Source organism: Perognathus longimembris, chromosome 14 (assembly GCF_023159225.1).
Source record: "Perognathus longimembris pacificus isolate PPM17 chromosome 14, ASM2315922v1, whole genome shotgun sequence".
NCBI classification, from domain to species: Eukaryota; Metazoa; Chordata; class Mammalia; order Rodentia; family Heteromyidae; genus Perognathus; species Perognathus longimembris.
In genome coordinates, this window is record NC_063174.1 from 46,586,690 (window position 1) to 46,875,047 (window position 288,358).

Below are 288,358 nucleotides of genomic sequence, written 5' to 3' on the forward strand. Positions count from 1 at the left end.
ACTTTCATCTTAAATTTTTCAAAGTGGGAATCCCTTGCCTTTTCAAAGGAATGACATCTTAATGGAAACTAATGAAATGATGTAAATATAATATATAATATTAAGAGCATTACTTAAAATGTAAAGCAAGTGACATTCACACAGCAAAAGAAACTATCATAAAAATAAAACACTTCTTGATTAAAAAGGAATACAAACTACTTTAGATTTTTTTTTAAGAAAAAAAGGAATACAATGCAATAGTATATAAGAGCACAATTTGGTATGCAGTGTTGTTTGAACCAGCTCTTAGTTTTCACAGACAAAAGCATTTGCCAAATATGCTATAATTAATATGCCAAATATGCTATAATTAATACACAGGTGCAAATACAAATGGCTATTTTCTGCTTCAAAATAAGCCTCGTGAGTCATTCTGAAAGCAGTGGTTGTTCATGTTTGAAAATAAGAGCTTTTAAAAACAGGCCAGTATATAATACGCTACTATGAATATGGATGTTTATCTACAAAAAGGGCCCAAGCCATGTGCTGACTATCAAGTTTCAGTAGCTAACAACTACTGAATAACTAGTTTCATTTCAGCAACACTGCTAAACTTTCATAGGTAGTTTAGGTCACTGACTTCTTCATTGAGTAATTATAAACCTACCAGTAACTATACTGAAGGACAAATGAACAACACAACTTCTCCATTTTTACTCCCTCCTCCCAGTCTTAATAAACAATAAAACTGTGTGTGCTTTGAGTGGTAACAAACATCACTCCAGAAAGCAAAGTGAATAATCAGAATTAAAACTATTAGCAGTTATGGTATCTATGTCAAACATAACTACTAGCATACTAGATAATACCGTTCATACCAATCTTTGAATGTAAGTTAAAGAGAACAAACTGGCAAGTGAGGTGGAAAGTGGGCCAAAAAGAAAAAGTTGAATAGCTTTTTGTTGAAAATATTTGATGACTTTCATTAAAACAGCGTAAGAAACACTATATAGCTCAGTTTTCTCCTTGGTAATATAAAGTGTTTGTCTGATCCTAAGAAACACATAAAGGCAAATGGAAGACATATATATATATATATATATATAATGAGAATTTTGTCAAAACACTTGGAAAGCAGAATTGTCACTAAAAACAAAAAGGTGGAGGTGAGTGTTGCTGCAGGTCTCCCAGGCAGCTGATTCACAATGAACACAGCAATGCCACATTGTTCTTTAGAGTCTATTGCAGAAATAGTTAACCATTCTTAATATAAATATTAAACTTCTATTATTTTTAATATACAAGTCAAATGTATATGCTTATTATTTCCAATGTGCAAACTGGAGCCTGTATTATCAGTGGCCAGAGTCTGTATTATCAGTGGCCGGGAAGGGCCACCCAATTAAAAAGAGGTAAATATGTACTTAGTGGCCCACCTCCCTCTACCCACCCCTATTTCCCCCCTCAATTACAAAGTTGCTTTTAAAAACGTTGTTAAATTAAAATAATAGTTTTCTTACATTCTTTACTAGTAAACACAAGAAACTTCTGTAATTACTAAATTGTTTAATAAAAATTCAGATCCTCATCACCTGCCCTTATGCTTTAATGTACAGAATGTCATCTGACAGTTTCACTTCAAGACCATATATGTCTATATATGTAAGCACACACTTCCACCCAAGAAAAATTTCCATATATTCATGTCTATTTAATTTTTAGCTAGATAGTACCCTTGTGAAATAAAAATGTATTCTTGACAAATCAATATGGGGCTTCATTTTGAAATATGAAAAAAAAAACAAGTTTTTAGTAAGGAAATTAAAGTTGTCATTTTAATTCCATTCAACTCAGATAAGACCTAAGTCTTCAAATTATATTTAACAAGTATGAAAACCTAATTAAAATATTCATTTCTGGGTCAAACTGTCTCCAAACTGTGATCACTTATTTCCTGTACATCTTAAATAGATGTTTCATAAAGCAAAGAAGAGGTATATATTATTGAGGGAAAATAACAAGTAAAAATAGTTAAGACCTATTATGAGTTTTAAATTTTTTCTTATACAAGTGAATTAAAATTCAACACCATAATTTTGCCCTTTTGTAAAAAGCTCACACTCCATTTTTACCAAATATAACCACATACAATAAGCAGTTTCAGTTCAATCTATCAAAAGGGAAGTTTCTTCAATTCATTCCAACAAGCAACTTCTGGTTGAGCCCAAGTTGGAGGAAGGTATATAGACAAAGCTTTACATGCTAATTACCAGTGGCAGGTTCCTGTATTTAAAATTGACAATTATGGTTCTCCTACACAAAACCCTTCCCTCCCACCCCAAGTAACCCAGGTGCTACAGTTCCATGGCTTGCCAGTTAGAAGTAGTGTCTATGTTGTCAAGGTCTATCTTTGTTCCAGTAGCTTTGTTTCTACTTGCACTTTGCTGACATGCAGAAGTGAAGTTTTGGTTGATATATGTCCAAGTTTCAAAGCATCCACTTTAAATTTTTTTAAGTTTCTTTTGTTTTATTTATAAAAGAAAAGAAACAACTCTTCACCATTCTGCATCTCCAATGGCTTTGGAAAATATATAATCTCTTCCATTAAGATTCATGATACCATCCTTGAGATGAAATTTCCATTTGTTTTTACTCCTGTGTATCTAAACAAAAACAAAATTAAAAGAACATAAGATATTATAAAACAAAAAGTAAATGACAAAATCAAGCTGGATGGTGACTCTGACATAATCACTCACTAAATGGTTTTTTGTTTGTTTGTTTGTTTTGTTTTGTTTTGCCAGTCCTGGGCTTGGACTCAGGACCTGAGCACTGTCCCTGTCTTCTTTTTGCTCAAGGCTAGCACTCTGCCACTTGAGCCACAGCGCCACTTCTGGCCATTTTCCATATATGTGGTGCTGGGGAACAGAACCCAGGGCTTCAAGTATACGAGGCAAGCACTCTTGCCACTAGGCCATATTCCCAGCCCACTAAATGGGTTTTTAAAAATAATTTATATAGGGGCTGGGAATATGGCCTAGTGGTAGAGTGCTTGCCTCATATACATGAAGCCCTGGGTTTGATTCCTGAGCACCACATATATAGAAAAGGCCAGAAATTGCACTGTGGCTCAAGTGGTAGAGTGCTAGCCTTGAAAAAAAAAGGGCAGTGCTCAGGCCCTGAGTTCAAGCCCCAGGACTGGCAATAATTATTGTCATCATAATTTCTATATAATTGGTATTCTTATACAGTATATTATATGTATTCACTAGAGCAGAATTTTTTACAAGTAACTCAAATACAGTTTTACTTTACTGAAATAAACACAATTCTCACAAGACTCAATATGGAAGTATTCATATGACAATGTGTTGACTAAAAAAATTTTCTGAGATCCAATTGTAAGCTTCGCTTACCACTGCAAACACTCTCTATGGTATATTCTTGGCAAATGGCTGTTCAGTGTCTGCTCAACTGATTTGAAGTAAGAGTAGAGAACTGTAAATTATCATTTTCTAGGACAGTTCCCTGTATATCTTTTGTATTTTACCCTTACTAAAATAAAATGTTTTCTCTAAAATGCACTTATTTTTGAGACTTAACTAAACCAAACAATTCTTCATGTATTTGGAAATCATGTATATTTTTGTTCTAAATTCGCACTTTTGTTATTCATTAAAACAAAACAGCACAACAAAGTTAAACCAGACTCATGTATTAAGTGGTCTCTTTACAGTTCTGATCTAAACCAACCACGTTAAAGCTCTATTTTTATTTGAACAAAGTGAAAAGTGTAATTTGCAAAGCAGTTCATTTACTTTCCTTTATGAAGGAGTTTTCCAAATATAAACAGGAAGGCCTCTTAAACTTCCTGATGAAAAATATGTCAAGGCAGAATTACCTATACACAAAGGTGAAGGCTCTATATTTTGTATCATTTTCACCAAGTGCTCTAACATTCCTTTTCTTATCTATTTTCTGTGCCATATCATTAGCATTTAACTAAGATTGTGACTTGGCAACAAGAAGCCTTCTTATCCTTCCTGTAATCTCCATATAATTGACTCACTGAAATCCTAAAGATTAGCCTTCAAAATTAAAACTAAAATTCAAGGAGACTCAAAGTACATTCAACCTCATTTAACAAATTATAAGACACACTGTTTTTGGCTTAAAAAAAAAAAATCAATCCTACTAAGTAGTAGTATTCAATCTAACTCTTAAAATTAGACCCTGAAAACTTTTATTTTTCAACATAGTATTTAAAGTTATTTTCAATTTATTAGCTTAACACATTAATGTATCTAGGAGCAAACCAAACCAATTTTAATCTTTAATATATTTTGTGTTCAGTTTATATCCAAGGCGCACACAACTATTTCCTTACAATAGAAAAAAAAAACTTAAAAAAAAAATTTTATTCAGTGACATTCGCTTCTTGCCTGATAAAGTTTACATTTTCATCACAAAATTGTGTTTTGAATAATTTGGTTGCACAATTCCCATCTAACTTCATGACAAAGATTTGTTGATATCTGCTATATTAACCTCACATTCTTGCTCTATGTGTATAAATAAATCACATGTTTTATAAAGCTCATAGTATAGAGTATTAACAATCAAAAGGCATAGGTCATAAAAGCAGATGCTATAAACACTCAATAACTTTATTGATTTAATTCTGTAAACACCACTGGCCTGGTTTTATTTTTTTTTTCTTTTGTTTTATTTTTTGTTGCCAGTCCTGGGGCGCAGACTCAGGGCCTGAGCACTGTCTCTGGCTTCTTTTTGCTCAAGGCTAGCACTCTACCTCTTGAGCCACAGCGCCACTTCCGGCTTGTTTCTATATATGTGGTGCTGAGGAATCGAACCTAGGGCTTCATGTATATGAGGCAAGCACTTTACCACTAGGCCATATTCCCAGCCCCAGTTTTACTTTTTAATTAAGAAATTCTGTTGTATTTAGCATTCTCCCTACAGATCTGTTTACAACTGGCATAGCAACCTATCATATTCATTTATTTAAAAGCAACATAAACTTAAGCTTCATGCATTTTGCATGTTCATGACTACAGCTCCAGGGCTCAGACTGGTAGACATAGGTATTCAAAAACTATTTGCTAAATGAATAAATTAATGATTACAAACAGAATCCAATTGTTCCTGTTAGTTTTCAGCATTTGGTAAGGACCTCTGCTAAAATTGAATTTAAAATGTAAGTGGATGTTATCAATTTAATGTGTTAAAAAGTAAAATTTATTCCAATGTAAATATCTTGTTTATTATATGCAATAATCATTTCTTTTTAAGTAGAAAGAAAAAGCACCATTGGGAATACAGACAGACACCAATGGCTTATGCCTGTAAGTCAAGCTACTCAGGAAGCTGAGATCTAAAGATCACAATTCAAAGCCAGCCAAAGGCAGGAAAATCAATGAGAGTTTTATCTCAAATTAACCACCAAAAGTCTAGAAATGGAGCTATGGCTCAAGTGGTAGAGCGCTAGCCTTGAGCAGAAAATCCCAGGGACAGTGACCAGGTACCAGTGGCTTGACACTTATAACCCTAGCTATACAGAAAACTGCAAAGTAGATGATTGAGGTTTGAAGATATCCCAGGCAGAATAGTCTGCAATACTTCATCTCCAATTAGCTAGCAAAAATGCTGAAATGAATATGCAGTTCAAGTAGAATGCTATGAGCAAGAAAGTGGAGCAAGAGTGAGAGGCTCAGAGTTCAAACCTTCAAGCCCTGGTACCAGCACAAAATAACCACCACCACCACCAACAACAACACACGCGCACGCACACACACACGTTCCCATAAAACTTTGTTTAAAATTTTCTTAATAGTATCAGAGTATGGCAAAGCTAAATAAATTTTAAGTGATTTTCATAAAACCTAACATTCACTGGATTTCAGTTCTATTTATTGTCCCTCTTCTTAGTAACAAAAACAAAGTTGGACATTTAATTACCCTTTTAGTTTTGAGTAGTTGGAGCTAAAAAAACTGTTTACAAGTTGAGATAGTCCAAATGGAAAAATGATCATAACTCTCTCCATTTCATTATTTATTTTTCAATTTTTTATAAAGAAGTTGTTTTATCCATATTACTCAAAGTCCATAAAACTATAACAATGTGTCGGTAATTTAAAAAAAAAATAGAAGTACCTGCCCAAATGTTTCAATGAGACCAAAAAAGTGGCTTCAAGAAATTTCGACAGAAAATGTTGGTGATCTGAAGATGAAATCCTTACCTTATCATATTGGCATACAACAACATTTTCTGTGTCAAAGAGTTCCTGTCCTTCCTCATCACTCACATCATCTTCACTATTGAGGGGCTCCTACAAATAAAGAGAATTTATAACCGTATCTCCCATGCAGTCCATCTAGCACTTAATGATAAACAACACAATGACTATGATGTGACCAAATGACAAATGTATACTTATATACACAATAAATCTATTACTAACCAATTGGTATTCTAGGTTTGCCAGGCTAATATAATTTCAGCAAGAAATTAAATACAATTACAATTGTTAAGGACTATAACTTCAAGAGTTCAACTTTATTTCCTTTATTCAGGATTTTATACCAGAAAGTAATTTTCTACAGTAATTATTTAAGAAACCTGAAAACAAAAAGTTTTATGAGGTAACAACAATAAAAGTGAAAACTGGCAAAACTGGGAGAGGGAAACATAGCAGACTAGCAATCTGCTTGAGATTTCACCGTTTAAGGATGAGTTCTCTGAATACAAATTAAAATTTTCATCATTATGATGGTTATGGCAGAAGCATACAATTTAAGACTGAAAAAGAATCTCTTGAATTAAAAATAAAAATAAAACCTGACTTAAATAACCAAGTACATTAAGCATCACTCATTTATGATAAGACAAAAGCTGTAACTCAGATTCCTAATTAATGGAGAAAAGGACTGGACAAAATAGAAGAAAAGAAACAAGAGGCCACTAAGTTTAGGCCTATGCTTATTCAAACACAGGTAAAAGCAAACATATATTCTTTTATCCAAATTAGAAAAAAATATGAGGTAAAATGAAAAATCAATTTAAAATGAAAAAAAAAGAGTAATAACAATTCACTTAAGTAACCATCTTAACCCAAAGTGTACAATTCAGTTGTACTCGTAACATTCACAAGGTTAACTATCTTCAATAATTAATCTCAGGAAATTTTACCTTTACCTATTAAGCAATCACTATTTTATCCTGTCTCCTGGCAAGCACCAATATGCTAATTTATGTCGGTTTACAACTTGTCTACACTGGACATCTCATATAAATGGAATTATACAAAATACAGACTTTGTGCCTGGCTCACAAGATGTCTTTTCTTTTTAGATTGTTGTCATCTGACCAGGTATGAAGTGGCATCTCACTGTGGTATTGCAGTCCTCTAATGACTAATGATGCTCAACATCTTTCATTTTCATGTACTTGTTTGGCTACTTGCATATAATCTTTAGAAAATGTCTATTTAAACCTTTTGGCTATCACTCATTTATTCAGTAGACGTGCTGGGATTGTTAACTCGGGACCTCACATAACCTCTCGACCTATGTCCCCAACCATATCACCAGCTACAATGCCAGTTCATTTGCTTTAGTTGTGCTCTGAATAGGATCCTCCTTTTTTTCCAGGCTGATCTAGACTTCAACCCTCCTTTTATGCCTCCTATGTAACTGGAAGTGACGAACCATACCATCATGCCCAGCTTATTTTATTGGTTGACATGGGGTCCTGCTAACTTTTTGCCTAGGCTGGTCTCAAATGTACAGCCTAGTGATCTCTGCCTACCCATCTCAAGCAGGTAGGAGTAGTCCAGGTGTGAGTAGCTGCACTCATCTTTAGCCATTTTGGGCTTGTCTTTTCATTGTTGAGCTGTAAGAGTTCTTTATACATTCTATAGACACTGGATTCTTGTTAAAAAAAAATTGCTAGTATTCTTTCCCACTTTATAGATTACTTTTAACTTACTTTAGTGCATTAAAAATATTAAAGTTAACTTTATCGATGAAAATCCAGGAAGTCTTAAAAAATAATTTGCCAGATCAACTTCAAAAAGAAACAATACTTGACCCAGGCCCAGTTGCCTCATAACCTGTAATCCTAGCTACTCAGGAAGCTGAGATCTGAGGATTTCAGATTAACCAGCCTGGACATTCTTATCTCCAATTAATCACCAAAAAGCTGGAAGTAGAACGGTGATTCAAGTATTAAAAAGCTAGCCTTGAGCAAAAAAGCTTAGGGACAGTGCATAGTCTGAGTTTAAGCCCCAAGACTGGCACACTCACAGGTGTGCATGTGTCCGCACAAACACATCTAGAAAGGAGGGAGGGTGGAAGGAGGGAGGGAGGATAGGCAGGCAGACTTATCAAGTAAGAAATTCTAGTTAGGGCAGTATTAACCTGAACAAAACACCTAAGAAAGAAAGAATACTGGATCAAGTAAGGAGCACCAGTTAGGGTATTAATCTGAAAGCCTGGCAAAAAGAGAATGAGAAGATTCATGCATGAATATAGATATAAAGCTCTGAATGAAGACACACATTTACAAAAAGAAAACACAATTATCAAGTCGTGTTACTCCAGCAATGCAAAACTGGTTTGCTTTTAAATAAATACCAATTAATGAAATTCACCATAAACAACAGACTAGAGGTAAGATACTATATTATCTAATAACCACTGAAAGTATTTAATAAAAATTCAACTTTTACTTATAGTTTTAATAAACCAAGGAAAGTTCTTAGCTTATTATGAAGGAAGCTTCTCTAAAGGATATGCACAAAGTATTAGCAACAAATATTACACTTAATAGCAAATATTTGATGCTTCATTCCTTTTTTTTTTTTTCCGGGGCCAGGACCTGGGCAGTCTACCAGAGCCCCTTTGCTCAAGGCTCTACCACTTGAGTCACAGCTCCACTCCTGCTGTTCTGGTAGTTAACTGGGGGTAAAAGTCTCACAGATTTTCCTGACTGGGCTGGCATCAAGCGGTGATCCTCAGATCTCAGCCTCCTGAGTAGCTGGGATTACAGGTGTGAGCCACCTCCCTGGCTTGATTCTTCATTTCTAATCAATATGTTTTTCAAGAATGTAACCAGTAAGGCAAGAAAAGCTGCCATTTTTCAGAAATGATATAACCATCTACATAGAAAACATGTAAAAATCTGCAAGAACACTATTAGAATTAATAAGACATTAGAAAGGTGTCAGAGTCAACAATGAGTATTAGAAGTTCTATAAACCACCAGCAAAAAAGTAGAAAAGTAATTAATAAATTTTTAAAACTGGGTCACTTAAGGAAGTATCAAAAGTACATAGGGCTGGGAGAAGAGCTCAGCAATACAGTTTACCTAGCTAGCATGCAAGATTTCCTAAGCTTAATCCCTAGAACTGCCAAAAAACAACAAAAACATTTAGGGACTAAACAGACGTGAGACCTGAATGTACACTTTCACTTACTAAAGTACAGTAACAAATGAATGTATGAAAACAAGTTGAAACTTATCAGTAGTTAATGAAATTAAAACAAAAACAAGGCACTATTTTCTATGCACCATCTGGTAGAAATTAAGGAACCTGACAATATCAGGAACAGGTGAAGATGTATTGACATTTTCAACAACTATGTATTAAATAGCAAAGATGTAATCAGTACAATAATTTGGCATTTCCTTATAGAGCTGAAGATTTGCAAGCCTTAAAAAAAAAATTTGCATGCCTTGGGATCCAGCAAGTTGGTGTTTATATACAACACTCAAAGAGAACTCTTGTGTGTGTATCCTCCAAAGACACACACAAGAATATTTTAAATTGTAACAGTAAACCCCTAAAGTAACAGTCATGTCCATCAGATCAGAAAAAGGATAAATCAATTATGGTATATCAGTAAAAATAATTATAGCTATATACAACAGCTTAAAAAAACCTCAGGAATATTATTTTAGGGTGTAAAAAACCCAACATACAGGGAGATACATAAAGAATTATTCCATTTATGTTTTAAACGGACCAGCAAAGCTAAAAATATACTCTTCAGGAAAATATTCACATTGTTAAAAAGCAAGTTAATGATAAACACTAAGTTTATGGGCATGGATACACTGATAGCCCAGGAAATGTCAAGCAGTAAACAAAACAAAAAAAATAGATGGTAGATACCAGGATATTTCGATTTTCAAACATTTTTATTCTTTTGTATTTAGTCAATGTTTAATAATAACCTTTTAAAAGATTTAAATAATTTATTTTGTAAGAAGGTCAAAAAGGCCACTTTTTATGCTGAGGAACACAGTGAGTGATAAAAATTGTGATGGGAAAAAGACAAATGACTACAAAAGCAATACTTGCAAAACTGTTTGGTATAACCCAACTGAACAACTCATGGGGGGAGAGGGGAAGGGGGAGGGGGTAGGGGGGATGAGGGAGGAGGTAACAAACAGTACAAGAAATGTATCCAATGCCTAAAGTATGCAACTGTAACCTCTCTGTACATCACTTTGACAAAAAATAAAGCATAAAAGAAAAAAAATTGTGGTGGGACAAGTTTCACCTTGGGCAAAAGTAAGCTTGGACAATGGAGAAAACAGAGACATCAATAAGCTTCTAGAAGCAGACAGACACTAGACAGGAAAAGTTAAGAACTAATACAAGGGGCTAGGGATATATGGTCTAGTGTCAAGAGCGCTTGCCTCGTATACTTGAAGCCCTGGGTTCGATTCCCCAGCACCACATATACAGAAAATGGCCAAAAGTGGCGCTGTGACTCAAGTGGCAGAGTGCTAGCCTTGAGCAAAAAGAAGCCAGGGACAGTGCTCAGGCCCTGAGTCCAAGGCCCAGGACTGGCCAAAAAAAAAAGAACTAATACAATAACAAAAATTGTTCAATGTTTAAGAAGACAATGCAAGGATATGGTTTAATGCAGAGATCTGTGATTCTGATATATCAGAAATTCTCTAAGTCATTATCTTTATTTTACTTTATGCTGCTGGCTTTTGTGCACCTGGAGCTTGTAATAGTGACCAAAATATCTGTGCAGTAAAGGCTCGTTTTTGATTATTGTTGTTGAAGCCTGATTTAAAAAAATTAATCCTATCTCATGAGCTTGCTGTCTACTCTGCTTCTAGTTAAGATATAATAAAATTATATTCCTGTGCTGTAAAAAAAAAAAAAAAAAAGCAAAGAAACTAATACAGAATATGACACTCCCCTCCCCCCAAAAAAAGGTTTGGAATAAATCTGCTCATTGAGTTTTCATGTATTTCCTCTCTCCTCAAATGTTGTCTTACCTATTTAATTACTAAAGCAAAAGATTGACTACATCTACTTGTTCTACTCTATCACTATGAATACATAAGCCAAAGAATTGAAATGACTTTTGTTTCCTCTATCCTTATTAATACAATTTAACTTGGTACACATACATTTTTATTACCATCTATATGAAACAATTTTCTTTTAAAGGTAAATATAGCTAGGAAAAATTTAAAATGGTAGTACAAATAGGACAAAAATCTTATGTTGTATGACACCAAATAGCCTCTGAAAAAAAGGAAATATAATTTCCCAGTTTGGCATATCAAACTGGTCAAGACTGAGTAGTTTCTTTTTCCAAGTCTGTCACTAGAAACTTACTTCCTCCACCTGCCCATCTTCAGCTCCATCTTTCTCTTTATCTTCCTCTTCATCATCATCATAGTCTTCTTCTTCATCTTCATCTTCTTCAGATGATGTATCCCCAGTTCCATCAACTTGTAACACTAATGGAGCTTGTTGCTGAGCAGGCTGAGCCTGTGGTTGCTGTTGGCCAGTTGCAGTTATCTGTGCTTGTGCTTGTGTGGGTGCTGCCACTGTTGTAGGTATGACTTGAGTCTTATTTCCTGTAAATAATATTTGCGGAGGCTGGATGATGACACCTGTCTGTGGTGAAATCCCACCAGGAAGAGGAGCTAGGACCTAAAGCAAACAAAAACAAAGAAAAAAATCATATTTACAAAAAAATGCATATTAGAAGGATTAAGTATGGTAAACAGTAGCTGGCCCAAATGTTAAAAGAATCACCAGAAATGGCACTTTTTCATAGTTAACAATGCCAAACATAAAAAGCCATGTTTAGATAGTGCACTGACACACTAAAATTTCCATTTTATCATTCAAGTTTCTGAAAGAAAAAGATTTTCTAAAGAGGGGCTGGGAATATAGTCTAGTGGTAAGAGTGCTTGCCTCATATACATGAGGCCCTGGGTTCGATTCCCCAGCACCACATATACGGAAAATGGCCAGAAGTGGCGCTATAGCTCAAGTGGCAGAGTGCTAGCCTTGAGCAAAAAGAAGCTAGGGGACAGTGCTCAGGCCCTGAGTTCAAGGTCCAGGATTGGAAAAAAAAAAAAAAAAGGTTTTCTAAAGATAACTACTTCAGGCTCAGTGACAGCACTCAGTCCCTGAGTTCAACTCCCAGGACAAACAAAAAAGAAAAAAGGAAAAAAAGTGTGTGTGTGCATGTGTGTGTTGATGCTTATGGGGGAGAGGGGCCAGTCACTCACACCTATAATCCTAACTACTCAGGAGGCTGAGACCTGGATGATCACAGTTCAAAGCCTACCAAGGCAGAAAAGTACACAAAATTCCATCTCCAAAAATAACCAGCAAAATGTCTAATCCATACCTCAAAACATTTAACTGACTGATAAAAGGTATTGATTTAATTTACAATTCCACAAACCATGCAAACCACGATTGAAAACATAATCTCTAAAATTCCTGCCAGGTTCTTCATTCTAAGATCCTAAATTTGAAAAGAATACATTAACAAATATGAGCTGTATGTATTATAATTGCAAAATAATTATTACTAAATTACAAGTGCTGTTTAGTTGCAGGCATACAATTAAAGAAAAAGCAAAAATAAAACATTTCCTTTCAGAAATTTACAGATTAATGGTTTAATAAACAACTATAACACTAATTCAAAAGGACAAGATATAATAGAAGTACCAAGCCACACAACTCTGATCTGAAAAATGTTTGTATTTTTCAGATTTTTCGGTTTAAGGATTTCAACTGGTATTTACAAAATATCCTCAACCCTCAAAACTCCAAAATCTGACACCTAACTCATGCTAGGGCATTCTGGATAAGGGAAATTCAACCTGTCTAATTCTGTGAGAACTAATTATGTGTACCACTAATTCTGTGGTACTAAGCTTAGCTTAGGAAACAAGGCATAGTCAGTGAACCTTCCCAGTAGGTTACACCTGAGTTTCTGTTTGTGTCTTAAGAATAGCCAGGGTTTTCTCTTTGTGGTTTTTCTGGAGCAAGTACAGGGAATTTTTATATTCAAGGCCAAAAGCACTATTCTAATTTAAAGAACAATGTCACAAACTAGGCTGTCTAGTTTCTCCACTCTTATTTGAAGGAGTGATTAAATTCTTAACCAGTCAATAAAGCAAGAAAAAAGAAATAAAAGTGATAGAAATAGGAAAGAATTCCTATTATCTCCTCACAGAAGATATCCTATACTTCAGAGATTCTAAAGACCAAAGAATAGTTTACACTTTCAGCAAAGTAGCATGCTACAAAAATCAACAAAAAAATCAATAGCTTTTCTATAAATCAAATAACTATGCTTAGAAATAAATTCACACTACTCTCAAAATTAGGTACTAGAAAAAGGAAATACCTCTCATGTTTTTGGATCAGTAGAACAGTAAAAATAGCCATATTACCAAAAACAACATAAAAGGCAATCTTAAAATTCATATGGAAACATAAAAGGTCCAGAAAAGCCAAAGCAATGTTGAACAAAAACAGTAATACTGGCTAGCACTCTTGCCACTAGGCCATATTCCCAGCCCCAAGACAACTTAAAACAAATGATGCTGGGAAAATTAGGAGATCCACACACAGAAAACTGAAACTAGGTTCTTAACTGTTACACTATACAAAAATCAATTCAAAATGGGTCAAAACCTTAAACTACTATCTGAAACTTTATACAAAGGGAAAACAAAGACATACATAAGTCATGACTTGCTGAACAGGCTGATTTAACTCAGTAAGAACAAGAATTGAAAAATGAGGTTACATCTGATCAAGAAGCTTCTGTGCATCACAGAAACCATTATTAGAGCAACGTAACAACGTGTAAAAGGAAGGAAAATCTTTGGTAGCTACTTATGAGACAAAGAATTAATATTCAGCATATATAAACAGCTCTAAAAGTTAAAACATCAGCTGGGCATCTGTGGCTCATGCCTGTAATCCTAGCAACTCAGGAGGCTAATATCTGAGGGTTGCTGTTCAAAGCCAGCCCAGGCAGGAAAGTCTATGAGACTCTTATTCTCCAGTTAACCACCAGAAAACCATAAGGAGCACTGTGGGGCTCAAAATGGTAAAGCTCTAGTCTTGAACAAAAAAATAGCTCAAGGACAGCATCCAGGCTCTCAGTTTAAGCCCCACGACCAAAAGGAAAAAAAAAACTTAAAATGGGATGGGGGAAAGTGGGAGAAAAAAGGAGGAGGTGGTAACAAGTTTGATAAGAAATGTACTCACTGCCTTACGTATGAAACTATACCCTCTCTGTACATTACTATGACAATAAATAAATGTATTTTTTTAACCTAAAATGTCAATGACAATCCATTAAATGAGCAAATGAAATATATAGAATTAAGCCATAAGAGAATACAAATAGCCAATAAACACTGTACAAACAGGTGTTCCACATACTTAGCCATAAAAGTAACCCTGAGATTTGATTTCATCACAGCCACAATAGCTATCACCAAGAAAACAAACAACAAATATTGGCAAAGACGCAGGGGAAAAAAGGAACCATACTATTATATACGCATGTACAAAAATATAACAAAACCTCTCATTTTGTACAGCTAATGTATACCAATACTTTTAATATATGCTAATACTTTTAATTTTAAAAACATGCTGAATGGACACTATGCTGTGAGACACACAGCAGAAAATAACAACTCTGAGTACTGGAGATGAGTCTAAAGTTTTGCAAATATAAAACTGTGGAAAAAGCCAGGGCAACCACCTAAGGAATCCACGTAAAGATGGAAATGGTAATTGAAATTCCTTTACCTGCTGTATAACAGGAGCTTGAACTCCACCAGGCTGCATTTGTGGTATAACCTGCTGTTGTAGAACTACTGACTGTTGAGGCTGAAAGATATACTGGGCACCATTGGCTGCTCTGACCACCTGGAGAAGCTGACCTAAAGAAAAAGGGCAAATATTCTATGTTACCATCTTAGCTATAATCACAAAACACATGAATTAATATTAAATGTTAATATTAAATGTTAAACCACTGAAGAATCTAGAACTCATCAAGTTCTAAGTCTAACAATATTATTAAGGACTATCATCCATACAAACTTAACTATATGCATTATCTTAACTACCCTGCATGTTCAAACACACTAAACACACTAAAATAATTAAGTATCTGGGATTTTCCCCCCATATATATATATATATATATATATATATATATATACTATCATTCTTTAGCTGTTATTCCAATAATATTTTTTTGTTTTGTTGTCCTGGGGCTTGAACTCGGGCTGAGTGCTATCCCTGAGCTTCTTTTGCTCAAGGCTAGCACTTTACCACTACAGTCCCAGGGTCTCAGGTTTTTCTGGGTATTTTATTGGACATAAAGAGTTTCACAGACTTTCCTGTCCAGACTGGCTTTGAACCACAATCCTCAGGTCTTACCCTCCTGAGTAACTAAAGTTACAGTCATGAGCCACGTGTGCTCAGCTTTTTTTTCAGTTGCTTCATTTTGGGGTTTTGGATGGTACTTGGGTTTGAACTCAGTTAAGCTCAACACCAGTCATATCACAATGATCCAAGTACTAAGGGTTATTCATTTGTAAAGCTTTAGAGAAACAAGTGTAACAGAACATGTATAGACTTTAAGCAAAACCATCATAGTACTCTCCTTCAAAATTGCAAAAAGCAATAAAAGTTTACCAAACCAAATGACACAGATTACCACCTAACACTAGATGTATGTCTGGTTTACATATTCAGAAACAACTTCCCAACCAGTTGCCTCAGGTGACTTTCAAATTAATTTTTGAATTAAATTAAGTTTTTTGTTTACATGTTAGTCAAATATGGAGTGACACAGTCCCTAATTGTTCTCTATAAATTTAAGTTAATAAAACTAACTATAAAATAAGATTTTTACAGCAAATATTTAAAATCTAGGCTAATAACAAAAGTCATGTACTAAAGTTTAATGCAGAGGCTATGTATAATAACATACACTAAATTTGCATGATGTGATTTGGTATCACCAATTAGTTCAACTGACTCAAGTGTAAGTCACTTGGCAGGATAAAGGTGTTTCGTACAAAAAATTCAGTCACTAGGTATTTCTATGTAAAATTGAAGGTCTTCAATAGAGTGATTCACAGATCAAAAGCTCAAGAATAATTTTCATCTTTGCTACTGCATCCTCAATAATGATTAGCTTTAATAATCTAAACCAAATGGTAACAGAAATCCAACTAAAACTGTTCCTCTTACAATAAAGACAAATCATAACTAAATGTTAAATGGTATAATTTGCTCAACAATATTTAAATAAAGCCCTCTTATTCCTAATTACCAGAATTTGTTAATATCTGTTGAACAGGAGTCACACCTGCAGGCAGTGCTAAGGTAGCAGCTGTAGCAGCAGCACTCTGAAAAAAAAAAAAAAGAGAGAGAAAAAGAATCAAAACCACAAACATACATAACAATCTTAGTTAGCATATCTAAATAGTACAGGAAAATTTCTGTTGGGAATATATGAAGTCCTAATGATAAAATGAAATCAACTGGTACAAGACTACCTAATGACTTATGTAGTCACTACAAGCAATAAAACAAAGCAGTGTAATTGTTTGGCTCCCCCTTCTACACCCACCACAGATACCAAGAACATACCCTAAAAATTTCACAGCTATTTTTGTTCCTCCCACTTCAGTATTCTTTTTTTTTTTTTTTGCCAGTCCTGGGGCTTGGGCTCAGGGCCTGAGCACTGTCCCTGGCTTCTTTTTGCTAAAGGCTAGCACTCTACCACAGCTTAAGCCACAGCTTGACTTCTGGCTTTTTCTTTGTATGTGGTGCTGAGGAATTGAACCCAGGGCTTCATGCATGCAAGGAAAGCGCTCTACCGCTAAGCCATATTCCCAGCCCCTCGGTATTCTTTAAAATACCAATCCTTTATATCTTCATACTACCCTATACATTTTTAATAAAGTACACATAAAAATGTTTATGCCTGTATTCAGTTAAAATACACACTAAGGCAAAATTACAATTATCTTCATTTTAAATTCCTACCAGAACCAATAGTTGTCCACATAAAACACCTATATATAAAGATTTCCCTTAGGGTGTAGCTGGCAAATCTTCAGAGGTAATACAATCAAAATGCTGGGAGCAAGAAGTGATTTCAGATACTTCTCAGATTTGGAGATATCTGCATAGACATAATAAAATTATCTTGGGGATGGAACCAGGTCTATCTAAACACAAAATTCACGTATGCTTGTATTTAAGTGTTTTTGTTTGGGGAGAAGAGGTTAAGAAAGGTGTCACTATGTAGACTATGCTAGTCTCAAACTCACAATGCTCATGCTTCTGTCTCTCAAGCATTGTAATTACAGCCATGTGCACCACTATATAATTTTCCCCTTGTAATCTCAAAAGGTTTTCAGATTTTGGACTAAATGCCAGTGGCTCATGCCTTTAGTACTAGGTACTTGGATTCCTAGGGAGACCTCATCTCAATAGAAAAACGCTAGGTAGGGTAGTCTGTATCTGATATCCAGGCTATGGTAGGAACTATAAATAAAACACTCAAAAACTCAAATTCCAGATAAACCCTGGCAAAAGCGAGAACCTATCTTTAAAAATAACCGAACTTTAAATTTTCTGCTAAATACAATTTCAGCAAATTTAAAAACCAAACAAAAAAAAAACAATTGTAGCTGTTTTGCTCAGGTCTTCAATAATCCTCAAGATGCTGACATATTACATACTTAGGTATGGTCACTATTTTTGTAAGAATTAAAGTTGACCTAATGTTGCATTTTTAGTTATTACCATGCTTGATGCATTCATATGCTGTATCAGTTTAGAATCAGGAACAATAACTTGTGGTGCTGTGGCTGCAAAGAAAAAAAATAAGTACATTTGTAAACAAGCACCATTAGGCTATTTCATAGTCACAAGAGTGTAATATAATGCAGAATGCTTTTTTCATATTTTAGACATTTAAATAATTTTTAAGAAATTGATGTCTCAGAAAGTTTTTTGGGGTTTTTGTTTTTTTTTTTTGCCAATCCTGGGCCTTGGACTCAGGGCCTGAACACTGTCCCTGGCTTACTCTGCTCAAGGCTAGCACTCTGCCACTTGGGCCACAGCGCCCCTTCTGGCCGTTTCCTATATATGTGGTGCTGGGGAATGGAATCCAGGGCTTCATGTATACTAGGCAAGCACTCTTACCACTAGGCCATATTCCCAGCCCCTCAGAAAGTTTTAAATGTGTTGAAAATAGTATGATATACCCACTGGCACTGGAAAACAATAAAAATATATACATGGAGCCAGGCACTGGTGGCTCACACCTATAATCCTCGCTATTCAGGAGGCTTATATCTGAGGATCATGGGTCAAACCCAGCTCTGGCAGGAGTCCCTGAGACTCTATCTCCAATTAACCATCAGAAAACCAGAAGTACAGCTGTGGCTCAAAGTAGTAGAGTGCTAGCCTTCAGCAAAAGAGCTCAGGGACAGTAACTGGGCCCTGAGTCCAAGACCCCTGACTGTGGCTGTGTGTGTTTGTGTGTGTACTATATAACATATTAATATATATAAGTATATATTAGTATGGAAATACCTAAGGATACAAGGGAATTTGGAAACTCAAAATGATGAGACAATATTTAAACATACACATTTCTGTTCATTCCTAAATAATCTGGAAATCTTCTAATGCAATTTAGCCTTGCCTTACTTGTCAAACCCAGAATTAACTACTTTACAATATAATGTATTACTATTGGAATGGAGTAAATTCAAGCTTAAAACTATTAATCTACAGTCCTTTTCTCTTAGCTTGACAATTACCAAATTATGTTATTCTCATCAATTGTTTAAAAAATACAGTGTGAAAAGGAATTAAGTGTTTGACTCCGCAAATTTCAGAGAATACACAGATAATCCCATTACCTTAATATTCTCTGAGTGAAGAAAATCAAACTTTAATTTATGATGACCTAAAATCCTACTGCCAAAACTAACGACAATAGGAGGAACAGTCATCAAAGAAGATGAAAAGAACAAAACAATTTGACACAGATACCGCTTTAAAATTGGGTATTAAAAGTCCTATTGATATAAACAGACCTTTAGACCAAACAGACCTATCTGCCATATATCACTATTAATTATACACACACACACACACACACACACACACACACACTCTATCAGGTGAGACAAACGGGCAACTAAAGATTACTTAGATAATTCTTTCCAGTAATAATACAGACTCGTTGAATTAGAATACCAGGAAATTCTGTACCTGGATAGAAACCTATCATGGAAAAACCCTTGGAACGTATAATGAATCAAGATTCTTATTTAGTCTTTTCAAGGCTCAGATTTCCTTAGCTGTGAAATGGAGCTAAACACTGTTTCATAAACTCTCTATGAGGGGCTAATAATGAAAGCGACTTGAACACTGCAAAGTGTGGATATAATCAAAAACAGGTTCTAGTCTTACTTTAAATTAAGCTGTTATATGTCTGTTTGCTTAAAAGAAATCTTGTCGAGTATATTTACATAAATGACTGTAGGACTGAGTTCTGATTAAAATTATAAAATTCCTCCAGTATTTAATATATAGATAAAATAGAATGTCTTTGAAAGAACATGTCTCATAAAAAAGTAGACAACTACTTTATCATATAAAAAAGTGAAGCCCTTATTAAATAAATCTCTATAGATGACTTAGTAAATACACTTTTAATAGAGCCTTCTCAAAATAATCATACAAGTTCTTTGAATATGATCTTAGGCTTTCCATTGAGGAATTACCTGTTCACACACAAACAAACTCAGCCAACACAGTCTTTTTTTTGGGGGGGGGGGGCAGTCTAGGGGCTTCTACTCATGTACTCAGCACTGCCCCGGGCTTCTTTTGCTCAAGGATAGCACTCTACCTCTTGAGCCATAGTGTGACTGCTGGCTTTTTCTGTTTATGTGGTGCTGAGGAATTGAATCCAGTGCTTTTTGCATGCTAGGCCAGTACTCTACAGCTAAGCCACATTCCCAGCCCCAATATAGTCTTAAAAAAAAAAAAGTTCAAATTATCCTTTTAAAAGAAGAAACGCAGATCCTTTTTCTTTCAAATCACAAATTTAATTTTCAAGCCACAAAAGGAAAATAAAGCCAGTCTTACCTTGCTGTGATGCAGGAATAAGGACTTGCTGGGTCTGTGCTTGCTGAGGTACGGTTTGCTGAGGTTGAGCTTGCTGATGGTGGTGGTGGTGGTGATGCTGCTGCTGCTGGGGTTGATGCTGCTGTTGAACTTGCAATAAAAGCTGCTGCTCTTCTGAATGAAATCCATCTACTGCCCTAGACTGCATTAGCTTATTCTCCCATAACTAAGATAAAGAACATTAAAGGTTTCTCAGTGAAAGACAAAATAACTCTGGACATATGGACAAAACATATTCATTAGCTATCTGTAAATTTCTTCCATTTTTAAAACTATACAACCACAAAAAACACAAGTTACCTTTTCTTTGATCTAAGCATAAATAATGAAAATAAATCCTTGAAGAATCAAATCCTATCTCTATCACTTTAGATTAGTGAAGAATCATTTCCTTGCTTGTATCTCCAACAATTTTTCTCCAGTAACTCCTTAATTGAAAGCTGCTATTTAGCATTTTTTAGAAATCCAAGATTATCTCTTGTAACATAAAAATAAAATATTTTTATGAAGATTTAATAAAAATTTCCCCTAAAACCTAACTTCATCTTCTTGATTAGAAAAAAGAGAAACAAAGACAACTAAAGCCTAATTTCCCATCTCTCAATTTACACATAAGAAAAAAGAAACTTCCCTCCATACATCTCAATATTTCTCTCCTTCCTTTACGCCAGGGATTGACTAGAAATATTCTGTTTAGCCACATCTATAGGCGGAGCATTCAATAATTCAAAGTCTAAAATATTCTAAAATCTGCAACTGAGTGCTGACCTCATGTCACAAATGGAAAATTCCATACCATGAAACCTTGTTTTGTACACAAACTTAAGATATTATGTAAAAGCATCTTCAAGCTATTTATATATGAAACATATATACCCAAATAGTCTTTTTTTTATTCACAAAAGGTGGGCTATGTTCAAATTCTTTAAATAATCCAAAATACTTCTGGTCACAAATGCTTTAAAGATACTCAACCTGTGTTTTATCATTTTACCACAAGGTACAGTATACCCCCCACCCCCACCCCCAAAAAAATCTCTCTCCCTAAAACATTTCCTCTCCACTGGGTTTAGTATTTAATTTAAATTACCCAAGAAAGTGAAAGATTGTGTTTTTAAGAACGCAAATAAAATGACTTAATAATTTTATATATACTTCATTTTCTCCTCCAAAATCTACTCTTGAGATACTGCTAAATTCACCTGAGGTTTCTATCAGATCATCTAAGTTTCCTCTCAGAGGCTTAAAAATAAGTACCAATAAATGGGTGTTTAAAAGAGAGAAGTAGAAGAATGAAGGTGGGAAGGGGGGAAATGCAGGCAAGAACTGTATATGCCACAGAATTGAGAAACATAAGGGAAGGGGTAAATTGCGGGGGGGGGGGGGAATGTTGAAAGGGGATCAAGACGTATTGCATAAACTGCTATGTTAAATGACAAAAAAATTCAATATATAACCTAAAATTAAGATAAGTGAGGAAAGAAGGAGAGGTTGGGAGGGGTGAGTGAGAATGTTGTAAGGAGTGACTTTGATCGAGATGCACCATATTCATAAACTGCTTTGGTGAATGGCAACTTTTTTGTACAACTACTTTTTTTTTTTTTTTTTTTTTTTGGCCAGTCCTGGGGCTTGGACTCAGGGCCTGAGCACTGTCCCTGGCTTCTTTTTTTGCTCAAGGCTAGCACTCTGCCACTTGAGCCACAGCGCCACTTCGGGCCATTTTCTGTATATGTGGTGCTGAGGAATCGAACCCAGGGCCTCATGTATACGAGGCAAGCACTCTTGCCACTAGGCCATATTCCCAGCCCCTTTGTACAACTACTTAAAGATAATAAAAATATTATTTTTTAAAAAATCTCCTGACCATTTCCTGGTATAGACATTGTCTAGTTTCTACACACTAGTAAGAATTCTGGCACCTTCTTAACAGTTTATCAAAAAAGTAAACTAACAAGTCAATTTCATAGTGAAGCAATCTCCCTAGCAAGCCCTGTATTTAGAAACTTCTAAAATCTATTTAGGTATAGTAACTGTATTTATTCATGATTGTTGAAAATTAACATGTGCTATACTTTGTTATCAGTGTTTCCAATTAATACTATCACTAGCAAAAAAGTTTAATAAAAGCTAGGCTTATTAGAGCTTCTGGTATACCAGAAGTTGAAAAACCAAAAACCAGTTAATTCTGGTTTGGCTACTACTCATGTGGCCAAATAATGTTATCTCTCTTGGCCATTTTCCTCCCCTAAAAAAGAGAAATCATTTACTGAGCACAATAGCTCAGGTCTCAATAGCCTCAGCTCAGAGGCTGAGGCTGGGAGAATTACAGTTGAGGCTAGTCTAGGCAAAAAGTTTGCAAGATTCCCTATCAACCAACAGAAAAGGCTGGGCATACTGGTATATGCCTATCTCCTCCCCACAGCTACACAGAAAACATAAAATAGGAGGGCTGCAGTCCAGGCCCACTAGTGCATTAACAGGATACTCTCTTAAAAAAAAAAAAAAAAAAAAACTGAAAAGGGCCAGAGGCATGGCCAAAGTGGTAGTATACTTGTGTAGCAAACACAAAGCCCTGAGATCCAATCCCAGTACCAAGAAGAAGGGGAGGAAAGAAAAATTAACCATTGGAGTGCTCAGCAGGCAGTATTAGCACCTGAACACAAGGTCTCACACTTGCTAGTAAGTATTCTACCCTTTGAGCCATTCTATCAGCCCTAGATTACTTCTAAACTCACTTCCAGCTAATAAATCTAGGCTTCTAAAAGTCCCAGACTAAAAAACTACTAAACTTCTTGTAAAAACAAAGTACTAGGGGCTGGGAGTATGGCCTAGTGGTAGAATGCTTGCCTCCCATACATGAAACCCTGGGTTCAATTCCTCACTACCATATATACAGAAAAAAGACAGAAGTGGCGCTGTGGCTCAAGTGATAGAGTGTCAGCCTTGAGCAAAAAGAAGCCCAGGGACAGTGCTCAGACCTGAGTTCAAGCCCCACAACTGGCAAAAACAAAAATAAACAACAACAAAAAAGTAATACTATCTAAGAGCCCAAACAGTCTCTAGCTCATCACTGTAAAGTGGACTTTTAACTCAGCACATCACCAAAACAAGCATTTGTAGGTTAATAAAACACATTACATTAAGACATTTTATAAGGTTAGGTTCACAAATAATCTAACACCCAAACCTTTTGTTTCTCCTTTTTCTAAAACAAAACTTAGTTTGAGTCAAATTAATATCAAAAGGTAATATTAGCTAGTGCTTTAAGAAGAAACTATATTTTAACCATAATTTTGGTGGGGATTGATGGAAGTAAACAAGATCCTTATGCTTATAAGCATGCAATAAGACCTTTGAGCAGCATCCCAATCCCTCAAAATTTTCTAAACTTTTATTGCCTTCAACTAGTCTAGTGACTAGAGAGCGATCTTTCCAATGTACTGAGGATAAAACTAATGATGATGCTGAGGGCCAGTGACTCACAGTGGCTCAGGAGGCTGAGATCTTAGAATTGATGGAAGCCAGCCTGGGCAAGGAAGTCCATGAGACTCATATCTAATTAACCACCAAAATGCTGGAAGTGGAGCTGTGGTTCCAGTGGTAGAACACTAGCCCTGAGCAACAAAGTTCAGGGGACCAATCCCAGGTCCTAAATTCAAGCCCTAGTACTAGCGTGTGCACATACAGACACATACACATGCACACACAAACAAAAGAGAGATCATGAAGCAACCTGACAAAAATTATTCTCCTCTTCAGGTTCTAAAACTGACACGAAGAACTTATTGTATGATTCCAACATGATTAAGATCTGCTTTTATAAACATGCTAAGTAGACATTATTAATAACTAAAATGCATTGAGTTCTTTGTACTTTCTCAGTATTTTATATAGGCCAATTCAGTTTTCACAGCATTTGTATAGAATGGAATTTATTATCTCCTTTTATTAGAAAAAAGAACCTATGGAACAAAAATAAACAAAGTACACCAAGTAATAGTAGGCTGTCAAGCCAGGCAGTCTAACTACAGCATCTTAGGGTTGGACCTCATTTATGAATTTTTTATTGTAGATACCTTGCTAATCTAAATACCAGCTCTCGTCTAAATTACTGAGCTCTACACTATACTATTGTTCTCCAAGCACATAAATGACTCTAAGAACTACCTCCCCAATCCAAAATCTAGTCACAACTATTGAGCCATCCTTGATACTAGGTTAAATTTTGTAAATGTCACAGAAGATAAAAGGCCTACATTCACATTTCTATTGCTTACTAGCTAAATATCCTCCTGCAAATACAATCTGAGCATATTTTCTAATCCATAAAATGTGAACATGTTGTTCCTTGGCATTATGCCAGGCTAAAAATTCTGTAACGGATTCTCCTTTCACAAAAATTTGCTGAACAAAATATATAAATAATTCCATTTCAGGATTTCCTAAAAATGTTAGGAAACCTAACTTTCCCAAAGAGCACATGAAGCAGAAACTAGACTGATCATTCAACTTTATACTCCAGGTATTCACATAAAGCATGTTAAGTACGTTTAGAGTACACTCAGCCGAGTTGGAGGGTGATTTTGCCCCCATTTCCCTAAATTGTGGCAAATGTCTGGAGACATGTTTGATCTCAACTGAATAGTGCTGCTGGCATCTAGTGGGCAGAAGTCAGTAATACTGCTAAGATCCAACAATGAAGAACAGACAGAGCCCCTGAAACCATTTAAACAATCCAAAAGACCAAAAGGGCCAACGTCAGCCAGACGCTGGTAGCTCACAACTATAATCCTAGCTACTCAGGAGGCTGAGATCTGAGGATTGTGGTTGGAAGGCTCTTGTGCTGCAAAGCCCCAGAGAGACTCTTACCTCCAATTAACCACTCAAAAACTGGAAGTAGTAAGCTCAATGTGGTAGACCATTAGCCTTAAGTAAAAGAGCTCAGGGACAGTGCCCAGGCTGAGTTTAGGCCACATGACCAACAAAATATAAATAAGCTAAATAAAAGTAACAATAGGTCATATTTTGTATTTCACATGGTACAGCTATTTAAATACAGGTGGACCTGATGTCCTGGCATGATTTTATCATTCACTTGGAAGAGACTAGACTATTATTCTCACCCACTTACCAACCCAAAATATATTTTACATTTAAATATGGATTTATTGATAGAACTGTATTTTCTATCTTCTCCATCTCCCAGTTTATACATCAAGGACTATAGTAGTTCAAGAAATAAACTCAATTAATTGAGTATTTTTTTGTCTGTACCAGAACTTGAACTCAGGACCTCACACTCAGTGTTATTATTCACAGCTAGAGCTCAATCTCTTGAGCCAAACCTTCAGGCCAACCTTTTACTGGTTATTTGGATATGGACTCTTCTGCTTAGTCTGGCTTCAAACTGTTGATGCCCCACATTTCAGCCTCATGAGTAACTAGGATTATAAGCTCAATTCACTGGTGTGTGGCTATTTTTGTTTTTTTTGTTTTGTTTTGTTTTGTGGTCCTGGGGCTTGAACTTGTGTTCCTTGGGCCTGGGCACTGCCTGAGCTTTTTTTTAGCTCAAGGCTAACACTCTACCACTTGGAACAACAGTTCTTCTGGTTTTCGGGTGGTTACTTGGAGATAAGTTTCACAGGCTTTCCTGCCCCTGGCACAATCCTCAGATCTCAGCCTCCTGAGCAGCTATAGGATAACATCTGTGAGCCAGCAGCACTTGCCTAATTTTTTCCCCCCAGTCCTGGGGCTTGGACTCAGGGGCTAAGCATTGTCCCTGGCTTCTTTTTGCTCAAGGCTAACACTCTACCACTTGAGCCACAGCGCCACTTCTCGCTTTTTCTGCTTATGTTACCCAGGGCTTCATGCATGCAAGGCAAGCACTCTACCACTACTACCACATACTCCGGCCCTTAGCTAATTTTTTAAATCACATTTTCTATAGTATCTAAGTTAACTCTTAAATTAATAAACTCTCACCATGAATCTTAATCACAATCGACTTCACGATCACATCCTTTACTTTTACTTATTGAAGAGTCTCACAGACTTTCCTGCCTAGGCTAGTTTCAAACTGTGATCCTCATATCTCAGCCTCACGAGTAGCTAGTATTACAAGGAATGAACCACTGGCACCTACTTTCTTTTACTTTTGATAAATTTGTGAAATGACCAAAAAAGAAGGATGGGGATAAATTACAGCTAAGTCCTCCATGAATTACAAAATAATAGGATAAAAAATTCATGTTCATTTTATTAATGTCTAAATCTGCACAGTCCAATATAATGTTCAAAGCCATATGTACTGATTTAAGTTTAAATGAACTAAAATCAATAAAAACTCAATTCCCAGTTCCTCCTACCACATTTCAAATGTGGCTAATAACTACCTTAATAAAGATCACAGAGAACATTCCCACTGGTACAGAAAGATCTATTAGAAAGTACTGGGTATGCAGCTGTTAAATCTAGGGCACATTCTGGAAATTTTAATAAGTTCCTGAAGAAATTTAGTGCAGAAAATTATATTCATCTTACTCTAACAAGTTTTCACTGTAACCCTATTACAACTCTGGAAAGATTAGGCTTCATTTAAAAAATAACAAAATATTGGGGTCAGATGCATGCCATGAGCATAAAGCATCAGATATCAGTTTGAGTCCTAGTCTTCTACCCTTCCCCCCAAAAAAGTATATGTGTGTGTGTTACATTTTTCAAATAGATTCTGGAGCCAGCAACATGTGCCAAGCATTGTGGTATGGTAGGCCCTAGTAATGTGAAGTTATACTTTTTATCGTTAAAAACTACTCTTTAAACGTAATGTTAATGTCACTCTATGACATTATGACTGTATACTTAAAAAGCTAAATGTAGCTGGGCACCAATGGCTCACACCTGTAATCCTAGCTACTCAGGAAGTTGAGATCTGAGGATCTCAGGCAACAATCCAGCCCAGGCAGGAAGGTCGGTGAGACACTAATCCCAGTAAACTACTCAAAAAGGCCAGAAGTGGTAGAGTTCTGCTTTTCCAGAGTTCAAGCCCCAGGACTAACCAAAAAAAAAAAAAAAAAAAAAAAAAAAAGTTAAATGTAGTTAAAAAAAAAAAATCAAACTGAAGATATCTAAGTTTTCAAAGACAACTTACTTTTTTTGAATAAAATTTCTTGTGTTATTCAGACTAGATGGGGGCGGAGGGACTTCTCCAGATTTTTGTTGTGCAAAGCAGAGAAGATTGGGGCTGGGAATATATATGGCCTGGTGATAAAGTGCTTGCCTTGCATACATGAAGGCCTGGGTTCGATTCCTCACAGCACCACATATATAGAAAAAGCCAGAAATGATTCTGTGGCTCAAGTGGTAGAGTGCTAGCCTTGAGCAAAATGAAGCCAGGGACAGTGCTCAGGCCCTGAGTTCAAGCCCCAGGACTGCCCCCCCACCCCCAATAAGGCAGAGCAGATTAAAAAAAAAAAAACAGCCAAAAGCAAGCTGAGAATTGGTGGCTCATGCCTACAATCCTAGATACTCAGGAGCCTGAGATCTGAGGATCGTGGCTTAAAGCCAGCCCATTAGACTATGAGTCTCTGATCTCCAATTAACCACCAAAATGATGGAAAAAATGTTCTGCCTTCCATATATAGTTTCAAAACTACAAAGACAATCAATAAAACCAACTGCAAAACATTAATTCCAATAACATGGATTTACAATAAGCTTATTCTCTTATATATATCCCTGGGTATTTATGCTGATTGAGCAGCTTATATTGTTCAACTTAATGTCTCATGGCACACATTCTTTTTTTTTTTTTGGCCAGTCCTGGGCCTTGGACTCAGGGCCTGAGCACTGTCCCTGGCTTCTTCCCGCTCAAGGCTAGCACTCTGCCACTTGAGCCACAGCGCCGCTTCCGGCCGTTTTCTGTATATGTGGTGCTGGGGAATCGAACCTAGGGCCTCGTGTATCCGAGGCAGGCACTCTTGCCACTAGGCTATATCCCCAGCCCATGGCACACATTCTTATACTTGAGTTTGTTGACAATGCACTAAAAATAACCCTAACATTTTCCTCATGTCACACAAACTTTTTTCCCCATATTCACATGGTCAGATACTTATTTATTAGCACTCTATAGTAGTCTCCTACAAATGGCTTAAACTCAAATCTATTTCATCACCATGGTAAAGATGAAATTTATTTTAAAATAATGAGTTGCTGGTACATTAGCCATATACCAATGGCTATGCCTGTAATTTTAGCTATTCAGGAGGCTGAGACCTGGAAGATCAAGGTTAGAAGCCATCCTGGGCAGAAAAATCTACAAGACTCCATCCATCTCCAATTAACCAGCAAAATGTCGGACTGGAGGTAGTAGTACACTATCTGTGAATAAAGCATTAAAGCCAAGCAAGTTCAAGTGGCCCTCAGTCAAACCTCAGTATGAGTTTTTGCCAGTCCTAGGGCTTGAACTCAGGGCCTGGGAACTGTCCCTGAGCTTCTTTTGCTCAACGCTAGCATCCTACCACTTGAGCCCCAGCACCACTTCCGGCCTTTTCTATTTATGGGGTACTGAGGAATTGAACCCATAGTTTCATGAATGCTAGGCAAGCACTCTACCGCTAAGCTACATTCCCAGCCCCAGAAAAAAAAAATTTTTTTTAATGAGTTGTTAAATTCAAGTTTCTTCATCTCTACTGAATGGACAAGACAAAAAAAAAGTTCATGCATTAATAACTATGATCCAATTACTTGTACACAGCTTAGAAGGAGATCAATATCAAATTTCTTAACTATAAACCTAATTTTTCTTTTTTTAAATCTTGGAACTCTTTATCTCTTTAAGAATTACTGAAAAACTCAAAAGAGCTTTTCTGCTTGTGGATTACCTCAATCTATGCTTATAACTACAGAAATAAAAATCTTAAAAAAAAAACAAAACACTTACCTAAAAAGGCAAACCAATCCAACAGCAACGCTTACAAGACAATATGTTGTGAACTAACTATATGAGGAGGGAGAGGGAGGAATTAGGGAGGGAAAGTGGGAAAAAAATGAGGGAGGGGGTAACAAGGTTGACAAGAAATGTACTTACTACCTAACGCATGTAACTATAACCCCTTTGTACTTCACCTTGACAATAAAAAATTTTAAAACATTTACCTGATTTAGAAATAAAGATATCCATTATTCAAAAATAGTTATTTTCCAAATAAAATTGAGAGTAAGAAATAACAAAGAAAATGGCTGGTTTCTCATATTTCCCTCTGTTTTTCGCTTTGCTGTTCTGGTTGAAGTATATAAAGAAACTCTCTTTCCTCCAGCTAAGTAACTGGGAAAGGAATTTTATATTTTCTTAAAAGTTCAGAAATATAGAAATCATATTCCAAAGAGCTTTTCCTATCATTCAATTAAAATCTGAACGGATTTTTCAATATTATACATTGGTCATTTGGGCAATACTTTAATTAATGATAGACATCTTTCCAGTGTTATGGCACTTCATTACAGAATATCAAGCTATCAGAATTTCTTTTTTCTGCCTGTCCTGTGGCTTGATCTCCTCAGGCCTGGGCACTGTCCCTGAGCTCTTTTTTGCTCAAGGCTACCACTTAAGCTACAGTTCCACTTTCCAGCTCTTTTAGTGGTTAATTGGAGGTAAGTCTCTCAGACTTTCCTGCTTGAGCTGGCTTCAAACTGTGTTTCTCAGGGGCTGGGAATATGGCCTAGTGGCAAAAGTGCTTGCCTCAAACTGTGTTCCTCAGATCCCAGCCTCTAGAGTAGCTTAGGTGCCCAGCCAATCAAATTCCTTAACATCAGCACTGAGTACTTGTTTTTTAAAACCAAATTCAAATTCTAAAGCAATCCTGCTGCATAAGAACAAGAAAAGTACTTAAACATTGGAGTTATGAAATGAGCTGATCATTTATCTCATAGAACACAACTTTTACTTAAGAGTCAAGTTATGGTTTTTCAGTCTTGGGCATTAAGTCAACCAAGAAACCCCCTATTGGAACTACTGTTCTATTATAATTAAGGCAAAAAAAATGTTTAATAATTTCATGGGTCATAGCATCAGCAAAACAAAAATGCTAATTCTTACAAATCTATTTCTGCTTAAATCCAAGAGATTAAAACACCAGTCCCAGACATAGAACATATTATAACTTTAATACTGAGCTACATAAAGGCTATGACTCAACTAGGCATAGTGACTTACCCCATTATCACAATTACTCTAGAAATGGAATTCAGTATCAGTTTGAAGCCAACCTGGACAAAAAGTTACCAAGATCTCACCTAAACAAGTAAGCTGGGCATGGTGGTGGGATCCTGCAATCCCAGTTACATGAAAAGTATAGGTAGGAATATGGCAATGTGAGATTAGCCCCAGGCAAAAACATGAGACTAATACAAAAATTAAAAACAAAAGGGGGCTGAAAGTATGGCCAAAGTGGTACAGCACTTGCCTGGCAAGTAAGAAGCCTTGATTTCAAACCCTAGTACCACTCAAATAAATAAGTAAATACAATTTTAAAAATAATAGAATTCAAGAATCTAAAATACTTTTATCAGGTACTTGTTCAACCCCTACAACTTGATTTTAGGAGATGAAATAAAGAGAGGTAAAAATCTTATACAGGTACGCCAAGTAACTGGACCACAAAATGTAGAATGTGATCTAATATAGTAGCTAATGCTATTTCTAGGCAATATGCTAAGTATTTTTTATAGCTACTACATTTAATCCTTAAAACAACTATAGAAGGATATACATTACCTACAATCCCTGGCTTAAATGTTCTAAGGAAGATGAAACATCCAAAGTAGCTTGCCTAAGGCCAGAGGAAGATGGGTGACAAGAATTGAGATTTATAACAATAACCTTCACTAAACTATACTTCCTCCTTAAAATAAAGTCAAATGCTCATCCTCTGGGAAACAGTCATTATTGGCTTTGAGGGAAGGGGAAGGAGACTAAGAATATTAAAAGAGAAAAAAAACTCACTGTTTTTAGTTCCATGAGGACTTGCTCATCCACTCCATCATCCAGAAAGATGTCTCTCACATCATTAATAACATCTTCAATCACAGATCTATATAATTTAGGCTTTAAGGGGAAAAAAATAAGACTTTTCACTGCCTGCTTCCAACAAGTTAAAATGTTCAATAAGCTTTCAGAAATGCAAACAAATTAAAAACACCAATTATTTTGTCAACTATCTAACTACGTACAAGGCTTTAAAGATGTGTCCATCCTAATCAATATCATTTGCTCTGGATTTGATAGCTGCATGATATAATACATTTAACATCTTACGTATATTAAATCTACAATAAAATCAAGTACCAGAAAGTACTTATGCATGCAAATGACATCGTTTCTATTTCTAATTTCCCATGCTGCAGTCAAAAATCCCTAATATAATGTTTTATGGTTGCCTACATTTCCCATTATTCCTGGTCTAACTCATATCTCACAACCTTGCCACCAAGTCTTTTGATTTTCAAAAACCTTAGGTCTCATATTCATCATCCTGGTAATAACCAGCAACCCAACCAGTAAAGTTTAAGAAATCATATCACTTCTAGTTTTGGGGGATTTTTTTTTTAATCTAGCTGTTCCATTAAACAAGCCTTTCTTGGTCTGAGGAACCAGGTACAGTGATCTCTTTCTAGTGGTAAGGTTCCTCCTTCTATTCCTGTCCAGCTGATGCTTCAGAACAGAATTATAAACGCTCATATATGTCCATTGTCACTATAGTTACTGTGTGTAACACTTGGAATGAAAGCAAAGTAGAGGGTTGGAGGAGCTGCCTTCTAGATGGTAATCAGAATAAATTTAGTAACATGTGAAAGCACTTTAAATGGATTTTTTGAAAACTGAAAAAGAGCAATTAGCCTAACCCACATCCTATTTTTAATCTGTTAGATAAAAGGGAGTTTGCATGTCAAATGAAAATCTAGGGCTGCCTCCTTATAAATTTTATCCATTAGTCCAGAGTTCAAGATGTTAAACCTTTTTTCTAAATGCTCTGTCATCATTCCAGTTTTCAACCTGGCTGGCTTAATGTACATTACTGGCTAGCCAATAAAACAAAAGGGCTTATTCTCATTAACAAACCTCAAAGAAAAATAAATATTTCATTAGTATATATCACAATACTGTTATCATGATATCTAAGGAACTATGAGTCTGTATAACTAAAAACAGAGTTTGTCAGTACAAGTTACTCCAGCCACTAAAAACTACTCTTTTTTTTTTTGGCCAGTCCTGGGGCTTGGACTCAGGGCCTGAGCACTGTCCCTGGCTTCTTTTTGCTCAAGGCTAGCCACTTGAGCCACAGTGCCACTTCTGGCCATTTTCTGTATATGTGGTGCTGGGAATCGAACCCAGGACCTCATGTATATGAGGCAGGCACTCTTGCCACTAGGCCATATCCCCAGCCCCCTACTCACTCTTTTTTACTACCCTGGCTACAATCCTCAGCTCTCAGCCTCCTAGCTGATCAATACGTTTTTATGATGCTTCTTACTGAATCCAGAACTTTAAGACCTAATCACTTAAGAAGCAATAAGGTTGAAGGAAGAAGGAAAAGGCAGATTTCACACAACGAATGCATGAGCCGGGTGCCCGGTGCCAGTGGCTCAAGCTTATAATCCTAGGTACTCAGGAAGTTGAGATCTAAGGATGGAAGTTCAAAGCCAGCTCCGGCAAGAAAGTCCAGGAGACTCCTATGGTAAATTAACCATCAGAAAACCAGAAGTGGTGCTGTGGCTGATAAGAGTGGAAAAAGTCAGGGACAGAACTCAGGCCCCGACTTCAAGTCCCATGATGGTCCTCCCCCCATTACACCCCCAGACAGACAGACACAGACCATGAATGTAAAAAAAGCAGTTTTCACAGTGTGCAAAGGCCTTAAAATCCTGTTGTTAGAAGTATGTGGGGCACCAGCACTATTTGAAATAGCACTTTAGAAATTAAATTCCTGACTTTGGGTATGTCCTTTTAGAAAGCAAGTATTCCAAACTTTAAAATTAGTAGAGGGCATGACATTTATCAAGTGATTAGCTGAAGGCTCCTTTTCAAAACTGGTAGTTATCAGGTACAATTATGGAAGGTTAAAGATTCATTTTTACATTGAGTACCGTGTTAATAACCGATGCAACAAAAAATTATCTATTTAAATTTTTAACTTTTCAAAATCCAGTTTGCTGTTGTCTTCCTCATTCTCATTACTCAACTCCCTATACTATAATGCTTTAAGATCCTATATGAAAGCCTCAGGTTATTTTCTATTTCTCTGAAAAGCTTTGTGTCAAGGTTATTATTGGAAAGCACAATGAAATACACATATATAACACACTGAGATACACATATATACTGTATATATATTGGATACTTACTTGATGGAAAAACTACCAAATCCCAAGCCCTCTGTAACTAACATTTAATACACAAAGCATTTTTTTTAATCCTATCAATACCGGAGACACCTTCCAAACCAGGGGAAATAATCAGACTGTCCCATCATAAAAACTCTTAAAAAAAAAAAAAAAGACACAACAAAAACCTTAAAATCTAAAAAGTAAAATGAAAAGGCAGGGATGGCAATTTGGGCATTGTTTTCTGCTTAGCAATGCAGGAAGGGGGGAAAAAAAAAAACCAAAACACGGCATCAGCAAAACAAAAAAATTGGGAAATGGGGGGGGGGTGATCTCTGAAAGCAGCACCCCCGGTCGGGTGCGAAGTGACAGGCGAAGACAAAAGGAGCTAGGCATCCATCGGGCTCCGCCCGTCCGCCCGCCCGCCTGCCTGCCTGCCAGTCGCCTCGGGAGCACGCACCTCCCAGCCCCGCTCTCAGCAGCTCTCACTATTTAAAGCCGGATCTGGTGTTTAAATGGAGAGGCGGTGACGTAGGCCTGAAAAGCACCTTCCCATCCTGGCAGAGTCTATATTAGAGAGCGGCAATGGCTCTATATAAACAGGGCAGCCAAAGGGAGGAGGACCACAAGGCTCAGGGGCTGAAAAGCTGGGTAAGCGGCCGCAGCCATGATGGATCGACCCAGAGTCGACAACGGTACGGTGTCGGGTTGGCCGCGGGGCTCATCGGCGGCGTGTGGGGCCGGGCATCATTGTTGGGGTTTTTTTTTAAACAGAATAAAAATTAATAATCGTGTTTTATTGTCATAATAAAAAAAACAAAGGGAAAAAAATAAAAAGAGTTGGGCGAACTGAAAAGGTTATGGTTGTGACTGCTTTTTGCAAACCTACGTGATCGCCAGGAACCCCAAAGGGAACCAGTGGGAAGAAGGCAAATTTCAAGGCGAAAGCGGGGACACTTTGACCACTTTTTTTTGGGGGGGGGAGGGGTAAGGGGAACTGGGGTTGTATTTTTTTTTTCTGTTTTTGTTTTGTTTTGCTTTGGTGCTTTTGCTAGTCGAAGGTACGATTGGGGGCTTCTGCCTCCCCTTCGCCATTTTACCCGTTCGGGAGGAACCGAGAGAAGTGCTTTTCAACCTTCGTCCTTTCTGAAAAGGAGCACACTAAAATGGCCCCGGGGAGAGAGGATCCCGGGACCCCAGCTCACCCCGCACCCCGTGGTTACACGGGCCGGCCACTAAGCCGGGGGGCGCCAAGGGTCTCTGGGACGCGTCCAATTAATTCCCCAGGCACCGGCTTTCCTTATTATTTTTTCCTGTTGTTCCTCGGCCGCTCGGGAGCCTCGTCGAGGACTGCGGCCCGGCCGCCTCCGGGGTGGCGGCGACGGCTCCCGCCCGTCTCCCCTCCCTCCCTGGGCCCGGCGGGGTCTGGAGCCGGGGCCGCGCGCCTCCCGCCCGCCCCCCACCCCCCACGCCCCGGGCCCAACCGCCTGCGCGCCCCGGGCCCCGCCGCGCCCCCCTCCCGCCGCCGCCGCCGCCGCCGCGAGCCCTCACACCCCACCCCACCCCGAAGCCCCCCGGCCCGGCCGCCCGAGGCGGGAAGCGGCGGCGGCGGCGACGCGGTCGCAAGACGGCCGAGGCCCCGGAGGAGCCGCCGTCCCCGCCGCCGTCCCCGCCCCCGCCAGGTTCGGCCGTTGCCGCCGCCGGAACGCAGCCCCCGCCGGCCACCGAACCACGTCCTTACCACGGTATTTGTATTTGCCGAGTTCGCCATTTCCACACACAACACAAACAAGAGGGGAGGGGGGAGACAACCTCGAGGAAACAAGATTTAAAAAAAAAAAAAAAAAGGGAAAAAAGAAAAAGCCGAAGGGTGACCCAGGTCACCAACAAGATGGGGACGAAAATTTAAAACAAGATCGATCCCGCAGGAGCACGGGGGAGGCGAGGGGGGCAACTCCGCCCGGAGCCGGGGAACCTCAAGAAACAAAATCTAAAAAAAAAAAAAAAAAGGACGACCCTTGGCGGGTCTGGCGGTGGGGGGGGGGGCGTCGCCCACTCCCCACCAGGCGCCGAGGAGGGAAACCACCACCGGCCGCCGCTCCCCGCGCCGCCGCTGCCGCCACCGGCTGCAGCTCCAGCCGTCCGGTCCTCCCGCTTCTCCCCTATATATAGCGAGCCAACAAGCTGCGCGAGCCGCCGCCGCCGCCGCCGCCGAGAGACAGGGCGGAGGGGAGGGCGGGGCGGAAAGGGCGGGGCCGGGCGCGAGACACCGCGAGAGCCGCGTGCGCAGGCGCGCCGGGGCAGAGGCCCGCCTCCCGGCCGCGCGTCGCGTCACACGCTGTGTGTGGAAGCGGGCGCGCCCGGGCGGGGCGGAGCCCCTGAGACTGGACTTAGTAAACGGCGGGCGACCCGCCTCTCTCGAAAAGTCTCGCGTTATCACGTGGTTGGCACCCAGGCGGAAGTCTCCGGTGGCATTGGGGCGGCGGCGGGAGGAAGGGGGGGGTGAATTGCTGAGAAGAGGCGCGAAGTTTCGTGACGCGGGGAGACCTCCTCCTCCACTCCGAGCTACCCAGCACCCACCGCCGTCTGCGGTCAGCCGCCACCCCGCCGTCTCGCGCGCTGGAGTTGCTAGGGAATGTGGAAGGCCGCGGGGGGGTTGGGGGGGGAAAGAACTGCCTGGTTAAGAATGGCTGCGGGGGGCTGGGGATATGGCCTAGTGGCAAGAGTGCTTGCCTCGGATACATGAGGCCCTGGGTTCAATTCCCCAGCACCACATATATAGAAAACGGCCAGAAGTGGCACTGTGGCTCAAGTGGCAGAGTGCTAGCCTTGAGCAAAAGGAAGCCAGGGACAGTGCTCAGGCCCTGAGTCCAAGGCCCAGAACTGGCCAAAAAAAAAAAAAAAAAAAAAGAATGGCTGCGGAGGAGGCGGGCAGGTCACGTGGCGCCGCTCCCCACCCCCCCACACCCCACCCCCCACACCCCTGGCGCGCGTCGGCTCGGGACCGAGTTTCCGACGCGGAGTCATCTCTGGGTTCGCGAGCCGGCCCCGGCCCGGGGTTCTGGGCCTACGCGGGCTTCGGGCCCGTGGGGTTGTCAGCGCGTTTTCTAGAAGGGCGGAGGGGGTGGGGGTAGCCACTGCCCCCACGTTCCAGGAATGAGGCAACCCCCGAAAGCGAGCGGAGCCGTTGGAATACATCGGGGAATCCTGGGGCGCACCCGTGCACTTGAAAGTGGCGCCAAAAAAAACCCAACAAGTGGAGCCTCTTCCTCCATCCGCAGCTTGCGCGGACTCCCTCTTCCGTGGCGGGAATGCCCGACTCGGGACGAGCGAGACCGCCTTCCTCGTTACGCTCCTCTTTCCCGGTGTGTATTGCCAAAGTGTTGCGGTCGCACGTGGCCGGCGACTGGTGAAGGACCGTACCTGAAGCCGTCTGACACCCGCCCCCCGCTCGACCTCGCCGCCGCCCGCGGTCGGAGCCCAGCCCCATCGCCCCGGGCGGCTCAGCCGGAGGTCGACCCGCTCCTCCCTCTGAGCAAGTCCTGCTCTGGTCCCAGAACTGAGCGCCCCGCAGGAAGCGGGGGGGGGGGGGGGGGTCACTCAAGCCAAACAAATGACAGGTCTCCAGGCTCGTGAGACCGGATTTACGGAAAATCAAAGGCCTCCAACCCGAGAGAGGGACAGATGAAGCCAGCCAGGAAGGGATTAGAGAAATCAGAGGCCGTTAATAACTCAGAAAGTGGGAGATGGCGAATAGGGTCATGAGTGAGGACGAGGAAGGTCGTTCGTTTTTGAGTTTTTAATGTGTGTGTGTGGTTTTTGTTTTTTTTTTTTAATAAACATCAGCTCCAGTCTCAACATTGCTTAGCAATTCCCTACACAACTGCTTGGAAAGAAGAAAACAATTCGTAGGATATCTTTGTTCTTGAATATGAGACTCACCTTCTAGGCACTCATTTTATGACATTCATGCCCAGATACATAATTTTGCTTGCTTGTAATGAATACTAATTATATATTGAAGAAGAAAAAAATTGCATGATTTTTATGTACATGACCATTGACTTAAACTAAAATCTCATGACCATTGCTTAGATTCTATTTTCTTCAAGGCAACCCCCGAAAGCGAGGGGAGCCGTTGGAATACGTGTGTGTGTGCGCGCGCGCGTGTGCTCCAGAACTTGAGCTTGAACCCAGGACTTTTTTTCTCTCACTTGAGTTTTTGGTCAGAGCTGGTGTACCATTTGAGCCACAGCTCCACTCATAAATGAGAAGGGAGCCAGTTTTTAGCCATCATATATCCTTTATATGCACAGCAATACTTGGTGAAAGGTTCTAGGCGGGAGAGAGCACTCAGAAGTAGAGGTGACTGAAAGAGGGTTTATTGGGGGGTACGCCCCACGCGCCCCTCTGGTCGGGATTAGAGAGGTCTCCCCTGGGTCTGGCTCAGGCAGGGTTTATATGGCAGGGGCCAAAGGCGGTTAGGTCAGCAGCGGTGGTAGTTAGCACGTGGCTGGTTCTGCAAGTCTGGGTGGTTCCAGTTGGTCCCAGGCTTGTGCTTCTAGGAATGGTTGATGCAGATGGATAGGAAGGTGGTTTATTGCTGACACAGGTGAGCCCTCCAGCGGCCTGACATCTGGTGGTTTATTCTCGACATCTGTGAGCCCTCCAGCAGCCTGACACTTGGCATTTTAGGAGGATGCAAAAGTGAAAAAAATCTTAGCTTTCTTCTTGGTTTACCAATCCTAATGAAAGTTCCTATTGTAAACTACAGTGCATAATTGTAGCATTCTTTCTCATTATTAAAAAGCACTGGTGGTGCAAGCCTGCAATCCCAGCATTAGGGAAGCTGTGACAGGATGAACCCTACTAGTTGAAGACCAACAGTGGTTTCTGTGGAGCCCCTGTCTTTAAAAAAAAAAAAAAAAAAGACAATGTCATTTTGGTCTTATGGAAACAATCATGTTTAGATTTCAGAGTGGCTTAACCTTTACAAATAAAACACACTGCAGATTTTTTAATGCACTAATTTCTGGTGTGGTAGTTACAAGAAGAAATTGTGGGCCACAAATAGCATACAACTACTTTAATATGTGTGCTGTGTTTTCGGTGTGTGGTTTGTGTGCCAACGTTTGGAAAATGGTAGAATCTTAAAGGAGTAAGACTCAATGTGAGCTAAATTAGGTTTGGCAAAATGAGTTAGTTCAAGGGAGGATGAGCTGTTATAAAAGAGCAAGTCTGGGCTGGGGATGTGGCTTAGAGGTAGAGTGCTTGTCTAGTATGCATGAAGTTCTGGTCCTGCTTCCTCAGTACCAAGTAAACAGAAAAGGTAGGAAGGGGACTGTGGCTCAAGTGATAGCCTTGAGCAAAAGAAGCTCAGGGACCGTAGTGCCCAGACTCTGAGTTAAAGCTCCAGGACTGGCACACACACACACACACACACACACACACACACACACACACACACACACACACACAGCAAGACTGAGCTTTCCTCGCCTCTGGTTCTTGTTACCCTATGTTCTCTGGCATGCATCCTCATCATAATGCCATCAGCCATGAGGCCCCTACCAGAGGCAGAACAAAAACCAAGCAATAACCTCTCTTCTCTTCACATTCTCAGCTTTAGCCATTTTGTTACAGCAACAGAAAGTGAATTAATATAGTCTGAAAAAATGTATTATTTTTAATACTGGCAATTGAACTCAGGGCCTAGCACTTGAAAAACCTATCACTTGAACCACATCTCCAGCCATTTTTACTTTTTTAAAACAGTTTTGTCTTGTGTCTAAAATATGCTATAAAACTGCTACGTCATGTATAAAAATAGCACCTGATTTGCAGTTCTTTTCTGTGTGCCAAAATATAAGCCAACTTGTGGTGATTTAGCAAAAATAAATTACTGTGGAGGTTTGATGGAATTCATCTTTATGACACCACTAATTTGTGTGTGAATTTCTGCTGCGACTAAGCCTTTCAGGTCAATAAAATGAAATACCATGGGAACAAGTACAGTGGTGCTTGCCTTACAAGGTGAAAAAAAGGAACATGGTACTGACCACAGATTGTTGGGAAAGAACAAAGATACTAGGAAATGCTTTAAGAAATATTTAGTGCAAATTACCCGCCAATATCATAACCTGAGCTCAGAGTCTCCCACTCTCATTTGACTTCTTTGCTCACTGGGCTGGTACTTCACCGCCTAAGCCAGCATTTTTCTGGTTAATTGGAGGTGGAGTCTCTGGGACTTTTCTTCTCAGGGCTGGCTTTTATACTTCAGGTCTAATCCTCCTTGAGTAGCTCAGATTACAGGGATGAGCCACTGGAGCTGTAACATCACCAATGTCATCAAAACAGAGCAAAGATCTTTTAAACTCATCTCATGGAACAATACCATTAAAGATATGCCAATAGTCAATGACGAATTTTTGCACATAAAACTTGGCTTAATTTTTCTATGTCAAGTGGTGAGTATACAATATAATTTTTGTATATAAATTCAGTAATTGTGTACTGTTGTGCACATTGGCCTTTAAACTGGATGCTACTTTCTTTTCTTTTTGGCTGAAATTTATCAAGTTGCTTAGTCACACATGCCCAAGTGTGTCTTGCAAAACTTAGGAAGCCAGGGTCAGTGATTCATGCCTATAATCCCAGCAATTTGGGAGGCTAAGAGAATCCTGATTTTGAGGTCAGCTTGGTCTGAGACCCTGTCTCAAAAACAAAAACAACAAGAAGTTTAAACAGAAAAACAGGAGTGGAAAATACATGAAGAGCTTATAACTTTGTATTCTATGTGGAGGTGACAAGCAATAATGTAGTTATTTACATGTCAGTGTTTGGGGTTTTTCTGTTTGTTTACTTTTTTGCCAGTCCCTTGAACTCGGCCTGGGCACTGTCCCTGACCTTCTTTGTGCTCAAAGCTAGCACTCTTCCCCTAGAGCCACAGCACCACGTCTGGCTTTTTCTGTGTATGTGTTACTGAGGAATTGCACCCAGGGCCTCATGCAAGCTAGGCAAGCACACTACCACTAAGCCACCTTTGCAGCCCCCGGTTAGGCTTTTTAATGCTTTTGTTACATAACTCCTTTAAATCATGGCAGCATTATGGTTTTTCACACTATATTAATTCAGGACCAAAAGGATTATGTGTTGAAATCTTGGTCCCCAGCGGGTTAGTGCTATTGAAAGTGATTGGTTCATGAGGGTGCCATTTTCATCAATGGACCAGTCCATTGATGAGTTTATAGCTGAACCAGCTATCAGAAGGTGGGGTTAGCTGGGTTTTACCTTTGAAGGGTGTATCTCATTCCAGACCATCCTTTTTCTGCTTCCTGGCTGCCTTAAACTCAGCAGTCTCCCTCACTCTTTCACCAGAATTGGGCCCAAAGTGATAAAGCCAGATGACCCTAGACAGAAACTTCTGAACTCATGAGCCAAACTAAATCTTTCTTTCTTTAAGGTATTTTTCTCAGGTACTTTGTCACAGTGAAGGAGAAGGCTATAACACTTACCAGTCCTAGGAGATAAGTAATGCTATCCCTTCATTATGAATAGGAAACTGAGATTCAGATTAAGCAATAAATTCCCTAAGGTCATGTTACTATTTACTTGTGAAATTTTAGAGGTACAAGTTCAAGATTCTTTCCATAAGTCTTAGAAATAAGAAACTCGGTCTGAAAGACCATGGACATATTGAATCAGATAGTAGTTTTCCTAAATTTATCAAAATATGTATTATTTATATAAACTGTCAATCCTTGGGAAAAGAAACTATACATATTAAGCAGTACTAAGACTTAAAACAGATTTAACCACAATGAAATATAATTGCTCTCATCACTAAAAAGCATTTAGTTCACTTGAATAATTAAGTTCTCTGTTTCTACATCAATTGAAAAACATCAAATTCCTATTTCAAATCAGTTACTCAAATATTAAATTTGGCAAAAGGAGTTGTATTCTAATAAGATTCCCTATAATGAGAACATTTCTATTTAACTTTATTATCTACTTTGAATACTTCCATAAAACCAGAAAATGAAGGAAGGCTGCCTTCCATAATAGAAAATGGAGAAAGAGAATTCTTTATATTTCACTTAATGGGCCAGAGGTATACTTCCCAAAGGTAGATAAAAAAAAAAAAGTAAACGGTGTTTGTGCCAGTTTTGTGGCACAGTAATCAGGAGAGAGAGTATATATTGGACAAGATAGTGGTATTGCAAGTTCCCAGGCACATAATATCTAATCAAATAGATTTAGATGTTGTCTTCACTCTGACAATGGGTGAATTGCCTCATCTCATCTGGGAAATGGTATCATTACATTAGAAAATCATGCCAGAATTTAGGGATAATCTGTTAAAAGACCCTTAGCATTGTGCTTGGCACAAAGTAGGTTCTCAGTAAATATTAGAGAAAACAACATTAATAGCCCAGAAAATTAATATAGAATTCTATTTTGTCTTTGTGCAGATCTGGTTGAGTCGCGAAGTAGGGCAAACATTAGGAAATGACGACAAAGGTCTGAAACAATCTACCACACTTATGCAAACATGTTTATCTTGTGAACGTATGGGGGTTTTTTATCTATAAAATTAGAAACAAACAAAAAAAAAAGAAAGTGATTCCACATCTGAGATTAAACATATAATACACGCTAATACATTTTGTCGCCAGTTTTTTTTGTTTGTTTGTTTTTGCCAGTTCTGGGCCTTGGACTCAGGGCCTGAGCACTGTCCCTGGCTTCCTTTTGCTCAAGGCTAGCACTCTGCCACTTGAGCCACAGTGCCACTTCTGGCCGTTTTCCATATATGTAGTACTGGGGAATTGAACTCAGGGCTTCATGTGTACGAGGCAAGCTCTCTTGCCACTAGGCCACATTCCCAGCCCATGTCACCAGTTTTTGTGAATGTAAATCATTTCAATAACCAATATGACTGTTTCTCTGTCATTTAAAAATCATGGTTTAGGAGCTTGGGATTTAGCTCAGCGGAAGAGTGCCTGCCAGGTGAGCTCAAGGCCCGGAGTTCGGTCCTCAGCTCTAGGGAAAAAAAACAGTATATAAAAATCATGGTTTGACTAACCATGAGCAAAAAAAGCTTAGGGAGAGCACCAGGCCTGGAGTGCAAGCCCCACTACTGGCAAAAAAAAAAAAAAAAAGTTGGGCACTGGTGGCTCACGCCACTGAGGATCATGGTTCAATGCTACCCTGTATAGGAAAGTCTGTGAGCCTCTTTATCTCCCAATAACCACCAGAAAACCAGGAGTAGCACTGTGACTCAGAGTAGTATAACTCTAGCCTTGAGCAAAACAGCTCAGGACAGCTCCTAGGCCCTGAGTTCAAGCCCCATGACTGATAAAAAATAAAAAATTATGGCTTTTTCTAAATGATTCATTATTTTAAACTAGGTTCTTAAGCCAGGCACTGGTGACTCACACCTGCAATCCTAGCTACTTAGGAGGCTGAGATCTTAGGATTGCAGTTCAAAGCCAGCCAGGGTGGGAAAGTCTGTGGGACTCTTTTATCTCCAATTAACCACCAGAAAACCAGAAGTTGCACTGTAGCTCAAGTAGTAGAGCACTATCCGTGAGCTGAAGAGCTCAAGGACAGTGGCAGGCCCAGAGTTCCAGCTCCACAACTGACACACAAACAAAAAACTAGGTTCTTCACAGGAAGTTCTAGACAAGATATATAATTGGTTATTTTTTATTTATTTATTTATTTATTTTGGCCAGTCCTGGGCCTTGGACTCAGGGCCTGAGCACTGTCCCTGGCTTCTTCCCGCTCAAGGCTAGCACTCTGCCACTTGAGCCACAGCGCCGCTTCTGGCCGTTTTCTGTATATGTGGTGCTGGGGAATCGAACCTAGGGCCTCGTGTATCCGAGGCAGGCACTCTTGCCACTAGGCTATATCCCCAGCCCATAATTGGTTATTTTTAAAGTGTAAAATACATAGCTATTCCTCAATTATTTTAAAATTAAAACCATAGACTTTTAGCCTGTCAGTATAATTGGAGTATAATGATGACTTAAAAGACAAGAGTGTTGTTTGGTTGTGTGAGAGCAAAATGTGCCTGAGCCCAGAAAAAAACACATGGCTAGGAAACCTCAATGCCTAGAACTATTTCCCTTCTTAATATATTTCCTACTCTCAGTGAAATTTTTCATTCACAATGCCAGTCAAAACTGAATCTCTTCTTTCAAACTCTCTCCTTTTTACTTACTTTTTTTCTTTTTCAGTTTTCTTTTGTCTTTGTTGCTTCATTTTATTTTTTTCCTAATGCAATAGTTAGAGAATATCAAATATAGCTACTTTTCAATGACCATAATGTATTTTCGTCCTTCTAATATTGACTTAAAATGAAATCAGAATTTATGGGCTGGGGATATAGCCTAGTGGCAAGAGTGCCTGCCTCGGATACATGAGGCCCTAGGTTCGATTCCCCAGCACCACATATACAGAAAACGGCCAGAAGCGGCGCTGTGGCTCAAGTGGCAGAGTGCTAGCCTTGAGCGGGGAAAAAGCCAGGGACAGTGCTCAGGCCCTGAGTCCAAGGCCCAGGACTGGCCAAAAAAAAAAAATGAAATCAGAATTTAGGTCTGGCCTTTTGTTTGCTTATTAGGCAAGTACTCTTCTGTCTGGTATATATATACATATATGTATATATATATACACGCATATATATATAGTTTTGTTTAGACTTTGTTAGTTTTTGTTTTTGTTTTTTTTTCTGGTACCAGTGTTTGAACTCAGGGTTTGCTCAGCTTGTTTTCTTGGAGGCATTCTTTACTCCAGGTTAGCTTTTAGCTGGTTATTTTCAGGATGGAGTCTCATGAACTTTTCTTCAAAGGCTGGCTTTGAGCCATGATCCTCCAGATCTCAGCCTTCTGAGTAGCTAGGATTACAGGCGTGAGCCACAGAGGAGCTGTTCTAACAGATTTTTCCTTTTTTAATGTGGTTGGATATTACATGATCGAGTACAGATCATTCTGAAAATCTCACTTTATTCTTAGTCTTACATGTAAGCTCACTTAATTTTATCCTTCATTGAACATGGTGTTTAAAATTATTTTAAGAAAGGAAACTAACAAAAAAAGAAAATTTGATTGCCAAAAGCTATCTAATAAAAAAAAATTATAAAAGTAGATGGATGCCAGTGGCTTATGCCTAAACTCCTTGCTACTCAGAAGGCTAAGACTGGAGATATGAAAAGCTGAGAAACCTGTTAATTTTATTAAAGATCTCTTGCATGCAATAAATTACTTTTGTGTGGCTTTGTTCAGGATTCTCTTTTGGCTTTCAATAATTGAGCTATGTCCTTGGGTGGCAGGGGAGTATCCCTCTGAGTTGACTCTACTTGTAGTTGAATGTTTGCATTCACATCTTCCATTAAGGGTGGCCTGGTGGTAGGGCACTTGCCAATGAGCAATAAATGTCAGATACCAAGTTCAAGTCCAGGTCTCAGACAAAAGAAAAAAGAAAACAATTCAAGCTACCATTAAATTCTGGAAGTTGGGACTGAGAATGTGGTTTAGTGGTAGAATGCTAGCCTAACATGCATGAAGCCCTGGGTTTGATTCCTTGGTACCACATAAACAGAAAAAGCCAGAAGTGGCACTTTGGCTTAAGTGGTAGAGCACTAGCCTTGAGCCCAGAGAGGCTCAGGGACAGAGCCCAGACCTGAATTCAAGCCCCAGGACCAACAACAACAACAACAAAAATCTGGAAGTTTTCAGCTATTATTTCTTCAAATATTCTTTCTCCTCTGTTCTTTATTTCTCCTTTGTCTGGATTTTTTTTTCCATATCCCCGGCCCTATCTGGAATTCTTATAATTCATATGTAGGTCTGCTTCAATCATACTTGATAACCTCCACTTCCCTATGTTCAAGTTCAGTGACACTTCTTCCAGGTTCAATCTGCCTTTGACCTCTAGTGGATTTTTCTCCCCTTCAGCTATAGTGTTCAGCTATAGTGTTTTCAAGCTCTAGAATTTCTTTTAGGATTTTCTTTTAGGAATTTCTTTTAGGATTTTCTTCCTCCTGGTTGATCATACATTTTTCACTTGACTTCCTTCACATTTTCTCCACTGCTTTAAGCACTTTTAAGACAGCTGTTTTAAAGTATTCATCTATCATATCCTACAATTGAGCCTGTCACGGACTTTCTTATGAGTGTACACTTAGAGTGGGCCATACATCCCTGTTTCTTTGTATATCTTATAATTTCTTCAGTTCAAAACAGCATTGGAATCCTAACTCTGAGTCAGATTTTTCTCTTTCCACAAATCTCCTACTCTTTTCTTTTTCCTTCCTTCCTTCCTTCCTTCCTTCCTTCCTTCCTTCCTTCCTTCCTTCCTTCCTTCCTTCCTTCCTTTCCTCCCTCCTTCCCTCCCTCCTTCCCTTTTTTCCTCCTTCCTTTCTTTCTATCTGGGCTGCCTCTATGTCAAGGATCACTAGGAGATAAAGACCAAAGCTTTTAGGTCTTTTCTGAATCTGTGGCTTTCCCTGGCCACACATTAACTTCCTAATTTCCTCTATATATGTAATTGCTTTCAAATATCCTAGTCATTAACATGTGGCTCCCAAAGGAAGAAAAATGAAGAAGATAGAGGAAAGAGGCACAGTCCTTCTTAAACTTCTGATAACCACTCTGCTGATGGGAAAGGTTCTGACAGCAATTGAGAGCACTGCCACTACAATGCCGTCTGCTACCTAATGTCTGCCAGTTTGACATCAGAAACAGTAATTGCAGCACACATACCTGATATTTGGAGGACATACCTTTTTTTACCCACCCTGATTACTGCAGACTGAATGAAAGCTTCTTCAGAATGAGTGTGATGCTGCCTGCCAAAGGTCTGGGTGGCAAATGGGAGACTCTTCTGAGCTGAGTGGAAAATGACCAAAATTAACTCCAGTTACCATCCAAGCCTCTCCATGAAAGCTGTGAGTCTTCAATGAATTCCAATGTTCCAAATCATGTACATAGATTCAGCCCATGCAATTGTGACCACAATGGGGACACAGATCCTCTGTGCTTCCTTTGCTGCCTCCTTTCCCAAACCTTCAAATACTTTCATGAAAGAGGGATTTATTAAAAATGATTTCCAAGCTGACAGGAACAATCCAACAGAAAAGAAAATACAGTGGTGTGAGATCCATTGCCTACTTTTACATTAATCTTTGAGACAAAAGGAGATGTTCATTTCCCCTAGGAACAGAGAACTCCTGTATTCTGAACAGAGTTGGTGTATAGCTAGGTTGTTAGGTTGCTAGATTTGGTAGTAGGAGGGAAAGGAAGTTCCTGGGATTATTTCAGTTTATCCTACCCCCCCTTCTTAAAGAGTGGTAAAGAATAGTTGGACATTTGAGAAGGTAAAAAACAGATATTTTTTCAAGGTCAGATGATGGAATTGTTCCTGGAATTGACAACACTTGTCTTGGCAGAGTCACCAAAGAATCCATGGCTGGCGACCTGGTCCAGGTAAGAGATCTCCAAAAGGAGGAGGCCTCAGTCTGGCCCTTATGTGTGTAGGCATATCCAATAAGAGGTTCAAATGAGTGCTTTATAGTCATGGAGATTTATGGTGAAAAAAATGGGGCTTGGGATTTGGCTCAAATTTACCTTAGGACAAATGCTCCTCTTTGTTTTTTTTGCTTTTTTTTTTTTTTTTTTTTTGCCAGTCCTGGGGTTTGGACTTGGGGCCTGAGCACCATCTCTGGCTTCTTTTTGCTCAAGGCTAGCACTCTGCCACTTGAGCCACAGCACCACTTCTGGCCATTTTCTATATATGTGGTGCTGGGGAATCGAACCCAGGGCTTCATGTATACAAGGCAAGCACTCTTGCCACTAGGCCATATTCCCAGCCCTTCCTCTTTGTTTTGAGAAATTGTACATTCTATCATTCTTGTTATACTGTTATCAATTGGGCCACAGACTTCAAGGTTGGTCTGCTCACTAAACTTGGGTCATTGATATCTGGCCATCCTTTCAAACAAAAGATAGATTTTGCCATATGCTCCCTTCAACACAGGTGTCTATCTTTGAGATAAGTATTTTAAAACATGCTTTGTGCTGAAAGGAATCATTTTTCCAGTTTAAGTTTATTTCTGTAAGATATCCTTGCTTGTTTCCCAAGGCACACTAATTATTTGGGCAAGAAGACAAGGTCAGGGGGAGAGAGAGAGAGTTGTTCTTTTTCTTTTTTTCATTCCCCTTTTACTAACCATTACAGTTTGTGAGGGAGTGTGAGGATTAACAAAAAGAAAATAGTGTCTATGTGGATTTGTTTTCTTTAAGTCAAGCTACTCCTTAATATAGTGTCTCTGAATTTCTACCTGCTATTGCTCATGATTCCTTTCCCCTGATCTATCTTGCTTCAAAATTACTAGAAAAAAATTATATGAGATTGTTGTGCAGAATCATTTGAATTTATAGTGGAAATCATCATAGCTCCATGCTTGTCTCTGGCCTCAGTTGGCTATTTGTGGGGAGACACAGAACAAGAGGTTTGTGACATATATAACTAGGAATCCCTAAATATCCATATATCCCTTGTCATTTAGTAATAGAATGCCCTCAAGATCTACCTGGTTATTTTTAGTCCATTTGTGCTGCTATAATAAACTAGCTTAGGGGCTGGGAATATGGCCTAATGGTAAAGTGCTTGCCTTGTATACATGAAGTCCTGGGTTCGATTCCTCAGCACCACATATATAGAAAAAGCCAGAAGTGGCCTTGTGGCACAAGTGGTAAAGTGCTAGCCTTGAGCAAAAGGAAGCCAGGGACAGTGCTCAGGCCCTGAGTTCAAGCCCCAGGACCTGCAAAAATAAAATAAAATAGGTGAGATTGGGTAATTTGCAAAGAACAGAATTTTTTTATTAGCCAGGAGCTGATGGCTCATGCCTGTAATGCTAGTCACTCAAGAGGCTGAGATCTGAGGATCGAAGTCCAAAGCCAGACCAGGCAGAAAAGTTTGAGACTCTTATGTCCAATTAACCAGCAAAAAGCTGAAAGTGGATGTATGGCTCAAGTGCTAGAGCACCACCGTTGAACAAAAACAACAACCAAAAGCAAGTTAGAGTGCAAGGACTTGAGTTCAAACTCCATTACTGGCAAAAAAAAAAAAAAAAAAAAGAGGACGAGGAGGAGGAGGAGGAAATAAATGAATGAATAGGTATAGATATACCTATACCTATAGATAGATAGATAGATAGATAGATAGATAGATAGATAGATAGATAGATAGACAGACAGATAGATAGATAGATAGATTTCTAGTAGTTCTAGAGGCCAGGAGTCCAAGACCACATTAACAAGCAGGTTCAGTGTCCACAGAGATCCTGGTCTTCAGTTCCAAAACAGTACATTTTTACTGCATCCTCCAGCGGGGATGAGCAGGATGGACTATGGAAAATAAAGTGAATGGCAGCCAGGAATTTAGAAACTGTATTTCAAAATACAGATGCACTAGCTTTTTCTGTTGTAACCCTTCACTCCTTCATAAGCTTCAGTATTAGCACAAGGAAAAGGAGCTAGAACAACTTCCTCCATCTGACCTTGCCTGCTAACCCCAACCCATTAGTGTACTCTAAAAACTGAAAAAAGGCATCATTAAAAAAAGACGTGTCCTGGAGAAGCAAATGCCTGAGAGAATGCTTCTCCTGACAAAAAGTGCCTATCTCAAAGGAAAAGCATTTGTGCCAGGATACATTCTTTATCTCAAGAACAAACACTAGTTTTTAAATATGTGGCAGGACACATTATCTCAAAAAGAAACTTCTGTTTTAAGGCAAAGTACATTCTTTCCCAACGAGGATGCCCCCAAAATAATGATCATATATTTAAAGTTCAGGTCAGTCTCAAGAGACCGCAGAGCCCAAGTAGTAAGCTTGTAACAGCATGAGTGATTAAGAACAAAGATGAACACCTATCTGCATGACTTTAGTAGGAGCCTGCGTTTATCATATAAATACCCCCATGTCAAAGAATTTTCTCTCTCTTCTTTTAAGAGCACCCACACTGTTAGAGTATGCCCCTGCCCCTGCCTTTCTGCTTGCCTGTCTGCTTGTCTCCTTGCCCACTTGCTTACTTACTCCATAAAGCTCTGCCAAGTTTTCTTAACCATCATGATTTGTCCAGAAATTCTTATTCTGTTATCCAAGTCAAGGAGTCTAAGTGACCTGTCCCTACTTTTACAGGGACACTTCACAACCCCTCCCTGGCATCCAGTGACAGTCGGGACAGTATAGAGAAAACATTGTCTTTGAAGTGCCTTCAAGAGCTGGCTCAAAATACACCCATCCCCTAAATCTTTCCCCTGATTGTAACCGATCATCCTGTTTTGTCCCATAATTTCTAACATCCATACCTCTGCACTATATACTGGCAGATAATTATACATTCTTTTCTTGGGTCTAATTCATTTTGAGGGCAAGAATGATGATATTTTAAAGTTTCACTGTACTTAATAATTAAGATTGGGAGCTGGACACTGGTGGTTCACGCCTGTAATAATAGCTACTCAGGAAGCTGAGATCTGAGGATCACAGTTCAAACCCAGCTGAGGCAGGAAAGTCCATAAGATTCTTACCTCCAATGAACCACCAGAAAACTGGAAGTGGTGCTGTGGCTCAAAGTGGTAGAGCAATAGCCTTGAAAAAAAGAATCTCAGGGACAGTGCCCAGGCCCTAAGTGCCCCGTCCCGCCCCCCACTAGTCCTCCATAAGAAAACTTATTTTCTGAAGTGGATGTTTCCTTTGAGCCTCATAGTACAAACATGAAGGCTTAAAAACATTCTTTGAGTGACTACTGTATTTTCTTGAAGTGGCAGATATGTTATTACTAGTTTAAAAAAATACTAGTCGAGCCAATGGCTCACACCTGTAATCCTAGCTATTCAGGGAGACTGAGCTCTGAGGATCACGATTCTAAGCCAGGCCAGGTAGCAAAGTCCCCATGGGACTCATCTCCAATTAACCACTCAAAAAACCGGAAGGGACTCTGTTGCTCAAGTGGTAGAGTGCTAGCCTTGAGCACAAATAGGCTCAGGGACAGTGCCCAGGCCTTGAATTCAAGCCCCACAACCTACCAAGAAATTTAAAAAAATAAAATAAAATAAAGTTGATCCACTCATAACCAGCCTGTAGGTGGCAGAATAGCACTGTTAAGAGCTTGGACTCCAGAGCCAAACAAGTTCTATTAGCTTAGCTACCCTTGGGTAAATTAATTGACTTCTCTGTGCTTCAGTATATTTCCCTATAAACTGAGGGCAGTAATATGATTTACTTCATAGTTGTGAAAATTAAGTAAAGAGTAGTTGAGCAGAGTGCTGGCGGCTCATGCCTGTAATCGCAGCTACTCAGGAGGCTGAGTGAGATCTGAGAATCCAGGTTCAAAGCCAGCCCAGGCAGGAGAGTCCATAAGACTCTTATCCTCAGTGAACCACCAGAAAGTGGCACCATGGCCCAAAGTGGGATAGTGCTAACCTTGAGCAAAAAGAGCTCGGGGATAGCTCCCAGGACCGAAGTTCAAGATCCACAACTGAAAAATTAAAAGTAGTTGTAGGTAAAGGACATTGCCGAGTGCTCGCCACTGCTGTTGTTATTTTTTGGGTGATGTACAGGAAGCACACTGGACTACCAAAGAAATTAAAAGGCTAAGTACATGGAATTCATAATGCATTTTGTATGAGAGCAGATAGAAGGAAGGTGAACAAATGATGATGCTGGATGATGGTGAGGGTGTTTATTATTGTTGACAGGGTTAACTCTGGAGACAATATCTCCACATCTCTCAGGGCGCACGAAAATTACCTGTCATCAGAAACAATTTATCTAAGATCTAGAGCATTTTTCCTGCTGCTCTTTTGCATACTGCTATAGCTAGTTTTCTCTTCTCTGAAATGTGGGGGCAAGACTATGATGGGAAAGTCAATTAACCTTGCCATTATTGAAAGCCACAAGTGGTGTATAAATAGAAAAGTTCAGGCATGAAAAAGCTTATATCTGGGTTTTGGAGACAAAAAGAACACAGCCCTCTATGTTTTATCCCTCATTAGACCATGCTATTTTGTCATAGAGAATGTTGTCCATCTCCGGTGCCTGTGAGGAGGAACTGCATTCCTAGAATTCTTATGTAAAGGGGTCAAAGAGCTTGAATAGAAACAGATCATCACCATCATTTAGAAGTGAGTGCTCACCATTGTGGGTTCAATGGCTGATGTCCTAGGGTTTTTCTCTTAATTATACAACTTTTTGTTTTTTCATAGTAAATGATATATATTTTCAAGTTAGCTTTTTCCAAATGGCACAGACTATGATCTTGGGTACTTGTTAAGTTTATAATTTGTAAATCTCAGGAAAGAATATAAAATGTATATATAGTCATAATTATTACTATTGTTATATGGGTATTTGATCAGTGAGATACAGAGAAGCCACACTTTAAGAGGTCAGATTGGGAGTCTTTACTAAAAAGCTGGCAACTGCAAGTAGACTCCTGTCCCAAAGACTTGCAGCCTCAAATGCACTTAATGCTGTTAGAAAACTGACCCATGGGGGTAGTAGAGCAAAGAAAGAGCAGAAAAATAATCTCAACCAACCAGACCAACTCTAATAGAGAGCTGAAGAGGGCCACCATGGTGACCTGAGGCGAGCCAGGAGACTTGAGGCACGGCTCAAAGGGTGGTTGAGCTGGATGGTTGGGGAGCGCTAAGTAGGGTCATGGTCAGGGGGCAGGGTCACTGGGAGCTCAAGATGTCTTTCGAGTTCATGTTACAGTTCTGGCAGGACCAGCAACCTATTGTCCAAGTCCCCTCCCCTGCCTCTTGGAATTCAGGCGTGCCCATCACCTGAGGGTGGGACTTTACCTTTACCCACCAAGAAGCCAAGATGGCTACATGAAAGTCAATTTTCTTTGTTAACTATTGTTTTTGTTTTTAAATGAGAATGGTCATCTTAAATATAAAGCATCAAAAGTGTTAATGTGTTAAAGGAGGTACATGAGATACAAAATAGAAGTTTGGATAAAAAGAGATAATTGAGGATTGTTTCAGATCTTTAAAATGTGTTCCCTAAACAAAAACAAAACAAAATAAAAATGTGTTCCCTTTTCTGCCACTGCCTCTGGATTAGTCAGTTTGTGCGTGGTTAGTGAAAAGTAGAAAACAGAAGAGAGATGAGAGGGGTGGACAGAATAGAGTACAAAAAAGAAGGGAGGAGGAAGTGATTGAATTCTCTGACTCCTGGAGTTAGTGCATTCTACCATCTTTCTGTTGACCTACCTTTGAGGTGTATGCGGTATGGGGGTGGGGGGGAGATTTATATTTTGACTTGAACTCTTTCTGGAAAGTTATGTCACTTTTGAGACCTCTTAAAAACAGTGAAAGCATGTTAGTTGGTTTTTTGGTTTGTTTGTTTTTTTGAGGTCTGGTTGACTTGTTTTTGTTGTTTGGAAAGATTTTTCACTGTGTCTGATGGTATGTAAAGGAATGGGACTAAAGCTGCTTTGCATAATAAAAGTGAAGTAAAGGCTCACTTTCCTTCCATTCATGAGATCTGTTATTCCACTCAGCCCGCCAATGAAGCCGATAAAAGATGCTGTCAAGTCCAAAAAAAGTCAATTTATGTGGGTAAAACCAGTGAATAATTATGTGCCTCATTTCAATGACTTCCTTCTGCTAGCCACAAACCGGAACACATTGTTCAGGTGGCTTAAGATCGTGGTTGGTGATGAGTCTGTCAGTATCCTCAAGGAAGAAATAGAAAAATGAATTGAGGGTCACAGAGCAATTGCCATTAAAAAAGACGTATCCTTTGGTCTACTTTATGGGTCATTCATGTGATTTTTAAGAGTGTTTTGAACTGGTTCCCCACTCACAATGGGATTAAGAAAAGTCATTTTTCCCTTGGCAGTCAGAGACAGTGGTTTGGGGACACAGAATTAGAGCGAAGGAGAAAGACAAATAAGGGATTCTAACCCCATGGGGTGTATTTAATGAACATTAGGAATGCCTGATATTTATATATTCTTTGCTGCTTTTGTGCTGTAGCAGCTAGCCATTTTTTGTGGTTGTGTCAGAGTATAAATATTACAAAAATGCAAGGTAATAAATATTATGTCTTGGAAAGAGAAAGCTGTCCCGAATTGGAGAAATTGGAAGCTGGTAGTGGGAGGTAATCAGGAACTGGGAATTTTGAGTAAGAGTGAATAAATTACTGAGCACCAGTGATTTACATCTGTAATCCTAGCTACCCAGGAGGCTGAGATCTTAAGGTCATGATTCAAAGCCAGCCTGGGAAGGAAAGTCCATGAGACTCTTAGATCCAATTAACCACCAGAAAACCAGAAGTGGCATTGTGGCTCAAAGTGGTAGAGCGCTAGCCTTGAGTGAAAAAACTCAGGGACAGCACCCAGATCTTGAGTTCAAGTCTCATGACCAACAACAGCAACAAGAAGCAGGAATAATGACACTAAGGACATTTTATCTCTCATCCTCACTTTCTCTTATTCTCAATCCCCTTCTCAAATCCTGAGAACATTGGTGAGGATATTTGGCCTCACTTAACTACTGGGGTATTAAAGAAAAAATGGGAGGGACTACAAGGCTGAATCCTGAGACAATGTGGTGCCTACAGTTAGCTCTGCAAACTTTTCAAGGGATGTAAGAAGAGTGGGAATCAGTAGACTATTCTCCACGATCCCCTTAAGAAAATGCTATGCTCTTGTTTCTGTGCACCTGATACCATTTGCTAGCCCCAATTTTGTAAGGACTTGGCTATGCAACTCTGTGTATTCTTCTACTCAGGACAGAGATCTCTTAATAGTGGTATGATAACTGAACTTGCTGAGTTTCTCCTCTATAAAAGGTTATATTTTGCAATAACATATCCCTGGTCGATGTGAATTAAACAAAACATAAGCTTTATTTTTTGCTTCACTTACTCTAAAATTAGAACTTTTAATCTCTCCCACAGTCCAAAATAATGTAGTATGTTGTTGTCAGTCTTTTCCCGTTGTTCCCTAGTAGTCAGGCCAAATAAGGCTCACAGAATTATTTGGTATATGACAAGATAGACTTATATGATTCTCATCATCTGCCTGTAACCCACATTGAATTTTATGTGGCCTACGATTGATGTTATAAATATCCAAATAGTTCTTCGCAGAAACCAAATCTTCCTTTATTGGCATGATTCTAAAATGTCTTCAGAGCATTTTACTGTATTAAGTACAGTCTCATACTGGATGCAAGCTTTACAACAGCTCAGCTCACCAGCCTTACTTCTTGATATGCATGAAACCTTTACCCAAGTCAGTTGTGCAGCTTGACTCCAGGCCAGGATGCTGTCCTTGAGCTCTTTGTGCTCAAGGCTAGTGCTCTACTACTTTTGAGTCATAGCACCAGTTTTGGTTTTTGAGGGGTTAATTGGAGAGAAGAGCCTCACAGGGACTTTTCTGTGTGGACTGGCTTTGAACTGTGATCCTCATATCTCAGCTTCCTAAGTAGGTAGGATTATAGGCGTAAGCCACTGGTGCCCAACGAGCTTACCATTTTTACTACTGCTTGCCAACCCTAAATTGCCGTATTTCCACAGAGCCAAATTTTATTGGTTTCCTAACTAAGCTCTCACCTAAAAGTTACCCAATCTTTTCCTTTGAAAATGTCAAAAGAAGTTTTTCTAAGTCTAATCTACACTGACCTTTTTTTTGGTGTGTTGACATTAGTAATAAGGACTCATCAACTGATTGAACAATTATTTGTTAAGCATTGACTATGCCAGGATCATAATGCAAATTTAATTATGAGCTCTAATATTTCATTTATTGTATATGTATATGCTTCAATAACACTGTAAAGGGTTATACATTTGTATTGTACATAAAACAAATCATCTATATATATACACATATATATACGTGCATATATATACACACACATATATGTATATATATGTATATATATGTATATATATGTATATATATATATATACATATATATATATATGGAGAGACTGTGACTCAGTCTTTGGGCTTGAACTCAGGGCTTCGGAGCTATCCTTGAGCTTTTTCGCTCAAGATTAGCACTCTACCACTTTAAGCCACAGTGCCACTTCTGGTTTTCTGGAAGTTAATTGAATATAAGAGTTTCACAGGGCTGGGAATGTGGCTTAGTGATATAGAGTGCTTGCCTCACACACTGGAAGCCCTGGGTTTGATTCCTCATTACCATATAAATAGAAAAAGCTGGAAGTGGTGCTGTGGCTCAAGCAATAAAGTGCTAGCCTTGAGCAAAAGATGCTCAGGAACAGTGCCCAGGCCCTGAGTTAAGGCCCCAGGTCTGGCCAAAAAAAAAAGTTTGACAGACTTTCCTGCCCAACCTAGTTTAAACTGTGATCCTGAGTAGCTAGTGAAAGACCCCTACCCAGATTTCAGACTAATAAAAATCAGTAGAGCCAGCTAAAAATAAAAAGCAAGGCAGCGTGAGTCAACCCCGGCCAGGTTCTGGGAAACTAAGTCAATAACAAACACCTGGCTAAGGGTTCTGGGAATGGAAGTTAATAACAGTAACCAATTCCAGGAACCAAAACCAGACGACCTCAAGATTGCGCTAGATAAACGTTCAAAAATAAGTTTTCCGAGAACCAAGGGTTGCAAAAACAGGAAAACGAAAAATATTTTCGGCTCACCAACGTGGACCAATCAGAGTCATGAAGTCTTGTCCCTTGCCTTATTTGGACTGACCAATCCCTGTAACCATGCTGTTAGCTTCTGTAAGCCTGCTTCCGCAATTTCCCCCTATAAAAACCCCTAGGCATCAAGCTCCGGGGCGCCATCTCCCTGCGAGGACTTGGACGCCCGGGTACCCGCAACCCTCGAATAAACCTCTTGCTGTTGCAGCCCTCGTGTGTCTCGTTGATCTCTGGGGGTCTCCTCAGACAGAAAGACAGCCCACCTGCTTGGGGGTCTTTCATCTGGGGGCTCGTCCGGGATCGGAGACCCCCACCCAGGGACCACCGACCCACCGACGGGAGGTAAGCTGGCCAGCGATCGCATTTGTCTGTGTCTCTGTTTTTGGTGTTTTGCGCTTGCGTTTGCTTTGTTCTTGTACTAGTTAGCTAGCTAGATTTGTATTGGGCGGCTCCGTGGAGGAGTTGACGAACTCGTACTCCCGACCGCAGCCCTGGGAGACGTCCCAGTGGTCTTTGAAGGCCACCCTGGCCCATTTGTCCTCCGTAGCTTGGAAGAGAGTCAGTCCCTTTGGGGCTGCCCCGCTGACCGAGGGCTACGTGATTTGTGTAGGAGACGAGAGATCCGGACTCTCACGAACCCAGTCTCCATTAGAACTTTCCCTTTCGGTTTTCAGCCGAAGCCGCGCTGCGAAAATCTGTTTCAGTTTTGTCTCCACAGTTTTTGTCTTGTCTGTCCTAGGACTCTGTGTTTTTGAAGTAATGGGTCAGTCTGTTACCACTCCTTTAAGTTTGACTTTACAGCACTGGTCAGAGGTTCGGAAGATCGCCAGCAACCTCTCCCTCGAGATCCACAAGCGACCTTGGATCACTTTTTGTTCCTCAGAATGGCCCACTTTCGGGGTAGGCTGGCCAAAAGATGGGTCCTTTAATGCTAATCTTATTTTACAGGTCAAGGCAAAGATAATGGTTCCCGGCCCGCACGGGCATCCAGACCAGGTCCCCTACATCCTTACCTGGGAAGCTTTGACTGCTGAACCCCCGCTATGGGCTAAGCCCTTTGTTTTGTTTCCTCCATCACACCCTCCTCCTACACCCTCTGCTCCCCCTTCCCAATCCTCCCTTTACCCTGTTGTTACTAAACCTCCTCTGACACTAAAGGACCCTAAGGCAAATGCCCCCCAGGTTCTACCCCCTGGAAACGACCTCCTCCTGGATTTGCTGGCCGAAGACTCCCGGTTGCCTCAGCCCCCACCCTACCCTGCCGAGACCGGCCCTAGGGAAAGCGGGCAGCAGCCAGATCCTTCCCCTATCGCCACTAGAACAAGGGTAAGAAGGGAAGGTAATCTACCCCCTGCAGACTCTACTGCCCAGGCATTTCCCCTACGGACGGGGGCTGCCGGACAACTTCAGTATTGGCCTTTCTCAGCCTCAGACTTGTATAACTGGAAAAACAATAACCCTCCTTTCTCAAAGGATCCCGCTATGTTAACTGCCTTAATTGAGTCCATACTTGTTACTCATCAGCCCACCTGGGATGATTGCCAACAGTTGTTGCAGGTTCTTCTGACTACTGAAGAGAGGCAGAGAGTCCTCCTGGAAGCTCGGAAAAATGTTCGCGGGGCAGATGGGCGGCCGACACAGCTGCCTAATGAGATTAACGCTGCTTTTCCCTTAGAAAGACCAGATTGGGATTTCACCACTGTGGAAGGTAGGAACCACCTAATCCTTTATCGCCAGTTGCTTATAGCGGGTCTCCATGGGGCAGCTAGGCGCCCCACAAATTTGGCTCAGGTAAAACAGGTTATTCAGAGATCTGAGGAAACTCCTTCTGCCTTCCTAGAGAGACTAAAAGAGGCTTATCGAATATACACTCCCTATGATCCTGAAGATCCAGGGCAGGCAACTAACGTTTCTATGTCTTTCATTTGGCAATCTGCCCCGGATATTAGAAAGAAACTGGAAAGGTTGGAGAACTTAAGGGAAAGTTCCCTACAGGATCTACTTAAGGAGGCGGAAAAGATATTTAATAAGAGAGAGACAAGGGAGGAAAGAGATGAAAGGCTAAAGAGAGAGGCGGAAGAACGTGATCGAAAGAAGAGTAAGGACCTTAGTAGACTCATGGCCACCTTAGTGACAGGACAGAGACAGGATAGACAGGAGGGAGAGCGAAGAGGACCCCCCCGAGTGGAAAAAGACCAATGTGCCTATTGCAAAGAAAGAGGACACTGGGCAAAAGACTGCCCGAAGAACCCTCGGGGGTCTCGGCCTCGACCCAAAACATCTCTCTTGACCCTGGACGATTAGGGAGGTCGGGGTCAGGAGCCCCCCCCTGAACCCAGGATAACTCTAGACGTAGGGGGGCAGCCGGTCACCTTCCTAGTTGATACAGGAGCCCAACATTCCGTCCTGAACCATAACCCAGGACCCCTCAGTGACAAGTCGGCATGGGTCCAGGGAGCCACCGGAGGACGGCGGTATCGATGGACTACTGATCGAAAAGTCCAATTGGCTACCGGTAAGGTGACTCATTCTTTTCTACATGTTCCTGACTGTCCATACCCCCTATTGGGGAGAGATTTGCTCCAAAAATTGAAAGCCCAAATTCATTTTGAGGAATCTGGGGTACGTGTAGCCGGCCCCAAAAATCAACCTTTACATGTGTTAACTTTGAGTCTGGAAGAAGAATACAGGCTATATGAAAATAACAAAAGGAAGGAACTCTCCCTTGACCCAGAATGGATAAATGATTTCCCTCAAGCATGGGCAGAAACAGGAGGCATGGGATTGGCCAGACGACAGGCTCCACTGGTTATAGCTTTAAAAGCCAATACCACACCTGTCTCAATTAAGCAGTACCCAATGTCGCAGGAAGCAAGAACAGGAATTAAACCTCACATAAAGAGGCTCCTGGATCAGGGGATCTTAAAACCTTGCCAGTCCCCATGGAACACCCCCTTACTCCCCGTCAAAAAGCCAGGGACAGGAGACTACAGACCGGTCCAAGACTTACGAGAAGTTAACAAGCGGGTAGAAGATATACATCCCACAGTGCCCAACCCATACAACTTGTTAAGCGGACTGTCACCAGCCTATTGTTGGTATACAGTTTTGGACTTGAAGGATGCCTTCTTTTGCCTAAGGCTCCACCCAGATAGCCAGCCTATTTTTGCCTTTGAATGGAAGGATCCTGAATTGGGAATTTCAGGGCAATTGACTTGGACTAGACTCCCCCAGGGGTTTAAGAATAGCCCTACCCTATTCGATGAGGCTTTACATCGAGACCTGGCAGATTTTCGGGTCCAGCATCCAGCCTTGATGCTACTCCAGTATGTCGATGATTTGTTGCTGGCCGCGACATCCGAACAGGAATGTAGGGAAGGAACCAGAGACTTGCTACAGGCCCTTGAGACCCTAGGGTATCGAGCCTCCGCTAAAAAGGCCCAAATTTGCCAACAACAGGTGACCTACCTGGGCTATTTAATCAAAAAGGGAGAAAGGTGGCTGACGGACGCAAGAAAAGAGACAGTCATGAACATACCCGAGCCCCAGAACCCCCGACAGCTAAGGGAATTTTTGGGAACAGCCGGGTTTTGCAGACTGTGGATACCAGGCTTTGCCGAAATGGCCAGCCCCCTGTACCCACTCACCAAACAGGGTACAATGTTTGCCTGGGGAGAAGAACAACAGAAGGCTTTCCAAAACATTAAAAAGGCTCTCTTAACAGCTCCAGCCCTAGGACTCCCAGACTTGACTAAGCCCTTCGATTTGTATGTAGCAGAAAATAAAGGACATGCGAAGGGAGTATTAACTCAAAGATTGGGGCCTTGGAGACGGCCGGTGGCCTACCTCTCCAAGAAATTGGACCCGGTAGCCACAGGGTGGCCACCCTGTCTCAGGATGGTGGCCGCCATTGCCGTCTTGGTTAAAGACGCCAGCAAGTTAACTTTTGGGCAATCCCTGACTATTCTGGCCCCGCACGCGGTAGAGGCATTAATCAGGCAGCCGCCAGATCGTTGGCTGTCCAATGCCCGCATGACTCATTACCAAACTATGCTCCTGGACACAGATCGGGTCCGGTTTGGGCCCGTCACGGCCATCAATCCTGCCACGTTGCTTCCATCGACGGATGAGAAAGCGGCTCCCCACGATTGTCTTGAGATTTTAGCAGAAGTGCACGGGACCCGCTCCGACCTGACTGACCAACCACTCCAGGATGCTGACTTTACCTGGTATACTGATGGGAGCAGCCTGGTGCTGAATGGGGAACGGAAGGCGGGAGCAGCCATAACCACGGAAACTGAGGTAATCTGGGCAAGGACCCTCCCACCAGGGACTTCAGCACAGAGGGCAGAGCTGATCGCCCTCACCCAGGCACTTAAAATGGCATGTGGAAAAAGACTCAATGTATACACAGATAGCCGATATGCCTTTGCCACTGCCCATATTCACGGGGAGATATACAGTCGACGAGGGCTATTGACTTCTGAAGGAAAGGAAGTTAAGAACAAAAAGGAAATTTTGGCCCTGTTGCACGCATTATTCTTACCCCGTAAGCTCAGCATCATGCACTGCCCGGGACACCAAAAGGGAGACAGTCCTATTGCCCGGGGCAACAGGATGGCTGACGAGACAGCTCGAAGGGCAGCTGTGATCTCGGTCCCTCCATACCCAGTCTCCAACAAAGAGACGCGGGCGCAGTGGCTCGAATGGCAGAGTGCTAGCATTGAACCCGAAGGCCAGACAAAACCTATAGCAATGTGCCTTCAGTCTAATGCAGGCCAGAAAGGAGCAGACTTAGGACCATTTGAATACCCTAAAAAAGATGAAGAGCTCCTAACAAACCTAGGGGCCCAAAAAGACGACAAAAGAAAAATATGGATCCTTGACAATAAGACTGTATTACCCAGGAATTTCGCCCAGCAAGTGATTGAACAAGTACACCAGCTAACACACTTAAGCCCCAGAAAGATAAAAGCCCTCCTTGATCGAGACGAAAGATTTGTTTATTTTTTGGGCAAGGAAGACATCTTGCAAAGAATATATGACAGGTGCCGTGCATGTGCCATGGTAAATGCTGGGAAGATAAAATCGGGATTAGGAAATGTCCGAATGAGAGGGCATCGCCCTGGAGTCCATTGGGAAGTTGACTTTACTGAAATCAAACCTGGGCTTTACGGATATCAGTATTTGCTGGTGTTTGTCGATACTTTTTCCGGTTGGGTGGAAGCCTTCCCCACAAAGCAAGAAACTGCCAAAGTAGTCAGCAAGAAACTACTGGAAGAAATTTTTCCCAGGTATGGCATGCCTAAATTTCTGGGGTCGGACAATGGGCCAGCCTTCGTCTCCCAGGTAAACCAGCAGGTGGCCATGTTACTGGGGATTAATTGGAAATTGCATTGTTCGTATAGACCCCAGAGTTCAGGGCAGGTAGAAAGAATGAATAGAACTATTAAGGAGACTTTGACTAAATTAACGCTCGCAGCTGGCTCAAAGGACTGGGTACTCCTACTCCCTCTTGCCCTTTACCGGGCTCGAAATACCCCTGGACCCCACGGACTTACCCCCTTTGAGATTCTCTACGGAGCACCCCCTCCCTGTGTTAGTTTTTATAGTTCTGATATCTCCACTTTTGCTAACAGCCAAAATCTTCAAGCCCACTTGCAGGCCCTACAGACCGTTCAGAGAGAGGTCTGGAAGCCACTCGCTGCCGCCTACAAGGAACAGCTGGATAGACCTGTGGTGCCACATCAGTTCCAGATCGGAGACTCTGTGTGGGTCCGGCGACATCAGACCAAAACCTTGGAACCTCGCTGGAAAGGCCCCTACACTGTGCTCTTGACCACTCCAACTGCCTTAAAGGTAGACGGCATAGCAGCTTGGATTCACGCGTCACACGCCAAACCTGCTTCTGCTGAAGAAACGACCCAGGAATGGCGAGTCCAGCGCACTCAAAACCCACTCAAGATAAGACTCTCTCGAACCTTATAATACTCATTGTCTTTTTCCTATGTCGGATTGTACCTTTCTATTGTTCTCCTCATCAGGTTAAATTACTAACTTGGCAGATCTTATCAGGGAACGCGGAGGTGGTTTGGGAAACTTCCCAACAGCACGCCCCTTTTACCTGGTGGCCAGAGCTAAAACCCGACTTCTGTCAGCTTGCAGTTGGAACTGACCCTGCATGGGGAGTTGGTGATGTAGAGCTAAGAGACCTAAACCGATCCGAACATCCTGGAATAATTGACGCCTCAGGATGTCGCACTCCCTATGCCAGGTGTAGATGGGCTCACAATGACTTCTACGTGTGCCCCCGAGACGGGAGAGAGAGGCTCCATGCTAGCCGGTGCGGGGGGCCAGGGGACTTTTATTGTAAGGCTTGGGGCTGTGAGACCACGGGAAGTGCCTATTGGTTAAAGTCCCCATCAACCGACCTTATAACGGTCCAGAGAGGGTTTCAAAAGCTGGAGGGAAAACCAACTACAGATTGCCTAACCAAGAAAAACCTATTTAAACCCGGCCTATCATTACCCCTCAGGATAACTTTTACAGAAAAAGGGCAACAATTTGTAGGTTGGCCTCAGGGTAGAACATGGGGATTGAGGCTATATATATCAGGCCACGATCCCGGGGTAATTTTTCAAATTCGTCTCAAGATACAAAATGTGCATACTGCCTCCGTAGGCCCAAACCACTTTTTGCGAGCCCCTGCTGTTCGCCCCCCACCTCCTTTGCGAATCCCTGCTGTTCGCCCCCCACCTCCTTCTGTAAGTACTTACGCCATTAGTAGCACTTCTGCAATGGCCTTGGTTCGTGGAACCGAAGCTCCTATGTCCTCTCTTGAGACAACTGACCGGGTGGTGTCCCTGGTAGGTGGTGTTTTCTCCCTACTAAATACTAGCAACCCAGATTTAACCCAGGAATGTTGGCTTTGTTTAAAACCTCAACCCCCCTACTATGAGGGAGTGGCAGTACTTGGCAACTTTAGTAACCCAACTTCACCTCCACCACAGTGCAGTAGCACCCCCCGGCATAAACTTACCATGACTGAAATAAGCGGAACTGGGCATTGTGTTGGGGAAATTCCACCGCATTATTCTAACCTCTGTGGCCGCACCACCTCTCTGAAATCTACAAATGGCTACCTGGTACCTCCCACCGGGACCTATTGGGCCTGCAGTACTGGGCTAACCTCCTGCCTGTCCGTTAAAACCCTCAACTTAACTAAAGATTTTTGTATTCTAATTGAACTTTGGCCACGGGTTACGTATCACACTCCAGAATATCTTTACAGCCATCTTGAAGGGCAAGTTAGGACAAAGAGAGAACCGGTATCCATTACCATGGCGATTTTGTTAGGAGGACTCACAGTAGGAGGAGTAGCGGCAGGGATAGGCACAGGGGCAACTGCCCTAACAGCTACTTTCCAGTTCAAACAACTACAGGAAGCCATGAACACCGATATCAAGGCTCTAGAGGAATCTGTGAGCGCTCTGGAAAAATCCTTAACATCCCTGTCTGAGGTGGTGTTGCAAAATCGAAGAGGGTTAGATATACTGTTCTTAAAGGAGGGAGGCTTGTGCGCGGCCCTTAAAGAAGAGTGCTGTTTTTATGCAGACCACACAGGATTAGTGAGAGATAGTATGGCAAAGCTTAGAGAAAGACTAAAGCAAAGACAGCAGCTCTTTGAATCAGGCCAAGGTTGGTTTGAAGGATGGTTCAATAAGTCGCCTTGGTTTACTACCCTGCTCTCTACCCTGATGGGACCTCTCATAATTATTTTGCTTATATTGCTCTTTGGCCCTTGCATCCTTAACAGGCTTGTACAATTCATAAAAGATAGAACGTCTATCACCCACGCCTTGGTTCTCACTCAGCAATACCATCAATTAAGGCAACAAGAAGAGGAATAAAGGATTTTATTTAGTCCATAGAAAAAGGGGGGGAATGAAAGACCCCTACCCAGATTTCAGACTAATAAAAATCAGTAGAGCCAGCTAAAAATAAAAAGCAAGGCAGCGTGAGTCAACCCCGGCCAGGTTCTGGGAAACTAAGTCAATAACAAACACCTGGCTAAGGGTTCTGGGAATGGAAGTTAATAACAGTAACCAATTCCAGGAACCAAAACCAGACGACCTCAAGATTGCGCTAGATAAACGTTCAAAAATAAGTTTTCCGAGAACCAAGGGTTGCAAAAACAGGAAAACGAAAAATATTTTCGGCTCACCAACGTGGACCAATCAGAGTCATGAAGTCTTGTCCCTTGCCTTATTTGGACTGACCAATCCCTGTAACCATGCTGTTAGCTTCTGTAAGCCTGCTTCCGCAATTTCCCCCTATAAAAACCCCTAGGCATCAAGCTCCGGGGCGCCATCTCCCTGCGAGGACTTGGACGCCCGGGTACCCGCAACCCTCGAATAAACCTCTTGCTGTTGCAGCCCTCGTGTGTCTCGTTGATCTCTGGGGGTCTCCTCAGACAGAAAGACAGCCCACCTGCTTGGGGGTCTTTCACTAGGATTATAGGCATGAGCTACCAGTATCCAGCAATAAATATATCTTGACTTGACAAAATCATATTCAAGATACATTTAACTAGAATAATGTAAGTAGGTTACTTATTAGCCTGTCAGCTTATGATTATCAACCATATTGAGTGACGGACTGTACAGTACATATTTACTCTTCCTTATACCTGTCCTTGTGAAAAATTTCACAGGGACACTTTGTTTAAAAACTTTTATTAATAGTTCCTTTTCATAGCTCAAAGATATTACAGATAATAATCAGCAGAACAACTAGAACAGAAACTTCACCTCTACAAAGATAGCCAGTGTATAGACTTCGTTACATAAGTACATTTTTTAAAGTAAACTGGTTTTCACATCAAGTTAAACAAAATACTGCAAGAAGTTACACTGAATGAGGATGTATGGTGAATGAAGGAACATATAAACCTTGGATCATCTAAACCATTCAATGGATTTGGGGTTTATCCATCCTGGCACATTCGAACTCACTACGGATATTGTAGAAATGGAGGGTGAAGAAGTGTGCTCCTTTGTCACCCAGTGTCTAAAACATTGACTGATTAATCTCTTGAAAGTGGCAAACGTTTTCTTCAGATTATGTTGGCAAGTAGAGACAAAGGTTAAATGAATGCTCCTTGAGGGTCAGAGCGCATACGATTCCACTCACTGCCACACTTCAAACCTTTAAATCTAACAGACTGCTGTTGGGAGCTTTCCCAGCACTGTTCCCGCAGGGCCTCACTGGAATTTGCCATTCTAAAACACATAGGAGATGAGAGCACTGGAGCTTAAGGCTTTAGTAACAGTGTGGTGAAGGTTTGTTCTGGGTAGGACGTAAGTGTGAACTGCAAGTAGATGCTGAAATTCCTTGCTGTATCCAATTGAAACTGATCCATTACATGAAGTACACCAGAAAAGAAATTAAAACCTCTCAAACAAACCCACAAGAGAAGTTATTTGCAGTTTCTTTTTCCATGTTTTTTCTTTAAAGTTTAAGTTACTAAAGGATAGTAAGATGGAGGGCAGGGACAATCCCTGTCTTTCATCTGATTTTGCTCTAACTCACATACAGTCAGAAAATACGATACTGAGTGTTTTCCATTCTGAAGCTCTTGTAGTCTTTTTATATAATCAGACATGATCTATGAATTGTTGACTATCTTAATAGCGTTACAACCAGTAGCTTGAAGGGTTAGATCTAGATATACATCTGCTTTAAGTTGCTCCCAAATCCTAAAATCTATTGGTAGACTTTATACATCGTTACACTTGAATCATGCTTTACTCACAAGGAGATGCTGGCAGGACTTTCTGAGCCGCATGCCAGCTGATCATTACCACCATCTTTACTTCTGACTTAAGTGGTACCTTGAAGGGAACTAGCAAATAGAGGAGGAGGGTAAGCTTCTCTGTGTTTCTGTCATCTAGGCAGATGCTAAAGGGGAGAGAGACGTGAAAAAGAAAAAGACAAATAAGCCAGTTTTCCTAATAGAAAAAAATCAAATTTCTTGGGTCTTAAGAGTCATGAGTCCTATTGACATGAACGATCACTAAAATGGCACCCAAGGCTAGAGCTGGAAAGGACCTGAGGAAACAATGAATCCAGCTCTTTCATCTGTGGAAAATGAAGTCCAGTAGGGAAAATACCAAGTAGGTTAACAGTGATTTTCTCCGTAACTATGTCCTATAAAAAATTCACAGAAACTCCCAACTTTTTCCTTGATATAACCAGTGTGGCACACCTACCAATGACTTTATGTAAATAATAAGTGTCCCGTGTGTGCTCTTTGCTTTCTTCCAAGAAACTGGCTGCTATCTTAGCACCCTTCACCAAGTAGACACTTGCTACAATACTTCTTATACTGAATAATTCTTTCTTTGTTTTTAATCCCTGCCATGGAATCCATTTTTCTTCCAGTTTCATACTTTTAGCTTTAAGAAATGATCTCAAGTTCAAGTGTTTTGAAGGTTGGTGCCCAATGATGTATTTTCCATCTCTATAAATTTTCATATTGAAGTTCTAAATTTTCCTTTAAAAAAAATTTTTTTTTTTTTTGCCTATACTGGGGCTTGAACCTGGGAGGCCTTGTGTTCTCATTTGACTGTTTCCACTCACAGCTAGCACTATACTACTTGAGTCATGTCTCTAGTTCTGGAATTTTAAGACTCTTGAGGAGAATTTGTCTTTCATAGATGGCTTTGAACTTGGATCATCAGAACTCAGCTTCCAAGTAGCTAGCATTATACATAGGAACTACCAGCACCAACGCCTCTTATTTTCTCTAGTCTGTTCTTCCATAGCTTTTTTTTTTTTTTTTTTTTTAAAGACACACAGTTACTGTTTGCTTGTTTCCCTCTTTCTAGGCACTATCAAACACATTACTTTGGAAAGTTTCTTCCTATATGTTGGCTTGGAATTGAAACTTGAGTAATGTAGTTTTTCTTGTTTAACCTTCAAAACAAAGAACTAGGCTTTCTTTTTTTTTTTGGCCAGTCCTGGGGCTTGGACTCAGGGCCTGAGCACTGTCCCTGGTTTCTTTTTGCTCAAGGCTAGCACTCTGCCATTTGAGCCACAGCGCCTCTTCTGGCCATTTTCTGTATATGTGGTGCTGGGGAATTGAACCCAGGGCCTCATGTATACGAGGCAAGCACTCTTGACACTAGGCCATATCCCCAGCCCAGAACTAGACTTTCTTAAGCATATTTACTAAGGCACTCTAGAAGAAATGTAAAATCTCTACTTTCTTGCTTTAGTTAATACATATATTAATATACACATTCATTTACCTCATCTATTTGCCTTGCAGATCTTCACTTTTAATTCCTTAAATACATAATTATGAGTCACAATATCCAAAGTCAGCTGTCTCATTTACAATAGACATAATTTTAAAATGATGACTTGTAGGAAATTGGCACTTAAGATACTTGTAATATTTAGAGATCATCTTTAGAAACTTGGCAAGAACGACCTGACTAATTTTATATAAATTATAAAATGGCCATGGTTTGTGTAGGATTTGGTGGTGAAGTGTTAGCTATGATTTATTTAGTACATGATACATTTTTTCAATTCAATTTTTCTGTTCTTTTAAAATTTCCTGTCAAATTCCATTTTTAACATAAACTCTAGATATGCTGCAACTAACATATAAAAATCCTTAGGTTAAACTGGTATGTCCAAATGGGAGAATTTGTAAAAGTAAACTGGATGACACTGTTTCTTGCTCACACAAATTTAACGATTCCAAAGTTTTAAGGGGAAAAAAAAGCCAGCTCTTTTTCTATATTTTCACCTCTAAACTTATCATAAAATAGTAAGTCATCATTAAAATTACCTAAATTTCATCTACCAAGTCTCAGCCTTCCTATCTCAGATCTTTTGCCAGGATGACATAAATGCCATGTAAAACTGGTCAGTGTTCAATGTTGGGGAGAACTAAAACTCGTAATGCACTGTAGAAGTCAGATTTTCCCACTGGCCATTCTCATTTTTTTTTTTAATCTTCTTTTGTGCTGATACTGGGCCTTGAACTCGTGGCTTCACACGCTCACTTAGCTTTTCCACTCAAGTTGGTGTTCTACCACTTGAGCCACATCTCTACTTCTGGCTTTTTGCTGGGTAACTGGAGGTAAGAGTCTCTGAAGATCTGTCTGCCTGGGATGGCTTCAAACTAGGATCCTCAACTAGGATTACAGGTATAAGCCCAGCTTGTTCTTGACTTTTTGAGACAGTATCTTTATGTAGCCCAGGCTGGTCTTGTACTCATTAAGTAGCCACACTAGCTTCCAACTCTAGAACCTCTTGCATCCACCTTCAGAGTGGTGGGCTTCCCACGAGCCTTTCTAATGGGAAAGGCTCAGGCTCATACTTCTGTTGGACTGGCAGCAATAAAAGTGAATCCGTAATTTGCTTATGGATAGCATCTTTGCTACCGTAGCTTTGTGCATGAATGTTTTTCAATATGAGTAAGGTACACTGCAGTTCAAACACATTAAGTGCTGACCATTATTATTAGTTGATTCTGGAGGCAAAAACAAAAGGGAAGAAAAACTGAGTTCTCTAGAAAATAAAAGCAGCTTGCTTGCTTAAATATGAGTATTTGAGGGAAAGTAGAGGCTAAGTAGTTTCAGAGTCTCAGGGCCAGTGTTCAATCAACAAACAATTATTAAATACCTAATAATGTCCCTTTATTTCATGAATATGTTTACCAGTAAGAGTTTAAAGTGGCTGAACCCTATTATAGTCCAGGCTTTGTTTGAGGTACTGAAAACACAAAAAATAAGATATGTTCCTTGTCTTTATGCATTGTACTTCTCAGGAACATGAGTTTCTAGGGAAATAAACTCCTGCTTCCAACTACAAGATTTGAATAGAAATTAGATTCATCTCAAATAAGACTTTAAATTCCAAAAAAATGTGTCTCAAAGATCATGAGCCCTGATAATAGCACTGGAAGGTAGAGAGTAGAGAAGAACTAACTAGGGGGAAAACCGCACAATAACTGTCTAGATAATATTTAATATGAACAAAGTGCAAACTTTTGTTAAGGAACAACCAGTATTATGTCTACGAAAGAAGGCCAGAGGGGAATAATACTCCTCCCCCAAATGCCTCACATTTCCTAGTCTGGCATATCAAAATGAGAACATTTCTTATCCTTTTTCTTTGTAAGGTTGAAAAGCAAGCCCTGGATTCAAAAGAAAGCAGAGCTCTTGACATCAGGTGACATCTACTTGATGCTTTAATAGCAAGACTATGTAATGATCAAATGAATTTGCTCTTAATATTTTTATGTTATTCATAACAAAGAACAGAATCTTCCCTCCCAAAAAACCCAGGTCCAGAGTGTCAAGTGTAGGATCTGCACAACAAAAAGGTAATTTGCCCAACTGTTTGCTTTTTTTAAGTTAGGATATTAATAAAACATTGAAAATATATTGCATTATAGTTTCCTCAATGTTACCTATAATCCATTGCCCACAAAACAGTAGACCCCAAATGAATTGGCTGGAATCAAGATCGTAGGGTTTTGAAAAATTAGAAATGACTTGAGGAATAAAGAACGCATAAAGGGATTTTTCCCACTGATGGTTAAAAAAAATAAAACAGTTCAGGTGAAAACATGAAGGCAACAAGAAGGAGCAAGAATAGTGCAGCAAACAATATGCATATTACAGGTGGGTACAGATTATATAACACAGTGCTGGGCCCAGGGAGGGGCTGGGATGACCTTCATTTGTATGGACAGCTCTCCAGTCCACTGGACATTATGTGAGGAAACTTGAGTGCCTTGAATACCACCAGCATGCTCTGTGATCTCCTGACAAAGCACTTCTAGGGACTCCGCTGTATTTCAACATGAAAACACTTATGAAGGAGAAGACAACTACAATTAGCCACATTTCTACTGCGACTGTTGAAAAGGGAATTTGAATAATCACGCAGCCCAAACCCAATGTGAGAGTCCCGTTTATAGCATGTGGGAGAGGTGATTATTTTAACTCTTGGGCATTCCCAGCAACAAGGTATTTTACTTCTTTTAAGACAAAGGTTACTAGAAAATTCTTATATTGGAGTGTACATTTATTATCTAAAGTTATGCTTTGTTGTTAGTTTTGCTTTTGGAAGTTATACAAAATCTAATTCCTTCTCTCTTTTTTTATAGCTCAACAGTAACTCTGAGGAAGGAATTTTATCATTTCCACATTCTCTCCACTCCCAGGTAGACCTTCTTTTTATTTACAAGAACTGTTTCCCAGTTCTTTATGCAGTCAGAGGCTTAATGATTCTCATCTACCTGTGGACATAAACCACTATTAATATCTCTTACAATAAAGCATCTATAGTTGAGCCCAACTCTCTTTTTAGAGTGCCAATACATCATATAAAATCCTCTAAACATCTAGTAACACAGATTACGGTTGAAAGCACTAGCTTTGTGAAGAGTAATAATGAACTCACAATTCAAAATCCAACCTCCACTTCTCTAAGAAAATATTTCTATAAGAATGGCTGGAAAACCAGATCTTCCCAATACCCTTCACACACACATACACACACACACACGCGCGCGCGCGCGCACACGTACACTCATATAGTCAACATTGTACTTTTGAGGATTGCATTAATATAAAAACTCAGACTGTAGGGTTTCTCACTAACATCTGTTCAATCACATCCTTGTAGGTTCAGTACTAAGAAACTTTAAAACATTATGATTTCTGTAACCTATTGTCAGAACACAGTTAGAATTCAATGGACATTCATTGATTAAATTAATCTTCAGTTGGTCAGCCCAAACTGGAAATACTGTTAATTCCTGTATTAACTATAAATCTGATAAAGTATGCTTTCTTCATGAGAGAAAACACCAAGATACAAATGCGACATCGACGTAGGCAGGTACAGACGAAGGAAAAGAAGATCAAGTGCCTCAACTTGTAGACCCCGGACTGGGACGTAATGGCTTTCCTCCATGCCTACTCTATAGTTTCCTGCCTTTTGGATGTATTACAATACTGTGATGATCAAATGCTGAAACTGGGGGGAACGTTCATTCAAAAGTCTATTCGGCTTGAACTTCTTGTAAAGTTTGAGTTAAAGAGACATGCAACAATTTAATGGCTGTGAGGTATAAAAAGGACTCCCAAATGCCCCTGATAAATGCCAAGGACATGTATTCATATAAATGAGTCCTCATATGTCTCAGGAAGCAGAAGTGGTAGGTATTTTTCAGCGTGAATTTGAGAATTCACTGACGCTGAGGCTGTCTTCTGAACTGAATATAATCTTAACATTTAAGGACTCTTTTCCACAGAGGAAAGGCAAATTCAATTTTGTTTTCCTCTCAAAAAAAATATGAATCCAATCCAATCTATTTGTAGAATGTAGGTTCAGTCACTGATTTTCCCATTATCTATTGTAACACAGGATAGCAAATCCTGTGACTGAAAATAGCAAACAACAAAACACAATGATGACAACAACAACAAAACCCTTTGAGTTTAAACACTCTAGAGCAAGGAGAGAACACCTGGAAAACTCCTCTTGCATAGTGTTAACATTGAATGGTAGAAGACATCTACATTTGGTCTACTAGACCCAAAGAGGAAATTTGCATTGAACCTTTTGGGAGCTTTTTATATAAAGAGTGACAAAGATGGTTTCGGGGTTAATTTTGCAGAACCACTTTTCTCCAGACACTCTTGAGGGATAAATGATTATCAAAAAGAAACAGTGCCAACACAGACGTCGGAGGTTCTTTTCCAAACTCTTTCTTCACAAACCACATACCAGTGCTGTGATACAAGCAGAAACAGACAAAGAAGCCTAATTACATAATAAGCTTCAAAAGTCAGGTGCACCACGTGCTTCAGGCATGATCAGAGTCAACAAGACTCTCCAAAGCAACCACCTCAGGGACTCCTGTTGAAATCCAGGTAACTGTGAACAGGAAGATCTCACTGACTGCTCCCACGTGGAGTGGCCACAGCAAGTGTTGACTTCAGCTTCAACTACTCAGGAAGGCATCCTGTCATGACCCTTGGGTTAGGATTCCTTGACGTAAGTCTTTGTCACTGTACCCCACATTCCTTGGGATTGGCCATTTCATCTTCATCACAGTCTGGCTTCAAACTCTTTTTTTGTTCTATTTCCACCTGCCCAAAGTTGGAAAAAAAATGTCATGCAAACAAACGGAAGAACAAAAACATTCAGAGAACCACAGAAGGTTAAGATTCCTTGTAATTTTGCTAATGTTTGGGCTTTAACACTTTGGAATTACTGGCCCTGAGTTCTCCCTTTTTCCTCTCTCCTTTCCTCCTCTCCCCGCTCTCTCTTTCCCTCCTTTCCTCTACATTCTCTGCCATACGGGGGCTTGAATTCAGGGCCTAAGCACTGCCCCTGGCTTCTTTTTGCTCAAGGCTAGCACTCTACCACTTGAGCCACAGCGCCACTTTTGGCTTTTTCTATATATGTGGAGGTGAGGAATCGAACCCAGGGCTTCATGTATACGAGGCAAGCACTCTACCACCACAAATCCAGCCCCTCCTTAGCTTTTTTTTTTTCACTCAAGGATGGCACTCTACCATTTGGGGCACAGCTCTACTTTTGGATTTATGGTGATTAAGTGGACATAACAGTCTCACAGACTCTCCTGCCCAGGATGCCTTTGAACCTCAGTCCTCAGCTCTTTGAGTAGCTAGGATTACAGACATAAGCCACCAACACTAGCTGTCATAACTCTTTCTTTGTACATGCCCTTTGCATGGTCTGGAATTACTTATTCCTAATGTTTGTATTCTCTGCCTTGCACAGTTGCTCAAAGGTCACATTTGTCATTGATGTAAGTAGACCATGTGCTTCCTGGTGAACATTTGCAGTGTACCTAGTACCGTTGGAAATGTACCTGGCTCTATTATCCCACTGGCTTCACAGGACAGGTGAGACCTCATTCACTACTATATCCAACAGTGTAGATTTGGAGCAAGCAACTGAAAAAGTTTTATCCAGTGAATAAATTCCTGTGTATGTGATTTTAAACCCCCTACAAATACTTTTTAACGGCCTTCAAATTGACAAATACTGGAGCTTACTCCAGTATTTGTGCTATTACAAAAAGCCAAACCAATCTGACCTTGAAAGTACCACACCTTCAAACTGAAGCCTTTGATAAGGGAATTCTTTGAGCTCAGGAATCTCATAATCATGGTTGCTCTTCAGGACTTGCTTGAATATTTGTGCTGACTGAACAGGGTCATGTTTGAGGGAAGTGCTATTATTTTTCTGGCCACAAGGTGGAGAATTTGTTCTTTTTTGGTAGTTAATTGTTTCAGACCACACGACTAAGGAAACATTTAGAGGAACAATAAATTGTTATATACATCTAAAGGTATCATTTTGAATAGGAAATTATTGAATCACCTTGCAAAATACTTCTTAAATAACCCTCCTGGGCTGTGAATATGGCCTAGTGGTAAAGTGCTCGCCTCATATACATGAAGCCCTAGGATTGATTCCTCAGCACCACATATATAGAAAAAGCCAGAAGTGGCACTGTGGCTCAAGGGGCAGAGTGCTAGCCTTGAGCAAAAAGAAGCCAGGGACAGTGCTCAGGCCCTGAGTTCAAGCCCCAGGACTGGCAAAAAAACAAAACAAGGGGCTGGGGATATGGCCTAGTGGCAAGAGTGCTTGCCTCGTATACATGAGGCCCCGGGTTCAATTCCCCAGCACCACATATACAGAAAATGGCCAGAAGTGGCGCTGTGGCTCAAGTGGCAGAGTTCCAGCCTTGAGCAAAAAGAAGCCAGGGACAGTGCTCAGGCCCTGAGTCCAAGCCCCAGGACTGGCCAAAAACAAAACAAAACAAAACAAAACAATAACCCTCTCTAAAAGATCTGACACTTAGGCTATCAAACCTCTAATACTTTAAGCTATTACAATTTTCTATATATAGCAAAGGAAAACTACATAGCAAGAGACTGTCTCATACCAAAACAAAACAAAATAAATGCTTTCTCCCAACTCCCCTGAACTCCAGCTTTGATGACTACTTAAATGTTCCTAATCCTATATTATTATTACTGCAGAAGTTTGCTTGGATTTTGAGTCTTTATACTGATTGCTGTGGCCCAGGACGGAGGTTATGTGTGTCCTGACCATGTTCAGATCTATAATCATTAACTCTGTGGGTGATATATGTGCTTTGAGTCAGCACTGTCCCAATATTCTCCCTTCACTTTGCAACATAGATTGTATTACAATTGAATAATCGCTTTACCTCACTGTCCTTTTTGTTGTCATTGACAATGACAGATGTATTATCTCTCCTCTGTAATTAGTTCCTTTATTTTTTTTCAACCTTTCTCACAAGACAGAAATGCATTAAAACCAGACACATGCACAGCTATGTATATGAACTTCCTCTATAGTAGTCAACAGGTGTTTCTTACCCTGGGTAAGAACAAATGTGCTTAGCCTAGGTAAAAGCACTGCTTAAAAGGAATGAGGGGGGGCTGGGGCTGGGGATATAGCCTAGTGGCAAGAGTGCCTGCCTCGGATACACGAGGCCCTAGGTTCGATTCCCCAGCACCACATATACAGAAAACGGCCAGAAGCGGCGCTGTGGCTCAGGTGGCAGAGTGCTAGCCTTGAGCGGGAAGAAGCCAGGGACAGTGCTCAGGCCCTGAGTCCAAGGCCCAGGACTGGCCAAAAAAAAAAGAAAAAGAGAGAAAAAAAAAAAAAAAGGAATGAGGGCAGAGAGGGGGATGGGTCAACAAATGGACTTGGAAACCAGAGAGAGCCCCTGAAGGCTACCTTGTAACTGTAGTGTGCAGAATAGTTGACCCACTTCCGGACATCAGTCTTGTCTTCCACGGAGATAGATCGAACAGCAGCTTTGGAGGCAGAAGTTGTGGGCATGCTGAACTCCACATTCACATGACTGGCAAACTTGGAAGGCACTTCCCTGTCAGAGCCAAGTTCCAGGTGGCAAAAGAAACAGTGTGGGTGTCCAGATGCTGTGAAAGAAAGAATTCAGAGGTCTATTTTTTTCAGGATGCTGTTGTTGTTTTTTTTTTTTTAAGGCCAAAAAATCCATCTCAATAACAAAGGAGGCCTGCAGGTCTGACACCTGCAGTCTGTCAGAAGGCCCAAATCTGAGGGAGGACTTGCTTCAGTAAAACTCATACTCTGTTGGTATAACACCATCTCATTATTGCAGCCTGGTATCCTAGCAATAAAATCTACAGCCTGAGACCCAGGGGCTGTTCTGCCTGCTCAGGTCAGAGAGATGTGAGGACACAGCACAAATACTAAGCAAGGGGCTGCAGAATAGAAGAAACAGAATCAGCACTCAGCATTTAATAAAACCTCAGAGACAGCCATCTGCAGCAAAATATTTCTCTCCTTTGAAAGACAAATTGAACTTTCTTAATAGCATTCCGTATATTTTAAAAAGCTTTTGGGGCTGGGAATACGGCCTAGTGGCAAGAGTGCTTGCCTCGTATACATGAAGCCCTGGGTTCAACTCCCCAGCATCACATATATAGAAAACGGCCAGAAGTGGTGCTGTGGCTCAAGTGGCAGAGTGCTAGCCTTGAGCAAAAAGAAGCCAAGGACAGTGCTCAGGCTCTGAGTCCAAGGCCCAGGACTGGCAATAAATAAATAGCTTTTGGTATGTTTTTGTGCAGAGATGATACACAATGCGACAGTCCTTATGAGACATACACACATATTAGGAAATACATGGCACATTGAACAGGATACTTGTGTGCGCTCAGAACTTTTGCCAGTCCTAGGGCTTGAACTAAGGGCCTGGGCACTGTCCCTGAGCTTTTCTTGCACAAGTCTAGCACTCTACCACTTGAGCCACAGCACCACTTCCAGCTTTTTCTGTGTATATGTTGCTGAGGAATTGAACCCAGGGCTACATGCATACTAGGCAAGCACTCTACCGCTAAGCCACATTCTCAGCCCCTAGGCTTCAGTGAAAAAATAAGGGACAGTACCCAGGTCTGAATTCAAGTTCCAGTAGCAGCACAAAAAATAAAAATGAAAGAAAAAGTGGGCTCAGCTGGGAGCCAGTGGCTCATGCCAGTATCTACTTACAAGGCTAAGATCTGAGAATTGTAGTTTGAAGTCAGCCTGGGACAGGTAAGTCCATGAAACTCTTATCTCCAATTAATCATCAAAAAGCACCTAGAAATGAAACTATGGCTCAAGTGGTAGAGCATTATTAGCTGCGAGTGAATGCAAAAGCTAAGGGACAGTGGCTCTACCCTGGGTTCTTGCCCAAGTACTGGTGTGAGCACACACAGTAGCAACAACAGCAGCTCAATGCCAGGTGAAGTCCCCTGATGATCTTTTAATTCTGTAAATCCATGCACGGTTCTACTGAACTTGGATAGAAAATTTAGCATTTTATTTTCATTTGAGAATATTATCAGATTTTTGAGGAAAGAGCTTAGTGCTATGATTAGAACCATGGAAGCATCATTTTCACTCACCAGACATAGCAAGAAACATTTGTTAAGCACCATGTGCTTGGTGCCACTAAATGCTTCAAACAGATTCTCTCACTGGGTCTTCCTAATGATCTATCTGTTGCGGTCTTAATGTGATCCTCACTGTACAGATGAGGCTTTTGGAGGCAAAGTGAGTTGCCCAAGGTCACAGCTAGGAAGTAGCAGACTAAGAACTGAATCCAGTAGTCTGTTCTCAACCACATTACCTGTAGACTACTTTTAACCACCGTGTCTGAGTCATAACCTTATGGGCCTCGAACCCTAAGTCTAGGCTTGAATGGGACAGAGGAGTAGGCTGTAGGAATTGGCTACGGATAACACAATGAAATGTGTTTAGCTTCACTGTGTAACTGACACAGCCCTTTAGTTATGCATTTCCCCTAAGCAAACAAGTCCAATTTTCTTTATTGGTTTGGGCGAGACATTTTAATCACAGAGAGTAAGAAGACACACACCCGCTCTCTAAGGAAAACATTACCGAGTGAAGTATTTGTTTTGCTCTGATTCATAAATCTAACATAATTCAACTGTTATTTCTAAAGATTAAGACATTCAAAAATTGAAATGTTTGTACTGATTTAAAAAAAGAAATTTAAGATACAAAGAAGTAAAAATGAATCCATTTGATATATCTTTACTTTTTGAGTACGAATAAAATTACATCGCTATAATTTATTGGACATTAATTACAGGCCAGATACTGTGTTAAATACATAACAGGATTATCTAATTTCATTATGAATGAGCTAGCTACAAATAACCCTATTTTAGAGATGAGAAAAATTAGGTTTCTCTAAGAGGGTTAAATCAATTGCTTGAGGTCACATCACCAGTAACTAGTAGAGGTGGGAATAAATTTCAGATCTGACTCCAAACTAGGTTCTAAATTTTTCCAATGTATTGCTACAGAATTAGATCTCTCTCTCTCTGTCTCTGTCTCTCTCTCTCTCACACATACACACACATATACATATCTATATCTTAACAGTTACTTGAACAAATGTTTTCATTTAATTTCCTTTCTTTGCACATTGTAGGAATATTCAGAAGTGATTTCTTTTTACAAAAGTGACTCTCTTTTTTCTTTCCACCAAAGCTTGTTCACAGCAAACTCAGAAAGCATTGTTTACTATATGGCTATCAGTTGTTCAAGGCTGGTTGAATACTTATGGTAGTCAATTCTGAAAGCTGATACTACTTAATTTATGATCATTAACAAAAAGCTCACATATCATGTAATCTTTCTAGATTGAATTTAACATTAACAGCCAGATGTTGGAGCCAGGCAAATGGTAATGCCAGCTATCCCAGGAAGCAGAGGAAAGAGAATCATGGTTGAAAGTTGTCCCATACAAAAAAGCAAGCCCCTACTTGCTGTGATGGAGCTCAAATAGTAGAGTGCCTGCCTAGTAAGTGTGAGTCCAAGTTCAATCCACAGTAGTACAAAAAAAAAAAAAAGAAAACAGCAAAAACACAAAAAATAGTTTCTTTCAAGAAAAGGTTAATCTCATCCTATTTGGCTTGTTTTCATCTTCCTATGGTCTAACATAGCTTTTTTGGTTGGAAATTGCTATTCAGGACAGAATATCGTATTTTTTTCATGTGGGAATAACAAATTTGTCTAGAATCTTGCATGATTAACAAGCACTTTTAAGATTTGGGTGGCAAAGGTCCTTGAAAAACTGCTCGGCTGGGAAGCTCAAGTGGGCTGAGCCCTACTGGTGCAGCATGCTGAATTCCATGGAAGCTATTTAGTCTGGTGGTAGTGGATACTGGGCGAGGCCCAAGGTGGATGTGGGCTTAGGATATCAGCAGAACCAGGGATGCTGACTTGGTGGCCCACACTGCCTGTGGAGCTGGGATTACAGACGTGTACCACCATGCCTGGCCATTAGAAATTATTTCAAGTGTGTGTCTACCAGTCTTCCCTACGGAGAAGAGCTGTATTGGGTGTGGCTGTGTGACTTTAGAAGAGTAATGCTGCTTTCTGAGTCTTCATTTTCATTTGTAGCATGAAGAGGTTAGAATGAGTAGTTCCTCAGGGGCCCTTTTCAGCTTGAAAACACAGCAGTTTCATGGCTCTGTCCTCACAAAGGCGTGTAGGCTAAAAGAGAATTAGGGGTTCTCTTTTCCTCTGTCAAGCAGGATGGGGTCTATGATTGAGACAGAAATCACAGTGCAATCACCAAGAGACTACAGAGAGGATTTCAGGGGCAATGAGTAAGCAAGCACAGAGAGGAAGACTTTGTTTTTTAAAATTCTGTCAGTTTGGAAATAGAAGCAGACACAGAGGTCCAATTGTCTCTTCAGTTTGCCCTGCTACACCCAGTGTCTGCCACAGAGTGCTTGGTGTGTGCCCACTCCTGGGACAGCCTGGGGCATTGAGCAGACTGTACTGCCTGCTGCTATCACATCACACCCATCGCGGATACTGGGATACCGTAACGCAGCCTCTTCACAATCAGAGCAGCAGAGGAACACTGAACACATGCTAAGGATTTAATGGTGACAGTGGAAAAAGGCATGGCTCCATATTTCAATCAGGATTCCTCCCTCCCCCCAACCTTATTTTCTCCACCTGATTAGCGAATCTGCTTTTTTTTTTTTTTTTTTTGCCAGTCCTGGGCCTTGGACTCAGGGCCTGAGCACTGTCCCTGGCTTCTTCCCGCTCAAGGCTAGCACTCTGCCACCTGAGCCACAGCGCCCCTTCTGGCCGTTTTCCATATATGTGGTGCTGGGGAATTGAACTGAGAGCTTCATGTGTAGGAGGCAAGCACTCTTGCCACTAGGCCATATTCCCAGCCCAAATCTGCTTTTTTTTAAGACATGGGCACAATTTATTATAAACAACAGGAGAAGTGGTTTGCAATTCCGAGGATCATGGGCTTGTGGCCTGCCACTGGATTAGACATACTTGAAGACATGAAGTGATTAGAGCAGCTTTGCCTGTTGCCTTGGTTTGTCCTTTTCTTGACTTTTACCGGACCCAGGAAGACAGTAATGGGTCATGGGCTCACACAGGCCCAGCAGCAGCCCCCAGGGCTATGATAGCAGGGCAGTTGGCTAGAGGAGGGCAATTGTTTCCCTCAAACATTCCTTCCTTTGCTTTTTGTCTGGTAGAACGATGGAACTTTTAGATCTCCATCTTCTGCCTGGTCTTTAGTCTCTTTCCCATCTCCGAGTCCCTGAGCCAAGCTCTGAGTTTGGGCAACTGGACTCAGAACTCTCACATGTATAGAAGACTGTGCCTAAGCTGGTCATTCTCCTTCAGCGAGGGCATATCTCTTTGGAACCCACAAGTCTTCCAGGATTGCTTCCAGCACTGTAGCTAATGCTTCAATGAGCCCCAATGGAACACAAATTGAGAAGCTGCCCTGGGAAGCTGCTTGCAGCTCAGGCTGAGCAGAATAATACTTCTCTTTATGGACAGTGCATGATAAGGGAATGAAAAGATGAAGTGAATTGGGGGACTACAATGAATACTTCATGTAAACAAATACTTGTACTTTTCTACCTCCTTCCCCCTCCATCACCTTCCCTGCCACACTATGAGAACGAACACTTCCTACAGAGATAAGATGTGGAAAGTGAATCCCAGCTCCTCAGCAACCACCTGACTGTTCTCCAGGGAAGAAACGACCCACCTGAGTTTTTGTCGGGCAGTCGGTTTATCCTCCACACAATGGAGTTGAAGGCATGTTCATATTTGGCAGTTCCCAGAGTTACTCTCATAACAGGCTCAGAGCCAGAGACACTAGATGAGCCAAAACTTGCTCCCCGGTTCACTTTGGCTTTCAAAGATTTTTCCCCCAGGACACTTTCCCTCCGGAAGTTTTTCACCCACTCACTAGGCACTGGGTAACGAACCATTACATTCTCACAGGGAACCTGAGTGAGAGGGTCGCGGTTCGAGGAGAAGCCAGTTGACATCCTCAGCCAGCTCTGCACCTCCACCTCTGCCCCGTTGATGCTTGCTGCTGTCCGGAGGGTGAAGGGCAAAGTTTTTCAGCAAACACCGTCCTGAACCGCATTAGCTCGAACCGGCATGCATCCAAAGGGTTGAAAAGAATAACACGAGAGCTGTTGAAGACATCCTCGTCCACACACCCATGGAAACGGCACTCATGGAGCTTAATCCACTTGGTGGTGGTGGTGGGCATGATGTCCTGTCGTGAAACGATCTCATTGCCTTTGATGAGTATATCATTGAGGCCCAAGCGACACTCTGCCAACCCAGAGAGGAAACTCAGGATATGGATCCGCGTCAAGACATGGTGCTGGAGGATCTGGTTTTCTCCTTTGCTCACAATACCGGTAAATTCATCTTTCACGTCCACTGTAATCTCTTCTTCAAGGTAGTTCAAGCCAACTGTGCTCAAGTCCATTGACAAGACTGGCAGATCCATGAGACGATCCTGAACTGCGCGGATGAAGCTCAGGAAGTCATCGTAATTGGTGGTGCCCAGCTTAATCACTTGTTCCCGTTCTGCAGTGTGGGTCACAGCGGGTTTAGGCTGGTATTTCTTCTTCTCCTTGTAGGTGACACGATCGATCCGCAAGCTGTGGATCCTCCCATTCTCGTCATAGTTCTGAAGCCGGGGTTCTGAAACATCGTGGCAGATCTCCAGTTTGAACTCACGGAATGGCTTTTCCAGGCCCTGTTCATAATACAGCTGCAAGTAACCACTGTCGGTCAGTTTGATGTAGATGGGTCCCCAGTGCCTGGAGGACATGATGTTTTTCTTCTCAGGGATCCGCAGCATCATTGGCCACCCATCCCTGGGCTGGGACACAGCTGACCCAGGTAGGTGAGCATCCAGCTGGACCCAGGCTACTGGATCATCATCAGGTAGTTTTGTGCTGCCCAAGTGATCAGGGTCATCGATGTGGAGTTGTTTGAGTTTTTCCACAGCATCAGAGTGGGACTGAGTCTTGCTAGAATCATCAAAGCTGATGGCATCCTGGTAGATGACAATGAGAGAATCTCTTTGGCTTTTGCCAGTGGTACTGGAAATGGAACTGTTTTGAGAGCGCCGCTCCTGTTCCTCAAAGAAAGCACTGAATGGGTTGATAGGGGAGGGCTGAACATCCTGTAGCGTCTCATTCAGGAAGGGATTGGTTGCTCTCCATGGTGGAGCCTCAGTTATGGAAGGTGGGCGGTTCAAGGAGGAAATGTCCAGCTTCTGAACTTTGGAGAAGTTCATCAAAGTGCTCTTGGGACGGTCCCTCTTAAATGACCCAGTTGAGCTGTAAGGTACATCTGACATCACAGGTGCAGTAGGTGGTGGTGTACTTGCCTTCAGAGGGGAGGTGACGGGAGGCAACGTGCAGTGGACTTCATTGTCATCAAAAGTGACCCAGCTGGGGAATCGAGCAGCAGTCACTGGAGGGGCAGGGTGCCCGTTCATGGCTGGACTGCTGGCCTGCCAGCTAACGGTTTCCATCTCTACCTCTTCATCTTCCTGGAGGGAGGAAGAATTGTCTAAAAGGAAAAAGAGAACCATTGAGGACATCTAGAGTCATGAGAAACTAATGGGCTGTTAGAATTTTATCTAGAACCCTGTTAATGCCAAAACTTATTACCTATTTTGAATGCATGGTGTGGACGCAGATCTCATAATTTTGTAATGAGCACACCAGAGGGGCCATGACATGAAATGCATTGTGCATTTTCAAGGCTATCAAAACAGAAGCACTAACTGGAAAGACGAAGGTCTTGAATAGATGTTTTCTGTACTTAGTTCTGAAGTATGTATCATTAATTTTTAAACACTGAAAATAACTTCCCAGGTAAAAAAACTGACCTCATTAATTTTTTTTCTTTCATCAGTTAAGATAAAATATGACTGTAAACAATATACTTAAAAGAATTCTAGCCAATTGTGATCAATACACATTAAAGACAATGTTATTATCTTTAATATGCATGTACTAAGCTCATACAAGTGCATAAGAAAAACATCAAACACCAATGGAAATATGGGCAAAGGATATAAAGAGATGACTCATGAAATAAACTACAAATGTCAAAGAAGCACATGGAAAATATCTAATCTTTCCAATAGTAAGAACAATTAAAATTAAGCCAAACAATCAGTAATTTAAAAAGTTTTCAGGGGCTGGGAATCATGGCCTAGTGGCAAGAGTGCTTGCCTCGTATACATGAAGCCCTGGGTTCGATTCCCCAGCACCACATATATAGAAAATGGCCAGAAGGGGCGCTGTGGCTCAAGTGGCAGAGTGCTAGCCTTGAGCAAAAAGAAGCCAGGGACAGTACTCAGGCCCTGAGTCCAAGACCCAGGACTGGCAAAAAAAAAAAAAAAAAAAAAAAAGTTTTCAGCATTTAGTGAGAAGTAAGGGCTCTATGAGAGAATACTAAATACACCCCCACTTTCTATGAGACTAAGTTGCCATAAAAACTCTGAAGAGCTGGTGGCAGTTTCCACTGATGCTCTTACAAATGCTCATAAACAATGGCTTAGTAACTCCACAGCAAAGAGATACATTCAAATTCAAGTTATTTGTCACAGAGGAATAATTTTAAATACTCAACAACTGGGTGAATATTAAGAAATCGAGGCACGTAATAGAGTAAGTCCCACAGGGTAAAATGTTTACAAGTTTACAGTAACAGGAGAAGAATGTTATAGTGCTGATATGATAACAATCTCACAATACAATCTCTTCTTTCTTTCCCTAAAATTTCCGCCTTGGGTTTTACTTATTTTATGATAAAGAAGTTATTACGAATCAAATAGCATGTCCCTCAAATAAGGCAACACAGAGTCTTGAGTCTTGATGAAGAAAAAACCCAAATGGTTCTTTGTAGCACAAGGACCTATGTGTCTGTACATAGTGGGAAGGGAAGAGGACATGGAGCCTTTAAAAACCGGGAGAGAGGGATTCTGATGGAGGAAAGGGACAGGTAACAATTATTGGGCATACAGTAAATAGTAAAGGTTAGTTGACTGAATGAGAAAAGAAACTTTGCTTTGGCGTAGCTCTTCCATTTTCCTTGTCTTTGGAAGGATGCATACAGGAATCTGTATCACCTTTTCACCTACCATTTCCACTGCTGGCCATTTGGAACCAAAGGGCAATGGGGACTCAAAGGTTGAGTTTCTGATTGCTTGGCTCACCCTTCAGGCATACCCAATTCTGCAATGCCATGCATAATCGCACATGTAATTATCCAAGGATGGAACAGATGGCTTGTCACCTACCTTTCCAAGAAGTGTATCCGAACAGACAGCAGTTTCCTTGGGAAATGTCGTTTTGAAAAGATACGATGTATACACAAATACTCACATGTGTATATCCAGAGCCATACCAGAAACAATGTGTACACAACACTTTCTAGATGTGCAGCATTGCGAAGGCCTTTCAAAGCACCTTACAAGTGATAAGGAACCAGGTGCTACTGGCTCACACCTGTAATCCTAGCTTCTCAGTAGACTGAGACCTGAGGATCATGGTACAAAGTCAGCCTAGGTAGAAAAGTCCATGAGATACTTATTTCCAATCAGTCACTGCAAAGCTGGAAGTGGAGCTGTGGCTCAAGTAGTAGAGTGCCAGCCTTGCACACAAAAACTCAGGGAGAGCACCCAGGCCTTGATGTCAAGCCCCAGGAGCAGCATGTGTGCACATGTGCCCACCGCCCCCCCACAAAGTAAAAATGAAAATTCACTTTTCTTTACATATACGTGATGTATTGTATGGAAAATGAAAGGGATCAGGAAACTACATTTATAGCATTTACATTTTATATAGTTAACTATATTATTACCATTTTTGTAATTAAGGCTACGAGTAACAATGTGAACCTGAGTAAAATATCAACCTCCCTAGAGAACTGAGAAAAACATTGTTTTTTCCCCCCAGAACTCTGGCTGGGCACAGTGGCCCAATCTACTTGGGAGATAGAGACTGAGGAGGTTGAAATCTGAGGATTGTGGTTTGAAATCAGTGGGGGCAGAAAAGTCCCCGTGAGACTCTTATCTTCAACAAATCATTCAAAAGCTGGAAGTGGAGCTGTGGCTTAAGTGGTAGAACATAAAGAGGTTTAGGGACAGCGCCCAGGCCCTGAGTTCAAGCACCACAACCGACAAAAAAAAAAAAAAAAATTCTGATATTCATTTATTCTAAGACAAGCATGCAACAATGTACATTGTAGATGTTTATCATGGGGATGTTTGGATTCCTGAATGCTCAACAATGGGAGACTGGTTATATAAATTGTTATGTCCTTAAAATGGAACCCCTGTTGCCATTGAGACAATGCTCTTGGTATATGTTTATTCACATGGAAATTGACCAGGACACACTGAATTGAGTGGATAAAAATAAGAACCTACAATCTGAATTCAGATTGCCTGTGTTTCCATTATGTATTAGCAAGTTTACTAGTGAGTTAGATGACTCTGGGGATATATATATATATATATTTTTTTTTTTTTTTTGCCAGTCCTGGGGCATGAACTCAGGGCCTGAGCACTGTCCCTGGCTTCTTTTTGCTCAAGGCTAGCACTCTGCCACTTGAGCCACAGTGCCATTTCTGGCCTTTTCTATATATGTGGTGCTGATTAATTGAACCTAGGGCTTCATGTATACAAGGCAAGCACTCTTGCCACTAGGCCATACTCTCAACCCCAACTCTGAGCAATTTTAATTTCCCTGTGCCTCAGTTTTTCTACCAGTGATTTTAGGAAAATATTAAACACTACTTGGTAGACAAATATTTATTATAGTGGATGTAAGTTGTTCTTACTACTAATACTGGAAAGCCACATTTATTGTACAAAATATATGTGCATTAGAAAGCATAGAAATGCAATGTTTTATAATGCTTTGGTACTGGAAACAAATGTCTTATGTGGAGTAAGGGGCATATAAGTTTTTTTTAAATGTTTTCTTTCTTTTAAAAACAATGTTATTTTGGACACAAGGCAAAACACACCCTTATCACAATTACAAATTAACCTTAAAGAAAATACACAAGCTAAGCTTAACAGCAGTCTGTTGAGAAAGAAGCAATTATATCTTTCCTAACACAGTTATAACTTACTGGTGAGGGCAGTGCTAGAAGAAATGAGGGGCAATAAAAGCCTGGCAAATTTTTCCAATAAGAAACAAGCAAAAGCTAATTACCTTGACTACAAAGTTAACTATTACCCACAATTCCATTTTACTGACTCATTAAAATGAAGCCAAAACCAAAAATTCAACATTAGTTTAATTACTATACATTCCACTTCCTACATGCAAATTGGTTTGGTGCTACGAGCTGGGTTCCTGCCCAACAAAAGTTATCTATTAAGATGAGTTTCTCTTCCTGTACTGCAGGGGAGACTTTCAGTTCCTAAGAACTGGTGTCTTTACTGATGCAGGCTAAAGAGAAACGGTTGATTCTTTAGTGTTAGAACACAATCTGTTTTATGTTCTCAAAAAAGTAAGCTGGGTGGGGCTGGGGATATAGCCTAGTGGCAAGAGTGCCTGCCTCGGATACACGAGGCCCTAGGTTCGATTCCCCAGCACCACATATACAGAAAACGGCCAGAAGCGGCGCTGTGGCTCAAGTGGCAGAGTGCTAGCCTTGAGCGGGAAGAAGCCAGGGACAGTGCTCAGGCCCTGAGTCCAAGGCCCAGGACTGGCCAAAAAAAAAAAAAAAAAAAGTAAGCTGGGCACTGGTGGCTCACACCTAGCTAGAGATCCGAGGATCGAGGTTCAAAGCCAGCCCAGCAAAAAAGTCTGTGAGACTTTTCTCCAGAAAACTAGAAGTGGTGCTGTGGCTCAAGTGGTAGAGCACTAGCCTTGAGATGAAGAAAGAGTTCAGGGACAGCACCCAGGCCCCAAGTTCAACAACAACTGGTTACGACCAACAACAAAAATTTACAGTAGATGAAGTGATTATTGTAATCACTCAAGTGATTATTGCAACCAAAGATGTAAAAAGTAAGACACTATTTTGCCATCATCTTTTTCTCTTGCTAAACTAACTTGTTAAAAGTTATGGAGAGATGTTCACTGAAACTTACTGGGAGTGGCAAGAATAAATATTCTTAGATTACCATAGGATTCTTTTTGTTGTTGTTGTTGTTTTTTGCCAGCGCCACTTCTGGCCATTTTCTGTATATGTGGTGCTGGAGAATCGAACCCAGGGCTTCAAGTATACGAGGCAAGAGCTCTTGCCACTAGGACATATCCCCAGCCCTACCATAGGATTCTTAACACAAAATGGCAGTCATATTCAAATGAGTCTATACTGAAATATATGAAAATATGTTTAAAACTATAACCAGTGACAGATACAGAAAAGATAGTAAATATTTTTTTGCAATCTATAAAGTAAATAAACTTTTTTTTTGTCAGTCCTGGGCTTGAATTCAGGGCCTGGCCGCTGTCCCTGAGCCTCTTTGTATTCAAGGCTAGCACTCTACCACTTGAGCCACAGCACCATTTCTGGCCTTTTCTGGTTTATTGGAGATAAGAGTCTCATGGACTTTTCTGCCTGGGCTGGCTACTAAACTGCAGTCCTCAGATCTCAGCCTCCTGACTAGCTAGAAATATAAGCATAAGCCACAGGTGCTCAGCTTCATAAAACTTTTTTTCTTTCTGATACTAGGGCTTAAACTCAGAGCTTTGTGCTCTTGCTTGTCTTTTTCATTCACAGTTGGCACTCAACCACTTGAACCATGCCTCCAGTTCCAGCTTTTTGCTGGTTAATTGGAGATAAGAGTCTCTCCGATTTGTCTGCCCAAACTCCAATCATCACATTTCAACCTCCTGTGTAGCTAGGAATACAGGTATGAGTCTCCAGCACAGGCTATGTGAAAAGATTTTCAACATAGTAAAACTTAACTAATCTCTTCATTTTGCTGAGCAGACCGTGCTTCAATGATTCACTGATTTTAATTTTCATTAATTCTGTTGTCTCCTTAAAGTTTATTAAGCTAAAATCTTAATTTTTCTCATAACTTTTGGAATTGGCAAGAGTTATCTTGACTTCAGCTTTTTAGGGGTTTTGTGCAACAGGGAAAAGACATTAATTAAATAACAACTAACATCTATTAAGACAGTGAAGTCTTTGAGCAAAAGGTGAGGCAATATCACCTCCTAACATGCAAATGTGTGCAGGGGAAAAGAGTACTCGCATGGAACATGCTGAGAAAATAAAAAGCAGAGCCAGGATGTCCTCAACCATATCTAGGAGACAGGATGCTTTCATGCTGGCAAAGTTACCTGGTCAGAGATATTCCCAAAGCCAAGAAGCAAATGCATCAAACTTCCATTTACCATTACTTCCCAGAATCTCTAGGAAGACACTGCATTCTGTTTTTACTTGCTAAAGGAACCTATGAAACTGTACTAAGTACCTTCTTCCATAGAATGGTCCAGCTTGCCTTTCTACTTCTTCCCTATTTATCAAGACTGGTGACCCAACACACAGAAGAGCAAGAATGAGAGAGTATAGTCCACTTCATGCAGGTTGCTGGTGGGTATCCTTGCATACCAGCCAATAATCAGTCTTTTCTCTCATTCTAAACTTTTGCCTCTGTTTAATCATTGTCCACAGTTCTTAAGCTTTGTCCAATGCTCAGATTTTGGATTTGCTATTTTTGTCCTTTTCTTGTAACAAACTTCAGCTTCAGCTTAGTGGCTCCTGATTTAATAGCTCTTTTGCTCAAACCTAGCACTCAACCACTTTGAGCCACCGTGCCACTTCTGGTTTTCTGGTGGTTAATGAGAGATAAGAGTCCGGTGGAATTTCGTGCCAGGGCTGACTTTGAACCATGATCCTCAGATCTCAGTCTCCTGAGTAGCTAGGATTATAGGCATAAACCACAGCAACCAGCAAGATGCCTTTTTTGATATCAGTTGTGGGTTTTTTTTTTTTATATATTTGTTTGCTCAAGGCTAGTGCTTTATCATTTGAGCCACAGCTCTACTTTCAATGTTTTGGTGGTTAATTCAAGATAAAAGTCTCATGTACTTTCCTGCCTGGGCTGGCTTGGAACCATGAGCCTTAGATCTCAGCCTCCTGAGTAGTTAGGATTACAGACATGAGTCACCAGCACCCAGATCCTAACTTGCATTTTAAAATTTATTTTTTTATTATCTTAGCAAAAAAGTAGTTGCTTCTCTCCTATTCGTTCCTATTCCCATGAGCTCGCCACACGGCAGCATACTGATTGGTTTCTGCGGTCTGAGTCATTTGTCTTTTACACGCTCTGTGAATGTCTGACAATGGATTGTTTCAGAGCTTGGTAGAGAAGACCCTGTAGGGGAGAATGTTGAGCCTAGTGCTTAGGCTCAGGAGGTATCAGGACTGAGCCCAAGTCCCATAAGCAGGACTCGTGAGAGCTGCCTGCCCACCATTATGGAAACTTCACTCATGTTTCTGGGTCCCCACATTGCCTTTCTCTTGGCTGCCCCGCGGGGATACATCCCAGCAACAGCCTGGGACACACACTTGTCAAGTCAAAGGAATTTCTGGATCCCTGAGGGGTGGAGAAACAGTCAAGATTCCATATTTCAGTGAAGGACTAGGGTGAGCAATATACCCTAAAGTGGGGTGAAAAGAACTGAACCTCGGTGTTACATATGATCAAGAGTATCAATTTCTAAGAACCTCATTCTGCTTGGGCAAACAGGTAAAATTAAGATTCAGGTAATTACAGGATAATTCTTAGAGCTGTAACTGCAATGAGGAAAGACATACCACCCTGCCTTTACAAGCTGTATGTGTGTGTGTGTGTGTGTGTGTGTGTGTGTGTGTGTGTGTGTGTGTGTGTTGTTGTCCTGGGGCTTGAACTCAGGGCCTGAGTGCTGCACGTGAGCTTTTATGCTCAAGGCTAGCACACTACTTGAGGCACAGCTCCACTTCGGCTTTTTTGGTAGTTAATTGGAGATAAGAGTCTGGCTTCAAACTATGATCCTCAGATCTCAGCCCCCTAGGTAGCTAGGTGTGAGCAACTTGTGATTGCCTTCACAAGCTCGTTTCCCCCCTTTCTTTAAATTAGTATAAATTGTTTATACATTGTGATATTTACATACAATAGGATACAGAGAAGAGGACCAGATTTACAAATGACTGGCACACATCCAAGCACAATGGCTAACAAAAAGATGTACTGTAAGGGGGCATACCTACTTTACGTACACTCTCTTCTCTATTTCACTGTCCTAAAACAGATAGTAGTACCATTATTACAGGTCACAGTCAAAGTCTGATTCTTGTTGAACCCCTGAGCTAGGGGAGACGTTCTGTAAATTTAATCAAGGTGCTAGTGGGAGGGGAAATGCCTGGAGTGGGGTAGCTCTCACACAATTATTATATAGTCTTGTGGATTTGTATACTGGGGCTGAAAACATTCTGAGTCTGAACCAAGTCTGACTGACTTCCTTTACTTTTTTAAGAAACTGAAGAAGAATGGAGTGCCAAGATGAGGGATGATTTCTATAAACTAAAAGGACCTGCAGATTGTTTTCACCTACTTTACCCAACACTCATTTCTCTTTAAATCAGCAACAATGACAACAACAAAATTACAAACAATTTGTGTATGCAATAGGCCACTTCTTTCCAATTGAGTTTGGATTTGGTAATTTGATTTTGTTTTAGTACTTGTCTAACTCTCTCTTAGTTACTATGATCAAAATAGACATGCTTACAGATTGATGATAGATGCAGTTAATAAAACTGTAAGCGCATTGAGTTAAGAAAATCTTAGAAAAACAGGAGAACATCTGATGTCTAGCATCTCAACAGATTTATTCTAGCCTGTAAGGATCTAGTTGAACTCTCAAATCTGCCCAAATTTCCAAGTAATTTGTGGGCCAACAGAGTAAAAAGTTATTCCCAGATGATTTACTCCCTCAGCATGTTCCTGACTTGCTACAACATGCTCTTTTCTCAGCACATATACACGAACACACAAGTGTCTCCAACATGGACACAGGTTTATAAAGGAAATACTGGTTTAAGAATGGTTCATATTAATTCTGGATTGATTTCCTGGCTCCATGCTAATTTCCACTGCCTGTTTAGGGCCATGACAAGGCAGAGGAAGATAAGCTTAACCTCTAGAATCAGAATGAGCTGGCTCTGCTATACTCTTGAGTTCTTGAGAAAGTTACATTACCTACAAACTTGTCTTTTCCTCTTGCCTAGGATGGAAATAAAATGAACATCACTGCTATTCTTCTTTGCTTTCTAGAGTGTTTTAAAACTAGCCTTCTAATTCCTGAACAACTAATGGTTGTAGCTGCTGCCATGGCCAGGGATAATATGACCTTATTTCAGAACACCATTCTTTTTATGTCCCTTTCTTAGATACACACCCAAGTGCCCAACGAATACACAGTAATGACCAGGAGGGGATTCCTGAGATTTTGACCGGTTTCAGAAGCATCATGAATATTACAGCAAATGTGTGTCCTTCTACACTCTTCCTCTCTCATCTCCTCCACTTCTTCCCTTCCTTTTTGCCACCCTTTCCTGTTGTCTTTTTCTTTTTCTCACTTGTCTTGAGACAGAGAGAATTCTATCCTTATCAACACACACACACACACAAACACACACACACACACACACACACACACACACACACACACACACACACACACACACACACAGCTCCTAATATTCCTGACCATGTTTAGAAGCAGGCTTGAAGAACAGGTGACTTTGAGAAAGTGATTAACTCTGGAAGATTTAGCACTTATGTATGACACAGAACCTTTATAAAAAGAATTTGGGAAGTAGCTAGGGTTTTTTGGTCTTTCTGTCATTTCTGCCAAAGAGCTCAAGCCACCATTTTGTAAGTGGAGGCTAGGGTCCTCCTCAGACATTGAACCTTGATTTTGGATCTCTAAGCCTCTGTAACTGTGAGAATAAATTTCTGTCATTTATCAATTGCCAGTCTCAGTTTCTTTGGGCTAGCTGGCTGTCCTAGAATCTCTAGGACTACAGTGTGAGTGTTCTTTACTCAAGTGGGAGTGGCTCAGGATCTAATGCATTCACATGTGCATCCATTTCAAACTGTAATGGTTTTATCAATTTTTCCAATTACCAAGTTCTAAAATAAACAATGGTTCATTCCTACAAACATCAAAAAGATTAAATTCCTTGACTTTTATTAGAGAAGTGGTAAAATATCTGAAGGTGCAGAATCACACACAAGAATTAATTAAAGGCACCCAAATCCTGCCGTTACTTACATACCCACGATTGCCATCTCAAGTTATTTCCCTCAATCAGTCGACTCTGTACCCACACTTTCATAAACAAACAATCTATAGGAATAGCTCTGCAAATAGCATGTTAAGGCCTACATTTTGCTTGTTACTCTGGGATGTGAATGTCCACAGGACAACATTCAAAACAGGCAATGCAAGACAGTAAGAGTAAGGTGTTACCAGCAATATCTAATCGAGTTATCAACAAGTACATTATGTATGCTCAAAAAGTTTGGAAGGCAGACATTGAAATAGGTTAACTGTAGAACATATATGCAAGAGTTGGCTGCTTCTGTGGGAACACACAGGGTAGTAAAAAGTAATAAAGTATGCTATTGGATAAAGGATGACTGATCCTCATAATCTGTTTTCATGAAGCAAATCTGATTCCTGTTGACCTTTAAAGTCAGAGAATTCAGTAAGCAGAGATGAGGTAATGGGATTGGGACCGCTATTTTCAAATCTAAAGCTTCTTGTCCAGCTGCGACACGCCAGGTAATGTTGACAAACATGCTGCCTTCTACTCTTTAAAAATAGTAGCCTTTGTGTCCTATATTGAGGGCACTTCCTAGGATTAACTTGAATAGCCTTTGCTATTCAAGCACACAGATTGGCCTGTTTCTCTGCATGTGAGAGAAGTCAAGAAAGGGACATAAGGTGCTACTGTCAGCCTATCACTAAATAAGAAACTTAGTCATATTATAAGTTAGATTGTACAATACAAATTTCAGAGGTTCGCTTTGAAGAGAACACATTATATAGATGGAATCTCTGTCTCCCTGTCTCTCGTTTCTAGGTCTCTCTCTCTCTGTGTGCTGCAGATTGAACTCGGGGACTTGTGCACGATAAACACAGACCTAAATGGAGCTATATTTCCAGTTGTAGTGTAAAGATTTCTATGCTTTAAGAAAAGACATAAATCCATATGAATTTTGATAAGGGCTGTTATCAAAGAATAAATAGTGTCCAAAATATTTAGAGGAAGTATCATGTTTAAAAATCTCAAGATTTCTTAAGAAACTTAAGAGACACTTTTTAAGAGTATCAAGGATATGTAAGAGGACGTGGCACATTCAGTATCAGAGCAAAACTGATCTTTCCTATGTGAGTTTTTCTTCTTCTATGTATTTACTTTGTAATTAAATTCACTAACCCTTCAGAGACTAGGTTAACTTTTGGAGTGTATCTGGGCCACTCTGGTGCCTTCTAAAGTCTAATTGACCTTACAAAGAATTTCTAAAACCTTTAAAAGACACAATTCTTGCCAATGAAGAAAGTATAGATAAGTGAAAGAAATAAAAAGCACTCCCAATTCCACTTTAGTCATCACAATAAGAGACACCTGTACTGTAAAGAAGAGGGATGAAAGAGAAGCTAAAATAACAGGCCAAAGTGCTCCGAAGTTCACTGTGGGGGGTCAGGTGATATCAGACTATGTATGGTACTATATCATGGTGGTCTCTTTAAAAATGCATGCCGAGAGCTGATGGCAGTGGGTCATGCCTAAAATCATAGTTACTCAGGAGGCTATGATCTGAGAATTGAGATTTGAAGCTAGCCCAGGCAGAAAGTCTGTAAGACACTTATCTCCAATTAACCACCCCTCCCCACACCCCCCCCCCAAAAAAAAAAGAAAACCAGAAGTGGCACTGTGGCTCTAGTGGTAGGATGCTAGCCTTGAGTGAAAAAAGCTAAGGGACAGCACCCAGGCTGATTTAAAGCCCTAATACACACACACACACACACACACACACACACACACACACACACACACACACACATGCCTAGCCCATCAATATAATAGAAGTATGTTGTACAGGAATATCTTGTGACATTACCTCAATAAATGCAGAAAAACTATCCAGTAAATCTTAATATCCACAAATGATTAAAAACAAACCTCTCAGTAAGCTAATAAGAGATTTTCCTCAACTGACATCATAATGGTTAAATACTGAATGTATTCTTCACCTCATTGTTTCTACTCAGTTTTGTATTACATTCTTTAGGCATGACAGTAAGCAATGAAAGGAATAAGTAAAAGAGAGGAAAACTATGTTTATTCACAGTGATTTTTACCTTAGAAAAATCTATGGATGAACAAAACCATTAAAACTAATAAGTGGGGCTGATATTTAGCTCAGTGGAATAGCACTTGCCTAGCAAGTATGAACAACTGGGTTCGAAACTCAGCACTAAAAAAACCCCAAAAAACTAATAAGTGAACAAATACATTAAGGTCTTAAGGTATGAAGTTGTTATTTTAAATTCAAATGTATGTTGAGGGCTGGGGATATGGCCTAGTGGCAAGAGTGCGTGCCTCGTGTGCACAAAGCCCTAGGTTCGATTCCCCAGCACCACATACATACAAAATGGCCAGAAGGGGCACTGTGGCTCAAGTGGCAGAGTGCTAGCCTTGAGCAAAAAAGAAGCCAGGGAAAGTACTCAGGCTCTGAGTTCAAGCCCTAGGACTGGCAAATAAACAAACAAATAAATAAACAAACAAACAAATAAATAAATTAAAAATATATATGTTGAAATATGATAGAGATGAAAAAATTAAATATACCCTATAAAAATCAAATACACAGAAGTAAATTTGATAATAATTTCTATGGTGTAAAAAGTACAAAACATTAATGAAATCAAAGAAGGCCATAAATATAGGGAGATTTCATGTTCCTTGGATTTAAATGCTTAAAACTGTTACAAAGAAAACTGTTCTAAAGTTGATCTATAGAATCAATAGAATTCCCAATAAAAATTCCAGGTCTTATTTTTTTCATTTATTTGTGTTTTGACAGCTTGTCAACTTCCATCATAGTGTATCAACAGCCAAAATGTTCTTAAAGGAAAAAAATGTTGGAGGACTTTACCAAATTTCAAGATTTACTATACATAGTGTAATAGGAAGAACAGCTAGGTCAGTGGAAAGGAAGAGTCTAGAAGTAGACAATTACATAAAACAATCATATTTTGACAAAGGTATTGTGAATTCAAAGGAAAAGTCTTCAATAAAAAGTGTTGGAACAACTGGATATTCACATTGAAAAGAGTAGTAGGCCTTAACCCTCTCTTCTCTCTATGTATAGGATGACATTCTGATAATGTATAAATTGATATGGAAGCAAAAAAAACATAGTTTCTTTAAAAAGAAAAAGATAACCAGAAAATTGCACTCAGTTACAACTTTAAAAAATTCAAAGAAGAAAAACAGAGTGTGAGATTTTATTTATTTATTTATTTTGCCAGTACTGGCCCTTGGACTCAGGGCCTGAGCACTGTCCCTGGCTTCTTTTTGCTCAAGGCTAGCACTCTACCACTTGAGCCACAGCACCACTTCTGGCCGTTTTCTATATATGTGGTGCTGGGGAACCGAACACAGGGCTTCGTGTGTACAAGGCAAGCACCCTTGCCACTAGGCCATGTTACCAGCCCCGTGAGATTATATTTATTCAACATTTAATTGAACATATTCTATTTGTTACCAGGCAGTGTGACATATGCAAAGGATAAAATCAAGATTTAACCCAGTCCTGCCACTACATGAGACTATCAGGTATATGATAGATAGACCAGATGTAAAAAAATGAACAATCCCCTGACAGAGACATCAATAAGTTCAAAATCTAGCAAAGGAATGAGTCAGATAAACAACTGATTACAGTATGGTTAAAGTGATTCCAGCACCATATAAGTGATCTTACAGGTATATAAAAAGTGCTGTGAGCATCCCAAAAGGAAATAACTGTCACATTCTGCCTGAATAGCTGAAGCCAAGCTGGCAAAGAAGCTGATATTCTACCTGGGTAAGACAACAGCCAGAATGCCTCAAGCACTGCAAAGTGCTCACTATATATATATATATCTGGTTGGGATGCCAGCTGTGTATTCACTTTTATGCAAATAATTATTGTGAGGGGGCTGGGGATATGGCCTAGTGGCAGGAGTGCTTGCCCCGTATACATGAGGCCCTGGGTTCAATTCCCCAGCACCACATATATAGAAAATGGCCAGAAGTGGCGCTGTGACACAAGTGGCGGAGTGCTAGCCTTAAGCAAAAAGAAGCCAGGGACAGTGCTCAGGCCCTTAATCCAAGCCCCAGGACTGGCAAAAAAAAAAAAAAAAAAAAAAAATTATTGTGAGAACTGGGGAAAAAAAAATACCTATAAAGTCTACACTCACAGGTAAGAAACACAATTTATAGTAATCTTACTACAGTTCTCAAGTAGCTTTCTAGCAGCATAAATAACTGGCATTAATCATACTGACAACAAATGCTGTCTACTCTAAACTCGTGTCAGGGGCTGGGAATATAACCTAGTGGTAAAGTGTTCGCCTCAGATACTTGAAGGCCTGGGTTCGATTCCTTAGCACCACATGTATAGAAAAAGCCAGAAGTGTCGCTATGGCTCACGTGGCAGAGTGCAAAAAGAAGCCAGGGACAGTGCTCAGGCCCTGAGTTCAAGCCCCGGGACTGGCAACAAAACCAAAACCAAACAAACTGGTGTCAATCTCCAGAAAGGCTTTCCTCCCAAGACAACAACCCTAAATTTCTGAGGCTAAAAAGTATGAGATGAGATTTTTAAACTCATGGTGATTTGCTGGCTTTTGACCTGCCTTCATGATTGGAGCCCAATAAACATGATCATACATGTAGAATAAGTTGAAGTGGTATAAGAAAGTCAGAGTCCAGGACAGCTAAAATCTGGACTGTGCTGGTTTCAATAACCATTCAGAAGCATGGACATTTGCCTTACTAGCTGCCTGCTCAGTGCTTAGCTCATGGCAGTACTCACCTTCATCAGCAACAGACTCCACTAGGTGCCAACAAGTTTCTAGAATAGAGGACAGCAAGAAGAATTAAATCCATTTGAGAGAGACAGTCCAGTAAGCTAGGACTGAAATAGTGGAGGTTTCTCAAAATACATAGGCTCTTCCTGTAGTGATGCGAAAGCTTAGATCAGAACTTGTTTGCAAAGGTCAATTGGGTCTTTTGTGACATTCCAGGTCAACCAGAATTATTAAAAGAAGTGTGTGGCCACGATGCCAGAGACAAGGTGCCAATTTCTGCTGACCACATTGCTTTGTAGGTGCATGAGTTGACTGACCATTGACACAGAAGGATGTTTATATTATCTAAGAAGTTCAGCAAAACAGCTCTATAAGGAGAATGACACAGGGAGAGAATATGGGCTTGTACTATACCACAAATAGGATGTGGTAATGTTAGGAACGTTATTTAAGTCGCTACGCCTCAGGTCCCTTGCTTGTGAAGTGAATGATGCCCTGTGGGAGGCTGTGATAGTCACAGATAATGTGAATAAGTGGCAGGCACAGTGCACTGCAGAGCAGACACCTGGTAAATGATTGCGTTTGCAACAATAATTAACATAATACACTGCCATCAATGGTTTTGTAGGGGGATGGGGAACAAAGAGAAAATGTATGCTATGAATTGATTGTTTTTGTTGGACAGATGCCATGTCAAATGGCTTTTAGCCTATTATATAGGATGAAGTCCAGAGACAGAGAAAGAGAGATTGAAAGAGAGGGAAAGGAGGAGGGGGAGGGGAAGGAAAGAGGCAGGGGGGCAGGGAGGAGGGGAGGAAAAGGGCCTTGATTTAGAATTAGAATATAAAATAATATGTACTGAGTTGAGGACAAAGAAAAAGAGAAGGAAAGATGTATCTCTCCTACCCAAGAACAGACTAGACTGTAAGTGACTGGAAGGCTAAGGCTTCAATGTTTCATTTATGTTTTTATTTTTACCGTTTGTAATCATCATTGTGTACTCATTGTGTCAGCGTGTAATCCAATGGCTCCACCTAGCAGGCATCCAATCCATATTTACTTGGAGGCAAACCTGAACCAAGCACTGTACTTAACTTGCAGGTGTAGCTGGGAATAAACACAGGAAAAGGAAACCAACTGTCGTGGTGTGGGGACAAGTGTTAAGCCAAAGCTTGCACATACAGAAGTGCCCTTTACCCCAGCAAGTGAGTCACTACACAACTACACTGACACATCGTCACAGGTCCATTCACAAGAAGGACATGGATCACTGTCTGAACAAAGCAACAAACCCTAACAGAGGCTTCAAAACTTGACAGGAAAATAAGCTTGTTTGTTACCCTCTCCCCCCTATGAATCCTTCAGATGTATGAAATAATTGTACTGTCTCATTGTAAACTAGATATTTTACACACATTTGGAATGCTAAGGAAGGAACATTTCTAATACCAAACTTACCTCGACAAGCAAGTATGCACACCTACAGAAACACTATCTTTGGAAGAATATTTGTGAAGTCATCTCAATGATCACTGAGACCCTCCATGTTTCTTAAAACATGAACACAGGTCAACATTACCGAGAGAGTGAGCACCAGTGGTTTAGAGCTGTAATCCTAACTAACTACTCAAAAGGCTGAATTCTGGAGGATTGAGTTTGAGGGTAGCCTAAAAAGAAGCATTTTTAAGACTCCATCTCCAAAAATAACTACCAAAAGAAGATAGGAGCCATGGCTCAAGTGGTTAGACCACAAGCATAGTAAGCATGAGACTGTGAGTTCAGACCCCACTGTGTGTGTGTGCATGCATGGCTGTTTGTATCTGTGTATTTGCTATGGTGAGCCATGTATATTGCATTGGTGCAGTTATAATAGACATTCAGAATTGCATCTTGGAAGTGGCTTCAGGATGGGTTCTTCAATGTGATCTGAGTGGTGCCAAATCATTCCTTAAAGTTGATAGGGTATATTTCTTCAAAACAGTCAAAACTCAAGCATCAATCCTGATTTTTTTTTTAAGGTACCATATATTAGGAGCATGGTCTTTAGAGCTAGAAATTTGAAGTTGATTAACTCTTGTTGGGTGTCATCTTGGATACAAGGCTGTATAGTTCAGCTTTAATTTCCTAACCCATAAGGAAGTAACTAATATCTATCTCCTGGGCATGGTTGATAAATGATACAATGTATGAAAACTGTTATATCTTTAGCTGCTACTATTATGAAAAGGAAAATGGTTTCTATCAATTATTGATGTCTTTCAAATTGGTTCCAAAAGGACTTCCCAAACAGAAATTTAGCATTGTTACTGTCATTAGTCCCTGTCAAGATTTACAGTCTTTGTAGATGTATGCAATCTAGCTCAGACTCAGAAAATTACTTTTATAAGAATTGTGAGCAGACAAAAAACACAGAACCCATGAGTAAAGTTAGTCAGGGCATTTACTTATGTGAAGGTGGAGTGGACTGACTGGAATATACTGTATACATGTACTTCACAGTGAGATCCCTTTGTATAGCTAATTAAAAAATATATGCTACAGCAGTGATACTCACTAGACACTATGTTGGAAATGAACTGTACAACTTATGGGAGGGAGGGTTGGGAGGGAAAAAACAAGGGAAGAGGTGACACTGTTTTTTAAAAAAATGTACTCAGTACCTGACTTATGTAACTATACATAACAAAATAAAATTAAAATAAAATTAAATTTAAAAAAGAACTAATTTGGCTGGGAATATAATAGCCTAGTGGTAGAGTACTTGCCTAGCACGCTTTATGAAGCCCAGGGTTCTATTCTCAGCACCACATATACAGAAAAGGCTGGAAGTGGTGCTGTGACTCAAATGGTAGAGTGTTAGCTTTGAGCAAAAGGAAGTCAGGGACAGTGCTCAGACCCTGAGTTCAAGCCCCAGAACTGGACCAAAAAAAAAATCTACTTTGAAAGGATAAACTTCAACTAATTGCTGAATTTAATCTAGTTAAATATGTTTGTGCTTAGTAGGAATTCACTGTCATTTAAATGCCAAATAATTAATGTACATTACATTTCACAGTCTCACATGGTATAAGTCAAGGCAATAAAAAAGATATTTTATGAGAAAAAGAAATATATGCCTTGCTCCTGCCTTCAAGAAAGAAGAGAGGGGCTGGGAATATGGCCTAGTGGCAAGAGTGCTTGCCTCAAATATATGAAGCCCTGGGTTCGATTCCTCAGCACCACATACATAGAAAACAGCCAGAAGTGGCGCTGTGGCTCAACTAGCAGAGTGCTAGCCTTGAGCAAAAGCCAGGGACATGCTCAGGCCCTGAGTTCATGGCCCAGGACTGGCCAAAAAAAAAAGAAGAGAAAAAGCAAAACAGAAACAAAGTCCTCTCTCTCTCTCTCTCTCTCTCTCTCTCTCTCTCTCTCTCTCTCTCTCTCTCTCTCTCTCTCTCTCTGTTTCTCTCTGTGTGCGTGTGTGTCTTGAAGATTGAACTTTGGGCCTGGACTCTGTTCCCGAGCTGTTTTGCTCAAGTCTAGCACTGTACCACTTGATTCACAGCTCCACTTCCAGCTTTTTGTTTTGTTTTGTTTGTACTTAATTGGAAATAAAAGTCTCATGGAATTTCCTGCCTAGGCTGGCTTCAAACGGCAATTCGTAGATCTCAGCCTCCTGAGTAGCTAGGATTATAGGTGGGAGCCACTGGTGCCCAGCAATTATCTTTTCCCCCTTCCCCTTCTAAGCAGTTCTTTATAGTCACATTCTACATTCATCCATATATACAATGCTGCATATAGTATATATGTGATAAATATACTTACTTATCAGAGATTTTCAGTCTTTTGTTTTTTGCCTATTTCAATTAGAAACACCCCTCACATTTGCTATTTCTAGTATCAGGGTTCTGTTGGAGTGGGGAAACGTGAGCAGAGAAAGCAGAGATGGCTGGACAGTAACGGGGGTGATGGTGGCTACTGCCCAATATGGGAAGAATATCTTTTTTTCCCTCCTATTCCATTGTTCTTACCAATATTTTCTCCAGTTCTATTGTCCCCCCCCCCAATACTTTATCTAATATCAGGTATGATTCAAAAAGGAACAAACATTCAACTCTATCCTCTAGGAAGTGGATTTAAGTTTTAGGCTCACTTTCCTTTCTTCTCCAAGTCCTTTATGTACACTTGTTGTTTAGGTCAAATCCTAGCCCCAACCTGCCACAAGAACTAATGCCTGCCCCACACGAAACACTCAAAGGATATCACTGGTACCATTTGACTTCACTGTGGAAAGCAGAGAGATAGTCACAGAACCATTTGGCACTTACAGAAAAATACTTTTAAGAAGTCAAGAGCAGATGGGAGTGTCAAACTCTCTGCACTACTCAACCTCACAGGATTTTCAGGATTGTAAGGAAAGGGTGTGAATCATGGGACCTAGAAAGAGGACACGGGAAGAGGAAGCAGGGGCTTTCCTGTCCATCTTTTCTGTGAAAAGGCTGTCAGTACAGTGCAAATGGCCAGAATTTGGGGTTTCTTTAGCCCTTGTTTCCTAACCAACAAGACAGAGGTATTAAAGGAGATAATATGTATAAAGCACTGGACTTTTGGAGCTTGGCACGTGTAAGTACTCAATAAATAGTCAGAATTAAGCCATTCATAACTCTTGGATATTTACCAAGAAGCCAATTAGACTTCTCAGCTCTATGGAAGCTAACATTTACTGCCTGTTGCTCACATGTTCACCACAGTGTGTGGGGAGGAGGAGCTTGCCATGTGGGCCCATCTGTCTGCAGTTCTGCATAGCCTCAACAGTTCATAGGTTGGAATTAAATGACTCATCATGAAGAGTTCACCGATACTGTCTTGTTATTACCACAGACAGTGCAAGAGAAAAAGTGTGCAACAAGTAGGCACCTGTGATAATAAGCAGGAAGCTGTCCTGGTAATGATTTACCTGATGGTATTACATGTTCACACTTTCATTTTTTATCTTAATTCTTATGTTGTTCCTTTCATTTGTGTCTTATGAAGAGCAATGTGATATTCTTAATTCTTTCCTGTGCAAGTAGGGTGGCTTACATGGTTGACTTTCCCCATAAAAAGTAGAAGAATGTAAAACATTTTTAGACGAGCAAGGATTTGTTCTGTCTTTACACAGGGTAATCTGTCAAATGAGGCCCCAGCAATGAAATGAATTCTCTGGTGGCAGAAGGACAGGTCTTCCAACTACAATTCAGGGTCCTACCTACGTTCTTCTTGCCTGTTGCCCTTCCAAAGTCGCTAGAACCTAAAACGGTTTTAGAGCTATTGTTCTGAATGTAAGGATGGTCATCTGCATGGAGGATTCTCAAATGAATTAACACTCACTACCTCTGGCCAACTCTCTTCCTGTCTTTATCTCTGACTCCATGGGAAATACATATGGTATTATATACAAAAGAGGCCGTGATGACAAAATGAATAGTTCCTGTTTTTTTTCCCACCGAAAGGTAACTCTCCCACAGATGCTGTATTCTTCCATACACAGTCATGATCAAAACAGAATAAGGCTCCTGAATTCCATAGGATCCAGGAGACTGAATACAAGAATTTCACGGAAGAACCTCCCTCATCTGTTCCTGCTGCAGCAACAAGGAAGGGTCAGGGTACAAGATAATGAATTCAACAATTAGTTAAATCTGTTTAACCCTCATAACTAAGCACAATCCCAAATTATACAGATAAATGAGGAGGTATAGAGGATGTTTTTGAAGAAAAACACATTGAATGATCAAACTATGATTCAGCAAATTCTGTAACTAGATTTGACTAAATATTTCAATAGCTTATCTTCTTTATAGATGAGATCCAACATTTGACATCCCCTTTGTCTAAAACCAACAATAATGATGATAATAATGAACTTTTTATTGAGTAACTATGATTTGACATGGTATAAAATATTTTCCATGAGATTTCACACAGATAGGATTTCTCCCATGTTACTGATAATAACACTGAGACTTGAGATCAAAACAGCCTCTGTTAGGGAGCAATTGACAACTAATTTCTATTCCTACAGAAGCAGGAAAGCAAAATTTAGGGCAAAGAACAGGAAAGGCTATTATAGTGGACAAATCAAATAAAGTGTTCTTGGAAGACCAGCTTGGTCTAGCTGGCTAGTACTCTAGCATCCAGCTCATCTGAATTTTGAAGACACAAAACTGTAAAGGTCAGGAGGAAGAAAAAAAAGTGCCTAGCATGTTTATCACACTTAATGTGTGATAGGTTTCACTTTATGTTCTATTTCTGTCCCCTAACTGGGAGACTGTCCTCCTTGAGGACAAGGATTTAAAACTATTTTGTTTACTGAGGTAACCTCAGGGTCTACAAGACTGGTGTGGGATTAATGGGACTATCCCAATGAAACCCCTTTATACAATTAATTAAAAAGGATAGTGAACAACATTTTAAAAACAATTGCAAAATACTATGTGCCAGGCATTGTGGAAAAATACTTTAGGTGATTTTGTTTCTAGTAAGAATTCTATGAAAGGTATTACTATCAATTCTATGTAAAGATGAAAGAAATGAGGCATAGAGGTGTTAAATAAGATGGCATTTAGTTGTACACTTAGGGAGTAGCAGACCTGAAACTTACAAGGGGATTTGTTGTTGAAAGGAAAGACGTTTGCTTCCTAAAGAATTTTGTTCAAATGTTCCCTTAACACCAGGTCCCGAAAGAGGCATATCCCTAGAGGAGTGTTTACATCAAGTTTCTCAGGAGCTATCAGGGGACATCAGATAGGAAGCACCATGTTCCCACACAGTACATTTCTTCTGGGTATTTTTTTTTTTGGCCAGTCGTGGGCCTTGGACTCAGGGCCTGAGCACTGTCCCTGGCTTCTTCCCGCTCAAGGCTAGCACTCTGCCACTTGAGCCACAGCGCCGCTTCTGGCCGTTTTCTGTATATGTGGTGCTGGGGAATCGAACCTAGGGCCTCGTGTATCCGCGGCAGGCACTCTTGCCACTAGGCTATATCCCCAGCCCCCTCTTCTGGGTATTTTTGTAAGTAAATAAGGAGTAGCCACCCTGCTTACTGATGTATATGGACCTATGGCTTGGCTACTTGTCAACCTAATGCAATTAGTTCTTGGTCTGTGGGCAACATGGCATGTCTTGATATCTTCTCTACAAGTGTTCTCAAGATAAGTGGAAGTCGCTGGGGCACTAGTGGCCCATGCCTATAATCTTAGCTACTCAGGAAGCTAAGATTGGAGAATCGAGGTTCAAAGCAGGAATGTCCATGAGACTCTTATCTCCAGTTAACCACCAGAAAACTGAAGTGGAGCTATACAGCTCAAAGTGGTAGAGGGTTAGCCTTGAGCAAAAGAGCTCAGGGACAGTGCCCAGGCCCTGAGTTCAAGCTCCAGGACGAGAGAGAGACAGAGAGAGAGACAGAGAGAGAGAGACAGAGAGAGAGACAGAGACACAGAGACACAGAGAGAGACAGAGAGAGAGACAGAGAGGGAGGTAAGTGGAGGTTTTGGCTGTGTCTATGTGTGTCTGTGTATGTCTCTGTGTGTGTCTGCAGTACTGGGGATTGAACCCAGGGTCTTGCATTTACTAGGCAGGTACTCTAGTCAACCTTTTTTATGTTGATTAGTTTTTGAGGTAAGGTCTCTTTTTATTGTTTGGGCCAGCCTGGGCTTCTATCCTCCCACATGTGCTTCCCTGTGTAGGGGCTGTCACCACAACTAATGTTGAAATGGTATCTTGAGAACTAGCTTCCACATATACGCACAGACCTCGAACCAGGATCCTTTGCCTCTCCATTAGCTAGGATTACAGGATTAGGCTACAGGACCGGCTGCTTTGGCTTTCTAGAGCTAGAGATTTCATGATTTCTATTGAAACAAATCTTTGTCAAACTCCCCAGAGCTACTTTTATGAATTGCAATCTCAGTAGGACCAAAAGGAGTCCTGTCTTGTAATACAGCCAACTCTCCCCAACAGCTTCCCATTCTGGCTGATGAATAGCCATCACACCACCAGCCTAAGGGATTCTCCTTCTGCCCTCTCCACATGTAGCTCTAGGCTTTCTGTTCAGTAGCCAAACTGACCCAGACTGCCAATGTGTCACTGTGTGGTGGAGATCTCTGCTTCTATATTGACTGTGAGTCTATATTGACTGTAACTGTACTGGTTGTAAGAACCTGACAATTCTGTTGGAAAAAAAATACCTTCCTGAATTTTTTTAAATCAAAATGACTTCTGTAATCCACTCCAGTTAGGTTTGTTCTTATTTTTATTGTTAGTTTTTGGTAACAAACTCTTAGTGCCTATTACTCAAGACTGACAGTAAGAATTGTGTTTAAGATACATGTCCTTACTTGTAAAGCCCAACAGTCAACATAAGAGAGCCTATGGGAAAAACTAATTTTCTCTTCCTTTTTGCCATTCTATGTACTCTTCAATAATCTTTTGTAAGGCCTCACTTCACTTCATAGATTCTCCCATAAAAGGCTGATCAGTCCAATCAAGGAAAACAAAAATCTACCTAATGATTGATGGGTCAACCATAAGAATTCAGAATTTTTTTTTTTTTTTTTTTTTGGCCAGTCCTGGGCCTTTGGACTCAGGGCCTGAGCACTGTCCCTGGCTTCTTCCCGCTCAAGGCTAGCACTCTGCCACCTGAGCCACGGCACCCCTTCTGGCCGTTTTCCATATATGTGGTGCCGGGGAATCGAACCGAGAGCTTCATGTGTTGGAGGCAAGCACTCTTGCCACTAGGCCATATTCCCAGCCCAGGAATTCAGAATTTTTGTTTTAATTTGCTGTAGTATGTAATATTTTAGACCTGGGATACAGAAGGTAAAGGAAGACATGAATAGCAGAGAGAATAAACCTTACGATCCTGGAGGGCAGAAACTGATGAAAACATCTTTGGACTCTCCATAAAACCTGAATTAGCCAAGGCCTTGGTCATTTACCTGAATATGACCCTGAGTATCTCTTCCATACAGAGACAATAATGAATAAAACAGACGGTGCTTGTTCCACATTTCTCATTCTGTGGTATGATAGGAAATGGAATTAAAATTATACATTGTAAAATAGATAATTACAAACTGAAGCAAGTGTGAAGTGAAAAAAAAAAGAAAAAACAAAAACTAAAACTAAACAAGAACCTTCTCAAGGAATCCAGACCTGTGGTCCTCACCTAGCCTGAAGACTGGGGAAGACTTCCCTTGGGAAGCATCAGAGATGTAAGTGCAGATAAAGGGTCAGGAAGACCCACAAACAGGGTTGTCCGGTGCCTTGTAAATCATATTTCAGTAAAGTCTGTTGTATTTTAAAAACAAAGTAGGGAGAGATGTAGAGAGAGAAAAATTCTGGAAATCTCCTTCAAGTCTTTCATTTTACATATAATGGAATTAACATCCTCAGATGATCTGTCAAGGCCACACCTAGTGAGTAGTCTGGGCTTCTGGCTTCCAGCCCAGTGCCTTTGACCATATAGCAAAGGGCAATTTCAGCGGATACTAGAGACTTCAAGTTTGTAATGATGAGTTTAATAAAAGATGGATGATATAGCTCATATTCAAATTTTCCTCATATTGAAATGGTATGTAATAGGTTGGGCATAACATATTTTCAAAACTGAACTTTTCAAAATGAGAGCCAGTGCTGCTTCTGAAGAATGGCTCAATATATCATTTTGACCAAAATATATTTATAAACCACAAATGAAGAGTGAACCAGGCAGACCCTTCTGTCTGCATGCCTAGGTGCAAAGTGAAAACTGAGTTAGTATGACTGTTACTGGAGTTTTAGGGCAAGAGCCCTGTCTTTAGCAGTCCCCAAAGACTGGGTGTGGCCATCAGTCCAGGAGAGAAGGAAAGGAAAGTGAGAAATTTAATCCATCTTCCCAGTATGGATGTGAGCCTTATGATTTTGTAAATAGAAGTAGAAAGCCAGAGGCTGGCAGCTCGGGTCTGTAACCCTAGCTATTTAGAATGCTGAAATGGGAGGATGGTGGCTTAAAGCCACCTAATGCAGAGAAATCTCTTAAGACATCGATTAGCCAGCAAAAAGTGATGGAGGTGTGATTTAAGTGGTAGGGCACCATTCTTGAGTAAAAAGTCAAGCAAGACCCCACAGCCCCGAGTTCAAACCCCACTGGTGCCCACATGCACACGGGTGTGCACACGTGCATGCACGTGCACGCACACACACACACACACACACGAGGAGGAAATGAGGGTATGAGGTAGTGTTGGTCAAAGGTGTGGTGTCTGGCAGACTATTACCTCAGGATTGGTCAGGCAGGGCCCTCTCAGGAAAAGAAAGGCATGGCTGTCTGGGAGGATGAATTCAACTCTATTCACAAGATGTTTTAGTCCTGTCTTTCCCAAGTGAAATGGGTGATGACTGAATGGCTTATAGCAAAGGTGACAAAAGTAAAATGGAGGCAGAGATTGCTGAGTCCTGTCCCACTTTAAGTTAACTTCAGGACTAAGTAAAGTTCCAAGGCTTCTCAGCTAAAAGCAGTTTTAATCCAAAGTGACTAACTTTCATGCCTTTGTCCTAAATGAATTACAATTAACCCCAAACTCTGATTATTACCACACCTGAGCAAGAAAATTTTCTTGCCCTTTACAGAGATAAGCAGCAGCCCTTGAGTAAATAGGCTGATACTTTTAAGTGCTTATGAAGACTTCTGGGAACTCACTACTGCTTAAGTAACTTTCCCATTTTCTAACACTACCACTATACCAAGTAAAAACACTCCCATCTTCAATTATTGCTTAGCTTTTCTTCTCATGAAACAAAGTAGGTACAATGTACAGGCTTGATAAAAGCAGAGGAAAAAAAAAATCTCCATCCTGGTCCATTCTGACAACTGTAAACTTAGAAGCAAACAATGGCAACAATTCAATAATTTTTTTTTTTTTTGCCAGTCCTGGGCTTAGACTCAGGGCCTGAGCACTGTCCCTGGCTTCTTTTTGCTCAAGGCTAGCACTCTGCCACTTGAGCCACAGCGCCACTTCTGGCCTTTTCTATATATGTGGTGCTGAGGAATTGAACCCAGGGCTTTGTGTATATGAGGCAAGCACTCTTGCCACTAGGCCATATTCCAAGCCCCGAACTTTTTCTATTACTGTGATTTTTTTTTGTTATTAAAAACAATAATAGGGGCTGGGAATATGGCCTAGTGGCAAAAGTGCTTGCCTCCTACACATGAAGCTCTCGGTTCGATTCCCCAGCACCACATATATGGAAAACGGCCAGAAGGGGCGCTGTGGCTCAGGTGGCAGAGTGCTAGCCTTGAGCGGGAAGAAGCCGGGGACGGTGCTCAGGCCCTGAGTCCAAGGCCCAGGACTGGCCAAAAAAATAAATAAATAAATAAATAAAATATAAAAAATAAAAACAATAATAGTAGGAGAAAGTTTTCCAAATGTGGCCAGGTATGTAATTCTCAGAAGATGCCTCATTAAGAAGGGAGGAAAGGATTTTATTAATTTCAGATTAAACTTCAATTCCTCCCTCATACCTCTTCAAAGGACAAAAGATGAGAAATATCACTTCAATGAAAACAAGATCTCTCTGCCTTTCCATGATTCTTAGCCCCAGCTTTGTATTAACCCCTTTGTCTCTGCAAAGAAGCTGCTTCATGTAAACATAGAAAAAAAGAGTTGTCTCCCAGACAATGAAGTCAGTCACTTACACTTGGGCATTTCTAGGAGGCAGGAGACAAAGCTGGCAGAATTTTCAACCTGTTGCTATAGTAGCAGAAAGAATGTGATTCAAGCAACTCTGCAGAGATCCATATCCAAATCCCTCCTGCTCTTGTAGAGAACATTAACCCTTCACTGCCCTTTCTTAGGAGCAGAAACACCTGGAAGAAACTCCCATTTTTCTTACAGCTGGATGTAAATGTCACAGCATTCACTCCCTCTTTCATTCATTCATTGCCTACTATTCAGATTTTGTGTTGTTCGCTCCTGTTTTCATTGTTAAATAAGGCAGACTTCATTCTTGATACTGAGCAGAAAGGAGGATTTTTAATTATTGCTCAAAAAACAATACATTATGGAGCAGCAATATACATGGGAGACACGAAGTTTACAAGAAACATCACTAAAGGTAACTTATCCAAGATAACCAGTTTATCCTTTAATTATAGCAGATTATATTCTGAACCACACAATTATTTGATTGCTTGCATATATTAATTTGACAATACCAGGAGAAATACCTGCTCTGGGACTATCATGTTTCCTACCAAGTATTATTAGTTCAAATGAGTTGTTTAATTAAGCCAATTTTTCTACATGAAATAGAAATAGCATAATTTTTCAGAAAGCCGCTCCACAGAACTGCCAAATAGGAGGCTATAATTTTTCATTTAATGTCACCAAGCCTCAGAAATGTCAAGTAGGACTTAGCACTGTCACGGAGGGGACCTCTAAAACAGTCTTCACTCCAATTTATTGTGATGGTTGAAGCAGTAATGAAGAAACATCAGGAACTACAGTTCAGAAACTATCATGATCCGGCTTTCTTTCCCTTCTGCTTGAAAAAGCACCCCCTTTGCTAGACTTCCTTGTTTACCATACAGCACAGGTACTAGGAAATCAGATTCCCCATCCTACCCCTGCCCCCAGAGAATAAACTCACTAGGTCATGATATCTCAATATAGATTGCCAACCAAAAGCTGAGAAAATGAAAACTAATCAGCTAGTCACAAAGTATGATCTCAGAAAGGTTACATAATCCTTTGTACTTGAGTTTCCTGAGAGATAAATTTGATGTACCATAGAGATTTAAAGGCCTGGAATATTCAGTAGCAGAGGTTTATAAATCAGTGGCCTAAAATAAAATACTCCTTTAAAAATTAACATAAATTAACCATACAAAGGAATTTTATTATGGCATTTACATATAGGCATCTAGTGTACATTAATCAAATTCACCCCTTTTATATTATTTTCTTAACCTTAATTGTTTTGAGAAAGATTTTAGTGGGTTTCATTATGCTATTTACACACAGGTATACACTCATACACATATACATAATGTACTTCTATAATATTAATAGTTTCTTCTATGGAGAACATTTAAGAATCTCAAGCATGTTAGCACATCCTATCTCAACAAGAGAGACTCAAGTCACAAGCTAACAAGAGCCATCAGGAAAAGATATCCACCCAAACCTCTTTTATACCCTGTGCAATATTGTACTTAAGCCAACATTGCTGGTCCAGTGGTTCAGACTAGATAGAAATTGGCTGGTTATTTTCATCTCAGAAAACTAACAAAGGGATGTCATATGACATAAAGTAATAACTCAATGCTGACTTAACACCGCTTCTTGAGCTGGATGGACAGTAGACAGCCATACCCAGTGACTAACATCATTCACATTTTATAGAGCTGGATGGAATGGAAATGGAGACTGTGTATTAGGATTCTAATGGGGGGGGTCTCTTCAATTATGACATAGACTCAGCCATTCCTTTGCTTTGAAATCCCATCTGACAGACCACTGCAGCAATGTGTCAGCCATTTTTTATATCCCTGTTACAAGGAAAAGACTAGCTCCAGAAGATGAATAGTGCTGACTCTTGGTTACGCTGGTCCTATTGTATTCCCAATGCCCAAGACTCAACAGTACATACCATGTTCTAAACCCCAGGTGCAAGTGTCAATAGATAGCTGAAGGTCTGTGAAGTTTTCTTTTAAAAGTAGGGACTATCACTTAGGGTTCCTGACTTCAATCGCAGAATAAGAATTTCTGGACAAGTCAGTCACAACAGTAAGAAAACTGGGCAGAGCTTTATTGAGTAAATAAGCAGGCCAGCAGACAAACAGCAAGGCAGAGACACCGTCTAACAGAGTGTGGGTGATCTAGAGGACTCTGCTTGCTTACTCACTCAATAAAGCTCCGCCAAGTTTTCTTACCATAACATGTCCAGAAATTCTTATTTTGCAACCCAAGTCAAGGATCCTACCTGAAGGGTCCCTACTTTCAAAGGAAACTTCACAAACTATCACCTGCCTCCGATGAGAATACTATGGTCAACAACATACAATTCCAGAGGCTCATCTGCAACTGTGATTTTTTTTTTCCATCGAACATCAGGATGAATTTGCTTTTTCCTTGAAGGTGATATTAACATTTTCTTGTTGTTGTCTGTCTTTGGAAGTGTTAAAAGTAAGGAGTTCAAGCCACTGGAGTGTTATTTGCTAAGTGTTGGTCAGAGAAGAATGATGCACTGTATTGCTCTGTAATCCAGGAGCTGACAAGAACATGGAAGTATTAATGCTGGCTAATCAACAGAACTTTATAAGTTACAGACTCCTAGTCTTCACTTACAGATAGCTGATGGATTAATCTGGCACAGGTCTTAGCCTGTTGTTAAAAACACCTCAAAGTAACATTGACAATCACAAGAATGGAGGGTTCCCTTCCCATCTTACCTAACAGAACTAACCCTATCTAGTGATTGACTTTCTTCTATTGTGTTGAAAAAGCATTTATGATGACATTAATAGATTCAAAAGCATACACAGGAATCAGACCCAGATAACCAAATATATCAGATATCATTCACAGAAGAAACCACTCTAACCTCAGTAGCTTAAAACAATAAGCACTTACTGCTCTCATTAGTTTTTGGGTCTGAATGGGTTTGTCTAATCTTTTCTGAGGCCACTCAAGTGTCTGAGGAGAGATGATTGGTCTAGAACTGCCTAGTTCATGTGTCTGATATAAGACTGACCATCACCTGGGATGGCAGAGGCTCCTGGCCACAACAGGTCTACATGATGGCTGAACTGGCTTCAAAGAAAGCAAACACAGTATATGCCCCACCACTCTGTCAGCCAAAGTAAGTAGTTAAGTTCAGAGATTCAAGGGCTGGGGTAACAGACTCTTACCAATTCATAAGAGGAGCCTGAAAGCCACACTGTAAAGGGAACAAGCACTAGGAGAAAAATGAGGGCCATTTTTATCTATCAACCTATTATAAAGTATCACACAGAAAAATGTCCCCTCCAGCCAAATGTGAAGGATTGGCCCCCTCCCCCTCCCACCTACTACCCCAGGGGCATACAGACCCCAGGCAAAAACCTCAGGTATAAGTGAACTTGCTTTGATATATAGGCAGGGCAATTCACCCAAACTCAACTCTAAACAATCCATGGTGGGTCCAAGGAAAAGCCACCAAATTCCTAGACCCAGTGGCTTCTTCATTAACCTCTGCCTCCTGGCTTAGTCTCCTTATAAGCCTGGTCCCAAATTCATCCCCTTGCACAACCTCCAATCCTGAGGGAGGAAGATCTGTGTGCCTCGCTGTTGCTCAATAAATAGTCCTTGCCTACTCCTTTTCCATTCACCTCCATTTTCATAACAAAATGTAATTTCTTTTTTTTTCCTTTTTTTTTTTTTTTTGCCAATCCTGGTGCTTGAACTCAGGGCCTGAGCACTGTTCCTGGCTTCTTTTTGCTCAAGGCTGGCAATCTGCCACTTGAGCCACCGTGACACTTCTGGCCTTTTTTATATATGTGGTGCTGAGGAATTGAACCTAGGGCTTCATGTATACGAGCCAAGCACTCTTGCCACTAGGCCATATTCCCAGCTCCAACAAAATGTAATTTCTAAGTGAGAGAAAATTTTCTATTCTCATCTCACATTATGGCTTCATCTGATATTTTTCCATTTCTAGTTTCTGCCTGTGTTTACACATGCATGAGTACACAACAGACCTTTTCCTTCATCCTCAAAGTGGTAACCTCAAACTAGAGCAAAAACAATCTTTATACTCCAAGCACCGGTTTACATGGGGTGGGGGTGGGGGGCAGCATGGAGGAGGGAGTGTCTGAAGATGTGGATGACAAGCCAGCCTTATGAGGATTTGTTCAGGGTATTTCTTTGACATCACTGGGTGTATCTATGGATGAAATGTAACATTGCTCCTGAAGGGTACATCCTCCAAGGAAATGAGCAGCATTAACATGAAGAGAGCCAAAGCATAAGAAGAAATATTACAGGGAAAAAAAACAACCTGTAAGAGCGGCAAGTGGCCCAGAGGAGCAGGAAACTGGGGCTTACAGGAGGCTACAGCTGATGTTAATTATAATTTAGCCCAGGGCTGCTGGCTAACCATTCTTTACCTCACACTCCACCCCCCTCACTTAATTTACCTTTGCCCAGATTGCCACCACTGGAGAAATGCACTAAAACTACTGAGACTGAATCCACAACTGCTTTTCCTGATGGATGTTCCAAGGTGTGCCGTCAGGATGAGGCTTAGCCGCAGTTTTGATAGTGTCTCTACTACCAAGGTTCTATGTTTTGCCTCTCAGAAAAACAACCATGACCTTTTGGCTAGAACTATTCACATTCTTTAAGCACCTACTTGTGAGGTCTGTGACAGCAGGTGTGGAAGAAGAAAGAATTCCAGAAGCCAGAAACACATGATGATAGAGGAGTGGCCAAAGCTAGGTAGTGCCTGAAGGCTCTTTTGGAAGGAATTCTGGAAAAAGAGGAAGAACTTATACCCAGCTCCAAGATAAAGCTAACTTACCTACTTTGGTTCCTACCTATAAGTCCAGTTTTCAACCTGCTTGGTAGAATGGGTGAAAACTTCAGCAACAAGAGTAAGTGTAAAATAATAAAATAAAAAGAAATTCTACAATTATCATGAAGATGCTTCAGAGAAGCCAAATTCAAGCACACATTGCATTTAACTTATAAAGAAGGTGTAGGAATTTAGGAAAACATGTAACGACTTCATTGAAGAAATCATTAACCACAAAGTTCTCAAATTTCAGTGCTGACACAGGTTGGAAGGGATAGTGATGTTTTTATGGTAATATTTAGTGCTTCTGTGCTAAAGAGCCAGGATGACTATCAGTGCAGTTGATTCCATGGTCTCCTGATGTGGCATCTATGTCTTCTCACTTATAATTGAAGAGTCCCAGTTAAAATCATCCTAAATGGCCTCACCTCCATTTCCTGTTTGCTTTGTCTCAATGTAAGTGGCATTCTTGGATTAAATGATGCACCAGCTGGCGGGTGGCAGCTAGTTTCTGCTTTTAACCAAAAGGAAACTAGAGGAATAAGGAAGCAAACTCCAGACATCATCACCACAGAGCACTGATAATGATAGTGATGATGAACTATGGATTCTCCTCAGCAAAAGACATACTGTGCTTTTCATAAACTTTAGAGAGGGATTTGTACTCTATAAGGAGATTCCTACCTTGCTGAGGCTCCTCCCCATTCCAACACACACACACACACACACACACCCTCTGTACTCTTTCCACGTGCAAGAAAGTTCAGGTACAACCTCTCTGTACAGTTTTCTGTTTGCTTGTTTGGTTTGATTTGGTTTGAGGCTGTTGTCTACTGCTGCTCCAGAATCCCAGCTATGTAAGTACAGACCGCTCCTTACAGAGAATCCTGAAGTAGCCTGAACAGAGATGCTCCAAACAAACCTATACTGCATTTTCAGATACCAGGGCACAAGTTAAACATCCACATAGGTTGGGCAAATTCTATTGCAGTTGCCTATGCTGCTCTTCTGCAAACCTCTAAGCTCAACATCTTCCTACTCCAATGTAATAACGAGGTAATTCCTCATGACTGATAAAAAACAGTGCTGTCTAAAACACACTACAGAAGCAAAGCATCAAAGTAACTTTACAACACAGCCTTTGAATATGGTAATATTTTGTACTCCTGGTGCAATGGCCTCAAGAGCCACTTGACTACATGGGTAGCTGCTACTCCATGGGTAACCTAATTTTCTTTTCTTGCCAGGTGTTAAAATTTGGGTTATACCAGGGACCAGAGGCAGTAGTTTTATTCCTTCCTATAGCAGGGTAGTCAACAGCTTGTGTTTAGAATAAATATCTGAAGCATAGAAGCCTGTTAACAATGCAGCACTTGATTACTTGGAATTACTCTCTCACCCACAGCAGCCAAGGGAGAAGTCCCTGGCATCAACTTCATGCCAAAAACCTGCTTCCCAGCCGCCTCCATTTGCCTTCCCACCCTCTCCTCAAAGAACTCTCAACACACAAAGATCTCAGTTTTCTCCCTTAAATACCACATGAAGCCCACACTGAACATCAGGCCCACTTCTTCCCCGAGGACTGAAGATTTAATTCAGCACTTCCATGCTCACATCTATTTAATTAAACCAACTTATCTTTTAGTGCTTGTCCTCAAACACTGCCTCTGGCATCGCTCATTCTACACTGAAACCTGTTAAACTGAATTTTCTGTTTGCTTTTGTTTTGAGACATAAAATAAAATGTGGTTTGGTTTGTTTATTTTAGAGCTATGGTAACAATTAGCTACACTTCAATTAGTAAGATTTGTCCATGCACTAAAATGCCAACAATCCTCAATGCTTTTTCTTCCTCTGATCAGATCGCATTTAGTAAAAGCAGAGTGGTTTAGTGGCATCTCCCCTTTCCCTTCCCCCTCCCCCCCCCGCCCCCACCCATATGTTGCACCAGTCAAAAGGTAGGTTACACCAATCAGAGGTAAGGATTAGAGTTGTGCTCCAAGGCCAGGCTATCAAGTTACAAGTTATAATAAATCTTGCTGGAGAAAGACATTTCTTTGTCTTGAGACCACTGAGAATTAAACAACCAAAAAAAAAAAAAGAATTAAACAGCCAAACAAAACAGCTTCAAATCACTCAGAAACACACAGTCAAGAAATACAAGCCCACTCTAATGCAAGTAAAGTGAATGAGGTGGTCCTGCAACTGGCAGCCCTTACCATAGGGAATAGGGGTCCTCTGGGGCCCCTGGCCTGGGGTCTGGTTCCTCCTGGCGAAGGATGGTAGTGGTGAGGGGTCCAGGCGGTGGGTGTGGGTAGAAGTATGCTCCTTGCATGCTTGAACAGGACTCAGCTCTGTCTGCCTGCCTGTCTGCCACTCAGTTCTCTCGTCTGGGTGGGAAGGGCCAAGATGGAAAAAAAAAGCGCAGGTTACTCACTGGCCTTCCCAGGCCGACACACCCAGGAGGAGGGAGAGGCAAGGCAGACTGGGGAGATTCTTCAGAGGCAGTGCCTGAGATCTGGCTTCTGATTCCCTTTGTTATTACTTCCTGAACTTTGAGCTCCGTCTGCACTGTGTACAGAAGGGAGGTAAATAACACTTGGGTGATTAGATTCCAAGAGTGCAGGCAATGGTTACTTCAAAAAGGACTGTTTAAGAGCACATACCTTTAAACTTAACCCTTAAATGTTTCTGTTGTGTGGGAGCATTAATACAGGTGAATGGTTACTCTGGGGCCAAGACCTGGAAGAGCCTGGAACAAGCAAAGCTGGATGTGATTTCAAACATGCATTTCTAGAGTCTAACTTTCTCTTAATAGTTCCTCAGACTCTGAACTTTGTTTTGTACAAGAGGCGCATGCTTGAAATAGATATTTTTAAGTGGAGCTTGTTACAAATGGATTCAAACTGGAATAGAGATTGAAATGAAGCCTGTTACAAATGGAGGGATCTTTTAGTAACCGTCTGTTTGGGTAAGTGTGGGTATGCATACTGGAGAAAAGATAGCTTTTCCAAATGGATATGCCACCAGAGAGAATTCTGTGGGATGTTATTAGGTGCAGTAAAAGAGAAAGGAGTATAGCTTTCTTTACTCTGGCTTCCCATAGCCTTTAATACTCTAAAATATATTGGATACTTCTAAGCTCAGGACTTAAGTATGCCACAGATCCTTTCTCAGATTTTTGATTGTTTGCTTTTGCTTCAAGGGGTACAAGTAGAGGAAGCGAGGATGGAGATCTTTGATTTGGGGACACTTATCAAGATGGTTTGTTGTATTCTCTCCCATTGTGTGTGTGTGTGTGTGTGTGTGTGTGTGTGTGTGTGTGTGTGTGTGTGTGTGTGTGTGTGTGTCAGTCCTGGGGCTTTGAACTCAGAACCTAAGCACTGTTCTTAGCTTCTTTTTGATCCAGGCTAGCACTCTACCACTTGAGCCACAGTGCCACTTCTGGTTTTATCTGTTTATGTGGTGATGAGGAATGAACCGAGGGCTTCATGAATACGAGGCAAGCACTCTATGGCTAAGCAACATTCCCAGCCCTCTCCCACTTTTTTTTTTTTTATGTAAACTTGTTGAAAGGTCCAAGTAGTACTTACCGGTATGAAATAAAAGTAAAAATCTCTCTATTAGTCACAATGGCCAGGTCCATTGCCCAGAAGAAATCACTGTTGGCAATTTCTTACATACGGTTCACAAATTTTTGCATATAAAGCATAGATGAATACCCCTTTTAAAATAACATCCCTAAGATTAAAGTATACCCATGATGTGCTACCTGGAACCTTTTCTTTAATTAAACTTAATGATACATGTGAGATTTTCCATATCAGCATATGGAATTGCTATTGGCAAGTCAAGAAAAGACAGGTATGGGGCTCAGTGGTAGAGTGCCTGCCTAGCATGCTCGAGGCCCTGGATTTAAACACCAGCACTATAAAAACAAAAAATAGATGTAAAATCTGGGGTTGCTGCTTTATGAAAGAGTCTTATATTTGGGTCAGAGTAAGCTTCCTGACTCTGTGGGAATGACTGGTTTCCCACTCCATGTATGGCTGTGTAACCTCAATATTTGATGCGCTCATATACAATAAATAGGGAAGATCCAAGGATTTCTCACAGGTCAGCAACAACAATGATGGCAACAGTAATGTGACAGCCGCAGCTAACTCTTCCCAAGCATTTATTCTGTGTCAGGCACTTAAGTTTTTGTGTGTATTGATGCCGCCCTCATCCTCCACAGCCCATGAAGCAGGTGCTGTTACTGTCAATTTTATAGAGTGAGAACCACCTCAGAGTTCATGGACAAAGAAATGCTTGAAAAGCACTGCATGATTGAAGTAACTGGTATCAGCAACCATGATCTTTATAACAATGAGTTCCTCAAAGCATAAATAGATATTTTCCAGTGGAAACGATGTAATTGGGGTTCTGTTCCAATACTTCACCTTGGCAATCTATAAGTCCCAGACATAATCATTCCTATTATAATCATCAGTTAAAACAGTAAAATGATGCTCCACAGCAGAGACTTCTGAGAATAGCTCATACAATACCTTCTTTTAACTGATGTGGTAAGTAATGTTCAAAGAAGATTGTGTGTCTTTTCTACACATGCATACTTTGCTATGTTGCTCAGCAATGAGAGTTACTCAATTATAAACACATACATTTGAGCCCATTTACACAAAAGACTATTACCTATTCTTTAGTGTACATGTAGAACACATTGTATCATAAATCTGACATATTAATGTGGTTAGAACAAGCAATAAAACTTCACTAGAAACAATCTGCATTCCTGCCTCTCTTGAATAGAAAATGTCATCTGAGGAATAATTTGACAGGTTTATTTCTTAGAAAACTATTCAGGGATAATATGAATCAGCACCTTGTTTTATCAATAGATTCTACCTTAAGAAACAGAGCTTCAAAAACAGTCCACTGAGTTTTATTCCTTTCAACGTATGTACGTAAGAACCTCTATAGTTTGAGCCACTGACCTGATCTGTCTCCCTCTCCAATTTCTCCCTTTCCAGATACACTCACCCAAGCAAGGAAGGGCCTCGTAGGTGAAATTACAGAGAGGGAGGAGGAAGGCCAACTTATTCTCACTTAAGATGAGTATAGGGCTGGGAATATGGCCTAGTAAAAAAATGTTCGTTTCGTGTATATGAAGCCCTGAGTTCAATTCCTCAGCACCACATATATAGAAAAAGCCAGAAGTGGCATGGTGGCTCAAGTGGTAGAGTGCTAGCATTGAGCAAAAAGAAACCAGGGACAGTGCACAGGCCCTGAGTTCAAGCCCCAAGACTGGCAAAAAAAAAAAAGATGATTAGAGTTGGGTCAATACTATGTAGTCTGCTCTAAGGTTTGGGAGAAAAATACAGAGAAACAAATTCCTTCTCTCTTCCCACTTCGACAACTTTCAACACAGCACCCAGAAAATGGAAGGACCTCAGTAGTTGAGTAACTGCCTTGTCCAGCTCTCTAATTCAGAATACTATAATCTTTAGGATCACCACTAACAAAGGATGTTGATCTACACATTGAATAGAGTGTAGTACTGCTCTCAGACAAGCAAAGTTTGAAAGAACTGAACACTTGCTTTGGCTGTTCTAGAGTTAATACTAGGGAAAATCAACAGGTGCCCAATGGCAGTGAAGATAGCATCTGAACTTGAGTTCTCCCCATGCTCTGGCCATGTTGAGGTCAGGAGCTCCAGATTTCTGGTGTCTCGGGTAAGAATAGTACCATACTTGGTTGAAGATTAACTGAAAGGTATATAAAATATGGATATTACAAACTAGTACCCAAATGTTGGATAATAACCACAATTGCTTCTGGAGCTCTGAATGGTGGCGATGGAAGGTGATCATTGCTTACAGGCAGAAATCAAGTGGCTTCTGCTATTCTTTTTTTTTTTTTTTTTTTTTGCTAGTCTTGGGGCTTGAACTTGGGGGCTGGGCACTGTCCCTGAGCTTCTTTCATTTAAGGCTAACACTCTACCACTCTACCACAGCACCACTTATACTTTTTTCTGTTTATTTAGTACTGAGGTATCAAACCCAGGGCTTCATGCATGCTAGGCAAGTACTCTACCACAAAGCCACATTCCTACCCCGTTTCTGCTATTCTTCACAGTCCCTTTCAATCTGTATGTGGCTGCTGTCAGTGTAGAAAAGTCCATCTAAACTCTTAAGTAGCAGGTGGTGACAATTCAAGCAAAATATGTGCACACAAACATTTTCTTTATTCTTTTTAAATTAGATTTTGGGAGCTACTTCCTGTTAGAATATTTACAAAACCACTTTTTAAACTTACTGCTACAGAAAACGTCAAATGTACACAAAAGTGGAGATAACAACCTAGAAAAACCCTCACACATCAAAGGTATCAGTAGTTATTAATTCATTAATATCTTGTATTCCTACACACTGAATTATTTTAAAGCAAATTTATAGTATCATTATTCTTTTGCCCATAAACAAGCTATATATCTCTAAAGACAACGATTCAGTGTTTGAACTTGAGATATCCTGCTTTTAAACCCAAAAAATTACCACTGATGTTTGTTTTAGCTCTGATTTTTATATGTTTTGCAACCAATGAAAATCAGTCCCTCAATAATACATCACAAGGATTAGCAATGCTGGTTTTCTTCCATGACTTTCTCATTTATTTTAAAATTTTTAAGTCTTTTTTTAAATCAGCAGATACTGGTTGTAGAAGAGGGGTTCATGGTGACATTTCTATACATGTACCCCACCAAACTCACTTCCTTTATACTCTCACTTCCTTATTTACTAACTAGGAAACTACTCATGTTAAAACGGAGGCTGGGCACAATGGCTCACACCTGTAATCTTAGCTACCTGAGAGGTAGAGATGGGAATGACTGAGATTTGAGGCTGGCACAGGAAAAATGTTCACTAGAAGCCACTGAAGCCAATAGGTTGGCATGGTGATGTGCACCTGTCATCCCAGGTAGGCTAGAAGTGCAAATGGAAGGTGATGATCCAGGCTAGCCTAGACAAAAGTGAAACACTAGCTCAAAAATAACTAGAGCAAGAGGGGTTGGAAGCAAGTACAAAACCCTTAGTTCAAATCCCAAAACTATTAAAGAGAATAAAGGGGGATAGAGAATCATACAGTGTCTGCCTAACAAGCTCAAAGCCTTGAGTTCAAGCCCCAGTACCAACAATGAGGAAAGATTTGGGGCCAGAGGTAGAGCTCAAACCTAGTGCAGAAAAAAAAAAAAAAAAAGTGATTAGCTGGGCGCTGGTGGCTCATGCCTATAATCCTAACTACTTAGGAGGCTGAGATCCAAGGCTCAATGTTCAAAGCCAGCCTAGGCAAAGAAGCCTGAGAGATATTCAAATATCTGGAGAGAACAACTGGGAAAAATAATTTAGAAACCTTTTATGAAAAGGTGGAGAAAAACTGGTATACCATATCATCAAATTCACTTACACTACCACTTGTGAGCTCTTAGACTTTGGTCAAGGCTTTTAATCTTGCCTTCAGTTTTCTCATCTATGAATTAGGGTTAATAATGTTTACCTTAAGAGCTTTTGTGGGAATTCATGACAAAGTATGTAATGAATATGCTTCAGTCTGCCAAATGACTTACACTCAATAAATTATAGGTACTGATTTCACCAGTCTCTGATTCCAGTACAGTACTTAGCAAACAATATTTACTCAATAAATGTTTTGTGAATAAGTAAGTGACTAGCTTTACTTCATCCCAAGCTGATGATGCCTTTAGTATTTCAAGAGACTGGGCATATAGACGTAAACAAAAAGTCACTAATCATGAACAAATTTAATTGGGTGTAGGAATTAAAGGGGCATTACTTGCTTGCCCCCAGTCTCAATTCACAGTCAATTGTTTTGACAATAAGTACTATTGGTAACCCATAGGATTGAGACAAGAGAGGAGAGCAGAAACAACTCTCCTATATCACTGCAGGTATGAGAAGAAAGACATCAATATCTCTAAAAGATTTATTGGGGGCTGGGAATATGGTCTAGTGGCAAGAGTGCTTGCCTTGTATACATGAAGCCCTGGGTCTGATTCCCCAGCACCACATACATAGAAAACGACCAGAAGTGGCACTGTGGTTCAAGTGGCAGAGTGCTAGCCTTGAGCAAAAAGAAGCCAGGGACAGTGCTCAGGCCCTGAGTCCAAGGCCTATGACTGGCAAAAAAAAAAAAAAAAGATTTATTGGTATTCCTACTTAGCTAAGGTGCATTAAAGGAGGCTAACAATGCTATGGTTTGGTAAGTACCCACAAGCAGTTCATGTGTTGAATGAAGGCTTGATTTCCCCCAGGACTGTACCATTAAGAAGTGGGGCCTAGTGAAAGGTTATGACATCACTGAAGGAATGCCCTTGAAGGGGACTGCAGGCCTCTGGACAGCGTTGTTTTGCTCTGCTGTGCACTCCAGCCATGATGTACTGTCATGCCACAGGCTCCAAAAAACAGCTAGGGGCTTAGAATATGGCCTAGTGGTAAAGTGTTCGCCTCGTATACATGAAGCCCTGAGTTCAATTCCTCAGCACCACATATATAGAAAACGGCCAGAACTGATGCTGTGACTCAAGAGGTAGCGTGCTAGCCTTGAGCAAAAAGAAGCCAGGGACAGTGCTCAGGCCCTGAGTCCATGCTCCAGGACTGGCAACAAAAACAAAACAAAACACAAAAAAATAGCCAATTGATCGTGGACATAAACTTCCAAAACAATAGCCCAAAAGAAACCTTTCCTCTTTGTAAGTTGGTATCTCTAATACTTCCTTATAGTGACTAAAAGGTGACCAACACACCTACTATAGTGGGTTGAACTATGTCCTTTAAAGGATAGGAAATACTGTTTTCCAATAGTAGCACCAACTGGAAAACCAAACCTTCAACACATAAAACCTCTAGTGGACACTCAGCAAACCACAGTATGTGGGGCACATCAGCCCAAGTCAAAGGTCATAGTAATAAGCAGTACATCTTTCTTTTGGAGAAAATTCGTATCTTATTTCTCCAGTGACATAGTTCAAGTCCTAGGCCCCAAAATCTATGAATGGGACCTTACTTGGAAATAGGTCTTTCAGGGGTAATAAAGAGGAGGTCATACTAAATTAGGGTGATCCATCAATCTAATTATTGGTTTCCTTATAAGAAGAAACCCAGTGGCACAAGGGAAGGAGGCCATGTGAAGATGGAGGCAGAGATTGGGGTTAAGTTACCACAAGTTAAAGCACACTAAGGGCTGGCAAGCAACTGCTTGATTGTGGATTTCTGGTCTCCAGGACTATGAGATAATAAATGTCTGCTGCTTCAATACACCTAATTTTGTTATAACAGTTCTAAAAGACAAAAACATCCAGTGAACTGAGGTCAAAAGCATGGATCAGTCAGTCTCCCTGTGGCCTAAGTTGTTCAATAAGAAAAGGAAAGAAGGGGTTGGGGAGTGGTGTGAATCCTAGATAGAAGAACCTGAATCAGCTTTAATTTGTCTTACATCAACTGGGCCAGGGGCCGACTCTTCAAAGCTGTACAAGTACCAACAAGTCAGCCTGCTTTGTCTGAAAAGCAAGTGGGAAGAAGCCGCAAAACCTGTTGGCACTGATACCTTGTGAATGAGAATGGCCTTGTGGAGTTAGGCAGCTTTCATCTTCCTCCACATAGGAGAAAGGGAAACATTAACGTGGGAAGAGCACTCCATGCTGGGCTTCCTCAGCTCTGCCCTCAGTGTATCCCGGAACCCCTGTGGCTTAATGGGAGTAGCATATGCTCTGCAGGAGATGTTCCCCAGCACACCCCAGGTTACCTAGTCATGCTGAGACCCGGCACAGTGAGGAAGAAATGCCCTCTTTCAGTACAGTGAGTAGCAACCAGCATAATAATGCAGTGAAGAACTTAAACTATGGAGCTGCATCAGCTGGGCGGTCTTCACAACGTCACTGTGAATATTTGCAACCATGGGTTAAGTGTGGAGTGGACAGTCAGAGTCCCCAGACATCCTTTATTTGTCAGGCACTGTGTAGGATGCTCAGAAGACTAAGGATGAGCTTGTCTTACATATGTAAATGTATTAGGGCTATGAGATTAGAGATGCTTGCTCTCTTTTCCTGAAATCTTACCTTAATCTTGTTATGAAGATCTGCTAGGTCTGGTAAGAGAGATTTTAGAAATAGGCATATTTTTCTTTTAATGCATATTAAATGTTTTAAATTTTAGATGATAAACTTAACTACTTGCTTAGGGAGAAAATAGTATTTAATAGGTTTTACAGTGAAAATGTCTTAGAATGAAACTGATCTAATTATTTTTAAAGTAGGGAAGACTGTCATTTGCATTTATTAAAAATATTTTTTACAACTGCTCATCTATTCAACAAGACACAGCACTGGGTATAGAGTCCTTTCAAAGGAAGATGGTGAACACACTACAATTTACCTTAACTGGCAATGGTCTCTAACATGGGGTCAGTAGTGTATGATTTCATCTGTATTTAATAGATGGCTAACAGTTTTACTAGACTAGCTTAACTTGCCTGGGGAAAGAATTGTCTCCATTCACACCATCTGTTAACACTCCAAAGCCCACCCATGCCCCCAGGGTTAGCTGGGCTTTACCCACAGGATGTATAAGAAATTCCTTGCTACTTACCTAGAAAATAAATCATAACAAGTAAGTTTAGTGATGCTGTTAATGCAAAGAGGAAAAACAAAAAAGGAAAAGAAGCCATGAGTAAGACTTGTGCTCACATTTTGGGTCTGTTTCACCTACTGGTTCACTTCAAAATGGCACCACTAACACCATGGGCAAAACATGGAGGTGGGAATAAGAAACTTGAAATGCTCGAGTTCAGATCCCCCGAAAGACCTCCAGAGACCAAGACCAATGCAAGCAGCAAAAAGGGCATTTATTTCGAGCTAGCTCGGTCCTCCGAGCAACTCAGTACGCTGGTGACGCAAGAGGCCCTGACCCTCGGGCTCCCAGCTGTTTTATACAATTTTGGGGGGAAGGCAGGGACTTAGCATACATCATAGCATCTTCCAACAAATCAACACACACCGCGGGAGAATTAAAAAATAATCCTAAAGCACGTTTGGCGCATATGGTGGCGGGAAGGAATCTGGAAAAGGTCATTGGTCAGATCAAGGGACTGATGCACTTACAATTGATTGGTTAAGCCATAGGGGTGTAGCAAGCGGGGGGGGGGGGGGGGGATGTGTGCACAGCTGCAGGGTTTTGATTAGATATTGGAAATGCGCTCACAATTGGATACTGGAAATCCCTCTCACAAATACTGGAAATCACACTCACAATTAAGATACTGAAAATTCCACTCATAACTCACGGTTGGATATGGTCTTTACCAGGAAGCGAGGGGTGGGGGTAGGACTTACGGTAAATTCTGGTCCTTCTAGCTCTACAAACCCAATTGGGAGTCTAAGATACTTAGATCACTCTGTGTGTGTGTGTGTGTGTGTGACTGTGAGTGTGAGTGTGCACACACTGACATGAGTATATAACACCTCAAGGCCAAAGCAACTAAAACTTTTTCTACAAAAAGATTAAAAGTCAACCTTTCTCAGTGACTTCTGGAATTGTTGCTTCATGATTGCCACAGATGCTTTGGGTATTTGCTGGCAGCAACAGACACATCAGTCCAGATGTTTCTAGTAATGTGCACAGAGGTATTATGTGCTACACTGTGCTGATTTCTTTTATTGCTTGTCTGAGATAGGGTTTTGTATGAAGGTGAGGTTCATCTCAAACCCATAATTCTCTTGCCTCAGCCTCTCCAGAGCTTTATCGATATGTAGCACTTTTCCCTGCTTGTGCTAAGTTTTTCACTTTTGCTTTTTTATGTATTCTACTCAGGCTCTACAAGGTACTTTTCTAAGCCTGTCTCACTGGCTGAGACATCGACTAGAAAAGGCAGAGCCAGGACTCCAGCATCTCTTCTCAGCATGACCACAATGTGACAGTACTGTGACACTGTAAATTAGTGGTGAGAACCACAGAACCAGTACTAAGCAAAACTGTTAGTTATTAGTTATTTTTCTCCCGTGCCATCATCCACAGACCCACAATACAATCAATGCATTTTAGGAGCAGACCTTAGTGCCACTTCAAAAACATAGCCCTTATACAGAAATCTAGCCCTAGAGCCAAGACAACCACATTGAAACTGCTCTCCTCGGATTAAAAACCGTCTTCTCCATGCAGAGCAGCTGAGGTTAGAGCCACAGACATGAAACAAAAGGCTCAGAGGAGCCTAAACATTCTAGCCTGACTGCTGTCAGCTGCTGTTGGCAGGGAAAACAGCTTCCCTCCCCTCCCCCTTCATTCCTCAACAGCTTAATGAAGATTTGACCTGTCATCTTCCCAGGGAACATACTCCATGGCTGTCTCAAAGAGATTGATTTTTATTCTTTAATAGAACAGTGGATTCTCCGTTAAGGCCAGAAGCCAGCAATAAAATGGGTCATAAACATATTTATGGGGTTATAACCCCTTAGAGTAGGCAGCTGGATTTCTCCCAGGCCTTGAGCCTGCCAGAATCAAAACTGAAGAAATTCTGGCATAATCATCAGGGAAGGATAAGAGGCTTGTGGAGGTCATGACTCTCAATAGGGTGCTGCTGTAGACAGGACCCGGTTAGGCTGGGTCTGCCCCCTTGGACTCTGGAAGTGAGGGGCCTATTTCCCCAACACTATCTGGCAGCGAATGAGGAAATACAGCTTGGTTTGGAGATTGAGGATAATCCTGAAAAAGTCATATTCACACTCTACAAATGTCCAAAATTATGGACTAGAGTAGGGTTCAAGTAACAGTGTTTGCCTGGCAAGTGTGAAGCTTTGTAATCAAACTCTTAATTCTAAAATAATCAAACAAAAATAAATAAGAAAATGTCCCTAATTCTACAGTATAACATTAGATACGTAAGTACACACACTTATATCATAAGCAAGTGCTAGTTTTTAATACAAAGAAAATGTTTCTATCTTCTCCTTAGCCTGATAGTCTAAAATCTCTCTGTTGGGGATAGGAATTCCAGGGAAGAAGTAATCATACTACTTTAAAAATATTTAAAAATATTTTAGTTGGGCTGAGAATGTGGCTTAGCGGTAGAGTGTTTGCCTAGCATGCATGAAGCTCTGGGTTTGATTTCTCAGCACCACATAAACAGAAAAGGCCAGACGTGGTGCTGTGGCTCAAGAGGTAGAGTGCTAGCCTTGAGCAAAAAGAAGCCATAGACAGTGCTCAGGCCCTGAGTCCCAAGCCCCCAGGAATGGCAAAAAAAAATTTACTGTTGAGTTGTCCAGATGAACTGAAGTATGTAAAAGCTGTCTTTGTTCCTTGAACTTTCTGCCATCCTTTACAACTTGTTGTCTTTGAAGAATTAAAATGAAGGATAGACTATCTGTGGGACTGAGAATAGCTAGTTATTTTCAAAAAGGAAGTAATCATAGTGGGGAAAAGTCAGATTTGTTCTTTTTTACATAATAATGCATATGAATCTTTATTAGTATATTCATTAACAAGATCTAGGACTGGACCTATATACATCAAATTTAAATATGCTAGTGACCACAAACAATATTTACTGTATCTCCAGCGATTATAATACAGAAATACCTGTGGGCATATTGGTGAAAAATGTCTTGAGTAATTATTCAGATGTGATACATTGTCCACATTCATAATAATGAAAATGCCAAATTTTAGTTAATGTTCAGTATAAATACATTTTTTTTTCCTTTTCAATCTCATGAACTCCCTCCAGGAGAATTCAAGTTATAAACCCTGAGATTAGAGTAGCTGCCTATTGCTTATCTATAGCAAAATCCATTCTTCAACTCTCCCTTACACTATCTATCTTAGATTTTGCTCTTCACAAGTCTCAGACACAGCATAATGGTAGTAACTACCATAATAACAGTGATTACTTTATTGAAAAAGCTGATATCCAATAATCACGCTTGTTATAGCAATAATTATTGTAGGGGCTTTAAAAATACATTTTTCATCCAATTGGCACAACCCCATGAAATTGCTGTTCTTTCACTTCTAATTTTATAGATGAAATTGTGCATTTGAAAGATTTTTGAAAATGAATGCATTTTTTACATACTAGATAATGATCATAATAGACTTTAAAATTTCTGATTCTAGCCCTTTAAGTTCATGGTTTTACTTCCAGTGAGGACTAGGTGATTTTACTTCGTTCCAAGTCAAAAAGATCTTACACTTACTTCTAGTAACTGCCTCTTTGTTAACGTGATCTGAACAGATATAATGTGAATACCATTCCTTGAGAAAAAAAAATTTTTTTGGACACAAAGAAAAAATTGGATGTGTAGATACATTCAAATGTGAATTTATTTATATATGGCTACATCAATAAAACAAAAATATTGTTGGGTGCCAAGGGCTCATACCTGTAATACTAACTACTCAGGAGGCTGAAATCAAAGAATCATGATTTGAAGCCAGTGTGGGAAGGGAAATCCTGAGACTTATCTACAATTAAACACACACACACACACACACACACACACACACACAAAGTAAGAAGTGGAGCTGTGGCTTAAGTGGGAGGGCAACAGTCCTGTACACCAAGTCTTAGGGACAGTACCCACGCCCTGAGTTCAAACCCCAAGATCAGCACAAAAATAAAATACAAAAAAAAAAAATCAACTACTCCATTTATATTTTCCTATTTTATTTTTTCTCCCTAAAGTCTGGCTCTAAATCCTGTCTGGAAAATTGACACATTGCTAATCTGAAACATCAAGATTGAAGAAAGGACATCAAAGTGTACTTTAGTGCTAGCAACTGAGAAGGAACAATGAGCACTGAATGGGGCACAGACTTGCTCAGCCACAGAATGCCAATAATTTCCTGGGATTTCTCCCGGGAATCTCTTCTCTTCTCTTCTGGATGATGCTACTGTGTATACTATTAAAAAAAAGTTCTGCCAAATCCTATTTAAAGGAGGTAAAGTCAGGCACTTTTCAATGAATGAAACCTCTTCATATTGGAATCAATTCTTTTAATTATGCTACAGTGATATGTCATCCTAAAATCTCTAAACTTTTCAATTACATGGCTGGGAATATGGCCTAGTGGTAAAGTGCTCACCTCATATACATGAAGCCCTGGGTTCGATTCCTTAGCACCACATATATAGAAAAAAGCCAGAAGTGGCACTGTGGCTCAAGAGGTAGAGTCCTAGCCTTGAGCAAAAAGAAGCCAGGGACAGTGCTCAGGCCCTGAGTCCACACCCCAGGACTGGCAACCAAAAATAAAAAAAAAAAACTTTTAATTACAAAGACTTATTTTGCCCACGACACCTCTGGAGAATGAGATGCAGCTATCCCACCTCTATATGTTTAAGGACTTAAAGGTAGAAATCATGCCCCAAACTGCTAATGTATGTCCTTTCTTGCTTAGTCCATAGACATGGTTCTAACAATCTTGAAGCAAAGAGAATTTTGATTTCTTGTGCTCTTTGGAGTTCACAGAAAAGCATCACAGTGCACTGATAGATGATAGCCTGTTGCCTGAAGCCTATCCCTACTTTCTCCTCTCCCACGTTGCTCCATTGCAACGAAGACTCTGGATGGTGGTATGCCTCCTCCCCCCATGTCTAAGGTCGATTCCTGGCCCCCAAAGTTTCATGGTAACATATCAGCAGAGTGGTCCAATTCTGAAAATATAGGTCCTAGAAAAGGTCCTAAAAAGACCTAAGGCTATCTAGGCCGAGGATTCTGGAGTCTAATTGTGGCAGGCATGGAGAACAGTAAGAGGAGACTCTGACAGAGAAAAGGAAAACGATGAAAATCTGTCCTGCGAGTAACTTTTCAGTAGCCCCAAAGCAAATCACATGACAAAGCCTGATGCCAACAGGCCAGGAATATCATCCCATTATAAGGGAGGCCTACGTCACAGGGAGGCCCAAGGAATTTTCACGTATAATCTTCCCTTAGTCACCAGGACTGAAGATAGAAAGATGGAGGATAAAGTCCAGAAGCTGAAAGTTATGATAAACAGCTCACAATTTGGTGCTTTCCAAATATCATGAAATAACGTGGGGCTTTGCACATAGCACTGAGAGGTGGACCTCAATATACCAGAGTGGAAAATGCTCCCCTGATTCTAGCATCCTCTGCCGGAAAGGCACAATAACCTGGCAAAAAGAAAGCAGTGCGTTTCCAAGGATACATTCCATCTCAAACTAATGTGTTGCTTGAGGCAACCAATTTGTACAAACAAACCAATCCTGGGGAGGGGGAGGAACTGCAACTCATGCAAGTGAACCTGGCAGTTCCGCAGCCCAGCTTTTCTCAGGAAAGCTTTGGGAGCCCAATTCTGCAGGGGAATGACATAGACACCAGCTGTTTTGCAAGGCATGCTGGCTGAGTCCACCCTTCAGTTATGAGAACTGAATGAATAAAGGAAACCACTCTTTTTTAAAAGCAGTTTATAAAAACTAACCAAGGACATAAAATGAAACTTCCTAGATTTAGCTGGTTTTTTTATTTGCGGGGGGTGGGGGGCAGTAACTTTCAATTTTTTTTTTCTTTAGACTTGCTAAGCTCTGGGTTTAAAATATGAGGAATTGTGAAACATCCATTATATTGCTACCATCATAAGAGTTATTCCACATAATGTTCTAGGAATTTTAATTGCCTGGTGGAACTTTACCCTCAGAACAAACCTACAGGCTCAGTATCATTACCAGAATTATTTATATTCTACCATTCAGGAAACTGAAGGCTGCAGAAGTTAAATGATTTGCAGGGAAGTGGTATTGTTGATAGCATATCTTGGTTTGTTGAACTCTAAACATTGTTGTTGGTTTTTTTATGTATACAAAGTCTACTCCTATAAAGAAAAAGCAGATAGCACTATGCCAGAGAAAAGTTAAAACACAAGCACCTAGCTCATTTTTGTGCACACAAAAAAAGAGGAATATTTGAAAGACTGGCTCTCCCAAGCAGAAACAACCTCCACTCTTGAGGCAAATAGGCCAGTACCCAAACAATTAAATCAAGACGTCCATCATAAAAAGTAATTTAAAAAGTTGAAGTACACAAGCATCTATAGAAACTAAACGGGTCAAATTTGTGTTGATTTACCAAAAAATGTAAATTTGCTTTAAAATATTTTGGCACTTTTCCATTTTGAGGGAGCAAACATTTTTCAAGGAAAATTACAAATGTCTTCTAAATTTGTAGTTAGAAGAAAGAATTATAAAAATAATTAACTGGTTTTTGTTTGCCAAGCAAAATACATTCAAAAAATAAGATCAGAAAACATGGATGTGCCTTCAGAACAACAAAAAACTCCCAGGAAAGCCATCATGCACATGATAATCACTGTTTAGCTAGGGATCTGGACCCCTGACTGGTTTAAACTCTATAAGCTGCAGCAGGATTAAGGCAGGATAGGTAAGAGAGAGGCACCATACATCTTGAAACCTGCCCTTGTACCTAAGGGCAGATGAGGTTCGCATTCTAACCTTGACAAATCATTACAGGAGAACTTTCCTGAGCATCTCAAAAGTGTTCTCATGAAACTTAAGGTTTATAATCGAATTCCCTATCTGGCATAAGCACTTGTTTCTGAGAAAAACAATTGAGCCCCAAATATCTAGAGATACCTTACTGTTTAGGTAGAATTCTACTGTGGTCACTTAAATGCACACACACACACACACACACACACACACACACACACACACAAATACCTAAAAAACAAAATGACAACAACAAAAAAGCTAAGAGTTTAGCAAAGCATGAGATAAGTAGGGATAACTGTACAGAATTGTGTAAAAAAAAAAAATCCAGAAAGGTTCATCAACATATTTCTTTTTGGGTTTTCCATTTTTTCCAACACTTTAGCAAAAGCATGTAATTCCAAGTAAAATCTGACAATTTATGTGGTTTGGGGTTCTTGTAGATTGAGAGCTGAGCAGGTCATTTTGAAAAGAGTAATTAATATGGATTACCATACTATATAAATACCTGTATACATATGCTTCCTTATGTATAGATATATGTAATTACAAATCATGTACAGAATACATACATATAATTTCAGAACTCTTCAAAGCCCTTAATAAGCTAATGCCTGTTATAGATTAATGGAGGTAGTATAGCGTGACCTAATGGTTTTCCTCAGGCTGCTGCATGGGACACACTGGGAAATGCTGGGCTCCTAAACTCAATTTTTGGAACACACATGACTCTTACCACCTGCACATTTCACACCATTCATTTGAGGATCCATTCAACAGATCATTATTATTAAGCATCAGCTACATCTGGACACTCTTCAGTTTGTCTGCATGTGTACATTCTAACCCCACACTTACATCTATACTTTTCATGCACATAAAAGAAAACCAAAAGGGAAGCCCATCAATCAATCAGCTTGTGCCACCGTGAATATTTATGTGTTTTCACATGAAGAGACTGCATGTCTCTTGGAACAACCTTCAAAGGCACATGTTTTCGCCCCTGATCCTCTTGCTGTTTATAAACACATGTAAACCCAATGGCATCCCACAGCTACTCGCCTGGTGAGGATGACAGGGTGTGCTTGTCTTGTTTAGGCAAAGGGGACCCCTGGGGAGACAGGAGGTGACAGAAAAGCCAGTGGGTTTTTTGTGTGTGTGTGTGTGTGTTTTTTTTTAAGGGAGGATCTGGCCTGTTCCTAATTCCCCTGCCATTTACCCTGGTGAAATGAACTCCAGAACAAGCACTTTCCAGCACAGCTCCACACCCTGTAATCTAACCAAGGTGAGGGGATTTGTTTGCCTTCCTCCTCTAATTATCCCCTTGGTGAGAAAATGAGAAGAAAGTGTAGGCTGTTCACAGAGTTTCTCCCTCCACAATTAAGCTGCAATTCAGATTGTCCTATGGGGTGGCCGAATCCCTGCAGAACTCCTACACAGATGGCAGAGAGGAGGCAGCCCACTACCAAGCAACAGGGGCCCAGGGAGACAGGCTTGGCCTGGGACACCACAGTCCCACTGCACACAGAGGTGCAGCACAGAGCATCTGCCACAGCCACTCTTTTTATACACTGTCTAGCAGAGGAGACCCTTGGTCAGCTGTTGTATGATTCTAGCTCTTGCTTCCTCTGTAAGCAGTCTCTTCATTAAATGCTCTCCAAATAGACTCTTTCTAGAGTGCCATTTGCTTCCCACCAAGACCCTGATCAAAAACAACAACCGAGGGCTGGGGATATGGCCTAGTGGCAAGAGAGCTTGCCTCGTATACATGAGGCCCTGGGTTCGATTCCCCAGCACCACATATACAGAAAACGGCCAGAAGTGGCGCTGTGGCTCAAGTGGCAGAGTGCTAGCCTTGAGCAAAAGGAAGCCAGGGACAGTGCTCAGGCCCTGAGTCCAAGGCCCAGGACTGGCCAAAAAAAACAAAAAAAACAACAACAACAACAACAACAACCGGGGGTTAGAATGAATTTAGCAAAGAGAGGTACTAAAGAGAATCAGAAACTTTGAAACACACTAATGATGTCTTGTTTAGGAGCTGGAGGTATAGCTCAGAGCAGTCATTGCCTAGAATGTGCCAGGGCCTGGATCCCCAGCATTGCAATGATAACGATGATGATGATAATGATGATGACAATGGAGGAGAAAGAGGAAGGAGAAAGAGGAGGAGGAAGTAGAGGAGGAGGAGGAAGTGGACATTGTTGCTGATATCCACTGCAGTGTAGGACTCTGATTTTCATCACTTGAATCACCAAAAATTAAAGCAGCTTTTACACAAAGAGAAAGTACAGAGACCACTGAAAAATTACAATGAGCTTAGAGCTCATTGTAAGCTTAGAGTTTTGGTTTTTTTTTCCAGTGAAGGGTCCAATTTATACCTCTCCCAAACAATGAGAATCCTGCAGCAGGAAAAGAAACACACACACACACACATACACACACACACACACACACACACACACACACGCCAAAGGTCATATAGCTAGTATGTGATGGACTAGGATTTGAACCTGAGTCACAGACACCAAAGTCTGAACATTTTTAGTCAGTATACACACTGTATTTTCTCCTCCTTAGGATGGTTTGGAAAAGAGACTGAAGGCAAAAGAGGCAAAAAGGAAGGCTTCACCTCTCTTAATGGCGTTGGCTGCTACAGGTGCCCTCCTACCAATTAGCTTCTCCCCAGAGTAGAAATAGGGTAGTAGGGCATTCATGGTTAGCCACTAGCCAGTGGGTCATAAGCCACAGAGATGAATAAGAATTGAAGTGTCTGTGAAAACAAAATGCTATAAATAATCATGGTTTGTGACGCTAGAATCTGTGACGTATTAGGATACTCTGCAATATTATCAAATACCAAACCAAATCCTGTCTGAACCCTTTAGTCCAGGAGCAGGATCACTCTTCATATTTTTCTTCAAAATCACCCAGCATACTATCTGAATATGAAAAATGACCTGGAGACAAAATCCTAGGCAATATTTTTGGGAAGGGAAAACAAATATTGTTGACACACTGGATAACTTCAACCACAATGAACCTAGCAGTAATTCCAACCACTTTCAGAAGAGAACAATCTTTTCAGCCAAATAGCCAACATACCAAGAACATAATCTTTCCAATGCCTTTCTAAACCCAGTCTGCAACACAGTACTTGTCGACAGGCTCATAGTCCACCTGCAAAGAAAACCAGTATTCCGGGGCTGGGAATACAGCCTAGTGGCAAGAGTGCTTGCCTCGTACACATGAAGCCCTGGATCTGATTCCTTAGCACCACATATATAGAAAAGGCCAGAAATGGGGCTGGGGATATGGCCTAGTGGCAAGAGTGCTTGCCTTGTATACATGAGGCCCTGGGTTCGATTCCCCAGCACCACATATACAGAAAACGGCCAGAAGTGGCGCTGTGGCTCAAGTGGCAGAGTGCTAGCCTTGAGCAAAAAGAAGCCAGGGAGAGTGCTTAGGTCCTGAGTCAAGCCCCAGGACAGGCAAAGAAAAAAAAAAAAAAAAAAAAAAAGAAAGAAGAAGAAGAAAACCAGCATTCCATCCTATGCTGACTGCAAATTTAAAAAGTGAGAACATGGGACATTATAGACCAACAGATAGTTCAATTAAAGTACACCTGAATGTCACACATTCAACTGCAAAGTGATTTGTAGTCTGGGTACAATGACTGAATCCTCTCAATCTGCTTTCTGCCATTTACTTTCTTGCTACTTAAATCCAGCTCCCTTTTGCTGAAGACACAGGTGTGTGTGTGTGTGGGGGGGGGGGGGGGTAGGATGAAAGACTCGGCTTTGTGAATACTACAGTCCAGAAATCCAAGGAAAAAATAATTTGACAGGGAATGATACTTGTACCAAACAGCCAGAAAATAACACATTAAAATAATCTGTCAAAAATGTTTCCCCATGTGAATAGTTAACCAATCAGCCAGCTTGTTTATGCATTTTTCTCAGCATAATTTCAAACTACTCTGGATGCTAGCTTTTTGACTGGATGACTACATCTGAACTCTGCAAACAAAACAAATCTGGCTGTCAGGATTTAAGAAGACCTTTAAGAGGAACTGGGAATGAAAAAAAAAAGCTAATATTTTGCAAAGAACTCTAGCTTGGAGGCCCAGCTTACCAGTTGAGTCAGCTGCAGAAGTCCTGCGGCTTGCCTGCTCCTCAGCATTGATGAACTGCAGGTCTGTGTATGAAGGGCCAACACTAGGACTGCTGGTGTCTTCAGAATGGGTGGTCCAGCTGCTCTCGGAGGTCAGAGGACATCTCCTCAAGGACTCAAAGGAAGGGCATGTCCAGCAGGGCATGGTCAATGGGAGAGCTGGGGACAAAACCAAAACCAAGAGTGACAGTAAGTATAGATAGCAGCCCTTAGTTTTTCTTCAGTGCTTGTCTTGCGTTGATGTCATCCAGATCTTATGCAATACATGTCAATAGTCATAAAAGGCAAGGGCACCCAGGAAGAGTTGCAGGGCTACAGATGGGAAACTGCTTGACTGAGGCACGAGGATGAGTCACTATTAAACTCTGTATTAAAACTCAGGTCGTGAATAGAGAGAAGAATGGCAGGCAAGTCAGTCATGACACTCAATGAACATATGTAAAAACGGAATTAAATAACCTGAGGGATAGGGAGTGTTGGGGTAGATATGGGAAGAATGATGGAAGGGGTGACACTGATCAAGATGCACTGTACTCAGAAATTGACATATTGAATTGTAATCTCTTTCTACAATTATTTGAAGATAATAATAAATGATCCTCAGGTCTCAGGAACCTCAAATCTAAGCAGAGATAGCAAGTATATATACATATACAGAGTAGCTACGTGACCATATATGTATACACGTGTGCTATGTCTCTGTTTAGTGTGATTTTGAGAATCACTGGAAATTCTACAGACTGTTAGAAATGTACATGGAGATTCACTGGGGCTGCTGAACTGCATGAAATGCAACAAAAACTATCTTCTAAGGGGGAAATGCACAGCCTTAGTCCAGGGCGTCAAACCAACCTTTCAAATCACTTCAGAAAAATGTTTTTCTTTTTCTTTTTTTAATCAAACTTCCTAATTCTCTTAATTTGTCCACAATGAACTTGCCCCCCATCTGCTTTCTCCATGGTACTGTGCAAGAACTGTATCCCTGCAAATGCACTGAGTATTCAAAAGAGCGTTGTCAGGGAAAAAATAAAAATGGAAGAAGCTACTGTTGACCAAGTATCCACTCAAAGGTCAGGCACTTTTACAAATGTTGCCTCATTCCACCCATCAATACCAAAAGGTTGGCAGAAATCTTATTTTACACAGAGGGACGCAAACTCCAAGGTCAAGAAAAAGTGCCAAGATAACACAGTCAATTCTAGCTGGAGATAAAACTGTAGCTGGGTAGAGAAACAAAAGGAGAAACCTGAGATTTAAGAGAGAAGAAAGAAGTCAAGGGGTGGTGGTTGACACCCATAATCTCAGCTACTTGGGAAGTGAAGAGTAGGAGGATCTCAATGCAAGGCCAGCCTGGGAAAGAAGTTAGCAAGACCCTAACTCAACCAACAAGCTGAGCATGGTGATGTGTACCTGTTATCCAAGGTACTTGAGAACACAAGCATGAGGACCACAGTCCAAGGCTGACCCCAAACAAAAATATAACAATATGAGACCTACTAGAAAAATAGCAAAAATTGGCTAGGGTTGTGGCTCAAGAGGTAGATGTCAGCCAGCTAAGTGTGGGGTCCTGAGTATAAGCCCCATAATTACAAATTACACACACATACACACACACACACACACACACGTGTATATATATATATATATATATGGCATAAGGAAGAACAATACCCTTAAATATGTGTATACCAATACATTAATAATATGTACATATATAAAACAATCAAAGTAGTATTGGGAAAACTGGGTACCTATTTGGAAAAATAAAATTAAACTTGTACTTCACACTGTACAAAAGTACCAAATACAGGTAAACAAATGTTTGTTACAGAAGACAATATAGCCAAATACACTTATGATTTTGGAATAACGAAAGATTAGATTTTCTTTATCATGACACAGAAAGCACTCAGCATAAAAACTTTTAAAAATCAAATACCATCTGTAGGGTTGGAGTTCCTAGCAGTTCCTAGATATCTGCAAGCAAAGGGCAGAGAACTCAACAGGAGTATCTGAATAGCACTCTTAATGCTAAACTTTATTGGTAATTTAGGAAATGTTAAGTAAAGTGACAACAGAAGCTAAGATTAGTGGTGAATGGCTATAATCCCAGCTACTCAGGAAGTAGAGATCAAAGTCAGCATGAGCAAAAAGTTAGCAAGACCCAATCTCAAGCAATGAGCCAGACACGGTGGTTCATACCTAAGGTCTCAGGTACAGAGGAGTCTATAAATAGAGGTTTATTATCTGATGCCAGTCCTGGACAAAAACACAAGACCTTATGTGAAAACTAACTAAAGTAAAAGGGGAAAAAAGCCTCGACTTGGCTTAAGTGGTACAACACCTGCTTAGCAACAAAGCCCTGAGTTCAAACCCCAGTATCACTTGAAAGAAAGAATGAATGGAAGAAAAAAAGAGAGGGAGAAAAGAAAGAAAAATAAAAGGAATAAATCACAAACTTTTTTTTTGCAGTTTCTAAATATTTTAAAATATATTATCTTTAAGAAGTTGTACAAAGGAGTTGCCATTCAACAAAGCAGTTTATAAATACCATGCATCTTGATCAATGTCACCAGATACTATTAATTAGCCAGGTGCAGTGGTATACATCTGTAATCCCTGAACTTGGGATTCTGAGGATGCAGATCAAATTGACACAACAAATTCCAGGCAAGCCTAGGCTACAACAAGATCTTTCTCCTTCTGACAAAATTACATGTAGGCTGGGAAGTGGAGCTACTCTCTCATAAAGAGCTAGAGTAATGGAACTGTTTAGAAAATAGCTCAGTGTTATCCCCACCAGTCTGATCATCATGCATCTAATGCAGCAATTTCCCTAACACTTTTTAAAATAAGAAACACTAACACTTATATACCAGGATATAAGAAGACTCAGAGAACAAAAAGCATGCTCATAGAAGCCTATTCTGAATTGTCAATAAGTAGAAATGTTCCAAGTGTCCATCCATAACAGATCGATAGACAGATTATGGTGCATTACTATAACTACAATAGAATACAAAGCATCAAAACGGGCAATGACATGAACAAATTTCACCAACATATTACATTAAAGAGACACATTATCCAAGTGTCAATAACTCATGCTTATAATCATAGGTACTCAAGAGGCTACTAGCCTGGGCAGAAAACTCTGTGAGACTCTTATCTCCAGTTAACCACTAAAAAGCCGTAAGTGGAACTGTGGTTCAAGGAGTAAGTAGAGCACTAGCCGTAAGTGAAAAAGCGCAGGCCCTGGGGTTGAGCCCCAGGAATGGCACCAAAAATAAAAAATAAAAAAAGAGCAATTCACAAATAATAGCATCAGTACTATTTCATTTATGCAAAGTTTAAAACCATACTAGAATAAATGATGTCTCTCTTGTGTAGTTGGTAAGGCCGTGAAGTATCAAGCATGGTACAATTATCATAAGGCTCAAGAAGGTGGTGAAGAGAGCAAGGGAAGGGATATGGTGAGGAGGAAGATGTGATAGGCTGGGGATCACTGGGGGCTTTTGGATGATGATAATGTTCTGTTTATTAAACTGGGTGGTTGCTTATCTTGCTCTTTACAACTCAGTGTGGGTTTTTTTTTGTAAAACAACAACAACAAAAAACAACCAAAACTTTGATTTCATTCAGTAGTGAATAAAATGTGTCCAATCTACATATCAAATCATAGACTCTGGTTACTCAGAAAGGAAAGTATCTTAATTATCTTAATTTTCCCTTTGGTTTTGTTGGATTGCTTTCCTTTTGGTTTTTCTAGATCCTCCAGCCTCAGCCTCCTGAGTGCTGTGATTATTGGTGTGAACCAACACGCCCAGATTCACCTTGGTTCTTTTTAAAATGTGGCTAAAACACTTCCCTTGAAAGATAATCATGTTGCTCATGGGAGCTACATGATCTCATGGGAGAAAAGGCCCTAGAGCTCACAAACTGTTCTCATTCACTGTATTACACTTATTTATCAGCCTCAAGATCTTAGGAGAGTTTCTTTTTTTAAGATTATTATTATTTAGCTTCATGATTGGGTGTCTTCAGGCCACAGGCTTTGCTGAAGTGAGAATATACAGTAATGAGCCTCGATTTGGCTCTTCTCCCCGGGCCAGATCTTTGATGCCTGAGCCAGACAGAAGTGGACTGCTCCCACCACCATGCCACATCCACTCAGCAATGAAAAAGAGGGAATCTGCCTCTGTAACTTCCCTGTGTGGTTATGAAGAAGGGCCTTGAATCCAGATTGCTGTGCACAAGCTGGACTCAGCCCACAGCCGGGGGCAAATAACTCACCCCATCTGTCTGTGAGTTTTCTCCCCTGTAACAGTGCTTTGCACAAGGTAGTACTACTCAAGAAGGGTTAGATGGTGATAGTTATTATGTCTAGACATATCCTTATGTCCTACTTCAGGTTCCCATCTCAATCTCTTAAATTTATGTATTCAAAACTAGGTTACTGCTATCTATATGCCTCAAAACCAGCTCCTTCATCTCTTCAGCTATCCAAAATGGAACTACTCTGTCATTTTCAATTCTTCCATTTGGTCCATCATATGTTCTGTTAGTCCAACTTGCAGAAGAAATCTGGATTCCATTCACTTCTAGCTATCTCTATACTACCACCCTGGACCAAGCCATCATCTTCTGGCTGTATCAACACTGGGGTCATATTCCGACTACTCCATCCATCTTCCTTTTCTCAACCACCCTCCTCTTAACCACTACCCGAGGGGAGTTTGGAGAGCTACTTATTGGGTCATACAGTGCCTCCAAAGGCTTCTACCTTTCTCATAATAAAAGCCAAAATTCTCATGGGGCCTTCCAACGATCTTTGTGTCTGAAGCCCCATGACTTTCCTGCCTCACCTCTGTCTTTTCTCCCAACTCTGTGCCAGTGGTATACCATGAACACAGCTGCCTGTGGGATTTTTCACTTGCTGCTGCTTCTGCATGGATGGTTTGTCTGCATGGAAAGTTCTCTCCCATTTTTGCAAGGCTCAGTCCCTTGCTTCTCTCAGATCTTCACTCATGCTTATCCCTCAAAAGGAAACTCCCTGTCCTCATAAATATTATATAGCCTCTTCTCCACATTCTCTTCCTTTGCCTCATTTCCTCTCCTTCCTACTTGCCATATTACTTGACATGCTTACTCTCTATTTTTGGTTTTGCTCCTCCAGCCAAGAATATGTGCTCCATAGGTCAGGAATATTCAACTGTATCTCGTGCCTTGAGCAGTGACTACAGTGGGTGGAAGGGGGATGGAGAGTGGGGGAGGAGGAGTGTACTTAAAGCAACACTGGCTCGATAAGTAATATGTATGTAAGTTGTCAACTAATACAATGTTGTTCTGTTTCTCCTTTGGGACCCTGGGTGATTTAAATGTTAAATATATATATATATATATATTTTTTTTATGTACCCTTTATTTAAACTTTGATGTCTAATCATGAGGATAGTATGGGTTTTTTTTTTTCAATGTTATGAAGGTGCCTATCCATGAATACAAAAGAGATCTAATCCCATTCTTCATTTGTGGCTCTCCTGATAGTTCACAGTTAGCGATATGAAGCAGCTATCCCCAGGACTGACTCAGAGAAGTTCTTATTTATTCCCAGAAGGTAGTAACAGATTGCCTAACTGGTTAGTAACCTCAATTTGGGGAGACCAGGGACTGTGACCAACTTTCTCATAATTGTATCCCCACTACTCAAATATTTGTTGCATGAATGCACTAGCTAATTGATGCAGGCTTGGGTTCTTCATTGTGTTTTGTGTTCCATATTAATGGTAAGATAGGCCACAAATCCTCTCTGGGTGAGCCGGCACATTCTCTGGAAGAGGACACTTCTGTTTTAATATTTTATGGTTCCTCTTGGAGACCTGGAAAAGTTCACCTATGAGAGCTCTTTCCCTTTCCCATGGCATAATAGGACCTTTAAATAAAATTAAACAATAGCAAATAATTTTAAGAGTGTTTTTATAAAAAGTAGCCCACCACAGAAATATATGTGTCCACATATATTTGTGAGTGCATAAGGATATGTACATTTATATGCTCTGTTAGGTATCTATGTTAAGTATAGATGGATGTTTATGTGTGTACTTGTATCTATGTATACATAACGATGTGTTTGCATGTGTATACACACATATAGTGAGCATATAACAAATGGGGAAATAAAGTGATTATCATGATCAGTAAAAAATAATTTTTATGTCAATATTGGGGCTTGAAGTCACAGACTGGATGCTGTCCTTTACCTTTTTCACTTAAAACTGGCACTTTACTATGTGAGCCACAGCTCTACTTCCAGATTTTTGCTGGTTAATTAGACATAAGAGCTCATAGACTTTCCAACTCACATTAGCTTTGAATCTTAATCCTTAGATCTCAGCCTCAGAGTCAGTTAATAATAAAATGATACGATGACTAAAAAGCCTTCCTCTGGTTTTGAACAAAAACTAGTTTCATGGAAGAAGCCAATACTCCTGGTCTGAGTGGACAGCTCACTAGCCCCACTTAAATATTCTACAACAGGTTTCATATACACCTTCCATTTTTCTATCACTAATCCAGCAGACTAAGCTTCTATCTACTAAGTTACCCATACCATATTCTTTTTTTAAAAATGTATTTATTAATTAAATTTTTTTGACCAGGTGTTGTGCAAAAGGGGAACAGTTACATAATAGGGCAGTGTGTACATTTCCTGTGATATCTTACACCCTGTTTTTCTTTCCCTTTCCTAGATCAGGTAGACATATATACAATACTCAGTGTACCAAAAACATATACAGTAGCCATGTGGCATATGCCAAAGGAAGACCATACCATATTCTTGGATAGAGAATAAATTAAGAGATATGAGGTTCCTGCCTCTCTGTGGCAAAGAGACAACTTTTGTAAAAAAAAAAAAAATCAAAGTAATAATATGTATGGTCTCATTCAAATAAAGATATAGGCAGAGAAACGCTAAAGTTTGGATGTAAAGTGTCCTGAGCCTCCCTGAGGTCATGATTGAGCAACATTTTCTAAGTAAAAATTTGGAAGAAGAGCCTCCAGGCAGAAAATTCAGCAATAGTAGCAATGAGCTTGTCTGGAACAGCAAATGACAGAGAGTATTGAGAGCCGAGCTGAGCCTAGTGCAAAGGAAGGGCTCCGTTGAAATTTATTCCTGGGTATGTCCTCTGGAAAGGTCATCAATTACAGTTAGGAGGAAAGAAAAAACAATTCAAGGTATTAAAAGAAAATAAGCCTGCCTCTGTTGAGGAGAGAAATACATATGCATGCAAAATGCAATGGGTCTTGTCTAAGTAGTCACCCAACCATTGGGATCTTATTTTACCCTCATCCACCACCCACCCTCAGTAGCCAGAATGAACCACATGATAGAATTCAACCATGGGGCTAATCTCTGGGATGAAATCTCTCAGCTGTTGCACTTGGCTGACGTCATCTTTGATCCTCACCCAAACAAGCGGTTCTTTCTCTAGTCCTAGATAATTAGCTCCCCTAGACACAATGGGAAGGCCTTAGCCCAAGCTTTTGGGAAGGACATTTGAAACACAAGGGAATGAATGCTAGTGTTTTGCTTTGGCTATGAGACAAATGTTCCGGAAATGAAAGCTTATTTATGTTTGCAATTATGCACATCCTGAAATGTCTGTATAATGGGTTCAATTCAGCCCTTGCCTCACCAAAATGTTGCCATCTCCAAGGAGGAAGGCTAGGATATAACATGAGTGTGCAGGAAGCCTGGGTTGATAATAGTGCCTTAATGTCCTTTAAAAACTTTTTTTTTTTTAGAATGAACTTTATTTAGTCTTTTTGTATGTATGCTGGCATTTGCACCAGCACTTACCTGCAAATACGTTTTAAGCACACACACACACACATACACACACACAAACACACACACACACACACGTAAAATACACCCACTGGAAGTTAGTACCTGCTCAGAGAGAATCTTTTTTTTTTTTTTTTTTTTGCCATTCCTGGGGCTTGAACTCAGGGCCTGGGAACTGTCCCTAAGCTTCTTTTGTTCAAGCTGGCACTCTACCACTTGAGCCACAGCGCCACTTCTTTTTCTTTTTTTTTTTTTTTTTTATCTTTTTTTTTTTTGGCCAGTCCTGGGCCTTGGACTCAGGGCCTGAGCACTGTCCCTGGCTTCTTCCCGCTCAAGGCTAGCACTCTGCCACTTGAGCCACAGCGCCGCTTCTGGCCATTTTCTGTATATGTGGTGCTGGGGAATCGAACCTAGGGCCTCGTGTATCCGAGGCAGGCACTCTTGCCACTAGGCTATATCCCCAGCCCCTTCTTTTTCTGTTTGTGTGGTACTGAGGAATCAAAAGCAGGGCTTCATATATGCTACACAAGCGCTATACCACGAAGCCACATTCCCAGCCTGTCACAGCGAATCTTTATGAAGATTTTAGATGACAGGTAAGCTGACTTCTATATTCTTTATGGTACGTGGTGGAGTTTGAGTGCCGGACAACACCTTGTGTAAGTTATTCAAACTTCTATAGCTAGGAAATATCAGGAACAACATGCTAATGGGTCCAATGTGAATAAAACACCAGCTGGGGTTAGGTTCATTTTCAAAAATATTTCTTGAGAGAAAAATATGAAGATTCAGTTTTAACCTGAACAGATTTATCAGAAGTTTGTTGGCTTGCTTGTTTTGAAATATGAATACTGGGCGGGCCTAAGCAAAGCCATCTTGTCTCTGCCACCATTTTAATGCCTTAATAGGTAATGAGAACATTTTACACAATTCTGAGAACTATAGATGGGGCATACAATAGGTCAGTCTCAGAAATGCGGATATGTCATGGATTGTTAGACTGCAGGAAATCCCTATCCTTTACTCTTGATTGTTAAGATTGTTGGATTCTAGTAAATCTCTACCCCTTACTAGTTAACTCCTACAAAACCCTAACTGCCCCCCTTAGTTACCTCATAACTGGCTTGTTTTGCTTCTGTAAACATACTTTGCTAATTCCCACACCATGGGGCATCTGCTTTGATGTGGTTTTTGCCTTCATAAGCTTTATGCTAACAACCTTCCATACCGCAGGTTCTTTGGGACGCTAGTCCACCTGCAGTCACTGGCTTTCTAATAAAGACTTCCAATTCGACCTGATTCAACCTTTAAAAGTATGGCTTCTCTGTTTTTCGGTGATCAAGTTCCCATATAACAGTTTTGTGCTGTGGCTCTACACAAAAGAGCTGGGTATCCATCCAGCTTAGAGCAAAGCAAAGAAGTTTTCAGTTCAGCTCAATTTCTTGACTTTTTTTTTTCCTATTATGAGATCCTGTATCATATATCTTCCATCTGAAATGTGAACCATATTCCTGTAACTAATTTTAGTCTTAAGTTTAAGTATTAAACATTTAAAGTTCTAACAAAAATATTTCTTGCTGGGTGCCAGTGGCTCACACCTCAAGAGGCTGAGATCTGAGGATCACAGTTTGAAGCCAACCTGGGCAGAAAAGTCCCCAGGAGACTATTATCTCCAATTAACCACTCAAAAACTAGGAGTGGCACTATGACTCAAATGGTAGAGTGCTAGCCTTGAGCATAGTGGCTCAAGGACAGCACCCAAGCCCTGAATTCAAGCTCCACAACAGACCAAAAAAAAAGTATATGTCAAAGTGATGTACAGAGGGGTTACAGTTTCATACGTAAGACAGTGAATACATATATATCTTAAGAGAATGTATATAGCTTGTCACTGATAGCTTATGCCTCTAATCTTAACACTCAGGAAGCTGAGATCTAAGGACTGCAGTTCGAGGCCAGGACAGGCAGAAAAGTCTGTGAGACTCTTCTTCTCTCCCTTGACCAAAAAGCTGGGACCAAAGTATGGCAAGAGCATAAGGCCCTGAGTTCACTCTCTAATACCCCTCCTACACACACATATAAGAATATTTATTAATCTGGATATTCAAAGTAATCTTATTAAATCAAAGAGGTGAATCCCACATCTGGTCTCTACCATATTTGAATGGATTAACACTTTTTTCTTTCTCATATATGTGATTATAAAAAGGCTTTTGTGGCTCTCACTTTGTTTTTATCATATTTTTCTAAAGACCATGAAACTCCTTTTTCCCATAATGGTACCTATTCACTTCAAATCTTGTCCTAAAGTTCAAAAGAAAGTTGCTCCTTTGATGGGTTTAAACATCCCTGGGGTTGTTTTCCTCACCAATTACTGCTGATCATGATCCAGTCACTCTGGGTAAGAAAATGAAGTAGGCAGATCACCAGAGTGGGGACTAATATCTCCCAGGCTTCTCTGGGCTCCCTAGTACAGCTTCTGGCCATTTAAATGCCGTAGAAGAGATCTAGCCCAGTTGCTTTGTCCCCAACTCCACTGTGTCTCCAGCCTTCTTGCATTTTAATTAGGGTAAATAGTACATTTCTACTCTAGGCTGATGTGTAGTGCTGCCTTGGCTTTATTCTTAGGTGGAATAACTTAAAAGACACATTCTTTTGTTTTGTCCTCCTCCTTCTCTGCTAGAATGACTCAAAAAAGTAAAGAAAAAGGATCTGAAGGAGGGGAGAGGAGTATCCCAGATAGCATCTCTCCCTGTCGCTACTTCTTGTGAGTATGTGCAGCCCTTTCTTTTCCCAGAATCTCTTAGCCAACCAGTATGTCAGCTGTGGAACAGTCAGCTGGGTAAGTGCAGAAATCAAAAACCAGGACCCGCAGTGTCAGTCCAACTCATCTTCCTCATCTTCCCACAGCTTCTGTTAGGCCAAGACTTCATGAAAGGATATTAACAAGGAAGGTTATCCTCCATCACAAATATTTTTCCCTTTCCCCTGACTGGAAGACACAGAATTCTAAAGTCTGAGCATTTACTAGAAGTAAGGATGACATGGGGAATAAGAAGGGGAGAAACTGAAAATTACAACTATGTATTAGGAAAGAATTAGTTTGCTCTAATAATACTGATATGTCTAGGAAGAAGGCTGAAGCAAAAATGTACTTTCCACAGATCTTTTTCTCTGCTGGACTTTACCACCTATATGGGCAGAGACATACAGATATAATCTACATTTCACTAGAATCCAAATTTTTGCGTGTTTATATACATGTCAAGTTTCTGTCTTTTCCAATTTCATTTGTATGTTACCTATTCTAGAATCATTTGCTTGACATACAAAAGTGAGCTATAGATCCCAAATCTGACAGATGGAAATTAATAAAATAAAAAGATTTTTAAAAATAATTAACAAGTGATAAACTGATGAACAAATCATCATTTTTATGTTGGCAGATTAGACTAAAAAGCACCAGATGGCCACATGTTTTATATAGTTAGTTGGGTTATCTATCAAGCTGTGAATTTTTTCAAACAAGCACTACTGGTCCATAGTAGGACTGAGTAAAACCCTTGGGAAAACCCCAGAGGTAACTGATGGTAACAAGAGAGGATGCTTTGTCTAATTTAATTCTGTGGATCAGGGTTCAAAGCCAATCTGGGCAGGAAAGTCTGTAAGACTCTTATCTCCATGTAACAACCAGAAAACCAGAAGTTGGCACTGTAGCACAAAGTGGTAGAATGAAAGCCTTAAGTAAATAAGAGCTCAGGGTCAGTGCTCAGGCCCCAACTTCAAGCCCCATGACCTACAAAAAACAAAGAAGCAAAAAGCAAAAAATAAAAATAAAAACAGAGCAAATGCAAGAAATGCCTCCAGTACTGTCAGAAAACTGGCTGTACACATCTAGGTTATTTCTGTATAATAATGCCTGCAGTTACATATATGCTATTAGTAACATAACACATTTATCCAAATATGGTGGAATTAAGCTGCTCAACCACCTCCAGAACAGAGTAATGTGTAACTTGAGGAATTCCTATATAATCCATGCAAAAAAGGCTCAGGCCCAAATTCTGTTTATCAATTGGCCGTGGCTCTACCAACCACTCTTTCTCATTGTGAAGTACAGTCCAAGATTGCATATCCACTGAGTTAGCCTATCTGAGAGGCATTCGTTTGGGTAACAAGAACGTACCTTATAGCTTTTCATTTACTAGGTTTATTGACAGGTCAATGTTTGGGATTTGGTCCTTGGCATTTTGTTTTCTCTCATCTTTAATCACCCTCATATTCTGCAGATATCCAAGGTTCTTTGATTACTAGGTTAGAAACTGTTGAGTGAGAACTGATCCTCCATGTCAACTCTAGCTTCTTGGTTTCCCATCAGGCATCAGGTCTGCAGGTAAAACATCCCTTAAGGGCTGGGGATATGGCCTAGTGGCAAGAGTGCTTGCCTCGTATACATGAGGCCCTGGGTTCGATTCCCCAGCATCACATATACAGAAAACAGCCAGAAGTGGCACTGTGGCTCAAGTGGCAGAGTGCTAGCTTTGAGCAAGAGGAGGCCAGGGACAGTGCTCAGGCCCTGAGTTGAAGCCCCAGGACTGGCCAAAAAAAAAAAAAAATCCCTTAAGTTCCTACTAAGGCAGAGAGCTGCAGCTCCATGAGGCTCGGTGAAAGTTTCATATAAGGAGACAAATGAGATGACTGATGCCCAAGCAAATTTCAAGCCAGAATTATGCATTCATGTAATTGAAAGTTGTCACTTCTTAATTTGCTTTCTAATAATGTCAATAAATCCTGTATTTTTAGAACACTTGAGGACTTTGATTAGAAAAAAGGAAGTGATTTATTTGCCTTGGCACATAGTTTAAGGAGGAACCAATAGCCTCAGTTTTCAATACTATGATGTAAAAAATATTGAATCAGGGCTGGGAATATAGCTTAGTGGTAGAGTGCTTGCCTAGTATGCATGAAGCCCTGGGTTCAATTCCTCAATGCCACATAAAAAGAAAATGCTAGAAGTGGTGCTATGGCTCAAATGGTAGAATGCCAGCCTTGAGCAAAAGAAGCTCAAGGACAATGCCTAGGTTCTGAGTTCAAGCGCCAGGACTGGCAAAAAAAAAAAAAAATACATATATATATATGTGTGTGTGTGTGTGTGTGTGTGTGTGTGTGTGTGTGTGTGTGTGTGCAGATGTGTCTATCTATCTATCTATCTATCTATCTATCTATCTATCTATCTATCTATCTGTATATATGACAGTATCTCACACATCTAGTTACCCAGGAGGCTGAGATTTGGAGGATCACACAGTTCAAAGCCAGAGCTCTACCATGTAAAAACCATCTCTATTGCCAAAGATTTGGAGATAAGAATGTCCATGTTTATTCCCACTGAGGTCTCAAGTAGAAATGGTCAGTGATCCACACTTTAAAAGACATTAGTTTCTAGTGTAAGAAGCTTACAATTTAGGACTTAATGGGTTCCCATCCTAGATGCCATTAGCTCACTCCTGTAATGCTAGCTACCCAGGAGGCTGGATCTGAGGATTGTGGCTCAAAGCCAGCCAGGCAGGAGAATCTGTGAGACTCTTATTTCCAATTCATCACCAAAAAGCTGGAAATGGAGCAGTGGCTCAAATGGTAGAGTACAAGCCTTGAGCAAAAAAAGCTCAGAGACAGCACCCAGGACCTGAATTCAAGCCCCAGCTCTCTCCTATAAGGCTAGTGCTTCAAGAATGTGACACAGGTAAAATGAACCCTGGCAAGGAAAAATACCTGCCAGACATGTATCAAACCAAACCCCATCCTAGCCCCGCACCTGTCCTACCTGTTTCCTTATGAGATGGTGAGGTGCTAGCCCAGGGTGTGTCATCTTCAAACTGAACCCAGTTGCTGATGGCTGAGGCTAGGTCAGGTGGAGGCTGTTCAGGGCTCCCAGGAGGGGAGGCTGCTTCAGAGATGAGGCCCATCTTCTCAGAAGAGTCATCCTGCTCTGAGTGGGAAAGGTCCTGAGAGACTCCATCCACCACATTGTTGTCCCCAGAGGAGCTTTCAGATGGGTCTGAGGAAGAGGACAGTTTTGGGAAATGCTCTTCAGTGTCCCCTGCAACAGATATCAGATAATATCATCATATGTGGAAGAATAGTTATGAAACTATCCCATAGAGGCAGCTACAAAAGAAGGACAAAAAGTTTGTATAACAAACTTTAAAGGCTCAAAATTGCATAAAATTATGATAAACTTTTCTCTCATTACTAGCTAAACAAATTAGTTAACTTACACATAATCAAAACTTGTAACACTAACAGAAATAAAAGGTGAATCACATATATAACCTTATATTTTCTAGTTGCCACACTTAAAATTTTTTTAAAAGGGCTGGGGATATGGCCTAGTGGCAAGAGTGCCTGCCTCATATACATGAGGCCCTGGGTTCGATTCCCCAGCACCACATATACAGAAAATGGCCAGAAGTGGCGCTGTGGCTCAAGTGGCAGAGTGCTAGCCTTGAGCAAAAAGAAGCCAGGGACAGTGCTCAGGCCCTGAGTCCAAGCCCCAGGACTGGCCAAAAAAAAAAAAATTTTTTTAAAGAAATAGCAAAAGGTTGTTTTTGATTTTGTGATGCTGAAGGTTGGACCCCTAGGAATGCAGAGCATGAACTCTCTACCAATGACCCGTATCTTCAACCTGAGAAAATTTTTTTGCGTGTATGCCAATATAAGAAATTGAACTTAGGGCCTCAGGCTCTCACTCAGCTTAATTGTTCATTGCTGGCCCTCTACTACTTGAGCCATGCCTCTAGTCTGGGAATTTGCTAGTTAACTGTAGATTGTTCTGCTGGTTTGTTGTTTTTGTGGGTTTTTTTCCACCCCCCATCTTGGGGCTTGAACGTAGGGTCTGAGCACTGTCCCTGGCTTCTTTTTGCTCAAGGCTAGTACCCTACCACTTGAGCCACAGTGCCACTTTTGGCTTCTTCTGTTTATGTAGTGCTGAGGAATGAAACCCAGGGCTTCTCGCATTCTAGGCAAGCAACTCTACTGCTAAGCCACATTCCCAGCCTTTTCTGCTAATTTTGAACTGTGGTCTTCCAGATTTCAGCTTCCTTAGTATCTAGGATTACAGATAGGAGCCACCAGTGCCTGGTGAGAAACTATTTTTAAATTTTTAATTAATTAGCCATATATGTATATATATCCAGTATATTCAAAGTTTATCATTTCAACATGTGGTCAATATAAAAACTGTTAACGGGCTGGGAATATGGCCTAGTGGCAAGAGTGCTTCAAGCCCTGGGTTCCATTCCCCAGCACCACATATATAGAAAACAGCCAGAAGTGGCGCTGTGGCTCAAGTGGCATAGTGCTAGCCTTGAGCAAAAAGAAGCCAGGGACAGTGCTCAGGCCCTGAGTCCAAGGCCCAGAACTGGCCAAAAAAACAAAAAAAAAACAAAACAAAAAAAACTGTTAGTGAATGGGTGTTTCCAACTGAGAATAAGTACATTTCAAAGGCTCAGTGGCCACACAGATATCTTACTGAATAGCTCACCTGTACACTCATGCTTTTCAGAGGTGGTAAATGTGAGATGATTTAAGTTGGCACTGGTAGGTGCAGTAACAGAACCAAACTGGCACACTTCTGCAAATAACTCCAGATCTTGTCTTGATCATCATTCTTGAGTACTAATTCCCCTAAAGAGCAAATTATTGTCTGCACCGAGAACAAGGGTGGCAGTATTGAGCAATTTCCACATCTAAGGTTCTGTGCTAAGCACTTTACTTAAGTTCATTCACTTAATCTTCATAAATCTCCTAAAGTAGGTAGAAGTAGGTACTGTAGTGATTCTTCTGGTACAGAAAAGGAAGCTATGCACAGATAGTAAATAATTTTGCCAGCTAAGGCATTGGTGGCCCATGCCTGTAATCCTTGCTACTCAGGAGGCTGAGATCTGAGGATCATGATTCAAAGCCAGCCTTGGCAAAGTCTGTGAGACTCTTATCTCAATTAACCACCAGAAAACTGAAAGTGGAACTGTGGCTCAAAGTGGTAGAGCTCTAGCCTTTAGCAAAAGAGCTCAGGGACAGTTCCCAGGCCCTGAGTTCAAGCCCATGACCAATAGAAAATGAAACAAAACAAAAAAAAAATGAAAAAGAAAAAAATTCCCAAAAGCATACCACTCATCTATAATGAGATCAGGTTTATGCTCCAGTAATCTGCCTCAAATTGTCATTTTTAAGACTTACTGTTAAAATTTGGGAAAATCAAATTCACTGATGGGAGTACCACCAAAAAAGGCTGATGGTAAAGTGTTTTGCAAATAGGGAGTTATATTTATTGGAAGAAAAGAATTAATAATTTTGCTGTTTCCAGGTTCTTCTTTATGGCCTTGAGGTTACAAAAGTGTCTTTTCTCTGAGCTTTTTATTATTATTATTGCTGTTTTGGCAGTTCTGGGGGTTTAAACTCTGCCTGGCAATTGCTAGGCAGGCACTCTACCATTTGAGCCATGCTGCCAGCCCTTCTTGCTTTCATCTCTTTCTTGAATAGACAAGTGTGTGCCATCATACCCTATTTTTCATTGACTGAGATAATGTCTCTCAAACTTTTTGCCAGGCTAGCTTCAACCCACAGTCCTCCTAATCTCTGCTTCCTGAGAGGGTAGGGTTCCAGTTGTGAGCTACCATGCCCAGCTTCCTCTGGACTTTTAAGTAGAAGTCACTCATCTGAGAAAAGTGACCAAACCAGCTCCATCCCACCTCCTTTTCTTAAGATCCCACTTAATACAATAATCAATAAAAGCCACAACACACAGACACAGACCTTTGCCAGTCTTATGACTATAGGAAATAAAATACTCCTTACCCTCAGAAGCGACAAGAAAGAGTGGCTCTTCATTGAAGGAGACCCACTCAGACTGATGGGTTGTGATCACATGGTCCAAGGTCGTCATGCTAAGAAGGTAAGAAGGCACTGATCATCTTCACACTGTTGACCTCATGAGGACCCCAGAGGAGTGTCTGGGGTAGAAGGGTGAATGGCAGCACAGAAGACTTGACCTAGAGTCTGTTGCAGGGGTCTTGCATGGGCAGAACTCAAGAGTACAGTAGGTTGGTCTTTCTTGCCTTTGAGTAATCTGACAAGCAGAAATCTGTTTTTTTGACAAACAACAAAAAGAACAGCCATCACATTATATCCAAATTTAACTAAGGCTTTTAGCACTGCTCATAATTCTGAGCCATTTCCTACTTAGTTTACTTCCTGATGTTTCTTCCTGCTTTCACTTTTTTTTTTGTGCATTTGAATATTCCCAAGACATAGAGAATGGACACAGATGGTTTCTATTACACACACATGCATTAGGATGTGCATAAGCACTTACACATGCATGTACACACCTGCATAGGGCAGCTTTATATCTCAGAAGGTTACCAGAGAAGCTGGTAATCATGGATAAAGAGAATTGAATGTCCAGGAAGGAGGTTTAAACTTTGTTGCACCTTTTATGTTTTCTATTGATATTTTTGTAATCATGCATATTGCTACTTGGGAAATTCACAAGCAATCTTTAGAAAAAGAGTGTGTGGATATTGTTATCAATTTATTTATACATTTAACAAATATTGGTGTGTGTGGGTGTGTGTGTATAATTGATAGGGCTTGAACTCAAGGCCTCTACATCACAATTGGCTCATTTGCTCAAGGCTGGTGCTCTACTATTTGAGCCACACTCCTGCTTTCACTTTTATGAAATCTTCCACCATGGTCTCAAGATAAGCCTTTATCTCAGACTTGTAATTGATGACTCAAATTTTAGGAAGTAGATTCCCTAATTTCTTCAATCGCTATGTTTTAGAAACACTATATTATTATAGTATAGTGCTATCACTGTAAAGCAAATATTCAAGTTTTTCAAAGTGTTTCCAATTTCTTTTACCAGATGGTGATATTTACTACTAAATCAGTGCAGTTTCTTGCCTTAGGCAGGTAGCTAATTTAAATTTTGGGCAGAAATCCAAAAATCTCCAGATGGTATCTTCAAGCATGGTTAACCAATCTAGAGAAACAGATATGGAATTGTCTTGTTCATTTAGAGCAAAAGGATAAAAGATTATTTTCTTTAATGAAAATGTGAATTGATGAGACACATTTTCAATCTAAGCCAATTTGAATTAGTATATAAATGTCAAGCCTTTACTTACATGCAATTATACTCTATCTACACAGGATATTTAATTGACTTACAATTTATATTTATAATTAATATGCTATTAGTGTCTTCTTACAACTAGAATGTAGCTGTTGATCTTCTGGTGAACTAATAAAATTGGAATTAACGTAAAATTAATGTTCTGTCACAAAGAAGCTATTACTGTCTTGAGTAATATTAATTCTTATTAACTGAATACTCTCAATATTCAGATAACTTCTGGAACAATTTAACTGGTAGCCTTCCAATTGGCATATCAAGAAAGGCTGAAGAAATTTTACTACGTTATTACATTCATTAAACAATCTATACTGGAGAAAGTTGGAATAGAAACGTTAAATTGTTTTGTCCTTTTATTGGTGATTAAGACACTTAAATTTATTTCATACTTCCTAAAAAGAGCACACATATGAAATTAGAAATTTTTGGAAACATATTTCTATACCATCCTTCAATTGTCTCACTATCCATTTCATGAGTGGACAATAGCTCTTTTATAGATGAAAAACCTTAGTGTCCAGAAATTAAGTGATCAATTCAATAATTTAAGTGTTACAAACATTAACTGGCACCCTAATATTTAGTGCTCTACACACTTCCTCCATACTTCTAAGAGGAAGAACTCACAAATCTAGCACACTGACAAAATGACTTTTTATTCTACAATAAGATCCTCCCAAAAGAATAACAGGATGGAAGCCAAAACAAGTGGGTGGATTTAATACACCATACTAGGAATTGGTAGGTCCACTCCTTGAACTCTGGTCTTCTGATGCTAAAACACTCTAACCTTTAGACGACAGCCATGAAAAAGTACTACAGAATATATATGGACTTGTCAAACAACTAAATAATATCTCTGAGGAAACTCCTCATATGAAAAGCTGCCAGATTTGCCAAAATATCCAAGAGTCACAGAAGATGGAACACCCCAAGCTCTCCAAGTCACTCTTCTGAGATCCTTCCCAGCCACAGACTGAATATGGTCTAACAGTTTGGCTAGTGAACGTATCCTAAAGCAGATCTTACCACAGAGGAACAGAGAGCCCATATAAACAGCCGATTCCCACAAGCTTCTGCCTAGGAAACCTTTCTCAGGCCATATCAGTGTCACTCATTGTGGTAATGGCTGCAGGCCAAGATAAGACAGAAAACAGCAGCAGCATGTAAACCCCCACCCTCTGCCCTGCTGTCTCCTAAAGAAAGCCACAATGCACGTCCTGGTGCTGACACATGCAGTGTCATCACTCAATGGGGAAAACATCCTGCTGATCTCGTGATGATGAACCCAGAAAAATCCATGGATAAGTAGAGTTGGGGAGGGACCAGGAGAAAGAGAAGGAAAAGGTAGAGGTAATAGGAAAAAAGGGGGGGCGAGGGGAACCCAACTAGAATTAAGGAATTTTAAAGGTCAACGGTGCAGCATTCCAGTTTTAGTGATGAGAAAACTGAGGCGCAAGGAATTCATATTTAACAATGGAGATGGAGATCATGAGCTAAGAAGTCGGGCTGCAATCCTTCCTTAGCCTCTGTAAGCCTTGGTTTACCCCCATACAGCAAGATTGATAATAATGGCAAATGGCCTTAGAGGGATGACTGTACCAGGTCTCATCCCAAACTCTTAATAGGCATCAGCATCGTCATCAACACTGCAGTTGTTAAATATCTCACCCTGGGTTGCATGGAAGGACTAGAAGGCAGATGTCATGAAGTCCCTATTCTTTGCCATTTTTGCATTCTGGGGTTAGTGATTTTCCTTCTCGTTGTTACAGCAGTTCTCCTAGAAGTTAAGTGGAGTCCACCACTCAGTAACAGGGCACAGACAGCCAATTCTGAAATGTCCTTGTTACACAAAACAGGTCCATTCTAGCTGAGGAACCAAGACCACCACCCAAAAAATACGTTTGAGAGAAAAGCCTTAGATTTCATAATTTTTTTTTGCCAGTCCTGGGGCTTGAACTCAGGGCCTGGGCACTGTCCATGAGCTTCTTTTGCTCAAGGCTAGCACTCTACCACTTGAGCCATAGTGCCACTTTTGGCTTTTTCTATTTATGTGATGTTGAGGAATCGAACCCAGGGCTTCATACCTGCTATGCAAGCCCTCTATCACTAAGCCACATTCCCAGCCCCTAGCCCAGATAAGACATGGACAAGGTATAAATAATAAGTATCCCCAAGAAAGGCCAATGGATCATTTTCTACACGGAAGTCCCTATTGTAACCCTATGAAATGGATTCTAGGTTTTTGCCATGGAACAGCCACCTTCAAGAAGCCAGAGACACTAGACCTTGAAAGTGCTATGCTGGCAACTCAAAACCCACAGAGGGACCCAATCACTGTGGGGCTAAGTTCAGACTGGGATAAGTTCCTCGGTTAAAAAAACCTCACCCCATTTTTAGAATGTGAATCATAAAGTGAGGCTTTAGAGTCACCACAAATGAGGGCTGACTCAGAATCAGCAACAACACTAACTGGGAGACATCAAATGTTTCACTACAGTCTTCGGGTTGTCACAAAAGATAAAGTCCTCTCATCATCCCTCATACCCTAACGCTGAGAGTGAACAGTACAATTGGTTAACAAGAGTCAGAGACATATAACTCTTGTATATATCTTGTATTACATATACCCTTCTATACTTATTCATGCACCCTTACATGTGTGGAAATGTTCCTGGTACCCTCTGAGATAGAGACCCTTGAGAACAGAAATAACAAAGACTAGTCCTAGAGTAACTGCCTGTGAAGGGCACACTGAGGGTGCTATGACAGTTTAGTCATAGGGCGATCTTTGAGGGCTGGAGCCATAAGGGAACAGGTTTGTGGATTTGGAGGATGGTCTAGGACTGCACTGTCTTGAAGGGAGAGAGTAAGGATACCCTTGGACAAAGAATTAGCTTGAATGAACAATAACAAGTAGGCTCCAGCAAGGCTTTTCTTTTGTGTCAAATGGATGGTAAAAGGTACCCACAAGGGAAATACTGGGGGGAAAGTACTGATGGAGCGTAAAAGCGAAGAAGACAATTCAATGGGAAGTGAGAAGCTGCAGCATGCTTAGGGGAGATTAATACTGTACGACTGTACTGAGCCCAGAGGGTTCTGCAGTCCATGGGTGTAAGAACAAAATGGCACCACTGCCTTCAAGTAGCTTTACAGTCGATGGCAGGCAGGGAGATTTAACAGTGACAATCTTCTATTTTCCCTAATCTATGATGGTTTACCCACTACAACTGTAGCAGAGTAAAACAATCAGAGACTACTGATTCAGAGATACTTGAAGCTGGACAGGAGAACCGAGAGAGAAAAGCAGAGGGGAGAATGTAGCAGAGGGGAGTAAAGCATGTAAGAAGTAGTACAGGAGCAGCAGTGCTAGGCAAAAGTGAAATACACTGTTTAGTTGAAGCAGAGGAAGTGGTGTAGGGAATGCTGAAAAAATGAGTGATAGCTCTTTTTTCTGAGAATGAGAATATGCTGATTCTCAAATCTCTTTAAAAAAAAAATCCTTCATTACCACTCCACTACCTTGGCTACAATACTCAGTGTCTTATCCAGCTACCAGCTACCAGTCATTTACCATTCCCCTGCCTTCAGCACCACCCCTCCAGCTTGCTATTCAACCTATTATGTTACAGTGTTTTCCTAAACCTAAAGACAGCGTGCTATGGTTCTGCATAAAGACGCCTTTGAAGCTCCCCACAGGATAAAATGAGAATGAGCAATGAACCAAGATTCTCTGAGAACAGATCTACATCACTGCCGCTAGGCTTAGCAATAAGCATAGGACCCGGTATATGTCAGGCGCTCAATAAATGCTGCTACACCAACAAACACCTTGTGATTCTATGCCTTCAACTCCTCTAATCTCATTTGCCTTTATTTCCCCATGTGAGCCTAGTATTCCAGTTTAATGAATGCTATATTCATTAGAATGGGGACTAATAGAACATTATCTAAAAGAACATTTTTACATATGTCTCATGCTACTTAACCACTTGTTCATATATTTGCCAATTTAATATTCTGTTAAGTGTTTCTTTTGAGATACAATTCCCTTACATTCTTATTCCATGAGCTATTACTCATCTTCAAGTCCTAACTCATCATCATCTTTGATTTAGTTCATCATTTACACCCAGAGGCAATCACTAAATCCAAAGAGAGAAGACAGACACACTTGCTGTAAAACCTTTATACAGGGAGTCCTTCCTTCATTCCTTCCTTCCTTTTGCATTTCAATACTCAAAAACTTCTCCTTTTTGAGAAAAAAACATAGTCTTCCCATTCTCATCTCTCCAGAAAATGGATCCAAACTTTGTTAATAATAGATGTTAGTCTTGAGAAAGCACTTAACAGTGTATAAGAGTCCCGAATACATGCAAGTACGGCAGCCAAGCAACAGAAATTTGGTGCCAATCTAGGGGCAGTTACATCCTAAACAGGTCCTATATTGTGTCTCTGGCTCTATTCACTGCTGTTAGGTCCTATGGTTCCTACGTATTTCCCAAGCCAAGTTTGACAAGTCATCTGCCAATCCAATGAGATCTCCAATGCCCTTTTTTTTTTTTTTTTTTTTTGGCCAGTCACGGGGCTTGAACTCTGGGTGTGAGTTCTATCCCTGAGCTCCTTTTTGCTCAAGACTAGCGCCCCTTCCACTTGAGCCACAGAGCCAGTTCTGGCTTTTTCTGTGATTTAACTGGAGATAAGAGTCCCACATACTTCCCTGCCTGGACTGGCTTCGAACTTCAGTCCTCAGATCTCAGCTGAGTAGCTAGGATTATAGGCGTGAGCCACTGCAGCACAGCTCCAATGCCTTTTAAATAGAGTCCTTTCTTTATCAATTTCTGTTGCTTGCACCCAAGAAAACTGATATCTTGTTACCTTTTCTCAACTTGCACTAATCTCATTAGCTCTATTCCCTCATTTATTCTGAATGTTGATAGAATCTTAACCTATGATCAGATATCAAAGCATAATGAAACTATTAATGTAGCCAATGTGCCAACTAGCCAGTGAGCTTTCCCTGAAAAAAGTCACTACATATTTTTCTGTGGCTCAAGTGGTAGAGTACTAGCCTTGAACAAAAGGAGCTCAGGGACAGCACCCATGCCCAGAGTTCAAGCCCCAGGTACGCACCTTCGCTCCACCAAACACTCTCTGAGTACACTTTGACACACTTCTGCTCCTCTCTTCCTGTCACCATGCCCTGCCAGTAGAAAAGATTCCTATGGTGTCTGACTCTAGTTTGTCCCTCAAAAGTATATGTGCTGGAAGCTTAATCCCTGGAGTGGTGGTGGTGAGGTGGTGAAATCTTTAAGAGGTAGAGCACAGTGAAAGATAATTAGATCATAGGGACTTCACTTTCATAAACAGATTAATACCATTTCACAAAAGCAGGTTGTTATAAAATGAGGTTACCCCATTCCTTGGTTCCTACCTGCACCCAGCTGCTTCTTTGACATGTGATACAGCATTCAGGATCTGATTGCCTTGGGTAGGGACCCCTGCCAGGATGCTGTTTGAATTGTCCAGCCACTAGAACCATCAACCAAATAAACCTCTTTATTCAGTACCTAGAACTGGACATTTTGTTATACCAACACCAAATAGAAAAAGATATGCTCTTGCCTGCAGATTCTAACTGTTTCAGTTGCTCCAAACCTTGATCTCGATTTCCTCAGCTCAACAGAACTGCTGTTGTCAGCTCTGACTCCATCTGACCATACTGTAGCTCCCCTGGAAGAGAGCCAAGGAGATGGCTGGTGGGGCTCACCACTTGAGATCCTTCCCTCAGGGTAGAAATCTTGTGCTGACTATTGACCTACGCCTGAAAATAGTTGCCTCATACAAGCTGTCATCTTGTGGTTATTTACTGCAGAAGGGCTGGTTTGTTACCAGTTAGAGCCAGAATTAGAAGTCCTCCCCTAAAAACATCCTTCCTGGTTTGTGTGTCCTTAAAAAAAAAAAATAAGAGAGACAAGTTCAGAGTATCTACATAAGCTAACGTCCTGGATGTTAATTAGAAATTTTATTGAATTTCTATAAATCATAAATATGAAAGAAGAATTTTATGTAGCCATATGAATTTTGTCCTTCCGGAGCTGGGACAATGTTTTATTAGATTAGCTACATTATATAATACAAAACATTATTCTTGCCTGTTCAGTGATCCAAAAGAAGTCTTCAATCTTTGGCCATTTTCCCCTTATATTCTCTCTCTCTCTCTCTCTCTCTCTTTCTCTGTCTCTCTTTCTCTCTCTGTCTCTCTTTCTCACACACACACGATAATATACATCATATATACATATATGTATATATACACATACATATACACATATGTGTATGCATGCATACATATATGTGTATTGTATACTATATGTACATATTTGTGTGTGTCCAAGTAGATACTTTCTTCAAAACTCTCCAAATCCACTTGTTGAAATTGAGACCACTGGCAAACAGGTTCCTAGTAATCAGTTTAGAGATTATGCAGAAACATCTGAAACTGTATCCTGATGCCAATTCTAATCTCCAAATCAAGCCTCAGTTTGTTTGTTTTTTGTAATCAAAGATAAATGTCTGAAAGTCACAAACAAAACTAAAAAGAAAGAAAAACTGAAGAAAACATGACTACCTGGATTCTGCACATTTCTTCTTCTTCTTCTTCTTCTTTTTTTTTTTTTTTTTGGCCAAATCCTGGGGCTTGAACTCAGGGTTTAAATGCTGTTCCTGAACATCTCTGTGATCAAGGCTAACAATCTACCACTTGAGCCACACAGCTTTTTCTGAGTAGTTTTTATTGGAGATAAGAGGCACATGGACTTTCCTGCCTGGGCTAGCTTTAAAATAGCTTTAAACCTTGATCCTCAGACCTCAGCTTCCTGAGTAGCTAAAAGTATAGGCATGAGCCACCAGTATCCAGCTTTCTGTGCATTTCTTTAGCCCTTATTTTTAAAGCATAAGGGTCTATAATGGTTTACTGAGCTACTAGTATGGCCTCAGAATTGTATAGAAGGCAACAATACAGAGTCATATCAGTCATAGTTTTATACCCTGAGATTTGCATCATAGTAAGCTATAGAACCTACAAAAGTTTAACCATAAATTATTAGAATAAGGGGGTAGGAATGTGGCTTAGTGGGGTAGAGTGCTTGTCTAGCATGCACGAAGCCCTGGGTTCGATTCCTCAGCACCACATAAACAGAAAAAGCTGAAAGTGGTGCTGTGGCTTAAGTGGTAGAGTACTAGTGTTGAGCAAAAGGAAGCTTAGGGACAGTGCTCAGGCCCTGAGTTCAAGCCCCAGGCCTGGCAGGGAAATAAAAACATTATTAGAATAGGCAGAAGCCTAGATGGTTCTATTACCATTTCTATGAGAAAGATCTAAATCAGATTAAGGTCTACTTCTTGCACATTCTTCTCCTTTATGAAAGTATGTGATAATAGAATCTGAATAAAGTAGTTCACTGAAGCCAGGTGCTGGTGGCTCAAAGCCAGCCCAGGCAGGAAAGTCCTTGAGACACTTATATCCAATTGGAAAACCAGCAATGCCGTGACGCTGTGGCTTAAAGTGGTAGAGTGCTAGCCTGGAGCTGAAGAGCTCAGGGACAGCACCCAGGCCCAGAGTTCAAGACCCATGATACACACACACACACACACACACACACACACACACATACACACACACGTAGTTCACTGAAAAATAGACAGATACACACACTTTTTAAATTAACAGGCAGAACATTTAGTGGAGTTGAGTGAGTCTGGTTTGTTCTTCATACTTCAACTTAATTTTTCTCTCATTTAAATGTTTTTCATTCTTTTAAAAGATGAGGGAGACTGGCCAGTCTTCTTCCAATTTTCAATGGAAACTAGAGAACAGAAGACCAAACACCTTACTCCCAAATCAAATATATCTGAGAAAGACCTCCAAAAAGTAACGAAAATGTCATTTTTCAACTGTCATCAATATCCAGTCATGAGACTTCATAAACTAACTCGTCCCTCCTTTGAGTCTCCCCTCTTTGAATCACATGTATCAACTCTTTTAATCCTGAGTTTTTTGTTGTTTTGTTTTTGCTTTCTGAATTCATATGATTTATGTGTGGGTGTGTATGTATCTACATGGATGTATAATAGCACATGCATATCTCAAGGTCACATTTACAAATATTCTAGTATATGGTTTTTTTCCTAGATAAAAGGGTGTGCTATTAAATAATTTCATGGTTCCGTGTTCATAGTCAAGGATCAAAGTCATACATGACTGGAAAAATAGGTTAGGTGCTGTGTCTGGTCTTTGGTACCTTACTGAGCCAGTGACCTGGAATGGCACACCTGGCCACCTGAACACATCAGTGTCACCTGGTCACATCAGTGAATGACCCTGACAGAGGTCATGCTATAAAGTTTGAAGAATGCTTTCCAGGTGTTGAACTCTCAGAAGGTACTGGCTTATTTCATCTTGGGAATGCATCTTGGCTTTCCTCAGTTTCACATGTTTAGAATGAGTATACTAAGATTTTATTCATGTGAATACTTTGGTATAGAAAGTTTCCTTTTGTCTATATTCTACAATTATTACTCTGGATGTTCCAACATAAAGCTGTTAGTTTCCTAGAAATCTACAGGCACATTCTCCCCTCCTCCACCTGAAATGGTGCTCATATTGCCTGAACATAAACTTTCCAAGATGCTTCACAAAATATTACTGCTATATTTCACTAATGTAAGATGCCACAGATTGTAAAATGTATCACATTTTGGATGTGGACACACACATACACACACACACAAAACCACGTTTCTGAGAATCAAGTAGTCTTCTTTATTAAAAAAAAAAAAAGTAGTTACCAAAAAAATCACAAATCTACAGGTCCAGAATGCAATGAATTTCATGGATTTATTTCTATTTATTTTTTCTTAAATCTGTCTTTTTGTTTGCTTTTACAGTGTTGGGGACTGCATGTAGGACCTTGCATATGAAGGCAAGGACTCTACAACTGCACTACCCTCCTAAACTCCAGCTTACTTTTATGATAATCCTGAGGTAACTAAAACAGATGCTTCTCCCAGTGTGTGTGTGTGTGTGTGTGTGTGTGTGTATAATGTATGAACTGGCTCATAGAGGTTATGTAATTATTTCAGGGTCATAGCTAACCACAAAGACTGGGACAAGATCATAAACATTTTCTGCCTTTTGGTTCTATACTCTTTGCACAATAACTATATTCTGTCATTTAACAGTATTAGCTGTATCCTCTAAATCCATTTCCTCTAACAATACAGCACTGAAGATGAACCATTAGTGGTTTAAGGCAACCACAATTCCTATTCCTGCTTTCCTCCTTTAGCTACTCCAAGCACTACTTATGGAATATAGTTCTACAAAGTATTTTTAGGAAAATGGGGATGTAGTGCTGAGGTTTGAATTTAAGGTCATGCACTTGCTAGGCAAACACTCTACAGTTTGAGCCATGCCTCCAGTCATTTCTTTTGACTTTAGACTGTTGTTTTTTTTTTTTTGTTTTGTTTTGTTTTGGCCAGTCCTGGGCCGTGAACTCAGGGCCTGAGCACTGTCCCTGGCTTCTTGTTTGCTCAAGGCTAGCACCCTGCCACTTGAGCCACAGTGCCACTTCTGGCCATTTTCTGTATATGTGGTGCTGGGGAATCGAACCCAGGGCCTCATGTATATGAGGCAAGCACTCTTGCCACTAGGCCATATTCCCAGCCCCTAGACTGTTTTTAAGACAGGGTCTCACACTTCTTGCCTTGGGCTGTCCATGGACATTGATCCTCTTTCTCTTTAGTAGCTGAGATTACAGGCATGCCCAGCTTTGCTTGTTGAGATTAGAATCTGTCTGGGCTGGCTTTAAACCGCAATCTTTCAGATCTCTGCCTCCCAAGTAGCTGAGATTACAGGCAGGAGAACCTGGGTCTAGTATGAGAAGTATTTTTTATTTTTGTGTTGTTTTCGCAATAAAGAAGACAAGATATAATCCACGCAGTCCTAACCCTCTCACTTTATTTTTTCCTTTCTAGAATATAATATGATATTCTGTATCTACAAAAATTCTATGAAGGACAGACGAAAAGAAGCATGGTCAAAAAAGTACCTGCAAATAAAATAGTTTAAAGAGTTAAGGTAAGAAATACGAAAGTGTCTTATAACATGTAAGATGGATACGAGAAGATCTCTCTGAAAAAGGTGCACTTAGCTAATACTTGAAAGATGAAAAGAAACTCAATATGAAGGAACAAAAGGGAAGAGTATTTCAGGGAGAGGTGAGGGCAGGCCAAGGGCCTGAGATGGGAAAAGTAAACATGAGAACACTTGGCTCACAAATAAGCAGGCAAAGAGGAGAAAGGCATGACATCAGGTGGTAATGGTGATTAGTTTTCAGATGTATGCGACTCTTTTAACCAGATGAAAATGTTTACATTTTATTCTAGGCACAATGAGAACTCATTGTAGAGCTCTGATGAAAAATAAAATTTGACTTGCATTTTTCAGAAGCTGAGTACTGAAGAGACTGGAAAGGTGGGAGGCGGTGAATGGGAATTAGAAGGCTGTTGCAATAGTTTAATATGAAAGAGGCTGGTGGCCTAAAACAACCAGAGTGTCCCTGGAGGAATGAATGGACACACAAAACATGGTACATACATGCAGCGAGCTATTATTCAGCTTTAAAAGGTTGGAAATCCTGACAGACAGCTAAACATGGATGAGCCATGAGGATCATCCATACTAAGTGAGAAAGCCAGTTTCCAAAAGGAGACAAATAGTATATGATTCTACTAGACTGCTAGACTAGTCCAATTATAGAGACAGGAAATAGAACGAGGCTAGGAGTAGGAAGGAATAAGAGTTAGTGTTTATTAAGCATAGAGTTTCAGTTTTGTAAGATGATGAGAAGAGTTCCAGAAATGGATTGTAAAAAAAAAAGTGAATATATGAAATGCCATTGAGCTGCGCTCTTAAAAACGATTAGGACAGAGCTAGGCACTTGTGGTTTACATCTGTAATCCTAACTTCTCAAAAGGCTGAAATCTGAGGATCCAGGTTCAAAGCCAGTGTGGGCAGGAAAGTCTGTGAGACTCTTTTCTACAATTATCCACCAGAAAACCAGAAGTGGCACTGTGGCTCCAAGTGGTAGAGTGCTAGCCCTGGGCTGAAGAGCTCAGAGATAGTGCCCAGGCCTGGAGTTCAAGTCTCATAACTGACAAAAAAAAAGTTAAGATGGTAAAATTGTACGTGCATTTAATTAAGTTTTAAATAACCATGCAAGCTGAAATTATAGTTATCTTCATAATCAAATGAAAATATGATTGTTTTGTGACATTGAATTTTTTATCAAAACAAAAATCTCTATTACAATTTAAAATATTAGAAGCACTGCAGATGAAGCAATTTATTTCTTATATAGATAGCAAATAGACAGCAGTGGGTGGAACCTGGTCAGAGCAATGGAAATGTGTGAGGGGTATTTCAGGAGCAGGTCTGTAGGAATTACTGATGAAATCTAAATGGAATAGAGTAGAAGGGTCTGGTTGAGAACTGGCTAGATAACAATGCCATTGCCTAGGGATGAGTGGAAGAGTCAGAATCTGGAAGTGAGATAAGCATATTTCTCCTTCTCCTTCCCGCCTCTCCTCTTCCTTTGTTTTGCTTTCTGAGACATGATCTTACTATGTAGCTCCGGCTGGCCTCAAACTCATAGTATTCCTGCCTCAGCCACTCAACAGCTGAGATTACAGATAGGCATCACACTGCCTCAATTAGCATTTTTTTAAAATATTATACACTTGAGACACCTATGATACATCCAAGAGAGATATCTAGGCACTTGGAGATGAGTTTGGAACTCAGAGCTGAAAATCAGCAGCATAAATGTTGATTTAGGGAAACAAAAAAAAGCAATGGATGTTTTCACAGGCCTGGGGCAGCATGAAAGCAATTCTATGAGTTCCATCTAATACCTAAGACCTGTGGCTCCAAATGACCAGAAAAGATGAGAATGTTCCACTATGTGTGTGTGTGTGTGGGGTGGGGGAGGGTGTTGCTGTTCACTGTTCTTCAGTGCAAGGTTGTGCAGGGGTCTGAGGTCCCAGACCACTCCGAACCTGTGCCCTGGGAAACATAACAATTTAAAATAGGGCTTTTCTCCACGAGATTCTTTGAATTCCCAGAAATTTAAAAAAAAAAAAAACGCACAACAAAACATAAAGAGAAAGTTTTCCATAGAACTCAGAAAAACAGGAGGAAATACCTTTGGTGATGACTCTGCCCCAGTAGGAGAGGGGCAGGTGCCAGGCATGTTATGGCAAGAGAAAGAATTTCCTAAAATTACCGGTAATTTTTCATCCTGAATGGATTATTCAACAAGACAGTGTGGGCGAGAAGGCTCAGCAGCCCGTGGTACATTACTTAAAAGAGTAAGGTCTGCATATTGTTGTGGAGGGATGTGAAGAGAGGCTTTGTCTCTGGCAACAATTCAGGGGCTTTGGGGATTCACCTAGAGCCATAATCCTCTGGGCTTTTGGAGAGGCAGAGGGAAAGGAAGCTTTGTTAATAATGGTATTCACCAGCGTCCCACCACCTGACTCTGGGCCCAAGACTGTTCATCCCACAGCTGAGGTACACTAGCTATCTCTTCTGTCTCTCTCACCAGCTGTCTCATAATAGGCCTGTACTATGGGTAATATCACGACTTTAGAGAAGGCAAAAAGCTGAGACCAAGGACCCAAGTAACTCACTTAGGTTTTGAGTATAGTAAATGGTAGTGTTAGGATTCCAACCTGACTGCTTCAGATTTCTGAGACTTTTCAGGATGATTCATGAACGAACTCATTCATCCAACATGTATTAAAAGCTTCTAGTGTGCCAAGTTCTGCCACTACACTAGATGTTGAAAGTAAAGAAATAAAGGTAGACTCCAGAAAGGCAAACTGTGCAAAGGCTTCATTCTACAAGACATTGACTATCACAGTGATGGACCGAGGGAAGATGGGCCTCCCACAACCTTAAATCCCAGACTCCTCTACATACAGGGTATGTATATCTTTTCATACAGGGTATGAATATCTTTTGAAATGCCTACAGTTAGTTATCTTGTATCTTACAAAACTGTGACACAACTCCAGGGAAAAAGGGTGAATAAGTACAACCCTGCAGCTCACTGGACACGTGTTCAAAGTAAGCTACACAACTTGCAGGTGGAGACGGAAGGGAGGGACTGGGAGAGAGCAAGAGAAGGGATGACACATTGTAGGAAAGGAAAGGTACTCATTACCTGACTTATGTAACTATAATCCCTCCATAAGTCACCTTTATAACAATAAATTTTTTTTTAAATACGACACAATAGGGGCTGGGAATATGGCCTAGTGGCAAGAGTGCTTGCCTTGTATACATGAAGCCCTGGGTTCTATTCCCCAGTACGACATATATAGAAAACAGCCAGAAGTGGTGCTGTGGCTCAAGTGGCAGAGTGCTAGCCTTGAGCAAAAAGAAGTCAGGGACAGTGCTCAGGCCCTGAGTCCAAGGCCCAGGACTGGCAAAAAACAACAACAAAAAAAACAATACAATAAATAAAAGATTTGTACTCATAATCTGATTTATGAAACTGTAACTTACTTATATAACTACTTACTAGTAAATAAATTTAAAAAAAAAAACAGAAATACAATGTAAAGGTTTGAACTTGGTAAAATGAAACTTCATGAAAAAGATAATTTTTGAAATCCTGTCTTAGAACTTCAACATATTTTTTTTTAATTCTGGTTAGGTTTTTGTTATCTTTTGTTGTTATTTTTTAATTTTGAGACAGGGTGTTTCTAAGTAACCCAGCCTAGTCTGGGACTCACTAGGTAGCTCAGGCTCTCCTTTAACTCCAATACTCCTGCCTCTACCTCTAAGTGCAGGGGTTACAGGTATGTATTACCTTGCCTGGAAGACATTCAGTCTTTAGTATACTGGAAACCTCAGAAAAAGGAAAGAATATAGATCTCTCCCTACTGCCTCTGGAAGGCCCCGAGTACAGGTTACTATGGAGATGGTGGCTAATGATGTCAGATGTAGGACGGTCCTAGAAAGGATGCACAGAAAGCTCTCTATGTAGCTCAAGTCTTTGCAGGTACACTCATTCAGAGCATAAGCTATTCAGGCAGGCCAATTCCCTTCACAGTTAATGGTTAATCATGGATTTCCTCTGAAGTTCTCTAAACCTGACTTTCATCAGACAGTGTCTACCTCAGAGATCAGTGTAAGATGGGAAAAGACAAGGCCTGTGAGACCATCAAAAGCTGTGAATATCAAGTATTCAAATAATGCTCTCATCACTATTGCTGTTCTACTAATAAAAGGATGAGTAGGAGTTAGCCTGGGAAAGACAGAGAATGAGAACTTGATTTCACTCTTGTGATGGTATTGCAGAAGTGAAAGTGGAAGGAAGGGAGAGACCTTCCAAATTTTAGGAGGAAAGAAGTAGTGGTGCAAGTTGCAGCCTGAGACAGGAAACACCAACCATCCTGATATGGGGCACTGGCTGGCTTGGAAATGAACAGCTAGAGAAGGTGCAGGAGGCAGGGCCATCATACAGGAGAGCCTCAAAGCCCCAATTTCATCACCTATGTATGCAGTATCCATAGGTATGCATAGAGCCTGTTCAGTTGAAGGGCAACCTGACTGCAAGCGTGTTCCAAGAGACACTATTGCCATGGACACAGCAAGGATGTCCCATTGCTACTGTGTCCTAACACCTACTTCAGTCAACAGGGGCAGCAGCGTGATCAGCAATACCATCCACCTCTATGCCATACGGAAGTCATTTCCAAAGAAATGTAGTTAGTACTCCTGCCAACACTGGAAAACAATTCTGTACCACAAATCTCAAATGTGGCTTGTGAATTAAGCTAGCCCAATACAGATGTGTTAAGAAAAAACAGAGGGCTGGGAATATGGCCTAGTGGCAAGAGTGCTTGCCTCGTATACATGAGGCCCTGGGTTCGATTACTCAGCACATATACAGAAAATGGCCAGAAGTGGCGCTGTGGCTCAAGTGGCAGAGTGCTAGCCTTGAGAAAAAAAACAAAAAAAAAGAAGCCAGAGACAGAGCTCAGGCCCTGAGTTCACGGCCTAGGACTGGCCAAAAAAAAAAAAAAGAAAAGAAAAAAAACAGAGCTGGGCACTGGTGGCTCAGGCCTGTAATCCTTGCTACTCAGTAGGCTGAGATTTGAGGTTCAAAATTCAAAGGCAGTTCAGGCAGGAAAGTCCATGAGACTCTTATCTGTAATTAACCATCAAAAACTGGAAGTGGAGCAATGGCTCAAAGTGGCAGAGTGTTAGTTAGCCTTGAGTGAAAAAGCTCAAGGACAGCACCTAGGCCCTGAGTTCAAGCCCTACAATCGACTAAAACAAACAAACAAACAAACAAAAACACCACAGAACTTCATCCTCCAGGCACATGACACAGTGAAGTTATGTCCCCATCCTCCCTTCTGTAGAAATGAAACTAGCCTCTGGCTGGAACTGCCCACTCCTTCACCTGTGTTCCTTCCAATCCCTCAAGCCTTCCGCATAGCAGAGGACTTGACAACGCTCTTATCACTTACACCCAAGGTTCAAGACATGCCAGCCATGTATGATGCAAGGTGAACTGTACACCCTACAGATAAGCAGCCCAATAGCACTTCAGAGCACACATACCTGGTGCCCACATCACCTTCACAAGTTAGGAAGGTCATGGAAATAAAGACTGTTCAGGAGAAAACCTTAACTGGGCAAGAAGGTGGAAGGAGAGAAAACATGTATGACCACAGGAATCTTGTGTTGTTCTCCATTCAACAGACTAGACAAAACAGTGATAAGAAGTAGCTGGTACAACCATATGGGAAAGGATCTTTACCAGCACAGCAACAGACAAAGGCCTAATATCTGTCATCTACAGAGAACTCAAAAAACTAAGCCCCTCCAAGCCCAATAAACCAATTAGGAAATGGGCAAAGGAGCTAAAGAGAGACTTCACAAGAGAAGAAATAAAAATGGCAAAGAAACATATGAGGAAATGTTCAACATCCCTGGTAGTAAAGGAAATGCAAATAAAAACAACCCTGAGACGCCACCTCACTCCAGTTAGAATGGCCTATACTCTGAACTCAGGCAACAACAAATGCTGGAGGGGGTGCGGGGAAAGAGGAACCCTTCTCCATTGTTGGTGGGAGTGCAAATTAGTACAACCACTTTGGAGAACAGTATGGAGGTTTCTCAAAAAGCTCAATATAGACCTACCCTATGACCCAGCCATACCACTCCTAGGCATCTATCCTGAACAGCAGGTCCCAAAATATCAAAAAGACATTTGTACTCCATGTTTATCGCTTCACAATTCACAATAGCCAAAATATGGAAACAACCCAGATGCCCCTCCACAGATGAATGGATCCAAAAAATATGGTACCTATACACAATGAAATACTACATAGCGATTAGGAATGGTGAAATATTGTTATTCGTAGGGAAATGGTCAGAACTTGAACAAATAATGTTGAACGAGACAAGCCTAGAACACAGAAAACAAAGGGGCATGATCTCCCTGATATATGACTGTTGAGAAGGGGTGACAGAGAGACAGTAGAGACCAGGTCTATGAAACCAAAAACTGCTTGTCAAATGGTATTTCCCACAGGACTGGGTCAGCGACCCAACATTATGTAACTAAAACCAAACAACTACTCAACATATAAAGGTCAAAAATTGACCTCTCAGTTGAATACAATAGGTCAAAAGCTATGTATGTACGTTCATATAAGACTACTGTTGACATATTGTCTAATATCGATATTACATTTAAAGCCTTAGACGAATTTTCTTGGGCGTAGGCCACGTGGCTACTGTATATGTTCTTGGTACATTGTGTATTGTATATATGTCTACCTGACCCAGGGAAAGGAAAGAAAAACAGGGTGTAAGATATCACAAGAAATGTACACACTGCCCTACTATGTAACTGTACCCTTTTTGCACAACACCTTGTCAAAAAATTTGTGTTTAATTAATAAATAAATTTTTAAAAAAAGAAGTAGCTGGTAAACTGAGAAGAAAGACAGCATTCAAAGGTTCCAGTACAGTTCCTAAGGAAATGAAGAGTGGCTTGGTAAAAAGTAGGAGGAAGGATGGAAAATACTTTCCATGTGGGATGTGTTGAGAGCCATACAAGAAAGGTGGCATGTGAAGTCAAGGGAACAAATGGGTTATCATTATAGGAAGTAAAAGGACAGAAGAAGCTGGGCACTAGTGGCTCACACCTGTAATCCTGGCACTAGTGGCTCACACCTGTAATCCTAGCTACTCAGGAGGCTGAAATCTGAGGAATGTGGTTTAAAGCCAGCCCAGGCAGAAAAGTCTCCATGAGACTCTTATCTCCAATTAACTACTCAAAAACTGTAAGTGGAGCTGCTGTGGTTCAAAGTGGTAGGGCACTAGCCTTGAGCAAAAACACAGCTCAGGGACAGTGCCCAGGCCCCGAGTTCAAGCCTCAAAACAAGCAAACAAACAAAAAGCTTCAGCAATGGTACTCACTAGACAGTATCCTGAAAATAAACTATACAACTTGGGGGTGGGAGGAACTTGAAGAGAGGGAAGGGTTGATATTGTCCAAAAAAAAAAAAAAAAGTACTCTTGACTGGGAATGTGGCTTGGTGGTAGAGTGCTTGCCCAGCATGCATAATTCCCTGAGGAAGTTCAATTCCTCAGTACCACACAAACAGAAAAAGCCAGAAGTGGTGCTGTGGCTCAAGTGGTAGAGTTCTAGCCTCAGGCAAAAGAAACTAAGGGACAGTGTCCAGTGCCCTGAGTTCAAGCCCCAGGACTGGCAATAAATAAATAAATGAAGTATTCTGACTTATGTAACTGTAACACCTCTGTACATCACCTTCATAATAACAATTTTAATTTTTTTTAAGCTGCATGACTCTTGGAGCAAGGGAGTTGGGAAATGACAGCTAGGTGGCTACAGAAAAAGTCTTCTAAGCAACCTAGAGACATCACAGCATTTTTTAGAAGAAAGCATACTATTGTGGTAAATTCTGCAGAGACAGAGAGGGGACTGGATAGTCATTAGAAATTCAGGAATGTTCATGGGAGTGCTTGTCCCATGGGGGAGGGCCAGGCCTTTCTGAAGCACCTCCAAGGCTCTGTTTCGGTTGCACAGAAGGAAAGCAACAAGCATTGTGAAACAAAGTAGCACAGCTAAACTGGAAGCTTCTTGTAAAGGATTAATAATAAATCATAATTACAGTTTAATACAATTCTGTAAAATTACCAGCACACACACACACTGTCAATTCCCCTGTAGAAGAAGCTTTTACTGGGGAAATACTTTCTATTTACCCAGCTCAAGCCAAAACCTGACAGAGGCAAGAAGCTATTTCCTGAGATCTTCTTGGCTACAAACTCTCTGAATGGCCACTGTAAGATTGAAAAACCTCTCTACTTTCGCCTCCATAAATTCATTAATGTAGGGTTGATATAAACTTTGGCAAGGACCATGAAAATATATCTATACTTAAAATACCTAGTAGGTAAACAGCTTCCATGGAAACTTTTATTCTGCCCTCACATCTGTTCTAGTAAGATTAAAACTGGCTTGTGGTTTTAATTTCCCAGAAAAAAAAATCCAGACCAAGAAAATATCTCTTAAAAACCTCTGAGGGCTACAGAGTCTCATGGTACATTAGTTGTTCATTTGTTTTTTTAAAATCTATACAGGGATTAATATTTACCATCCTCTTGTTCTCTCAAAAAAGAATAACAACTAATATTAATATCTTTTGAGTGCTGAGGGTTTTACATGCATTATCTTATTTAATATTTCCTTGAACTCTACAAGATAAGATGTTCTTACAAATGTTTGTTGTACAGCTAAGGAAACCGAGGCTTTAATGGGCTGTTTCTCAAGGTAACCCAAGTAATAAAGCAGAAGATCAAGATTTAGACCCTGAAGCTGGTGGTGGCTCCTGCCTATAATCCTAGTTACTCAGGAGGCTGAGATCTGAGGATTGCAGTTCAAAGCCAGCCCAGGCAGGAAAGTCTGTGAGACTCTTATCTCCAATTAACTACCAGAAAACAGGAAGTGGCTCTGTAGCTCAAGTGGTAAAGTGCTGGCCTTGAGCTGAAGAGCTCAGGGACAGCACCTAGACCCAAAGTTCAAGCCCTACAACTGATACATACACAAAAAAGATGGAACCCTACTTACTTACATCACAGATATCATAGTGTGATCCATTTCCATGGCTATATAATAACCTCTTGCATTACTGATATTATGTATACATTTGAGATCATTAATTATAATAGAAATCATGGAAGAAATGGTGGCCAGCCTGCACTGAGACCAGGACACAGGTTCCAAATGGCATATCTTTAGCTAGAATGGAGCCATTTTCCCAGTTCCCCCAAATAAAAGTGGTCAAAGCTACTTGGTGAAAGGACAAGGATAGACAGGCGATGCCTAATTAGAGCCTCCAATTCCCAGTTAAGCCTTGTATGTGTTGGGGAGACTGCTTGGTGAGTGGTGTTCTTTCCTCTCTGTTTTGTCTCTGTGTTTCTCTAGGGAGAAAGCAACAGATTTGAAAGTGTCATAGGCTAGATTCCCTAGAAAACAGAGCCTGAGGTCAAGCTTTCATCCCAGTGCTTCATAGCAATCCTAGAGAAGCCAGAATGAGAGAAGCGCAAAGAAGCAGGGCAAGCAAGTAACGCTGTCCATAGCTTCCCAAGAACTACAGCTCATTGCTGGCCATCTCAGAGAGGCTGTTCCCGACAACTACATCTCAAAAGCTATGGGAGGGGCTGGCGCTGGAATAGGGAATGTAGTTTTGTTTCCCTTTTCTCTGAGTTCACTCCAGGGTAATCCAACTTCCACACATGTTGTCATGCAACTTCTGGCTCTGGTAGCAGCAGATGTGGAGATCAGATCCCAAATCCCACACCCTTTCACCCTCTGTACCTGGGAGGAGGTTCTACGGGGAGGGTTCGCAGCAGTGCCTTTGATGGCTTCTCATTTCAGTCCAGCATAGTCAGACACCACAACAGCCTAGAGACCCATGGGACTAGGAGGGCTAAGAGGTAACGAAAGGAGGCTTAAATACAGACAGGAAGTCGTGCTGATAAGCAATGTCACACATAAAGATCCGAGAGATGATCTAATAGGTCTTGCTGAACTCACAGTTATTTGTGCTCATGAAACTTCTAGTTATAGATTTCTGTCTGTTATAAAACATCACCCATACATTTCTTCATGTCTTCACTTATTTAGTAATCACTCATTGTGCCTTTCCTACTGCTAGGCTTGGTGAAACTCTAGGGACAGAGAGAGGACTATAATTCATCCACTGTCTTGGAGAGACAGGCAAAGAAACAGAAATTACAATGTAGCATGCTCAGGGCCACCCTGAAGCATAGCCAGCCATCTGTCAGCACACATTTATTGGATTCTCTGGCTGTGCCAAGCCCACCAGTGTGTCCTGGTTCATTGGGTCTCTCCCCGGCTGTTGGAGACACCCATGTTCCCATGCTTCAGTCGGCACATACAAGCTTAGGATGTACCTTGTTTGTGATCAGCTTGGTTATAAAGATAACATCATACCCAGACTGGGGTCCCAGAGGCTGGGCCTCAGACTGAGTTTTGGTGTCTGGCTGGGTATTTCTCTCACATGACTCAACCAGGAGATCTCTAGACAAGCCCAAGGCCACAACTCAACCTTAAAGGCTTCTCCCAGGGATTGATTTTCAGGTCTGTTTTTGTTTTTGTGTTTAATTATAGCTCCCTGAATCTCTATGAGTTATAGTTTAAACCAGTCTCTCATATCAGGAAAGCTCTGATCCCAGACTAACTGTTCTAGCTCAATTTTCCTCTCAGGCCTTTCAAAACAAAACAAAACTATTTGGGAGGAGCTCTGAAGGAAGCCAGGCACTGTGGCTGCTACTGACCCAGAGCTGGTAATTCCTTATTTCCGCTTTCAGTAATGTGGAGACTATCTCCTTCCCTTTTCTGAGAAACTACCCCCTCCCTCCCCCTCCCCAACAACCCAGAAATATCTGCATAAAACCCAAACAGCACAGCCAGACACCAAAACTCAGGCTGAGGCCCACCAGCCTCGGGGACCCCAGGCTGGGTGTGATGTTATCTTTGTAACCAAGCTGATCACAAACAAGATACATCCTAAGCTTCTGTGTCTGCTGACTGAAGAATGGGAACACAGGTGTCTTCAACAGCCAGGGAAAGACCCAATGAACCAGGACACACTGGTGGGCTTGGCACAGCCAGAGAATCCAATAAATGTGTGCTGACGTGATAGCTGCCTATTCTTTGGTAGAACAGGACCTAGAGTTCAATATATGAAATATACTGCCAACATCTCATTCTTAAAAAAAAAAAAAGGATTCTCACATTAGAAAATGTGAGCAAGTCGGATGCTGGTGGCCCATGCCTATAATCCCAGCTATGCAGGAGGCTGAGATCTGAGGGTCTCAATTTGAAGCCAGCCCAGTCAGGGCAGGAAAGTCCATGAGACTCTTATCTCCAATTAATCACAGACAAAGCTGGAAGTGGTGCTGTGGCTCCAAGTAGTAGAGCACTAGCCTTGAGCAAAAGGAGCCCAGGGATGGTACCAGGCCAGAGTTAAGCCCCAGGACTGGCAAAAAAAAAAAAAGAAAGAAAGAAAGAAAGACGTGAACAACAGACCATCCTTAAATGGCAACAAATCACTCATTTCCTAGTTAATTTCCTTCTTTTACATTTTAAATTTCTCTCTATATTACTGTAAAAGAGCATGCTATTAGTAAAGAACACCTGAAATACATGGAGAAAAAAGTATAACCACAAGCATAGTTCTAAAGTGATATGATTGCCAGACACCAGCAGCTCACACCTGCAATCCTAGCTTGTCAAGAAGTTAAGATTTGAGAATCCCATTCAAAACCAGTGCAACCTGACAAATCCATCAGACCAGTAATCTTCAGTTAACCAAGCAAAAAGCTGTAAATAAAGCTGTGGCTCAAATGGTACAGTGTGAGCCTTGGGGGGTGGGGGGAGAATCTAGGGAACAGTACTCAGGTCCTGAGTTCAAGCCTCAGCACTAGCACACACTCAATTTTTTAATTAAAAAAATTAAGTGATGTGATTTATTAGAAAACTCCATTTGCATGTATTTCAACTTTTCAGGGACATGGCTATTGTTTAGAGAAAGGCCTTCCTTGTGGGGACAGGAAAGGATGTCATCACAGACAAATGGGATGGGATCCTCTGACCTTGTGACTTTCCTAGGCCTGTACATTAGTGATGAAAAATGATTTATTCTATTGTTTTCTTCCAACTTGATGGAAATTTCCTACCATTGATGCCTATTTTCTTTAGTTCCTCAACTTGGCAGACCAGAAAGAAAAATGTAATCCATGGAAGCTCTTTCCTATTAATTTCTCACTCCAATTTTTCTAATGGTTTCTTTTTTCGGTCCTCATCACCCACGTCCATCTGGAAAAGGTTCTGAAAAACTCTCATAGTGATTTAAAAACAAATCATGCTATTTCATACTTTTTGTCCTGCCACCACTAATAGTAGTATTTATTTAGTGGATATCTCACTGACAGGAACTTGCAAAACAGAAAAGCCACAAATTCAAAGCACATAAGCCACATAAATCTGCAAACACAGAAGACAGACTAACTAGAGAATGGAGTAACAACTTCAGAGTATCTCCACATTCTTGTTTATCTTTGTGAGACGTTTTTTAAAAAAACTCAGAATAATATTATTTACTGAATGAAATAAAGAGGTGTTACAACCAAGCATAAAACTTGAGCAGAGAGCAGTAGGAATGATCGACTAGACCCTTGAAAGACAGTGAGATCCTTCTTAGTTGGCCCACAGTGGCACAGAGCAAGTGCACTAAGTAGAAACACTGCCATTGCCAGTGTGTTTCAGTTTACAACCTTTTTCGCTGTGTTTCAGTTTACAACCTGAGATTCATGTAGTAGTGGTTCCCATACACATCAACCAGACCTTATCTTTGGATATAGTGTTTCAATTATAGAGGAAATGTAAGTAAATGGCATGCATACAGAATGTATTGCAGTTATCTGCTAGACTTCTCTTTTTAATTTTATTAAAAGGAGGAAAAATAGTAGCAATGTGGGTTAAATTAAACTGGGGTTCAGGAAACATTTCAGAAGGGCTTTAACAATGCAAGGTGTCGCTGTTGCTCACTTCAAACATGTGGGTGTGAATAGGAAGAGCAGCCTCACAGCAGTAATGCCCAATTTACACAGCTCAAACCTGTGAGACAGGCTCACAGAGAAGGAACTGAGTCTCAGAGGCCAAGTCTCTGCCCAAGGGCTCAAAGCTAGCAAGTAAATGGTAGCTGATCCTAGTTCATTAGTTTTATAGCCTATGTACTTAGCTGTAACATAATACAGCTTGAGAGACAAACTACTCAACATCCAAGAGGTCCATGTTCTGTATAAGTGAAGTAAAGAACAAACTAGAAAACTAGATCCGGCTTGATTTTTTTCATTAGAGGTGAAAGAGCCCTTTGGTTTGGACCCTTCCTCAATTACTTCCATTCCTCACAGTGTTAGGACCCTATAAACATGCTTCTAGTCTGGAATTCTCACTTGATGCTCATGATGACCGTTTTCATGTCCATGCCTAAGAATCCACTTAAATTTTCCACATCCCAAGCTGATCAAAGTGCCGTCTCTCCACAGAAGTAATGCAGCTCTAGAAGCTTTCCCACTTGAGATCATATGGTCCTGCCTCCAGAAGCCCTAGCCAAAAACATCATGTCAACCATGTTTCACTTTTTTTTTCATTCCAGTGCTTCTCTCACCTTCATTTTACAAATAAGTAGTTTATAAATATCATATAGGATTCTTTAAAGCGGGCACTGCCCTCAGTGCACTTAATAAGATTTCATTTGCATGTAACTCATTATGAATACCTTTATTGACTTCACCTATCTTGGCCACTGTAGAATCTACACAGGGAGATATTCACCCACCACTTTACTTTTATGTGCTATTCCATGAATCCTTATGTAACCCTTCCTAGCTCCCAAACATGGATCTAAAGCTCACTGAATTAAGTCACTCATGTAATCCTCATAACAAATTTAGGAAGCAGGTGCTACCATTATCCCCTTTATGAAGATAAAAAAGCCAAAGGGAGGTTAAATAACTTATCAGAAGCCTCACAATTCAAACATGGACAGTCTAGTTTCAGACTTAACCAGTTCACCAAGTTCTTTTTTTCTTTTCTTTTTTTTTTCGCCAGTCCTGGGCTTGGACTCAAGGCCTGAGCACTGTCCCTGGCTTCTTCCCGCTCAAGGCTAGCAGTCTACCACTTGAACCACAGCGCCACTTCTGGCCATTTTCTGTATATGTGGTGCTGGGGAATTGAACCCAGGGCCTCATGTATACGAGGCAAGCACTCTTGCCACTAGGCCATATTCCCAGCCCCAGTTCACCAAGTTCTATCCAGTGATATACTCCTTCCTCCCTGTAGGTTTTCTTCCTTTAAGTAGAAATACATATGGACCATCACTGTTGCCTGGCTTTCTTATGGCAGCTCCTGGCTACCTCTTCAAACTTCCCAGCTGAATGGATGCACATTCTGTAACTCTTTGTAGGAACAGGCAACCAGTGGCAGGTGCTCAGAGCCCCTGGTCCTATGAGCACTATGTCATGACAAGCCAAGTCACCCAGACCAGAGGCTGACATGTGACGGCAAGCAACTGACTCTTTGGAATGGCATCCCCAAAGCCTGCTCAGGGATCAGGAACTTAAAACCAACCAACAGTGGAGTTTGTGAGCTCCAGAGCCCAGAGTATGATGGATGGCACAGCTGGAGGAGTCAGCAACACTATTCGCCTATGCCAATTAGGTCAATGAGTGAGTGACTGAAAAGACATGCTGTATTCCCTCAAATAGATTTCCCCTTCAACTGGTCTGCTTTCATGGGTTCCTTCATAATAAAAATACTAAGGAAGAAGAGACAGGGAAAAGAAGGAGGAAGTGTGCTTCAGTCCCTTGCTGATAGTATAAACGAACCACAAATGTAAGGGCAGATTTCCTCCCAGTGGGATCTCCAAGGGTGTGCAAAGAGGTAGAGATATTATACCTGCTGACACTGTGTGTGCATGCGTGTGCATGCATGCATGCGTGTGTGTGTGTGTGTGTGAGCATGCACATTGTGCTCTGAGTATTTCAGTTTGAACTCAGGGCTTTACTCTTTCTTGGCTCTTTCAGTCAATGCTGGCATTCTACCCCTCTGGACAAACTCCACTTCTACCTTTTTGCTGGTTAACTGGAAATAGGGGTTACTCAGATTTATCTGCCTGGGCTGACTTTTAACCATGATACTCAGATTTCAGCCTTCTGGCTAGCTAGGAAAACAAACATGAGCCACCTCCACTTGGCTCCTGTTAACTACTTAAAGCTCTTTTCCTTTGTTTACTGACACTATAGTGACTAAGAACTACCAGAGCTCAGAGATTAAAAGAAGTAGATCCAAAGCCTAACTTGACTCTAACCTCTGACAAATTATTTATCCCTAGACTCTGGCTCATCTACAAAACAGTACTTCTCCTGACCTTACTGAATGGAGGGACAAGTAAGGCCAGATAATGTGGTATAGAGGAAAACTCAATAAATGATAATTACTGATAGTTATTTTGGTCATTTCAATAATCAAACTTTTGACACCCTTCAACTGTTCAAAGTCTGAGGAAGAGGGAAATGTAGAGACAGGAGAGAAAGAGAAATTTTATGTTTGGCTAAGAGTAGAGAAACATACAAGAAATCTGTAGTTTTGACAGCTCTGGGCTGGAACAATAGTTAACATTTAAACCATGGATAAACTAATCCACAGTTTATGGGTCACCCTAGCCTAATCCATTTAATCATGGCTAAAACCCAGAAAGACAGACAAATATACTCAGCTTCTAAAGCAAACAGTGACATAAAATTAGTTTTCATTTAAATTACGTCACTAAAAATATAAATTAAATAAATAAAGCAAGCAGCTACCTTCAAAAGCTGTCTCAATCTAAAATTAATGAAGAGCTTTTGAGGTTACATTGAAGGCATGGTGTTAGCTGGAGAAACCTACCTAGATGACAGAGCCCTAAGGTCCTAGTGTCACCATCCTTAGGAGCATGTGTGAAGCAACTGAAGCTAGACACCACCAAATGTCAGGGGAGGCAAGAGTGCCAGGAGATTCTCATGTGACTTTAAGCAAGTCACTTGACCTTTCAGGTCATTTTAGAAGTGCGGAAAGACTGATCACCTGCCAGAAGACAGAGTTTATGGCAGGATTAGATTGTATTTATAAAGAAGTTTGACATCCGTAGCCCCAAAGTGCTTTCCTATGAATAAAATGAGCATGTTAAGGTCAAATCAGGGCTGGGGATATGGCCTAGTGGCAAGAGTGCTTGCCTCATATACATGAGGCCCTGGGTTCAATTCCCCAGCACCACATATACAGAAAATGGCCAGAAGTGGTGCTGTGGCTCAAGTGGCAGAGTGCTAGCCTTGAGCAAAGAGAAGCCACGGACAGTGCTCAGGCCCTGAGTCCAAGCCTCAGGACTGGCCAAAAAAAAAAAAAAAAAAAAAGGTCAAATCAGTCCAGTGATCATCTATGAAAACACCATCAGCATTTGTGACATGTTAGTAAGCTCTCCTACATAAGAACATCCATTCCGGTTGGAGGCAACCAAGAAAGGAAGACTTTAAGAAGTCAGCTGGCTCAGATTTCCCTTCTCCTTTCCTACTTGACTCTTCTACTCCAGATACAATAGTCTAGACAGTAAACCTGAAACAGGACCACAACCATGCAGAGCCACAGTTCACTCAAGACCCATTCCCTGTTTCTACCTGTGAAATTCTATTTCCACATCCGGCCCAGTGCAATTGCTCTTCCAGGCACCAGCCCAGCACAACCCTGAATGGGTTCTGTCTGAAATCACAGTGCTCAGTATCCTCTTTGATCATTTGCCTACTGTTGGTCTCACTGTTGTTTCACTAGTATTAATTTTGTGTAAATATTATTAAGTCACTAAGAATATAGGCTGGGTCAGTGCACTAAGCTCTGGATTTCTCCCAAATAGTCTTGTACGCAGAAGGTAGTCAATGTACATTGACCATTTCCATGAACCACTTTCCAAGGCTTTCACTGGGCAAAAGTTTCATATCTCCCACTGGGACTAAATAAACATCATAGGAACATTGATACTACTATTTGCTGGTCAGTAAGGCCACTGGTCTCCCCAGGTAAATTAAGGTCAGTAGGAGGCCAGTTGTTATACAAGAAGTGAAAACTGTAAAGGATTATGAATTTTCAATCCTATCTTTCTGAGAAACCTGAAATGAGTGAATTGTTTAAGTTCCTTTTAGAGCTGACCAAGAGATGGTAGTACTGGGGCCAAGACTACAGGAGGAGAGGAAATCGCTTGCTTTTCAGAATCCTAGCTCCTGGACAAAGGTTCCAAGCTTTCTCAACTGCTCTGTGAAGTATCCAAATCTTACAGATTTCTCCCAGTTAAAAAATACACTTGAGCTACTACTCAGGAAGGCTGAGAGCTGAGGATTGTGGTTTGAGGCCAGCCTGAGCAGAAAAGTTCATGAGACTCATCTCCAATTAACCACCAAAAAACTGGATGTGGTGCTGTGGCTCAAGGTGGTAGAGCACTAGCTTTGAGCAGAAAAAAGCTCAGGGATAGCACCAAGGCCCTGAGTTCAAGCCTCACAACTGACCAAAAACAAAAACAAAAATTTACAAACTTGAAGGTGTGATTATACCGTCGAGTCTCATTTAGAACAAGGCTGATTCAAATTTTATTCACTTTAGTTTATAGTCTGAGCTCACCACAATAAATAGTTATTATTGTATGTATAATTAATATAGAAGCCCAGTGCCGGTAGCTCACACCTGTAATCCTAGCTACTCAGGAGGCTGAGCAGGAAATTCTGTGAGACTTTTATTTCCACTGAACTACCAAACAAACCAGAAGTAGAGCTGTGGCTCAAGTGATAAAGTGTCAGCCTTGGAAAAATAATCTCAAGGACAGTACCTAGGCCCTGAGTACAACCCCAGGACTGGATGATAATAATAATAATAATAACAGCAACAGATTGCACAAATTTATTTATTTATTTATTTCTCTTTCTTTCTTTCTTTTTCTTTTTTTTTTTTTTTTTGGCCAGTCCTGGGCCTTGGACTCAGGGCCCGAGCACTGTCCCTGGCTTCTTCCCGCTCAAGGCTAGCACTCTGCCACTTGAGCCACAGCGCCGCTTCTGGCCGTTTTCTGTATATGTGGTGCTGGGGAATTGAACCTAGGGCCTCGTGTATCCGACGCAGGCACTCTTGCCACTAGGCTATATCCCCAGCCCCCTCTTTCTTTCTTTTTTGTTTTTTTGTTTTGTTTTGTTTTTTGTTTTTGCAGTCATGGGGCTTGAACTCTGGGACTGGACACTGTCCTTGAGGTCTTTTTAATACTCTACCACTTTGAGTCAAAGCACCACTTCTGGTTTTCTGGTGGTTAATTGGAGATAAAAAGTCTCATGGACTTTCCTGCCCAGGCTGGCTTTGAATCGCAATCCTCAGATCTCAGCCTCCTAGTAGCTGAAATTACAGGTGTGAGCCACCAGTGCCTGGTGAGTTTGTACAATTTTCTACGTATAATCCCTAGAACATTTTTCATTCATCTCACTTTGAAATAAATACTTTAACCTTACTCTTAATGATAATTTTTACTTTTTCAGTTATTTATTTAAAATTTGTATTGTTACTATAAAGGTGATGTACACAGGGGTTAGTTATATAAGTGAGGTAAAGAATACCTTTCTTTTTGGATAATGTCACTCCTTCCTTTGCTCTCTCCCAGTTTTTCCCTCCTGTCCCCACCCACAAGTTGTATAGTTCATTTTCACCATAGTTTAGTGAGTACCACTGCTGCATTTGTTCACCTTTTTGTCCCTCTATTTCTTTCTCTCTGTCTGTCTATTGTGGGGCTTGAACTCAGGGCCTGTGCTGTTCCTGAGTGTGCTCTTACCACTTTGAGCCACAGTGCTACTTCCAGTTTCCTGGTGGTTAGCTGGAGGTAAGAGTCTCATGGACTTTCCTGCCCAGGCTGGCTTTGAACTGAGATCCTCAGATCTCAGCCTCATAAGTAGCTAGGATTATAGGTGTGAGCCACCAGTGCCAGGCTTGTCCCTCCACTTCTGTGCCCTCTCCTTACTCTTTCAAAGACAGATAAATGCATAATGCCAATTTTAAATTTATTTCATTCATTTGGATGCAGTCTATTGATCAAATGTACTGTTGATCCTACATAGAGTTTGCCTTGTACTTTTGCCCATGTTCATGACTAAGAAAAATATAGTAAAACCTGATCTAGGGAAGGGAAAGAAAAATGAGGGTGAAAGATATCACAAGAAATGTATTCACTGCCTTCTTATGTAACTTTACCCCCTTTGCACAACACCTTGTCAATAAAATTTAATTTAAAAAAAGAAAAATATAGTAAAAAGAAAGAAAACTCTTTTGTGTTTTAGTTCCTGTATCATGATTTCTCCTTAATATTCATTTTTTTGAAGCTCTGTCACTGCAGAAGTGATGAGTCAGAGCTGGGGGAGTTGTTGTGACTTGCTCCACCTATTAGAACATGCCAAACAATTTGAGGTTTGATCTGAGGTTGTCAGGGGCTTATTCATCCTGGGGGAGGGTGGACTGCAATTTGCCTGACCACATAGTACAGATCTTTATTCACAAAGCGGACCTCAAGTGAGGCAAGCATTTTTTGGGTCTAACTATGCTATAATTCAGCCAAGTGTCTACCCAGTGGGCAAGCTCAGTTCCAGAAGAAATTATGCCTGGAATGACAAGATGTATGAGGAACCAGGACTGAAATACATGGACAGGACTGAACGAAAGATCAAGAACTAAAGAGTGTGCACTCGATGGAAGGATGAAAAGGCTGAGCAGAATTACTGGGGGAGGGGACAAAGTAGCATTTGTTGTTGCTGTCAGTGGGGGGCTTGAACTCAGGGCACTGTCCTTGAGCTTCTTTGTGCTCAAGGCTATCACTTGAACCACAGTGCCACTTCCAGTTCTCTGGTGATTAATTGGCCATAAGAGTCTCTCGGACTTTCCTGCCCAGGCTGGGTTTGAACCATGATCCTCAGATCTCAGCCTCCTGAGTAGGATTACAGGCATGAGCTGTCAATGCCCGGCTTCAAGGCAGCACTTGTATGCTTGTTGCTCTTCAGAATCTGAGCTTTCTCTCATGTTTTTTTTATTAATTAACTTTTGTTGACAAGGTGTTGTGCAAACGGGGTACAGTTACATAACAGGGAAGAGAGTACATTTCTTGTGATATCTTATACCCTCGTTTTTCTTTTCCTTCCCTAGATCAGGTAGGCATATATACAATACCCAGTGTACCAAAAACATATACAGTAGCCACGTGAGCTTTTTCTCATTTTCTCACTATGAGAATTGCATCTGTAATTTAATATAAAGCCTGGAGTTGCAGTCACTCTTACAAACCTTATACTCATGACTAGCCATCTACAAAACCGCTACATGGAGGATGTTAGAACCTTTCAGCCTATTTCTTCCTTCTATTGGGGGTACCTCCATTTAGGTCTTCCTTCCACTACGTTTTCATTTCTCCCTTCAGTTTGGTGGTTGTCAAAGTGTGGTCTCTGGTCCAGCAGCATCCACATCATTTGGTGCTGGGTAGAAATGCTCAATCTCAGGCCCCAACCTAGAATAACTGATTCAGAAAGTTTAGGGTGGGACCGAGGTGGGGTAAATCAGTTTTCTCAAGCTATCTAGGTAATTTTTAAAATGAAAACTAAATTATGAGAAGCACTATTTTAGATGGTATTACAAGATAGCTTCAAGATGAGAGAGTATGTTTTAGGAGAGAATTTCTCAAAAAGACAAGGCATTTGATTGTCAAATGAATAATTTTCTACTAGTGGAATTTCAACTCATGTGAAGACAGTCAGAGACTTGAGGCTGCTGCATTTGCTCAGGCCTTTACCATCTCTTGCCTTTTATCTCATCGATTCATCTCATCAGTTCATTCTTCTCTCCACATTGCTCCTAGAGATATGTACTCAGCCTGAAACTCTGGCCATGTCAAACTCACTTTAAATTCATCAATGGCTAAGCCCTGCTCACAGGACAGAGATCCAAGCCTTGGCACAAAACCCATGGTCTTCCATTATATGCTTCAGGCCATTTCTCTGACCTGATTTCCTTCTGTACCTTCCTACATATCCACTATCTACAGGAAGCTTACACTTACTTCCTCAGACCTCTGACATCAAGCTGGGTCTTGTGACTGACCTTAGTCAACACTTAAAAGAAAAGTGAAGGAAAGGTTATATCACCTTTTAGCAGACTTTGTCATAGTTCTGTTCTTTCCCTTTGTCATATATGCCACTGTCCCTGAGAGGGACTGTATTTTTTAAGCTAGTGGGACCTAAATAAAGACAGATGAGATGCTAAGTTACAAAAGATCTACCAGGATATGTAGCATCAGTGGGAAAGGGAAAAAATCCACATTGCTATCAACCTCTGAGATTAGGGGTTATTTGTTATTTAGAATAGACTAACAATGATAATACTTCTCATTATTCCTCTCTGCATGAAATGTCTTCTGCCTCTACTTGCCCTTCCTTCCAATCCTACATCACCCTGGCTGCACACTGACTGGCTCATCTTACACTCAGCTCCAGTGTAACCTCTCCATCAAGTCTTTATCCTTCCCAGGACTGACCAATCACTCTCACCTTTAGGGCCTCCTCTAGATGCTACGGATCTAAAACTATGTCCTCCAAACAGTGCTGGGGCCTTCCTGCTATTGTAATAAAGTAGTAATAATAGTATGTATCTACATCTTACAGAAGAGAAGAGAAGCAACTTGTAGAAGTTTCCTAAGTTCTTACTAGGTAGGAGTCTGGCTCTGAAGTCAGCCATCTGCCCTGTGCCACATGCCTCTGTCTTTCCTTTAGACTCTCCCCTCCTTCAACAACTGAAAGGACCATCACACAAATTTAACATTTGCAAGATTTGTAACTGGGAGTGTGCTTCTGACCCTCTGGGAAGATTTGTCACTTTCTGTAAATGGGTATGTTTATTCTAAAGCACCTAAAAACTCTAGAAGAACTAGGGCAGTCTGCCTGTCCCCACCACCCATGCTGCAGAAGTAAGGCAGCTTGATAAGGCAAGCATATTTCTGCTGATATTGCCCTAGCAAACCTTATTTACAGAGTAGAAAGCAAGGAGCAGAGGGTTCATAAATAGAACCAAGTCTGCTACATGTTGAAATTTTAGGTGTTCTTTTTCTTTTAATGTAATTGGAGGCCACATACCGGTAGCTCCCACCTGTAATCCTAGCTACTGGGCAGGCTGAGATTTGAGGATCATAGTTCGAAGCCAGCCCCAGGCAGGAAAGTCTGAGACTCTTATAACCAATTAACCACCGGGAAACTAGAAATAAAGCTGTGGCACAAAGTGGTAGAGTGCTAGCCTTGAGTGAAAGAGCTCAGGGACAGCTCTGAGGCCCTGAGTTCAAGCCCTACAACCAACAACAACAAAACTAATTGGAGCAAAATGCTTATTTGATTCTTCAGATTAAACAAGGAAAGACAAATGATAAAACAGCAAAAGACTTAACTGGACTACCCAAATTAGACATTGGGTTAACTGCATGAGAGTAGCAAACATAGTTTTAGGTTTCTATGAGCTGCTAGTATTTTGTTCTGTGGTTAAGGTTTTTTTTCTCTCTCTCTCTCTTCTTCATCTTTTCCTTTTTTAACTTGTTTAGAGAAAGAGTAGAAAGTATGCAAACCTAAAAGTATACCCTGGCTCAGTAATACTAAAAGAAAAATTAGTATTCAGCAAAGTACCACATTATTCTTTTCATATGAGGGTTACAAAGCTTTGGTTAGGAGTTGGAATCCATGTATATATCATTCTTCCAATGGAGAGGTTCCCTCCTCCCTTCCCTAAAGGATCAGTAACACCAGTATCATTAACAGCATTTTCCCCCTTCAAGCGCAGAAAATTGTTCAGAGAGAGCTCCAAATGGCTGTTGGACCAGTTTGGACATGTCTGATTTACTCTTTACATGAACATCGTTTCATACAATAAATAATAAGAGTCAACACTTACAGACTACTTTTCCCAATGCCGAAAGTTTTGGGGACTCTGGTTTGTAGAATCCTCAAAACAACACGTGCCAATTATCACCACTTTACAGATTAAGAGAGACCCAGGGAGCATGAAGGAGATGAAGGAGAGAGGGAGAAAGGGGGGGGGGGGAAGAAGGGAGGGGGGGGAGCGGGAAGGGCCAGTAACTGCACAGACCATAGTTAATCATTCACTCACAGCCCTTAGGCAGCTCTTTTCAGTAGGGGTGGAACCAACACACACACACACACACACACACACACACACACACACACTCATCTTCCATTCTTCATCCCAGCGAGAGAACACACACACAATCACCTTCCACTCTTCATCCCACCGACAGAACACACACACACACACACACACACACACACACACACACACATCATCTTCCACTCTTCATCCCAGCGAGAGGCGGTGTCCAGCAAATCGCTTGGCAACGGGCGCAGGAAACTCCATCCAAAAGCCCTGGGTCCCGGCGGCCGCTGGGCGCTGTCCAGCGGGCAGCGCGCCTGAGAGTCTAGGCTGGGGTCCTTGTCTCAGGACACCCCGAAGATGGGGCAGGAGGCCAAGGCGGGGGAACGGCGTGCACGGGCGAGGTGGAGGGAGTGAGAAGCTCCGACCCCAGGGACACCTGTTGTCGCCTTCCCACTCAGGCGGACGACGGCGCCGGGGACGAGCTGAGTCCCCGAGGAAGGCGCCGGTGGAGCAGAACTGCTGTGCAGAGCCGCGGGGATCGCAGTGCCGGCGCGGGGGTCGTGGGTGTCCTTCCCCACGCTCACGCCCGCTCACCTGGGGCGGTCTCACCTCACCCTCCCACTCCAGGCGCGCGCGGCTGGTGGAACCCCCACGCCTCCAGCGGGAGACCGGGCCCCGAGCTCTCTGGGGAAGGCGGGGCGGGGGGGCGATGGGCGCCGCGACGCCGCGGCGCTAGGACCCCGCGGCCCGGCCCCCTTCCCCGGTGCCCGCACTCCACCTGAGGGGCCCCGCGCCCCCGGCGAGCTCGGCCCCCGCCGCGAGGGGCGGGCTCTGTTACCTGCGGCGCCGTGCGCACCGTCCCGGAGCGTCGGGCGGCAGGTCCTCCGGGGCACCGCCGGCTAGTCCGGCCTGGTAATCCCAGTCCGCCGCGCTGCCCTCGCCGCGCTCCCTCACGGCCACAGCGCCGCGGTCCGCTCCCGACTCCGGGCTCGCTCGGCGCCCGCCGGCTCCCAGAGCTGCTCCCGCCGTTCCTGATTGGCCGCGGCGCGCGCCCGAGACGCGCCCCGATTGGACAGATGAGGGGGCGGGAGGCGGGGCGTGTTGATGGGCGGGGAGGTGGGCGGGGCGCTTCCTTAGTCTGGTTTTCTAGCCTCGCACGCCCTGCCTCGAAAGCTCAAGGCAGAATCTGGTCATCTTTATGCGGCCAAATGGATGGGGTCGCCCTGTCTGCACCGGCCTGGCGGGAGAACGTCACCACTGCTAAAACAGGAGTGGCAGGGAATGAGGGATCACCTCGGAGTCCCACCTGAATTCCCCGAGAGCTGGTAGTTAGGAACCTCCAAGCTGTGGTTACTTACCTGGCCTTACTCCTACATCATGCTTTGACTTGAGATTTGTTACTTTTTACTCTAAGAACTGCATGGGGCTCAGGACAGAAGCTAGTGAACATCAGATGTCAAATAATGTACACTGAACTCCACACACGCTCTGTGGTCCTGCCACTCTGCTTGTAAGGGGAGGGAGCCCAGTGACAAAGCCAAATGATGCCCTGGGTCCAACCTCAGTACCAGCACACAGAGAGACAGACAGAGACAGAGAGACAGATGGACATGGTCTCGTGTGGTGGGAGACACAGGGATAAATGACACCAGTTCTGAGTACGGGAGATTTTCATCTACAAGTCACCACAATGTCCACTTGGTACAGAAGAACACAAGCTAGAACAGAGGGGAAGTATCAGCGATTATAATTGCTCCACCTTCCATCTCCTCCCATAATTCTGTAGCCTTCTCCACATTTCCACCTACCAACACTGAATCTTTCTAAAAAATAAAAGCAAATGCTTCAAATCTGCTGCAGACTTCTCTTCTGTCACACTTAAAAGCGCCTTGATAGAAAATAAGTAATAATAAGACAATAAGTAAATAAGCACACACACACATATGCTGGCATTTTTATCCTTCTTCTATGCTCCTATTCACCTTTGAGTGAGCAAATTGGTATGAAACAAGTACTTAACCACCCACATAATAAAACCAGCTTCAGCTACATTGCATAGTCTTGGCTCTAATCCTGTGATGAATCAGTCATGTACATTAAGGGGCCTGAGTCCCTAGAAGAAAATTGGATCCATTTTTTCTAGTTTATATTCATGGATAAACAATGCATTACTGTTGTATTCCAAAGGTAGGCTATAGGCATCAGGTATAAGCCAGGTAAAGACCATATGAGGAAAGTTCTTTCAGAGTCTCATTCATTCCAAGCATCAGAAGCCCATGAACACACTAATTCATAACTATAGTTGCTCACTTCAGAAAGAGCAACAGCTATAAAAAAAAAAAAGTGAGCAACCTGAGTTATGAGTTAGCATGAATTGCTCAAGCATTCACACCAAGAAAGACTTGTTTCAGCCAGAGAATGGGAGTGACTCAAGATGCTGTATCAAACAGCTCCATCCCAGCCATGGCCCCCTAAGCAGCCCAGGAATGAGCAGTAGAAGGATGGCAAGTGTGGGAAAGATAATAAAAGAAGAATCTGGATCCCACAATAAACACCATGGAGTCTTCTTGTAAACAGGGACCACTTCTACATAGTTCTAACCCTTGTGTCTAGAAATCTGCCTCCTACACCATGTATCCTCTTTGGTGATTCTTACTTAGCACTCAAGACCAAACTAAAATTCTTCTAATTCTTAACTAATTCTCCCAAGCACAAAGAAATAGCATTCATTCTAGTGATCTGGTTGCGTGATTTTTTTTCAGTGACAGGACTATGCATTACTTGATAATGTAACCTTCTTCCAGACATAGTGGTGCATGTCTATAATCCCAGTTCTTTGGGAAATAGAGACAAGGGGCAGAAGTATCAGTGTACCAGCCAAGATAAAAGTGGAGATTCTATGTGAAGAGGAAACTAAAAGCAAAAAGGACTGAAAGTGTGGTCCAAGGGCTAGAACATGTGAAGTTGAGAAGCCTTAAATTCAATCCCAGTACCAAAAAAAAATTTTTTTTTAATCCCTGGGATTCCTAATGCCTGGCTGGCTTAGAAGACAGACTAAATTTTCTGACATGCTACAATTGTAACATTAGAGTCAGAATTATACTCCTATCCTGAGATTTGGAAATTTGGGTATGTACTTCCATTCAATCCAACTAAGAATAGATAGCTCCTATATGTCAAACATTTTCAGGTAAAGAGGAAACTGAGATTTTTGTTTTGTTTTGTTTTCATTTAAGATGAGATGATACTGCTGATCTAAAGAATTACTTGTCATGGGCTGGGAATATGGCCTAGTGTCAAAGAGTGCTTGCCTCGTACACATGAAGCCCTGGGTTCAATTCCCCAGCACCACATATACAGAAAACGGCCAGAAGTGGCGCTGTGGCTCAAGTGGCAGAGTGCTAGCCTTGAGCAAAAAGAACACACAGTGCTCAGGCCCTGAGTCCAAGGCCCAGGACTGGCAAAAAAAAAAAAAAAAAAATTACTTGTCAGTTTCTCAAGAGTAAAATTTAAATGGTGTACAACTACTTAAAGGTAATACAAAATATAGTTTAAAAATTTCAAACTTAGATGCTGGGCAATGGTGGCTCATGCCTATAATCCTAACTGCTTAATAGGCTGAGATCTGAGGATCAGAGTTCAAAGCCAGCCTGGGCAGGAAAGTCCATGCATATGACTTTGGGTTTTTTTTGCCTGTCCTGGGGATTGAACTCAAGTCCTGAGCACTGTTCCTGAGCCTCTTTTGCCCAAGGCTAGTGCTCTACCACTTAAGCCACAGCACAACTTCCAGTTTTTTTTCCTATTTATGTAGTACTGAGGAATCCAGCCCAGCGCTTCATGAATGCTAGGCAAGCCCTCTACGACTAAGCCACATTCCCAGCTAGCCATGAGACTTTTATCTCAATTAACCACCAGAAAAACCTGAAGTAGTGCTGTGATTCAAAGTAGTAGAGTGCTAGCCTTAAAGAAAAGAGCACAGGGACAGAGCCCAAGCCCCAAGTTCAAGGCACACAAGCAACAAAAAAGAAAAAGGGAAAGAAAAAAATTGAACTTAGTGCTACCATCTAACTCAGTAATTTCACACATAGGTATGTAAGCAAGAAAACTGTATGCCTATGTTCACACAAAGATTTTCACAGTGATATTTATAGCACCACTATTAATTATAGCTGAAAAGCTGAAAAACCCAAACATCTATCAATCAATGACAAATTAAAAATGCAATAAAGCCATCTAATGTAATATTATTCAGCCACAGAAACAAGTGAGGTATTGGTGATGTGATCCAATATGGAAGAATCTTGAAAATGTTACGCTAAAAGTACAAGAAACTGGAAACACAAGATGATGTACTGTATAGTTCCAACCCCATTCAATATCTAGAATAGACAAGCCTGTAGAGACAGAAAGCCAGTTAGTGGTTTTCAAGGGGTGGCAGGAACAGATGTGGGTGACATAACAGAAGCATAACAGAAATGAAGTTTGTTTTGGGGTTGATGGAGATGGTCTGTAATTAGATATAGTTCTGATTATATGTGACAGTGAATTAAAAACACACTGCATTTTAAAAACAAAATGCATCTGAGAATGTGGATCTATTAATGAGGGGAAATTTAATTAAATCCCAAGCTGTAGTTAGGTAAAAGATTCAAAGTGTGGAGAGGCTTTCTAAGCTATGGCTTACAAGTGGCTCATTTAACTCTCTTCTCTCTCCCTCTTTACCAGCCCATTGGGGATTTACTCCTTAGGTCTGTGTTGTCTAAAGTTGAATATTTCAGCTGGGAATGTGGCTTAGTGGTTGAGTGTTTGTCTTGCATGCATGAAGCCCTGGGTTCAATTCCTCAGTACCACATAAACAGAAAAAAAGTGGCTCAAGTGGTAGAGTGCTAGCCTTGAGCAAAAGAAGCTCAAGGACAGTGCCCAGGCCCTGAGTTCAAGCCCCAGGACTGGCAAAAGAAAAAGGAAAGTTGAATATTACATGATGCTAGACAGGCTATTCTTTATCTGAGCTGTTTAATATGGTAGCTACCAGGCACACATGGCTATTTATTTACAATTCATTTAGTTATAATTTATAAATAATAAATTTAATTCTAAAAAGGGCACAGAGATACATTGCCTTTATTTCTTTCCTTGTACTGTTTCCTTGGCTTTAACTGTCATAGTTTTAGGTTTTCTTTCTTTTTTTTTTTTTTTTTTGCCAGTCCTGGGGCTTGGACTCAGGGCCTGAGCACTGTCCCTGGCTTCTTTTTGCTCAAGGCTAGCACTCTGCCACTTGAGCCACAGTGCCACTTCTGGCCATTTTCTGTATATGTGGTGCTGGGGAATCGAACCCAGGGCCTCATGTATATGAGGCAGGCACTCTTGCCCCTAGGCCATATCCCCAGCCCTGTAGGTTTTCTTTTTTCTTTCTTTCTTTTTTTTTTTTGTTCTGGTCCAGGGGCTTGAACTCAGGCCTAGGCAATGTCCCCTGAGCTTTTTGTTGTTGTTGTTTAAGGCTAGTGCTGTACCACTTGAAACACTTTCTGCTTTTAGGTGACTAATTGAAGATAAGATTCCACAGGCTACCTTTGAACCACTATCCTCAGATCTCAGCCTCCTGAGTAGCTAGGATTACAGGTGTGATCCCAGCATTCATCTAAAATGATCATTAAAACTTCTAAGTATGTTTCTGCTTCCCAACATCCAGGATTTATTTTTCCTGTTGCAATCCCTTGAGACTTGAGCGCTCTCTCTCTCTCTTTCTCTCTCTCTCTCTCTCCCCCTCTTCCCTCACTTGTGTATTTTCTGACATCTTCAGTAGATGTATTTTCAAAGGAAAGGTGAAAGAGAGTAAGGGAGATGACTTTAAACTCTTATAACTTGTGAACACAAACCTGCAGTTCACCGCGTGCCTGTCTTGAGGATAGAGGGACGGACAGAATAACTTAGAGAAATGGTGCCTCTCTCAGTACTAAGAAGAAGAAAACAAAAAGAATAGCAAGCAATCCTGTCTTTAGAAAGGGCTCTAGCCCTGATGCCATGCCCTCCTCCTGGGCTGGGCGTGGCTGGTGACAGAATGGCTGGAGTGGGGTGTAACATCAGGACAAACCTCTGTATGAATCACAATTCTGTCACTCTGCAGCTATTTACCACAGACCCAAACATCTCTGAGGCTGCTTCGCACCTATAAAAGAGAGGGTTCACACTAGACGTGAAGGGTGATTTCCATGCTGAAATTAGGTGCAATGTCTGACACTTAGAACATGTCTGATAAACAAATAAAGAGGACTTTTTAAAAAGTACCATTGTTAGAAGCAGCTGTGCTACCCTCGAAGACACAACATCACTTAATATTGTCTAGTACTCGTCATTATCAATGGATCCTTTCCCAGAACTCACAGGGCCATCTCCACACAGCTCCTCAGAGTATTTGTCTAGAACTGAACTGTTATCAAAAAAGCCTGGGAGGCAGGGATTTGGCAAACCCCTACCTCAAGCCCTTCTCTTCTCCAGCTGGCACAGAACCATTTTGCCTTTATAGCTTCCACAGCAATAAGAAAACCCACACCCTTTTATTGTTTTCTTTTCCTAACGATGGAAGAATCACATGATTTCAGAAAAATAACTCTGAAATAGAGATAGACCCTCATGTCTGAGGCCCAGAGAGAAAGAGAGAGAGACAGACAGACAGACAGACAGAGACAGAGACAGAGATTCAACACTGGCAGAGTTGTGTGGAGAGAGAGCTGTTCTGGATAAGAACCATGACCAACACAGCTCTTAAGAGGGGGCTGGCCAACTGAGCAGGTTGTGTTTCAGGATTACAAACAGTACCAATCCTAACCAAATTGGAGCTCATAGTTAATGAATGCCTTAGACCAGGTGTTCCAATCTTAGTTATCATAACAGTTCAAGAGAAAACTTTGTTTTTTCGTTTTGTTTTTGTTTTTTCACCAATCTTAGGGTATGAACTCAGGGCCTAGGCTCTGTTCCTGAGCCTTTCTGTGTTCAAGGCTAGCACTCTACTACTTGAGCCACAGCACCATTTCCGGCCTTTTCTGTTTATGTGGTACTGAGGAATTGAACCCAGGGCTTCAAGCACTCTGCCACTAAGCCACATTCCTAGCAGGAGGAAAGGTTTTGTTGCACCTGGGAGAAGCCAGGAGCTTCATTAGCATTTGCCCCCTCGTGTGGATGCCCAGAGCCGGTGTGTTTAATCCTTAGCAGACCAGCATGCGGAGGAATCTTGTTGGAGTGCACGTTCTCATTGCTCAGGGTGATGGTGGTAGGATCTGAGGCTCCACCCTTTCCAACAAGCTTCCAGAGAATGCTGCTGGTCAGCCACTGTGGTTGTCAACGTTAGGGGGACAGCTCTCAACTTGGGCTTCATGTGGGAATCACCAGTGAGCATTGCAATTGCGCATGTCTGGCTCCTCCTAGAGAGCTGTGATTCCCTGGGCCTGGACCCGGCACAGCTCAGGCAGAGCCTTGCCCTCAGTCACCTGCTGGTGGGTTGAACATGCAGCGAAGGAGCTTCTGCAGATGCCCGAGGAAGCCTCGTTCCCCTGGGCTTCCTTTTCCCAGCCACGGAGGCTTCGGTGGCTGAGCTTGGAGCACCAGGACGCCCTTGGAGGAGGCCTCTCCCAGCCAGCGCCAAGCCTGGAAGAAGCCACAGCCACCACCTGTTCCCTTGAAATAGTTCGCAGCTGTGCCGGGTGACCTCATGGCTCGGGCTCTGCAGCAGGCCAAGCCCATCTGGAAAGCCCTGGTCCCCAGTCTGCGCTCCTACAGCATGAGGCAGCCCAGGGAGAGCAGTCTCAGCAGGAGTTGCTGCCAGGTGAGGGGCCAGAGACCGGGCTGGGGCTTCCTGGAAGGATCAAGACCACACCCTGGGGCCCTTGCTAAAGAAACCCCTCTCCTACCCCACCCTACCCCACTTCCTGGCTGAAAGGCCAGGCTCACCCCAGGCTTCCTGGGCCGCTCATCCTCTCCCCACACTTGGAAAACCACAATGATGTACAAACAAACATCCTGTTCCCCCAAGGAAAAGAACATCTCTTCTTCCCAAAGCCGCCACCTGGAGCAGTTCGGCTCATAAAACCTTTTCTGTGTATTTCTACACATTCTCTCTCTGTGGTACTCTCTCTGTGGTACTCTCTCTCTGTCTCTCTCTCTCTGTCTCTCTCTCACTCTCTCCCCTCTTCTCTAAGATTCTATCTTAGACATCTGTTGTTGCATGTATTTATATACACTTATCAATTCTTTTAGGGAAGTTAGAATCGTGTGTGTATGTGTGTGTGTGTGTGTGTGTGTGTGTGTGTGTGTGTGTGTGTGTGTATTTTCCCTTTGTTTTGTGCTGGTATCTGAGCTTGAACCCAGGGCGTCACATTCTCATTGGCTAAGATTCTACCCCTTGAGCCACACCACCAGCTCTTGCTCTTTGGTAGTTAATCAGAGATAAGAATCTGGAGAGCCTGCCTCCTGAGCTTATAGGCTCCTGTCTATAAGCCTAGCTACTCAGGGGGCTAAGATCTGAAGATCATGGTTTAAGACCAGCCCAGACCAGAAAGTACAGGAGACTCTTATCTCTGTTTAACCCGCACCAGGAAAGCCAGAAATGGAACTGTGGCTGAAGTAGTGAAGTGGTAGCCTTGAGCAAAAAAGTAGTTCAGCAGTGGATCTTTTGTTTAGCGTGCTCAAGGTTCTGGATTCAAGCTGCAACACAATGAGAAAAAGAAAAGCCCACCCATGTATGGGACGGTACAACCTGTATCTTGAGCTTCTTTGCTCAAGGACAGTGTTTGAGCTCTGAGTTCAAGCCCCATGACTGACAAAAAACAAACAATAAGAAAAAAAAAACTGGTATGAATTTTTCCCTTAGAGCATGCCTCAACTCAAGCCAGTCACATTTCAAGCGTTTAGCAAACCACTAGGGCCAAGTAAGTAATCTTGTGTTGAACAATGCAGATCTAGATTTTTATTTTACTTGGAGGATATTTATAGAGAAGAAACCATTGTGGGCCACTTTCAATCACCTTGTCTCCAAACAGGCACCCAACATTCATTATTGCTAACTGCTTGGAGTAAGTGGCCCCATCTTCCCAAGGCTTATGCCCTGATTCCCCTGTCTGTTGTTCCACAATTGGGGCTTCTTGCTCTCTACCTCCTGATGGAGAGAGAGGGAGTATGTTGGGACGTGGCAGGGAGGAGAGATCTGCACAGACACAGGGCAGCCATTCAGGGAGGATGAAGTGGCTTCGTTCTAAACTATCAGAGAAGCATGGGAGATACAGCTTGTGAGACGAAACACATGCTCTAGCTACTTGGCATAAAGGGTGGTCACCGTCATCATTGAGCCATCACTCAGAAGCTGAGCTGAAACCAAGACTTTCCATACTGGAGCCCATGTGTCTCTTGGACTCCATTGATGTCTCTACATTACTGATGCAGAGTGCTGTCATCAAGATAAGTGAATTATAATTACCACATCTAAGTACTGTTCAGTGGGGGGGTCGACATTGTTTTTAAAAAAATGTGTGTGCATGGTGCCCCCTGGTGGAAGTTAAGATTCTTGCAAGGGACATTTTAGTTCTAATCATTGACTGACTATATGTGGATATATACAACTATTATATGAAGGTTCTTGAAATTTAAAAGAAATTCTTTTACTGGAAAATTCACAAATCACGCAACAGTCTTTTCCATCTCAAAAATCCAGAATAGTGAGGAAAGCATTTTCATTTTAGGTTTGGCTTCAAGTATGTAATATTTGTGCTTCGTGTGTTCTGTTGGAGTTGGTTTCATGTATACAGGTGTGTACATTAGTGCATCTGGTCTTCAACTAGACTGTCATCACCTCAAAGACTTGAAGCCCTTGATTTAAGGCTCTGGGCATTCTGTGTTCTTAATTAATATTATTAACTGTCCAGCTAAAATAACGTAAGAACACAAAATATATCCAGTGTTGGTATTGACATCAGTTGTTTGTTGTATCATAGCCTGATATTTTACTTATCTGTTGCTGTGATGCTGGTGTAAATAAAGCCACTGTAGTGCCTGCCATACAAAAGCATATGGCATATATAATCGTGTGCAATACATAGTACTTGCTAATGATAATAAGCACTATTACTGGTTTACACGTTTACTAAAGCTCTTCCTTACTTTCTTCTTTCAACATACATTTAAAAAGAGAAAAAGTTCTGGAAGCCATGAAGAAAAATATTGAAACACTTGATGATAAAACCATAACTGCAACACAAAAGTATGTACAGCAAAACTCACCATGATCAGGGTGAAAAAGTAAAGTCAGGCCTGGGGATATGGGCCTAGTGGCAAGAGTGCTTGCCTCGTATACATGAGGCCCTGGGTTCAATTCCCCAGCACCACATATACAGAAAACGGCCGGAAGTGGCACTGTGGCTCAAGTGGCAGAGTGCTAGCCTTGAGCAAAAAGAAGCCAGGGACAGTGCTCAGGCCCTGAGTTCACCGCCTAGGACTGGCCAAAAAAAAAAAAAAAAAAGTAAAGTCAAACTGGGAAGGCTGTAGCAGTTTCATTTTACAGCAAGAATCTAATTTCCTAATGGCATAAAAGCTAATAGAAATCAGGAAGGCTGGGTGCCGGTGGCACACATCTGTTATCCTATCTACTCAGGAGGCTGAGATCTAATGATCATAATTCAAAGCCAGCCCAGGCAAGAAAGTCTGTGAGACTCATCTCCAATAAACTCCTCAAAAAAAGCTGAAAGTGGCACTGTGGCTTAAATGCTAGAGCACTAGCCTTGAGCAAAAAAGGCTCACGGACAGTGTCCAGGCTCAGAGTTCAAGCCCCAGGACTGGAAAAAATTAAGAAGAAAGAAGGAAGGAAAGCAAGACAGAGAGAAAGAAAGAAAGAAGAAAAACAGACAGATAGATGGCTGGGAGATTGGCTTACTGGTAGATGGCTTGCCTAGCATTCATGAAACCCTAAGTTTGATCACACAGTACCACATTTACGAAAAAGCTGAAAGTGGTGCCATGGCTCAAGTAACAGAGCACTAGTCTTGCACAAAAGAAGCTCAGGGACAGTTTCCAGGCCCTAAGTTCAAACCCCAAGACTGACTAAAAAAGAAAAGGAAGGAAGGAAGGAAGGAAGGAAGGAAGGAAGGAAGGAAGGAAGGAAGGAAGGAAGGAAGGAAGAAGGAAAGAAAGGAGAGAAAGAAAGAAGAGAAGTCAGGAATGACCAAAAATCCAAGAGGAAACTGGAATAGCAGAAAAAGAAATTCATGAACTTCTGAAAGACCCCCGAGTTTTGGGTGGTCTTTTCCTAGGGAGACCCCTTTCCAAGGATCAGCGAGACACGCGATGGATGCAACAGCAAGAGGTTTATTGAGGGTTGCGGGTACCCGGGCGTCCAAGTCCTCGCAGGGAGATGGCGCGCCGAGGCTCGATTTGTGGGGGGTTTTTAAGGGGTTTGCAGAAGCGGTTTACAGAAGCAAGAAGCATAGTTACAGGGTTCTAATTGGTCCTTTCCTTAAAGGGAATTTGCGGTTTTTCCAGTAATCATGGGTGGTTGTCTGCCTAGCCCTGAGAGTGGTTATCTACCCTGCCTAGCCTTGAGGGCGGTTACCTGTCCTGCCTAGCCTTGAGGGCGGTTACCTGCCCTGCCTAGCCTTGGGGGTGGTTATCTGCCCTGCCTAGCCTTGGGGGTGGTTATCTGCCCTGCCTAGCCCTGAGTTTTGTCAAAATGTCAGCTTATTGCAAGATGGCTTTACATGTGCTTGCTGGGGGGCTTTCATTTCCCCCTTTTTCTTTGAACTGAATAAAATCTTTTATTTAACTGGGAGAGCTGTTGTTCGGGCGGTCTCAGGCTCATACTGCCTTAATTGGTGGTATTGTTGAGTAAGCACTAGGGCATGTGTAACAGACGTCCTATCCTTAACAAAAAGCAGCTAACTTATTAATACAGGGTCCTATAATCAGGACAAGAATAATCACACACAAGGGTCTGGTCACAACTCAAAGTTTTTTACGGTGGGGCCTTGCTCTCATGACTCTAGTAGGAATAATAATAGTGGCCAGGGGATTTACAGTAGCTCATCCCCAAGCCACCAGACTACCCATAGGTAGGGTTTATGAGTGTCTAGGCTCTCTCCCTAGCTACGGAAGCACCAACCATATATATCAGGCCTAGCAAGGTAAAGTTAGCCAAGTCCATCTTTTGGTACACAGCCTCTGTTGTGCCGCCAGGATAGAATGTTCTCTCTCACTGCGAATGAGTCCACAGGCTCCAGTCATCCAGGTTTGCTTGTGGGTGGCGCTTTACTCAGTTGGTAGCGGGTGTGGCTCAGGAGGAGGTCCAGTCTCATAAAGGGCCCTTACCTTGGGCCAGATCTCTTGGTGGACCTGCTATAGGGCTCTGAGGGGGGTAAAAGCTCATAATAAATGCAATTGCAAGCTAGGAATTATGGGAGGGGATCCCAAATCTGATCCTAAGGCTACACATGAGCAAATCCAGGCTTTACATACAAAACCATTTTGGCAAGGGAATCAAGTGGTTAAAGATACATGAGATCTTTCTGGTTAACATTTAGATGACATCACCCAATTCCCTTAGCCCTGCAGATGCAGGTACAGACTAACATAGTTTTACACCGAAGTCCCAATTCTGACCCTATTTATATTATAGCCAATTTGATTACATACCAACTTTACTCATATGCTTTAATTCTAAGACATACTGATACCATATGTCACATACTCACTTTCTAGGGATTGTCTTTCTCACTTTTAACATGCCAAAACCTTTTAATCTAAAGGAAACTTTTTGTTTTCCCAATTTTCTCTCTAAAGTTAAATTTAACATATCCCCACTCACATCATCTTTTACTTCCTCATGCCATCAGCGACTTACTGGAACGTTCTGTAACACTTGACTTTTTAAATCCCTTTCTTATTCTCCAAGGCTTACTATACTAACTTTCCTCTTTACAGTTTCTGGGGCTTCTTTGCTGCTAGAGTTTTAAACTGTCTACATTTTCTCTTCCTCTGGTTTGTAGAATCTAGTTTATCTCAGCTACATCAAGGCAATTTACTGTGACTCTACCCACAGGCTGTTGGGGAAAACAAAGGTGGGGCAAAGGTCAGCCTGATGGGGACTGTTGCTCCTAAAAAGCCAGACCAGAGCCAACTATCATGAGTTACTATTTTAGAGTGGATTTTTCCTGATTCCAGTGCCTTTAAGTGCCTAAGGTTGGCCAGTGGCATCTGTAAGATCCACCCTCAGGAGGGCTCCATGAAGATGCCCCCAGACAGTTTAAATCTCTGTCCAGTTACCTTGGTATCTGGCACACCTGATGGCAGTTACCTCCCTTTCTTCTGAGGTCACACCCTAATTCATCTGGACACATTTTAATACTCCCACTCCAGGCATTGCCTGGAAGTGACTCTCCAGCCTGTCATACATGCTTTGATTTTAGCAGCAGGCCAGTCTGCTTGAAAATTTCTTACAATATCCAATTTTCTTAATAGAGCTAGCTATCTCCAGTCAACTCAAGAATGTCCCCCAAAAATTTTTAGTTTCAGCAGATCTAAAGCACTTTCCAGCAGAAATCAGCTGCTCATGATAAGAGTCCCATTTGTTTTACCAAGATAGGGCTACACAGGGTGAAAATGTAGATTCTTCCAGATGACTGTTAGACTCTCCTTGATCCTCACTCAAATGCAATGGGTAGGGGTCATGGTGGTATCAGGCAGTAGTGGCTTCCAGCGGTTCCAGTAGAATGTCACACCTTCTGGGTTACCTGCAACTTTCTCCATAGACTGGTTAGAGAAGCTTAACCTAAGTTAACCTGAGGCATAACTTTAGTCAAATTTCCTTGTATTTTCCTGATTCCTTTTTAAGCACACTAGATTTTGTAGGCTGGCACATCACTGAATGTCAAGACGGCTTTAGGCAATCAATGGCCCTTGGGTCATTTCGCCAGGGCAATAAGTTTAAATCAAATATTTCCAATAAGGCTAGGTTTTGTTTTCCATGCCCCTAATTTATCCTGTCTTATTTTCCCAAAAACAACTTTGGTCCCTTGGTCCTAAAAGGGGGGCTGATGGGCGAAGATCATCCATCTTCTGTAACTTCTTCAGGCTGACTCAGGGGCGTTGGCCTTACCTAGCCAGGAACCTATAACCTTAGTCTATTTTACCAAGGGGCTGCAGGGTCAGATGTCCAGTAGGAGCTTTACTCCAAACTGGAAATTATCTTTACCATTTAACTTTTAACAACTACACAGACTTCTTTTTGAGCTACCGCAGTGTAGCCTTCTAACATCTTAGTTTGCAAAAGCATTTTCCTGACTGGCTGGGGAACTGACCTCTGATGACCTAACAGTGCCTAAAGTACCTTTGCAGGCCATTAACAGATCTCAATAAGGACACGATCTCAGGTCTACAAGCTTTCTTTCCTGAACAGCTGTATCAGCTCAAAATTCACTGCCACTTAGGGCTTTGAGCAGATGCAGTGGGTTGGGATTTTTAAACTATCCCCCATGTAACAAACTTAGCTTTACTACCCACCACCACAGATGACTGGTAAGTTCCTGTCCAGTTACAAAGTAGATAGACATGGGCAATAAAAGGCATGCTTACGAACTATTCTTCTAGGACCTCCCGGCTCTGATTAACTTTTGAAAGGCCAAACAGCAGTGACTCTAGGATCTGACACGCTCTCTGTCATCCAAGCAGTGGCTTACTGCCTCTGGATGTGCAATCACTCTGTCCCAGGAGTAACTTTTCCATGCTGGTATAAATGCACCTTTGTCATTTCTCTTGGTCCATCACTGGACTTGGACTCAGGGCCTGAGTGCTGTCCCTCAGCTCTCCAGCTCAAGTCTAGCACCCTACCACTTTGAGCCTCAAAGCAACTCATGACTATTTCCAGCACTTCTGCTGGTCAGCTGGACAAGAAGACTCCCACAGGGACCTTTTTCTGCCCGGACTGGCTTCGAACAGCAGATTTCAGATCAATGAGTCTTACAAGAGGCCACTTTACTCCAATTAAAAGCAACAAGGTGGTCCACACAGAAATAGTTTTTAAGCATGCTCTTACCTGGAACTTATTAAGGGCCAATGTTAGATCTTGACAAACTTGTAGAACTCATTTGTCCTTCTCTGTGGGCCTGCTGGAAACTGTTACAAAAAACCTACAAAGAAACTGGAATGGCAATTAAACATTTTGGTAGCTATAATTCTCCTTTTTTTTTTTTCTTTTTTTCACTTTGCAATAATCATTTAGGACAATTTTACTTCCAGATTTCTTATCTAGAAATGCATTCTTGATTTGCAAGGTCTTTTACTAACCTCTGTTTAACACTAACACTTTAGCTCTTATCTGTGTTGGAAAAACTCTGAAGCTTAGAGGCATTCTGAAACCGGTACTGCCCTTTGCCTTTGGGCTGCCCGTTTTAAAAGAGCCTTTTTTTTTTCTTTTTCTTTAGTCCCAGTTACCACATGGCATGAAGACCTTTGGACTCAAATGACAATTTTTTCCTTAATGCTAGAATTACAATTACAAAATTAGAAATACTTATTCATTCAGCTTTCCAATAAAGTAGTGAGATAGCCCATTTTTGCCATTTCCTTCTACATACAGAGAGTTAATGAGAGTTTACTTTTATACTTGCCTCATTATGTGTAACTTAAGATAGTTACGAGTCTTACTATTACATTACATAAAATTCAGTACCTGAATCATTAAACTGATATCCAAAACAATTGTAACAAAAGTTAAAACAGTCACCAAAATTACAAACACATGAAATCCAGTCTCAGCATCTTTGCTTTTTCAATACATCCGAATTACAAAATAGCACAGGAATCAAATTACATCAGATAAATATACTTTTTAACCATTAAAAAACTTTTTTAATTCTTAGTACTTCAAGGGGTAGTTTTAAAAATTCCAGCCAAATCATTCATTTTTACCACCAGGTTTCCAAAGTTCACCTGAAAACAAAAGAGTCAAAAGAGAGGCCTCCATGGCCTGTCCTGCCAAACAGCCTATTTTCATCCTTTCATCCTACTCCTCAGAGCTTGATGAACTGTCTTGGTGCCGGCCCCACTTCTCTTCCACCATGCAAGGACACCCCCTTTTGGCTGTCCCACCACGTGGATTCCCTCCAGGGCCTGTGCCACCACGTGGGCTGGCTAAGCTGTACTGTTGCCAGACCACCCCTCACTCCTGTGGATAGGCATACAGGCCCATTTTTTTTCTTTTTAGAAACCCAGGCAATTTTCTCTTTTTTTTTTTTTTTTTTTTTAACAGTGATAAACCTTTACATCAAAATTTCTGACACTTAACCTTAATTTTTTTTTTAATTAATGAAACATTTTCTTTAACTACAGTTCCTCTTTAAAATAATGCAATAATCCTTTAAAGCATTTGGTAATGCCCAAACTTAATGTCCATTTGAATTTAAACTTAAACTCACTCAATTTTACATCATGCTAACAGTCTTGTACATGTTCACACTCACACATGCACACACACACACACACACATTTAAAAGATCTTAAAGCGCGCAAAATTAACATCGGCCGTACATTTTCCAGTGGCAGGAGGTATTCTTGCCAATCTTACTCCTGTAACTCCCAAATTTTAAGACAAAGCTTTTAACAAATGATTTTAGCATTCTCCAGCCTCATTTTCCAGGGCTTGATAATTTTAGCAAAACATTTTAGCACACCAAATAATTTTCTGCTGAAGAAGGCTGGGTGGGGGTCACCCAGAGTTCTTTTTGCGGACACTCACACTCTGATTGTGAGCTGTCGCCTGTACATCTTTCAAATGAGCTGAATATAAATCCAAGGGGGTAGAGGGAATATGTCCTATTACGTCCGTCACAGTCAGGAGATACAAAAACAGGGAAGAACAGTCCAGACCAGACAAAAATTTTTTACAACATAATCTTTTCTAGTATGTAATTGGATTTACTATTACTTTCTTTTCTAATTTACCACCAGACCTAGTCTCATCTATACTCACTCTCATCCTAGGCCCTTCTGCTTTCAATTTCACTTTCTCTTTTACATCAAAGTCCAATTAAACACATCATTTAGACTTCTCAGAGCATTTTACATAAACCAGACAAACATACAAAAGTGGCGAGAGTAAAAGCAGTTTGACAAATCTGGAGAAGCAACGCTGCTAAGAAAAGGTAGGGAGAGAAAGAGAAGGAGTCACCTCTGGAAGTCTTCTGTTTGCCACTTTCTTAGCTTAGTCCCCATGCCTAGGAGGAATTTCTCCCGCCAGCGTGGAGGGAGGTTAGACACAGTTACACACAGACCTCAAAAAAACGCATAAAGGAATTAATATGCCATAAACAATCTACTAATTTCGGCGCCAACACAGGACAAGGTAACAAAACAGGTAATGCAGGTTTGACACAAAAGAGATATACAGAGTCCTAGGACAGACAAAACGAACAGCAGGGAGACAAGACCAAGACAGACTTTCGCGGCGCGGCTTCGGTACCGAAAACAAAACTTCAAATGGAGACTGTAACTGTGAGAGTCCGGATCTCTCGTCTCCCTAACAAATCACGTAGCCCTCGGTTAGCGGGGCAGCCCCGAATGGACTGACTCTTTTCCAGGCTACGGATAACAAATGGGCCAGCTTGGCCCCCAAACACCACTGGGACGTCTCCCAGGGCTGCGGTCGGGAGTGCGAGCTCGTCAGCTCCTCCACAGAGCCGCCAAATACAAATCTAGTTAGCTAACTAGTACAAATGCAAACGCAAGCGCAGAACACAGAAACAGAGACACAGACAAGTGCGATCGCTGGCCAGCTTACCTCCCGTCGGTGGGTCGGTGGTCCCTGGGTGGGGGTCTCCTATCCCGGACGAGCCCCCAACTGAAAGACCCCCGAGTTTTGGGTGGTCTTTTCCTAGGGAGACCCCTTTCCAAGGATCAGCGAGACACGCGATGGATGCAACAGCAAGAGGTTTATTGAGGGTTGCGGGTACCCGGGCGTCCAAGTCCTCGCAGGGAGATGGCGCGCCGAGGCTCGATTTGTGGGGGGTTTTTAAGGGGTTTGCAGAAGCGGTTTACAGAAGCAAGAAGCATAGTTACAGGGTTCTAATTGGTCCTTTCCTTAAAGGGAATTTGCGGTTTTTCCAGTAATCATGGGTGGTTGTCTGCCTAGCCCTGAGAGTGGTTATCTACCCTGCCTAGCCTTGAGGGCGGTTACCTGTCCTGCCTAGCCTTGAGGGCGGTTACCTGCCCTGCCTAGCCTTGGGGGTGGTTATCTGCCCTGCCTAGCCTTGGGGGTGGTTATCTGCCCTGCCTAGCCCTGAGTTTTGTCAAAATGTCAGCTTATTGCAAGATGGCTTTACATGTGCTTGCTGGGGGGCTTTCACTTCTAGTACACAAATATGGTCAAATCTCACTAGTGAGAGAAAGATGAACTAAAAACAGCACAAAAGCAGATTCTTACTAATGAATCCAGAGTTTTAGGACCAAACTCTGTTTCAATACATGAATTAAAGAGCCCCTTCATGTTGAAGGGTGGGATTAATAGACTATGGCCATATCAAAAAGATAGACAAAGGACTCCCAAGATGGTCTTGGGGGTACTGATATAAGCTCAGGTTTAAGTAGAGGCATTGTGGGCACAGGTAGAGGCATATGTAATTAAGTGGTCCTCCTCAAAGGGCATTACCCCATTGGTCATTAACCCAGAAGCTTGGTGGCATCTGGTCACAATAAGAGGCACTGAAGAGTAATTTTGGCTTTTGTCACAAGATGATCCTGTACGTCCAGAGTCCACAGTTAACTTGGTAGGACTAGAGGGAAAGGGAGCAGAAAGGGAAACCCAGAAGAAAGAGAAGGTAAAGGAGAAGGACAAAGTGGAGTTAGACCCTAGGGCAATGGCGTCAACTTCCTGTAGCAGGCTCCCTCTTCCCAGGGGGCTCTGAGCTTGAGACAGTCCTGTGACCATTTCCCACATGGAGTGCCTTCTCTCTGTTTCTCTCCCACTCCTGAGCATGGGAGCTACAGCCATTGGCAAAGGAGAAACGTGAAGGTCTAGGACAGCTGTCCCAGAGACAAAGCCTAGAATCTCCGGGGCTCAGGTCACTGCACACAGCAATTGGCTAGATAAGATGATGCTAGGTCAATGTCAGTATACTGTCTTCTGCTACTTGTGTTTTAAAGAAAACAAAATTAAATCATGAGGAAAGGCAGCACAGATGTTGCATGGAAGCCCAGATGATGCTTCTAGCAGTTACCATGACCTTGTTGTGGGAAGCTGGACAGCTTGTGCCTCTCAGATTTTATCTTCCCATTTAAGTTTGGAAAAATGGTTTTTCTTCAACTTTCCTTTAGCTGTAGCCTCTTGGTGCCCTCTAGTGGACACTTTGTTAACTACCAGCTCACTCTGAAGTGGTAAACCCTTAGGCTAAGTGAGAAAGAAGGTTGAATGAAGATCAAAACACTGTGGAGTTAAATTTGATTGTCAATTTGATTGGATAAAGAAATGCTCAGGAAATTAGCAAAGCACTCCTCTGGGCAGGTCTGCAATGGTTTTTCCAGAGTCAGTTAGATCTAAGAGGCTTGGACCCAACCAATGGATGAATCCCTTGATGTATTCATAATAGGTTAGATGCATTTTGGGGATGTAGGGAAGAAAAGTGGGGATGTGCAGCCTAGTTGGAGTGTACTATCCTGGTCAACCAGGACTCGAACTCAGGACAGTAAAGTCACTAGCACTTAGTCAATCAGGCTAGGACTCTTTATTTAGCTGTGCACAGTATCTGCTCTCCACCACTAGGATGGCAAAGAACAGCACTGAGCCTCAGTAGGGTTGGATTTCTTTAAGCTCCGCATTCTACAGCAGATGGTCACGTAGTACATGCAGAGGGTCAATGCAGGTGGGTCAAAGAAAGTCACAAACGGGTTAAGCAAGCTGTTTACAGATGCAGAATTTTGTGGTCAGGCTGACTTAATATCAACTTCATTTTTAACAATTGTTACCAAGCAGGAGCAGGCTAAAACAATCCTGTAAGCAATCAGATATGAAACAACCTGACAGGTACCATGGCATTTCCATAACTACTACTATGATTATTTCTATACTTTATTAGTATTATCATTTTCACAATCCGTTACTATGGATGCTACCTGGATACAGAAAGGAACAAGGGCTACATATATTATTAAATGTCAAACTATGAGGAACTAGTCTCATAGGTGGGGGTGCAGCCCTCTAACATGGAGTCACCAAAATGGAGTAATAGAATCTAAGAGTAACTCTAAAACAGTGAAATTTTACAAGCCCTATTGTTACTAGGAGTTAGGGGTCGGGGAGGAGGACTACACTTTTCCCTGGTTCTCACAGGAGGAAACAGATGACTGAAAGTGTATCATGGCGGCTCTTAGCTTGGCCCTTTCTATGTTATTCCCTGACCTGCTGCTTTCTGGATGCTAGGATTTGATCCTATGATACCTAACAGTATCATCTTATGGGGTGAAGGAAGGTATTTATGTTTTATTTATTTATTTGGCCAGTCCTGGGGCTTGGACTCAGGGCCTGAGCACTGTTCCCTGGCTTCTTTTTGCTCAAGGCTAGCACTCTGCCACTTGAGCCACAGCTCTACTTCTGGCCTTTTCTGTTTATGTGGCACTGAGGAATCGAACCCAGGGCTTCATGGGAGCCCTTTCCTGCTAAGCCATCTTCCCAGCCCATGAAGGAAGGTATTTGTGAATAAACATGTGGCCCATGGAAGTTTTCCTACCCCTAACAGGGACAGAGCCGTGTCTCTGGGTAGGGTTCTTAGTCCACTGGAGTTTTCATCCTTCCTGGCACAAGGCGAAGCTCTAATAAGCATTCAAGCTGTATTGAGCAGGATTGCACGCCGCAGAGAGGAGGGCAGAGGTTGTCCTGGTTCCTTTGCAGTGGTGGTTTTAAATTCTCAGTGCTTCCTGCTCTCCACTTTGTAAAGAGCTTTGTTACTTCAATGGTCCAAATTCAGTGTAGAGTCCTTGTGCCCCGGTTCTGGGGTACAGCCAGGTGTGCGTGGGGTGGGGTGGTATTATATCTAGTTTGCTCAGAGGCCACAAAAGAACTCCGATTCTGCTTCTTCTTCTGAGTTCCCAGAAGGAATTTCTCCTGCTCACTTTGGAATTGGAAGAATCAAGCCAGAGGGTCGGAGTCATCTTACAAGTGGCTAGGCCACACAAAACCACATAGGCCCTTCAGAAGCTACATGTGTAGGTGGGAGGGTTCTTTCAAAGCTGCTTGAACATCTGAACTATCTTTTACAATGTTCTTTCCACTAGGAAGCTTATCTTGTAACTTGTAATTAATTCTCATGTTGTGCATGGTGCCAAGCTTCATACACGCATTGGTGAATAATGTTAGGTCTGTTCGGGAGAACAGCCCCTCCCCCTTCCTCTTCACCTGCTTGGAACCTGTCATCATCTGACTGTCAATCACATGGCTGAGGTCACCTCGTCATCTGCTAAGGTTATTTCCTGATCCGCCCCGCCCCCCCTTAGATACTGAGAGGTTCCCTAGGCTTTGCGATCACTTCCACGTCTGCTGTGGCCTGCCTCCCACCTTTCCCTATATAATCAGTTCAACAGGAGTCTGCTCTTCTTTTGCTCTTCTTCCTCCTCCGATGTCTTCATGTACCTCCATCTGTGTGGCCGGCAGTTTGTTCTCCTCCCAATACTGTTTTCTGCCTGAACCAAGAATTATAAAGGAAAAACTGCTAGAGGCAGTCAGTGTGTGTGTGTGTGTGTGTGTGTGTGTGTGTGTGTGTGTGTGTGTGTGTGTGTGTGATTGGCATAGTGAATCTGAACAGAGACTGGAAGAGGAAAGCGAGCCAGCCAGGCCAGGGGGCAGGCAGTGAGCCAAAGAGGTTTGCTGGAGCCTTTGGATGAGCACAGTTAGAACTGAAGCCAGTATGGTTAATATCTCCCATGCACTTGCATGTCCATTAACTCCATCAGTCTTTTTCATTAGTTCAGTTATTGCAGGAAAATGAATTTGCCAGATCCAGTTCCCCATCGGTAGATAAACTGGATTGATAATGGATGAGAAATTTGCTTTGTTCTCATAACTCCATGTTGCCCCCAAGGCTCCTCATTAATCATTAACACTCTCCCATTCCCCCTTCCCAGGAACCCCCCCGACTCCCAGGAAAACTGCACCCCTGACCTTATCTGAAAGTGCAGGACTGTTGGCCTCACAAGGGAACCCTACCATAAAACCTCAAATAGGGCAGTTTGTACCATAAATCCCCAACAGGACAGGACAGACATTCCAAAGAAGATCTTATGTTTTAATGTATAAAATCCTCCCCCCCCACTCCCTGCTCCTTGTTTCTCGGACCCCTTGCTTGGTACTACACAAAGTCCCCCCCATAGCACTGTTTAAAGCCTGTTCTGGTCCATGGTGATGGTAACCGTCCTGCCTTTGTTCTCTCCTTTCATCGACTTAATCTTTCCCTCACAATATAGTTATGTCAGAAGCGTCTAAAATCTGAAATCAAGGAAATAAATTGTCTTGATGTTATATAGTAAATTATCCAAGAAGCCACATATTGAAGGATCGAGTCTTGGAGTTTTTAATAGAGCATTAGCAGTGTGCAGGCAGCCAGTGGTTACAAAGGCCTGCAGCCCGCAACTACACTTAACACTGTCAGGAAATAGGCCAGAGGAAACTGTTATGCCCATGTCGCGAGGAGACCACCAAGAAGACCACCGAGAGCCAGACGTTCCGAAATGCAAAAGCAAGGCTTTATTCAGGCGAGCTGTAACTCGGACCTCGTCCTACACTCCAACGCAGCAGAGGTTAGGAGGAAGGCCACGAGCAGAGTTTTACATGGGTATTTAAAGGGAAAAAATCACAAAGTTACATAAACCAGGTGCAAGCGGGGTTGGGGTGTGAGGACAAATCTGATTAGCATGAACCAGGTGCAGGGTTGGGGTGTGAAGACAAATCTGATTGGCTCGGGGCCAAGGGTTCTCTAAAATTGGTCTGACGACATTCCAGGGTGGTCAAAGTATCTGGAACGTTCCTAAACCGGTTGGGCCATCTGGGAAATGGGTTTTTATGGCCCGTTGGTTTATTCTTAGCTTAACACAAACAACAAGATGGTTACAGTTTCAAGATGGAGTCGTCCTAGTCTTTCAAAACAAAGAACAAAAACAACACCAACCAACCAATTCAGCTCCAATGGAGAGCTGAAGTGGGACACCATGGTGACCGGAGATGAGCCAGGACACAGGACACCGGACATAGAGAAGGCGACATGGGGCACGGCATGATGGCACCTGGGCTGATCTGACCCTGTCAGGGGGCAGGGTCACAGGAAGCTCCCAGTTCCAGGCACTTGAATGACAGTTTCAGTAACCTATAGGCCAAGTGCCCACCCCTGTCTCTAGTGATTCAGGAACACCCATCACCTGGGGGTGGGACTTCTCTTCCTATAGGAATCCAGGCACACCCATTAAGACAAGATGCCAGATAGTACAACTCATCATGTGGCCAATGATGGCGCTATTCAGATCTACCTCCATACCATATTGAAAAGCTGAAACCCACTCTGTAGGAGGTCCCTGAGGAGTCGTTGTATCGTCCTTATACACCTACAGTTAACAGCACGGGTGACTTACAGATGACTGATTTAGAAGCAAGCCAAGCACTGATGATTTCCATAAGGAATTCATGAACTAGAGAAGCTGCTGCTGCTGCTAGCTCTAAGAAGCCTTGCAGAGCCACCTGGGCTCTGGGATGCTTGCCTGGAAGCAATTTGTGCCTAACCTGTGAGCCACATAGGAGAGGGTGCTGCAGGGCCAGTCCCCAGCTGTTTTGGCCAACCCAGCCCAGCCCTAGGCCTCAGGCATGTTGAGTGCAGGAGTTGTCTTGAGTACTTGACACCTGGCAGATGCCAAATGAAAAAAATAAAGCTTAAGGCTCATCAATGCAGACAAGGGTGACTTGTAAATGGGACAGATGTTGCACATTTTGTTGCTACTCTTCCTGCTCCCATAATATTGTGTCCAGGCCTGCATAAGTATACGCCACAAGCTTTACCTTAAGTCTTATTAAGGGTACAACATGGTGTAATAGCTAAAAGCTTGGGTTGTAGAGCCAAGACATCCTTTCATTAGAATCCCAACTTTAGCGTAAAATATGGATATGGGATCTTTGTACCACCATCTTTGTCCTCATCACCATTTTGGCATCTTAATAGATGATAGGAAATTTTCACCCAGTTCCAAGGCCTTTAGAGATGATGCAGGACTTTCTTTTATCTGCAGCTGTGTGGTGCGTTTTAAAGCCATACAGAGGTGATATTCTTTGAATTGCAGGTATGTTGTGAGTTGTTTAGCTCCAGGAAAGTTTTGCTACAGGGAATACTTGCCCTTAGTTGTCCTTGATGGTTCCCTCTAGATAGGTTGCTTCAGTTGAACATGCTTTGCTACTCCCCATACCATGTGACATCTGCCTTGGTGTGGGTTTTGCCTTTATAAGCTTTGTAGTAATTGCATTCAGGGCTGTTGGTTCTTTGGGATGCTAGTCCACCTGCAGTCGCTGGCTTTCTAATAAAGACTCCCAATTCAACCTCCCAAAATGTGGCTTCTCTGTTTTTTGTTGTACAACAGATTCCCAATTTGACCTCTCAAAATGTGGCTTCTTTGTATCTCGCTGATCGAGGTACCATATATCAATGGCTAACTTTAGCTGAGCAATCTTTTTTTTTTTGCCAGTCCTGGGCCTTGGACTCAGGGCCTGAGCACTGTCCCTGGCTTCTTTTTGCTCAAGGCTAGCACTCTGCCACTTGAGCCACAGCGACACTCCTGGCCATTTTCTGTATATGTGGTGCTGGGGAATCGAACCCAGGGCTTCAAGTATACAAGGCAAGCGCTCTTGCCACTAGGCCATATCCCCAGCCCCTAGCTGAGCAATCTTAACCAACTAGCTTAGCTTCTTAAGCTTGCTTCATTAGTGTTCAAAGGGAGTGACATGAAAAGTACTGACATTATGGAGTAGTCAAGTTTACTATATATGAAAAGCATGTAGTGCCAATGACTTGTTGCATTTGGCCAGCAAATGGCAAGAATGATACTCAGAGAACAAGAGCCACTTCATCTTTAAACTCACTTTACTTTTCACTGCCCAGAACATAATGTCAAGAATATAATAAAGGGGGCTGGGGATATGGCCTAGTGGCAAGAGTGCTTGCCTCGTATACATGAGGCCCTGGGTTCAATTCCCCAGCACCACATATACAGAAAATGGCCAGAAGTGGCGCTGTGGCTCAAGTGGCAGAGTGCTAGCCTTGAGCAAAAAGAAGCCAGGGACAGTGCTCAGGCCCTGAGCCCAAGGCCCAGGACTGGCCAAAAAAAAAAGAATATAATAAAGGGGCTGGGGATATGGCCTTGTGGCAAGAATGCTTGCCTCATATACATGAGGCCCTGGGTTCAATTCCCCAGTACCACATATACAGAAAATGGCCAGAAGTGGCGCTATGGCTCAAGTGGCAGAATGCTAGCCTTGAGCAAAAAAGAAGCCAGGGACAGTGCTCAGGCCCTGAGTCCAAGCCCCAGGACTGGCCAAAAAAAAAAAAAAAAAGAATATAATAAAGGTTGTTGAACTAATGACAAAATGAAACCCTAGGTTACAAACCTTGAGACTGTTCTGGTATAAAACAAATGGGAACTCTGCCCGGACCACAGAATGTGTCATTTCTTCCAGAAAGACTAGGGTTAGTTGAACAAGTCAAATGACTCCTGGTATTTAAGACTTCTCATAGCTGGGTCGGACCTCAGTGACCTTCCTGTGGGAGAAAGGTGGGGAGTGGCTTGCCTGAGCCCACCCAGAGTCAGCCTACTTCTCTTTCCCCTCCAAGATCCATCTTTCCCTTCATCCTTTCCATGTCTGGGCCACTGAATAGAGCTAAGCCTGATTCCCCCCATCGTTTATGAAGGGATGAGGCAACTCAAGAGTGTTGAGTGGAGGAGCGGGTGGGAGTGCAAGACCCACACTGTAGCCCAGGGAGGGCTATGTCTCGATTCTCCCTTAGGCTTCTCCCCAGTGTGTCCCGATGTTTCTTGTACTGGAATGGTGACACAATTGCAATGTCCCTATCGAGAATGATAGTAGTTCTAATGGGATGGAATTACTTTTCCTGCAGTTAATTTTGGGGTGTCATCTCTGGCCATGGCATTTGCTCTATTTCTCTACTCTTAATACATACAGGTCCTGTCTCTGACTGTATGGTGAGACCCAGTAGGTTCTTCTTTCTTTGGTTTAGTTAACCTGAGTATAGAAAGTAGTCATTTTGGTATTGAGGGTCTAATTACTTTTGTCCCAGATGAGTGATGAAACATATCAATCAAACAAAGTTATGAAGGCTTCTTCAATTGCCTTTCTCTTAGCTTTTGAAGATATATAAAGGCTGCTGTTCACAGGGGTGTGGCTAGTTCTACTTTTGAGACATATTTTCCTTCTATTCAAGGAATAAAGAGAAATATGGGCTATTCTCAACTCTCAGTAAGAAGTAAATTTGCACACATTGTGCACAATGTTACTGAAGGACATTGCCTAAGTACTGTATAACAGAAAATAGCGTATGTGCATATCAGGATCATAAAATTTGTACTTCCCAATAAGGGAAATAAAATCAGATAGAAGGTTCTCTCCAGTTCCCACTAGCAGGCTTGTGTGAGCTTTCACACAGGCAGGCACACACTCACAATTAGGAGTAGTCTCTATGCACTTCAGAGATGTCAAAGAACAAAAAATCCAAGTCATATTTTCCCAGAATACTATGGGCAAGGCCAGGGGGAAAGAGTGGGGAAATCCAGTCGGGTAAGCGCTGAAACCCACAGCTGTGCTTTCATGACTCAAAATAAATCTGTTTGCAAGAAATGGACGTTTCTATTCACATTTAGAAATCTCGAATCATGTAAAACTCAATGGCAACATCATTTGCAAACCTAAGAATTCTTAACTTGACCCTCCAAATATTTAAAGGATTTAGGGGCAATTCTTTTTCAATTTTAGCAGGTTGAACTAACTTTGACAAAGTTGTATGGGAGATAGTGGGAAGCAAAAGAAAAGTGGACTAAGCAACAAGAAATACTTAGATGGATGTTCCCAAGTCAGCTAACCACAAGCTACTACAGGCTACTCAGCATTTAGAAATGGGATTGAATATTCATTCATTCAGTATTAATATTCCATCTTGAATTCAGTATTAATACTAAGTCATGCCAATGCTGGTGGCTCACACCTGTAATCATAGCTACTCAGGAGGCTCAGATTTAAGGATCATGGTTCAAAGCCAGCATGAGCAGGAATGTCTGTGAAACTTTTACCTCCAATTAACTACCAAAAAAGCTGGGAACAGGGCTGTGGCTTAAGTGGTAAAGTGCTAGCCTTGAGCAAAAAGGGTCAGGGATAGTGTCCAGGCTCTGAGTTCAAGCACCAGTACCAGCACACACACATAACTACTAGTGAAGTGGGGAGATTGGGTCTGGCAGGTGCCATCTTGGCCACATGGTATTTGGTAGGAGCTTGTCTTCTTGGTGGGGAAAGATGAAGCCCCCGCCTCCCAGATGATGGGAGTGCTGAACCCCTGGAGTCAGGGGTGGGGAGTTGGATGACAGGTTAGTAAACTTGTCAGTCCAGTGCCTGGGACTCCTGACCCTCACACTATTTAGGCTGAGACCAGCTCAGGTGCCATTACATCATGCCATGTATCTCCATTTTTGTGTCCTGTCTACTGTCTCTTCTGCAGGCGTTGTGGGGAAGACCACCAGGAGAGACCACATGGACAGAGTATAGCCAATAAAAAGTATTAGCCCACTGGTGCACCCCCAAGTGCAGTACCGTGCCTGACCTCATGGCCCTTTTTAAAGCAGAAAACCCATCTCCTTGTTTGCTCAGGGGTGGAAAGTCCCTAAACTGTTCTTTCCTACAGGTGCAAACCAAGCATGAAGTTACAGCAGCTAAAATGATGCTGTAAGCAAACATTGAGCAAGGGCAACACAACCCATTTCTATGATCATTACCTAGATACTATAAATGAAACAATGGATACATCTATCTTTAAATGTCAAAACATAAGGAACTGTTAAGATGGAGTCACAAAAGCAAAATGGAGTTACAGAAGCTAAGAGTAAATTCTTAAGACCAGTGAGGTTTGATAAGCATTCCTTTTACAGTGTCCCACTTCAACTCTCCAATGGAGCAGAATTGGGTTGTTGGTATTATTTTTGTTCTTTCCTCTCCAGCCTTCATTGCTCAGTTTCCTAACAGTGTTAAGTGTATTTGCTGGCTTCTGGTCTTTTGAGACTGGAGTCTACCACCAAGTCACTGGTCTTTAAATAAAGGCTCCTGATTCCATCTCTCAAAATGTGGCTTCTCTGTTTTCTCGCTGTACAACAGTAGGTCATGTTTAAGAGAAAATAGTCCATAGCAAAAAGCATTTGGCCTTTAGGAAAATCACAGTTTTTCTCCAAGTAAACAATTACAATAAACAACCAGTTTGGTAGGATATTCAGGATACAATTGAAATGAGACTAGGTCTAACTGGTGTGGTAGACAATAAGGAGTTGGGTTTAACTGGCACCATCTTATCTTCATGAAGGTGAAGTCCCAACTCCCAGGTGATGGGCGTGCCTGAATTCCTAGAGGCAGGTGTGGGGATGTGGACAGTATGTTACTGGATCTGCCTATCAGGTCCTGAACTCTCAAGTTCCCTGTGACCCTGCCTCCTGACCCTGACACTATTTAGGTCTAGACCCGCTCAGGTGCCATTACTTGCCATGACTCCTGTTCTGGTGTCTCCAGATGCCTGGCTCTCCTCTGGTCAACTTGGCGTCCCGCTTCAGCTCTCCATTGGAGTTGATTTGGTTTGTTGGTATTGTTTTTCTGCTTTCTTTCCTCTCCTGCTCTCATTTTTCTAAGCTTTAAGTGTATTGGAGGAGCTGCAGGTCTTTGTGATAGGAATCCACCTGCAGTTGCCAGCTCCCAACTGGACCTCTCAAAACGATTACAAGCTTGTTTATTTAGAACTGATACAAGTATACAAGGCCCTGAAGCTTCATTCATTGCAACTTGGTGAGAAACTCTCCTTTAACTTCCTTTGTGATACTAATTTAGATTGGTTATATGGCTTTGAAATTTGCTTACACTTAAGTCACAATACATACATGAATATGTATATGTAAGAAAGTATGTACTAAAAATAGCAACAACCAAAACAGGAGAAGGAAATGCTTTATTTTCTGCATATTCTAGAAATAAGCAAATAAAAATTGATCTTAAGAAACTACTAGCCCAAAGGGAGTTAAGGTTTTTTTTGTTTGTTTGTTTTTGTTTTTTGCCAGTCCCAGGCTTGGACTCAGGGCCTGAGCACTGTCCCTGGCTTCTTTTTGCTCAAGGCTAGCACTCTTGCCATTTGAGCCACAGCACCACTTCTGGCCGTTTTCTATATATGTGGTGCTAGGGAATTGAACCCAGGGCTTCATCTATACAAGGCAAGCACTCTTGCCACTAGGCTGTACTCCCAGCAAGTTAAGTTTTTTTAAGGACTGAATGGGGAACAGGACAAATGGGTACCGCACCTAACTTCTGGCAGAATGGTCAAACTGCTTACATTTTGCTCTCATGTATAATATCCCTACTTTTTATTTCAGGCAAGGTCAATCATTTAAGATAGCTGAGATGTGTAACATCAAGTGAAAATTGAGATTCAAGGTCTTGCTTGCCACAAATGGCATCATCCAGACTTTGAATTGGAGAACCTGATGTTTCTAAGCTAGAACATACTGACTTTATTACTGCTGAAGGAAGCTGAGGGTGAGATTTGTAGTTCATTTTTAATCTGTGGTTTTTTGTTTTTTTTTTTTGTTGTTGTTCTGAGCATACATTAGGCAAAGTACTCACAACCTCAAACTTGCATTTTTCATGTAAAGCTTAAGGATGACTATTGTATTCTTATTCCCCTTTACTCATTTTTTCCCCCGTTTCACTTGTTATGGGGCTTTTACTCAGGGCCTGGGTGCTGTATCTGAGCTCTTTTGCTCAAGACAGTGCTCTACCACTTTGAGCCACAACTCTACTCTGGTTTTTGAGTGTTTAATTGGAGATAAGTCTCATCAGGACTCTTCTGCCCTGGCTGGCTTCAAACTGAAATCCTCAGATTTCAGCCTTCAGAGTAGCTAGGATTATTACAGGTGTGACTGCACCAGCCCCTGGCTAGCTTTTCTTCTTCTAAATAGAATGTATTGTGTTCTAAGTATACATCCTGCAAGCCTTCTTAAAACTTGCAGGAGAATGCATGAACATATAAATTATACTACAATCAGGCTAAATGAAGGTAAATCACCTTTACTGTATATCACAGACTCATCCAGATCAAACATATCAGAATTTTCACAAATGATAACATTTCTTGGTAATGTCCTATCATCTTTAGGACAACATTTAGCCTACAGGAATTCTGAATTTTAGGAGTTAAAAGTGAATGAACTTAGCCAGGCACTGATGGCTCACGCCTATAATCCTAGCTATTCTGGAGGGTGAGATCTGAGGATTGCGGTTTGAAGCCAGCCAGGGCAGGAAACTCTGTGAGACTCTTATCTTCCTCCAATTAGCCTCCAGAAAACCAGAATGGTGCTGTAGCTCAAGTGGGAGAGTGCTAGCTTTGAGCTGAAAGAGCTCAGGGACAGCTGCCTGGACCAGAGTTCAAGCCCTAACACTGACCAAAAAAAAAAAAAAAAAAAAAAAAAATTCACATTGCTCCAAATGAATGTTTTCCAGAAGTTTCTGTCCATTCAGGATAATGGCAGAAGTCTGACAGGCAATGTGCTTGCCATGGCTTACTACAGGATACAGCATAACCGGAGGAGGAATCTTTATTTCACAAGTTTCAAGATACAGTACAAAACAAATCTGTACATCTTCCTATTAACAAGATTTGTTTGTTTACACAATTATATTACACTTCACCAGCCTTTATAGTGCATTTCATTAAATACAAAGTAAATTTACAAAAAAGGATCTACTGTGGTATTCCTTCACAACACTAGCTGATGGTCTTTTCAGACTTCCGCTCCTAAATATTTATAGAGGTCACAATGGATCCTTATCAACACTTTTTATTTTTAAGTCCAAAGGGAAACAGTGTCAGCCTGTGTGTCAATCCAACAGTAAAGATACATACGAGATGGCTTCCTGCAAAGGGCCACAGGATCCTTACTTCTTATATAAACAAAATCCGACTTTGACTTGCGTCAAGACATTAAGATACAAATCACTGTTACTTGGGGTCATTTAAAATTTCCTTAGAATACAGTCGATGGAGACTTTGGCTTTTTTTCAATGACTACTACACGTGAACAAAAACCAGGTAGTGTCTCAGACAATACAGCATTCAGAAATACATTTTCTCTCATGACTGAGCAATGACTAACATTTGCATTAAGGGTTTTTTTTTTGCTGATTATTTCTTGCATACTTCTAGTCATAATATCGTGTCATCTATCATAGATCCACTTTCAAATCGAATACCAGCTGTCACTGGAGCCAATGTAGCCCTCTCTGCTCTTCCTGGCTGGGAAAGGGCTGATGACGTGAAGAATGTTGTGATGGTTACGTGAAATGTCAGTCCAAACCTCGTTAAAGGAAGGTCTGCAGATGCAGACATTGGTACACTGGCTACGCACAAGAACAACTGTTGTTTTGTTCAGAGGCCTACATGCATACTTGCAAAACCTTGGTCTGATGAACAAATAGGAGCAGAGAAGAGAGAGAAAAAGAGAAGAAACAAACAAAATCCTACATACAAAACATCTAATGCTAAGACCATATGATCATCTGCAGATTCCTATGGAAGTTTCTAAAGCTTCCTGATGTTGCAGAGACGAACAGTTTAGTAGTAAAACCCAGACTGCAACTTTCTGTGTAGCAGAATAACAAATCCACTAGAAAAGCAAGATTAGTGATTCAAAAGTGAATCCAAGTGTTCAATTAAGAATTTGGGGAAATAGCAGCTTTTGATTTGCTCCTACATCCATGCTATTAAGTCAGCTATTTACTAAAATCAAGATAAGCCTCACCTGCCAAACAAACATCTTCAAACACAAAAGCAAAAACTTCCAAGGCCACCACTGCAGAAGCAAAATGGATGGTCTCAAGATTCCCAAACAGTTTTAATCCACACAAGTACCAAAGCTGAATTAAGTATGACCGTCACTACCATCGCAGGCTGAAAGACAGACTGCGATAACTCTCAGGAGAGACAGGCTACCATGAAGAAATGAAGACACGCTCTATCTAGTGAGCCTAAGTTCTAACATTAAAACTCCCCAATCTCGGAGTTAGTTTAATGTCACTGACATTAACTAGCTTGAATTATTGCCACTTTATTCAAATGGATGCCATTTGATTAGATAAGTACTGTGCATTATTTTTTAGGAGAAATGCCAAACCTAATTCCTATTTGCTTAGGTACCATGACCTATGAACAAAGAAGAGAGAATGATGAAGTATTTTGCGACAGCGTTTGAAACTATAAAAACAGTTATTTGAAACAGACCATTCAAGTTTCTAATAGCAAATGGCCCAGAGTAAAACAGGAGGTAGAGATAAGCCAAAGAAAGGATATTTGCAGTGTTGATAAAAACTTACGTAGTGAAGGAGAAACTAACAGAAGTCTGTGACTCAAGAAGAACGTCAGCCATAGTAGCACATTTCAGGAAATGTTTTCTTCATATAAAAATGCTGCCCAAGGAGATATTAGGCAGGCGGAAGAGGAAAACAACAAACAGAAGTTGGTAGTCATCTTAAGAGTGTTTTTCAACTATTATTTATTTATTGACATGTGTTTAATTATGTTGCTTGCCACGTTGGTCTTGAACTTTTGGGCTGAAGTGATCTTTCCAACTCAGGCTCCCCAAAAATCTGGGATAATATAGGTTCACACCACTCCTTGGACTTCTAAATAAATACAAGAATATAGTGCCTTCTAAATAAGGTGGCTGCTGCCCCTGGGAGCACAGGTGGTAAAGGCACCTACATTCAAAAACCTAAGCGTTAGAGACCAAGCAAGCCTTCACATTTACAAGCGCTGCTTACAGCAACAAGACACTTCTGAGGGTAACATTTCCTGCCTCTCACAGGTCTGGTCCTCTCCACAATCCCTCTTCAAATCTGGAGGCAAACATCTGTGAGGAAAGTTGCCTACCAGGTTTCCCATCATACTCCAAATACACAAAAAAAGTATACAATTTACATTTAAAGCCTTCATGTTCATTGTAGATTAATTAGATCTAGTTGGGAATACAATCCCAACTTCAAAAACCAAAGCATTATGGCTCTACAAATAATGAACTCTTCAAGTTTTCTGGCAGGGTTTTGGGATTATAGAAAAATGTCAAAAGAATAATATAAACAAGCTGATGTCTGCTTGCTTACTAATGCATCTCAGACTAAAGGCTGGTGAACACCACCCATCTGACAATGAAAAGAAATACAAATTTGGTTTAAGTTTTAATTCTTTCATTTGAAGTTCTCAATCCTCTTTCTTGTTCAGAGGTTCCTACCTCACCAATTTAAAGAGGCAGTTCTCAACTCTGATAGCCTTGAGTTCCCTAATGTTAATGCTAAGCATTTGGTTGACTTTCCTGTTAATATAAGACAGTGAGAAATTAAAAGCCGAGCATGCAGAATAGTACTAACAGGCCTTTGCTCTTGCCCCTCACTGAAATGAATCCATCTTCATTTTTCAGAGTTTCAAGATTATTATCATGGTAGTCACTGTCTGCTATAAGCCAGCAAGAGTTTTACATGTTTGAAAAATTCAAGAGGGTGAGCTGGTCTTTATGCAGTAAGAAATGCAAAGTAAAATAAAACCTGGAAACAAATGCACCAACTTTTGGGAAAGTGAGTCTATGATCTTGTTATCTCATCTAAAGTCTTTCAGTATTGCTTTTCAGTTTTTCCCTTTTTAGTCCATCCTCTGGCTTCTGGATCAAAGCTCTGAATATTCAAAATAAATAGGCAAATTACACTGGTATATGGGGCAAATTGACATGTTAGCACAAGGAATCAGTTCACCAAGTTTTACTTATATTCTATTACAAAGAAAATAAGTTCTCATAGTACTCTTTCAAACAACAAAACCTTTCAGTCTCTGAAGGAGATAAGTGTGGTAGGAAGTGTGACAATCTCCAATAATAATAACACTCAACCTTCCCTTTTAAAATTAAAAAAAAACAACAACCCAACAATGCTGAATATGTGTACTTGCATTTGGACTAGTAAACTGTTGTTCTTGTAGTTCCAGAGCACTTTGGAGAACTTTTTTGTTGTTGTTATTTAACAGGTAAGATCTACTTTCCGACTTTTAGACATGTTTAAGTGAAACTTGCAACTGAGTTACTCCCAAGTTGATCACTTTTTAGTGTCGATGCACCACAAGACCTTAAAGATGGCTGATGTAAAAACTCATGGACACTGAGAAGATGATCAAAGGACTCAAGAAAGACTGGATGCAGAAGACATCCCTCTGAGTGTCATGTTTCCAAGGGAGTGGGGGAGAGGGAAGAAAGAAGAAAGCCACGGAGAGCTGTTATTCCTTATGGCACTGAAACAAACATTCAACTTAGGTTAGGTAAGAGTTAACTTATCCCTGAAAATAAAGGCATCAGATTCTAAGCAGCTTTAGGAATTCAATGTTTCCTTGGGCGTCTCCCAGGAGGTGGCCACTAGCATCCAAAGTCCTAAATCAAATGCAAGTGTTCTCAGCAAACAAGTTTCTCAGTCTTCACCGAGGGAGGCTGGACACCAGGCTGTTACTGTGGTGGCGGCTGCTCTGGCGGCCCCTCCTGTTGAGGTGGAGCTGGCCGTGGCCCTGGGGGCCTGGGCATGGGCATGTCTTGGTGCTGCCTTTGCCTGTAAGCTATGACTGTTCCCAACAGCAATGCAATGATGGTCATGAGGTAAAGGTCCCACTCAGGTCCCAAAAGCTGGTCCATATCCAGTTGAGTGAACATATCTCGAATCTTCGTGGGAATAATAAAACCAAATAAATAAAATAAAATAAAAAAATAATCAATGTTAGGCAAGGAACTGTGCAAGTCATATCACAAGTCAGAGACAAATACAGAATTTAAAGAGATTGCTTTTTGGAACACTCTGCAATCTTTTTTTTATTTATTTTATTTTTTTTTGCCAGTCCTGGGGCTTGAACCCAGGGCCTGGGAGCTGTCCCTGAGCTTCTTTTGCTCAAGGCTAACACTCTACCACCTGAGTCACAGCGCCACTTCCAGCCTTTTCAGGTTATGTGGTACTGAAGAATCGAACCCAGGGCTTCATGCATGCTCGGCAAGCACTCTACCACAGAGCCACATTCCCAGCCCCTCCCCCCGCTTAAAAATAAAAAGATTTAATAGCCTTCAACTGAAGCTCACAATATGAGTCAAGAAGTTAGACACTATTTTATGTCTGTCCATCCATCCATCCATCCATCCATCCATCCATCTATACTGGGGCTTTGTTACAGATAAAGTGACAAAGAGTACTAGCTTCCACAAGACACTATGTTGGAAATGAACTTTAAGACATGGGGGAGGAGGGGAAACGGGGAAGGAAAAGTGGGAAAAAACAAGGGAGAGGGTAACAATGTTGGACAAGATATGTATTCATTACCTTACTTATGTTAACTGTAATCCCTCTGATGTCACCCTTACCAAAAAAAAAAAAAAAAAAGAGCACTAGCTCTACTACCTACTCCACAGCCCCACTTTTTGCTTTTTGGTGATTGGGGTAAGAATCTCATGGATTTTTCCTGCCTGGGCTGGCTTTGAACATCAATCCTCAAGATCTCAGCTTCCTGAGTTGCTAAGGTCACAGGCATGAGCTACCAATGCCTAACTGAGATACAGCTTTCTAAGGTTCTTTTCATCAGTAAGTGAATGTACCAATTTTCAACCATTTTTTAACTGGAAACACTGGAGGAATTAAACAACAAAAAAAGGTCAGAGGGCTGGGGATATAGCCTAGTGGCAAGAGTGCCTGCCTCGGATACACGAGGCCCTAGGTTCGATTCCCCAGCACCACATATACAGAAAACGGCCAGAAGCGGCGCTGTGGCTCAAGTGGCAGAGTGCTAGCCTTGAGCGGGAAGAAGCCAGGGACAGTGCTCAGGCCCTGAGTCCAAGGCCCAGGACTGGCCAAAAAAAAAAAAAAAAAAAAAAAAAAAAAGGTCAGAATCCTGCCACTCCTACAACCTGCTTGAAAAGCTGAAAAGTTCTATTCTGCAAGGCAGCCAAGCCCATTCCCCATTTCTCTCACCTAAGTAAAGCCTGAAGGAATTCAAATATTTAAAAGCTGAACAAATACTGCCTTTTTGAGTTAAGTTTTACCTAAAATGCAGACTATTTTTACATATGAATTTTTATTTAGAATTTGAATTATGTTCTTAGTCTATGACAGTTTGTTTTGTCATTTATGAGAAGTTATTCCTTTTATTTTATGATTGTTACCCCCAAATGAGCAAATATGGGATTTAATCCCTTATTTAAAATACTTAAAGGTATTCATATACTTGTAAGTATAGGTTTTAAATTTTTCTGGACAAAAATTACTAAAAACTACTGTTCTCTTTTTGGGGGGGGAGATCTAAGATAGGTGCTTTTTTTATTCTGTTAAGACTTTTTTTCCTGTGCTGGTCCTGGGGCTTGAACTCAGGGCCTGGGCATTGTCCTTGTGCTTTGCCCTCAAGGCTAGGCTGCTACTACTTGAGATACAGTTCCACTTCCAGCTTCTGTAGTGCTAAATTGGAGATAAGAGTCTCACAGATTTTTCTGCCTTGGCTGGAGGGCTGGCTTCAAACTATAATCCTTAGATCTCAGCCCCAAAGTGCTAGGATTATGTCAGCAAGGAATTAGAGTAACTGACACTATACAAATGAAAGCAACTGGGAGAACACATTCCATTACAATATGTCTGGGCCTCCGGAGCAGGGGCAAAGGTGACCAAGGCAGAAGTCTGTCTCTATTGGTGCTGCAGCAGCAGGGATGATGTATATCTGCCACGTAGAAGGGAAAGCCTGACCTTGAATCTAATGCTAAAGCGTGTCTTGACTGGAGTGCAGTTAAGGGACCATCACTTTTAACTAGGGGTTTGAGCACTGCAGGGGCTTCCAGAGTGAAATGCTGTACTGGTTAATTCATAACAGAGACAGTGGGTACTGGGAACAAATACTGAACTGACAAGACCCCCTAGTTCCCCACGTGTAAGTAGTATGAACAACAGTTGGCATTTTTAAAGGGATTGGGTAAACCATCTCTTATCTAGGTTTTACTATTAGCTTATCTACATAACTCAGGCTATTTTTTTGCCAGTCCTGAGGCTTGAACTCAAAGCCTGGGCACAGTCCCTGAGCTTCTTTTGCTCAAGGCTATCACTCTACCAATTGAGCCACAGCATCATTTCCGGCTTTTTCTGTTTATGAGGAATCAAACCCAGGGTTTTATGCGTGCTAGGCAAGTACTCTGCCACTAAGCCACATTCCCAGCCCTCAGACTATTTTTAAGGAAGAAAATTCTGGTGGCATTTTTAACTTATGCTTCTCTATCAGAAGAACCAACCCAGGGCAATGACCTAGGCAGGTTCTCAGGTTTTCCTTCCTTTCTTTTTGCTTTTTAATGTGCTACTTCCAGTCAGGTATTCATCTGACTTAATGTTTGCTGAATGTAGCTGTTTCCCTAAGTGAAAGAAGGGAAGACACTTTACTAGATAGTCCTTCCTGTGTCCCTCAAGTTTTCAAATACAAACATCTAGGCCTAGGAAGGCAAGATGAATTACATTCTCAATGTAAAAGAGGTACAGACCACTTACATTTGTTTCCCGTATATACTGCAAGAAATAGACAATGCCCAATTTGCAGAGGGCTAGGAAGACAGGAACTTGTGCATCTGGGCTGGCTTCCGCTGCCATGTCATAAAAGCGCTTTGCAAGGTGAATATCCTATAATAGAGATAAGCAAAGCAAAATGCATTTCTTACCAACAGAGATAAAAATATCTGCTTAATTTTATACGAGGAAAAATCTGCTTGACTTTTCAAGTTTTCATTTCAAAATGAATTTTACTTGCTTCACTTGGATATGATTTCTTTTAATTATCCAGCTGAATAATTTTGAATAATTAAGTAAGAAAACTAGAAAACTCAAGTCATTTTACCAGTGTAGTATTCTGCTCGCTGTGTAGCTGTCCTGGATACAGCCAGGCATCTACCAATAACAAGAGACTTTCAAGAGTGACTTCAAATTCAAAGCTTAATTTTTCCTCCTTAAAATTAGTGCTTCAGGGCAACTCTTTCTGTGGTGACATCTCAGGGTCTTGCATTCCTGAGCAGTGCCCTTGAGGAAGGAGCAGGGTAGGTGAGGGGTATCTCCTTTTTTTTTTTTTTGCCAGTCCTGGGCCTTGGACTCAGGGCCTGAGCACTGTCCCTGGCTTCTTTTTGCTCAAGGCTAGCACTCTGCCACTTGAGCCACAGCACCACTTCTGGCCATTTCCTATATATGTGGTGCTGGGGAATCAAACCCAGGGCTTCATGTATGTGAGGCAAGCACTCTTGCCACTAGGCCATATTCCCAGCCCAGGGGTGTCTCCTTCTTAAAAGGAGAGAAACTGCTGTGCATACAGGACAAGAACTAAGTCTTTGACTAACTGGTCTAATAACAGAAAGGTTTCTTTTTTTTTTTTTTGGCCAGTCCTGGGCCTTGGACTCCGGGCCTGAGCACTGTCCCTGGCTTCCTTTTGCTCAAGGCTAGCACTCTGCCACTTGAGCCACAGCGCCACTTCTGGCCATTTTCTGTATATGAGGTGCTGGGGAATTGAACCCAGGGCCTCATGTATACGAGGCAAGCTCTCTTGCCACTAGGCCATATCCCCAGCCCAACAGAAAGGTTTCACTAGGTACGGTTCATGATAGAGATCTTCCCAAGGCTTAATGTACTGAATCTGCTGCTCCAGAGTTTTGAAAAAAAACTACAGGTAAGTGTCTAATTGGAGTAATGTTCTTGATATTATCATCTTAAAAATAAAAATTGATACATTAAAATGAAAGTAAGATATTTAAATGTGATTAAAGAAGCAGTTTGTAAAAAATAAGAGCATATTAACCAAACGAAACAACTTTCCCTCAATCCCTGAGAGCATATTAGGTCAATAAGGTGGCCCTGTGACAGAAGCAAGCCTTGTAAAGATTTTCAGTGCATTTCTAGAAACCAACAACGCGAATGGCTCCTGTGATCTTGCCAGTCTTAGTTTCCAGCTGTTTTTTTTTTTGTTTGTTTGAACACAATGGAAATTGAACTGAGTAAGCTGTCAGTAGGTTCAGCACTGTTTTTGTTGATGTTGGTCATGGAGCTTCAACTCAGGGCCTGGGCAATGTCCCTGAGCTTTTTCACTCAAGGTTAGTGTTCTACCTCTTTGGGCCACAGCTATACTTCTGGTTTTCTGGTGGTGGAGATAAGAGTCTCATGGACTTTTCTGCCTGAGCTGGCTTTGACCTGTGATCCTCAGATCTCAGCTTCCTGGGTCAAGTGTGAGCCACTGGTGCCTAGCTGTTGTTTAAGACAAAGTTCCTGTTATGTAGCCTGCCTGACCTCAAATTCATGATCCTTCTGCTTCAATATCCTGAATACAATGAACTGATTTTTGGCATACTATCGTAAAGCAGGTTAAAGAATCTGTCTTTAGCTTAATATCCTACATGGAATAGTGTGGATATCAATATGCCTGTATGATGGAAGACGAGAGATAGAAGGACAGTTTTTTCAAATTAGAAATCAGTATTATACCTTATTGGTCTCAAACTGATGAAATTCTAAAGAAAGTCTATTTTTCTTATAAATACAATCATAAATTATTGAAATATCTGCTTTAAAGCCAAACTCACCTGCTTAATGCCTAGACCTTTCTCATGCATATACCCCAAATTAAACATAGCTTGTGCACTATGTTGTTGCTCAGAAGCAAGACGATAATGAATAAATGCGGTCTCGTAATCTACATCGGTGCCAAATCCATAGAAATGGTAGTCTCCAAGCTTAATTCGAGCCACAGTATAGCCTGCAACAAAAGTGAAATACAAAACTGCCAATAAATAAAGTGTACTTAAAACAGACCAAACTGCCATTTTTCCTCCATTAACATGCTCATACCATATAAATGATTTTAATTAGTAGCACACAAACTTTATAAAGTTGGTAAAAGTTTAAATGAGACACATAACTCCTTTGCAGAATGTTTTATAATAGTACTTGATAAATGAAAACCACCATGTTCCATTTTATAATGTTTTTTACAACTTAAATATCAGTTCCCTAGTGAGACCTGGAGAGGAGTTAGGCAGATGATACTGAGAGGAGTATGTATGTGAGAGAAGCATTTACAACAAAAAGAGTTTGGAAATCTAAGTCTTCTTTGGTTTCAGGACTCTATTACATGTTCTATTCAGTTCTCATTTTATATAATAAGCTGGCTTCTTTTTTTTTCCAAGGAAAAAGATGGATTTATTGGGGAAGTAAAAAATATACTGACTGGCTAGGGTCATGGCCCAGACTCGGGAGTTGGAACTGCAACTGTAAAAAGCAGGCTGGTGGGCCAGAGCTGCAGCCCAGATTTGGGAGCTGGGACTGTGCGCCTAAACTGGCTTCTTAACGAGAAACCAAACAGTGAAGCACTTATAATCACATGTTCTTACCAAGACTCCGGAATTCACTGGAGAAACCTGGGCACAACAACTACCCTTTTGAGAATCAATACTGATCACGATGCAAATAAGTTAAACAAGTTAGTAAGTTAAATAAATTAGTATCACTGATCAATTTTAAAATTAACAATGACAATTTAATGTTCATCAGAGATCAAAAGTAATATAAAGAGTTTCCTGGGTGAGGCTATTATCTTGAATTAACTACTCACCTTGCGAAGCAGCCCTGTTCCAGTGTAGCAAAGCTCTGGGGTAAGTTTCATTTTCACCTACAATGGTTGCTTCTCCTATAGGAAAAGAAAACACTGGACATTTAAGGAGAGGCATAAGACTTTCAGGGTTAATTTTCAAGCTAAGGTGGATAAGTGGAGCCTAAAACAAATTTAAACAAACACTGAGGGACTGGAGATGTAGCTTGGGGGCAAAGTGCTTGCCTAGCAAGTAAATACCCTGGGTTGATTGATTGGTAATCATAAAACTATTGTAAAGATCCCCAGAAAAACAAGTACTGAAATAAATAGGTACTGGAAAAAAAATATGGAATTCAAAGGAATCATTCGATTTAGGATGGCACTATTTCCTGAAACATGTTTTATCCACAGAACCAACAATGAAACTAATCACTCACCACTTCTTCAGATCTGGTGTTAGAAAATGATCGTTTTGTAATAAGTCTATTTTGAGGAATGTATTTATTGAATGCAGATGTAAACGAAATGTGGCAGAACTAAAATGAACCTTACTCTGGTCAAGAATAAAGGCTGCATTGCTCTGGGCCACTTCATAGCCTTGTTCAGCCAGCAGGAGGTACTGCGTCACTGCAGAATTACAGTCACCATCTTTGTAGCTGTTATAGGCAGCCATAAGCCGCTCAGACCAACGGCCTCGTTCACATACATTCTTGAACAACTGCAAAGAGAAAACCAAAAAACTGTGGTATGTTGGCTACAATCTTGGTGATTTGGTTTGCCCTATGAATCTCTAGCAGCTTGCCTTTTGTTTACTCTGAAAAAGTTGGCTGGAGGTGTGGCTCAAGTGGTAGAGCACCAGCCATAAGCAAGCCAGTGAGCACAGGCCCTGAGGGCATAGTAAAACAAAGAAAAAAAGTGAACAGATAACAGTAAACAGTATACACACTGATTTTTGCCAGGTGCTGACCTAGTGATTTATGTTTACTATAGAGATCAACATACTTAATTCTCCTGAGAGGTTCATAAGGGGCCATCTATCCTATGCTTAAGTACAACCAACAGCCTCCTGTGATTTGAATATGCAATGCCCCCCACAGGGGTCATCAGTGAGGGGCACTATTTTAAGGGGCTGTGGATATTTTAGGAAGTGGGGCCTAGCACCAAAGGAGTAGTTCTCTACGGGTGTATCTTTGGGGGCTCTTGTCATGAGTTCCTCTCCTTCTCCTGTACTGTCTTCCTGTTCACCGTGACATGAACTGCTTTGGGACACCATACCCTCCACAATGGAATTCAACCCTCTGAAAGTGGGCATTAAAAAAAATCTTTTCAACTTTAGCAAGTTACTGTTCTTGAATGTTTGCCACAGTGATGAAAAGCTAACTAACACATCACCCCATTTTCAAGTAAGGACACTAAAGCACAGATTTAGGAACTTGCCCACACATTTGCCAAAGTCACTTTAGAGATACGAAGACAGCCAAAGAGTAAAATTCCCAGTAGAAATATATGGCCTTTCCTTCTTTCTTTCTTTTAATACTGTGAATCAGATCCTGTCTCAGCAGACAGCATGTGCTTTTATTGACTTTAATAGGGAGAGACAAAATAAACACACAGACTCCAGAACCTTTCCTCACCATATGAATGCTTGTAAGCTCAGTCTTTTTCAGCTGTCAAGGAGAGGATAGCAGGTAAAGAAAACCAAAATGAAAAGAGCAGGCAAGTCCATTTCCTGACTCAGTAGGTAGGAAAGCCCTTACCTCCACTGCGGTGTGACAGGATCGCATCACCCCTGTGCCACTGGCATGCATCTGTGCTAGATTATAGAAAGCCAAGATGTGCCCTCCTTGAGAAGCTAAATTAAAATACTTCAGGGCTTGTTTATAATCTCTCTTGACTCCAATGCCATCTATAAGAAAAAAGAAATCACTTTTTTTTGTCTTTTTAAAAAATATTATCTTTAGATAGTTGTACAAAGTTGTCATTCAATAAAACACATTAGGAATACACTGTCTTTTGATCAATGTCACCTCTTCCCTCACTTTTTTTTTTTTTTTTTGGCCAGTCCTGGGGCTTGGACTCAGGGCCTGAGCACCACCCCTGGCTTCTTCCCGCTCAAGGCTAGCACTCTGCCACCCAAGCCACAGCGCCCCTTCTGGCCGTTTTCCATATATGTGGTGCTGGGGAATCGAACCAAGAGCTTCATGTGTAGGAGGTAAGCACTCTTGCCACTAGGCCATATTCCCAGCCCCCTCACTTTTCTTAATTCTGTAGGCTATATATTGAATTATTTTTGTTGTTTTTGTTTTGTTTTTTTGGCCAGTCCTGGGTTTGGACTCAGGGCCTGAGCACTGTCCCTGGCTTGTTTTTGCTCAAGGCTAGCACTCTGCCACTTGAGCCACAGCGCCACTTCTGGCCATTTTCTGTATATGTGGTGCTGGAATTGAACCTAGGACCTCCTGTATACGAGGCGAGTACTCTTGCCACTAGGCCATATCCCCAGCCCTATTGAATTATTTTTCAGCCATCTTAGAGAAGCCATCCTTCTAAGGAATAAAGTTCTAATGAAAGTCTTACTTAGTGAACTATGTGAATGTGGTGAATTAAAGATTATAAATATAGAACCATATAATTTATAATGAAAAACAAAATGCAAAATAACTGAAATTGGGAGAGTATTCATCAGCCTGACCTAGATAGTTCTCATTTTCATATCCTAGTGCTACCTGGTGGAAAACAGACCTTTGTGTATCTATCATTAATGATACGGTTACTTACTATAGTACATGGAACCAAGCTGTAGCTGCCCATCCACCCAGCCTTGTTCAGCAGCTTTCTGAAAATACTTCAGTGCCAGATCATAGTTCTATAAAAAAAAAAAAACATGTCAAAAGTGATGTAAAAGCTCAAAAGGCTCAGATATGCCAAGTTAGGAGATTCATTCATTAAAAGAATGGACAAAACATACATAAAATATCCTTGATGAGTCATTAAAAGGACTACCTGGATTTTTAGTTTATGTAATACATAGCTGTTATTGTACTTCAGGCCAGGATTAGTATTTAAGATTGTGAAGAAAAACATATAGAGTTTTGTACAAAAATTTGTATGTTTGTTCTCAGAAAGTATAAATAGTACAAGAATACCAGATCAGAAATTTAGAAATAATCATTCTTTCTACTAACTTTCTTTTTTTTTTTTTGGCCAGTCCTGGGCCTTGGACTCCGGGCCTGAGCACTGTCCCTGGCTTCTTCCCGCTCAAGGCTAGCACTCTGCCACTTGAGCCACAGCGCCGCTTCTGGCCGTTTTCTGTATATGTGGTGCTGGGGAATCGAACCTAGGGCCTCGTGTATCCGAGGCAGGCACTCTTGCCACTAGGCTATATCCCCAGCCCTCTACTAACTTTCTTAAACAATTTTCTAGTATTAAGAAAGGAAAAGAGCCATGTGCTGGTGGCTCACACCTGTAATCCTAACTATTCAGGAGGCTGAAATCTGAGGATCATCATTCAAAGCCAGCCTGGGCAGAAAAGTCTCCATGAGACTCCTCCAATTAACCACTCAAAAACTGGAAATGGTGCTGTGGCTCAAAATGATAGAGTGCTAACCTTGAGCAAAAGAGCTCAGGGACAGCACCCAGACGCCGAGTTAAAGCCTCACGACCAACAAAAACAACAACAAAAAAAGGGAAAATGAATCTTTCCTTATTTGTTTCTTCTTTGTGTATTTTATCAGATAATATATGATTACTAGATTTCAAAGGTCATGTGTATCCCCAGAGAAAGGTTACAATTAAAATAAATATGACTCTGAACTTTAGTATCTTCAAAACGAATAGAAGGAATCAAAAGAAGGCCAAATTAGTGTCTTCCATGTTAGAGAATAACTACAGATTAGACTTTTAAATCTAGCTCCTAATTTCATGCCCTAAAAAACTTGAAGAGATCCTACAGACCAGAATCATGAATCAGGGATATCTGCCACAGGAGGCAGCACAGAATAAGATCCAGTGGCCAAAGAAAACCAAGATAATTTGCAGTCAAAGAACCCAAGTGAGAGAGATTCAAATGGAGTAGAACCAGAACACATCACCTGGACTGACATACAGGAGCCCACTGGTGATCCTGTCACAGACAGCAGTTGTATGAGGCAGAAGCCTGACCACCAAGAGGTCAAGAAGAAATAGCAGGGCTGGGGATATAGCCTAGTGGCAAGAGTGCCTGCCTCGGATACACGAGGCCCTAGGTTCGATTCCCCAGCACCACATATACAGAAAACGGCCAGAAGCGGCGCTGTGGCTCAAGTGGCGGAGTGCTAGCCTTGAGCGGGAAGAAGCCAGGGACAGTGCTCAGGCCCGGAGTCCAAGGCCCAGGACTGGCCAAAAAAAAAAAAAAAGAAGAAATAGCAGTGGCTTGGCAAAGCCAGTTCAAACTTGGCTTTAAACTGCAGGGCTATAGATAAGCCATGTGGTGGTTTGAAGGAATAAAGGGCAGGATGGAAAGCTTTTCTTTTAAATGGGAGAGACTTGAACATTTTCTTAGGCTTGGATAAAGAAGAAGGCAAGAGTAGGCCAGGCCCAGTGGCTCATGCCTATAATTTAGCTAGTTGTGAAGTAGAGATCAAGAGGATCATGATTTGACACTGGTTCGGTCAAAAAGTAAAATTGCATCTCAACAAATAACTTGAGCATGGTTCTTCACTCCTGTGATCCCAGCTATGTGGGAGGTATAGGTTTGGGCGTGGGCAAAAAGTGAGGTCCTAGAACCTAAAGCCAATAGGGCTAGAGGTGTGTCTCAAGATCAAGGCCTGACTTCACACCTTAGTATTGCCAAAAAATATAAATATGGAAATAAATAAATAATAAGGCAAGGGGGATTTTTAAACCCTGAAGAATAGGAACAATAAAGGAGGGTAGAGAGCAGACATGGAAGAATGAAAAACAGTTTCAACCCCTTCAAAAGGTGGCAGAGCTGCAGCTGTCGTAAGATGACAGCTGAGATGGGATTGTGGCATACGAGCTAACTCAGTGGCCACAGGAGAAAGCTCAACTTGGGTTACAATGGCACAGCCTCACCTGGGCTGACTAGAAACCAGTTAAGGAGCAGTTTGGTCCCTCATCAACATTAACTGACTGCTTACAAAAGTCAGAATGCTAGACCGCACACTTACAACTTGAACTCCTCTCCCGTAGAGGTAGGCCATTCCCAGCCCACTCTGTCCAACTGGGTTGCCCTGTGAACCAGAGAAATCAGACAAGAGTAAAGAGGATTCCACGACAAAAAGGCTAGAACAAATGACTGTGAAAGAAATCATTGGCAAGCATATTCAAAACATGTCAATAGTTTTCATTCAAAACAAAAATTTTCCTCCTTAGACTAAACAATCTGACTTTCAAACATTTGGGGACTGTTACTACTTTGTTTTCAAGAGTAAAGAGTTAATGCAGTTAGCCCTTACTTTTGGTGACTCACTTTATCTCTACCACATGGCTAATGTATTGCATCAAAATTAAAAGCAAGTTATATTTTTTGTAGCGTTCTTGGCAACCCCTGTCGCAATAAAGAATGAATATATCATGGGGTATAGTCAAGTGCTAACAGCAGACTGTTATCAGGTGCAAAGACATACTTAAGACTTAGCAGAGTGTCATGGAACATAGGTAATCAATGGTTTGAGACTCAAAAGAGAAAAATCTAGAATTCACCCAAACCTAGAAGGATAGAAGACATCTTTTAAAAAGAGTGTCATAGAACTCCTCTGGGAAACACTCAAGTGCATTTGAAAGTACAGTAACACAGTTGTTGCCAAAGAGGTTATGTATACACATGGGGGCATAAGTGTCCAAAGACAGATTCTCGAGGCCTAAGAAATCTAAATTGTGTATCAGGACCACGAAATGATCTACATTATGCAAGCTTTTTAAAAATTGCAGTACAAATAAGGTAGATTACATAACTACTCATTTCATGGCTAAAAATCAACATTTCCCTGGTTAGGAATCTTTTCAAATGTATTTAAATAGAGTTAATATGCAACAATCTAGTTCCTCAAAAAGGAACTGCCTTACATTGGGAAACCGTTGTGTAATCAACACATCTGCAGGAATCATGGTTATAGATACACTTTTGATACTTTATGGCATGGGTTATAATTAATCCTTTAACAGGGGAAATTTATTTTTTAAGCATTAGCATTATGGCCCACATGTCAATAATTGAGTCATAAAGTCTTACCATGTCAGCAGCTTTTTTAAAGTAGTGAAGTGCTGTCTCATTACTCTGAGGAACAATATCACTTCCTTCCGAATACATCTGGAAAAGAGATCCCAGTTCATTTAGAACTGTAACCTTCTTGCCAATTACACTGTTCTTCAGTCAGTTTCATCTCATCTGGGGTTTTATTAGGTTTCATGAAATCCACCCATGAAGTTACAATAATCCACAAGATATTTTAGAAGTAAAAGCAAATTTTTTTTTTTTTGCTGATCTTGGGACTTGACCTCTAGGGCCTGGGCACTGTCCCTGAGCCCTCTCTGTACTCAAGGCTAGGGCTCTACCACCTGAGCACAGTTCTACTTCCGGCTTTTCCTCAGTAGTTTATTAGAGATCAGAATCTCATGGACTTTCCTGACTAGGCTGGCTCTGAACCATGATCCTTAGATCTCCACCTCCTTAGTAGCTAGGATTACAGGTGTGAGCTACCAGAGCCTAGCTAAAAGCAAACTCTTAAGAGTCAAAATTTAAAATATTTTTATGTGATGTACTATTAAATGTATGACCTGTCTGTAAAGTGAATATGCCAGATCACGGATTTATCTCAAAAGAGGAAATCTCTGATTTCCAATGAATCTTCTTCTGCACTCTATCCCTGGGCAGCCAAATGGGTGACAACTCGTTTGGGGCTTCAGAGGAGTGGCTGACTTAACAGGGACAAGGACAGGGCTGGAAGATTCACATCATACTGTCTTTCTTCCACCATTGCTTCCACAGATGAGGGAAATGGTGAACTTCAAATCAAGACAACTATAAGGCTCAAAACTGACAGGTGAAGGTAGTATGCATGAAACATCACAAGGAAAAGAGAATGTCAATGCTATTTCTTAAATCCATAAACATATTAAAGAAATGATAAGTAAAGGTGTTTTAGAGATAGAAATAATTAGTAATTTAGGGTAAAAGCCAAAGGGCTGCAGTGAAAAGTTGTGGTTTTGTGGGTTTTTTTTTTTTTTTGCCAGTCCTGGGACTTGAACTCAGGGCCTGGGTGCTGTCCCTGAGTATCTTTATGCTCAAGGCTAGTGCGCTATCACTTGAGCCACAGAGCCACTTCTAGCTTTTTCTGAGTAGTATATTGGAGCTAAGAGTCTTACAGACTTTTCTGCCCGCTGGCTTTGCACTGCCTTTGCACTGCGATCCTAAGATCTCAGCCTCCTGAGTTAGCTAGGATTACAGACATGAGCCACCAGTGCCCAGCTTGAAAAGTTTTTAAGTATATCATAGTAAGTGAGGGAATATCATTTTCTATAGTTATAATCTTTAATGTAAAGTTCCCAGATTCCAATTAGCTAGTTGTGATCATGTGATAAATACTGATAAGATTTCATTTGTAAAAATCTCTGCAATATAGTTCATTCTGAACTTTCTTACTTTGGAAAATACCCATGAGTTTCCACTGTTAGTTTTTAAAGTAGTGAAAGAGAAAGTTTTGAGATTCTTCCACAATGGGATCTATTAAATATTTAGATGTAAATATTTTATTCCTTGAGAAAATAACTGTACTGACAGGTGGATCAGGGCTGTCACATTTAAGATCATCAAGAAATCTGTAGACACATTTCAACCAACTTTTCTTCAGACAAGAGGAAACAGTTGTTTTAGCAAAACACTCCATCACAGCACGTACTTCCTCATTAGCTCATGTAATACCACAAAGTAGGAGCTCAGATATCAAGAGCTAATTTCAACAAAGGATTAAGATACTGACAAACAAGTTATGTCTGTCTAAGAAAATGCTTCAGAACAGCGTTTCTCTTAAGACAAGATTACAATGCTCCTACAGCAGAAATTCACTTCCAATTTATGTGTGCAAATTGTAGCTTGTGAATACAATATATGCTAACACTTCTTGCTGCTGCATAATACATGCAATGGAATACAGTACCTTTCCCAAGAAGGCCATAGCATGTGAATTGCCAGCATTGGCTGCTAAATTGAAGTAGTCAAAGGCTCTCTGTGAAATAAATATATGAAAAACAATTAGTTTTTAACAGAACCTCTTTCAGCTAAAATACTTCAGGAGCATGAAAAGTTTTGTTGTATTATGGTGGTTTTAAAAACAAAAATAGCCAGTTACCTGTATTTCAAAGTAGGAATCTTAATATTCCTAAGTTTTATTTTATCTGTCAGGCATATCAAGGTACTTATCTTTAAATTCTCTCATGCTTATATTCACAAAGAAATGCCTTGTGTTCCCTGAACTTCAGAGCTAAGAAGACACGTTATTTACAGGCAAAATGAGCCAGCATTAGGCTTTTCTGTGTACTTCACTACTGATCCTTGAAAGGAAAAAAAAAAAAAAAGAAATCTAGAAAAGGAAAACCTATAAAAGGCAAATAGCATTTTCTGGGATGCAACTTCCTCTTGCACCTTTAGAGAAAAAAATATTGATTCTACTTAAAACTACTCATGTGTGATAGGGTTTTAAGTGTCACAAGATTGTTATTAGCAGACTAAAAAGTACGTTTCATGCTACATCAGGAAAGCCTACAACAGGATTATTACCTGATGGTTTTGTTCAACTCCACGACCTCCATGCAGATGCAGTTGTCCCAGACCAACCTGAAAATCAACAAAAATAAGGTAAAAGCTAATGGTAGCATCTGGCATATAAGTAAAACCAGACCAGTAAGTAACCAGTTGGTCATAAAAAGGCTTCTGTTCATAATACAAAAACTTGCCATGCAGTCCTAAATCCTAAAGATACTATCCTATTTTAATTGGCATAAAATTTCTATGTAATAAAAAGGCATGTGTAGCCGGATGCTGGTGGCTCATGCCTGTAATCCTCGCTATTGAGGAGGCTGAGAACTGAAGATTGGGGTTCGAAGCCAGCCAGGGCAGGAAAGTCCTTGAAATTCTTCTTTCCAATCCTCTAGAAAATTGGAAGTGGTGCTGTGGCTCAAAGTGGTAGAGCGCTAGCCTTAAGCAAAAGCGCTCAGGAATAGCGCCCAGGCCTAATCTTCAGATCTCAGCCTTGTGAATAGCTAAGATTACAGGTGTGAGCCACCAGCACCTGGCTTCTATTATTTATTTCTATGTCCTAAATCAGAAACAACTGCGAGCCTAATCGAAGAGAAAGACTGATGTTAATAGTTCTTTGCATCTTACTACCATAAAAATAAGCCATGAAGCCTGTAAGTGCTTGTGTATGGTACTTTGATCAACATTAGCCATTTACATTAAACAAACCTTTTTTTTTTTAACTTTGAAGAAATTATAATCTAAGATGCACCAAAGAACCATGAGAAGGAACTATCAATACCTAGGCCCCATCCCAGAAACACCCAGGGACTCTTGGTATGTTTTTTCCTTAGTGCTCCTAAGGTGAGCTAATAATTGCTCAGAGCAATATACACATTACTTAGAGATGTGTGTATCCCTTCCCCTGATTGAAATATACAATGTAGGAAGATATTTCCTGAGATGATTGAGCACATACCTGTGCTTGTACATCACCTTTCTCAGCTAGAAACTGGTAATACTGAATCAAATCTTCTTCTAGCATCCCACTGTTCATTCCTGGGTTTTCCACCTCATCTGGCAGTCGTATTCTCTGTACTACTGAGCCGCCTGTTAGTGATATATCACTCGCAACTAAAATATGAGGGTAAAACAATGGAGAGGGGAGTCAGAAGAAAGCCTCATAGAAAGAAGTATAATTCCAGATGCTAAGTTTTTTTGACAGACACAATGTTAATGCTACTTTTTCTAAAGTAGTCTATAGATCACAAAACAGTAAACTATTATAAAATACACTATTATATAACAAATCAAACGTTTCCACAAAATATTTAAGAAGTAGAATCCAAACAAAAATCAATCAACCAGCTTAAGGATGAGAGCAATGATATTCAAATGCCACAATAAAACAGATGTTTTTAAAATTAATTCCATTTTGTTTTCTGGGAAGTGAAGTGGAAAAAAACAAAATAGCTACCATGATTGGCAACAAGACGATAATGGGTCAGTGCTGATTCGCAACTCTGGAGGACTCCGATGCCAGCCCAGTACCGGTAACCCTGTAAGACACCTTTAGGTGAGAGATGGCAGTTCCACAGGCTTTAGTGGTATTCTTCTTAGAACAAATAAAGCTAAAACATACTCAGGATGTAATTCTGCCGACCTCTGGTCCAAATAAACTAGCATCACTCCAGCTTTAAGTTCTGAAGTCATTCTTGTTTTGTTTTGTTTTTTTTTTGCCAGTCCTGGGGCTTGGACTCAGGGCCTGAGCACTGTCCCTGGCTTCTTTTTGCTCAAGGCTAGCACTCTGCCACTTGAGCCACAGCACCACTTCTGGCCTTTTTGTATATATGTGGTGCTGAGGAATTGAACCCAGGACTTCATGTATATGAGGCAAACACTCTTGCCACTGGGCCATATTCCCAGCCCATCTGAGGTCATTCTTTAGCAATTTCAACAGACGATATCTAAGAACCTGAGATAATAGTTCCTAGAGCTTTACTGGTATGCACTGCCTTCATAAAAGCAAATTACTTAGGCTCTCACAAAGACCAACTGCAATCTTACTTTAGATACAATCTTCACAAACATGAGGTGATCTTTCAAGCCACGGAAGGAATAATGAAATAGCAAAAGGTTAGGCTAAAGGACACTATTGGAAGTAAGCCCAGAAACAACAGCAATAAATTACTTCAGAAAAAGTGCGAAGATTGCTAATCATAAAGACCATAAAACAAAGTAGAGGAGCTGGGAATATGGCCTAGTGGCAAGAGTGCTTGTCTTGCATACATGAAGCCCTGGGTTCGATTCCCCAGCACCACATATATAGAAAATGGCCAGAAGTGGCGCTGTGGCTCAAGTGGCAGAGTGCTAGCCTTGAGCAAAAAGAAGCCAGGGACAGTGCTCTGGCTCTGAGTTCAAGGCCCAGGACTGGCAAAAAACAAACAAACAAAAAACAAAGTAGAGTTCTTGGGAATCAGTCTGTATATAACTTTATAAGCTCTACCAATCCTCAGGGCATAACTATTTAATAACATGCATATTTAAGATTCTAAATCTATAGCTATTATTTAAGAAATTTGATAACTAAAATTTTGAAAAAAATTATGAAATAATTCCCATACAAAAAATCTAAATTTCATGTTTTATAAAAATTCACCTGAAAGGAATTTTTCAATTATTAATTTGAGGAATGTTACTGGAGTAAACCAGTAAGTGAAAAAGATCACCATTAGTAAGAGATATTCCCAAAGTTTAAGTTTTCCATTAGTTTCAACTGCTTCAGTGAGTTGGCTCTGTAACAAGACCAAGTAAGTCCAAGCTCCTTGGCATGACTCATAAGCCATTTTTCCTAACAGCCTATCTGTCCTGCCTATCAACCACTGGGCATTCTGTACTACAGGGCTTACATTTTCTTGCTAATACCTCTTGCTGCTGTTCTCTGTATGTGCAGCTCTGGTTGCTTGGACACTCTCTGTTTCTTCCATTCAGAAATCACTACTTATCCCCGAAATACCTTAGTTGCTTCTTTCCTAAGAAATAGCTCCTTAAGTAGTGCTCCCTTCCAATCCATGTTCTATAAGATTTCACAATGTACAGTACTATAATGGTCTCCTTTTATTTCCCTTTCTATATTATAATCTTTTTGAAGGCAGGACATATCTGTTATTCATCTTCTGAATCTGAATGATAGTTTAGTTCTTTTTTGTTTTTATACATATAGTTAAAATGATCACATCTATCTGATTGGACAGAAAATTATATTTTCTTTCTTTGTGAAGTCTCATACCCATCACTGACTAAGCCTGTAGATCTGATTTTTGAATTGGGTTCTCTGCTTCGACTCTCATTTCTACCAGTCTATTTCCTATATTCCTGTAACAATGAATGTACAATAACTTGGTGTGTCAGAGGTTATGTGACTGACCCTAAATGAGAGGCAGATTAAGCACCCTGGTGGAAAAACCATGTGGAGGAAAGATTCTATATTTACTTACTAAGCTACTTAAGTGATCAATGCTCTCAGGTAACACAGAAATATTCTTAAGTGTCCTTTATAGGATTCAGTCCTTTGTACAGCAAGTCTATCAGTTTAGATATAAAACCAATCACAACTCAATTAAAAAAAGCATATTGATAAATAATTACACAGAACACTTTTATCTGCATATAGATTCAATTTTTTATGTCTATTAGTAAGCATTTGGAGGACATTCAATCAACTATTTGGTTTTCAGCAAATTTCAATCATGAAGGAAAAAGTACCCACTATAAACATGATTTTTTGTTACTTAATCTTATAGGCTTCCTGCTGAAGTCATACTTACCAAAACCATGTGGGCTATTAGATTCCCTCCAAGAGCTCCGAAAGTATAATACACAAGAGCCTGGGAAAGGATAAAAGATACTTAAATGAACACAGGTCAATATTTAATCGATTCCAATTGTGACATGCAATGAAGCTTTAATAGTGTTACCTTTGCCTGACTTGAATTAACTCCAAGCCCAGAGGCATAGAGAAAGCCAAGAGCCTGAAATACAATAATAAAAGTAAAAATTCTTCCTTGATGAAAGTTTATTCAACACATACACAGTTTTATATACTATAAGAAGATGCAAGAGATTTTTCATAATAAAAGATTTGAAGGAAAATATGCAAATTGTGGAAGAGCCTAGAGATGCATTTGGGTTTGACAAATTACACAATTCAGTGCAACCTTAAATAAGTCGAAAAGTTTAGTTAGAAGATTAATAACAATCTAATAAAACATTAACTATAAAAATAAAGTTAAGACTTTTACTTCATCTTTATGAGTAGCATTATGAAGACAAAACCACCCTCATACCATAAGATTGGTTTCTATGTCTATGCATAGTGGGATGCACAATGAAAATGAACAAGAGAGTACTACAATAATCCTAGGAATGAAAAGGCAGCAGGGCAGCTAAGGGAGAAAGGCCATTGTGCAATGCTAGAGCACAGATGATTTTGCTAAGCATCACCACAAATCCTGCACTGATTAGGTTCTACCCAGTACCTTCTATGTATCATCCTGAGGACTCTCAGGATATAGAGAAGGTGCAGCGGAGAAAGCTGGTGCAATCCAAGAGCTCCTCTACATTTCAGCCTCCCTGTAATTAGGTAGGCCCATGAGCTTTGATGCGGCTGCAAGGTATGTAAGCCATTTTTTAGGCTTGGCCGTGAAAAACATCCCATTGATACTTTCAGCTCTTTCGTTTCCCTTCCTCATGGCCTGGAAGCCCCGTGTTCTGGATGGCTTAACTACATGGTTAGCGGCCATGTCCAGGAGACACAATGTACAAGAGAAGGATGCAGACAGGAGAGCTCAACTCAACCCAGCACGAGCAAGAAATAGCTTCAGAGGCCAAGCTACTGTCATTTTTGGTGCATTGCCTGTTGTTGAATCATTGAGAACTGATTACTATGGAGAGAATGCCTTGCAGAATATAATGTGCTGTGACATTTCAGAGTCCTATTACTATAGGAAACTGATGCTTCTACAGTGAAACCATTCTTCAGAGCAAAATGCCTCTGAAGAAGATATATGTAATTTATATGTGAAACTAATATAAATTGATTTAAGCAAAACAGGGAGAAAAGAATTGAAAATAAAGCAGAGAAATTAAGATATACAATCTGCTCCTGTTTATACCTAACACCAAAAATACAAAAGAGACAAAACTCATGAACTATTCTGCTTCCTAGAAGCTTCTAACCACTTACTATGAAAACACACTTTCTCTGTGACTAGAAATTTTGTTTATTTTTTTTTAGCATATTTCATAGCTTGAATAAACTTGCATTATTCAAGGCAATTTAAACAAATGTGGTGGCCTCTTAAACCCAAGTGTCAGTCTCTGTAATACTAATATTGTTATGGCTAACATAGCCAGATACTATGTTATCGAAGGATACAATGGGGAATATTGAACATCCTCTACAGTGTGGCAGCTGGGACATCCTGTTTGTAGAAAATACAGTTAAGAGGAAACAAACTGAAGGATGCCTTGAGGATGCAAACAGAAAGGATATGCTACCAGAATTATACCAGATCTCAGAGGAAGGACATTCTATGAATTATACCAGATCTCAGAGGAAGGACATTCTCATATCTATCTCTAACACAGGGAAAAAAACCCAACAAGTTTACAGTCATGGGGCTGTGGGAAATAAGTAAATAGAGTAGTTATGGACTGGATACTTGGTTGGACAAAATGGATATAAAGAAAAGAAATTGGCTTAATGCTATATCACTATGTTGTGGGTAAAAAATGGCTAGAATGGAAAGGTGAAGGATGTTGACTGAAGAGAGCGTGTTATGGAACAGCAGGCAATGCATCTTGTTTAATTAATGCTCACAGGTACATATATATCAAGAGAAAGTTCTAGAAAATTATGAATGGCTTAATATTATTAATGCTCAGATGTGGGTGATATAGCAATCATGTTTTCTTCCTTGTTTTTGTTACTTTGTATTTCTAGTTTCTTCTAGCAGACAAGTACTGCTTCTATATTTTTGGCTTTTTTTTGTGGTGCTGAGGTTTGAACTTGGGACTTTATGATTTCATGCTTGGTAGGCAGGCACTCCACCACTTAACCTATACCTCTAGTTTTTTTTTTGCTTTCTTTTGCAGATAGGAATTGTGTTTTTGTCTACAGTTAGCCTTGGGCTCTGATCACATAACCAGTGTCTCCTAGTATCTGGGATCACAGAGACATGCCACCATTTTTGGCTTGTTATTTGCGATGGCATCTCCTAATTTTTTGCATATGCTGAGCTTGAAGTGACATCTTCTCAATCTTTGCTTCCCAAAGTAGCTGGGATTATAGGTTTATACCACCACACCTGGATTCTTTAAAAAAAAAAAAGGCATCCAGGTTAACAAGAGCCTCAGTATCAGAACTATGGAATAAATGCAACAATAATATATTTTTCTATAGATCTAATTTGGAAAAGCTGCAAATATAATTCTGGCAAAAGACAATTCTAAAAATATCTTCAATGGGTGTCTATCTCTCTTTGAGAGCACCCACACTCTGTTAGAGTGTGCCCCTGCCCTTCTGTTTGTCTGCTTTTTATCTGTTTGTCTCCTTGTTTGCTTGCTTAGTTAATAAAGCTCTACCAAGTTTTCTTACCATTGGGGTGGGGGTGGGGGTATAGCTTCAGTGACAATAAATGTTCTCAGACTAAGGGAAAGAAGCATTCCAGAAGATAAGTAAAATGGTCTGCTAAAAAAAACTAATACTTAAAAGACAAGTCACCATCCAGTCTCACCTGCTAAGTGAAGGCATAGAGGGACGTTTTACTATTAAGAAACCCAGGGTGGTGTGCAGGGTTCTCTGAAATTGCACTTACAGTTTGTCCTTTGGGAGAGCCTTCCTCAGTCAGTTTCTCAAACATCGATTTCGCTGCCTGGATATTCTGTGTCAGGTAATCACCAAACAGCAGAGCATATGACACTCTCTCCAGGGCTTTAGTGTGGTTCATGCCTGCAGCCTTCTGAAGATACTGATATGCTCTTTAAACGTTAGAAATTATGAAACAAGTTAGCAAATTAGCAGTGGTTTTTGGACTCCCTTAAACTTAAAAAAATTACTAAAATGCAACATAAATAATTTTCTATTTCATAATATGAAATTTCTTCTACTAGTACCCTGGGTACATAGACTTACATAAGTCCCAGTTTCTCCCTGGTATCCTAGCCCTTTGGGAGTCTAATTACGCCAATTAATTCTAAAAATATGAAAAAGGTTAACTAGGCTTGTGTAAGAGAATTTCAATATAATGGTGTCAGGTGAAGATTCTACAAATAACTATTACAATTTTCCTTTTCACTCTGCATAGGCTGTACCAAAACTAGGAGAAAAAAAAGTTAGGATATAATCACTTGTTTTACATTCCTCTCAAGTACAAATTTGTAAGTTTCAGTGAAAATTTCAAAGCAAAACCAGGAAATGACACACCTGATAATTTCTGCTTGTTTTATACTGAGTCCTAAATAGTATATGCATTCTTGGTTCTTAGAAACACAACTCTAACTTTTTTTTTTTTTGTCATGGGGCTTGAACTAAGGATCTGGGTACTGTCCCTGAGCTTTTTGCTCAAGGCCAATGCTGTACCACTTTGAGCCACAGCACTCACTTCTGGTTTTCTGGTGGTTAATTGCTGTTGCTTTTTTTTCTTTTCTGGTCAGATGGTCATGGGGCTTGAACTCAGGGCCTGAGCACTGTCCCTGGCTTCTTTGTGCTCAAGGCTAGCACTCAACCACTTCAGCCACCACACTACTGGCTTTTTCTGTGTATGTGGTGCTGAGGAATCGAACCCAGGGCTTCATACATGCTAGGCAAGCACTCTACACCACTAGGCTACATTCCCAGCCCGAAACAACTCTAACTTTATAGTCTGTTATTTTAATTTTCCTTGTTGTTGATTCCTGAGATCAATATTTATGATCTTTTCATTCTGGCAAGTTAAAATTATTAAAAATAATGGCAAGTGTTCTGCGTCTCTGGCAGCACAGGTTTTTAAAAAAATTTTATTTTTTTTGTGCTAGTACTGAGGATTGAACTCAGGGCTTATACTCTTGTTTGACTTTTGTTTTTTCTCAAGTCTGGTGCTCTTACCACTTACCACTTAGCCCTACCTCCTCTTCCAATTTTTTGCTGGTTAACTGGAGATAAGAGTCTGTAAGATATGTCTTCGTAGACTGGCTTTGAACCATGATTCCTCAGATCTCAATCTCTTTAGCCAGGACTACGGGCATAAGCTACCAGTACCCAGCCATTTGGCAGTACAGTTTTATAAACGTAAATTCTTGGCTACTTATTGCATTAGTGGCCTATCTTGGGGAAGAACAGTCTTAACAGTGCTACCTACTCTCTTTTCTGACTTTTCTTATTGCTTCCATTGAGGATTTTCATTCCAGTTTGATAAATCATTTCGGCTTCCTGCATCTGTCGTCTCTTAGCAGCCTCTTCTTCAGCTAAAAATAAAAAAACAAACAAACATGCATTTGAGTGGATTTGAATAATATAGTAGTTATTTATCAGGCACCAAAATTTATTCTTTCTTTTGGGTGTCCATACAAAGAAATTGAATACTTTTTCACTATTTCCAAATGTGACTCTAAGAACACTTAGGTTAAGTATGCCCAGTTAATTATTTAAGGGTCCTGTAAGATGACTGAAAAAAAAAATATATAATCTCCTGTTGGGTTTTTTTTGCCCCTCCCGGCTCGGACTCTTTCTTCTTTCTTTCCACCCTCCTTTCTTGCCCTCTCCCCTAATCACCCGACCTGCAGGTAAGTTAGAGTGGAACGGGGGTCAGCTCCGACCTGACGCGCACGGGATCAGCCGCAGATGTGTGCCCGCCTCCAACGTACACATGCAACGGGGTCAGCTTCTTAGAGCGAACTGACTTTATTAAGAGAAGGACAAGGGGAGATGATTCCGAGGGAGGGATTTGGCCAGGATGTCGATAGGCTGAAAGGTATCACCTGACCCCCAAGGGCTAACGTCACTCGAGCGCGCCGAACCAGGGCGGGGTTGGTAGGCGCCAGGCTGGCTAGGAGGTTGGGGGGCTGTTTGCCCAACCGGTTCCTCTGGATTCCAATCCAGAGGGGGTAGAAGGGCCGCATTCCCCAGGGCTGGGGGAGGTGCATCAAGCCCCTTCCATCAAGGGGGAAGATGGATCCCAACAATCTCCTGAAATCACTTTCTTTAGAGAAAGTACTATGGGGATACCGCTGGAAGGTTAGTAATGCTGATACTGTTTATATAATTCAATTAAAATTTTGGATTCCATGCTGAGGTTAGCTAAAATAAGAATAGAAAGATATTAGAAAACAATAATCTGAAAAAATTGTTTTGGGGGGCTGGAAATATGGCCTAGTGGCAAGAGTGTTTGCCTCGCATACATGAAGCCCTGGGTTCGATTCCTCAGCACCACATATATAGAAAAGGCCAGAAGTGGTGCTGTGGCTCAAGTGGCAGAGTGCTAGCATTGAGCAAAAAGAAGCCAGGGACAGTGCTTAGGCACTGAGTCCAAGCCTCAGAACTGCCCCCCCCCAAAAAAAAATTGTTTTGGTCAAAGAACACTTTAGTCCTTTCTGTAGTGCTGCATATCTTACAAGGATAAAGTATTTAATGACATAATAAAAATTAAGAAAGTATTTTTATTAAATATTGTACAGATTTAGTGTTCAAATTCATTAATTTTCTCATGGTAATATAACACTGAACATTGTATAACTGCTTTTTGAAATTTAGTTTGCTATGGTAATGAACTATTTTAAATAAAAATAAGGAACACATCAAAAGACATATTTCATTAGGACCAGGGTTTACAGAAATAGAACTGAATTCTCCCTGTGGTGTAGCAAAATGTTATTCATTAAACCGGAGTTCCCAGTCATAATGGCCTACATCCAGACAGCCTTATTTGATGGTAGCTTCTTGGAATGACTATCAGAGCCATGGTGCTGAAAATATTATTTGGTACTAAAGTGGCTATGTTCAAGATTTTCTATTGTCCTTTTATAGTTTTCCAAAAAATCTACAGTTTGCCTATATAGATCAGCCCCTTCATACTGACATTTACACTTAGAATGCTTAGGTAATGTTACATAGTACAATATATCTCACTCATAAATATATAAAAGCGAAATTATTTAGTTTTCTTCTAACCACTATTAATTAACCTTTACAATAATGGTCTGTTTCTTTAATTGCCAAAAACCATTTTATATTCATTAATCCGGCAGTCTGCTTGAAGAGTTTTTTTTTTTTTTTTTTTTTTGGCCAGTCCTGGGCCCTGGACTCAGGGCCTGAGCACTGTCCCTGGCTTCTTCCCGCTCAAGGCTAGCACTCTGCCACTTAAGCCACAGCGCCGCTTCTGGCCGTTTTCTGTACATGTGGTGCTGGGGAATCGAACCTAGGGCCTCGTATATCCGAGGCAGGCACTCTTGCCACTAGGCTATATCCCCAGCCCTGCTTGAAGAGTTTACAAAACCACCTGCTTACACCAACTCCAAACCATCTTTAAATAAGATCTGAGCATAAAATACTAGCTGCTTCCAGCTCTCAAGTGCATTCTCTGGTATTGGTGGTAGTGGAGTTTAGACTCAGGGCCTTATTCTTATTAGGCAGGACTCTACTGGGTGGGCCCCCCCACCTTCTCCTTTTTAAATTTTTTTTTTTTGTGGCAATTATTTTTCAGATAGGGTCCCATATGTTTACTTGAGGCTAGCCCAGGACTACAATCCTCCTACCTATACCTCCCAATACCTCCCAATAGCTGGGCTCATAAGGGGTAGAGAGCATCACTACTCTTGGCACAACACATACATGGAGGTAACGGGTGGACTTTGCTTATGCTGATCTCAAACTCCCACACAGCTTGGGATGAAGATGCACTGACCGGTACTCTGACAGGTTCATGCCACTGTGTCAGCTATGGGTTGAAAAGGATCTCTTGAGCTTTTTTGCCCTAGTTGGCCTTGTGCCACAGTACTCCTGTTTTCAGCCTCCCAATCAACTTCATTCTCAGTGTCACAACACTGGCCATTTCAGGTCAACTTGGGAAAGGATGGTTGGAAAGGCCTTCAAAAATACTGCCCTGTACACAAGCCAACGTGGATGTGTCTCCTGCTGAGCAATACTTACTTTCACAGAAGCCCCACTTTTCATCTGTCTTATAGTTGTAGGTCGTGGCGCACCACAGTCTGCCATCTTCCCTCCCATCTGATGTACACTCATCATATTCCTTATCCAGGAAAAGAAAAGGGAAGTGGCAGGGCTCCCCGTGTGCTGTGCCTTCGATGGCAGTCAAGACTGGGAAGAGGAAAAATAAACATCTCAACACCAACATAGGCAGAATCCCCATGACTCACATGACTCCACCCGTTTATTCAAACTGAAACTTGCCTATGCAATGTTTATTAGTGAGTTAATATAGGAGAAAATAAGATTTAGATATGTAATTTATAAATGTGATTTCAACAACAACAAAAGGCTTGCCTGTCTCCTTCCTCTGATATGGGATCTGATTTGTATGTCAATCTGGCTGGGTCACATCATCTAGATAGTTGGTTGACTAGTGTTCTGTTTCTGGAAGATGATTTTTGGATGAGATTAACACTGAAATTGGTGCACTTTAAGTAGAGCAGGTTACACTCTACAATGCGAATGAACTTTGTACAGTTGAAGGTCTACTGTCTCTGATGTCAGAGGCTGACTGGTTCAGCTTCTCTGGACTGCTTAACCCTATTAAGTGAATTATTTCACAATGTGGTATTTTCACTTAACACTTCACTGACAGTCTTCTAGGAAACAGGGCAGAATGGCAAGGTTCTATTGGTATCTCTACGGCAGACTTCCACTACACTGCTACAGGTATGTCTGAGGATCCAGGACATGGGAGGTATAGCAGCTACCCGCTTTGAACATCTGGGACAGCCATAAAAGTGAAACTAATTTACTATGGAGATGAACAGGAGAGAAGGAAAGAGCTAGAGTCCCTGATGGCACAAGATCTAACTGGGTGACCTAGGGAGCTCTGATTATTCAGACTATAAAAACCTTGGATTCTGCCACTGTTTGCTTTTTGTTATGTGCAACCAAATATGTTCTTTATTTTAAAGCAGCTATAATAGAGAATTCCATAACATAACAGTCCCCTCTCTCTCTTTTCAAAGAGTTTAACATTTGTATTTCTATTAATACCTACTACAATGATGATTCCTCTCTTGGGGCCATCATTTATTCATTCATTTTCAACAACTGTTTACTGAGATGAGGTGTAGAAAATAGTTAAGCCAGCAGGATGTTATTCTTTTGAACGACCTGTTTATGGGTTGGGTTTCTGGCTGGTATCTAGGATCTTAAATTCCAAGAGAGTTCTTTCCATTCTAACTCAAAGAAGTGCCTCACTGGGCCTAAAGTGTTTGTACAAACATGTGGTGTGAGCCAGACACCAGAGGCTCACATCTGTAATCCCAGCTACTCAGAAGGCTGAGATCTGAGGACTGCAGTTCCAAGTCGATACAGACAGTGAGACTATCTCCAATTAGCCACCAGAAAACTGGAAGTGGTGTTGTGGCTAAAAGTTGGAAGAGCACTAGCTTTGTGAAAAAGCTCAGGGACAGCAACTAGGCTCTGAGTTCAAGCCCCATGACTGACAAAAAAACAAACATATGGTGTATGCTCAATGCCAGTTTTCCTTGTGGGAGTCTACAATTTTGGGACGTTCTAGACAGAGGTGACTACATGACTAATCCCCAGTCAAAACACTAGGCACTAGGTCTCTCAGGAGCTTTCCCGTAGGCGGCATTTCATGTGGGTTGTCATAATACACTGCTGGAGAAATTTAGTGCATCTTGTAATTTAACTAGGTCTGATGAATTAGGCAAAATCTTCCCTTTTCAGCTTCAGCTTCCTAGAGGAAATAACCCTGCTGGGTGTAAAACTGGCCTGCTCTTGAAGCCTGGGCACCAGGAGAAAGACTTTCCTCTCAATTCAGATAAGACAGCCCACAGCCATATCTACATATGAAAAATTTCTGGCTTCATTTGATCTTAGCCAAAAATTCAAGAAGTGACTCTTGGCTTTTGATTCCTCATTTTTATAAGCTGAAACACTGCTGCAGGTAGGGCTGAGACAGCCTTGGGAATTTCTTTCTCCCCAGTTTTAGTGAAAATCACAGGGATCCAGAGCCAGGCCTTAAGGCTGTGGGGGAGGGCTCTAGTATGACACCCCAGGGGAGGATCCTTGGAAGCTGTGCCTTGTTTCCTCTAGACTTTGCCCCATGCTGTCATAAATCAGAGCCAAGTCCTGTGATTCTTTCACAGCAAATCACCAAATCTTGGGCACCTCCTTACAGTTAGGACACAAGTGGGATTTGCTAGAATGACGTCAAATGCACAACAATATGATGAAAGCACTGTTTATGAAGAGCAAGAACAAGGGCCAGGGCACAACACATCCTTAGTGTCCGGGTGCTTTTGGAGCTGCTGCCTGCCGTGAGAGGTAAAAGCTCCCTTTCAGATATGAAAGAAAGGGTCTAACCACAGCAAAGTTGGCTTGCTGGATCTCCTGATTGTGTTTGGTCCTATCGGCTAAAACAGTAGTTCAGGTGACTAGTAATGTCTTTGGTTTCTGTTCTGTCCTCCAATGGGAGGAGAAAAGGTCCAAAAATTCCCCAGGATGGGCTAAGTGTGTTAAAAGTGTGCAGCGCTCTGCCCTCCACGTATGTGTGTGGTAGGGGGTGAAGGGAGTGGGCGAGTTCTATCAGGTCCCAGGAGTAGCATTAATTCCGCCTGGCTGCTGGTCTCCAAAGCCTCTCTGCCTCCCTTCACCCACCGCACTCCAGCATTCCTGGATCCTCCCAGGCTGGTTTACTATTAACAGGGCAAATTCCTATTTGCGGTTACTGGGCGTTTGAGTGAACTGCTTTGAGGGAAAATAAACAAACAAACAAGAAACCTGGAAAAACACCAAGGGCTTTGTATATTATGGCTAGTGCATCTGGAAACACAGCAATATACAAAATATGAAATACTTATGATTTCATAAAGGCTAATAAAATGGGCTCTTCTAGCCAGGGGAAGCTATAAAAACCAACCAACCAAATAAACCAGTCCCAGAAATATATTAATTGGGACAGAACTTCCTTGCTTTTGGACAGCACTGTGTGGGCTAGGATTGAAATTCCAGGGCAAGTGTCTATTGTTGATGTTTTGGTTCTAGAAGATGTTCCTCATCCTACCTGGTGTAGGCTTTCTGTCTCTGGATAAACTATGCTGAACTGAAAGCAGGCATAGGGTTCAATGGGCAGAACTTGAGCTCTGTAACCTTAGGGCATCTCTCTGTGGGGCCCTCAGCTGGGAAAAAATAATATGACTGCTTAGCTGGCTGGTATAAGTCACCTACAAATGATCACTGGAAAAGGCCTGTTCTCTGACAGAACCATCTGAAATGTAGCTGCTAACTGGCTGTTTATTCCACAGAAACTGACAGCATTCTGAACTGGTGATGACTGCCAAAAGCTGCAGGTTGGGAGCGAGCACAGGGCAGGGGCAACCTGTGGACAGGTCATTCCTGCTCCTGCTGGAATGAGCCCCTCTGCTATTGACTCTTGTGTTTGCCTTCAATGGCCTGATAACCTGATTCAACCTCCTACACCCATCTCTTGCTCCATATACCTTGGTGAAATCTCAATGTAAAGTATGACTGTCCTCAAAAAAAAAAAAAAGAGTACTCTTTTCTAGGCTGCCAAATAATAAACGTTTATGGAAAAATAGGTGAGAAAGCATTTTAAACACTTTTGAGAAATTTAGGATTTTTGTTCTGATCAATATCTGCACATATCTTTGTGGTAGAGTTGTAGAAAATGCTTTGTATGCGAAGACGTTTTGCTCCTCTTCTATGGAAAAACTGCAGGGTTACTTCAGAATGGAGCCATCAATTCTGCTAACTGAGGAAAATAAACTGATGCTCCCGCACCCAGAAAAGCAAGAGGGCATAGAGTGGGCATTAGTGATCTTTGTTTTTCAAATCTGTTTCTGGAAGCTTCTACTTTTCCTAAAGGAAAACTCTCCATATGCCTTTCCAACTGTAGACAGTGACTGAATTCACACTGCTGAGCCTATAATCACACTGGGCAGGCTGACTAGCAGATAGCAGGAGTTGACCCAGCAGACCCAGGTGTTTTATCAATGGGAAAACCTCCAGATGCTATTCAGATTCATGAAGTTGATGGATGGCCTGGGTCATGGATAGAAAAACCATTTGGACCCTACTGGCAGGCCCTCTGAAATCAAGGACAGTACTATATTACTTATGCTGGACCAGGAAGCCTAGGAAAGTTGCCCATGGCAGGTTACAATGCTGTGCTGCCTAAAAGATGTCCTGCTGGAGATCCCCAACAACTGCGTCTAGGCCTATTATTTGTACCTTCTGGGAAGGAACTTCTCATTACCCTGCCTTAGACCTAGAAGGCTTTCAGGTCAGCTTCAACCTACTGGACACAGTCCTGTAGTGCCTGAACTGATGCTTTGGGCCAGGTTAAAAAAAGGGTAATACAGAAACTTAAGGAGGAAGATAGACCTATTAAATTTGTTTGAATTGGCAATATACAGGACTCCTAAAGAACAAACTAAAATCAATATGGCAGTTTGGTCTTACTCCCTCTGGGTCTTACAGATAAGATGTCTCAGCCAATGATCACAGGGGAGCTGTGTAGAGTTAACATAGCACATCTAAATCTTATTCTTGCAAAGGCCTGCTTGATTATGGTTCTTTTGTAGGAATCTGTGAAATAAGATGAATACTCACCTTCCTAATTGGTAAAGTGTGGCTCATCTAAGCTCCACAAACAATATACTATATGTTGGACACCTGTTTTCCTTCTGGGACTCTGAAGTTTTGGTTAGTGTCAAGAAGAATATGCCTACTAACCATTGTCCAGTGAAAACTCCAGGAATAGGAGATTCTACGGAACTCTCCTGTTAGAAAACCTCTGACATGTACTTGGAACTCATTGTGGGGAAAGTAAAGCACATCCTGTGTGACTACTCAGCGACAGGACCCTTGGAAGTTTGCACCTGTGTTCCCCAGACTTCATACCACATACCCTTCCTTCCCTTTGCTGATTTTTGCTTTGTATTCATCTTCAACTGTAATAAACCATAGCCAGGAATGTATGCTGAAACCCTTGAGCCTTGCAAGTGAATCAGTGAACCTGGGAATGGTCTTAGAGACCTTCGCTAGTGAGAAGTAAACATGAAATGTCCAATAAACATCAGAAGCCAAGTACAGTTGGAGTTTTGTGGTGAAGGGGAGGAGTAGAAGACGAACTTGCAGAGAGAGGAAGGCCTGATCACTGTAAGGCATTATTAGTAAAGGTAAGAAGTGTGGATTTTGAAGAGGACCGAAAGCTATGGGAGGCTTCTGAGTAAAGAAGATCAATATGGCTGGTGTTAGAGAACTGACTTTTAGAGGAAAGGAGAGAAAGCAGGCATGCCAGAAAGGAAGCTCTAAACCCAAGAAGCTCTTTTATTGCATTTAGGAATTGCTTCAGAAAGGAGAAATGTAAGTTTACCTTTAAGGATGAGCAGAAATTTGATAGATTTGCTTAAGGAGGCGAGGAAGGCTTTTTAAACAGCTGGGAAAGGCTGCACCAAGGCCCCAGGCATAAACTGTAGGACTACTGGAAGACCTCTGAAAAAGGATGCTTGGGGAGGGCTGCAGTAGACCGGGAACTGAAGCTGCTGGCTTTGTCAGACACAAAAGACTGCCTGACAGGTTAAGGAGTGTGTATTTCATCTTATAAAGCAAACGCGAGTTAACGGTTGTAAATATGGGAGCTATAGGATCAAATGTGGTTTTGGAAAAGATTAATAAGGCAACATCATGAATGAAAAGTTAAGAAAAGAAGCAACTGAGAAACAATTGCCACATAATCCAATTCTAATATAGTCAGATCAGCACACATGAAGTCATGCATAGGCAGCTTATATGTATAGGTATGTAATATATGTAAGTATGTAAACCCTTTCAAGTATTAAACATGAATCTAAATCATTATTGAAGATTACAACAAATCAAACAAATGAATCTAACATAGTTTGTTTATATAATTATATAGGCTTGTGAGAGTGTTTTATCTGATGTTATTAGCCATTATGTCTAGTTGATAGTATTAAAGTGTTTTCACTTAAAAAATGGTTTTTCTATTCATGAATATGGAACATTTGTCATAAAAAATGAAATCTGAATTTTTAAAAGCTTAAATCTGGATTGATTCCTGACAGTTGTTAATAAAAAATAATTAGTGGCCACAGAGATGATCTTTAAAATAACAAACTAAATGACAGAGTGGAAGCAGGATAGGGTGGAGTGAACATGTTAATAATTAATTTTTAAAAGGGAAGACACTTAGAATACTCTGCAGTGAGAAAGATCAAAGTTTTAAATTTAAAATAAGTATAAAGTGGGTGAAAGCTACAGAGGATTACAGTTAACATGTTTACATAAGCTTCAATTAGACTGGAATAAACACCTATAATCAAATTACCTAGGATAAGGGATAGGGTAGTTTAGTAAAAAGTGTAACAACTAGAACATCATATAGTCAATTCTTTGTCCTCTATACAGTGAATGTAGTTAATAGTAAGATCAATTCTCTGCAGTGCCCTTCTATATTCAGGTTTAAGTTTTCAGTTGTCTCTTTCCTCAATCAGGCAAAAATAGAAAAAGAACAAAAAGTCAAGCCTACCTGGCTTTTGAGCTTTCTTTGGCTCTTCATAATCCTTGTTGTCTGGATTTGGAGATTGTAGAAAGCCAATTTCTTCAGCAGCACTTTCTCCCTCTGAGCTCTTGAGGTTGTCTTCCTCTTCTGGAACAGTAGATTCTAACTCTGACTCTTCAGAATCAAGAAATATCTGACCAGCGATTACTCTGCCTGCTGTGGGGTGGTCCTTTACTGACTCATCGGATGGCAGAGAATCCTGAGAGGATGGAAGCCTTCTTAGTCACCAACAGTCCAAAGACTCCCTCCACCCAAATCTAGCCTTCCTTTGACTAGTGATCCTAGCCTTCCTTTGACTATAGATGGTTCCTTCAGCCCCTTAAAATGCTGCACTGGCTCAGCTCTGGCTTTGACTTGTTTTCATCGCAGTTCATCACCTGTCTAATTCTTACCCTTTCTAAAAATTTCAACTTAGCTGTTACTTTCCCCAGGTAGTCTTCTTTAATCTCCAAAGTCTGCTCCCAACCTACCTTATATTTCTCTGTGATAACTGCATTATAGCTTCCTCTTTTGAATCTATATTACCTCTAATCTGGAGATCAGAGCTCATAATCAAATTGGTCTCTGTGGATATGGAAGAATCTGTCATAACCACTGACACTTTAGATTTAGGGTAAATTTTATATAAGGAGAAACAAATGGTGGAGGTAAAGTTTTCAAAATTAAAAGAAAAAAATTACTGGTGGCTCATGCCATCAGTAATCTTAGCAATTTAGGAGGCTGAGATTTGAGGACTGAAGACTGAAACCAACCTGGGTAGAAAAGCCCATAAGGCAGAAGGTTCATGCCTATAATCCTAGCTGCTCAGGAGGCTGAGATCTAAGGATCACAGTTCAAAGCTGTCCAGGCAGGAAAGTCCTTGAGACACTTCAGAAAAACCGAGAGTGGAGCTGCAGCTCAAAGTGGGAGAGCACTAACCTTGAGCAACAAAGCTCAGGGTCAGTACCTAGGTCCTGAGTTCAAGCCTCAGGACCTGTGCACAAGAAGAAAAAGAAAAGAAAGAAAAATCCCAAAATACAGGAACAAAATCAATCTCTCTTTGGCAACAGAAATTTTACTACCTTAAGGCAATACATATATACAATTGAGGTGGGGAAGAGGTATTTTCAAGTTGAAATGAAACTTGTGGCCAATACTATTAAGGGAAACATTTACTATGTTCTCATTATAGGTTACTTATTTTCTTTAAGCCAGAACTAATATAAAATCTATTTGTCTTTTAAAAATCCAATTCTTTTGCTCAAGAGATACAGTCGTCATATCCTTTCTAAGGTACATAATTGCCTACTTTTTTGTTTTGTTTTTGGTGCTGGTTCTGGGGCTTGAACTCGAAACCTTGCACTCTTTCTTGACTTTTTTGCTTGGGCACCTTACTTCTTAAGCTTATACCTTTTCTTCTGGCTACTTAATAAGTTGACTGGAGATGAGTCTCTAAACCTTGACAATCCGACTCAGCTTCCTGAGTAGCTGGGATTATAGGAGCAAGCCACCAGCATCCAGCTTGAAATTGCCTGCCTTTAAATGGGACAGCAAAGATTAGCTATTGTAAAGTTTGTACACACCTTGGAATCTAAGGATTCATCCTGGCTGCCATCGTCATCTGTGAAGAAATTTTAAACAATCTGGTCACCTTTTTTGTTGGGAATTACAAATCATATTTTAACAAGTATCTTGTAAATACAACAAATAAAACACCATCATTTAAAAATGGTTGCATTCAATGACTCTTCACAAAAGGTTAAGTGAAAAACAATGCAGTTTTATTTTCTCTTTTATAGATATGAAAGCCAATGCTCCCTCATCCTTGTCCCTGAAAAATTCTTCAGATTCTAATTATTCTGTATACACATGCACATGCATACACACACACACACACACACACACACACACACACACACACATTCTAGGCTTCCACCTATTTTTGTTCCTTTGCTCAGGATCTGGACTCACATTAGCTTAATTTAGTGTTAATGGCATTTTATGGATGAGAACCAATAATATTTTCAACAGAGTTACTGAAAATATATTTGGATAGAATATTTAGAATTTGTGTTTTACTTTACTAATGAGATAATCAGTATGCATTAGCTCTATTGAAAAACTAGCTCTAATTTCCCCTTCCTTGCAAATTCATAATGCTTTTGTCAGATTACCTCATTTTCCTCTTGTCACGTTTTCAGCTACTCCTACTCTTCTGGCTAGTTGTTATTCTTTTTTCCTGTTCTTATATAAACACATGCAACAAACTCAAGTACAAATGTTTGATCTTTGTATTCATTGCCAATTTAAAGAAGTAAAACTATTAGATGATGTCTAAGTTTCCTTATTACCTGACTTCATACAGAAACAGTTTTGGTACCACCTTGTCTATAAGCTACATGGCAAATTAACCATAAAATGCTGGAAGACCATGCAATTATTTTTTTAAATTTTACTGGATAATTTGGTATCATCTTTACTCAGATGATTATAACCTAAATATTATTTGTAACATAACTAGAATAGAGATGTTTCAGAATTTCGTTCTCAAAATATGAGCTAAGAATAGTCAACTCATATATAAAATATACAACTCTATGTCACAGTATTTGTTTTGAACATTTGAGAAAACCAAATCTACCAGCAAAGTTTTTGCCATATATGAAGATGCCGTCATTTCAAAGAAAATTTAAATTAAAAGCTACTGTTCATATTCCCTTATTTTTAGATTACCTTCAATATGTTTAATTTTTGGCAGATGGGGGGTGAGGGTAGGGCATGTATTTTTTCACAGTGTACATAACCTTTCAGTAGAGATATCAATTAATTAGTAACCATCCTTCCTGCTAACTTCTTCCCAAGACACCAATGCTCAAGGTCTAGCGGGTAGTTCAAATCCCATCCTCAGAAAATCTTTGCACAAAGGAAAAATAAATTCATCCTCATTATGTACCAAAGTTATACTTGTAAATGTAATCACACATATCAACCAATTAATACATCAAGAGCAGTAATTAAGTGTGCAAATGTTTATGATAAATATCTCCAAATATAGAAACTCTAGATAAGCTGGAGATCTAAATCACTTATGACTAAATGCAGAAACCTACCATAGTAGGTAATAGGTTAACAAGATAAATATCTAGAAATAAACTTAACCAATACATATTTAAAACAGTGTAAGCTCTCAGACACTGGAAGAGTAAAATGTTCCTTTGGACTCCAGGAGAAATGACTGGTAACAACAGGGCTATTTCATGAGAATTGCATCATACTTCTTTCTCTTTCTCTCTCTTCACAAATGAGATTATGTACTAAGATTACTGGTAAATAAGAGATTTCTTTCTTAGCTGCCAAGTTGAGAAAGCCTACTCCAGATGGTAGTTTCAAAGCCAAAACCTATTTTCTTTTTTAAGTTGATATTCACATAATACTTTTAAAAAAGCTGCTTCCAGAGCTAAGTACTTTTGATATGGAGTATGCAGGTAAGATTTAGACACTGAAGTGATCCATCAGGAAAGAAAAATAGTATTGCTCTCATTAGAATGTGGCATCAAGCAACAAAAAAGATTCAATACAGTTAAGGTTTCTTATCAGTGTCATATTCGACATTCAATAATTCAAACAACTTTATTAATGGCACATCTTCCTTTGAAAAAGGTCTATTTTTTTTCATCTGTATTAGTTCAATAAAGCTGCAATTAGGGATATTTTTCAAGGAAAAGTAATTAGCACCAATTCATTTTACCTGCACTGCAAATCCCCGATCCTCCTTCAAATACAGAAAGTCTGATATGTTCAGTGAGAAGATATTAGACAGCCTGTCTTCCACTCTGCCACTTTACTTAGGCTCTGTGAAAACTCCTGGTTTTATTTTATTTTACTTATTTTTTGCCAGTCTGGGGCTTGAACTCAGGGCCTGAGCACTGTCCCTGGCTTCTTTTTGCTCAAGGCTAGCACTCTATCACTTGAGCCACAGCGCCACTTCTGGCCTTTTCTATATATGTGGTGCTGGGGAATTGAACCCAGGGCTTCATATATGTGAGGCAAGCACTCTACCACTAGGCCATATTCCCAGCCCCCAAATTCCTAGTTTTAAATGACATGAACTCTCAAGTGTGGAAATCTAAGATTGAGGCCTGGCTTAATAAAATATGAATGTGGACACACATCCTTCACTACCCACAGCTTGCTAAGACTGGATTTTTTCAATGTTGAAAACAGGTGATTCTCCACATCTTGGTGATTCACAATGACATTCTGAGGGATAACTAAAGCAGTAAAATGAAACATCTTCTTCAATCTAAAAATTACTGTTTCAACTTTAAGATCCTAATATAACTAGTACTTGAAATATCTGGCAAAGGATTTAATTAAAGATTGTAACACTTTTTGGCACAATTTTTTAAAAAAGAAAGTATGTCCTTCCAAAAAAGGATTGTTTTCACTATTATCTGGAGGAAACAAAGAAGAAATACCCTTTTAATGTCCTTTAAATGTATTTGTTCAGGGCTGGGGATATGGCCTAGTGGCAAGAGTGCTTGCCTTGTAAATGTATTTGTCCAGAGGGAAGACATTTCTAATACAAGTACCATGTTTTACATCTCTAAAACAAAGTATTATTTGATTGCTGCTGCGAGTGACAGGATCAGATGGTATATGTTTATACTACCTTGTTATAAATGCAACCCACCTTGGGTACCATTAACATTTAAGTTCAAAATTTCAAATGGAAAAACCTCACCTTTATAGGAGCAAAGCTAAACTTTAAAACGAGGCTGAATTTCTATATAAATAAGCACTCTCATGGGTCAAGAGACCAATGAAACATTGAATCCTTTAAGTTATAAAACTTTGTACAACACCTATTTTGTGATAGTTGAACTCTATGTGAGCCCAGCACAGTTGTCTCTAAGTATATGTGGAGGTCTGCTTCCAGGACCTACAATCCAACCCTCCCCCGTCCAAGACACCAAAATCCATAGGATTTGCAGATAACCTACACCATTACTAATAACAGCGAAGGCAATGTAAATGGTGTATAAGTATTTGCTCTACTGTACTCGTTAAGAAATAATGACTACAGGGCTGGGAATATGGCCTAGTGGTAAAGTGCTCGCCTTGTACACACGAAGCCCTGGGTTCGATTCCTCAGCACCACATATATAGAAAAAGCTGGAAGTGGCGCTGTGGCTCAAGTGGCAGAGTGCTAGCCTTGAGCAAAAAGAAGCCAGGGACAGTGCTCAGGCCCTGAGTTCAAGCCCCAGGACTGGCAACAAAAACAAAAACAAACAAGAAAGAAATAATGACTACAATAAAAAGTCTGTATGTGTTCAGTACAAAATGCAATCTTTATGTTGGATTGGCTGAATCTGATCATGGGGAATTTATTTTTACATCGACCACAAAAATGATGACAATCAGAGCACACATTTCTTAATCTCAGTCGTCTGCTTACATCAACACAACCCCAAGATACAACAACAGTTCAGTAGTCAGTCTTTTAGTATAGCCAACTGTTGGTCTCTAAATATCCTCTCCCCTTACACGTGGTTCAATGTATTTGAAATAGTCAAAGGAAGGTGTCGGGAAGTTTGTATGCTTGTGCTCTGCAAACTGAATTCAGAGGAATACCTATTATGTTCTTTAATTATTATAAATTTCAAAATTTAGTGTGAAGAGCCACATACAGAGCTTGTTTATGTACAGATCCTGGGTATATTCTAGACCTAAAAATGATGTTTAACAACCTCCTAAGAGGAATTCTTTTGCAGATGATCCATAATCCATCAGGTACTTCACCCATTAAACTCCACAGCTTCATCTCATACCTCATTCGATCAAATAATGGTTGCAAATGCTTCAGGAGTTATGTACTTTAAAGTTTTAGTCATGAGCACAAACCATACAGCAAGGGAAAGGAATGGACATTAAGAATAATGGCAGGAGGTCTGGGAATATGGCCTAGTGGCAGGAGTGCTTGCCTCGCATACATGAAGCCCTAGGTTCAATTCCCCAGCACCACCTATATAGAAAAGGCCAGAGGTGGGACTGTGGCTCAAGTGGCAGAATGCTAGCCTTGAGCAAAAAGAAGCCAGGGACAGTGCTCAGGCCCTGAGTCCAACCCCAGGACTGGCCAAAAAAAAAAAAAAAAAAAAAAAAAAGAATAACTGCAGGATAGCATATGCTTGTTACTTCTGAAATGTAGTCTCAAAACTTATCTTGAACAGAATTTTGGTTTAGGCCTTTTATTTTAGAAACAGGATGACGTTATGGCTTTGGTTTACAACTAGGACAGATAATTTGGGGATTCAAATAACCATCTGGGAAAATTTCTATTGGAAAACAAAGGGTGGACATTTATACTTTGCTTGTTTGGAAAAAAAATGCCACACAACAGCTGTTTGTTGACTGAAACTGATGAAAATTCCAAAGCTTTACTTGTACTAAATGTTTCTTTACCAAATCTTAGGAATACAAAGTCTTTTTAAGGTTAGCACTCTAAAACCATAAGTTTTCTGATGTAGGCAGGTGGAAACAGGAAAGAAAATTATTTTTAGAATATACACACATACACACATACCAATGAATTGAAAATCAAAAGCACATTAATTTCGTCATCTATATTAAAAGGTGTAATTATTTGCTATTCATTTGACAACTTCCAAGTCTTCCCAAAAAAAAAAAAAATATCAGAAACTACCAACAACCATGGGGCCACCGTAGAAATAGCGTGACAGAGGTCACACCTTCACAGGAAGGCTTTTAAAAGGGGTTGGGGGAGAGGCGACAATTAGATCAGAGGTCTTTTTTGTTGTTGTTGTTTTTGTTATTGTTTGTTTAAAGATAAAACAGACCAGGTGTTATGAAAAGCTACCAAGCCACTGTCATCACCAGCTGTCTCTGTCCGAAGTGACAGCTCCAGGGAAGGGTGTCAGGGACACATCCCACACCCTGGGATCCATACTCCAGGCCAGACACCGCCTACAGGAGGGACTGGGAGCCCCCCGGGCTCACAAGTGGGTCTCAAGCAGCCATGGGGCTCATCCCCACGGAGGCGATTCGTGAGGAGTCGGGCAAAGTTTCATTCGTGGGAGACACGTCTGGGCTAGGTAACCGCCCCTTCGCTCCCTCACCTCCGGTCGCGAAACACCCCCTTTCAGCCCAGGGTAGCTGACCCCCAAGGAAAGCGCCAGTGACAGGCAGGCTGGGACCCGACCGAACGGAGTCCAGGCCCCCGGGAGCCCCCCAGGGCCTGGTCTAAGGATGGAGGCCGGGGGGGGCGGCGGCTCAGGGCCTTCAGCCCCAGAAATGGATACTGACCGGAGGACGCCGAGGCCGCGCCTAGGAGAACCGCACAGAGCAGCAGCGTCAGTCCGATCCGGACCCGCATCCTGCTCTCGCGGCCGCCGCCACCCCCCAGAGCCGTCGCCTCGCCTCTGCAACCACCGACACCGCCGCTGCTGCCGCCTCACCACCGCTCTTCCTGCTCTTGTTTCCTCACTCCGCCCCTTCCCAGACCTCCCGGACCCGGCGTCCAGCCAATCCCTGCCTTCCTTTGGGAACACCTCGCCCAATCCTCGTGGTTTCCCGCCCAACTCTTTGTCCCGCCTACTTGGTCATTTACAAGCCAATTAGTGTGCTCGACTCTGATGCTGGGTTTTTCTGATTGGACCACGGCCTCACTGACATGGCTCCAGCTAATTGGTAGCACCCGAATCAGACACTCAAGGGCTGGGGAAAAAGAGGCTTAGTCAGGACTACAACTCCCATAAGGCACTTCACGGGAGTCACTGTGCTTATGCTCTTGGGAAATGTAGTCCATCATAGGGCAAGCTTTACAAATGCAGGTGGCTGTGAAAGTTAGGAGGCTGTAACTAATACCTGGACTAGACATTACCTCAACCTCCCCCGCCCCACACACACTTTCTTCTTTTGATCTAAAAGCATCAAGGCGCAGAATAAGTACCTTTTCCTATTCATTTTACTTGGAAAATATTAATTGTATGTAAAGATGCGAGTCACTAGCAAGGGTGCAATAGCTAGATTAAATTATTTTCAATTTTATTAAAACTAAGACAAAAAAACCCTAAGTATATGAAAAAATAAAATAAAACAGTATCTTGATTTACAGAAACCAGAGGGCAATGTTTTCCTCTCCCTGAGAAAACAAAAGAGAATACATTGCACCCAGGGTAGATTATTTCAATGATGGTATTCGTTTTCACTAGGGCTTCCTGATCTAATAACTATCCAGAAAATGTTCCAAGAGCTTTTGCAAAACCCTTTTAAACCATCGTCCTTACACCTCTCATCTGGTGGGTCATTGTAGTGTTGTGTTTCTTGTTCAGAGTTAGCAGTTAAGGTGATATGTGTAGGGATGGAGGGAAGGAGGGAGATTTTGCAGAAATGTTATGTAGTAAGTGTTGACTCAGAAACATTCCTTATGAGAAGCAGGGCCCTGGTTTGACGCTCCAGCTCCCTTTCCCCTCCCTATAAGACTGTGATACTCTGCTTTTACCACCACCTTCTCAGAATCAGCTCTGAGACCTTGGGCCTGGTCAGGTTATGTTCAGGGCTTGGGAATGTTGCTCTACTTCTTAACGTCTTTGAATGTCCAGAGATTTGGAAAACACTCTCTGATTCTTTGTCTTGACAACTGTGGACAGTTGTCTCCCATATTCTTTGAGAAAAAAAGCTATTTACTTTTCAGGAAGAGGGTATAAAACTAACAGCTGTTTTTTATTCAAATCAGAAGGGATGAAGGACAAATATTACACACAAGTTCTTTTTTCTTGTGCAGTTTCCTTGGTTCTTATCTCCATTTCTATCCATTTCTATTTCAGTGACATCATTCTCCTTTTGCTCTAACCTATAAGTCACATATGCTATCAATACCACATTAGATAGCTATATTTATTTCCTCTAAATCTGTCTATAAACTTATTAAAACATTTTGAATGCCTTCTGATTTCATAGAATCAAAAATATTAGAGCTTCCTCTACTCACAAAACAGGAACATGTAACCACATGTAACTACATGTTCCTTTTCAGGGAAAGATCTAGGGAAACAACTTCTGCCTTTCCTATAAGAAGTAGTTATTATCTGGTTAATATGATTGGGAAAGACTACTTAATTAAAGCTCAACTTTTTTTATTAATTCATTTTGTCTTTACTGAGTACTTCTTGTATGGGTACTATATTGATTGATTTCTACTTTTTTTTTTTTGTTGCTTTACAGACTTCTTCATTAATGTACTCTTGCCTTTCTATGGGCTCCCCAAACCTCTTTCCAACAACCTTAAATTTTTTTTTTGCCACAAATTTGCCTCACTTCTCAGTTTCACTTGCCTTTTTTCTTGGCTGAGACATTTTCATCTTGTCCTGTCCTTGTTAATCTACATTTCTCCAAATATCTATTGAACATGTTCAACCTTGCCTTTAAAATGGATTTAAACTTGCGAAGGCCAGAGATGATGGTGTGATTCTGTTTACAGCTATTTAGCATTGAACTTACCATCTATTAGCACTAGATAATAATTGTTGATTGGCAGGTATATCTTACTTGTTGGTTGTGAGTTAAAAAAAGAGAGATTTAGGTAAAAATTACTGATTGCTTGTAAAGGTTGAGCATTCATTTTATTTCATTACTTTGAAAATCTAGCATTGCTAGAGATTTTGCCATTAACCAGCAACCAGTAACTGACATGGGCCTAGGACCTTGACTTCCTGGAGAAACTTCAAGTTTCCAAAACAGGATCAGATTTATTTGGTCAGCTTGCTGTACTACAGGATATTTCACTAGAACAGAGAAAAAAAAAGGTGCAAATCTCCATAGCCTTATTTAATCTGAGCATACACTCCTCAAGGTTCCCAGCCAATATTCCCAGTGAAGGTTATGTACTCACTCTACCTGTTCAAAACGCTAATGTTATTATTTATTAATACATAGACTTGTCTAATATTTGTCCAGCTGTGCGTACTCCATGTAGTCTGTGTATGGCATTATTCTAGATCATGACTACAGATTTCCAAGAAAAATCTGTTTACTGTGCATATCACCACACAACATGGATTCCACCAGAGGGAGAGAATAAATCCCCTCTTATTGAGACAGCCCATCGGGTGTTCTCCCTCAATGTAATGAGCAATAAAGCTAATGGGATCAACTGTGGTATGCTCACAGTGGCCTTTTTCTGGAAAGCATTGGCAATGCTCAATGAATATTTGTGAAAGAAAGGAAAGAAAGAAGGCAGGAAAGACGGAAGGCAAGAAGAAGAAAAAAAGATGATGGTTTTGAATACAACATTCCTAATTCAGCATTGAAAATTAAAATACATTCTTATCTACTCAACAGTTATGAATACTGAATTAAATGAGAGCTATAAAGGATTTGTGTCTGCACTTTATAAAGTTTGTCTAATTAAGTCCTTATTGAAATTTATGTTTAACCCAGTCTCTCTCCAGAAACTAAGACTTAACAAATCTCCAAAAGAGTTTGTACCCAAAGATGCCTGGTGAGTTATTTAGTGTACAAAAATATCCTAGCTTTTCTTTCATTTGATATGGTTCAACACTGTGTAACCTGGGTTCTAGGCCATAGACTAACTACAGAAGTTCCACAGGTCAAGTGTGGACATTTGCCTCAATGTGCCAAATAATGAGATGAATAACAGAAAGGGCAAAGAAAGGAAATTGACTGGTGTGACATAAGCTAGCTGCAAGTATTTACTCAAGAAAGGTTGAATCAAATATCACAAAATCAGAAAAAAAAATGTTCATAGAAGCTGTATTCACAATAGTGAAGATTTAGGAACATCTTAAAAAAATAGTCACATGCTAGTGAGTGTTTAAACTTACATAATCATAGAAAAGAACATTACAATAGAAAGGGAAGATCTAATGCTATGAGCAACATTATGGGGTACAATCTTGTGTTGGGTGACACATCATGAAACATGCTGAGTGAAAGAAACTAGACATGAATGATCCCATACTTTATCACTCCATTTCTATGTGGTTTTAAGAACAGGGGAAATGAATCCTATAGTGATAGAGTTCCAAAAGCTGTTGTTGGAGATGAAAGTAGTCATAGGAAAATTGATTAGGAAGGGTCAGAGGGAAGGTTTGGGTGTCAGAAATTATTGTGGAATTGTGTGTATGTAGCAGGAATACACACATTTGTCAAACTTGTACAACTGTGACTTCAAGATTCATGTATTTACTACACGTAAACTATACCTTGTGATAATCAGCATAAAGTCATCCCTTCAAAGTGTTTATGTCCTAATCCCCAAATCAGTGAATGTATACTTTGGATGATTAAAGGGACTTTTCTGATGCAATTAGCCTCTTGAGATGAGAAGACTGCCTTGTTTCCTTTTGTGTGTGTGTGTGTGAATATATCCTTGCTATAATCACAAGTGTTTTGCAAGAGAGGGGTAGAGAAAAGATGAAAATCAGGAACTGAAGATGTCAGGATGAAAGCCAAGTTTGGGGTGAGCCCGGAGGGGCCATGTGACAAGGAATGGAATTCCCAGACTGGAAAAGGCCCTTAGAGCTTCCAGAAGAAACACAGCCTTGCCAATTCATGATTTTTACTCTTGTAAGACCCATTATTTTTTTGTATTTCTGACATTCAGAATCATAACCTAATGATTATGTTAATTGAAGCCAATAAGTTTGTGCTGATTTGTGATGACAGCAATATGAAACAAATATATACCTCATTTTAAAATATATATATATATTTTTTTGGCCAATCCTGGGCCTTGGACTCAGGGCCTGAGCACTGTCCCTGGCTTCTTCCTGCTCAAGGCTAGCACTCTGCCACTTGAGCCACAGCGCCGCTTCTGGCCGTTTTCTGTATATGTGGTGCTGGGGAATCGAACCTAGGGCCTCGTGTATCCGAGGCAGGCACTCTTGCCACTAGGCTATATCCCCAGCCCTCATTTTAAAATATTTTAAAGATGTGATAAGTGAGTAGTCTCAAGTATAAACGAATTAAGGAAGAAGAAAGAAAGAAAGGAAGGAAGCAAGGATGGAAGGAAGGAAAAGAAAGGAAGACACACAAAAAACTCATGGTGCATAAACAGACGTGGAATTGATTTAGGACTGGTGGTATCTGACATCTTTGGCAAATCACATAACATCCTTGGAACTCACTATGTGTCCCTGGAAGCCTTGAATTCATGGTGCTTCTGCTTCAGCCTTCTGCATGCTGAGACTACAGGTATGTACCACCACAGCAGACACACAAAGTAACTTCTTTTTATTGTTGTTGTCAGCCATGGGGCTTGAACTCAGAGCCTGGGTGTTGTACCTGAGCTCTTTTGTTCAAGGCTAGCACTCTACTATTCTGAACCACAGCACTACTTCTGGTCCATTTTTCTGGTGGTTAATTGGAGAAAAGAGTCTCACAGACTTTCCAGCCTGGTCTGACTTTGAACTGTGATCCTCAGATCTTAGTCTCCTGAGAAGCTGGGATTACAGGTGTGAACCATCAGTGCCCAGATTGACTGACAACTTATCAGGCTGTTCCAATTAATTTCTGAATAACTTTTTATTTTGTAATAGTTAAGACCCATCAGTTGTTGTGGAAATATGTTCCTCTTCATTATTTTTATTTTTATTGTAAAGGTAATGTACAGTTACATAAATCAGGAAATGAGTACATTTCTTTTTGAACAGTGTCCCTTCCCTAAATCAGATAAACTTATGTATAAGACAAAAGGTACAGAAATAAAATATGGCAACAAAAGGGAAAAATAGAAAAATAAAAAGAACCACAGAAAGCAAAATAAAATCTCTCGTTTCTACTTCTTGGAGCTCATTTCGATAAGCATCATTTTATATGGTCATATGCAAATAGGTATTGAACCTGTGATCCTCTCCTAAGAATATTCTTCTTTGGTCTCAATGTGTGACTGTTTAGAGTCCTGTTTATCACATCAAAGTGTCCTTGTTTTCCTTTTACTATCATTTGGGTTTACTTGTAGATTTATAGCACATTGTAATTATTACAAATGAGGGAAACCATGCAAGCTATGTTTCTTTGATACTTATCCCTAAATTCCTGCTAGCATTCTGGAAGGTTCTCTAGGCTCTAGGCCATAATAACTAAGGTTTATTATGTGCATAGCACTGTGGCAAGCACCTTACATGCATTATTCTAAGACATTAATAATGTGAAGGAGGATCTATAGTTACTTTTTAAGTTGTTATTATAAAGATGATATACAGTGGGAATACGGTTACATAAAGAACGTATTTGGTTTTGGACAATGTCACCCTTTCCCTCACTCTCCCATTTATAGTTATTTCTTATCTTTCAGTTAGGCAAGTCATAGTCAAAGGCAAAGCAACCTTCCCAGGTTAAATAGCTCAGGCTGCATACGCTAGCCTTTCAACCCAGCCTGACTTCAGAGACTAGGCACAAAGACGTAAAAGAATTTCATAGGGGGCTGGGAATATAGATGGCCTAGTGGTAAAGTGCTTGCCTTGCATACATGAAACCCTTGGTTCGATTCCTCACCACCACATACATAGAAAAAGCCAGAAGTGGTGCTGTGGCTCAAGTGGTAGTGTGCTAGCCTTGAGCAAAAAGAAGCCAGGGACAGTGCTCAGGCCCTGAGTTCAAGCCCCAGGACTGGCAAAAAACCAAAACAAAGAATTTCATAGGATAATTTATACATTTTACAAATTTTACTTACATAAGTGTATGTGCAAGTGTTCATATGAAAGATATAAAGTTGATATGTCTATCTATCTATCTATCTACTGGAAAGGCAAAACAGGATTCATGAAGGATACTTTAGTTTTTATTTCATGTAAAGTAACTTGCTAAACAGTTTTACTCTAAAATGATCACTGTATTTGTACTGAAGCAAGTGTTATGAACTGCATAACACACATTACCTTGAAAAAAGCCCATTATGAAAATATGTTGAAAACCCAACTTAAGGGGCTACTGATACTCACCTTCAAGAATCCATTTTAATAAAAAGAGACACAATAACTGTCTTAAATATCTCTGCAGTGAAGCAACAAAATGTGAAAACATCAAAATTTATGTTCTCACAGTTCTGAAGGTGGGAAGATATCTTTTCCTTTTTTCCTCTTTTTATAAAGCCGTTGGTCCTGTCATTTATGTCCTCAATTACAATATCACTGGAAAACCATCTGGAGAGACAAGTAAAAGGGACTTGGAGCTGCAGCTGCAGGGTTAGTGAAATTCAAGGGAGAAAAGAGACATAGCATTCTTTATACCTCCCACTCTCCCTCCTCCCATCAATCTGTTAGAAACCTCTGTGCATGTGTATGGGTGTGTGCTGCTTACAGTCAGGAGGAAGGTCTTGGACAAAAGGAACTGGATAGTTGGATAATAGATAATAATCATGTTTCTCTTTCCACCTGTACCTTTTCAGACGTTGACCTCACAAAATCTCACATCACTATGAATGGAGAAGCTATGAAATTGGGGGCATAGGATATTTGAACGCACAAGTGTTCAAAGTGTAACAAGGGTGAAGGGAATCTGAATGTCTCCCTTCCTTCCTTCCTTCCTTCTTTCCTTCCTTCCTTCCTTCCTTCCTTCCTTCCTTCCTTCCTTCCTTCCTTCCTTCCTTCCTTCCTTCCTTCCTTCCTCCCTCCCTCCCTCCCTCCCTCCCTCCCTCCCTCCCTCCCTTCCTTCCTTCCTTCCTTCCTTCCTTCCTTCCTTCCTTTTTTTGTCTGAGACCCAGACTCAAGCTTGGTATCTGATGCTTTTACTCATTGGCTGGCGCTCTACTAACTTGAGCCATGCCTCCAATGCCAGAGGGTTGGTTATTCCTTTATCTTTTTCTTTTTCTGCGTCAGAATGTTTTTACCTTCCTGATGAGATTGAAAATGGACCATGGGAACCGAGGGACTGCTTGCTGGAAATTGGAAAGATAGGTAACCTAAATCACTAAGGATGAAATAAATAGCAGACATCTCATGGAATCGCCTAGATACAAGGGCTAGGTTTTGTGATCCAGGCCAGCAGACAATGCACTACACCAGAATAGGACTCCAGGAACCTTCCCAGCCCCAGTAGATACATCACTGTGATCTCAACTTTCTTTGAATGCAAGATGAACCCTAAGACGGTAAAGGTGTGCGTGTGTGTGTTTGACAAAATCAAAACCAAAATGACAAAAATACATTTTATTTTAGACAGAGAAAACTAGAAGCTCTATATTGATTAGATTAGCTGTTCTCCACTAGTGAGGCTGCTGGCACCAAACTCAGACCTGGAAGTGAGTTGGAGTGCATCTACTCCACTGCGGTGAGCAGGGCAGCAAGCGCCTAGCACATCCACAGTCACTCTGGAGTCTGTACCGTGGCTGAAGGCCACTGTTGCCTGCTCCCTGACCAGCGCCGTCTGTTGTTTCTGATGGCCTCTCACGCCCCCTCGTGGCCATCTTGACAGGATTGCACTTGGAGTGGGAGGTTAGGAAGCAATTCACCCAGGGGCAGCTAAGAGGGAAGGATTGTTTGAAGAGTATGGCTATTTGGTGACAGATGGCATACTGTTTCTACAAAGCATCTCCACGGTGTCAAGACGGATGAGGAAGGAAGGTTCTAGAATCAGTTCTTTGCTGTGATCAGATGGGCCCCTCCTAAAACAGTCTGAAACCTAGGATGAGCCTTTGTTACAAATCCAGTCTCTACTCCTTGAGGTGAGTCTGCCTGGAATCCTAGGTCCTTTGTCCTGCAAGAAGGCTTCCTTTGAGGCCATTTGTTGTTAATACATGCTGCACTCAATTAAAACAGGAACTCCCTTCCCTCCTTCCTTCCTTTTTTTTTTTTCTGTCTTGGGGCTTGAACTCAGGGCCTAGGCACTGTCCCTGAGCTTCTTTCAGCTCAAGGCTAGCACTCTACCACTTGAGCACAGCGCCACTGCTTATGTGCAGATTTTTCTGCTTATGTGGTACTGAGGAATTGAACCCAGGGCGTCATGCATGTTAGGCAAGCCCTCTACTGCTAAGCCACAGACAGTCCCAGCTCCAGGAACATTTGTTTGAGAGTTGCAGAATAGTTGTGTTTGTCTCCTGTTTTCCATATGGTTGTTTATTACTTTGGTGGGCGTTGTTTTCCCACTTTTTAATTGTTTTTTTCCAGATTCACCTCACTCTTCCTCTTCTGTGTGCAGGATGTCTTTGAATATCTTCTAGTAGTGATGGTTTGGTGTAAGAAACTGTTTTAGTTTTTTGTTTATTATGGAAGGCTTTTATTTCCCCTTCATTGATGAATGAAAGCTTCGCTGGGTATAGTATTCTTGGCTGGCAGTTATTTACTTTCAATGCTTAAATACATTAGTCCATGTCCTCCTTGCTTTTGCAGTTTCTGTAGATAAATCTGTCATTCTGATGGACTTGCACATGTAAGTGATCTTACTTTCCTCCCTTAAGGCCTTCAGTACTAGTTATTTGTTTTCTGGGCCTGATGCTTAAATTATGTGTTATGGAGGAAAGGTTCTATTCTGGTCTGGTTTGTTTGAGCTTCTAAAAGCCTCTTGTACCTGAATGGGGTCCTCTCTTTTCAATACATGGGAACATTTTCTGCTATTAGTTTGTTAAATATGTCTGTCTTTATTTAGCATCTCCTCTCAGCATTCCAGTGAGTCTCTGGTTATTTAGCTTGATGGAGTCCTGCTGTTCTTGTAGATTCTTTTCAGTTATTTTCCTCTTGTGTGTGTTTTCTTCTAGATTTTCTATTATGTCTGAACTACCATCAGATTTTGCGATTCTGCTTTGTCTATTCTCTTGAAGAGGCCATGTATATATATGTATATTTGTGCTGGCCATGGGGATTGAACTCTGGGCCCGAGCGCTGTCCCTTAGCTTTTTTCCCCTCAAAGCTAGCTAGCACTCTAACCCTTGAGTCACAGCTCCACCCCTGGCTTTCTGGTGGTTAATTGGAGGATAAGAATCTCATGGACTTTCTTGCCCATGCTGTTTTTAAACAGTGACCCTCAAACCTCAGCCTCCTGAGTAACTAGGATTACAGGTGTGAGGACCCTCCCCCCCCCTTTCTGGAATTTCTTCCTCTTCACATTGTTGTCTTACAGCTGCACTGTTGTCTGTACCCACAGTGAGGGTGGGATTGTGGTGACATGGGACTCTCTCCAACCTTACAGCTTAAAGCAGCTTCCAGGGATGACACAGTGAAGATGGATTTTCTCCTTATCCCTGTTGTCGGATGTTTGCAATAGCTGTCTCAGGTCTTTAGAAAGGTGCTTTCAGGTGAGGTTTTATGTCTTTCTTTGTCGTTTTCCTAGGGCAGAGACCTGGCTGAAGGCATCCTGGGAGGGAAGAGGTCCAGCCTTTGGCCCTGAGGGCTGGAAGTCCTACCTCTCCTCTGTGGTCAGGATGGCTGCCTATGTGGGACACACTGTGCTGGCAGGGGGGGTCCCCCTGGGGCTGTGATTGGCAGGCAGGAGGCCCCATCTGCACTGGTCCCTGGCACCTGCTCTCACAGCGATTAAACTCTCTGTAGACCTCTATCCGACAGTCCTGCCTACAAATCACTTCTTTTGCCTGAGTTGTGCCTGGGCTGTAATGAGGGAAGGTCCTGCTAATCACTGAGTGGTGTGTCTCCCACGGAGTTCTGCCTCTATGGCAGATTCTGACCCACGATGGTGGGGGTGCAGTGAGAGCCAGACAATGGTGGATCGCCAAGTCCAGCCTCTTACACAGAGGTTCTTTCTGCCTCATGTCTCCCTGGAATGGGATGGAGGTTTGCAGTTTGTGGAACGGGTGGAACTTCCCCTCCCCTCCCCCCTCCACTGGAGTCTGAAGTATGTGGTTGCTTTATTTTGTCTTGTCTTGCAGAGTTGTTTTCCCTAACTGGGAAAGCCAGGTGGATACTTTCTCTTATCACTGTTCCTGGCCCCCCACCCCCAACCCCCTGTCTTTTTCCTTCCTTGATTTCAATTCTCTTCCTGTCTTTTGGGCTTCAATGTCTGGTCTCAGCTCAGACACTGACCATTCTAATTTTTCGGGTAAGGATCTCTTCAGTTCACCATCCTGATCAGTTATTAGACTGGAGTTGGTAGGCTATCCAGCTTTCTTTCATTTTTACATAGTGTCTTTTTCTGCTTCAAGATCCCACCTACAATTAAAAAAAAATCATGTGCCTTTAGGTGCGTCTTAGCATGACAGTTTTTAGATTTTTTTTTTTTTTTTAAATCAGGGCTTGGGTGCTGTCCCCTAGCTGTTTTCCTCCATGGTGGCTCAACATTTGAGCCACAGCTCCCCATCTGGCCCTTTTGGTGGTTAATTGGAGATAAGAATCTTTCCTGCCCAGGCTGGCTTGCAACCAAGACCGGATTACAGGTTCCAGCCACCACCATTGGACTCTATGTTTCTTGTTTTGATGACATTGATAGCCTTGAGGGATAGTAGTAGGATACTTTGCACAGTGTCCCTTAACTGGGATTTGTTGTCCTTTTAAGTTTTGTGAGGAAGATCATGGGCAGTTGTTTGCAAGACATCTCACCAAGGGCAATACTATCAATATGGCTGAGCTGGGTTGAAGTTGACTTTGATTAGCCATTGATGGAGAATTTGCCAGATTTTGCCAGATTGTCAAGGTTTTCTTCCCTGGCCCCATTCTGTACTGTACTTTTGGAAGGAAAGTCACTATGCACAACCCTGTCTATCATTTTTGGATCTCAATCAGAAGGAGTCAGGGTTTCTAGCTGTGGTAGTATTTTTTGCAGTCATTTTATAATCTATTTGTTAGTGTCAGTGTAAGACACATTAGAAATTAATGTTTTACCCCTTAGAAATATTCATTATCGCATATGCCTAGGTGGTTTCTTCATGGGTTGGGCACATTTGGGTGAGTCATATGCTAAGGACATATGTAATTAGAAGTTATATGGTTATTTCAGTTATATGCATCTTTTAGTTTTTTCATATTTCTTTCCTTAATATTAGCAGTATTTCCAATTATTCTCTTTAATTCTGATTTTTACAAAATGTATTTTCTGCTGATAGCAGTGTGCCCCGGCTTTGCTCTACCTCCTCCCCATCTGCGTGGGAGGGGGTCCTGGGCCTGTGTGTCTCTTCTGTGTGGGATCCATTCTCGCTCTCTCACGCCTCCTGTCCAGTAGAAGTTAATCTCCGAAGCGGGGTCCCAATGTAGCCTCGGTTCGCGTGTGGTTGCGAGACTCCAGGCCCGCCATGGCGCGTGGGAGTCTTGGAGATAGCCTCTGGGGGTGTTCTGTTTATTCAAATGAGGAGCCAACAGATATACCCCCAAAGGGGGGCACAGGAGAGGGACTACAGGTTGGCCACAAGGGCTGTCCCTCAAGTGATGTCAGGGGACTTCCTTTGTGGGCGGAGACCCAGCCCCCCAAGGATTGGGTTTCTGGGGTCCTGGCCATCAGACACGTGCTCTACCCCAGGGGCGGGGGCTTCTCTTCCTGTTAAAGATGGAAGGGGAGGGGATGGGCTAAAGCCAGCTGTGGCCTCTTAAAGGCACAGCTGTCCCCAACAGCAGTGCAAAATTAATCTTTCTTGAGTTCTTAGATGGTTTTAAAATTTCACTTTAGGGAAACCACTGCTGAAGCTATATAGAATTGCCAAAAAGTTTCTTAAATAGCATTTCATTACAAAATGAGCCATAAATATTACTAATGTGTTCAAACAGAATTATGGAGTTGCATGTGATTAATTAGTTTGATTCTGGAAAGTATTACAATGCATTTTAATTCATCATCTAAATTACTATCTCCTACGATGATTCTAATTGTCTTGTAAAGCAATATCTAGGCTCATTCACTCTGAGGTTGTTTAGTTTCATACTAAATTTGTTAGTCTCTTTTCAGTTAAGAATATACCTCGATTTATGATTTGCCAGGGAATAAATAGCCTTTGTGAATTTGTTTCAGAATTACTGATATGTGATCCCTTCTTTTGTATTCATGAAAACTTGGTCATTTCTTCTAAATTCTGTTCATTTGATCAGAATGTCACCTCTCTTATATAGGTTGCACCAGTTACTTTCAATTTAGCAAATTTACACATACTTATTGTTTTAAAAAATTAATGTCAATGTAGGTGTTTTTATTGTGTTATTTTTTGATGGCAGTATTGGAGTTTGAACTCAGGGATATGTGTTTGCTAAGCAAGCTACTGGAGGCACAATTCTAGCCATTTTTTTTTTGCTTTATTTTAAAAATAGGATCTCAGGAGCTGGGGATATGGCCTAGTGGCAAGAGTGCCTGCCTCATATACATGAGGCCCTGGGTTCGATTCCCCAGCACCACATATACAGAAAATAGCCAGAAGTGGCGCTGTGGCTCAGTGGCAGAGTGCTGGCCTTGAGCAAAAAGAAGCCAGGGACAGTGCTCAGGCCCAGAGTCCAAGCCCCAGGACTGGCCAAAAAAAAAAAACAACAAAAAAAAAATAGGATCTCACATTCTGCTTCCACTGGCTTGGATAGTGATTCTTCTCTTCATGCTGCTTCTTGCCCTAGATGACAGGTGTGCACTACCATGTCCACGTTTTTGTGTTGGGACTTTACCTAGGTTGGCCTCCAAATGCAATCCTCTCAGCATTACTTACTCAGTGTTACTTTGTGTGTGTGTGTGTGTGTGTGTGCTGGTACTAGGGCTTGAACTAAGGGCCTGGGGCTGTCTCTGAGCTCTTAAGCTCAAGACTTGTGCTCTACCACTTGAGCCATACCTCCAAAGACTTTCCTGCCTGGCTTAGCTTTCAACCATTATTCCTAGATTTCAGCCTCCTGAGTAGCTGGGCATGAGCCACTGAACCCTGAAAGCATAGACCTCGGCCATCCCAGAGGACCATGTGGAGATAATCACAGACAGGAGAAGAAGGTTCATAAGGAGGTTTATTCGTGGGGCTATAGTTCCCACAGAAGAGGGAGCTACATGGCGTCTGCATCTTATCCAGGTGGCAGCTTCTGGGGGGGGGGGGGGTAAAGGGGGAAGTAGTTAGGTAGTGAGTAGGAGTGGCTCATTAGGTATGGGTGGATCTGGGGTCTAGTGGGAGGAGCTGAGGACCTGAGGCTAGGGAAATGCTAACAGACCCGGCTTAGGGTTACTTTTTAAAAGCTAAAAAAATCCCCCTGAAACAAACAGACAAAAACTAGTAGATCAAACAAAATAAATGCAGGTAGCACAAATTTAAAATTAATTTGTTTTTTATTTGGGAATGTTATTTTGCCAACCCACTGATCTTATTTAAACAGAACTTTGTTGTTTTGATAGCATGTAAGCCATATTTTTATTATGAGTCAAATTATATGTAGTATCCATGTGTGTTTTGTCATAATAGCACATTTGGGCTAGTTACAAAAGATACTATTTTTCAACTCTGAATTGTTATGAAGAATGAAGATAAAACCATTTCTCCCAGAAATAAATTTTATAGAACACAAACAAATGCTTTTGGATGTGTGTGTGTGTGTGTGTGTGTGTGTGTGTGTGTGCACGTGTAGCCTGAACTCATTGCCTAAGCACTCTTCCTGAGTTTCTTTTACTCAAGGCTAGCACTCTACCACTTTACCACAGCTCCACTGCTGGCTTTTTGGTAGTTAATTCAAGGTAAGAGTCATACAGACTTTCCTACTGGGACTGGCTTTGAACTGTGGTCCTTTGATCTCAGCTTCCTGAGAAGCTAGGATTACAAGTATGAACCACTGGCACCTGGCTTTGAATTAAAAAAAGTGTCATTTGATTGTAAGTGTTATTTGATTGTAGGAATTTCAGTTAACTTGTACAGATTGTGAACTGATGAAAAAATTTGTTTATTTGAATTTTCCACCAGCAATTAAGTAATTTTAAATATAGATAATATTTAATATCTGGGTCATGAATTTTATGTGGGTCATATTAGACAGAAATGTGCCTTTTCTGGTTTCTAACTTAAATGTATTTGTGAAAACTGCCTCTTTGAAGGAATTTTACTTAAATTTTTTTTTTATTATCTTGAAGTAGTTGCATAAGTGGTTTCAATTCAATGTGTCAATTTATCTTGATCAGTGTCATCTCTTCCACCATTCTCTCCCCTCTCCTCTATCCCAATCCCACCCATCTTTAAATTTTCCTTTTTATCTTATTGTTGCTGTTTGGATGTTTGTATCATAATTCATGCTGAATGGTCTGGCGGAATGACTCATACAGTTACCTGCCTGGTAACTGTGGGACCTGAGTTCAAATTCCAGTTTTTTCTCTCAAAGTTCATGCTGAAATCTCATCTTCATTATAAGATGAGCTGTTAAAAGGGTAGAAAGTGAATTTGTCTCTAGTATTTGGAGATGGGACCTTTGGGAGGGTGGATAGTATTAAATTTCACTCTAAGGGTCTAACTTAGAGAGGCTGTGGCTTTATAAGAAAAGAACATGGGACCTGCGCTATGGTGGCCTGTGATGCTACTACTCAAGTGATGAAGATAATCTGTTGCTATGTTAGCTTTCAACAACAAAGTATTGTTAATTCTGTTCTGTAGTGTTCAATGTAAAACTTTTCTGAAGCTGGCCCCTGCTGTAAAGTTATGTAGTTGTTATTTACCCAACTTGCTTTGAACTTGTTTTGCTCTGGATTGATGGCACCTGTAACACCCCCCCTCCCCTGGAAAGTTTCATCCTGTTTTGCCACCTGGTTGTTAGATGGTCTCCAGTGAAGATCAAGATGCCCTGACTTGTTGTGACTGACACCTCTTGGGAGTAACCAGGGAAGGTGACACTTCTTGGAAGTGAAAAGCCCCTATAGTTAAGCTAAAAGGAAAATGCCTGTAGTTTTGGGGTGTATAAGCAGCCTTCTGAGATGGCCTGGGGCTGCATCTTGAGATCCCATCTGCAATTCTGGTGTTGCAGTCCAGTAACATCTTTTTAAAATTTGAATCTGAGTGTCTCATTGACTGTCATCTGTGGAGCCCACAACAAGGTCACCCTGGTACTCTGCAGGGGGTCCTCACGAGGCTAAGGATTCACCAGGTGAAGCTGCCTATCTTGTATGTCCCTGCCTTCAGTGTAAAAAAAATAGACTAAGACACTTCACCTTCTGTTTGTTAAGTCTATTCTATCTAAAGTATTCAAAATATAACATCCAAAGTAGTAAGTGATCACATTCTGAATGTATGTAATTTAGAACACAATCTCATCTAAATAAATATATATATACACATACATATATGTGTATATATATATATATATATATATATATATGAAAACAATAATAGTATGTCCTTTCCTATTTTGTGAGCAAGTTGACTGGAAGCTGGAATTGTGTTTGCCGACTGGCACTTCGTTGACAACTTTGAATTTGAGGATAAAGGGGCCACTGGAATGGCAGCTGGATTTTTTTCTTTCTTTTTTGGTGCTAGTCCTGGAGCTTGAACTTGACCTGGCTCCTACTCCTAAGCTTTTTAAAAAATTAATTTTTTAAATAGTTTTTGTGAAGGTGATGTATAGATGGGTTACAGTTACATAAGTCAGGTAATGAGTACATTTCTTTTTGGACAATGTCACTCCTTTCTTGGCTCTCTCTCAGGTTTTCCCTCCTGTCCCTGCCACATGTATAGCTCATTTTCATCATAGTGACAACCATATCCCTGAGCTCTTTTTGCTTAAGGCTGGTGTTGTACCACCTGAACCACAGCTCCATGTTCAGCTTTGTGGTGGTTAATTGGAGATAAAGTCTCATGGACTTCCCTACCTGGGCTGGCTTTGAACCACAAATCTCAGGTCTCAGCCTCCTGAGTATCTAGGATTACAGGTATGCACCACCAGTATCTAGCTCAATAATGCTTTTTAAAAATTTAAATGAAGCAGAACTTCAGGATTTACCTCACCACCAAAACTGTCTCTTCATTTCCTCTCCACTCCACTTGTCTTCCAGCAGCAGGAAAGCAGCTTATAGGTTGTGATCTCCTTCAGCTAAGAGAGGAGGAGGCCTCAGACACTTGCTCAAGGGCTGGGAAGAGCCAACAAGTGCAGATGCCTAAGGTACAAGTCTTTGCATTTCAAGTCCATCCCCAGAACCACCACCTTCTTCTTTCTTCTTTTTCTTCTTCTTTTTTTTTTTTGCCAGTCCTGGGCTTGGACTGAGCACTGTCCCTGGCTTCTTTTTGCTCAAGGCTAGCACTCTGCCACTTGAGCCACAGCGCCACTTCTGGCCATTTTCTATATATGTGGTGCTGGGGAATCGAACTCAGGGCTTCATGTATGTGAGGCAAGCACTCTTGCCACTAGGCCATATTTCCAGCACCCTCTTTCTTCTCCCTCCTCCTCCTCCTCCTCCTCCTCCTCCTCCTCCTCCTCCTCCTCCTCCTCCTCCTCCTCCTCCTCCTCCCCCTCCTCCCCCTCCCCCTCCTCCTCCTCCTCCTCCTCCTCCCCTCTCCTCCTCCTCCTCCTCCTCCCCCTCCCCTCCCCCTCCCCTCCCCCTCCCCTCCCCCCCCTCCTCCTCCTCCTCCCTTCTTTTTGCGACTGGCTTCTTTTTGCTCAAGGTTAGCACTCTACCTCTTGAGCCACAGTTCCACTTCTGGCTTTTTCTGTTTATGTGGTGCTGAGGAATCGAACACGGGGCTTCAGCATGCTAAGCAAGCACTCTACCACTAGGCGACATTCCCAGCCCCCCAGAACCTTCTTAAGACAGGACACGCACATTATTCCACATATCTTTGTTGACAATAAAATTGTGGTCACAAAAGAAAGTGTGAAAATTTGAGAAAATTTGGTGAGATCTGTTTAATACTGAGTCTCTGATCTGGGGTGGGGTGGGGAGGATACAGGCAATTATCCTTTCTTCTCAGTTAGGATATTTGGAAGATGAAAGGGATTCCAGTGATTATTTAGTTTCCTTGTTTTACAACTAGTAATTGAATGATTTGCATTTCTTACTGTCTGAACCCTGATTCAATAACATATATTCCACTTTTTTTTTCATTTTGAGTTAAATACAGTTTGTATTAGATGCTGCTCTTCTCTCAGATTTCCAGGTCCTTGTTGTGGTTTCATGAGTATTTGGCTGTGAAGTATCTCATTAAGCTGGGAAACAGGGGGTGGCTTTGGGGTCTTTATACTTTAATCCTGGGTCTTACCACAGACTTCTGTCTTCTGAAGTGGGGCTCTTGAGAACTACAAAACTTGCCAGCAGGTCAGATTTCCAAATACTGACAATTCTGCTTTGATGAGTGCAATTAAAAAACACAACACACAGATTATTTCCTCTGCTTCTAAAAGCTATTACATGCTAGTAACTATTAAGGAATTTAGACAATCTGGGATGGCAATAATCAAGGCTCATGTTGTTAAATGCCAAACGAAAGAGACGCAGAATTGTGGCCCAGTTCCCGATCTTGGAGACACAAAAGACAGAGCCAGAGACCGGCAGTGAAATGTTTAGATTCATCACTCTAACTTTTCAGGTCTCATTTCATGTCCAATAATGTTTGGCATGTAATAGGCATGTACCTCAATAAATACATGTTGAATGGTATATGTCTGTATCTATAAGAGAACATACTCTAAATGCTTTTGAATATTATGCTAACTATATATCAATCCAAGTGTTCACTTCTCCCTACTTGAGCAAAGTAAAATGAGTCATGCGCATGGCATGTGATAATGCTGGAATGTGCATATTTTCATATGTACATATGGACACATGGCCATCTATATTTATAATATGTAATTGTAAAGCAACAATTGCTGCTATCAACAAATGCTTAGTGGGTATGTTAGCTGTCACAGTGACCAGAAAACCTGAGACAATCAAAAGAAGGAATCATTTATTTTGTCTCATGATTTTAGAGGCTTCAATCCATAGTCACCCTCTTTGTTGCTTTGAGTTTGTGGTAGCACAATATATCATTACTACACCACATGGCAGAGGACATTTCTTTATCTCATGGCAGCTTTTGTATAGGTCTTGCCTAGGTGCTGTTCCTGTTTTTCTTTCTTTCTTTTTTTTTCTGGTTAATTGGATATAAGAGTCTCAGGGAATTTTCTGCCTGGGATGGCTTCAAACCACAATCTTTAGATTTCAGGCTCCTCTTGCTGGGATTATAGGCATGAGCTTTGCCCAATATCCTTTATATGGGCACATCTCCAATGACCTAACTCCCTGAAATTAGGCTACACCTCTTTCAGGGTCTCCTGTCTCCTAGTAGTGCCACAGAGTGGTCACCAAGCCTTTATTAGACACATGGGCCTTTGGAGGGTGTCTCAGGATCTACTATATGTAAAACACCAGACAAAGAGCAGATGACTATATGATCTAATGGAAGGCTTGCGTGAACATGGGCTTGAATTCCAGCTCTTTGACTTTTTGCTCTAGAGCGAACTCAGACATGCTAACTTCTCTGAATTTTGTCATTTCTTTATGGAGATTAACAGAAATACACACATTTGTAGAATTTGTGAAGACTTGGATTGTGCATTAATTTATTAGCAGTAGTCACAAGTACCCACAAATTATTATTAGTGGTCTAGGAAGTTTTTCCATGGAAGTAGTTCAAATTCTAGCATCTAACCACCAGAGGGCAGTATGCCCACAGTTTGGAGTCTCCGTTCCCCACACAGATGGCTTGCAGCATTAAACACAGCATTCTTCACATACTATGAGTTTAACACAACATTTAGAGACCTAAACAGCTTAGTCTAATATTTTAAAAGTGGCAGGTCCTAACCTCCAGGATTCTACTCAAGTGGCTATCGATAGCAACAGTAATTAAACATTCTGTATTCCAGATGTTGAAACTAGTTTTGCAAATGAGGACTCAGCTGGATGTGAATGCTTGGATCTTAAAAATGATGCCAAGTTATCTAGAAGTATTAGGCTGCTTTCAGGTATGTTCAGAGTTTCATGCAGAGTTGTTCAAACTGTTAAACTCAGGCCTCCAACTGCAAGCTGAAGTTTACCTAAATTCTGTGTAACTCAGTAGGAAACACTGTAGGATATGAAGTTAGACTGAGGATATGATGTTAGACTCTTTCACTCAACACATATTTATTGAATATCTTCTACACACTCCTGTTTTAGGGGATCAGCATTCAGCATTGCATTCAAGAAAAGAAAGGGAGAAAATATCATTAAGAATCAGATGAGATTTATCAAGTTCCTGAATGGAATAGTAATGAATAGGAGCAAGTTACACGTTATGCCATGGCTGGCCTGCAACTATCTGTAGGTCCCTTTGTTAAGGGTACTCCACTCCAACCTCCTTCCTCCATTTCTAATAAGCTGATAGGTCAGACTGTACCAGTGTGATATGCCAGTGGGAAAGGAGTAAGTCAGAAGCAATTTTCTTTACTAATGAATCTCAGCCTACAAATCAGCAGGATTATAGCCTGCTTTGTCTTCCTATGAGTCATATGAACTTTATTTTGCCCCTACGGGTATGTATATGCAGGTTGGTTCTTTAAATTTTTCCTTCCTTCCTTCCTTCCTCCCTTCCTTCCTTCCTTAATATCTTCCTTTTTTCTTTCTTTTTTTTTTTTTTTTGCCAGTCCTGGGGCTTGAATTCGGGGCCTGGGTGCTGTCTCTGAGCTTCTTTTGCTCAAGGCCTAGCACTCAACCATTTGAGCCACAGTGCTACTTCCAGCCTTTTCTGTTTATGTGGTACTGAGGAATCGAACCCAGGGCTTTATGCATGCTAGGCAAGCACTCCACTACTAAGCCACATTCCCTGCTTATCTTGTTATCATCTGGCTTCCCAGACATCTGTTGAGATGTGTCCTTCTTTTTTTTTTTGGCCAGTCCTGGGCCTTGAACTCAGGGCCTGAGCACTGTCCCTGGCTTCTTTTTGCTCAAGGCTAGCACTCTGCCACTTGAGCCACAGCGCCACTTCTGGCCATTTTCTGTATATGTGGTGCTGGGGAATCGAACCCAGGGCCTCATGTATACGAGGCAAGCACTCTTGCCACTAGGCCATATCCTCAGCCCCAAGATGCGTCCTCCTTGGTTACAGTTTATTCAGCTTGCCAAGGAGACTCCCATCCTCTTTGAAGTTTGAGATTCATTAGCTTCTGGCCCCTCCTTATAGGTATGTGGGGTACAGGAACAGCTTCTTCACACTGTAGTTCAGCAAAATGTATGAGGCTGCCCGTGGTTCTGTGTACCTGTAGCAGAAGCACCCTGTAACTATCGCCTGTCTGTATCATCCTTCTTTTCACGGATCTTCCCCAAGAACAAGAGCATCTCCTTGAGTTTGGCCTAAGGTGTTTCCTGCCTTAGCATTCCATTGAGAGTTCCAGATCTCTCAGCTTCTCCTTAAAGCGTTTTGCCTCAAGCTTGGGAAATCCTAGGAATTTGATGGTGATTCTTTGGGTAGATGCCCAGGATTGACATTGCTGGGTCATAGGGGAGCTCCATGTTTAGCCTTTTGAGGAACCTCCACACCGTTTGAACAAGTTTACACTCCCACCAACAGTGTAGTAGCATTCCCCTTTGGCCACATCCCCATCAGCACCTGTTATTATTTGTTTTCTTGCTAATGGCCATTCTAACTGGAGTGAGGTAGGATCTCAATGTAGTTTTTTGATTTGTATTTCTTTCATGGCCAGAGATGTTGCACATTTCTTCATGTGTCTATTGACTATTCATATTTCCTCTCCAGAAAAGTCTCTTTCAAATCCTTTAGCCCACTTATTAATGTGGCAGTGGCATCTTCCTTTGAAGATTTCTTTTTGGGGGTTTAATTTTTGAGCTCTAGATATATTTTTGATATGAGGCCCTTGCTAGACCCAAAGAAACATAGGCTCCATGGTTTCCCTCTTTTGTTATAATTAGTATATGTCAAGGATAGTCCTAGCAGAGGATCACAATAGCTCAAGAGCTATGTACATATGACCATATAACATTAGGCTAATCTAAATGAATTCCAAGATATGGAAACAAGAGGGTTTTTCTTTGTTTTTGAATGTATTGTGTGAAATTATTTTTTTCTTTCATTTTTTTTTTCTTGTTTGGTTCTCTGTGTTGTCATTATTTTTGATTTTGGTACCCTGTGTCTTGTATATATGTGTATTCTGGATTCCCCCCCCCCCCCCCCCCCGGGGCCACTGTCCCTGGGCCTCTTTGTACTCAAGGGCTAGCACTCTACCACTTGCACCACAGCGCCACTTCCAACTTTTTTGAATACTTAACAGGAGATAAGAGTCTCACTGGGACTTTTCTGCCGGGGGGTTGGTTTCAAACTGCGATCCTCAGATCTGAGCCTCCTGGGTAGCTAAGAATACAGGCAGGAGCCACTGGTGCCCACCTATATGTTTACCTGATTTGGGAAAGGGAAAGGGAATAACAAAATGGTGAGACAAAGGACAAAGGGTGAACCACTGCAACAGCAATACTCACAAGATGCAATGTTGGAAATGAACTTTACAATTTGGAAGAAGGGAGGGGAGAGGGGGATGAGAGAAAGTGGGAGAAAACAAGGAAGGATGTAACAATATGTGAGAAGAAATGTACTCATTACCTTACTTATGTAACTGTAACCCCTTTGGCATCATCATCACAATAGAATTAAAAAAAAAAAGGAAAGCAAAAAACTCTAGGAATTTGAGGAATCTTTACTTTTATTCATGTTTTCCTCTAAAAAAGAACCCACCAAAAAAATAAAAACCCAAAAAACAACAAACCCAAACAAACAACAACCCCTGTTCCCCCCAATTCTCATTATTTTACCTAAAATCCCCAGAATGAATCTTTAAGGCTATTTTATTTTCTCTTGGCTGGATCTCTCTGCTTTCTTTCATCCCACAAAACAAGTCTAAGCTAGCTGCTGGAGCATGAGAATCATAGAAGAAGGGTAGAAAGGTGAAAATAAATACAAGGAAAAAGTATGGGTTAATACTTCAAATTTATTATCCTGCTATACCAATAATATAGTGCCGACATCTGTGAATGATTTATCTTTTTTATAAATTGGAGTGGTTTCAAGGTTATCCCTATAATAACTTCCATTGTATTATTCCTTTGTGTTTCAGCTCAATCATTTCTTCCTCGGGGGAAAGGATCTCCTGACCCCCTCTCTTCTAGGCTTTCATAGCACCATTTATCTCCCTTTCATCATGTTTAATCTCATCCTGTTAAAATCGTAGTAGCACACACATAACAACATTTACTTGCCAACCCATTTTTAAGTGTACAGTTCGGTGGCATTAAGTATATTCGCATTGACACTAAGTACATTTACATTGTTGTACCACCATCACCATCAACCATCCACAGAGCTCTTTCCACTTTACCAGACTGACATCATTGTAACTTTATGTTATTTGTGTTATAATCTGATTAATGCCTGTTGGTTTCCATAGATTCTAAGTTCCAGAAGGGCTCTGACTGTGTCCGCTTCTAGTCTCTCTTGTCCATAGCACAGAGTAGCTGTGAAATCAGGGTTACTGTTGGAGTGGATAGCTTTTCTTTTCCTTCCATATCCACATGTTTGAGTGGGAGAGAAAGCAAGGAGGCACAATTCTTGTAGTAGAAAATGCTCATCATGGGAGTATGTTGTGCAGTTTAGTAAGACCTAGTTAAAGAAAAAAATGTATAGGATAACATGGTGGATTGAAACTGTATCATTCTCTCTCAAACATATTAATATATATTAATAGTAAGATAAAAATATAAGCAGTAACAAAATGAAAAGGGCATAAAATGGTACAATGAAATTTATTTATTGTCAGTCATAGGGCTTGAACTTAGGGTCTGGGCGCTGTCTCTGAGTGTTCAATGCTAGTATTCTACCTCTTTGAGCCCCAGTGCCACTTCCAGTTTCTGGTGATTAATTGGAGGTGAAGTCTCATGGACTTTACTGCCTGAGCTGGCTTGGAACTGCGATCTTCAGCCTTCAGCCTCCAGAGTAGCTAGGATTAAATTACACATATGAGCCAGCTGGCACAATGAAATAAAAAAAAACACAACAAAATGAAAATAGGCAGTATGAGGAAGCTCACAAGATTCTGTGACAAAATAGAATACCATCCTTGCTTGGACCTTCCAAAGGCTAGCTTGATGAGACTCACTGATAGCTTCAAATATATTTTTCCTCATCTGTCTGAGGAATTATGAAAAAGACACTGGAAGAAATGAGCCCATGAATTAGCTTCATGAACTGGAGATGAGCAGTGAACATGAGACACATATGGCCATCTGCATTGGATGAGGTGTACAGCATGCATATCAACCTGTTAGAAAAGAGAGAGTAGGATTAGGTTTTCCAATCAAATCTGCTTTGCTTGCACCTGAGATGCCCTCTTCTATCAATGTCTTTAACAGGAAAGTAAAGGGCTTTGAGATACATTGAAAATAGAACCAGGAAGACAGTCCACTCTATCAGACCAGAGAGAGTCTGTACGAGAGATGGCATGAACAAAACACAAATGAACAGCATGGCAGTGATGCGCACCTAACATCTGAGAAGAAACAACAACTCTTCCCCACTAACTAAAAGAAGAAAATAAAAAGTATACTTTATAGACTCCACTTCAGAAGACGACACCACTGAATGAACACAGGAAAATTCATGATTTAGAACAATTTGGATTTATAACAAATAGACCAATAAAATTATAAGACAGTACAAATGTTAGTTATAGAGTTAAGTTCAAAAACAAAATGATATGATTCTAGGACTAATAACTAGTAATAGTGAAGAAACAAAATTTAAACATTGCTGAAGTTGGAATTATTAACCTAGGATAAAGGTTTGAGGATGGTCTAAGTAAATGTAATAAAAAAGATGAAAGTTAAAGTAATGAAATTGAAGTTCACAGGTATAAAACTAAAAACAACCATAAAAGAGAAACAACATAAAAGCCCTGTTAAATATAAACAACTGGGTGTCTTTGAAAGAAATATTCAAGGAACTAACAGAACTTTCACATGAATTGGAGACAAAACGAAAGCTGGGAATCCAATTCTTTTTTTTTTGGCCAGTCCTAGGCCGTGAACTCAGGGCCTGAGCACTGTCCCTGGCTTCTTTTTTGCTCAAGGCTAGCACTCTGCCACTTGAGCCACAGCGCCACTTCTGGCCATTTTCTGTATATGTGGTGCTGAGGAATCAAACCCAGGGCCTCATGTATACGAGGCAAGCACTCTTGCCACTAGGCCATATTCCCAGCCCCGGGAATCCAATTCTTATGCTTGTCTGGTGGCAGTGCAAAATGGTACCATCCTTAGGACAACAGCATGGAAATCCTCAACAAATCCAAAGTGGAACTACCAACCGAACCAACAATCCCACTTGTGGGCATTTATCCAAAAACAAAACAAAATAAAACAAACACAAAACCCTGAAATCATTATCTTGAAGAGATGTCAACACTCCCGTATCTACTGCTATACTATTCATACTAGCCAGGTTGTGGAAACAACCCAAATTTCCATCAACAGATGAATAGGTAAAGAAATCATGATGCATACAAACAGTGGAATGTTATGCTTGAGGAAAAAGAAGAACAATTTGCCTTATGTGATTACATGGATGAGACTGGATGAGATTTGCTAACTGAAACAAGGACAAACACTTGAATATACTGAATAAAAGTGTGTAGATAGCTATAGCTTTTTACACTTGATCTGACATATAATGAGGTGGCCAAGTACATAGAAGAAGAATAGAATGGTAATCGCCAGAGCCTGGAGGACAGAGAAAGTGGGAGTTGTTATTCAGTGGGTATGAAGTTCTGTTATGCAAGATGATTAAGTCCTAGAGACTGGCTCTACCATATATTACCTGGAGTTCACAATACTGCATTGTGCACTTGAAAGTTCCAGAAGGTAGATCACATGTTGAAGTATTCTTATCTCAGTAAGAAAACAAAAGCCTCAAAGAATTCAGCGCTTGTAAAAAAAAAAAAAAAGCCTTCTGATAAGGAAGTACAAGCAAGTAAAACCACTGACGGTAGGGCTTGAGATAGGGGATACAGAGCAGTAGAAGTTTTGGCAGATGCAGCTGGTGGAGGCTGAATCCACTGAAACAAACAATTCTAAAACAACCATGAGAACTGCAGTTACAGAACAATATGTGAATGTAATAAACATGAACATGTAGGTAAGATAATATAACTACAAGCAGGAAAATACAGAGAAAATGTGAGGAAAGTTCAGGGTGAAATGAGCAGTAGGTCTCTACCAAAATGACCTTCTAAGAAACTCCAAGGGGGGCTGGGGATATAGCCTAGTGGCAAGAGTGCCTGCCTCGGATACACGAGGCCCTAGGTTCGATTCCCCAGCACCACATATACAGAAAACGGCCAGAAGCGGCCCTGTGGCTCAAGTGGCGGAGTGCTAGCCTTGAGCGGGAAGAAGCCAGGGACAGTGCTCAGGCCCTGAGTCCAAGGCCCAGGACTGGCCAAAAAAAAAAGAAACTCCAAGGGGCTGGGGATATGGCCTAGTGGCAAGAGCGCTTGCCTCGTATACTTGAAGCCCTGGGTTCGATTCCCCAGCACCACATATACAGAAAATGGCCAGAAGTGGCGCTGTGACTCAAGTGGCAGAGTGCTAGCCTGGAGCAAAGAGAAGCCAGGGACAGTGCTCAGGCCCTGAGTCCAAGGCCCAGGACTGGCCAAAAAAAAAAGAAACTCCAATAATATAAACCCATTTCTTAATCTTAGATACATCCTTTAAAAAATTAAAAAGCAAAGGAGCAGTTATCTGAAATTCAATAGTGTCTTTAATGTTACTTTAGTTTCATTTACTTCTTTTAAAAACCAAAGTAAGTTTAAAATTAATAATGAAAGTGCAAACATAAACAATTTTATAGATTAATGTTCCTTCTTCCTTCTTTGTACTTATCTTTCCTTATTGTTTTATTTAGGAATTGTAAGATATGATTACTTAAACATAAGATGATTAAGATAAATTCTTGCTCATGTCATGTGTATTCTTTCTTCTTATTTTTTTGCTGGTCCCCA

At 41.0% G+C, this 288,358-nt stretch overlaps 4 protein-coding genes, 1 long non-coding RNA gene and 1 other non-coding gene across 9 annotated transcripts; 2 read left to right on the top strand and 4 right to left on the bottom strand.

Annotated features, from left to right (window-relative positions):
- Window positions 1-222: 222 nt before the first annotated feature.
- Gtf2a1 (general transcription factor IIA subunit 1) lies at window positions 223-36,102 on the bottom strand. 2 transcript variants are annotated; one of them, XM_048361924.1, is made up of 9 exons: window positions 35,662-36,102; window positions 31,543-31,644; window positions 20,502-20,706; window positions 18,141-18,205; window positions 16,693-16,732; window positions 15,117-15,250; window positions 11,649-11,969; window positions 6,240-6,329; window positions 223-2,645 (listed from the first exon to the last, which is right to left on the bottom strand). In XM_048361924.1, exons 1-9 carry the CDS (start codon window positions 35,689-35,691, stop codon window positions 2,538-2,540), a joined length of 1,095 nt encoding a protein of 364 aa, XP_048217881.1. In that variant the 5' UTR covers window positions 35,692-36,102; the 3' UTR covers window positions 223-2,537. The 2 variants fall into 2 exon arrangements, with proteins under 2 accessions (XP_048217881.1, XP_048217880.1); XM_048361923.1 differs by having other exon boundaries at window positions 16,657-16,732; window positions 35,662-36,100.
- Window positions 19,219-19,362, bottom strand: LOC125363705. The gene has a single exon (XR_007213298.1). It is a non-coding gene; the product is annotated as a small nucleolar RNA SNORA79 (small nucleolar RNA).
- A 20,862-nt stretch (window positions 36,103-56,964) lies between the features above and the next one.
- LOC125363036 lies at window positions 56,965-64,526 on the top strand. Its single transcript, XM_048362012.1, is given in 2 exon segments — window positions 56,965-62,625; window positions 62,661-64,526. Coding segments are annotated over 2 exon segments (7,116 nt in total). The 5' UTR covers window positions 56,965-57,375.
- A 7,121-nt stretch (window positions 64,527-71,647) lies between these two features.
- Window positions 71,648-187,928, bottom strand: Ston2 (stonin 2). The gene is given in 9 exon segments (XM_048362855.1): window positions 71,648-72,803; window positions 75,460-75,662; window positions 80,813-81,175; window positions 81,178-82,650; window positions 97,205-97,243; window positions 135,414-135,611; window positions 149,126-149,401; window positions 152,158-152,443; window positions 187,793-187,928. Coding segments are annotated over 8 exon segments (2,724 nt in total). The 5' UTR covers window positions 152,246-152,443; window positions 187,793-187,928; the 3' UTR covers window positions 71,648-72,719.
- On the top strand, window positions 103,066-108,391 carry LOC125363561. The gene is made up of 3 exons (XR_007213245.1): window positions 103,066-103,309; window positions 103,488-103,788; window positions 108,360-108,391. It is a non-coding gene; the product is annotated as an uncharacterized LOC125363561 (long non-coding RNA).
- Window positions 187,929-217,827: 29,899 nt separating the features above from the next.
- On the bottom strand, window positions 217,828-261,925 carry Sel1l (SEL1L adaptor subunit of ERAD E3 ubiquitin ligase). Of its 3 annotated transcripts, XM_048361774.1 has the most exons (21): window positions 261,768-261,925; window positions 256,028-256,065; window positions 254,433-254,664; window positions 247,823-247,990; window positions 245,037-245,142; window positions 243,516-243,678; window positions 240,615-240,668; window positions 240,465-240,524; window positions 238,115-238,196; window positions 237,617-237,771; window positions 236,680-236,736; window positions 236,060-236,128; window positions 234,136-234,213; window positions 233,072-233,134; window positions 230,682-230,769; window positions 229,664-229,812; window positions 228,459-228,624; window positions 227,928-228,002; window positions 226,900-227,072; window positions 224,834-224,962; window positions 217,828-221,994 (listed from the first exon to the last, which is right to left on the bottom strand). In XM_048361774.1, the coding sequence occupies exons 1-21, from the start codon at window positions 261,835-261,837 to the stop codon at window positions 221,785-221,787; spliced, it is 2,385 nt and encodes a 794-aa protein (XP_048217731.1). In that variant the 5' UTR covers window positions 261,838-261,925; the 3' UTR covers window positions 217,828-221,784. The 3 variants fall into 3 exon arrangements, with proteins under 3 accessions (XP_048217731.1, XP_048217732.1, XP_048217733.1); XM_048361775.1 differs by lacking the exon at window positions 247,823-247,990; XM_048361776.1 differs by lacking the exons at window positions 254,433-254,664; window positions 256,028-256,065; window positions 261,768-261,925 and adding an exon at window positions 248,128-248,923 and having other exon boundaries at window positions 247,823-248,097.
- Window positions 261,926-288,358: the final 26,433 nt, after the last annotated feature.

What these genes read in the sequence shown, in the direction of transcription:
- Gtf2a1 (XM_048361923.1), bottom strand. Translation starts at nt 35,691, where the DNA reads ATGGCGAACTCGGCAAATACAAATACCGTG. An exon ending in TCCTCATGGAACTAAAAACA is followed by an intron (nt 20,707 to 31,542) that starts GTGAGTTTTTTT and finishes TCTTTATCTTAG; the next exon opens with TTATGGGAGAATAAGCTAAT. An exon ending in TTGTATGCCAATATGATAAG is followed by an intron (nt 2,646 to 6,239) that starts GTAAGGATTTCA and finishes GTTTTTGTTTAG; the next exon opens with ATACACAGGAGTAAAAACAA.
- Sel1l (XM_048361774.1), bottom strand. Translation starts at nt 261,837, where the DNA reads ATGCGGGTCCGGATCGGACTGACGCTGCTGCTCTGTGCGGTTCTCCTA. An exon ending in TAATAGCCCACATGGTTTTG is followed by an intron (nt 238,197 to 240,464) that starts GTAAGTATGACT and finishes GGTGTCTTACAG; the next exon opens with GGTTACCGGTACTGGGCTGG. An exon ending in ACGGGAGAGGAGTTCAAGTT is followed by an intron (nt 230,770 to 233,071) that starts GTAAGTGTGCGG and finishes TTTTTTTTATAG; the next exon opens with AACTATGATCTGGCACTGAA.